At 39.2% G+C, this 288358-nt stretch overlaps 1 long non-coding RNA gene and 1 pseudogene across 2 annotated transcripts; one reads left to right on the top strand and one right to left on the bottom strand.

Annotated features, from left to right (window-relative positions):
* Nucleotides 1-125374: 125374 nt before the first annotated feature.
* LOC309846003 lies at nt 125375-287798 on the bottom strand. Its single transcript, XR_014301671.1, has 3 exons — nt 287649-287798; nt 144683-144846; nt 125375-125531 (listed from the first exon to the last, which is right to left on the bottom strand). It is a non-coding gene; the product is annotated as an uncharacterized lncRNA (long non-coding RNA).
* Nucleotides 231935-232434, top strand: LOC309846344 (large ribosomal subunit protein uL23 pseudogene; annotated as a pseudogene). The gene has a single exon. The product of its transcript is annotated as a large ribosomal subunit protein uL23 pseudogene (transcript).
* Nucleotides 287799-288358: the final 560 nt, after the last annotated feature.

Raw genomic sequence — 288358 nt, 5'->3', positions numbered from 1 at the left:
AGATAACTTCCTAAATCATATAAAGGGCATCTGTGAAAAACCTGGAGCTAAAATCATACTTAAGGATGAAATATTTAAGGTTTTCTTCTTGAATCTTAGAACAAAGCAAGGATATCTATTCTTGACACATTTATTCGACATTTTACTGGATGTCCTGTCAGTGCAATAAGGCCAGACAAAGAAAGACCATAAAAGAAAAGGTCAGCTCTCTTTATTCACAGATTACACGATCACAGTTGTGAAAATCCTGAGGAATCTCCAGCTAAATTATGTTTTTATATACTAGTGGCATCAAATGGAAAATTAAAAGAATAATTTCATTTATAGAGACATCAAAAAATATAACATAAATACTAAGGAATAAATTTAACAGAAGACCTTTAAGACTTCACTGCAAGGAAGACCACAAAGCTTTGCTGAGAGTGAATTAAAAAAAAAAAAAAAAAAACCTTAATAAATGGAGAGAAGTATCATACTTATGGATTAGGATATTCAATATTACTTGATGTCAGTTCTCCACAAAATGATCTACAAAACCATTGCAATCATAATAATAATTCCATTTGGATTTTTATAGAAATTGTCAAGCTAATTTTAAAGTTAACATAGAAATGTCAATGACCTAGGATAGCAAAACAACCTTAAGAAGAATAAAGTTGGAATACAAATACAGCTTGATGCAAACTTTCTACAAATGTATAGGACAGTATGTTATTTACCTAATCATTGATAAAATGTTCAGAAGAACAAAATAACTAGCATTTATAGGATCATTTGATTTTTTTCAAAGGCACTAAAGAAATCCATGAGGAAATCAAAATCTTTACAACATATGATGTCCGAAGAACTACATATTCATATGGAATAAATAAATGTTGACCTCTATCTCACACCATACACAAAAAATTTGGTTGAGCTTCATTATAAACCTAAATGTGAATGCTAAAATTAGAAAGTTTCTAAAAAAAAATAGAGCTATCACTTGGAGGTAGAAAATGTGTCTTCAACAGTACATAGAAAGTAATGACCATAAAGGGAAAAAAGTGATATATTAGACCTCATCAAAACTATACATTTGTCCTATCTAAAGACACACTTAAGTAATTAGATAAGTGCCAGAATGGGAAATACTCACAAAACACCTATCTGACAGAGAATTGGCATAGAAGATACATAAGAACACTCCCTAACTCAGTAATAAAAGACAACCCAACTCAAAAAGTGGACAAAAGTCTTTAACAGACACTCTGGGTGGGGGGCGGGAGGGTGGATATAACATGGCCAATATGTACATTAAAAAGTACTTAATATTATCATTTAATAGAAATTCATACTAAATCATAATGAGATACTACTACACATCTACCAGAATGGCTAAAAATAAAAAGACAAATAACTCCAATTGTTGAAGAGGAAGTGCAGCAACTATGAGTCTTACAAATTACAGGTATTAACCAAAGAGACATGAAAGCATATGTTCACAGAAAGTTTTGATATGGGCAGCTGGGTGGCTCACTCATTAAGCATCTGCCTTCAACTCAGGTCGTGATCCCAGAGTCCTGGGATCGAGGTCCCATCGGGCTTCCTCCTCGGCGGGAAGCCTGCTTCTCCCTCTCCCATTCCCCCTGCTTGTGTTCCCCCGCTCTCTCTGTGTCTCTGTCAAATAAATAAATAAATAATCTTTAAGAAAAATTTGGGGAAAAAAAAAGTCTTGTAGAATTTTCACGGATTTATTCATCCCAGCCAAAAAGTAGAAACAGCCCAGATGTTTATCAACAGCAAATATTTTTTAAACAGGGGTATATTCATATATAATGACCTACTACTCTGTCATAAAGAATAAATCTCAGAAATATTATGCCGAATGACAGAATCCTTTCACAAAGAGGACACACTTTAGGCTTCCATTGATATGAGGTTCTAGAACAGGGCAAACTAAAATATGCTGAACAAAATACCAGAACAGAGATGGCCTATGGGGGAAATCCCATGACTCAGAAGGGGGAGGAGGGAATTTTCTGGGGAGAAGGAAATGTTCCATATCTTGACTGGTGGAAGCTACACAAGTGTAAGCATTTGTCAGGAGTCGTAGAATAGTGCCCTTAAGATGTATATACATCTCAGTGTGTATAAATTTCGTCTAAATAAAAGTACTGTAAACAAACAGTGAATTGTAATTAATGATATAGATACTGACATATTTAAGGCTATGTGTACTAGTATCTGCAACTGTCTTTAAATGCACCTGAAATTGGTAGAGGTATAAATAGATGGATATGTGATGGATGAGTATAGTAAAATATTGATGGCCGAATGTGGGTGCTCACTACACAGTTCTTTCAAATTGTCCATGTCTGAAGTGTTCAACATTGCATGTAAAAACTTCTACGAAATCCAAAGTGCTAGACAATAAAATGTGCTCTTACTACCTCAGTTAATTTTTAACACTTTCTAACTCTGAAAGTTTAGGTGGCTAACTCTTCCCCAAAATTCTTTATTAGACAAGAAGTGACAAGGTACTACCATGAATTCTTAAAAGAAACTCCTGAGACAGGGTAATGAAAGTATCAGAAAGATAATTATTCCCTAAAAGAACAGCAGATACTTAAACCAGACCCTTTCCACAGTATCTGTAATCAGTGGCCCTAACAATTACAGTTCAGTCTCCTACGATGTGTCACTTCACAAAGAGCCTTATTTACTTTGTTTCGTGTAATGTTCACGATTACCTTGTGCAGTAGGTATTACTGTCCCTGTTTGACCAATGTGAGGGTTGAGTTTCCTGAAGAGAACAATTTTCCCAAGTCACACAGCTGTCATGGGGCGAAGCCAGAGTTTTAAAGCAGGGCAGAATCCATGTTGTTGAAAGCTTCGCTTCACTTATTCTGTTTGAATGTCCAAACACCGGGAGAACTCACAATTATCTACAATACCCTGGTCCACTGGCCAACAGCTCTGCTTGATATATTTTTTCTCCTTGATCTACAATTGGACTCTAAAACATCTACCAAATACACGGTTCACATTTTTGCCAAGGGGTCCTTGTCAAAACTCAAGCAAGTTTGTCCTTTCAAAGTCCTTGCTTTCCAGAGAGAGCCGAGGAGAAAACTTTCAAGAAAAAGTGAAGACAGAGAAGAGAGGAAGACACACACATACATAAACACACATACACACACACACACAGAGGTGATCCTAACGTTGAGAGAAAGCAGGTGTCTAACAGTTGGCCAAAATGTTAAATTACTAGAGCAATTCAGTTTCCCAATTTGCCATGATGCCAGCTACCCAGAATTAACAAAGATCTGCATATATCAGCAAACAGCTGAAGGTAATTTTCAGCAACACTGTGCCCAAAGCAAAGAAAGGCATTCTGAAGATGTCATTAAACCTTTAGAGCCTGAATGATCAACTGATTTCATTGTAAGCCACAGACTGCCTCCTGCACTCTCCAAAGTATCTCTTGAAGCAACGTTTTTCTGGGAAAATGATGTGTCACAGTGAGCAAGCCTACTTGTCAGGTCTTGCAAAATTGATCTGCACTACTCCTCTCTCAGGGACTTAAGAGACATTTCCTTTTGTTTGTTTTGTTTAAGATTTGGTGTTGTACATTATAGGGTCTGCCCTTCCCAAGATAGCCAAACTATAAAAGACAGTTCTGTGGATATCATTTGCTTCTTGTCTTCTCAAAAATAAGTGCAGCTTCTGAGATGGCTTATCCATTAAGATAATCAGTGATGAAGAAGGTTCCCATCCTTTGTGTACAGCAGTGTCCCACCTCTGTTATTAGGAAATCAATATATTTTCAGAGTGTTTTAAGGTTTTAGGGAACCAACATGAATGGGGGGGGGGTAGGGCAGAGAAAAAGAGAAATTGTTCACAAGTGTTTGGGCTAGCTAAGTCCTGTTCAGTAAATGCTAACTATGAAGCTATATTTTAAGAGGCTTGGTGGTAGCCACTTCCAAAATTCCTTCACTGAATATCATAAAACACAAATATAGACACACACACACACACACACACACACACACACACACACACACCAACAATTCCTAATCCTTAAGTAACTGGATTCAATGACATGAAATATTCCTCCTAATTCCACCCCCCACATCTAAGTGAGCTCAAAGAAAACTGTCAGACCTGACAGCACTTGTTTCCATGAGTCCTCAGACTCAGAAATTGATGAAATCATCCTTTACTTCCCCATTCTGAATAGTTCAAATGGGATGTAGGTCAATCCTAAAGCTATTGTATTTTTATTCCAGACGATACTCAGAAAATGGTGAGAATAAGAAACAGGAGAGGGGTCAAGAAACTGCATGTGGGACTGAGTTATCTGTGAAGTGAAAGCACACCCTGATCTAAAGTGTAGTTCTCAGTTCAAGAACCCAACACATCAGCAATGTGGCTACATCTAAGTCTGCCCAACCAATGACTGCAACTCTGCCTAACCTGAATGAATCCCCAGCTAACTGTTACTGACAGCCCTCAAATGTCACATCCAACTCAGAAGGTAGAATTTATATATTAGTTCAGAAAGACTAAAACTACGTCTATCAAAACCAAATCCATTCAAAAAGAATGGCCTCAGCTATTTATAAAAACAATGACTAGTAAACCAATTATCTATCTTCTAAAGAGTTCAAATGGCATTTGAAATAAATAGCAGATTTATTCACAAATGTGTAAGAAAAATTCTTTTAATGAAAACTGTTTCTTGCCTTCCATCAACCATACATGGGATGGGAAATAGAAGTTCTTAAGATCAGAATTTTTGTTTTATATGTTCATTTGTCTGTGATTCTTTTTTGCATGGGGCACTCCTAGTGTATTCAGAGACAACTGACTCATTTCAACTCTAGTGCCGTCTTGACATCACCTTGAAGATTGATATTATAAGGGCAGAACGGCAGCAGGAAATGTTCTAACGGCAACCTTAGTTGTTGGCTTGAACAAACTCAAGCACTATCAAAGACAAATTCACTTTAATATTCTGAATGCCTCCCAACCACTCACAGATCATAAATCCAACAGCAAGAATCCTCAGCAATACTTATCTCCGAGTCAAGGCCAACTTTTTCAAATACCACAGAGACTGAATACTTCTCTTCTTGAGTTAGCCTACTGGCAGCCTAAAATGACTAAATCAATATTTATGTAAGAATAGGAACATGCATAAAACCAAGATTTGTTTTAATTATGCCTCAGATGTCTTTTACCTAGTAGGATAGTATCTTGTGTTTTCCTAAATTTAGAATTAGACCATTAAACATGGTGGTCATACTCTCATCAAAGTAAGTCATACAGAATTCCTTTGCTTTGAAATTTCTAATGGAGAGTTTTCAAAGTCTTCATATTAGAAGAAAGATTTAACATTTGATTTTTAAAAATTCATTTAGGTAGTAGAAAGCACATCCTCTCAATTTATAATAGCTGCCATAGACTTGGCAAAGTGAGGGTTCTGTATATTCCACTTAAGAATTATTTACAAGGTATCCTATCAAAGCTCAACCTCATTCCTGAACTAGACAAACATCCAAAAATAAAAGACATTTTTAAATTCCATCTGAATCTGTCAATCTATTACCTTCTGTGTCAAGAGCATGAACAATTGGGAACTTTATTCTGTGTGTGACACAAGAAAGTTGGTATAATCAGTGAATGCAAAATGAACATACAGCAAGATGGAAAATGGTCAGCTCCCCAAATGGGGAATGTAACAGTCCCCTTTCTAAAGGGGAAAGGTGTGAACTGGAAACAGCTCTGGCTTGGAAGGATTCAGTTTTAGACTCTGACCCAGGGTTGTGAACCTGAAGCAAATCATTATTTTTCTGTGTCTTAGTTTCTTTGTATAAATTAAAAAAAAAAAAAAAAAAAAAAAAAAATATATATATATATATATATATATATATATATATATCACAACTATTTTGCCTACAAGTGATAGAAACCCCATTCAAAATAATTTAAATAAAGAAAAAATTTGAACTATCTCATGTAGTCAAAATATCTAGTAGCAGACCTCAGGAAAGGCCAAATCTAGGTACTTGAGGGGTGTAACAGTTAACTGTCTCTCCTTTGCTCAGTGTTCCTCTCTATTGGCTTCATTCTCAGAAAAGTCCTCCTCAAGGAGAGACAAAGGCAGTCTTTGGAAAAACTCCAGGCTTATAGCCCATCTGCTGGGTAACAATAGCAAGAGATGAGAACGCATTTCTCAACAGTTTCAACAAAACTCCTAGAACTAGGATTCATAAGCTTTGATTGACCTGATGAACTCACATAAACTCCTGAACCCAAAAATGTGACCAAGATAATACATGTTCACTTTGACTTGAGACTGAGTCACATGCTCACCAAACAAAGGAAATCTATGGTGCTATTATCCAAACAAATAGTGGGAGGAAGAAAACAATAGTTATCAATTTCATAAAGGAAATGAATTAGAAGATTTCAAAGCTCCCCCCACAGCCGAATAATCTAAGACTATGGCTAGCTTGTAACAACAAAAAAGTGGAGATACATATGTAAAACATGTATGTAAAACACTGTGAACAAAACTGAAATTTCAAGATTCATTATAGAATTTTCCTACCTTTGAACTACTCAAAAATAATGGAGAGGCAAAAACTAATTTCTTACTTGTCCAAATCAGTTTTAATCTCTTAATACAAATTATGTAAATTATCCTAAGCAAAATAAACAAAATATAGTACCCCAAATGGACTAGTTTTGAGTTTTATGATTTAAAAAAAAAAATAGGTATGATTTGGTGGAATTTGTCAGAATTGCATCCATAAATCTTTCCCCAGAGAAACATGTCACAGGTCAATCTGAAAGGTCAGTTGTGTACCTAAAGAGTAGCTCATTTGATTCATAATGTTAAGCAATTGGAAATAAAATGAAAGATACTAGTATATGAAAATCATTTATTCTCAAATGGATTAGGAAAACTCTAACAATGATAGGCATATTTGTAGTAATTGTGGGAAAATTCATTGGATTATGATTGGGGGATGCAAACCACATTCATATATGGAAAGAATGATGAGAACAGTTAATAGAGAGCACAAGTAGCTGACAATATAATTTCTGGGTTGTAGGGGACAACAGAGAAGACACTAATGTTGATACAAATTAAAAATGGCAGCCTCATAGGAACAGATCTGATGATTAGAATTTTAAGGAATGGTGTTTATAGTGGTTAATTGAATGTGTGCCTTGACCTAGCTAAGGGAAGCCCACACCACTGGTAAGATATGATTTCTGGAAGTCTGTGAAAATGTTTCAAAAAGACTGGCACTTGAATCTGCAGACTGAGTAAAGAAGATATGCCCTCACCAATGTGGGTGGGCAACACCCAATCTGTTGAGGACAGAGGAAGGGCAAATTATTATTTTACATGAGCTAGAATGCCCATCTTCTCCTGCCCTCTGACATCTGATCTGGCTTTTAGGCCTTTAGACTCTAGAACTTACACCAGGTGTCCACCCCACCCCTTCACAGGCCTTCAGCTTTCCAGTGGGAGTTACATCATCAGCTCCTCTCCTCTTCAGGCCTTTGAACTTGGACTAAATTATATCACTTTCCTGCTTCTCCAGATGGCACACAGATGATTGCATCATGGCTTATCCCAGCCTCCATGAGGTAATCCCCATAGTAAATCTCTTCTTCTACACCTGTATCTAAAATCTGTCCTGTTGGTTCTGCTTCTCTGGGGAACCCTGACACAGTGTTCATGTTTGACTTGCAATTGGTGGTTACATAAATGAAGGTTCTACAGGCCTTTTTGTTGCTACTTTTGTTGCTACTTTTGAATTAAAAACAATTCCATAAATCATATGTAGTCAGCATAAGCCTTTTCCCCCCTTTTGTTACTAGTCTGGGTCCCTTTTATTCCATTTACTTTGATAATTCCTAACCTTTTGAAGTATTCACTACACCCTTGGAATTCTCTCTCAAGGTCTTACTTGTTGGAAGCCTCAGCTCTGTAGAGTGCAAGACTTCTTCCTCCCAAAAGAGCCAATCACTGTAATACCTCAATGATGTCACCATTACATATGCCACTGGTGCATAATAGGATGATTTTTCAGTGCTTTGGGGATGTCTAAAGAAATATCAAAGGCAGGTTAATAAGAAACAACTGCAAGATTTTACAGGGGCCATTTTACAGAGGATCTCTGAAATTCCTTTCAGTGTTGTTCATAATATGTTACATATGTACTTAATCCACATTTAATCCAGCCCTAAAGAAGTTTGGAAAGTATTTTGAATTCCTGAAATCACTTTTTAGAAAACTATGGTTAGATCTCTTTTTATACATTCTACAGCTTGGTGGCCTGGTAGGAAGCACATCAATGTATCACTATCCTCAGTGGAGCTGAAGCTGTCCCAGCATGGGTCCCAGCCCCAGATACTTGACAAACCTCCTATTTATCCATGTGTTTTGAATTTTATACTATTTTTAGATGTAACAGTAGCAGTAAAACATACCTTATGGATTTTCCAAATTCCATAATTTAACAAATAGCAGGACTGCTAAGCAATACTGATGAATTTGGAAAATCCATGTTTTATGTGGATAAGATATGTTTCACTTAGCAGTAAAACTTTTTTGGTGAGTATGTGACTGCTAAGTAAAACATATCTTATGGATTTTCCAAATTCATCAAGACTTCCCTCAAATCTATAGTGCCACCATCACAGTGCTCTGTCCCACACATACCAAAGCCACTCTCAACTGCATCCATAATAAAACCTTCACGTGTTTATGTTCTCCACGTTGCTTCAGTTACATTCCTAAAACACCACGTTAAGGACTAAAAGAAGGCTTGAACTATGCAGCAGGGTCAGGCTGAGTGGGAGCAGCATGATAAGCAAATGCAGACTCAACTACTGTACCATGGCTGTGTACCAGATGGTCAAGCTTGAGAAAAGTCACAGGCCCATGCAACTGGTACAAACCTAACTGTTGGTCCCTACTTTGGGTTCTGATTTTAGTAATTGAGACTTCTCTCTCTCTCTCTCTCTCTCTCTCTCTCTCTCTCTTTTTTTTTTTTTTAGTCCATCTAGCTAAATTTCAATTTTCTTGATCTTTTTGAAGAACCAGTTTTTGGTTTTATTCATTTTTCTCTACTATATATTTTTTCTATTCTATAGTTCATTTACCTGCTCTAGTCTTTATTATTTCCTTCCTTCTGCTAGCTTTAGGTTTAGTTTGCTCTTTTCCTCGTTCCCTAAGTTGTAAAGTTACATTGTTGGTTTAAGACCTTTCTTCTTTTTTTAAGGTAAAGATTTTAGTTATAAATTTCTACCATGGCACTGCTTTACTATGTCCCGTAAGTTTTGGTATGTTATGTTTTTGCTGATATTTGACTCAAAATATTTCCCAATTTCTTTTAGATTTTTTCTTTGATTCATTGGCAATTTAAGAGAATGTTGTTTAACTTTCACAGAACTGTGCATTTTCCAGCTTTTCTTTTGTCATTGATTTCTAACTTTATCCCATTGTGATCAGAAAAAATAGTTAGTGTTATATCTATCATTTAAACTCCAATGAGACTTAATTTGTGGCCTAATAAATCATCTATCCTAGTGAATGTCCCATGTGAACTTGAGAAGAAAGTGTATTTTGTAGCTGTCATGTTGGGTAGTATGTTCTGTATAAGTTAGATCTAACTGGCTTATATGTTGTTTAAATTCTCTATTTCCTTACTTATCTTTCATTTGGTTTTTCTTTCCTTATTAAGAATGGGATACTGAAATTTTCAACTCTTATTACAGAACTACCTATTTCTCCCTTTAATTCTGTTGATTTTTACTCCACATTTTTTGATGGTCTATATATTATATGCATAACTGTTTGTAATTGTTGTACCTTCTTGCTGTATGTAACTTCCATTAACATACAATGTCCTTCTTTGTCCCTTGTAATCTTCTGATTTATGTAGGTTTTTGCTTTAAAGTCTATTTTGTCTGATATTAGTATAGCCATCCCTGTTCTCTTTTGGTTACTATTTGCATAAAATCCATTTTTCCATCCTCTCACTTTCAACCTATTTGTGTGAGACCCTTAACAAACAGATGGAAAACATAAAAAAAAAAAAAGAAGAACCAATCAGTGAGGAAGAACACAATAAAGGAAATTAAAAATGCAATTGATAGAATAAACAGCAAGCTAGAGGAAGGGGAGGAAGGCATTAGTGACCAGGAAGACAGAATAATGGAAGTTAATCAAGCTGAGCAAATGAGAGAAAAAAGAATCTTACAAACTGAGAAAAGAAAGGGGACTCAGGAACTTCATGAAGTGTAAAGACATTAGAATTAAAACGATCCCAGAAGACAAAGAGAGAAAGGAGGGCAGAAGTTTTATTTGAAGAAATAATAGGTGGACACTTCCCTCATCTAGGAAAGAAAACAGATACCCAGGCACAGAGATGCCTTAACAAATTCAACCTAGGGGCGCCTGGGTGGCTCAGTGGGTTAAAGCCTCTGCCTTCGGCTCAGGTCATGATCCTGGGGTCCTGGGATGGAGCCCCGCATCAGGCTTTCTACTCTGCAGGGAGCCTGCTTCCTCCTCTCTCTGCCTGCCTCTCTGCCAACTTGTGATCTCCGTCTGTCAAATAAATAAATACTTAAAAAAAAAAAAAAGAATAGATGACCATTAAAAAAAAAAAAAATCAACCTAAGGAGGGTCATACCAAGACATATAATGATTAAAATGGCAAAAAGTAGAGAAAAAGAAAAAAATGTTTAAAGCAACAAGAGAAGGGAAGATCATTATATACAAGGGAATCCCCAGAAGGCTATCAGTGGATTTTCAGCATACGTTTTTGTAGGCCAGAAAGGAGCGGCATCACATATTCAAAGCACTAAGAGTGAAAATCTGCAGCCAAGAATACTCTATCCAGCAAGGCTATCATTCAGAATAGAATGAGGTAAAGAGTTTCTCAGATAAACAAAAGCTAAAGGAGCTCTTGCCCACAAAAAAAAAAAAAAAAAAAAAAAAAAAAATATATATATATATATATATATATATATATATATATATATATATTAAAGGAGACCCTTTGGATGAAAAGTAAAGACCATAAATTAGAGTATGAAAAGTAAGTATATCTGTAAAAAATCAGTCAAGAGATTCACAAAATAAAAGAATGTAAAATAGGACATCATATATCTAAATCATGAGGAAAGGAGTAAAGAGTGGGTTAAAACTTAAGGGACTACCAACTTAATATAGATTGCTGAATACAGGAGAGGTTATATGCAAACCTCATGATAACCATAAATCAAAAACAAGTAATAGGTATGCAAAGAATAAAGAGAAAGGAATCTAAGTTCATCACTAAAGGAAACCAGCAATCCATGAAAGAGATCAAAGGAAAAAAGCATCAAAGAAAAATTATAGAAACAAATACAAAACAAGTTATAAAATGGCAATAAATATATATCTATCAATCACTGTGAATGTAAATGGACTAAACACTCCAATCAAAGGACCTAGAGTGACAGAGTGGATTAAAAAAACAAGATCCAACTATATGCTGCCCACAAGGGATGCATTTCAGACCTAAAGACAACTACAAATTCAAAGTGAGGGGATGGAGAAACATTTATCATGCAAACGGATGCCAAAAGAAAGCCAGGGTAACAATACTCACATTGGAGAAAATGGACTTTAAAGCAAACTCTGTAACAAGAGACAAAGAAGGACACTATACAATAATAAAAGGGACACTCCAACAAGAAGATAAAACAATTATAAGATTTTACGCACCCAACAGGAGAGCATCCAAATACATAAAACAGCTAATAACAAACATAAAAGAACTAATCAATAATAATACAATAAAAGTAGGGAACTTTAACACCACATTTATATCAATGGACAGATCATCCAAACAGAAAATCAAAAAGGGAATAGAGGCTTTGATGACACAATGAACCAGATGGGCTTAAAACATAGATTCAGAACATTCCATCCTAAAACAGCAGAAGGCACATTCTTTTCAGGGGCATAGGTAATACTCTTCAGAACAGATCATATGTTAGGCCACAAAACAAGTCTCAACAAATTTAAAAAGATCAAAGTCATACCATGCATCTTTTTTGAGGACCACATCATGAAAACAGAAATCATCCACAAGAAAAAATCTGGAAAGACTACACATACATGGAGGTTAAATAACATGCTACTAAACAATGAATGGGTCAACCAAGAAATCAAAGAAGAAATAAAAAATTACAAATGAAAATGCTAATACAACAATTCAAAATCTTTGGGATGCAGCAAAAATGGTTCTAACTTAAAAGTCTAGAGTAGTACAGGCCTCCCTCAAGAAGAAAAATCCCAAATAAACAGCACAACCTTATACCTAAAGGAGCTAGAAAAAGAACAATAAATAAGAACCAAACCCAGCAGAAAGACCAAACATTTAAAGAAGAGTTAGTACCCATTCTTCTCAAAGTATTCCAAAAAAGAGAAAAGGAAAGAAAACTTCCAAATTCATATGATAAATGAATTCAGTAAGGTAGCAGGACACAAAATCAAATTCTAGATAAATATACCACTAAAAAAAGAACTGTAGGCTCTGATGAACATAGATGTGAAAATTCTCAACCAATTACTAGCAAACCAAATCCAACAATACATTAAAAATCATTTACTACAATTAAGTGGGATTTATTCCTGGGAAGGAAGGATAGTTCAATAGTCACAAGTCAATCAATAGCAAATATCTCATCAATAAGAGAAAGGATGAAAACTACATGATCATTTCAATAGATGCAGAAAAAACACTGGACAACATACAACATCCATTCAAAATAAAAACACTCAACAAATACATTTAGAGAGAGCAGACTTCAACATAATAAACGCCATATATGAAAAACCCACAGTGAATATCATACTCAATGGGGGAAAAACTGAGAGCTTTCCCTCTAAGGTCAGGAACAAAACAAGGATTCTACTCTCACCATCTTTATTCCACTCTCACCACCAACCTAATACTGCAAGTCCTAGCCACAGCAATCAGACAACAAAGGGAAATAAAAGGCATACAAATTGGAAAGGAAGAAGTAAAACTATTTGCAGATGATATGACACTATACAGAAAATAGGACACTATATATAGAAAACCCTAGAGACTCCCCCAAAAAACTATAACAACTCATAAATTAACTCAGTAAGGTGGCAAGATACAAATCAATGTCCAGAAATCTGTTGCATTTCTATAGAGTAATAATGAAGCATTCAAAAGAGAAATTAAGAAAACCACCCAATTTACAATTGCACCAAAAATAATAAAGTACCTAGAAACTTAACCAAAGAAGTGAAAGACCTGTACTATAAAATACTGAGGAAAGAAATTGAAGAGAACACAAAGAAATGGAAAGACAGTTCATGCTCATGGATTGGGAGAACAAATATTGTTTAAATGTCATACTACCCAAAGCAATCTACACAATTAATACATTCCTATCAAAATACCAACAGTATTTTTCACACATAGATCAATGGGACAGAATAGCAAACCCAGAAACAAACCTACAATGAACTGATAAATTCATCTTCAATAAAGGAAAAAAGAATATGCAATGGGAGAAAGACAGTCTCTCTAACAAATAGTGTTGGGGAAACTGGACAGTTACATAGACAAGAATAAAACAGGACCACTTTCTTACACCATACACAAAAATAAATTCAAAATGAATTGAAGACCTAAATGTGAGACCTGAAACCATAAAATTCCTAAAAGAGAGCACAGGCAGTAATTTCTTAAACATCAACCACAGCAACATTTTTCTAGATATATCTATTGAAGCAAGGAAATAAAAGAAAAATGAACTATTAGGGCTACCTCAAAAAGCTTCTGGGGTACCTGGGTAGCTCAGTCAGTTAAGCATCTGCCTTCAGCTCAGTTCATGATGGGTCATAGGATCAAGCTCCATGTAAGTAACCATGTAAGGCTTCCTGTTCAGCAGGAAGTCTGCTTCTCGCTCTGTCTCTGCCCCTTCCCCCGCTTGTGCTCACTCTCTCTCACTCCCTCTCACTCACAAATAAATAAAATTGTAAAAAAAAAATTTTTTTTTAATTAAAAAGCTTCTGCACAGTGAAGGAAACAATGAACTAAAAAACAACCTACTGAATGAGAGAAGATACTTGCAAATGACATATCTGATAAAGGGTTAGTATCCAAAATAGATAAAAGTATACAATCAACACCCCCCAAAAAGTAATCCAATTAAAAAATGGCAGAAGACATGAACAGACATTTGTCCAAAGAGGACATCCAGATAGCCAACAGACACATGAAAAGATGCTCAACATCATGCATCATCGGGGAAACGCAAATCAAAATGACAATGAGGTATCACCTCAAACCTATCAGAATGGCTAACATCAAAAACACAAAAAATAATAAGCTTTGATAAGGATATAGAGAAAGGAGAACCCTCTTGCACTATTAGCGGGAGTGCAAACTGTGCCACCACTGTGGAGAACAGTATGGAGGTTCCTCAACAAATTGAAAATAGAACTACCCTATAATCCACTAATTTTCCTCCTGGGTATTTACCCAAAAGTACAAAAACACCAATTCAAAGGGATACATGCACACCTGTGTTTATAGCAGCATTATTTACAATAACCAAATTATGGAAGCAGCCCAAGTGTCCATCGATTGATGAATGGACAAAGAAGTGATACACACACACACACACACACACACACACACACACACACAGAGTCTCTCTCTCTCTCTCTCTCCCTCTCTCTTTCAAATATTATTCAGCCCTAAAAAAGAATGAAATCTTGACATTCGCAATGACATAGATGAAGCCACAGAGCTACAGATTATTAACGGTAAGTGAAATAAATCAATCAAAGAAAGACCAAGCACCATATAATTCCTTTCATATGTTAAATTTAGAAAACAAAACAACTGAGGATAGGGGGGGAAAAAGAGAAACCAAGAAACAGAGTCATAACTATAGAGAACAAACTGATGGTTACCAGCAGCGAGGCAGGTGGGGGGATGGGTGAAATAGAAGATGGGGATTAAGGAGTCCACTTGTCATGAAGAGCACTAAGTGATATATGGAATTATTTTATCATTATACTATACACCTGAAACTAACACAGCACTGTATGTTAACTACCTGAAATTAAAATAAAAACTTAATAAGAAAAAGGATCATACATAGCATGCTTTTCTTTACAGACTACTTTTCACCCTATTATTTTTTTGAAATCTGCACTGATTATTTTCTCTCCTTATAATCTCTGTATACTACTACACCATGTGAATTTATCACCCATCATTGTTCATTCCATTTTGACATTTAGGTTGTTCCATTATTTTCCTTTTTAAAATATTGCTTTATTTAAAACAATGAGTCCATAGGGTGGCTGGGTAGCTCAGTTGGTTAAGCATCTGATTTTGGCTCAGGTCATGATCTCAGGGTCCTCAGATGAAGCCCCATGTCCAGCTCCCCACAGGAAGTCTATTTCTCCCTATTCCTCTGCCCTTACACCACCTGTGCTCTCTCTCTCTCTCTCTCAAATAAATGAACTAAATATGTACAAGTATAAGGATGTCATTAGAGACTATTCCTGTAAGGACAGTTGCCCTGTCATAATATATGATCATTTTCAAGTTTCCAATATATCCAATCTCTAACCATAGAAAAAAGTAAAGTCATAGTAAAAAGAACAAAATTTTAAAATTAGAAGAAAATTTTGGAGACTATCTTTCACAGTGTTTAACTAAAAAACACATCAAAATTTGTTTACTACCTCTTTATTAAAGAGCTAAATGTTGTAAAAAATCAAACAAGACATAGAAAGTAAAGGAGGAAAAGGAAAATGAAAGGGGAAAAGGACTCCTGAATTTGACCATATTAAAACTAAAACTTCTGTCCTACAAATGGACCATAATCAAAATTAAAAAGCAAACAACAGACTAAAAAATGGTATTTATAATACATTAAAAGATAATAGATTGTAATCAAAATATAAAGGAATTCTTTAAAGCAAGTAAGATAATTTTGTAAGGGCCAGAATATAAAAGACAAATCAATTACCAAAGGTGAAACCTGAATTGAAAATAAATAGATAAAAAGATCGTTAGCCTCATTCATTATTTTAATTTGAATGTCCTTTATTACTGGTGAGGCTAAAGATCATTTTATCTCTACAAAAAGATCCTCGCGATTCAGAAGACGGGTTTCCCATACACAGGTCATACTTCACCCTGGCTGCTAAGGCAAATGCATTGAAAAAGGCCAAGTTACAGTTTCCTTCAGAACATGTCCAACTTACAAACAAATTAGAATCTAATATTTCTTCTCAGTAACAGCTGAAAACTGAATGTTCCTTTCCTCCCATACTATAGTGAAGAAGATAATTCAGTTGGCTAGGCTAACATCTTCAACAAATTGTGCAAGTGAAAATGCTTCTGGAGGACATCTTTCTTACCCATCATTACAGCCATCTCCCAGTCTAGGTAAAGTATTTCTTCTCTAATCCACAGTACCCGGTACATCCCCAGTTGTTGCAATTTTAACACCCTATCATAACTGTCTGCTTAGTGTACCCTACCCTGGTACACTCTTGTGGTCTAGTCGCTAGACCACAGATCTCTTGAAGGGTATTTGTCCAGTTTCTGGCTCCACCCTCTGGACTTAGAATTGTGCCTGGCATAATTTTTATCCATTCAATACTTACCGAAGACCAACTAGTTAACTATAGTAGTCACAGAGTCACACTGCGCAGTCTTGCATATGGTTATGTGTGCTAGTATCCATTTAAAACTAATGCAGACCATGCTGATAAAGTGATGTGGTCCAGGGACGAGGTAATGAACTGAGCTCATTTTCTCTTGGTTTCTATCTGTTTGGTGCCTAGAGAGAAAATGGAAGGGGGCTTGTGTGAGGATTAGTGGAAGGAGAAGGAGAGAGAGGGAAGAAATAGGAGAGATTTGGGAAAAAAAATAATAAAAACAAACAAACAAACAAAAATTTCTGTACTGATTCTGCCAGATACTGAACTGATTACACATATTTGAGGTTCAAGTAGTTGAATATGTGCTAATGACCCCTTGCATGAATCTCTTTCTCCCAGGAAGCTATTTGTCTCTCCCGAGCCGTGGCTGTTTCTCCTAAGTCATTCTTCAATGTCTGCAGTGGTCATAATAGCAATCTGTCAGCCCCCAAAACCTTTACCAAGCATGCAGAATAAAAGGCTAAGGAAATTCATTTGGCCAAAATAGAAGTTTAATTCCTAGTGGTAGGAACCCAGTTTGACCCGCACACTCTTATACCAATATTGTTTTGACAGAAGAAATATATGCATAAAATTTAATGTGGTATATTACCTTCCACAGTGAGTGTTTAATATATTATTGTTCTTCCAAAGAACTGCAAGTATTTTTCAAGTTGTTTTGGCTCTCAGTGTTCTTTATGTTGATAAAGAAAATCATTCCATATATGAAACTGTGAAACATGTATTTTAAATTATGTTTATTGGGGCACCTGAGTAGCTCAATGGGTTAAGTCTCTGCCTTTGGATCAGGTCCTGATCCCAGAGTCCTGGGATCAAGCCCCACATAGGCTTTCTGCTCAGCAGGGAGTCTGCTTCCCCGCCCCCCCGCCTGTTTCTCTGCCTACTTGTGATCTCTCTCTGTCAAATAAATAAATGAAATCTTTAAAAAACTAATAATAAAAATAAAAATAGGGGCACCTGGGTGGCTCAGTGGGTTAAGCCTCTGCCTTTAGATCAGGTTCTGATCCCAGAGTTTTGGGATCAAGCCCTGCACTGGTCTCTCTGTTCAGCAGGGAGCCTGCTTCACCCTCTTCCTCTGCCTGCCTCTCTGCCTACTTGTGATATCTTTCCCTGTCAAATAAATAAATAAAATCTTTAAAAAAAATAAAAATAATTTATGTTTATGATAACCAGTTCTCAAACCATATTAATGCTTATAATGAAATCAATTGCTAATTCAAGAGCTAATTACGTAGATAATGATCCCTAATTCTACTTGTCTTTTTAACTACCTTCCCACTTCCAACTTTCTCTACTTAGTGCTTGGAATACTGTAGGAATGACAGAACACAAAATAATGCATTAATAAAAACTATAATTACAGTATTTGTATAATAGCTTATAAGTCACTAGTACCTATATAGTCTCATCTATTACAATATCTTTAACAAACCTCCAAAATAGTACTGCCATTGTAGAGATAAGAAAACAGATTAAAACTGTTGAAGAATTTGCTGAGGTATTACAGCCAGCAAGTGACAAATGTCAAGCTTACACAAAAGCTAATTCCTAGTCAGGAATTTCCACTGTCTAGAAAAACCAACAGGTGTTTTTATGGCTGCGTGAGTTGCTGATCTCTTAAAAATCTATCAGAGTTATGGGTTGAATTATATTCTCCAAAATGTGGTGAAGTCCCAACTCCCAGGACCTGTGAATATGAACTTACTTGGAAATAGGGTCTTTATAGAGAAGATGATCAAGTGAAGAGGAGGTCATTAGTGTGCATCCTAATGAATACAATTGGCATCCCAACAGAAAGAGAAAATTGGGACACAGAGAGAGGTAGACAGAAAGAAGATGATGTGATGACACAGACATAATGCTACCTACAAGCTGAAGGACATCTGAGGCTATCAGATGCTAGGAAATAGTCATGGAACAGATGTTCACTCACACACTTTAGATGGAATGATCCCCACTAATGCCTTGACTCTAGAGTATTAGCCTCCAGAAATATGAGCAATTTTCTGTTTTTTAGGCCACCCACATTTTGGTACTTCATTAACGCAACCCCAGAGAGTGATAGCCATTGATCAGTTTGTGCTCTATGTGCAAGTCTGGAGTGAGCACTACTAGGGATTTTTTTTAAATGCATACAATACTATACTATACTGCTTCCCACTTAAGGAATTCAGAAGTTGAAGAAGCTCTTTAATTTTCATTGAACTTATCATATACACTTATCAAAGCCAGTTCTAAGCAAAACAGAGTTCATCAGGAAGCTGATCACCATCAGCAATATTAGTTTTATTGCTATAGGCCTGGCATGACAAAAAAGTCCCATCCACCAAGAAGATTACCTTTCATAAACCCTCATCTGGCCTCAAAACTCTTCTCATCACTCCAGATATTCCCTACCAACATACAGGAAACGGAACCAAAGAGGACACTCACCTGCCATCCCTTTCCTAGGCTCTGTATCGTATGCATGCATGTTTGTAGGGAAAGGATGAAACCTGGCTTTGCCCACCTATCTGTAGCCATCTCTTAAACCTCCACACTTTGGTGTCACCTCTAAATCTGAATTTCTAGCCCTGTTTTCTCCTCTGTACTCCTAACTCCTATCCCTGCTAGAAATGAGTGTTTTCTTAGCCTAAGCCCATATTCCTACACTCCTGATTCCCAATCTCCTCCCCAAAGAGACTGGATGCTACAACTAGATGAAATTCTATTCCAAATGTGATATATACCAAAGATCTTGATGGTACTGTTTCTGTATAGTCGCTGTACTTGAAAATCTCAGTGCTGTGCTGCGCTCACCCATAGGTAAGACTGCCCACCTACATCAAGTCCAAGTTCATCATGTAACAGTTACCACTTATTGAAAGGTTCTTATCATTACAATGATAGATGCATTACCCCTATATATTTCATAATAATCATAAGAGACAGGCACTCCATTATCTCATTTTTACAGAGAAAGAAACTAAAGCTCAACATAGTGAGTCTTGTCACTCACCCATCTCTAATTTTACTGTTTCATTGCCCCAATTCTAACAGTTTCCAGGATGTCAAACAAATGGATGATTTAAATATTGGTATTAGTATTGAGAAAATGAATGACTCCAATGACTGGATTTTTTAAAAATTCTTTTGTAAGTCAAAGAGTTTCCAATTCTTTGCATGCAAGATTGACTGAAGAACTTATCAGTTGACAGCTGTTCATAAAAAGCATTTTTGATGATCCTTATGTGATTTTTTTGTCATATATCTCAAAAGGATTTTAAAGTGAGTGACACTGTTAAAACAACACTTCCATTCCCATCTCCCTTTCAATAAATACTATTTCTTAGACATGAAATAGGAATAGAATTGATGTTGATCCATATCTCATTTAGTAATAACATGAATACATGAACTAACTGGAAACAGAAGAGGTTCCAATCCATCCCGCTGAAAGATGCACAGCCAAAAAAAAAATAATAACCCTGGTGGAAATGCTCATCGAGAGAACGAAGAACTAGACTACTTCTCATGAACTGACAAGATCATTTTGGATGACTCCAATACCAAACCTGGAAATCAACACCCAAGTTCTGAACCGAGAACTTTATATCTTTCAACAAACTCCACAGAGAACAGCCATCCTAATCAATGAGAAAAGCATTTGATCCAATTTGAATAACTGACAGCCTATGAGATAAATTTGATTATTTCCATCTACTTAAAGAAGGCCTGAAGAGGTTAACAATGATCCTTATTTCTTTCCCACTAAAGTTCAATAGACATGGAGTGATAAAGAATTATCATTTAAAAGCTTTCATAATCTGAGTTAAAACGGTCTACTCAGATACACCAGTTCAGCGATGCCCCAGTCTTCCACTCTAGCAACCATATCAAGAATGGAAATTGGGACAAATAATTTAATTTCCGAGAATATAGTTCGATATCTCAATAATGGGCCAAATTACAGGCTGGTAGGAGAACTAAATTACTTCAGACATATAAAACACCTACTATTTAAACACTGAATACGAATATTCAGTCTCAAGGTACTCAATGCTCAACCTCAGCACTATTTTTTTTTCCACTTTGATAGTCAAATTGGTAGAGAATTTTGAGCCATGGGAAATGAATCAGGAGCAGCTGTTCAAAATACAGGAGTATCAACAGACTGCTCCTTCAAAGGACCAGTGATGGCCAGTTTGAAATACTTCATCATGAAGAAGATGGAGAAGGGCTCTCTTTTTTTCCCCCATGGTGACAACATTCAGATTTGGACAACACCAGCCTCAGGATCTCTTACTGTTAGCCAATACAAAGCAGGGTGCTGCAGATATGATGAATTTTACACATATCTGAGACTCTTTTGAATTACACCACTTTCAAGGCTGAGATAAACTGACTTTAGTTGGCATGTTATTCTTTTTAATAAAAATGCACTTTGATGTTGAAGGACACATCAATTATTTTTTAAAAGAATTTTAGCACTATATTAAAATCCTAAAATAATGTATTTAAGATAGCTAGCTCAGAAGTAATTGCCAAATATTTCTTAGCAAAACATGAAAGGTGGGAGATAAGAGAAAGACAAAAGATGGACAAAGGAGAACACTGTGTGACACACGTTTAAGTAAAGGACACACTCAAGCGTGTTTTTTGTTGGCACAGCCAGGCTGGCAAACTGCTAGAAGACAAATGTAAGACTCAGGTAAGGAGAGTCACGTGACTATACTACAAAGTGGCACCAACAGCCTCAATGATGCAGTCAAGCTTTTATTTTTTTTAATTTTTTTAATCTTTTTTTTTTTTAAGACTTTATTTATGTATTTGACAGACAAAGAGATCACAAGTAAGCAGAGAGGCAGGCAGAGGGGCGGGGCGGTGGGGAGCAGAGCGTGATGTGGGCTCAATTCCGGGACCCTAAGATCACGACCTGAGCCCAAAGGCAGAAGTTTAACCCACTCAGCCACCCAGGTGCCCTGCTTTTTTTTTTTTTTTTTTTTAAGATTTTACTTATTTATTTGACAGAGAGAAAGACAGCAAGAGAGGGAATATAAGCAGAGGAAGTGGGAGAGGGAGAACCAGGCTTCCGACTGAGTAGGGAGCCCAATGGGGACTCGATCTCAGGACCCTGGCATCATTACCTGAGCCAAGCAAAAGCCGATGCTTAACGACTGAGCCACTCAGGTGCCCTGCATCAAAGGAAAGTAAAAACAGAGGCTAAGAAGAGAAATTAATGAAAAGCAAAAAAGAAAAAAAAAAAAGAATAAGGTAATCAACAAAATTAACAGTTGATTATTTGAGAAAAAAAACTATTAGAAATTTCTGAAGGATGAATATCAATTGCCCACTAATTAATCAGTACACTCAACTCAATTTCAATCAAAATCCTGATGACAGACCTGTACCCCTGGGGATAAAAATATATGTTTATAAAAAATAAAAATTTAAAAAAAAAAATTCTGATGAGGACCTCCATGAAAGTTGACAAACCTATTATGAAATTTATACGGAACAGTGAAAGGCCACGAACGGCCAACAGACTCAAAGAGGAGTGTAGTTTGAACTTGTCCTGCTATAAAACGAAAACAGAAAATGACAGGAAAAAAGAGCAGAGAGAAGAATCAATCACATACAAGTATGGGCACATGGGTTCTATGCATTATAAAATGTATTTCACAATGATAGTAATACAAAATAAAAATGGAAGAACTCCACAGGGGAAAATTCTATTTTAAGTTTACTCATTTTTTAAAAAAAATAATCTCTGTTCCTAATGTGGGGCTTGAACTCACGACCCTGAGTTAAAGAGTCTCATGCTCTTTGGACTGAGTCAGCCAGGAGCCCCTTCACAGGACAAATTCTTGAACATGCAGACAGATATATCCAAGAATGTCCATAGCAGCATGACTAGAAATCAACAAAAAATGCCCACTAATAACAAAACAGATATAATGTATTTATAAAGTAGAATACTATTCAAAGGAACAAAAACAATTAAAAGTAATCACATTAATAAATCTCATTGACATGCTGAATGAACAAAACAAGTTAAATATACACATTGCAACTGCATTCATATATAGATATGAAACCAACAAAGGTAAATAATTCATCATTTAGTGTTGCAACTTTTATAGCAAAGCTATGAAGAAAAAGTACTAGCTCTATGTGAGGGGAAGAGGAAGTAAAATGAAAATACTAATAAGAAAGTTACATTAAGGGCTTCAGTAATGTCAGTCATCTTTTCTTAAACTAGGTTGTGAATACAATCAGGTTAGATCTTCAAAATATGCAATCATCTAAACGGTCTGACTACTCAGAAAATCTAAAAGGACAACTGCTATAGCAATTTTATCAAAGCCCAAGGCTTCCCAGGCATTCTATCTTTAGGAGATGAATTCTTGGAGAGTTTGAAGTCCAAACAGCAGGGACAGTGGGTGGGATGGGCAATTGGAGGTTCAGATCAGTAGCCTCTCAGCCAGTATGAATACATTTCAACAGGTAGTAAGTGCAGTCACAATAGTGCCTTCCCTCTGAATAGTAAATAACCCTAGATATATGAATCATCTTTTATTTCTTATAACATATGTACTATTTTTAATGTATAACAACACTTCCAAATAGTAATATAATGCAAGCCACAAATGTGAGTTATTTATGTAATTTTGAATTTTCTTTTAGCCTCATTTAAAAAAATGAAATGAAACATTTTAATAACATTTTGTGTAACTCAATATATCCAAAATATCATTTCATTAGGTAATCAATAGGTAAAAATTGCTAATGAAGTATTTATATATTTTTATACTAATGTTTTCTAATCCAGTATGTATTTCATACTTAGAGCCCATCTCAGTTGAACTGGCCACAAGTTGCAAGCATTTATTTACTTCAGTATTTATGTAGCTAGTGGCTAAAATACCAAACACCACAAATATAGAATATTTCATAAATGTAAATGATAGAATAGGAATTTTCATACGTATTGATATGGAAAGATACCAAACATATTTAATGCAAAAAAGGAAGATGTAAAAAAGTACATACAGATCATCTGATCTAACATGTATAATACTATGGGAAGAACGTATTTTTTGTTTCACAAAACTTTTAAAACTGTAACAACAGTGTTTCTTGAAGAGAACTAGAGACTGAGGACCCAGTCATATTTTATCTGCAATTTCACACTTCTGTGAACTTTTTAAAGTATGTATATCTGTTCATTTCATTTTAGAGAATAGAAACAAATAGTTAACAAATGAAGCACGGAACAGTTAAAAAAATATAAAGTGGAACTAGCTAAGCAAGGGAAACCTCACTCACATTTCCAACTAGAGATGCCAGAACTGATTTGATAATTATGTAATCATTTGTGCTTTTCTGTCTGTTTTGACAGACAGGCATATTAAATAGGCCACAATGATCACTTGCCCTGCGAACATTCTACTTTTCTCAACATTGCAATCCCTGATCTAACTGAAGATGGACGGAAGATTAGGGAATTTAATAAACCAAGACTGAAAGATGTCTAAAACTTCTATGGACTACGACTTTTAAGACTTAATACAAATGCACTGGCACATGAGTTCTAGATCTAAAACTCCCTTGCACACTATTTTAGTAGTCTTATAAAAGGAGGAAGTGAACTTGTATCTGACCTAAATTGTTCCCAACACTCCCATGGTTTGTGATCATCATTTCCTTCTAAGTGGGTCTCAAACAACTTTTAAGGACCTTTTTGAAGCTTTTCTTAGGGGTCCATCAGCATTTATTAGGTCATATTCCAGAGTTTTCTATATTTATTTTTTTGGAAAATCAGGAGTACATGGTCTTATCTTTACTCCTGACTCCTTTCTTGTTTCCATCTATCTTCAGGATCAACAGCACTGTTTGGGAATCTCTCATAAAAGATCCATCAATGTTCTTAGATTATTTAATATTGATCAGGTTAAGTTGAAACCTTTTGGGGTGGCCTTGTTCTACTCTACTTTTTAAATACTGTTAGTGGGGCACCTGGGTGGCTCAGTCATCTGCCTTCGGCTCAGGTCATGATCCCAGGGTGCTGAGATGGAACCCCACATTGGGCTCCTTGCTCAGCAGAGAGCCTGCTTCTCCCTTTCCCTCTGCAGCTTCCCCTGTTTGTGCTCATTCGCGAACTCTCTCTCTTTCTCTGTCAAATAAATAAATCTTTAAAATAAATAAAAATAAAAATAAAAATAAATGTAAAAATACTGTTTGTCATGTCATCTCTTCTTGTAATTCACTTTTTATGGAGAAAAAAAAAGACCTAGGATCTCAGTGCTAAGGCCTCCATCTCCATCTCAACTCCTTACACCACCAGCACAAAACAGGAAGCTTATCACTTACTCCTTCTTCTCTCTCCAAAACAAAATCAGAATTTATTCGCAGCTTTATTACCTTAGTCTAATTCTTCAAAGTCTCTATTGCCAAGCCTGATCAAGTTTTCTCACCCCATCAAGATGTATCTAGTACTGCACCTGGCCATGAGAGGGCAGCAGAGACCTGGTGCCAGGTGGTCATGTGGCCTAGTGAGGCTGCGACCAAGGAAAAAGAAGCCAGGAATCCTGATCTCACTAACGACAAGGCCCCAGAAATACTGGGAGTGCACCAAGCATGGCCTGAGCATGGGGGATAGCACTGGTTCAATTCATTCAATATTTGATGAGTAAACTGAAAAATCAATTTCACTTTTTTAACCTTATTTTTTGCTATATTTCAATATCTTTTAAATACATAATATAGACCATCATCATCAATGATCCACTCCAACAGTTCCTGATTTAGCAGGTCTGGAGTTAGAACCAGGACTTTGTATTTGATCAAACACGACAGTAGACTCTTACTCATATTAATGTTACTTATTAATGTTACTCAGATTAATGAGAACCATGTCTAATCCCTTAATGAAATCCATGCAGTTTAGTTACTAATTCTTGTCTTTTATGCTGTATTATTATTGTTCTTCATAGTTGCTCACATTGTCAACTTTTATCTTCCATTAAATTTCTCCCCCTCAGGACTCTCAGAATCTTGTTCTTTTTCATTTCCAAACTTACATATTCAACTACCAACTCTTTTTAGAGGCAATACAGCGTAATCAAAATAAAATAATGTGCTTAGAAATCCGATACCCCCCCCCACGCCTCAGTTTTTCTCAGTAATACTGAGATAAAACAGAATATATTTGACATGGGGATTAATGAAATATAAGTTAATAATTTAAAATAGTGACAGAATCAATGTGAACTCAATAAATGCTCATTTTACTTTTTTTTATTCTTTATAGTAACCAGAGGTATGTAATCTACATCCCTCCCTGGCGCCCATCTCCAATGGTTCTGCTCTGAAGAATGAGGAGCATTGCTTAGTACAGGATTACAGGTAGAGTAGAGAAGAACACTAGCCCTGCCTGAGAAAAGATATAGGTCTGAATGCAAAGGACAGGGAAAGAAAGAAGTGAGTGGCATATCCCCTCCTGTCGCAAAATACTGAGCTCCAGTAAAAGAGAAAGACACAGGAGAGCTATAGACTTTGATTAATACTTGAGAACTGCATTAAGTAATAAACATAAAATAATGTAACAGTTTAACTCCAAAAGTTATTCTTTCTTGGGCCTAAACTGAATGCTGTCCATACAAAATGTTTCTACAAATTACTATGGTTTATTATCTATACGCAAAAAATGCAAGAACAGAATCAAGATGAATAACTTATTTTTGGCAGATATTTATTATTAAAATAACCAGCAAACCATCAGTATTTGTCATGGAGCCAACCACCAAAGCAAGCAACCACAAGTTTATATCAATATTGTATGTGAAAAATAAACACAGTTCAGATCAGTAAGAAACAAAGAAATACATATAGAAAAAGATCAGAAATCAGAACTAAATTGTCAATTTGTTATTCTGTGTAGTTCAGTGGAACATTTCAAATGAATGTAAAAAGAAATTATTACCTCAAGGCCTTAAAGCTATGGAGACCCTTACCGAACCTAGCGATAACTGCCTTCACTCTGCAGACCTCTAACTGCAATGACCAAAAGAGTGAATAAAAGCCCCAGGTCACTGCAGAAACAATTTTATCTATTTTATCTGGATAAAAAGTTGCTTTTTTCAAATATAAAGGCAATTCCGTTTTCCACAACAGCTGGACACAATGCAGGGAGAGGATGTCTGTGCTCTGAGTCTCAGCTTCCTCATCTGTAAAGTGAGTCTAAGAATTCAAACCTCACTGAACAAACCAAGAGCACATCACATAGTAACTCTAGCCAACTGCCAGTCTACACTGGTGCTCCTCCCCACCTTCCTGACCTTACACGGCAACCCTTATAAAACCAAGTGTACATGTTGGTGTTCGTAATCCTATATCGTCTTCTACAGTTTCTAAATAATGGATGGCAGAAGTGATGCATTTGTTTGTTACACTTCTTAACGCACTATTGTAAAGAGTATCGATCAGCATTAGTAGCTATTGAATTCTATCCATAAAGAGATTTCTAGTGATCTTCCCCCTTGTTATTTCATCACAGATATTCACATCTTACTGAGTTCCTGTGGCTGGTTTGTTTGGCTGACTGGATCAGAGCACAGGGAGTTTAAAATCCTAGACCTCATTAGGCATAAAAAAGGACTTCTGGGATATGGAGAAAATGGAACCCATCATGCACTGTTGGTGAGAATGTAAACTGGTAAAGTCACTATGGAAAACAGTCTGGAAATTCTTCAAAAAGGTAAAAATAGAACTACTATCTGATCCAGCAATTTCATTTGAGTGAATGGAGATCCAAATATCCAATATTCAAAAGAACAGAAATCAAGATATTAAGGAGATATTTGCACTCCCATATTCACTGCAGCCTTATTCCCTGTAATCAAGTTTGGGAAACAACCCAATGCCCATTAAGAGATGAATGAATAAAGAAAATGTGCTATGTGCCTGCAATATTATTCGACCTTAAAAAATAAGGGAACCTTGACATTACAACAACATGGGTGGACCTAAAGGGCATTATGCTAAAAGGGATAATCCAGACACAGAAAATCAAATACTAGATTTTCTCACTTACATGTGGCATCTAAAATAGACTCATAGAAGCAGAGTAGAATGGTGGTTGCTAGGGGAGGAGGGAGGTACAAAGTTTGAATTACACAAGATAAAAAAGTTCTGGAAATCCACTATACAGCACAATGCCTACAGCTAACAATACTATATTGTATACTCAAAGTTTGCTAAAAGAGTAAATCTTTTCTTTTCTTTTCTTTTTTTTTTAAAGATTTTCATTTATTTATTTGATAGATCGCAAGTAGGCAGAGAGGCAGGCAGAGAGAGAAGAAACAGTCTCCTGCTGAGCAGAGAGCCTGATGTGGGGCTCAGTCCCAGGACCCTGAGATCATGACCTGAGCTGAAGGCAGAGGCTTTAACCCACTGAGCCAACCAGGTGCCCCAAGAATAAATCTTATATTAAGTATTCTCACCCCCCAAAGTAACAATAATAATAAAGACAGGAGGAAACTTTGGGAGATGATGGATAAGTTGATAGCCTTGATGGTAGTAGTTTTAAGGGTCTCACTTATTCCCAAACTTAGTTTATACACATATAAAGCTTTGTATATGTAAATCATACCTCAATAAACTTAAAAATAAAGTAAAATTACTTTTATTTCTTTTAAAGATTTTATTTTTTATTCAACAGAGAAGGAGAGAGATCACAAGTAGAGAGGCAGGCGGAGGGGGGGGTGGCTCCCTGCTGAGCAGAAAGCCCAAAGCGGTGCTTGATCCTAGGATCCTCAGACCATGACCTGAGCCCAGGGCAGAGGCTTAACCCACTGAGCCACCCAGGAAACCCTAAAATTAGTTTTAAAATAAAAATAAGAACACTTCTTATGCACTGAAAATACCTACTATTGATTATAGGCTATTGGCACCTGGTTTGCAGTCACCTTATTCAACTCATTTCATGTCTCACCACCATCATTAGTAATATCCATGTGCCTGTGGACCATTCAGCAGGCAGGCTGGCCTCACAAAATTAGTGACAACCTCATCCACCAACAGATACTTGGCTTTTCACTTCTTGACCTCACCCCCAACTGTCCCACCTCTGAAACCTTAAACTTTAGTTTCCTACACTCAGTTTGTGTGCCCTCACTCGTCTCCTTCTATCACTCTATTATACCTATTATTTGACCTTAGTACAACTTCTAGCACCTGAGCTCATTATACTCTCAAACTCTGAGCCCCAGAGTGAACGAATTTCCTCACATAGTTCGCCTAGATCTCACCATCATTTAATGTCGTCGACTCCTACAGTTTCATTATTGTTGTGCTTCCTAGCATGCCAACATTTTTTTTTTTAGAGATTTTATTTATTTGAGAGAGAGAGAAAAAGAACCAAAGAAAGCGAGGGTAGGAGAAGAAAGAGAGAATATTCAAGCAGACCCCCCACTGAGCACAGAGGCTGAGGAAGGGCTCCATCTCACAACCCATGAGATCATGACCTGAGCCGAAATCAAGAGGAGGACACTAAACTGACTGAGTCACCCAGGTGCCCCTAGCATGCCAACCTTGTATCAGCCTAATCATCTAGCTTCCCTTCCCTTTATCCAAATGGCTAACAGCTACTGGAGAAAAGGGTACAACATGCAGAATAACATTACCACAAACTTAGGTTCTCCATCTTCAGGTGGGCCCTATGGAAGGCAACCTTCTTCCTTTCCTTTCCTCTTCACGGCTTTTTCAAACAGCCCCCGGAAGATGAATTCATTTCCCAGCAGATAAACAGTCAGCAGAATTCTAAATTCACAGAGAAAAGAGAGACCATCATGACTTTTTTACTGCTTTTCCTCTTCTTTGTCAGCCTTTTCTTTGTAGGGGAGAGTGGGAAGAGGAGAATCAGGCTGAGTACTACTGGCATTCCATTTTATCCCATCTATTGGTTTATTAGCTTTATAGTTTAATGTTTTTAAGTCACTTCTCTAGGATTTATCATATACATTTGAACTCTAATCACAGTCTTCCTTCACTAATGTTGTATCACTTCACATAAATGGAAGAACCCTTTACTAGCATGTTGTATAACCCAACTCCACTTATCACTAGTGTTGTTATACTTTTTAATTTTACATGTTATAAACCCCACAATACACTATTGGTGACTTAAACAATTATAATTTCAAGAAACAAAAAACATTGGGGAAAAAATTAAAGAAACAAAAAAATTGGAAATTTCTATTTATCCATTCTAGTACTCTTCTCTCTGGTGGATCCAGCTATTCATCTCATATTATTTTCCTCAAATGTGTCTTGAGGTACAAGTTCTCTCAAATTTTGTTTGTCTAAAAATGTCTCTTTTCTGCCCTCTTATATATATTTATTTTATTTATTTATTTATTTATTTATTTTAACCAAAACAGAATTCTAGTTTGACTTTTTCCTTTCTTTCAGGCCTGTGGAGAAGACATTCCATTGTTTTCTGGCTTGCATGGCTCCCAATGAGAAGTCAACATTGCCTATCTTTGTCCCCTCCCATAAAAAGTGTCTCCCACCCCCTTCGGTTAAGATTTTTCTCTTTATCACTGCATTTCAACAATCAGATCATTTTGGTGGTTGGGGGGGCGTGGTCCTTGCTTAGATTCTTTTAGATTCACAGAGTTCTATGTGTTCAGTATTAATCAAGAAGGAAATTTTTTCTCAGTATTTCTTTTAATATTTATTCTGACACTCCCTCTTTCTGGAAGACCAATTCCATGCATGTTAGCTTGCTTGACATTGTCCCACAAATCACTGAGTCTCAGCTTTAGAAATTACACTTGGTTATTTTTTATATCTTCCATTCCTCATATATATATTCATGTTTTTAACTCACTGAACATTTTTATAATACTGTTTAAAGTCTGATAATTTCATCATCCTTGTCATTTCTCCAATTGTTTCTATTAGTGTATTCATTCCTAGTTATAGGTCAAATTTTCCTGCTTTTTTTGTATTTCTAGTAACTTTGTATTATACACTAGGAATTGTATATCTTTATGTTACAGAGTTTCTGGATTTTGTTGTTTTCCTTTAAAGAGGGTTACTTTTTTTGCAAGAGAGATTTCTACTCAATTTTTTTGAGCCTTCTTTTAATACCTTAAAGGCAGATTTAAGGTAGCACTCTAGGAATAGTTAAGCCCTATGACAAAAAAAAGTGATCCTTCATTTAGTCCTTACTGAAAGTCCCAGGTTCTACCAAGTCTTTCCACCCTAGGTGGTCGAATTCAAATATCTCTCAACCCTGTGAAAGCTCTGGGAATTATGCAGCACACATCTACCTTGTAGTGGCTCCTTCTCTGGCAGTTGTACTTCGTACTGAATATAATGAGCTTGCTCTCTTTACAGTTCTAAGTCTGCCCAAATCTGGTTCAGTCTTGAAGGTGACAAAACAGTAGCATACTGGAGCACCATCTTGATTAAACTGCCTACGTCTAGTATAGGTTATAGAAGTATTAATCACAAGCTATTTGTAATAAGACCCAATATAACTCCACACTGGTTCTGGCCAGATTAGAACTTCTGAACTTTTCTCTTTGGACCTTAAGTAATCTTAAAAGATTGCAAATGGTTTCAGAGACCCTACTGCCTAACCATACATTTAGAAATAGTTGCTCTTTATTTTTTACTGAGGCATGCACATTACAGAGCAATTATTTCTCTTTCTCAAGAGAGAGGCATGACTGAGACAAAGACAGAAAAGACAGAATTAGTCTGACAAAGAAATTGGTGATTTTTTTCTCCTAATGTGATAAAACAAAGAGGGGAGAACCATCAACTCCCTTCTTGAAAGTTGCCCTTAAAGGTAAAAGCTCCACTCAAATTTTTACCTCCTACATGTTATTCTTTGAAGGTTTCTAAGAGATCTATCACCAGTCTACAAATTCCTGCTTTTTTTTACTTTTTCCTATCAAAATGTATCTGGACAGCAGGGAGCAGAAGAAACAAGAAATGACCCAAGTGACCCAGCAAAAGGCTTTATTTCTGACTGGAATGGATATAGATACCAATTCTCATTATAGTCGGTCAAGGTATCAAGAGATGATAGGCATAAATTTTTACTGTTCTTAGTAAAAGTAAAAACATATGTTCTATAGTTTATGACAGAGGGAAAGTTCCATAAGGGAAAATACCAGGGGATCTTGTAACCCAGAACTTTATTCCCAGATTGATATTCTATTTTAACAGTGGATGTGAACTTTTGGGGTACATGAATCTCTTTGAGAATCTCATAAAACTTTATTTACCTTCCAGAAAAACACATATTCACATGTCTAAGAAATATCTTTATCCTTAGTTTTCCTTCTTCCTGCTCCAGCGTGCACACATGCGACATGTGACATACACATGCTTGTGCCCACGCACACCAACACTGTCAAGTAATCATGAGCTCTAGGTAACAAATGGCCCTGAAACTTTAGCTGTTAATAACCATCACTACCATGAGAACTACAGCAGAGTGGCCTCATTCCCCTCAAAACATTCTGGCCCAAGAGAGAACAAATGATTCTCTAAAAAAGATCTAAGACTGAATAGAGGGTAGAGAATACAAAAACAAAAACAGAGTAAATTATAATCCAGTAAATTGATTGACCAGGCAAGGCTGCCTCACAAAGAGATGTATCAATCATCTCTGCTCTGCAAGGTCCGAACTGAACAAAGGGAGACTCAAAGGGAAAAGATCATCGAAAAGGTAAGTTCTTTTGAGGGACAAAAAATGAAGAGTCTCTCTGCCTTTTGTTACCTTCGTGGGATCTAGAAATATGGTTTCATATAACCTCATGACAAAACTTAAGGTGGTTATTAAGATATGCACAAAAATTTCATTCTTTCTATATTAACAGTTGAAAAGTGAGGACATGAACTTGGAGAAGGGGTAAGTATAGGCTGGCAGATAACACTGAAGAGTGTGACTAAAATGTCATCATCTTAAGGTGACAGAAGGCAAGACCTACCATGAGATTTCTATCACCTAGGGCACATCTTTGGGGGAGTTTCTGGTGGATCTTTGGTGACATTGGGGAAAGCTATCCTTTTTTTTTGCATTTAATGGGTATCTATCTCCTCTTGGTACCCTTACAGTAATAGAGGCTTGAAAGACGGCAGAGCTCATAGGGAAAATATGCAGCTTCCTATGGAGACAAGAATATATCTAGGGTTTGAATTAATACAAAAGTTAATGGGTATTGACAACTAAGATACCAAAAAGTGAAGACAGTGCGTCTGGAAAAGGAGTTTAGGAATCCCTTGCCTTACCTGACCATTTTGCATCTACTCTCAATTGTAACAGAGCCCAAGATGCCCTAGGAGAGTGGATTACCTATAGCAGAAGTAAACATGCTGAAGGACATGAGCTCTGGTGGCCTCTGTGACAACACCTGCTCCAAGAGGAAAGAAAGGCAGCTATACCCTTGAAGGATGAGTTCATTAGTCTCTTGAAGACTACAAATGGAATATGGGGGAGACTGGGAGACTGAGGGGCCCATGGGCCTATAAAAAAGATAATATTAAGATGAGATAACAATGAATAAAACCATTTTGTGTAGACATCGTCTTGTAACAAGATTCTCTGAAAGTACAAAAGAATACCAGAGAATTGACTGTGCAGACTGATTAGTGGGTATACCTGAACTACAGCAATCTGAGTAGGGCCCCCTGAGGATCCCTGGGTGTAGAGGGAAACATAAGGTTCAGAGACACTTCAGGCGGTTTAATTCATTTAATGAGAACCAGGGCTAAAAAAAAATCCAAAAATTCCAAAATGCAGGAGATGTTCAAACAGTTGAGATGAGAGTGCTCCAGCCTGTAGGCACTCTCTGTGAAGAAAAGCCCAGGGCTGACAAAAGCACCAGGGAGCCTTAGAGATGATCTAGTCAAACTTTCATTTTATAGTTGAAGAAACTGAAGGAGGCCAGAGAAGGTGCAGAGATTTGCCCCAGGTCACATACATAGTTGGGTCAGCATAGATGTGATATTGAAGCCCTTAGGTTACCTCTCCTAGTCTCATATTCCTTCCAAGAATATGAGATCATTTTGATCTGTGCCACAAATTCATCTAACAACTGTAAAGATAAAAATTTGATAAGCAGAGACAATACACTACCAGAGATGACATTTATTTGGCGTATGAACTAATAAAATCAATGAGGGATAATGCATGTGACTTGACAGACCATTATCTGTCATATGTATATTAGCCAGTTCACTTGTACAACTTGTGCTCCAAAATGGACATTTTTAAAACTATCCCAATAAGGGACTTAACCATAGTCAAGCTGACCAACATATGTAGAATCTTAAACATTGTTAGGATACAGACACGATCAGAAGAAAATTCCAAACACAGGATATTTTATCATGCTAATTTTCTCTGAGATTTACCCCTAATAAGGACAAAAAGACAAATTCAACAGAAATTCAAATTTCTCTTCATATGAAAAAGAATTTTGGCTTCTCATGGTTCTCAGAGTACACTTTTCCAAAACTTAATAAAACATCATAAACAGAACACAAGAACACAGACTTTTTAAAACTTTTTAAACTTTATTCATCTATTTTTTTTTAAGATTTTATTTATTTATTTGACAGACAGATCACAAGTAGGCAGAGAGGCAGGCAGAGAGAGAGGAGGGGAAAGCAGGCTCCCTGCTGAGCAGAGAGCCCAACGCGGGGCTCAATTCCAGGACCCTGGGATCATGACATGAGCCAAAGGCAGAGGCTTTAACTCATTGAACCACTCAGGTGTCCCAAAACTTTATTCATCTTAAGTGCTATTAAAATCACATTATAACTACACAGGAGATATTTTTTATAATCTTTATGGAACTTTCAAAAACTTGAGTTTATTTTCCTTTTTTAGGGTACAATTTGGCCAGAAAAAGATGTTGACTTCTCACTTTAGAGTTCACCAAGGGCTCATTATGATTTAATAGAAGGAAATCATTCCATGAGAATGAGAAGCATATAAGGAAGGTAGAGCAGATCATCCCATGGGACTATGTGCAACCATAGCACCACTACTACCAATACACACAGATTGCAAAGTATTTTGATTTGACTGAGAGGCATGAAGAATATAACATAAAGGTTATTAGGATTCTGGGAGCTTATAAGAACTAATATCCAAAATATAAAGAACTATGCCATACAGAAAATTGCAGTAGGAGTGTGGTGAAAAATAAGAAGAAAACATGGGGCACCTGGGTGGCTCAGTTGGTTAAGCCTCCAGCTCTTGGTTTTGGCTCCAGTCATGATCTCATGGGTCACAAGATCCAGCCCTGCACCCAGCTCTATGCACAGCAGCAGGAGAATTCTGCTTGAGTTTCTCTCCCTCCACCACTCCCCCAACTCGCACATACTCACACACTCTCTCTCAGATAAACAAAGAAATCTTTTTAAGAAAAGGAATAAAACAAATTACTATTTCAGTGCACTCTACCCTTGGCTCTTGGAAGGATTATTTACATGGAGAAGTAAATGGCTTATGAATGTAATTATGGATACAACAGTAAAGGTAAAATAAGTGGTATCACATACTCATTTGCAGGGAAATCAGTTACAAAGCCTTTGTTTTCTTGCCCCTCCCACCATCTCTCCTGAGCCTCTTACCTGACTACCAAGGGTATCAGGCAGAGAGCTCCAGAGAGGAAGAGGGAGCAGCTTTGTCTCCAGGTAAGCACTAATGATCTATAGTAATGTTGTTTACCTGTTTTCTGCTGTTTCACCATCACTGAAAAACTTTCCTGAGGATCCCTGGTAACCTTCAAGTTATTAAACTGATATCATGTGGCACTGACCTCCTACCTACTCTTGAAACTCTCGACTTCGGGGACACGAAGGAGATCCCCCACTTTAGACAAATCCTCTCAGTCCTTTCGCCAGTGACTCTTTTGCAGGCCTCTGCACACGTGTTCCCAGAGAGTCCACCCATCTCTTTGCTCTCAGTCCCTGGCAATCTCGTCAGCTCTCCTCCCCTTGTTCACCTCGGCTCTCTTACACAAAATAGCACCTTGGGTTTGTCTAGATGTTGGCAGAATGTACACAGCCTTTCCTTTAATGCTCCCAACAACCTACTGATCTTTATTTTATAGAGGAGAAAATGGAGAAACTCAGGTGTAGTCACGGACCCAGAGTCTCAAAGATAGAAGGTGGCAAAGTTGGGGGTCACGTTGGTGGCCCAGTCGGGTAAGCATCTGACTCTTGGTTTCGGCTCAGGTCATGCTCTCAGGGTTGGGAGATTAAGCCTGGCATCGGGCTCCACACTCAGTGTGGCGTCCACTTGGGATTCTCTCTCTCTGCCTCTTCTGCTCACCACACTTGCACTTTCTCTCTCTCTTTCTCAAAACAAATAAAATCTTAAAAAAAAAAAAAAAGAAAAGAAAAGAAAAGAAAGTGACAAAGTCTGTAAACAACCCTCTCACTTAAGACCAGGGCTCTTTTCACCCCATAGAAGTCTCCAAATGTCTCCTTAATGTGCTGTCTTCTTTGCCACGTCCCAGACAAATAGCCCATTTTCCACTTACTATGAAATTTATATCAATACCCACATGACTTGCCATATTCCCCAGATGCTTCCTCCTTTGACTTTTTTAATTAAAATGAAATTGACAAAGAACATTGTATTAGTTTCAAGGGTATAATGATCAGCACACTAAATCTTGCCAACACCTACAACCATTTAGAAAGCTTAGTTAGAAAGTTTCCTTGTGACGAGAACTTTAAGCTTTACCCTCTCAGCAACTTTCACATATAGGAGAAAGTATTATTAACTGTCGTCTCCATGCTATACATTATATCCCTAGGACCTACGTATTTTATAATTGGTTTTATCTCCCAACCAAAACCGTTCAATTCACAAAACTTCTGTCCTTCTTCTGGTTCTTGGATTTGCGTCCCTGCAGGCGTATACTACTCTACTGTTACCTTAAAAGTGAGTTAATACACTGTTAATGTCTCTACCATACTCTAATTGACCACATGCTCTGATTCTGTATTAATCTTCCTGCTATGTCCTTTTCATTGCATTCAGAGATTCTGCACTACGTTCAGAATAAAGTTCAAATGTCCAAAATCCTGTATCATTAGGCCCCATTCCATCCAGAATTTTACCCACTGTTCTTCCACGTGTAGTGTGCATTCTACACGGAACCACCTGGACTCTTCAGGGCTCCTGTGAAGCATTTTCTGGTAGGTGCACAAAAATACTGGTTAAATCAAAACTTTTGAGAATGCATTGGTGTTACCCAGTTATGTGACAGTAAGGAGACTGAAGCCCCTTCCTTCATTTCTATTCATTAGCACTCCTTTGGATAAGCATCCCAAAGCCTTTTTCTCGCCCTGCCCTTAAATATTGGTATGTGCATATTGGTTTTCACGACATAAATAAATAACTCAAAACTCTGAGGACATATATTCCTGTACTTCACTCAAGATACTGAACCAAATGCTGACTGACCAAAATATTACTAGAATAATACAAAATTGGTAACATATTTATTTTCCATGAAAAAGACTTACCATAAATATTGAAAATGCATTGTAATAGTGTTACTGTTGCCAGTCCATAAAACAAATTACTCCTTTTTTACATAATAGCTAACATGCAGTTTCATAAAACTTTAGATTTCAGACATTTCTAAGTAAAGCAACAAAAGAAATTTGTTAAATTTGCTCATATCCTATGCATGCTAATACTTCCAAAGTTAAAGAACTACAAAGGCATTAACAGTCACCTAATCTCAGAGATGCGAAGTCTTCAAGGTCTCTGGGACTGTTAACTAGAAAGATGAGTAAGAAATGAATACCTAGAGAGTGATTAAAGAATTAAAACCTCCCTTTATATTGTGTTACACCCCCAAATGTTGGTCTCAAAAAATCGCCCAATTATATCATATTTTATCTTGTTAGCTGTAGCTTACTTGACCCAACAGACAGGTGGGTAAAGAAAAGTGATGGCAAAATCTCGTGCTGGATGTCCTTTCCTTTAACAACACACAGCAGTGGACATTTTATGCTACCTAATGACTCTAAAACAAATTCACCTTATGTAATCACAATATGAAGAGCATTTATCAAAGCCAAGAATTCAGCTAAAGATATAAAATAACGTTTGTTTAAATGTTTCAACCCCAGGACAGGACACCTTCTGAATTGTCCCTAAAACACCTCCTCTGTTCTGTTTAGGGAGATATCTCCCTGTCTCATTTAGGGAGGACTTGCTGGTGGTTGACCCACCCTGGCTGTTTCTCCAAGTGACTTTCTTTAGACCAAAACTGACACCCACTGCCCCAGCTACCCAAGGTCTTCCTGGTCATATGAAGCAAGCTAGTCGACAACCTGGCTCTGTCCTCACTCTACTTTCCCCATTCTCTCCATTTGCTCTGATCTCTTCTGTTTCTTTGTCCAGAGGCTTTTCAGGAAAAGAACATCACACAGAAATGTGAATTGGGAAGTTGGAATCATGGTCCTGACCCTGTCCCTAATTAGCTGAGTGACCTTAGCCAATTCACTCTACCAATCCTTGTCCCACTGACCACATGTGTAATAGTTGGAATCCTATTTCCCATGCTCATTGTGAAAATCCAAGGAGGTCAGCCCAGTAAAGCATTTTGAAAGCAGCAGTGTGGTAAGCACAGTACCCATGTCTTTTCCACTCGCTGTCTTTCATCCTTCAAACAACTATGTTGATATTCTGAACTTTAACCAAGAGAATGCAAACCAAAGCACAGAGAGTGACATTCCAAGATAGTACAACAAAGAAAAATCCATCACTATAATCCCAATTTCCACATTCCATACTTAGTATTCTCTTTAAAAACCAGAAAGGAAAAATAAAATAAGATAAAAACAGAAAGGGTGGCATAAGAGACCATAACCATAACCATAAGAGACTCTGTAGTTCAGAGAACAAACTGTGGGTTCCCGGAGGAGAGGTGGTTTGGGGGATGGGCTAAATGGGTGACAGATACTAAGGAAGGCGCTTATTAGGATGAGCACTGGGTATTTTATACAAGTGATGAAACACTGAATTCTATTCCTGAAACCAATGCTACACTATATGTTAGCGAACTTGAATTTTTAATTAATTAATTAATTAACAGACCATGAAGGGCCTCCTTGTCCCTCTGCCATTGAATCTTTTCATAAAGGGAAAGATGTTTGGGGTTGGAAGTGGTCAAGGTCTGTGACAAGTTTGAGGGGGAGTGACTCAGAGGGCAAATATTATGTTCTGGCTATCAATTACCCAAAGAGATTAATGCAGATTCCTAACATTTTTGTAGAAGTACAAAATTAGACTTTTAGGAGGTATAAAGAAGAGAAAGACAATATAAACATAAATGTATAATGTATAAAGAAAGGAAGATGAAAATTAGTAAAGGCTGAAGAGCTGTCTCAAATCTTTTTTAAAGTATAGTTAATATACAATAGGCTATTAGTTTTAAGTATACAACATAGTGACTTGATATTTTTGTTTTTTAATTTTTTAAAGATTTTATTTATTTATTTGACAGAGATCACAATTAGGCAGAGAGGCAGGCAGAGAGAGAGGAGGAAGCAAGCTCCCTGCTGAGCAGAGAGCCTGATGTGGGGCTCAATCCCAGGACCCTGGGATCATGACCTGAGCCAAAGGCAGAGGCTTTAACCCACTGAGCCACTCAGGCGCCCCATGACTTGATATTTTTATACATTACAAGATATAACTCTAGTTGCCATCTGTCACCAAAGTTCTTTCCATATTATTGGCTATATTCATTATGTGGTACATAACATCTGCATGACTTATTTACTTTGTAACTGGAAATTTGGAGCTCTTAGCCCCCTTGATCTATTTTGTCTGCCCCAATCCCACCTCCCTCTGGTAACCAACAGTTTGTTGCCTGGGTCTGTCTGTCTTGCTTGTTCATTTGTTTTGTATTTTAGATGCCACATTTTTAAGTGAAATCATACAGCATTTGTCTTTCTCTAACTTATTTCACCTACCATAATACCTTCTAGGTCCATCCATGTTGTCCCAGATTTTATGATCAATCCTTTGGGGAAACAATGAAACATCCTAGAAAAGGTCCCAAGATAGTGCTTTCCAAACATCAACTCTCTGCACCTCATCTCGTAGGCCACACCACCCCACCCCTCACGTCCTAGGCAACCATCCCAATAGCCTGGGGCTTGCAGGGCCCACCCACTTTCTTCCTATCCTAAATGCTTTAGCATGAATCCAATCATCTGCCTGGAATTTTTGGTTTGATTCCTGATCTGATTACTGGAAAAGCCATAAAGCCTTTGGGTCATGGTAGGTGTGCATATTTGGACAAAAAGTCATTGCCCCAAATTTGCCTCCCTTGAAAGGGCAACTAAGGGTGAACAGTAACCAGCACCTTCATGATCTAACAAGAGGTGCTAGACAGCCTACAGGAATTGCCTATCAGAGAAAGGGAAACCAGTTACGTCTACTTGGTCCAAGCATGCACATCGGAGGATGCTACAGGATCCTTGCGGAGAACAATCAGGGCAGAATTATTTGAAGTGACTTAGTTACAGACCTAGGAGGGAGAGTGTAATGATTTCCCATCCCCTGTTCCCTTCTGCCTCCAGGTAAGTGGAAGTGGCATCAAAAGCAACATTGTGTGTGTGGAGGATAGGATGGGGGATAGGAGAGTCCTTGCCAGAAGGCACTCTGCTTTCTCGCCAACCAGCTACGGGCTTGATGAGCAGAACACGTTGCACTCCCTGGCCTGGCTCTCAGAGCTCAGTGAAAATAAGCTCTTTGAAGCAAATCACCCTTCCCTATCTCAGCAAGACAAGTATTGGAGACAAGTATTTCCTGAGGCCCAAGTGACATGGAAAGTCAGAGAGCTTAAGTCACCTTGAAAGCATTACTTCCCAGAAGGACACCCACCAGAGAACATAAGCCAGTGAGAAGGGAGGATTCTAGGTTTTGTGGGGTCTCAAATATATGTAATTTGGGAGGTCTTCTTTGACACATCTATGTAGGCACCATAGTCAAGACTCATTTAGAATGAGAAAATTAAGAACAGTAAAACACAAATTTTTGAAAGCTGGCAAACGTCAGAAATACCAAAAATCTTGAAAATATTATTTTTATTAATTATATGACATTCTTCTATAATAATTCTTTTCCTAAAATTTTTGGCTGCCTATCTTTGGTTCCATATGACAATAATAGAAGAGAAAATTTAAAAATTATTTAGTTTTTCCTTAGGTGTGGTTTAATTGTTTTTCTTTAATTTTTCCTAGTTAAGAAAATCTCTCTCTGCTTTAAATCTTATCTTGATGATGCCATATAAACTTCAGGATTGTCATGAAATTTGGGAGACTGTGACCATTCTCCTTCTCACCCTTAATATTTGGAAGAATTTCATACTTGCTAGCTCTGATCCTTACATGCTTCTGAGACTAGGTGCCATAGGACACTTCAAGTAAAAAAACAAAAAACAAACAAACAAACAAACAAATCCTCTATCCCTGTACCTTCCTGTCACCATGAGTGATTAGAATATTTCTGGAAGCCATTTCACACTGAATGGCTCGCAAAATTTCATAGCCTTTGAACCACCCAAATATATCCCACTAAATCCTTGCTAAATAAATCCCCACATCAAACTTTCCCTTAGCTCTGCTAAATAGCTACAAACACTCCAAGTTTACCGGATAAAAGGTGAGTATTTCAGGGGGAAAATCAGAATGGAAGGAGGTTTCAGTCGTAACTGCGCGCGTTAAAATAGCTTACTCTTACAAATTTTACAAAAGCAGATGACCATGTGAACACACTGCTAGGGGCTTTCCCGGGGCCTTGGTAGGAGCCGGTGCACGGGAGGAGCCCTAAGGCTTAAGCACCATTAGCTTCAGGGTAAATCCTCTTGCATATGTGGGTTGTGTAATTGGTGTAGGAACTATGGAGGAGTCAAAGATCCCAGCTACAGAATGGCACACACACGTCTGAAAATTGTCCATTTCTAAGATCCAGAGGTCTTTGAGGAATCCACCAAGTTTTAAAAGAACACTTGGAAGTCAATTCTGCCAAAGGATATGAACAGTCAAGAAAGATGCAGTGTACTATCTAGGTAAAAGGCATGTGTGGTCCTCTCCGTCACTCCCTTTCCCCAACATTGAAGCAGCTAGAAACAGCACAGTAAACAGGAGAAGAGGGCTGAGCAAGAAATGGGAGAAAAATTAAAACAAGTGGAACTGGGATGTGGTGAGCTAGGTGAGGCAAGCGGAGTGCAAGATTTAAGGAGGCGCTTGTGCCAGTCTCGGGCTCTGAAACCATGCCCAGCCCACCCCCTTCTGCACCTGGGTAAGGTTTTAACTGTGGTAAAGGAAGATGTCCTTCGTTGAATGAGATGTGGAAATTTTGATTCATGGTACATTAGGCTAATGAGATTCTGATTATTTATAACCCAAAGTGACCAAAAGGATGAAATCTTCTCAATTTAGGCAGAGAAACAGAGTAGATTTAGGGGACAGTGGTAACTGTACCTCAGTGAACGTTTCCTGTCCGACCACCTTGCTCTACTTAAAGAAGGAAGCAATTGCTCTTATTGCATACAGGACTGAGGCCAACCCCTCAGCCTGGCTAACAAGAGCTCCCGTCTTATCCTCCACCATCATCTCTGGACCAAGGTACCACTGTCACTGTTGTAATGAAAAGCATCAGGCCCTCTCCGTGCTCTGGGCCTGGTCCATCCTCCTCCTCCTGCCTTGAATATCCCTCCCCTTCTCTCTATCTCCCTTTCTGCCCGGGTTGGGGTGGGGGGTGTGGAGGCAGCTAAACACCACCTCCTCAGGGGAAAATTGCCTTACTATTATCCAAAAAGAATAAGTATTTGCATCCTCTGAGCTCTACTACTCTGTTCTTGGTCCTTTGTTAGGGCATTTAACAGAAGGCAGTATTGTTTGTTTCTAGTTTCAACTACCCCCCCCCCACTCCCCTAGGCTGTACTATCCTTCTAGGTAGGCAGTGTCCCTTACTGAACTTTGTGCTGCGGTGTTTTTAACACAGATCCTGGTGTGTATGGTTTGTTTCAATGAATGTTGGTTAAAGGATCCCTTTGCTTAGTGAATGCAGTAACTCATTCATCATTACTGCTTAAGAATGCTTGAGCCAACCATCCCCAAAGATGTCATAATCGAAGGTGAAATCAGAAATAAACTCTTCTGTTTGAAATTATTACATTAAGTAAATCACTTCAGTTTAGAAAATTTCCCAATTAGACACAGCTAACAAGCAATCCCCTCAGGCACAATGCTGAGTAGTTAACCACCTTTAAAAGGGGGCTCTGGTGATTTCTTACGGGAGAAATGCTCTTAGATTCAAAGATTTCAGACTCCGGGCAAGTAATGACTCAGATATTGACTAAACATAACTTTCCCCAGATAAATCTATCTAAATGTGTTCTTCCTCTTCTTCCTTCTGGAATGATGTCAACTCCTCTGAGGTCTTCAGACTTCATTTTAACTAACTTATAACCCAATTTACTTTTAATCAAAGTATCACAATCGAGCACACTGAGAAAGCATATTCTAAGATTTGCTTGAGGTGGAGAGTACATCGTTAAAGATACTCTGACTGCTATACTATTCCAACGATTTCAATCCCTTAATGTTTTGCAATCCCCATGAAATCCTTAAAACTTGAACTTGTCCTGAGCATTTGAAAACCTCTACCTTAACAGAGCTTCTGGATGAATTTAGCTATAAGCCAGATAGACCTTTTAATTCTTTGTATGAATTTGTCTTAAGAACAGGGCAATACTCATGGTAAACATGTTTTAACAGCATACCAGCCCAAAGCAGCATTATAGAATCTCCTTTTCAGAGTTTGAGAGTCTTCACTGGAAGGTTCTAACAACATTCTAGAACCTTTATTTTGACATGAGTCAGTTGTCTTCAGTATAAAACATAAGCTACATGGCAATGAAATGGGTAAGGCTTTAATGAGTATAATGGCAAAAAAAAATGTCTTTCTGGAGGGGTATGTTTTTGTATACATTTCTGCCTCCCTTAAAAAATGAAATTATTTTTGAGTGACATTATTACATTTAAGTCAGTCTATGTGGGACCCAGAAGAGACCAGCCTGCCCCTCTCTCTCTCTCCCTCTCTCTCTCTCTGCTAGAGCCCTGAAGAATGCTGGCTGAGAAGGAGTGAAGAAGGGGACAAGGGAGAGATGCTTTAAGTGGTGACTGCTTGAGCTGAAAGAGTGACAACTCCCAGCGGGCTGACATGACCAGTGCCAAGAGTTGGTAGAAGAGGGGGTACGTTAGCAGGTGCTCAATATGATTGATTTGTGGCATGTACGGCAACTCCTCCTCCTCCCTTCTTAAAATTTTGATTTAAATAATCAATTATAATACCGATGCAGAGGCAATGCAGACTTTTGCTCCACTGACAGGGCACTGCTGAAAAGGACAGCAGTCCCGGGGACACACACTCCAGCTGACAGGGGTGATAGCATGGGTGTCCCTCTTCTCCCCAAACCCAGTCCTCTCCCCCCACGCCACCCCCTATTATCAGCACAGATGCCACCTCACTGACTGGTGGAGGTACGGCAGCTCCTCCTTGAAAGTGAAAGCGGAGGCTATTCATACTTAAACCAGAACAACAGTGATCGACTCCACCTCTCCAAGGCAAACCTGGGATTGTTCAGTCAGTCTGGAACTCCATCACTGATCAAAGTAAAAGGCCAACAGAATGAACCAAAGGTGCAATCAAGGGGAAAAGAAAGTATCAAATTTAAAGAGAGAAAGGATGTTTTTCTCATCCTCCTAAGATCTGCTACTTCATAATGTCACCAGTCTCTCCTAAGAAACCACTTCCCCACTGGGGCCCGTATATAGGTCACCTGTATGACATAGCTATAGCGATATTACTCACGGTAACTTCTTCTCCTCTTAGGGACACTTCTGAAAGGAGGTCTGGCCCAGGTGACCCTCCTCTCTGACAGAGCTCTGGACAGAGGGCCATGTGCTGGGATCTACCTGGGTATCTCTGACCCTGTCCTCATGACTTTTCATCCAATGGCTCAGGAAATTTTCCTAAGACTTTTCTCTGATGAAAAGACCAAACCTCCTCTATGCTCACATCTGCAGATAGCAGCACTTAAAATAAAACCCAGGATTATGTAAACCAATTTATGAGGTACCTGTTTGCTGTTAAATATAAGCCCACTATTCAAAAACCATTCCGAGCCAACCATAAAAAATAACATTAAAGCAGAACCAGAGAAGGGCTTTTTATATCTATTTTGAATCTCTAGATCTTACTTTTTTAGTCTGAGGGATTTACCCTTTTAAGGCTATGCTTCATTCAGTCCCACTTTCAGAAAGTGTTTGAGGCAACTCATGCTAAAATATGAGCTTACACGCACAAGATAAAGTTAAGAGAAATCAGAAAAGGCAGGAAACAAAGGGATTCCCAATTAAAAAAAAACAAACAAACAATAAAGTAATTTAAAAATAGGAAAAGTAGAAATTTAGGAACTGTAAAAAAGGAGTATTATTTATGTCAGCCAAAACAATTTACTCTCTAGTTTGTTAGTTAGGAGACTTGAAAAAGGTGATTTGTTGGAATGAAATGGGTCTATCAGAAAATACATTTTTACTTAGAAGCTATAGGAAATGATGCCCATGATCGATAGTGATTAAAACCCTATTTGAAGGAAACACAAAACACTCCCTTTCCTCACCTCGCACCCCAAGTACAGAATTGCCCTCTCTCCTCATCTCCCACTCCTCTTCGTTTGGGTGCTTATACTGCAAAGGAAAGATATGATTTTCCAGGACACTCACACAAGGCAGTCAAAGATCATATTTTAGAAAATGAGAGGCCAGCCTCATAGTCACTGTCTCTGGAGTAGGGCAATTATGAGGAACACTGAAATGGATCCTTCGAGAGGTAGTGTCTTGAGAGACAGGAAATGAGAGGGCACAGGAAACATGAAATGTGTGCCTTTGAGCCCATACATTAGCAAATCTCTGACCACAAAGGTTGAGCTGCTGCCAAGCTGGAGAGAGCAAGGCGGGAAGGAAGGGCAGCCCCAATTACTGATTGACAGAAGTTTCCAGGGTGAAGCAGAATTATTTAAAGGCACCTCAAGTGGGATCTGATTGCACACCCTCATCGAGTGCCAGTATAAATGATTCACATTTCCTGGCGGCCGGAGTGGTTGCAGAGCTGACCAGTAAGAGGCTGTCTCAAAGGTTTTAACATTTCTGAATTCAAATCAGCACTGCCTATGTATGTCTAAAGTCCTACATCTGATAAGTCCTGTAATTAAAGACCCACATCACCTTTGAGCAGCCACTTCACGGTCTGCCCGCATCTTGTGCTCCATTTGCTTTTTCACTTGAGGTGAAAAATCTAATTATATGAACAACAAATAGTGTTATTCTTCTCCCCTCTTGGCAAAAGCCCTATGTTAAGTGTCACCAATTATTTAGCTAATCATAACTCTATGCATGGCACTGCTAATCCCTTAACAGCATCATTTATTCTGGGTCAAGAAGTTCACTCTCCCTTAGTTGCTAATGAATTTCTTTTCTTGGATTCATTGGCTATGACCTCGGCAGCACATCCAGGAGCTACTTTAGCATGAAAATTATCACCTGGATAGTCGATATTCTGTGCCATGTTGAAGCAAGAAAGCTTCAAATTAGAAAGAATGGACTTTAAATCAAGTAGATTCACTGCTCTAAAAATTAAAAATCTCCCTGTTTGAGAACTACTCTTCAGTCACGCAGGACAATTAAATTCTAGAGATCTACTGTACAACATTGTACCTAAACTTAACAATGCTGTGTTATACACTTAAAATTGTCAAGAGGGAAGATCTCATGCTAGGTATCCTCACCACAATAAAAAAAAAAAAAAATTAGCAAATATTTATGGAGAGCATACTAGGTACCCAGTGCCACAATTTACTAATTATGTGCCATGAGAAAAATAAGTTAATTTCACAAGCATTGTTTTTCTCTAAATGTGAAAGAGAAGGAATAGTATTTCAAGCACATGGTTTTTTTGTTAAAATCAAGAAGAGGCTATATGATAAAATGATAATAATACCTGCTCTATTCGATGTATTTTTTCTGGCTCTGGGCTAAACACTATACCAAGCATTCAACACATATTAGCACAATATTTGGTTCATGGTAGCTACTCAAAAAGATTCATTTATTTCCTCATCCTCCTCCTACAAAATCCCTGATCAAATCATTCACAAGACGCTGGCACTGTTCGTCTCAGTTTTTCAGAAAAGCTTTTGCTGCTTGGCTGCTTTGAAACAAAAATCTAATTCACTATTAGCATAGGAGGTAAAAAGTCCATCAGAAAGATATAAATATGTTATAGTGTTTGTATACCAGAGGACCTGGATGACTTCAAAATAGTATTTCTAACTCTTTCTTTTACACCCTATTTATGAGATAAGCAGGTGATAGCAGTTTCTATTGTGAAGCTTGAAATCTATCAAATAAAAAAATAATAAAAGGAGAAATGAGAAATATACCTAACTCATTTTGCAGTTCATTACCTTCCCATTTTATGGTTTTTTTTAAATTTTTGTTTTGTTTTGTTTTGTTTTTATTTGTTTTGGGGTTTTTTGGCCAAGAGTGTCCTCATGGCTAACATTTCCCAGCCAGCAATCCTTCTTTTCACACAATCAGCTAATTTTAGAGATTTTCCCTGTAAGTTCCTTTTGTTTCCCTATATTTCTCTACTCTTCAAAAACTTGTCAAAGAACAACTCAGAAATACTCAGCTGAAGCATGGCTTAGCAGACCTCAGCCCGGGGGCCTTTTCCTGCTTTTGTATGGTCCATGAACTTGAAATTTCTTTTACGTGTTTAAATGGTTAAAAATAAAAAGAAGAATAGTGTTTCATAACACAGAAGATTATATGAAAACCAAAGTTCAATATCTATAAATAACAAAGGTGATGTCACCAAGATGGCAACATAGCCCTTCCCTGACTTTGGTCCTCTTCACCAAAAGAATTAACTGTAGTTCATGGACAAGACACACTGAGAAAATCCTAAAATGCAGAGCTGAAGCAATGCTTGCACCTCAGAGAACAAGTCAGGTTACATTAGAAGGGTAAGAGGAGTAGCCACACATTGACCACATGGCCCGTCCCCCAGGATGGGTCAGCACCACACCAAGAGGTCTGCCCTGAGCCTACAGTTCCTCCATTTAAAAACAGAACAAAACAGAACAAAAACCACAGAGACTAGGGTAGATGGTCAGCTCCCCCAGGATGTGGGTCACTTCCTAGGAGCTCCTACTCTGAACTCACCTCATGGAGCACTCACTGGGAATCTGATTGTGATGGAGAAAGGAGGAAAGGCTGTAACAGGCAGGATGCAGATCTTAGCAGAACACATTCCCACGGGCAACACCCGGGTAAGTAGTCCCAGGCAGCAGTTTTGCTCATCTGCAGAGCCAAGGCAGTGGCACCGTCTGACCAGGGAACTAGGGGGAGTGTAGGTCAGCTTGATTTGGGTTCTCAAACAAAGAACCTTGTCAGCCCTAGAGCCAGGTTTGTCACAGTCGGCCCCCTGCACAGGAAAGAACTGACTCACAGCTCACTGGTGAGTATAGCTCCTGGATGCCCCCTACAGAAAGGCTCACCAGAATACCTCAAAGCTCCTTAGCCCTGCTCAAGCAGAGAATATGGCAGGCAGAAATGACTGGTCTAAAGAACCAGGCTAGTGGCACTGCTCAGCCAGGGAACTTGGGGAACAGGTCAGCTTGAGTCAAGGCTATAACCCATTAATGAGTATAACTCCCACACCAACCAGAAAGCCTGACCAGAAACACCTAGAACAATCCTTGGAGCTGGTCCAAGAAGTCAGGGGAGCTAATTCCTAGCTTCATCCACAGTGGAGTGTAGCTCTTAGCCCCATCCCAAACAAAAGCCCTGAGTAGGAATACCTGGGAGGCTGCTTTAAATGGCCCTCCCATTCTGATCAGGCAGGAGAGAAAATTCACTTTAGCCTTAAAGATACACATTGATTGAGAGTGAAGGGATGAGAGAAGATACTTCAAGCAAAAGGTAACAACAACAACAAAAGCAGGGGTAGGTAAAAGCAGGTATACATATATATCAGACAAAAACTAAATATGATAAAAAGAGATGAGAAAGTGATTATATTAATAAAGGGGCTAATCCATCAACAAGATATAACAATTGTCAATATTTATGCACCCAGTGTCAGAACACCTAAATATATAAAGCAACAACAGAACAAAAGAAATAAACTGAAATACAGTAATAGTTGTACAATGAAAGATCCAGATCCAGAGAATCAATAGGGAAACAGTGGATCTGAACACACCATAAACCAAATAGACCTGACATATATATAAAATGTTCTATCCAACAACAGAATACAATGTTCTTCTCAAGCACACATGAAACATTTTCTAGGGTAGACAATATGTTAGTCCAAAAACAAGCCTTAGAAAATAGAAAAGGAACAAAAATCAGACCAAGGATCTTTTCTGAACATGAAGTATAAAACTGGAAATCAGTAACAAGAGGAAAAGTGGAAAATCCACAAATTATATGAAAGTTTAACACTCTCTTGAACAACTAATGGATCAAATAAAAAATTAGAGGGGAAATAAGTAACTATTGTGAAACAATGAAAATGGAAACACAATATACCAGAACTTATGGGAGGCAGTTTAAGTAGTTCAAAGAGGAAAGTTCATAGCAATAAATCCCTACATTAAGGAACAAGATCTCCATCTAACTCTTCACCTTAAGGAACTCAACAACAACAAACTGGGCTGAAAGGTAACAGAAGGAAGGTAATAATAAAGATTAGACCAGAAGTAAGTGAAATAGAGAACAGAAGAACAATAGAAAAGGTTAACAAAACTAAGTTAGTTTTTTGAAAAGGTAAACAAAGTTGATAAACCTTTAGCTAAACTATCCAAAGGAAAAAAAGAACACAAATCAAAATTCTAAATAAAAAAAAAAAAGACATTACAACTGATGACATAAATACAAAGAATCATGAAGCTATCCTAACACAATCATAAGCCAACAAATTAGACAACCTGAAACAGAAAAATTCTTAGAAACATACAACCTCCCAGACTGAATCAGGAAAAAAATGGAAAATATGAATAGACCAAGTACAAGTAAGGAGATTGAATCAGTAATCAAATAGCTCCCAATGAAGGAAAGCCCAGGTACCTTTACTGATGGACTTTACCAAACATTTAGAGACAAAAGTTAATGTCAACTTTTTCCAACCTCTTTTAAAAATTGGAAAGGAGGAAACACTCCCAAATTCATTTTATAAGGCCAGCACTTCCCTGACACCAATGCCAGAAATGGGCTCCACAAAAAAAAAATAATAATAATAATAATAATAATAATAATAAAATAAAACAAGGCAATATCCATGATAAATATAAAAGCATAATTCAGCAGCACATTAAAAGGATCATTGACCATGATCAAGTGGGATTTATCCCTGGGATACAAGAATAGTTCAAAATACACTAATCAATAGCTCTCATTCATCACTTTAATACAATAAAAAAAGAAGTTATCATCTCAGTAGACACAGAAAAATCATCTGGCAAAATTTAACATGTTTGTGATTAAAACAAATTAAGAATAAAGGGAACATACTTCATAAGAATAAAGGCCATTTATAGCAAGCCCACAGCTAATATCATACTCAATGGTGAAGGACTGAAAGTTTTCCTACAGCAGGAATAAGAAAAGGCTTCCCAACCTCATCACTCCTATTCAATACAGTACTGAAAGTCCTCACCAGAGCAATCAGCAGGAAAAAGAAAGGAAAAGTTTCAGAATTGGAAATAAAGAACTAAAAGCTCCTCTATTTGCAGATGACATGATTTTATACAGAGAAAATCCTAAAGACTCCATTAAAAAAAAGTTTTATCTAATCAATATGAATTCAGGAAAATTGCAGGATACAAAATTAATATACAATACTCAGTAGCCTTTCTATGCACTACAATAAATCATCTGAATAAAAAATAAAACTGTCTATAGCAGCATCAAAATCTTAGCATCAAAGTACTTAGGAATAGTTAAAACTCAAGAAGAAAGACATCTCCACCAAAAACTGTAAGACACTGATCAAAGAAATCAATGATATAAATAAATGGAAAGGTATCCTGTATTCAAGAATCAGTATTATTAAAATGTCCATACTACCCAAAGCCATCTATATAGATTCTATACAGATTCAATGCAATCCTTATCAAGACTTCAAGGGCATTTTTTGCATAAGTAGAAAAAACAATTCTAAAATTCATGTGGAACCTCAAACCACCTCAGACAAAACAAACTCGAGCAAGAAGAACAAAGCAGGAGTCATCACAATTCCTCACTTCAAGCTAAATTATAAAGCTATAATAATCAAAACAATATGATAGTGGTATAAAACAGATGCATAGATTAATGGAACAGAATCAAGAACCCCAAAAGAAGTCAGGCATACACGGTCAATGAATATTTGACAAGGAAGCTGAGAATAAACTATGGAGAAAAGACAGAGACAGTCTCTTCAATCAGTAATGCTGGGAAAACCGGATAATCACCAGAAAAAGAAAGAAACCGGACCCCTATTTTATATCATTTATAAAAATTAACTTAAAGGAATTAAAGATTTAAACATAAGACTAGAGACCCCCTGGGGCGCCTGGGTGGCTCAGTGTTAAGCCTCTGCCTTCCGCTCAGGTCATGATCTCAGGTTCCTGGGATCGAGCCCCGCATAGGGCTCTCTGCTCAGCAGGGGGCCTGCTTCCTCCTCTCTCTCTGCCTGCCTCTCTGCCTGCTTGTGATCTCTCTCTCTCTGTCAAATGAATAATGGATAAAATCTTAAAAAAAAAATTCTGGAAGACTAGAGACCCCAAAACTTTTAGAAGAAAACATAAGGAAAAACTCCCAGATACAGATTTTAGCAAGCATTTTCTGCATATGACACTTAAAGTACAAGCATCAAAATAAAAAATAAACAAGTAGTACTACATCAAGCTAAAAAACTGCACAGCAAAGAAACCACCAACAAAATGAAAAGGCAATCTGCAGAATGGGGAAAAAAGAACTGCAAACCATATATCTGATAAGGTGTTAATATCCTATAATGTATATATAAATGTATAAAAATACATAAAACATTTTACATTTAAAGTAATATACATATATATTTAAAACTCATACAACTTAATAACAAGAAAAACAAGTTATCAAAAAAAAAATACACAAAGGACCTGAATAGACATTTTTCCAACCATGATGTATGAATGGCCAACCAGTACATGAAAAGATGTTCAACATCATTCTTCATCAGGGAAATGCAAATCAAAATGAGAATGGGATATCACATCAAGCCTGTTAGAATAACTGTAATCAAAAAGACATGGTTTAACAAATGTTGCCAAGGATGTGGAGGAAAGAGAACCTCGTGTGCACTGTTGGTGGGATGGTACAGTCACTGTGGAAAACAATATGAAAATACTGCAAAAAATCAAAAATATAATTAGCATATGACCCAGCAATTCCACTTCTGGAAATATATCCAAAGGAAAGGAACACGTTATGTCAAAGAGATATCTGCACCCCTATGTTCACTGTAGCATTATTTACAATAGCCAAGACATGGAAAAAACATAAATGTCCACAGATGGACACACGGATGAAGAAGTTGAAGTACAAACACACACATAGACACACACAAACACTAGGCTGTTACTCAGCCATAAAAAAGAAAGGAAATCTACCAAGGAATACAGTCAGCCCTTGAACAGTAGAGATCGAGTTGCTGAGGAAGGAAATTTTCATTATTTGAGGTGTTTCTAAGAAACACTGCTATTTTAGAAGTAGAATATATCTGTCTGAGTTATGGCTCCTGGTAACCTATCCTTGGAATTTTGGTTAAGTATCCAGTATTTCTCTCTGAGCTCTCAGTTCCCCTTTATTTCTAACTCAGATCCCACGTGAGCTAGGTTGAACAAGGGGGCTTTAATCTTTGATTCTGTATAATTGACTGAGAATCCACTTGGGATGTTCGCTGCATAGTAACATATAAGGAACTCTACATCATATGGATGAGGAAGTCCAAGAGCAGAAGGCTGATCAAAAATTCTTTAGTCAACTTGGACTTTTTCTCTTCAGCCTAACCAAGGGTAAAATTCCCATGGATCATGGCAGCTAACTTTAAATAACCAAGTCACCTTTCTCTAATGATGGTTTTATTTTTTTCTTGAAGTTCTACCCAGACACAAGAAGGGGTTTCCGTCATTTGCCAACTTTGCTGTGATTAGCCAACAAATAGTCAAGAGAAAATCCATTATCCAGAACTATTTCTCTACTTTTTATCATTTTATTTATTTACTTGAGAGAGAGAGAGTGAGCGCACAGAGAGAGAGAGAGAGTGCGCGCACAGAGAGTCTCCGCTGAGCAAGGAGCCCCATGTGGGGCTCAATTCTAGGACCCTGGGATTATGACCTGAGCCTAAGGCTGATGCTTAACTGACTGAGCCACCCAGGCACCCCTATCCAGAACTATTTCTGGTGGTCAGTTGGGCCTCTAAAGCTTGAGCTAGTTCACTGCTATCTTAGCCTTCATCAGACTTAACTTAAGGATCAGATTCTAGCACAGGAACTTTGAAACAGGTAGAAGTCCTCACATTTACTAATAATATCCAGTGTCTCACATGCATCCTGCCAAATTACTGTCAGACACTAAATAAATTAGTACTCATTGGCGAGGGGGTGGTTATCTTTGAATACATGGAAAGGAAAGATGACCCTATCAAAATAAATGTCATGTTTTGATGTGGTAAGGACAGGAAGGCCATCTGAACACACATACACACCACCCTGAGATTTGCATGTTGAAAACAATCACACGTGCTATTTATGATAAATAGTTGCTTATCCACTACACTCTAGTCTTAATATGCTTGACTATGGTAAAGGACATACAAATGGGTGAAATTGAACAGATCTCAGAATGATTTTTGCATAGCTTCATGCGGAATAACTGGCCCATAGCTTACATCATTAATTCCATGTTCATTTTTATCCCTTTCCTCTGAATTTCTTTCAGCCTCTATAAAATATTAACAACAGCAGTTAATTATTGTTATTATACTTTTGTGTTGATTGCAAAAAGCAACATAGCTATACATATGGCTCTAAGAACCTCATCAGAGTAGTCTGGGGCCACATGTGAAACACAGTGTTGAAAAGACAGCTGACAACCATTGAAATTCCTTGGAAATAGTTCAGTTAATGAGTATGAAAAATTTAAATAAACGAATTTGGTTAAAAAAAAAAGTTGGGGGGAAAGTATTATAAATGGTCCCAAGTCTTATGGACAAGAATATTCACTTTTTACTCTAAAATACAATCAGGAAAAAGACAATTCTTTTTTTTAAAATTAATTTATTTATTTTCAGCATAACAGTATTCATTATTTTTTCACCACACCCAGTGCTCCATGCAATCCGTGCCCCCCATAATACCCACCACCTGGTACCCCAACCTCCCACCCACCCCGCCACTTCAAACCCCTCAGATTGTTTTTCAGAGTCCATAGTCTCTCATGATTCACCTCCCCTTCCAATTTTCCACAACTCCCTTCTCCTCTCTAACACCCCTTGTCCTCCATGTTATTTGTTATGCTCCACAAATAAGTGAAACCATATGATAATTGACTCTCTCTGCCTGACTTATTTCACTCAGCATAATCTCTTCCAGTCCTGTCCATGTTGCTACAAAAGTGGGGTATTCATCCTTTCTGATGGAGGCATAATACTCCATAGTGTATGTGAACCCCATTTTCCTTATCCATTCGTCCGTTGAAGGACATCTTGGTTCTTTCCATAGTTTGGCAACCGTGGCCATTGCTGCTATAAACATTGGGGTACAGATGGCCCTTCTTTTCACGACATCTGTATCTTTGGGGTAAATACCCAGGAGTGCAATTGCAGGGTCATAGGGAAGTTCTATTTTTAATTTCTTGAGGAATCTCCACACTGCTCTCCAAAGAGACTGCACCAACTTGCATTCCCACCAACAGTGTAAGAGGGTTCCCATTTCTCCACATCCCCTCCAACACATGTTGTTTCCTGTCTTGTTCATTTTGGCCATTCTCACTGGTGTAAGATGATATCTCAATGTGGTTTTAATTTGAATCTCCTGGAGGGCTAGTGATGATGAACATTTTTTCATGTGTCTGATAGCCATTTGTATGTCTTGATTGGAGAAGTGTCTGTTCATATCTTCTGCCCATTTTTTTATATGATTGCCTGTCTTGTGTGTGTTGAGTTTGAGGAGTTCATTATAGATCCTGCGTATCAACCTTTTGTCTGTACTGTCATTTGCAAATATCTTCTCCCATTCCATGGGTTGCCTCTTTGTTTTTTTGACTGTTTCCTTTGCTGTACAGGAGCTTTTGATTTTGATGAAGGCAAAGGAAACAAAAGCGAAAATAAACTTTTGGGACTTCATCAAGACAATTCTATTAAGTCTTAATACTAAACTCTCAGTGTTTTGTTTTTTATAAGATGGTATCACTTACAATAACCTAATGATATCTTTTAATTTAATTCACAGCTAAGTTTTTGTCTCCCTGAATTATAGTTTCAATAAGGGTCTGGAGCATTCTTAAAAAGCCAGGGCATTTAAAGCATAAGAATTACATTTCTTAGGTCTAGAAACTCACGAATTCTCTTATCCTAAGCAGATAGAAACACTAAATGTACCCTATAAATCAATCTGAATACAAACTTTTTTTTTTAATTTAAAAGGTTTTATAATGTACTCATTAACCTCCTCCAAAATAGGTTTATGTATTTCAATTTATTTGCTTAGAAAACCGTGTAAACTCACACAGGAAGGAATGGACTCAGTATCTTGGTCAAAGTAGGGAAATTTGGAGGCAGGTATTCTCTGTAGCACGGAGTCCTTTTTTTCTGGTGCTAATTCTTGGGTAGGTATCTTAGCCTAGGAACAGAATTTCCTAACTCCAATATAAGGAGTTCATTGTTAGGGGTTCAATATTTCTCCCTACTTCAGAGAAGAAGCTGCTTTCTCTAACATTTGTCCAGCTGGGTTGCAAGTTAAGATAAGGGCTTAACTCTAAGGTCTGCTTACACTTTGTTCCAGCCACTCAAAGGTTTTCCTCACCTTGATTTAGCTCATTTGTGCATTTCTATAAAATTGTTCTATTTCCTTCAAGAGAGATGAGAAAATAAACCATGCATTCAGAATACCAGTTTTCAGGTCTTAATGAGAGGACAGAAAACTCAAGATAGGCCAAAAGTAGTAATTCTCATTCAATCTGAATTTTCTTTTCAATACATATTCATCCTTTCTTATATAAGCACTGTTAAAAAAAAAAAAACACACACACACACAAGCAAAACTCACTTAGAACACAGAATAAAATTCCCTTCACCTTAAATGTTATATCTGGGGGCACCTGAGTGACTCGGTCAGTAGAGCATATCTTGACCTTGGAGTATTAAGTTCAAATCTCACATTGGGCCTACAGCATATTTTTTAAAAAATGAACAAATGAAAGGTAGGTATGTCTAAATAAGATATCCTTGGAGTGCACACAAAATCACACACTAACTTTTTCAAAAGGTCCTGGGGGAGAGCAACACAGAGACAGAGACACACAGAAATCTGGCCATAGATACAAAAGGGGCTATAAGTATGAAGAGATCACTGAAAAGGCTTTTTCAAGGTTCACAACAAGCTGGTTTGGGGGCGCCTGGGTGGCTCAGTGGGTTAGAGCCTCTGCCTTTGGCTCGGGTCCTGGTCCCGGAGCCCTGGGATCGAGCCCCACATCGGGCTGTCTGCTTAGCGGGGAGACTTTTCCCCTTCCCCTCTCTCTGCCTGACTCTCTGCCTATTTGTAATCTCTGCCTATCAAATAAATAAATAAAATCTTTAAAAAAAAAAAAAAGCTGGTTTTTCTTTCTTCATTTATAGACATAGAGACAGAGAAACTGATAGCTTCAGTTTCACAATTGTGTCAAAAGCAAATACAGACACTTAATGTCCATTACTTGATTTTGCCTCCTGAATATTTCATCGACTTTCATATACCAACAGTGTTATCACAGCTAAGATACTGTATCTAGACTTTCAGAGTGCATACAGACATAGCAGACAACACAAAGAATTCTATCAGTGATGGAAAAGCAAATGGTTAGTGGTATAGGAAGGGACATAAGTGACTTCTCAACCCTATGACTAAAACCACTAGCCAATGGGCTGAACAATTACAGTCAGTTAGGTAGCAAAGAGATCAAGGACTCAGAAGTCTGGTAATCCTAGAATCATCAATACAGACATACAAGAATCCCAGCATTAAGACACGTCTAGATTTTTTGACCTTTAAAACCAGATTCCCTGTTGTTGGACCACTTAACTACAGAGACTGATGGGAAAGTTACTGCCACCAATAGAGAGAAAGGAGTAACCATACAAAAATCATAACCAGGACAGAACTAGACTGAGTCAGGAACCAGATTCAGTTCATGCACATTAAAAGTTATCTGCTGAATGGAGGGATTCTTTAAAGACTGAGGAGGATGAAAGATAAAGAGATCGGTGGTGAGCCATGAATCGAGCCGTACATAGAATTAAATCCAATGGATAATGACAATTTAACAATATCATTGCACTACACTCGTTAAATATATTTATTTCAATTTCACTCAATCTTATCTTGGAGGCTCTAGAAAATGCTATAGGATTAGGAAATGAATCAACTTATTTAAATATTAAAAATAAACTTTTACAGATTATTTTACTATATGCCAGGAAAACTCAAGAAAATTCAGTTAAAAGAACAAAAAAAAACTAAAAGTAACAAGAAAGCATAGTAGGATGCTAAGTAAAATGTAAGTTATATTTACATTTTATATGTAAGTTTATAATTAATAAATAAGTTTATATTTAATAAACATACGTACAAAATGATTAAAAGTAGCTTCTCTTTATACTAATAACCCAATAGAAATGGAAAAAAAAATCCAGTTAACAATAGTGTTGAGATTAAAACAATTTTAAAGACTGCAGACATAAACACATACCCACACACCCCAACTAACCACGACGAGCACAAAAATTTCAACTATGCTAATTATGTTTATTTTGAGGTAGTGGATTATGAGTTATGTTTGATTTCTTCCTTACACATATATGTGTAACTTTTTTGCAATCAGTATCTGTTATTTAAATGGTGCTCTCCAAAATGAGCTGCTGTCACACGGGAGGAAAGAGTGTGATGATGTAGGGATGCAGTGATGAGCGTGGTGGCATAAGATGGAATAAGCTGATACATGAGAGTAGGGAGAGAAAATAGTATAACCTCTATGGATGATTTCTTATCCTTATGTTAGAGAAATAATGTATCACTTATAGCAATCCAGCTATCCTGAGAATTCTGCCAGAGGGCATGGGGTAACAGTGAGTGGATTCCTTATTTGTTCACTTTAAAAAGAAAAAAAAATTACTTACTTGACAGAGACAGAGAGAAACAGAGAACAAGCATCAGCAGGGGGAGAGGGAGAAGCAGGCTCCAAGCAGGGAGCCTGATGTGAGGCTCGATCCCAGAACCCTGGGACCATGACCCGAGCCTATGCTCAACTGACTGAGCCATCCAGGCGCCCCTCATTTGTTCAGTTTTGCACACTGAGTAGTTTTGCACCTTGAGTCTGTCTCATTAAAAGGATTTGTAGATTACATTACCTCAAATGATACATTACTTGGCAATAGAAACAATGCAATACTTCGTAATGAGATAGTAAGTAATCACAACAACTTTTTCTACCAGATATTCACTGTTCATTACCCAGCAAAAATTTCCTAAGTGACCGGCCTCAATGGTGAATTGTACATTCTTCATTTTCAAAAAAATGTAAAATAAATATTTCAAACTGATTGATATTTTCTGTAATAAAAGGTGGTAGTCAGTGGCTTATTACCTGGCGGTTATTAAAAACAACCACAACTGTAATCTTTGCTTTCAAGTTAAATGTGACATTTCAACAGTAAATGAGAACACAACTGCTTTTAGAAGGAAATATGGAAAGTAGAGAACATCTATTTTTAGGAACAGGACTTCTGCAGGACTAGCATCAGAGAAAGTGGGAATTTATGAGCCAAATTTCAATTTTAAAAACCTGGCCTAATTGGTTGACAAAGGAGAATGTCCTAGAATCTTGTGGAAAATTTCCTAGTATCTGCCTGGCAAAGAATATTTTTTTTTAATTTTTTATTTTTTATATGAATATTTTTTAAAATATCTGTGGGGTGCCTGGGTGGCTCAGTTAGTTAAACATCTGCCTTTTGTTCAGGTTATGATCTTAAGGTCTTGGGATCGAGCCCTAACTCGGGGTCTCTGCTCATTGGAGAGTCTGCTTCTCCCTCTCCCTCTGCTTCTCTCCCCATGCTCCTGCTCTCTACCTTGCTCTTTTTCAAAATAAATATGTAAATAAATAAATAATCTAAAATAAAATAAAGTATCTGTTAAATAAGTGAATATGCAGGCACAAAGAGTCTCAGATTTTCTGTATTTCCTGAAATGTCCCAGTCTTAGTATCTTATAATCCATCTTAGGTACTCAAATAATAGAAGTCAAGCAGTCAGAGATGTCAGAATTGAATAGATTATTGCATGTTTTTTCCCTCCCAGAGAAACTGGATGACTTCTCAAGAATAATCTGTTCATCTGATTCCTACAGCAGACAGGAAGGTGAGGCGTTAATTTCACAATGCTTAAATATTTTTCTATTCTCTTTTCCTCCTTAGAGAGACAATTTGATATTCTGAAGAACACAGAGATTGACAGCTAAATCTTGTACTCACTTACATTCCTTTGTAACCGTTATCAGCTCGGCAACCCTTGGCAAGTCATATCACCTCTGAGCCTCAGTTTCCCCAACTAAGGAATTATGAAACTGTTACTATTACCCATAGGCATGTAGTATATACCCTGCAACTAACAACATCAGTTTAGGTTTGGCTTTTTACTCCTCAACCGCCTGCTTCCTTCAGATGTTCCGCAGACTGTGCTCTGAGAAACTGCCAGCCCAAGTCAGGAAAGTACTAATTGGGTTCCCTGTAGGGGAGCCTAGACTTGCCCGAAGCACTTCGGCTTCTTTCTCTTTGTTCCATTTATCTTTCAGCTGTGAGTAGATTTCCTTCTCTTAATATTAGTTTGGCTATTTTACTGTGGACAAATCCCCCTGGCTATGTCTGTGTGTATAACCCAGTCCCTCTCAACAGAGAGACGGTGCCCTTCCCCAACGAGACAAAATAGGCTTTGAGAGCAGCTCTAAACTACCACTGTTATTACCTCCTGTCTTGTTTGTTCTGTGGCAAATTCTGAGGTGTCTCATTTTTATTTCTCTTCAATTCTTCATCTCCCACCCGGAAAGAGCTCACCAACACCTCCTGCTTCATAAAAATTGCTTTCTGATTCTGAAAAAGCATTTGCTCTCTGGTACATTCTTCAGCCCTTCACATCTTTTCTGAACAGATAGTTCTCTTTGTTCCTTTTCAAGTCTAGAGAAAAACTTCAATTAATCCCAGCCAGCTGTAAATCCTGTCATTTGCAAATGGTTCTGTTTCAGGCAGACATAGAAGACATTTAGTGAGCACCTATAATATACTGAGTAATATCCTTGAGGTTTAGAGATGAACAGAACCCAGTCCCTCACCTACAAGGGGTTCACAGAATAGACCAACATAAATATAATCACATGGCCATGCCAAGAATGCCCTAGTAGAGAGATGGGTCTAACTTTTAGCCAGAGGCTTTTTTATTCAATTATTCCTATCTTGGCTTGTTTCAGAAAAGACTTACACTTTTTCATGTTGATTTAATTTGTGCATGCCTCTTCAGAATTTTTTATCTTGGTTTATTTCCCACATTTTGGAATAGCTCTTGGATCATTTTGTCTATGTCCTACCTGTGATCATTGGCCAGAGCCAAAGGAAATGAAGATTATATGCAGTGATTCTACGGCATAACAGAGGTAACACTGGAGAAGTAAGAAAAATCCAGAAGAAAACACCCAGGGTTCATGAGAAAACCTGACAATCTGGTGACCAAACTGAAGCTGTTTAGGCTGAAGATAATACTGTGAAGATACAGGAGAGCTGCTGTTCCCTACAGCTGCCCAGCAAATCCTCACAGACTTAGCAGCCTAAAGCAATACGCATTGATCGTCACAAAGTTCTATAAATCGGAAGTCCATTCTGGCTAAGGTGGGTTGTTTAATCAGGGTCTCAAAGTCGAGGTGTCAGGCCAGTCAAATCCTCTTTTAGAGCCTCCAAGGGAGAACTTCCAAGCTCATTCAGATTGTTGACAGAATTCATTTCTTTGATGCTATATATCCGCAATCATGTTTTCTGACTGGCGGCTGGCTGGAGCTCATGCTCAGCTCATGAAGACTAGTCTCTGGCCCTTGAAAATTGGCTTCTACCATTTCCAAAGCCAGAAACAGTCAATCTCCATCACGTGGAATCCATCTCATACTTCAAATCTGAAGCTTCATGAAAAGTGCAGACCTTCTAAGGGTTCACCTGATTAGGCCAGGTCCACAAAGGATAATCTTCCTTTCTTTTTTTTTTTTTAAAGATTTTATTTATCTATTTGACAGAGAGAGATCACAAGTAGGCAGAGAGGCAGGCAGAGAGAGAGAGGAGGAAGCAGGCCCCCTGCCGAGCAGAGAGCCCGATGTGGGACTCGATCCCAGGACCCTGAGATCATGACCTGAGCTGAAGGCAGCGGCTTAACCCACTGAGCCACCCAGGCGCCCGATAATCTTCCTTTCTTAAAGTCAACTGTGCCATGTAATATAACCTAATCCCCAGGTTGCTATCCCATCACAACTATAGTCATACCTACACTCAAAAGGTGAGGGTTATATGGAACAGATACACCAGGAAAAGAAAACTTGAGGGCCATTTGGTATGTCATCAACCACAGCTGGGTTCCTCTTCTGGTGGAGAGAATGGCTTGAGTCCTAAGGACTTTAAGAAGGGTAGGCCATTCATGAACAGAGGGCCAAAAGGATTATAGGCTCTGAGAAACAGAGAGGTCGAGAAAGAATAGTATAGGAAATTACGATGCATGCCTGAGTCTCTCCTCAGACCAGAGATTATGCTCTTATGATGACAGATTATATTAAGACAGGCATTTTCCAATAGATTAGAACTCTCTTTATAAGAGAAGAGGGAGAGACCCAAGGATGGGGATCCTAACAATCCACAAAGTATCCTAATAAGACACAGTATTTAACTTGAAGTTGGAAATAAATGTATTCCTAGGTTTGGTGTCTAATCAGAACTGTGTACATTTTATTCAGACGAAACAATCTGGAAAAAAACAAAAGCTATTTTTAAGATGCACTATTTCTTAACCTCCTTGGCTAGGACAGGAGTGTAAGCAGACTGTTCTGGAACAATAAAGCCCTCACTAAAGGTAATGATAGTAAACAGCACCCAAGGTCTTACTATGCCCAAGGCCCTGTGCTAAGCATGTTGCAGATATCATTCTGTTTGATTCCTGAAACAATTTAGTAAGGCAAACAATGTAACTTAGAAGAGGACATATACACAGACAAGCACACATATACCTTTCTAAGATTAGGTAGACCCAGTAAGAGACCCTGCCATGGTTCTTCCTATCATGCACGGCTTGGATTTCTGCTACAAGTGTCTGAAAAGCTGTTGAAGAGATGAGGAAGCAGACTTGCTCTGCTGAGCTCGAGAGGTTGGTGTGTGGTGTGCTGGCAAACACGGAACAATCAGCTTTCCAAGGATTCCTTGATGAGGAACAGTCTTTGCAGATTTCTTTGATTAAATGTTCTCACCATGGAGGATTTTAACCTCCCACCTACGACACTGAAAGCAAGATTATGAAGGGGGCAACTTCAGAAAAATTAAAAATTTTTTTAAAAAGTAGAAAAGGTTTTTATTGCTATACTACAGTATTTTCTGAGGCGCCTGGGTAGCTCAGTTGGTTAAGGATCCAATTCTTGATTTCAGCTTAGGTCATGATGGCAAGGTAGTAAGATGGAGCCCCCACATTGGGCTCCAGGCTGAGCGTGGAGCCTGCTTAAGATTCTCTCTCCCTCTCCCCCATACCCCTCTCCACCCCACCCCCCACCCATGCTTACACATGTGTGCGCTCTAAGTGAATGAATGAATGAATGAATGAATGAAGTATTTTACAATAAGCAAAGCTCTGCAATAGAATAGACTCTCTCAAAAACTAAGGGTTCCCCGTACACTAGGTAACTGAAGCAGATCTTGATGCTGTCAGAGATAACTTAAAAATTAAACCTTGCATTGGAAGGTTACAAAGATAGGGTGTGAAAATGGATGGGTTAAAGACATCCAGTAATTTCCTATTCCTTTTGCAGTACCAATGGCAAGTTCTCTCTAATTCACAGGTAAGACATTTTTTCCATCAGCTGCTGAGGGACGGAGTCTGTAGGACTTCCTTACTTAGTTAAGGACCTCAAGAACGGTGGCAAGGGGCTATTTCTTCTCTTTTTCGCATCTGAAATCCCTAGTTCTCTCGATCTTTCTCTGTTTCAACATTTTTAGGCTGGGAACTTTCAAAGCATGCTTAGTAAAAATCACATTCTTGGCAATTTTCTTCACCACTGTCTCACAAAGATTAGAGCTATAAATAATAGAAAAACTTAATTACAAATTTCTTTTTTTAAAGCACTGTTTAGAGATGTAGTGTTTAAATCTCCATAAAATTACACCTTTGAAATTGCTTAATTGTGTTTTTCCTGCCAATTTAAATTGCTCATAAAGGAAAACTTTAAAAATATATAGTTTCTAATCCTTTCCCTGAATCATCACAGTTGCATTGCTTTTGCTCCAGAAGACAGCAGTGCTTGTACAAATACTGCAAACATCAGCAAATTAAGGTTAGGCCCACAGTGGAGTGGGAGGAAGAGGGAGGAGACACTTCAATCTACTGGTTTGGTTTAATTTATGTCTAATGGATTAAAAAAAAAAAAAAAACCACCCACTTAAAAGTTTGCTTCTTACTCAAAACCTTGCACTTAATGCATGTAATAACAGCTATAAAAGGCTTTGTTAAATTTCCTTACAAAGATACTGCTCTCCAGGGCATAGGGACCTAGCTTTCTTTTTAATTGCAATTATTACTGTATTAGGCTCATTTATTTGCATAATAAAATAATCATTTGCATTTATACAATTCCTTTCTTCCTAGGAGCTCACATTCTCGTGGAGCATTTCTCACCCACAGAAAAATCTCCTATCACCTGAATAGCAGTCTAGTAGATCTGTAACACGACAGACATGTTCCCTGAAAACTCTTTCTCTTTGTGCCCAACAGCCCCATTTGTGAACAGTCCATCTTCAAAGTTCAATCCAGAGCTATTTGTTTTGGTACAAAGGCCATCTTCCCAGGTTCTGTGAGCTGCCAAAACCAGTCAAATAGTGGTGGTACCACATGCAATTTTTTACACACTTCTAGGGCAAGAAAGCAATGGAAGGAATGACTGTCAGGTACTTTAAAAATGACAATCTGTGAGTATATAAATGCTAGAAATCTTTCAAAATTTAACCTTCTGCTCCTCTGTGCAGAATATAGACTAGTAATTAGTTTCTTGCTAGATTTTAGTCTGTTATGGAGAGGGACACAATATTTTCTGGTAATTCTCAAACCTGGCTATAATTGAGATGAACTTTAGAAACACAAAAACCACCTTAGTGAGATTTTACCAACTGTAAATGCCTAAGCCCACAACCAGAGATTCTGATTTTTAAACGTGAATTAGCATTTTTTTAAGCTTCCCAGGTGCCTAATGCATGGCTCAATATTGGTTATCATTGGTTTAGTGGAAACAACACTAGATTGTTCTTGAACAACTGCAAGCTACCTGTGTGATCCTGAGGAAAGCGTTAATCTCGGCTACAAAATACTAGACTGAAAAATTAGATATTTGGATTAGAAAGAATTTCTCACCTCTAAATTCCTATGGTTTAAAACAATGAAAATGGCCAGTTCTAATCATGAATTATAATTCTCAGTACACTTACACTCCACCTTTACAACATGGAAATACTACAGAGGAAAATACATTACTGGTATCATACACTCAGAAAATATACACTATATGGGAAACGAAAGCAAACAAAAGAAAAAAAAGGAAAAAAAAACAAGTCAAAGTATGGATATGCTAAGTACATATGAAGGATCATTTTAATGCTGGTCATTTCTTCAGAACTGGATTACTAGCATAAAACAACAATTTCACTGTGTCAATTAAACAGGCAAGGAAGACTTATACAGACTTTATACTACTTTATACTATTTTATAAGACTTTATACTATTATAGTAAGGGAGAGAGATCAAACTCAAGTCAACTGAAACAAAAAGTGGGGAATTTTTAAGAGGGAGTAAGCTAAAGGAAAAGTACTGAAAGATTTTATAAGGGAGGTTGGTCATTGCGATCAGACCAGTTAACTGGTACCCATGGAGGTAAGGTTCTCTTACCAGAGACTGGGAAGGAGAGGGACTATCTCCTGAGATGATTACATTTTAAAAGTATGGTCCTTGACAAAAGAAATTGTGGTTGTAGGAGATTCACATTTTAAAGGGAGAAAGAAAGAACTTATAATTTCAAGTTTTCTAAAGTAAACACAATAAGAAAAGGGATATCAGGGCCTATAGTCATGAAGAAACATGTTTAAAGTTTAGTCAACCTGAGGGGAATATTACAATTTTGTTTATCCTACTGAGACAGTTTTTCTTGTCACTGGACCTGAAATTCCTATAGCTGGAAGGTTTTCTCCTCTCTTGACAATTTAGGCTGATGAACCACCATAGTTCATCAATTCTTAATCACACTTTTTTTTCTCTTCACATTTTAACTTTTCCACATTTGGAATGTGTCTTATGATCAACGGTATCTTTGCTATTACTGTTGGCCAGGAGCAGTGGAGACTGATCAAATGGCATTACTGGTCAATCTTCAAAAGCCTACGCTGCTGCTCATTGTTGAAACTGAGTCATTCTGTTAAAATGAACCACTGCAAGCAAATTTATTATTACTCATGAAGTAAATACTTATTATCAAAATAATGATTGAAACTTGCGGGCAAACAAGTTCCTTAGATGAAGCTGTGCTACTTTTGTTACTGGAACATGTGCCAGAGAAATGTATATACCTCTAAAGTGCCAAGCAATAGAATAAAGGCAAGAGATACGGTCAAGACCAATAGAAAACATGACATATAGGTCAAAGTTAGAAGAGACTGGTAGGACCAGCTGCTAGTATTTTTTTCTCTTGCTCAGTGATACATTAATGTAATACGGTACATCTTAGAATCCATGAGGTCCTAGATTTAAGGAGGTATGGTAGATACACCCAAGTATGCAGTTCATTGTGTTTGTCCCAGAAAAGCAAAAATCACTGAATCTGTACAGACTTTGAACAACAGGTATCTCAGGCAACTGAAGGAAGGTATAATGTAGAATAACATTCAGAGAAAGACTGTTTTCTGTGATTTCTAGATGTTCTTAATCCCGTCTTCATCTAGACCCTCTTCTTGTTATTTCACTTTAAATAGAATCTGTCCTTCTTGTCTTTCCCTGGGTCGGATGTGGAAAAACCCCTTCACAGCTCATGAACGCTGCCTTGATGCCAGCTCTAATTTATCTGTGTGAGAGAGCCTTCTGTGTATTCTTCAAAACTCGAAGCTCAAAACTGCCTATGCCATCTTTTCATGAAAAAGAATTACTTCATGTGGGTTTATAGTAAGTAAAATTCATTGATTCAGCAAAGCCACAAGCAGATAATGGCTTTAGTTTCCTTAACTTAATCCCAAAGGAGGGTGGTAAAAAGTAAGCTGGATTTTCTTAAAAAAAAAAAAAAAAAAAAAAAAAAAAAAAAACCTGATTCAAGTTCAGGTAAAACAATCCTTAAAGTGCCTGAAGTGAGGGACCATAAGGGAATCATTAGCAAGTTGTCAGTGGCTGCCTTAAATGAGAAATGGTTAGAGACTGTCTTTTTCAATAGGACTGGAAATCTTCCAAAGGCCTCAGGAGGACATTTGCCCCATGACCTCTGGGGAATTCTCCTATGTGGACAGTATAGCAGGAAATGGTGGCCAAGTCTAAGTCGATCGCACCAAGAGTCCCAGTGGGTCAGCTGGTTGTAGCACTGACTGCTTCAAGTCTCTCTCTCTCTCCCACTCAGCAGTGATGGCCTTTTGCCTGGCCCCTGAAGCCTAATACGCCCTTGGAATAGAATCTGCATGGAGTGGCATCCTCGGTGACACAGCGGTGAAAGTCTTCTGTGGTTTACTGGTCTTACAACTCTAAAATGCTTGCTTTTGCCTTTATGTACAAGCGTTTAAAACAAGGCCAAAAAAAAAAAAAAAGTCACATTTAGTGGCAAGTGCACTCTATGTGGAGGCAAACATTTGGGTCAAGTCTCGGCTCCCCCACTCACCAGCTATATGAACTTGGAGAACTTGTTGAACATCTCAGATTCTCAATTTCCTTAACTAAAACCTGGGAAAGTCTGTTATGAGAATCACCTGTCAGAATGCCTGGGCGATTCAGTCGGTTAAGCCTCTGCCTTCAGGTCAGGTCATGATCTCGGGGTCCTGGGATGGAGCCCGGCATCAGGGTCCCTGCTCAGCAGGGAGTCTGCTTCTCCCTGTGCCTCTCATCTCCAGCTTGTGTGCTTTCTCTTTCTCAAATAAATAAATAAAATCATTTTTTTTTAAATCACATGTGATTCAATGGGTAAAATATTTTGCACTGTCAAAACTCTCCCAAAGGTAAATGCTCTAGAGTTGTGACAATAAATGCTACCCTCAGAAAAGTTGCAATACCAGATAAAAGGAGGTTAAATGTGTGCGGGGCAAAGGATGTTCTTTACAATAGAAAGGGCAGCCTTTAGTTTACAGTTAGTATAATAGCCACACCGTCTTACACTGGATTTCTTTAGAGGATCTTTTAAGAATTGTCAGAAGATGCTAAGTGACTTGGTCAAAGACTTATAGCTGTAAAGGAAGAAACGGACAACAATGAACAGCTACGGTACAGCAATGAACCGGGAGGGGGAGAGGACAATTTACAACATCGTGCTCCTGCTGAGATTATTTCAGAGGAACACTTCAATTGTTTGCTCACCCACCTTACATCATTATTGAAGAGTTCGAGGACATGATTCCTGAGGGGCACTTAAATCCTAAATGTCGTGTTGTCAAAATCTTTCATGTAACCTGGTCCTTTAAATGTGTGTTTCCTTTCTTCTTGAGCTACTACTGTTAAGGGCCTACTTAGCCAGAACGAGCCATTTTGTTGTTTCTGCAATAAACTTAGATTGACCCTATGCCCCGCCCCCCGCCCCAGAAAAACTTACTTAGAAACTAGTCTGGCAAACCAGTAATATATGACTGACCTGATAACAGAGCCCATATACCAGGACGTGTCAGGTCACGGGGAGGTAACAGAGCCCAGAATACAAGGATGAGTCAAGCCAGGTGGACACATCCAATCAGGAAAGCACCTTTCTAACCACCCAAGAATGTGGGCCCTGCCTTTTGGGCGCTAATTCTGACCAGAGTGATAGGCTAGTTCAAATAGCTACTATAGGGTGAATTGTCATTCAATTGGCCACCTATGTGTGGCCAGGCTCAACCACATGGCCTTTACTCTATAAAAGTTAGTCTGTGAGGCTGGGAGGGGTCGCCTCTTTGCAAGAGATGGCCCTGAACGGTCAGCTTGATTCTTGATGCTTGGTGCGAAATAAAGCTTTGCTTGACCTTCACTTTGTATTAGCTTTGTATTCGCTTTGTACTAGCATTTAAGTATTAACAAACTTCCAGGATTCTTGAATATTCTTTGGGACCCTAAGACCCAGGCTATGTCTGTGTTTTTTCTCTGGGATTCTCATGGCTCCTGACCCTAAGACCCAGGCTATGTCTGTGTTTTTTCTCTGGGATTCTCATGGTTCACAGTGTCCACTTATTTTCTCACAAGGGCATCACAGCACTCTGTGATGGAAGAGAGTCCCACCAGTATGCCCCGAGAACTGAGTACTCTAGGGAAGCATTGGTGATCAAAGGACATAGGGTGCCCATACAAGCAGTTTGTAATCTGCAAAATGCTAGAACAATGACAGCTCTTTGTCACTGTTTACTGTGTGCTGGGCATGGGTTAAGGCAATTTATGTGTACTATTTCACATGGGATTTTCATAATATTATGTTAACAGTATAATATGCTAATAGCATTATTATCCTCATTGTATGGAAAAACACTGGTGAGGAACAGAGAATCTCAATGTCTTGTTAAAAGAGAGAATTTCCCTCAGGCAGTCATTATCACAACCCAAGGACTCAAATCCTACATTCCCACTACTAGTCAATGTTTTTCATGATACTATTATTAATGGAATTGTCTCTTTTTGTTGGACAATGCCATTATCCTCCAGATCTTAGCTTAAATTTGCCTTCCTCTTGAAGACATTCCCTAGTCCACCTGACAAGGTCAGACCCCTCTTTTTTTATATGCATATTCATAGTACTCTACTTCTTCTTCATAGTGTTTATAACAGTAATAATGTAAGTAATTCTTGACTAACTCTGTTTAATTTCTATCTCCTCCCCATCTTGCTTTCAGACTTCAAGGTAAGTACTCCATCAGAATAAGACAAAGAACAGACATTCAAAAGCTTCACAACACCTCAAAAATGCCCTTGACTACCACTGAAGCATGAAAACTAAAGAAATCCAAAAGGACCACAACAAAACCATTGTCCTCTGCATATAAAATAGGGCAACTTCTTTCAGGTTTGAGAAGCCTCCTTCACCTGTCTGAGCTTGAGTTTCTTTTTCTCTGAAACACAAAAATAGCCTGATCATACAATCTCTGAGGAGCCTATCAGATTCAACTTCTTTTTCTAAATCCATAGGTCTAAAATGTTCTTTGCCATGTTGAAGAAGAAAAATGTGAAAATTTCTCTCAGCTCTTGTAAAACAATCTCAAATTGGTTCAAATTAATGAAAAAACTCACAGCTCTGGAGAATCTATCCACTGTGTGCTGTAAGTCTACAAGTATAACCATCTTCTGTTCCATGCCTATGAAGCCAAACCACCAACATGGAAAGCAATCAGTTGACTATCAAATAAAATCAAAGAAAAACCTAAAACATAGAAAAGTATAATACATTGCATGCTGTGGTGAAATGATATTTTATCTAAATTTTTAAAATTTCAATGCTTTTCCAATAAATTTTCTGTTCTAATAAGAATGGAAAACTAAAACCACAGTAAAATTAGAAATGCTTAGCCAAAAAGAAACCAGAAAGAAAAAAAGAACATTTTCAAATGCAGTATTTTAAACAAACCTGTGAATTACTTCTACCTTTAGTGAATGTGACTAAGAAACATTAAATATTCAAGGTTGCTTTGGCTATGCAGGGTCTTCTGTGGATCCATACAAATTTGGGGATTATTTGTTCTAGTTCTGTGAAAAACACTAGTGGTATTTTGATAGGGATTGCATTAAATGTGCAGATTGCTTTGGGTAGTGTAGACATTTTAACAGTTTTTGTTCTTCCAATCTATGAACATGCAATGTCTTTACATTTTCTTTTTTTTTCTTCAATATATTTCATCAATATTTTATAGTGTTCAGAGTACAGGTATTTTACCTCTTTGGTTACGTTTACTCCTAGGTATCTTATTATTTTTGGTACAATTGTAAATAGTATCGATTCCTAAATTTCTCTTTTTGCTCCTTCATTAGTGGTGTGTAGAAACACAACAGAGGGGTGCCTGGGTGGCTCAGTCAGTTAAGCGTCCAACTCTTGGTTTTGGCTCAGGTCATGATCTCAGGTTGTGAGATCGAGCTCTGCATTTAGATTTAAGCTTGGCGGGGAGTCTGCTTTAGACTCTCTCTCCCCCTCCCTCTGACCCTCCTCCCATTTGCACACTCATTCTCTCTTAAATAAACAAATCTTCTTTTAAAAAAAGAAAAAAACATAACAGATTTCTGTACATTGATTTAGTACTCTGTGACTTTACTGAATTTATCACTTCTAGCAATTTTTTGATGGAGTCTTTCGGTTTTCCATGTAGAATATCATGTCATCTGCAAATAGTGCAAGTTTGACTTCTTCCTTGCTGATTTGGATAATTTTATTTTTTTGTTGTTGTGTGATTGCTGTGGCTAGTACTTCCAGTACTATATCACATAACAGTAGTGAGAGTGTACATCCCTTTGTTGTTTCTGACCAAAGAGGCAAAGCCCTGTTTTTCCCCCATTTAGGAGGATGTTAATTGTGGGTTTTATCATATACAGCCTTTATTATGTTGAGGGATGTTTCCTCTAAACCTACTCTGTTGAGGGTTTTTAATCATGAATGGATGTTGTATTTTGTTAAATTCTTTTTCTGCACCTATTGAAATGATCTTATGGTTCTTATCCTTTCTCTCATTGATGTGGTATATCAAGTTGATTGATTTCTGAATATTAAACCATCCTTACAATATGGGAGCAAATCCCACTTGACTGTGGTGAATGATTTCTTTTAATGTATTGGTTTCAGTTTGTTAGTAATTTTTTGAGAAAAAAAGTTACTAGCAAACTGAATCCAACATGAGGGATACTGGCCTGTTGTTCTCTTTTATAGTGGTGTCGTCATCTGGCTTTGGTATCAGGGTAATGCTGGCCTCATAGAATGAAGTTTGAAGTTTTCCCTCTCTTAGAATACTTTGGGAAGAACAGGTCTTAACTCTAGAATTAACTCTAGAATTTGCCTGTGAAGCCATCTAGTTGTGGAATTTTGTTTGTTGGGAGGATTTTTTGATTACTGATTCAATTTCTTTGCTTGTTATCATCAGTTCAAGTTTTCTATTTCTTCCTGTTTCAGTTTTGGTAGTTTACATGTTTCTAGGAATTTATCTATTTCTTCCACATTGTCCAGTTTGTTAGCATACAGCTTTTTATAATATTCTCTTGTAATTGTATTTCTCTGGTATTGGTTATTTTTTCTTTCTCTTTGTAACTTTATTTGAATCTTTCTCTTTTTTTCTTATTAGGTCTAATTAGAGGTTTATCAATTTCATTAATTTTTTTCAAAGAATGAACCCCTGGTTTCACTGATCTTTTTTTTTTTCTTTTTTAGTTCCTCTATCATTGATTTCTGCTCCAATCTTTATTATTTGCTTCCTTCTGCTGGCTTTAGGCTTTGTTTGTTGTTCTTTTTCTAGCTCTTTTAGGTGTATGGTTAGGTTGTTTGAGGTTTTTCTTGCTTCTTGAGGAAAGCCTGTATTTATTATATACTTATCTCTTAGGACCTCTTTTGGTGCATCCTGAAGTCTTGGGATCATTGTGTTTTGTTTTTATTTATTTTTTTAAGAGTTTATTTATTTATTTGACAGAGATCACAAGTAGGCAGAGAGGCATACAGTGAGATAGGAAGGGAAGCAGGCTCCCTGCTGAGCAGAAAGCCCGATGCGGGGCCCGATCCCAGGACCCTGGGATCATGACCTGAGCCAAAGGCAGAGGCTTTAACCCACTGAGCCACCCAGGCGCCCTGGGATCATTGTGTTTTAGATGGAGTTAACACAGTTCTGGACTTCAAGTTATATCACAAAGCTATAATGATCAGCTGGCACAACAGCAGACTCATAGATCAATAGAGCAGATAGAAAATGTAGAAATGAACCCAAAACTATATGGTTAATTAACCTTCAGAAAAGCAGGAAAGCATATCCAGTGGGGAAAAATACAGACTCTTCAACAAATGGTGGTGGGAAAACTGGACAGCAACATGCAAAATAATGAAACCAGAACACTTTCTTAAACCAAACACAAAAATAAATTCAAGATGGATTAAAGACCTAAATGTGAGAAAGGAAACCATCAAAATCCTAGAACAGAATGCAGGCAATAATCTCATTGACATCAGCCATAACAACCTCTTTCTATGTCTCCTGAGCCAAGGGAAATGAAAGCAAAAATAAACTATTGGAGCTTCATCAAAATAAATAGCTTCTACACAGCAAAGGAAACAATCAACAAAGATAAAAGGCAACCTACCGAATGGGAGAAAATATTTGCAAATGACATATCCAATAAAATGGTTAGTATCCAAAATATATCAAGAACTTATATAACTCAAAACTCAGAAAACAAATGATTTATTTAAAACATAGGCAGAAGACCTGAACAGACATTTCTCCAAAGATGACATCCAGATGGCCAACAGACACATGAAAAGATGCTCAACATCACTGATGATCAGGGAAATGCAAATCAAAACTATAATGAGATATCACCACATACCTGTCAGAATGGCTAAAATCAACCACATGAAAAACGAAAAGTATTGGTGAGGATGTGGAGAAAAAGGAACACTTTTGCACTATTAGGAATGCAAACTGGAGCAGCCACTATGAAAAATATGGAGTTTCCTCAAAAGGCTAAAAATAGAACTACCCTATGATCCAGAATTTACACTGCTTGGTATTTCCCCAAAGAATATAAAAGTACTATCTCAAAGGGATACATCCACCCTGATGTTTATAGTATCATTATCTACAATAGCCAAATAATGGAAGCAGACCAGTGTCCATTCACTGATGAGTGGATAAAGATGTGGAGATATATATATCTTTATTATATATATTTATTATATATATATATATATATGAATGAATAATGATCGGCCATAAAAAAAGAATGGAATCTTGCCATTTGCAACAAAATGGATAGTGTTAGTATTATGCTAAGTGAAATAAGTTAGTCAGAGAAAAGCAAATCCTATGATTTCAATCATATGTGGAATTTAAGAAAATAAATGATTAAAGGGAGAAAAAAAGAGAGGAAAACCCAGAAACAGACTCTTAACCATGGAGAACAAACCGATGGTTACCACAGGGGAGGTTGGTGGGGGGATGGGTTATAGATGATGGGAATTAAGGAGTTTACTTGTGATGAACACCAGGTATTATATGCAAATGTTGAATCACTCTGTTGTATATCCAAAACAAATATTACACTGTATGTTAACTAACAGGAATTTAAATTAAAAAATGAAGATCAAAGTTCAAAAATAATTAAGTTGTAAGGATAAATAAAATATGAACTGTTATTAAAAAAAAAGAAAGAAGAAACATTAAATTATGGTCACTTCGATTATTTTTTTTTTTTTAAGTAGTCTCCATGCCCAACATAGGGCTTGAACTCATGACCCTGAGATTAAGAGTCGAATGCTCTACTAATTAAGCCAGCCAAGCACCCCAAGAAATACTAAAATATAAATAATTAAAAACAATGGAATCAAATACAGTTACAATAAGTTTAAAAATATTATTTTATCTAATATATACAATAAATTTATTCTGAATCTAGAGAGAGGAGTACAATATTTGTTAACAGAAAATTAGATGCTGCTCTATACTACAAAACACATGCACAATAGTTATTTAAAGAATAGTGTTTTAAGGAGTGGTCACATCATTAGGCTGCTCATGATGCCCTCATGTCTAAATTTAATCCCGCATGTGTACATCTAAATATACACCCACAAGTATATGTTACAAACTTTTTTCAAAGTATTTTCTGTCTCTACCATTTTGAATTTTTGAAGGACAGCACCAACACGACAGCTAAGTGACTATTCCTTAGAGATATTCTGGCTTGACTGGAACAGGAATTGCCAAAACTTGGCAGTTAATCAGATTATTCTACTGAAGCATAGTTTAGAATCAGATAAGCATCTCAATGTTTAAGCTTTCAAGGTCTACCTATTTATCAGATACCCTCATTTTTCATTCACGGTGGAGTGGTTTCTGAAGGCTTTAGAAATTCTCTCAGGTGGAGAACAAGCAGTACTTCTGAATTGTTTTTAGGAAAACTCCTTTCCTAATAAAGTTAGGAATCATCCTCAACAGGAGACACTTACACTATTCAGATAAGTTAACACATATGCCAGCTACTGAACTCAGCTATGGGAATGTTAATGCATGGAGAACCATTTTTTTTTTTTTTTTAAGATTTTCTTTATTTATTTGACAGACAGAGGTCACAAGTAGGCAGAGAGGCAGGCAGAGAGAGAGGAAGGGAAGCAGACTCCCCGCTGAGCAGAGAGCCAGATGTGGGGCTCCATCCCAGGACCCTGAGATCATGACCTGAGCCGAAGGCAGAGGCTTAACCCACTGAGCCACCCAGGTGCCCCTGGAGAACCATTTTTGTTGGAAGCAAAGAAGCTTAGTATTCCTGGGAATTTCGACTACTTTGCTGCTCCTGGAATCATGTATTGAATGACAAAGACGATGAAAAATGGATAGAAAGGAAGGGACAAAGGAAGGCAGGAAAAGGAGGAGGAAAAGAATAAGGGAAGGAAGGAGGCAGACACTTGGATGGAAAATCAGGTTAAAAATCTATTCGCTAAAAATGTGCTGAGGGAAAACAAAGGAAAAACATATTTACAATATAATCAAACAGTTCTTTGAAAAATCACATGGAATTACTGCTTATGAACTAGACTCATTTTAGTTATGGAAAACTGGTATTTGAACGGATATGGATCCTTCAGATTGAGAGCCAAATTTTTAAATAGTAACATAAGTCCCCATATTCCTAAAATATAATGGTATCAAGTCTATTTTTCTACCTGATTTTTCCATCTCATATGTCAGAAATCAGTATGGATGAAATAGCTTCCCTCCTTTCAAGGAACTTGTACAGTTGGGGAATCCATGGCACCATGATTAGAAGCACAAGATTTGGAATCAACTAGAACCAGATCCAAATATTCATCCTCTTGATTGACCTTTCTGTACTTTAGTTTCCATCTTGATGATAAAAGAATAATCACGGAGTTTAGAGTTTCATTGTGAAAATCAAATGAGAGCATATTTAAAACTCTCACACCATGCCTGGCACTAATCAAAGTGTAGTCAATGGTAACTTCTGCCAAAAGTTAACTAACAGGCAGATATTTATTTATTTGCATGTAACTTGCTTATATGCAGAGGAAACCAATAATAAATGAGTAATAACGGACTTCATTTTACCAAAAGCAAAATCAGGATTTATAAGAGAGAAAGCAGACGGGGAGAAGGAAAAACCATAGACATAGCGAGTGAAATTTGGATAGATCGATAATCAGCTGAGAAATGGGTTCTGTGCCTAGGCAGATGGAAGAACACCAAAGAAAATTAAGTCAGTTTTTTATGAACTCTCCAGGAGAGCCAGTCTGGTTAGCACTAGGTTGGGGGCTAGAACGTCTGAAAGTAGGACTATTGGTGTCTTTGGCTAGCTGCAGATCTGCACCACTTCCCAGACCAAAATTCCTTCTGTCTTTCAAAATCTAACTACAAGCCCCTCCGCTCCAGCAACCCTCAGTTTGTTTCCTAAGATTAAGAGTCTTACATGGAGGTGGGTGAGAGGGACGGGGTGTGGCTGGGTAATGGACACTGGGCCGGGTGTGTGCTATGGTGAGTGCTGTGAATTGTGTAAGACTGATGAATCACAGACTTCTACCCCTGAAACAAATAATACATTATATGTCAATAAAAATAATTTTTTTTTTACAATTGTCAACTCCATTTTTTTTGGTCATCTTTTTTTTTTTTTTTAATTTCTTTTCAGTGTAACAGTGTTCATTGTTTTTGCACCATACCCAGTGCTCCATGCATAAAAATAAATTTTTAAAAATAAAATGCTTGATTTACACTAAAAAAAATTTAAAAACGTAAAATCTAACTGCAGTCCTCTGCTGAGCTAGCTTAGGTAGTTCTGTAGTTTCCTTGGTGCCCACTCAATTCATTTTGTAATTATAAAGACACTTTTTGATTGATCAGTGGCTCTCTTTCCCTCAACCTGTCATATCCAGAAGAACATGGATCTTTCCTGATTTATTCCTTGCTGTATGCTCAGCATGGTGCAGAGCATGTGACCTAGTCAATACACAGAATGAGGAAGGAGGGAAGGAAGGACAGAAGGAGGGACAGAGGGACAGAGCAGGGAGGGAAAGAAGAAAAACAAACAGGTGGGCACAGTATGGTACAAGACAGGTAAAGTGTTTTGAGAGTTTAGAGATAGGAATTATCACCCTAGATTTATGCATAGCAATTACATAAAGCTTCAAAGAATTGCCATTTTAAGTGTGCCTTCAAACATGGGTAGCATTTAAAGATTCCCACTGGGAAAGCATGGGACATGGCATAAAATGTGTCTCAGTTTCTCTAGGACAGAAGGTCTCTGAGGGGCATTGTAAGTGCTGAGGCTAGGAAGGGGTGCCAGGCATGTCAGACCAAGCCATTTGACAATAGGGAGCCCCTGGAGAATGTGGGTTGGAGAGGAGACATGCTCACATCTGTGCTCTGGAAGTAAGAATTTTGTAAGTCAGAAAAGCTGACTGTGAGAGAAGAAAAATCTGAAGCAGACAGGCAACTTAATATGGGCTCCATTATTCTTTCTGTTATTTCCGTAACAGTTGTTTTATTTATACTAGCCAATAGCTTACCAAACATTCAGAGCTTACTTAATTTTGACAAGTGGTGATGATACTCAGTTCTTTGAGGAATTTTTCCTGAAACAAAATCACCAAGATGAATAATTAGAATATCTGGAAAACTATTCAAGCCTTTTCTATACACGCATTTATCTGTGTCTGGCTAGCATGCAAATTAGAACTTAAACTCCAGGAAATAATGTCATGGAATTCACATAGAGTAGATAAACCCCAGAAGAGCCAAGAAGGTCATGGATATGTAGACTTCTTTATTCAAATTAGAAAGGCAGGTAAATCCTCTTTCAACAAAGGTCTTTAATTTCCAACTTTATGCGGTTAATAATAACAGTATTCACTGTGTGGCTCCAATGTTCTAGGGACAGTACCAGGGCAGGGTATACATTATTTCATTTAATGAAAATAATTAAAATACAATAATTATTTCATTTCTTTACTTTATTAAATAGCTCCTTGCTAATTTAAAGTATTTTCCCAACCAATCAGCTCACCAGGAATTCTACTAAATATAAATGCACACACACCCTTGTCCCCAACCACCCCTCCCTGCCAGGCACCCCCCATCACCTTCCTCAGCAACACTTCCTCCTTCTGAAGGGCATTCCTGGCCTCCACAAAGTCCTGATGTCCTCAGCTCATTGATGACGTCTTCCTGTCCTGTCCTTGACATAATCCCACCCCGTGTCACCACTGTCCTGTTCCTGCCCATCACCTCTTCTCTCTCTACCACCAGTTGTCTCCTCACAGTTGACTGCTTCACTGTGCCCTCCGGGGCAGATAGGACAGTACAGGACTGTCACCTGCTCACCCCAACCTTCCACCAACAAGGCCACAGCAGGGGTGGGTGGCAGCAGCAGACGGCAAAGACTCTGGAGGTAATGAATGGTGCGAGCAGCAGAAGGGCCCGCAGAGGGCCAGGGTGCGGCTGCCACCAAGTAGGATGATGGCTGTAGAGGAAAGGGTGGCCAAGAGGAGGTCCTGCACTAAGTGCTGGGAGCACTCCTGCTCTCCTGGGACTGGCATTCCAAGAACAAGAAATAAGACATGTAGGAAACATATGGAGCAGCCTGCCTTGAGGCAATTTTCACCCCTGCTGCAGGGACAGGACCTCTTCCTCCTGCAAAAGGTAGTGCTTGGTGTGGCCACACTGAGCAGTAATGAAGCAGAAACAGACTTTTATACACAGATCTAACACGCTAACGAAAGAAACAAAAAGAAAATTGAGTGTCAGAAGACCTACGGTGTAAGCAATGTTAAGCTCTTCAGGCAGCAGGAACACCATACCAAGTCAAAACTTAGACCTGCACAAAACTAGGAGTTACAAAGGCAACTTTCTTTCATGGTAAAAATTCATTTGGGTATAGAATTTGGATTGAAAGTTGTTTTAATTTTTCCTTTCAGTATTTTAGAGATGTTGTTCTATTGACTTCGATTTGTATTTACATTCTCAATCCCATTGTCCTGCTCCCTCTGTCCTAGGCCCGGTCTCTGTCTCTGTGTCTGCCTCCATCTCCACCTCTGTCTCCCACTCTGTCTCCATCCCTGTCCCCATCTCCCTGTCTCGGTCCCTGTCTATCTCTCGTCTCTCTCTCTCTCTCTCTCTCTCTCTCTCTCACACACACACACACACAGTTTTACATCCCACTAATCACCACCCAAGCAGGAGTCTCCCTGGTAGAATTTTTATTTGTTTTATGGTTTGTAGTCTAACTGTACTTGCAGCAAAATAGGAGGCAAAACAAAGAGGCGAAAAAGTTTCAAACTGCTTTCAGGGCAGTTATTTACAAAAAGTGCTTGTGAACAGAAGAGCTGACTTTATTGGGTACATTTTGAGCGCCTGTGAAATCTGTATGTATGATGCCGTGTATACCACACGAGTGGGGGCTGTTCTTAGTGCTGCTGTCAGTTGACGGAAGGGTATTGGGTCAGTTTAGTGGGTACAGGACTGATCTCATGGTTAAGCTGGAGCCAAAACCTGGATCCCTTTAGCATCAAGGAAGGCAGAGGGGACAACCACTCAAATGCCCATGTGATGTGTTAACATTTCCCAGTCTTGGCTTATGTTTGTTCAGATCACGACTTCAGATATCTAAAGGGCCAGTGCTGCACTGTGTTAGAGGCACCCAGGGGGAATGAAAAGTAAAGATGGGGGAGTTCATAGTTTCTGTGACTGCACCAGATGCAGGCCACATTAAGAAAATTTGATTAGATAAAACTCCTTACGGAGAGGAAAGGTCTTCTGTCAAACTTACTTCAAAAATTGGTATGGCTAATATTTGTAGGCCACGCTCATTTCACTTAATAAAGTCAACTCTTGAAAAATGCAGTCTTAAAAGAACTATACTTTAGAAAGTTATTTCTGATAGATGTATTTGAACCAGAGATTTTCAGACCCTACTGTGCTGGGTAATTAGATTTTCACATGTCACAAGGGGAAAAATAAGGGAAAAATACAACATGTCACGTGTTTAAAGTCCCCCAACACATCCCCATGTTCACATAAAAGAATAAAAAATGACCAAGTGAGCCAAGACTTAGGATAGGCCAACTACTGCTTAAAAAAACATAAAATAGGGGCATCTGGGTAGCTAAGTTTATGCCTTTGGCTCAGGTTCCTGAGATCAAGCCCCCCCATCAGGCTCCCTCTGCCTGCTGCTCCCCCTGTTCGCATGCTCTTGAGTGCTCTCACTCTATCTCTAATAAATAAAATATTTTAAGAAATAGAAATTTTAAGAAAATAGAATAAAAAAAGAAAATTTATTTATTTAAGAAAATAAAATCTAAAAAAATGTAAAACTATAATTGTCTATCTCTTTACTTATATTCCCCCCAAATAGTGTTTTATTTGGGGGTTTGTTTGGGGTGTTCTTTGTTGTTGTTGTTTCAGTGTTTTATTCTTTTTAATTAGATTATGGTGTGCAATGTGGGAAGGGAAGAAGTAGGAAGTAGCCAGGGTTCTTCAGGAGGCAAGGAAGCCTGCTCTGTGTGTACATCAGGGATCTTCTTAATCTGGAAAACTATAAGGTTTTCTTAGAACTTTCCTATTTATTATCTAATTTGAGCCTCACAATGGCACTGTGAAATGAGCAAAACAAATCTCACTGCCATTTTGAGGAAAGGGAAACTCAAGTACAAAGAAGTCGGGCTTTACCTCAAGTCCTCCAGCCAGTGAGTCCTAGACTAGACTCTGGAACAGGGAGCTCTAATTTGTTAATGCTTCCCATGCAGCTCACTGCTCCCCTGGTACATGGGTTGGGTGGCAATGGTCCAAAGGGATATTAAATGGAGATCTTTCCAAAAAGAGGCATTTCTTGACTCTCAGTCAATAATGGTGCATGTTGGTTTGACTGATCCCGAAATTTTTTAGCATTGGAGTTGCAAAAATACTTTCCTATAACCCTTCATTTTGACAATTGAGAGGAAAGACTTTTGAACTGGAAGTAACAGAAGCCAGGATACTTTATACTAGGGTATGCTCATTGCTTGGAATTCTAGAAAACCAAGAGCCCAAGGAGATTCCTGAAGAGAGTTTTTTATTCTATTGGCTGTCACCTACATCATGCTGCTTAACTGCCCAGTCCCCTCTGAGACATGGAGGCTGCACCCGAGAATACTTGGAGGGGGAATCAGACTCTGAGAGTCCCTGAGGCTAGAAGTCTGCTCATCCTGCAATCACCTCCTGAGCTCTTTATGGCCTTCTGGAATTCGAACCAGGGATTTATCTCCCTCTGCTCAATCTTGTTATGAAAGGGTCATGTTCTACAGTGAATGGTTATTAGGCCACCCCATGCCAGAGCTTCCAGTCACTTGGAAACCCTTACCAGTAATGTCCTCCATGAAATGTTAGAGTTCATCATAATGTGCCTTTACAGGATCTTACAAAGATCTTTAAAAACCTCACAATGAACATGAGCACCTATGAGCAGCATAACAGCATCTGAAGCCCAAATCAAAGAACAACATTTTGCTGATGCTAATTTAAACCATTTTTATATTGAATCCTCTTTTTTGGCAATAGTGATGGAGCAATTGGATATCCCTAAAAGGGAAGAAAAAAAAATCTCGACCTAAACCTTACATCTTATATAAAGAAATAATTCACAATGGATCATAGGCTTCTTAGAATCTGAAACTATGAAACCAAAAAACAGGAGGGATGTCTTTGGGATCTAGGGCTATACAAAGAATTCCTAGATTTGACACTAAAATTATGATCTATAAAAGGAAAGATAATTGAACCTTATCAAAATTGAGTTTTTTTCTCTGTCAAAGCCCATATGAAGAACATGAAATGACAAGTTACAGACTGGGAGAAGCTATCTGCAAACCACATATGTGACAAAGTGCTTCTATTGGAATATATAAAGAACTCTCACAACACAACTGTAAGAATCTGAGGGTTTTGAAGGGGCAGGGGGGTGGGAGGTCGGGGTACCAGATGGTGGGCATTATAGAGGGCATGGATTGCATGGAGCACTGGGTGTGGTGCAAAAATAATGAATACTGTTATTCTGAATATAAATAAAAAAATAAATTAAGAAAAAGAATTGGATTAGAAAACGTGCAAAAGACATGAAGAGACTGTGCAATGAAAAAAATATGCTGATGGCAAGTAAGTATGCAAGAAGATGGTCAACATTATTAGTCATTATTTAAAATGCAAACTAAAACCCCAATGAGATATCACTACATGCCTCCCAGAATGGCTACAACAACAACAAAAAAATACTGACAATACCAAATGTCAGCAAGGATGCAGTGGGAGTGTGAAATGATACAGTCATTCTGGAAAAAAAAAAATGTCTGGCAGTTTGCTAAAAACTAAACATCCAAACTACCCAACCCAACAAAGGCATTCATGACCATCTATCACCGAGAAATAAAAACTTATCTTCATATAAAAAGTCTGCACATAAACGTCCCTAGCCATTTTATAATAGTCAAAAGCAGAAACCAGCCCAGATATCCTTCAGGTGATGAGTGATTAAGTAAACCGTGGTTCATACATCCTGTGGAATACTACTCAGCAGTAAGAATTAAGTACTGATACACACAAAAACTTGGCTCGATCTCCAGGGAATTAGGGAATTAGAAACAAAAAAGTTTATCCAAAGGATTGCATTCTGTATGATTCCATTTGTATGACATTTTTTAAGTGGCCTATTTTTAGAAATGGAAGACAGAGGAGTAGTTGCAAAAGGTCTGGGACTGGGGAAGGTAGAGAATAGGGACAGGAGGGAGGCGGGATGGCTAATGACGACAACACAAGAGATACTTACAGTGTTGGAATGGTTTGGGGTCTTGACTGTGGTGGATACACAAACCTGCACCAGTGATCAAACTGTATGGATTATAATATAGACAAAGACACAGACACACAAGGGGCTGCAAGTGAAATTGGGAAATCCAAACATCAATGGCTTCTATCAATGTCAGTATCTTGGTCGTGATGCTATACTAGAATGCTCCAAGATGTTACCATCAGGAGATACTAGGAAAAGCAAGTAAGGGATGTCTATACTATTGCCTTGTAGTTGCAGGTAAACCTAGGATGATCTCGAGCAAAAAACTGATTTACAAAAAAAAAAAAAAAAAAAGAGTCTCTTTTAATCCACTCCTAATTAAACTTCTTTCACTTCTCCCATTACCTTTTACTTTAAAAAACCTATCAGGCAAGTCAGAGAAGTATTAGATGTTTCCAAATGAGGTTCCTCTGTTGTGTTCAGATCTCTCCTGAGTTCCTTATCATGTGACGTACAATATCTGCCGTTAGCAATTTTAATGGTTCCAGGTGGATCCAAGGGCTTTAGCTATCTTAACACCAAGGCCATAGCTTCAGTGTGTCCTCCCCATTGCCCACCCTCTATCCAACGAAAGTAAGTGCCAGATTTGCATACCCCCCCACATGGCAAACAGGTGATTACTTATAATCTAGTCACAAAAGGGCCTATAAAAATCCTTCAAGCCAAAAAGAACACAGAATGACAGCAGATGCCCCCAATCTTAGATGAAGAACTAAAGATGTAAGCAGAATAAACAAAAAGAGCATAAAAGCTCTTGAAACAAAAGCCAACCTTCTATTCCATTTAGCTAGGTAAATGCATTGCTCACCACAATTCCATTCGAGCCCAGCAACCAGGGTTAATCATAAGACAGGCTAGAACCTGGTACACCAACACAAGGAGATACTCCCAGGCTACTGGAAGGCAATGATGTATTGCTCAACCCTCCACCCCCGACACACAATGATGACCTGTAGTGTTCACAAGACCCAAAACCTTGAGTCCTCACATGGAGCTGAACTTGTAGGTAAATGCTTGGTCATCCATTAGAATCGTACTTCAATTTCTTTAGCGGCAAAGTCAATAGCAGTATTAGGGCAGGCAAGGTAGATGTTTGGTCCCAGAGTATTTGCAGATGAAGCCTCAGTGGCTCCGACTTTATTTCTACAGGCTGAACCACGAGTGCTGCTAGTGGGGCATGAGCTGCATTCTCACGTTATCCAGAGGTCTCATCCACTGTCCGTAGGCTCGTAACAAGCAAAAAAAAACTCAGGACTTTTGGTTCTAAAATTTCAAAACTCCCTTCTCCCTAGGTTAAGGGGCCCAACCCAGCTAGCAGCATTTCCCATGGGTCAGGATTAATGTGAACATCATTCATCCAAAATTTCAAGGAGTGTGGAAGTCAGAGAGAATACTCAGACAAGAGCTTAGGATAGAAAACAGTTTATAAGCCAGAGAGAAGTTCCAACGGTCAAAAGCCACGGAACCCAAAAGAAATAGTAAGCACCAGATAACAGAGTCAGAGATTCAAGTATCGAGAAGGAAAACAAGATCATTATAATTTGAAAGAGGCCTTAAACTCTTACCAGGAATAAACGTGTCCAACTGAGCCCACTTCGTGCCTCCAGATGCATTGTGGGTGGGAAGACCAGCTGTTAATATAGGACTGAGGATAAGTAGGCAGAGAAAACACGGAAGTGATTAAACCTACTCAGAACACCTGTGTGCCCTGTGTACTGAGTACACCTGTGCACTCAGATCAGCTAGTCATTTGGGGAGTACCAGACTCAACAGTTTGTAATATAATCATTTAGAAATTCCAACCACGGTCTCCATCTAAGTTCCACAGGGAGTTCCGGGAAATAGCTAAGGCACCAGGGAAGGAAAAGATTAAGAGGGTTTCAACATTTACTCTCCCAATTAGATGGCTTCTTATGAAGAATCAGTTTTTTGCTCCCAGGTTTGAGCAGGAGAGCAAATTCCAAGGAAGTCCCATAAAAAGGTGAGTACACCATGACCCTACTATATTGCAAATCAGGTAAATACAGATTAAAAAGAAAAATGAGACCTCGCTGGAGAAGCTTTAGGAATTCGAACAGGAAGGCTGGCAGTGAGCAGGCTGCAGATGAAATGTTTGGCAATCATAAACAGCCAGGCTGGCTGGGGAGGAGGCAGGCGGCATTCACGACAGCAAGCTTCCTTCAAAGCAAATACGGGCGCACCGAGGCAATGCAAGACACAGCATTCAAACATTCACCTTTCTCTCACTGGCTCTGGGGACAGGTACTCTTATTCAGAGCAATGATGGTTGGTAAGGTATTTCTATTCCCTGCAGACACAGATTTAATCAATTGTGGAGTAGATATTCCCCAGACAAGAAGTCTCATGGAGAGAAATTCAAAGCAATGATATAATTCCACTGGGCACTCATGAAAAAAAAAAAAAAATACTAGTAACCTTCTTGTTCCTTTTAGGCAGGTTTGATTCTCCAAGGATATCACCCCATTCAATGAGGAAATTCATGGCTATTGCCATGGGAGCTGAGGCTGAGTACTAAGTTGCTCGGCTGTAGTGAATCTGGCAAGGGAGCTCCACAGGAGAAACAGGCAAAGTCCGGGATTACCAACACGAGAGTGAGCGGCAGTAGCAGGTTTACTGAAGTCACCTGGGTCACATTAGGTGTTGCTCAAACTTAAAGCCATGTCATCCTCTAAGGGAAAGAAACAAATGCATTATAAATAAGCTATTTCCAAAAAGTCACTACTTCCTTCTCTTGAAGAAGCTGCTCAGGAGCAAAAAGAAGAGGGCAGCCGTTCCATGTCCTGTTTCTTCCCATCTTCACATTTAAATTCCTCTGCCTGACTGCCCGGGTCCTCTACTGCCCTGTTTCCTACTACCCCGCCTTCTTTATCCTCACATACATCTGCCCATTCTGCGTCACCCATTCTCATCAGGTAGACAGGAGGAAAGAAAACAGAAGTATGGCCTGGTAGTTTTTCCATGTAAAAATGGATTCTTATATTAAAAAGACCCTTCTTTTATGCAGAGTAAGACATGTAAGGGAGGAGTATTAGGAATCCTAGAGAATGGAAAGAGCTGGCCACGGAAGCCTGAAGGGCGAGGTCAGGCACTGATCTCACCGTCTGTCAGTCTTTGTCCATTGGCCATTCAAATGGTACAAAGGGAGCCATCACTCGGATGCGGGCAAGTAGAGAGTAATCCAACATGAAATGTAAATTCTGAAATGTCATAAGTCCAATGCTGCGGTACACTGTTGGTTCAGCGTTTCCCAAAGCATAGTCCATGGATTGAAATAGGGGTCATTGATGAAAGAGTCCGCGCTTCAGTAAACTTTGGAAAAGCTAGCCAGACCAAAAAAGTGTACATCGGTCTACAAGACTGTTCACAGACATTAATCTGTGAATATGGACTGGATTTTCCAAAGGTGTGGGCAACAGTGATAATACCGTAGTACCCCACATTTCCCATTCCTCTTCAACCAGGAAACCCTTTGCTTCACTGAACATCGTTAAAGAGTATTGCTTTTTAGAATCCACTTTGGAAATCACCATATTATGGAGAGTTAATAAAAATTAACAGGGTCTATGCTTGTCAAAGACACCCCACAACCACAGCGAAACTAGATGTAATGAAACCTCAAAATCACAGTTAAGTGGACTTACCTTCACCAAAGTGGAGATCTGGTAAGCGGCTATCCTGAAGATAAATTAGACTATACCAGAAGAACCAGGCTAAGAAGGAAGGCAAAGTCCATGGAGATTTTCTGGAGAGCCAAAATAGGCAACCATAAGGCCAGAAGAGAGTGTTACGGAGGCAAGAGGAAACCCCACAGGGATTCAGACATGGATGATTTTACATTTATGTGGCTCCAGAGTTGATAAACAAAACGCTAGCCCCTGATTCCCGAAATAATGTGCTACCAGAGCTCCTTAACATGCCAGCTTCATTTGCAGAGTAATGAAAGGAACATTAAGTTAGAAGTCTTGAAAACTAGATGTTCAGTTACCCCATGGTCTGCTGGAGCCAGCCTGCCCCGGCTCAGCAAGCGCCAATTAAGTGCATCTTGTCCCATTTCCAAATAAAGTCACATTGGTAGCCATGGTAAAAATATTTACATTACTGAAATTCGACAAACTTTACAAATCTGGGCTTTCTTACTACCCCTCATTCCCCACTGCCCGCCACTCTGTACAGAGAGCTGCTTATTAAACATTTACCAGCACACACCACAGGCCATGATCTAGGTTGGTGACATTTGGTTTATCTGGCCTTATTTGTGAAGTTAAATGAATTGTAATGAGTCTTCACTATTTCAGAGTATAAGGACCCAACTATAAACTAAAACAAGGTATCAGATCTATACTTGATAGTTTGTATTCTTTGAAGTTATTTGTTGGGGAGAGAAAAAGACAAATAGCTATTATGAATTGAACAAGTTCTGAACACTGTATTTGTTTTAATCACAAAAGCATCTATAGGTTTGATAAATATTAAATATGAGGGGGACAAGTGATATTTATTTGATAAGAGGAAAGGCAGCATTTAGAATAACTAAGATAATTGCATTCCCCACTCTTGTAAGTCTTGGCCCATGATTTGAGAACCAGTGGGCTCCCTGGTGATTCCCCCAAAATGGCCCAGCAACAGAATTACTGGAGATTGCTGAAACTCAGTTTGCCATTTCAGGTGCCAGCCCAACTTTTTTTTTTTTTTTTTTTTTTGTCAGTGAGAAAGAAAGCACAAGTAGGTAGAGCAGCAGGCTGAGGGAGAGGGAGAAGCAGGGAGCCCAATGGGGGATTTGATCCCAGGACTCTGGGATCATGATCAGAGCCAAAGTTAGCTGTTTAAACAACTGAGCCACTTGGGCACCCCAGCCCAGAGCAACTTAATGAGAATCTCCAAAAACGAGCAAATTTCCCCAATGATTCTTACGTAGGGTGCCTGATAGTAGAGTTACCATATCCATCCAATTGGGATGGTCTTGATGATCTTTTATTTCCTTTTTATATACATATTCTATAATCCCGAGAGCCTCTTTAATCCACTTTGAATAGATGACATTTGAAAGATCATTTTTATTTCTGGAGACCCCAGGGAAAAAAATGGAAAAACATCAAGAGCAGTGGCCAATAAGGTGAAGAATCTGCAAATGATACCTTAGGGAAAACAATGATTAAAAAGAAATAAACTCAAGGAGCACCTGGGTGGCTCAGTGGGTTAAAACCTCTGCCTTTGGCTCAGGTCGTGGTCTCAGGGTCCTGGGATCGAGCCCCGTGTCGGGCTCTCTGCTCATTGGTGAGCCTGCTTCCTCCTCTCTCTCTCTGCCTGCCTCTCTGCCTACTTGTGATCTCTGTCTGTCAAATAAATAAATAAAATAAGATAAAATAAAAAGAAATAAACTCGGGAAAAATTCTGCTTTAGAAAAAAAAAATATTGAAAAAACTGATGAAGAAAACTCCCTAATTGGTCCTCTACATTTCTTCCACTCCTTGCTCCAGCTTTGGGAACTAGTCCTTTGCAATCTTAGATAAAGTGTTTAGAAAAGTACTCCTTGTACTTTTGTAACTAGGATGACCTTATATGGTCCAAACCAAGACCATCAAAGAATGGAAGGAGGGGCCATCAGTAAGTAATTCCCCTGGGATTTCAGGCAGAAAGGTATAAACTTGGACTGCCCCAAGCATCCTGTGGTCTAATCTCATTTGTTAGCTTACAAAAGCCAGAAAATAGCTACTCTCCTCTCCCTCCTGGCGTTTTTCTACTTTAAAAAATGTATATTAAATACATACAAAATTATTATATTGTAGAGTATAAAAAAATAACTAACACAACCCACCTGCAAGCAACCACTAACAATTCGGGGAGTGTCAGCATTGTACTTGGAAGTCCCTCTGTTACTTTCACTTCCCATCTCCGTTCTCTCTCTCATTCTCCATCCCTAAGAGTAACCACTACCTGGAATTTGTGTGTGTCATCTGTCCACAGTTTGGTGGGCTGTCTATAGCTAAGAGCCAGGAAAACATCTTTATAGCCAAGTGCTAAACTGTGTGCCCCAGGCCACTGGAAAACCAGGAAACCTTGCCTACTGCCCTGTAACAAGGGAGTGCTTGTGAGGTAGAATGAAGTACACACTAGAGATGTGAAAAGGGAAGGATCAGGTTGGCTGACAGCAGAGAAATCTTCATAGCAGTAGCAACATTTGAGCTGGGCCTTCAACACACATTAGGGAATGAGGGAATGCAGACTGAAAGCATTCTTATACTAGGAACGAAAACAATTGGTGTTTATTCTGTACCAGGCACTGTGGTAAGCACTCTGTGTGCCTAATTTCACAGACTCCTACCAATAAACCCCTTAAGTGTAAGCATGCCCATTTTACAGACAAGGAAACTGAGACACAGAGAGATTAAGAAACTTGGCCAAGGTCACACAACTAGGCAGCAGTAGTAGGCAGTAGTAGGCAGTTGTAGTAGTCAGGATTCACACTCTTGGGATATTGGACCCAATAGCCAGGATGCCTACGGAGAGCAACAACAGGAGAGGGAAGCCCAGACATGGACGAGACATGGTGATTGTCAAGGACTTAGCAAAGATTAGTCATATTGAAGGGCCAACAGGGTGTTTGGGCAAGTCATTCCTCCGCTAAAATTCCTTAACTATCTGCCCCATCTGTTGTGCTTTATACACAGAGATGTTCAAGACTGCTTGTTAAATTTAATTGGCAATATAAGGAAAGGCCCCCGCACAAGAAGCTATGATATAATTGGGATTCTATGCCTATTATGTCTTCTAGTTTGACTAATATTTTTAAGTTTAACAGGGCATGAACAGGTTCATACAGGGAAAAATATCTTCAATACATCAATACAAATTGGAAAAATAGGGATAACACAAGAAGGAACATGCGAGGAGACTTTCAAGAGCTGTGAAGTCATCTTTTATTCATCTCTTCATTCAGCACATATTTCCCGATTGGCCATTTTGTATTAGTCCCTGTGCTGGGGCACCAGGGATGTGGGCCCCTCTGAAGGGGCAAAGCCAAAGCAAAGAGCTTCTACTATGCTTCATAACAAAACAGAATTCAATGAGCAGCTGCATTGTTCATTAAACAATGGACATTTATCAACTCCTAATATGTGTTGGATACTCTAAGCAATGACAGACATCCATTCCTGTCCTCAAGGGCCTCCAAGGGGAGATTAAAGCAGTGAACAAATAATGGCAACAGAGCAGAATGAGTATCACCTACAAGGGGTTTATAAACTAAAGCAAATGTCTGTACTAAAGGGGAATATATGATCCTGATCTGGTCTGCATCTGTTGAGTTCATTCAGAAAGAGTTTGGTAGTTTCCTGTGTTGGTTGACTAAGAAATTCATCTCCCTGGATGCCAACGATCAGATCAGGTGACCTAAAAAATCTTGCATCTCTAGGATTCTAATTTTGCACTCCCACGACAGCTGAGAAATCAGGGAGCGCAGGCAAGAATAGAAATATAAGAGTAACAGAACACCAAGTACAATATAATACGTACCCAGATTTGCTAATTCATAAGCTGGTTGAAGTTTCAATTTCACAATATTAAAAACATGGCTTTTGCCTAATTGCTAAATTCTAGAATGTCAGTGGTGGTCCACAAAAAATCACATTTCATTAACCAGAGAAAGTGAATTCAAGTAGTTACGTTTCATCAGTTTGTTAGAAAATATAAAATTTAAAAAAAAACCCTCAGTAACTCAATTGCATTATTTAAAAGACTAATTCCAAATCAAAGCTCAATCAATGATCACATAGAGGAAGGATTATAACAGCAAAGACAATTTTTTATTAAAATTACTAAAAAAGGGGTGCCTGGGTGGCTCAGTGGGTTAAAGCCTCTGCCTTCAGCTCATGTCATGATCCCAGGGTCCTGGGATCGAGCCCCACATCAGGCTCTCTGCTCAGCACGGAGCCTGCTTCTGCCTCTCTCTCTGCCTGCCTCTCTGACTACTTGTGATCTCTGTCTGTCAAATAAATAAATAAAATCTTAAAAAAAAATTACTAAAAGAAAAATCTGATCTCAGGCTATACCTCACTAGCTTGTGTGATGTTATGCCAGCCACTTACTCTTTCTGGGTATCAGTCTTCTCATCCGTACAACAAGGGGATTGGCAAAAAGTTCCATCTGCATCCTGTGATATTATGAAAACCTAGCATTTTAGAATCATAGTCAAGAGATGGCAAATATTTTGGCCTCCAGTGATGCCTACAGTGGATTGGTGTTTATGAGCTGCCTGGAGAATGGAGAAAGATTCTGATGCCCGGTCCAAGCTCAGAAGGAAAAGAGCCAAGGACTTTACTACTATCTGGATGGGGCACGTGGAATGAAGGGCACACAGAATGATTTTTCTAATTGAAACTCGTTTTTTTAAAACTAGAAAAATTGAACTCAGAATGGTTTAGTGACAATGAATAATCACAGAACAAATTCGTGGATAACACAAATTCTAAGTTGAATTTTTATGACCTATCGCCCGTATTCTTTTTTAAAAATTGACAATTATTGTATCCTCTTTCATCTTGTTTCCAAAGAATTGAAGTGGCTTACAAAGGTGCACATAATGCAGTGAGATCAATGGCTACAAAAATAAGACAAAAGGAAATCTATACTTCATTTTATCATACTCAGTGCAGTCAAATTAATTTATCCAGAACATTCACTTCATATTACTACTCTTCTCAGTGATTCCCCGAAGTCCTTCATTATTTTTCCTCAACAGCCCTTCCAAACCTGTACTTGAGTTGTACTGTTCTACAATTCCCCACACACCCCACAGTACATCCTCATTAGGGAACACCTGACCGGCATGTAAGTCATCTTCCCTTAGCAAGGAACTTCCAGATCTTCCCCTGGAAACTAGGTTTATGTGCGACTTCACTCTCCTTGTTGTGGTTCATGAGACTGACATAAACGTAGGGCAAGAAGATTCTCTTCACTGCCTTTTATTTATTTATTTATAATGTTTTATTTATATATTTTTTTAATTTATTAAGTTAGTTATTAGTTCTTTGAGAGAGAGCAGGCGTGTGCATGTTTGAGGTGGGAAGAAGGGGAGGGGCAGAGGGAGAGGGAGAATCTTAAGCAGGGTTCCCATCCAGAGCAGAGCCCACTGCAGGGCCCGATCTTACAACCCGGAGATCATGACCTGAACCAAAATCAGGAGTCAGATGCTTAACTGACTGAGCCACCCAGGAGCCCCTCTTTGCTGTCTTTTAATCAAAGAGTTGGGAGTGGCTATAGTCCACCGTGTGAATGGAGAAGCAAACAAAGCAAGTCTATCGAGAGAAAAAAAAGAAACCCAAGTAAAAGAACTTCGAGTTCCTAATTGCTTCCCAGCCTTGACACCAATCTCTCCCTAAGGCCTGGCTCCATGTCTGCCCTTGAGTTCCCCAAAACATGCCTGAAACCCTACACTAATTTCCACCCTCTTAACTTTATTCTAGTTAATTATTCTGCATCCCTATCTGTGTCTTTGCCTTACCTGCATCCTGCCTGAAGTCCCTGTTCAAGGTCACTTCCTCCAGAAAGCTCGTTCTAATCCCCTCAAACAGAAATAATGCCTTAATCCCATAAATTCCTACAGTACAGCATTTATATATTTCTGATGACATATCTGCCTTATACCTTCACAATTATGCATCCTATTTTTTTTATCATAATTTCTAAGCCGCTTGTGGGGAAGGAGCCATGCCTCACCCGTTACTGTCATCTCCATATACCAAGCACAGTGGAAGAAGGCAGTCATCAATCTTTGTTAAGAGAATGGATGAACGAATGGACACCTTTTATTCATTCTCTACTGTTGTGCATATCCCTAAACCTCTCTCCTTCAGGCTGGTATTACAGAAGTGGAGATTTGATCAGCCAATTTATCCAGCTAATGTGTGCAATGTAGACAGACAAATAGGATAATTGTGACCCAAAAATCTACTCCAGGGCCAGGATGATGCCGTTTGGTTGTCAATATTGATCACGTTTAATTAGAAAATTGCCAGATCTCTGCTGTTCTTAGTGCTGTGTGGGCATCACCTAAAAGCAAAGGGATGACAAGCTGTTCTGAGCATCTGCAGCCTTTATATAATAAACATGTTTTCATTTAAGAAGATTTGTGCCTGTTCCTGAGTAGGATCAGAGCCTTATTTTATAATTGCATATATTTTCCCCATACAAATTTTCTTCAGTGGTTATGAAGAGGGAACTATTAATGTATAATTCCTAGAGTTATTAAAGTAATGTTAATTTATTTTAATTCATACCATATAAATGAATACTTGCATAGTAGATGCATAATATGGTTAAAAATCAAGATTAGGGTTTAAGAAATAATCACCACTGGAACAGAGTGGAGTCACCTGAGGTGCACTGTGACTTTGGGAAGTTGGTTATTAACCCGTCAGTTACCTGTGTCCCTTCCAAACACCTCTTTGGTCTTTCATGACCTTATCAGAGCCCTTTCCAGATGAAAGCATAGTTATAATCACTCGATTTTATACCATACACTCAGTTTCTCAAGTAGCAGCTAACTCTCATGGTGTGACTTGCTATTAGATCTGTCTATATCTATGTTAACCTGCCATCAGTAATAATTAATGGATAGAGCAGCAAAAATGTAAGTGTTCACTTTGCCAGTATCCATAATCTGAAATGGTCATTCAGCAGTAACCAAATTGTTCACCTTGGCGTTCAAGCTTATGTTGCATTTGCATGCAGTTAACGGGTAAATAAACCTTAAGTGTTTGTTTATTGAGTTTAAACTCATTCCATTGCTATTATCAAAAATAAGCCAAGAATTAAGACTCTTAATATCTATGACATTTTCTTATCTGTGCTTATCAACCTTAGTTGGGTATGCTTAAATCCACACTTTGAAAAGGCATTTTGGAAAAGCATCATTCAATATCTCTAACATAAACAGCTGATTGTCATATCTTCTGTAATTTCAAAGTCTTTTTCAACCTGAAAAGAAAAAGTCTTATAAGATTGGTGAGAGAGATTTGAAAAGAGAATTCTTCCTTAACTTGTGAAGTTCTTTTTAGCTACCTAGGATAGAAAGTGGAAGACAGACCCACAAAGAAAATTTTTAGAAATCACCATTAATACTACTTTCCTGAAAGAACCAAGGTCAAAATTTGTTTTACATTCTTTCAGTCAAAAAAAAAAATTCTTTCTGTCATCTTACTTTGCATAGATATACATGTAAGTGTGATTAGAATTGAGATTTAAAATTAAAATGGTACCATACCATTTATATGGTCTTGTAAGATGCTCTTTTCACTTGACAGTATAGCATAAATATTTATCTGATCCAGAGGTTGGCAAATTTTTCTGGGAAGGGTCAGAGAGTAAATATTTAAGGCTTTTGGGCCAGTCTCTGTCACAACTATTTGACTCCACTGTTAAAGCAAGAAAGCAATATGTAAATATGTACAATATGTAAATGGTGGTATGTAAATGAATAGGCATGACAGCATTCCCATACAACTTTATTTACAAACACAGGTAGTAGTCATATTGTGTTCATGGATTGAAAGACTCAACATAGCTAAGATCTCAATGCTCCCTAAGTTGATATACAGGTTTAACATAACTCCCATCATAGTCCCAGCATAATTCCTTTTGCAGATATAGATAAAATTATTCTAAAATTTATATGAAGAGGCAAAGAACCAGAAAACAATTTCCAGAGAAGGCTATAGTGGGAGGAATCGTTCTGTCCAGTTTTAAGACATGTTTTATAGCTGCAGAAATCAAAACCATGTGGTAGTACAAATTATGAATCTGACAAAAATCTCACCAGATTAGATATCACTACAGATGTATTGCAACAGCTAAAATAAAAAAATAATAACAATACCAAATGCTGACAAGGATGCAGAGCAACTGGATCTCTTACACATTGTTCAGGGGATTATATAATGGTATAGGCACTTAGAAGTTATTTAAACATCTAAACATATACTTACCTTCCGACCTAGCAATCATATTTCTAGGCATTTATCCCAGAGAAATAAAAACTATGTCCACACAAAAACCTACACACAAACGGTCACAGCAGTTTTATTTGTAACAGTCAAAAACAGGATACGAACATAAAGTCCTTCAATAGGTGAATGGTTAAACAAAACGTCATATTCCATATCATAGAATATTATTGAGCACTAAAAAGAACTGAACTACTAATGCATGTAAAATTTAGATGCATCCAAAGACATGATGCTGAGTGGGAAAAAAAAAAAAAGCCACTTTCATAAGTTATTATTTCACTTCTGTAACGTGCTCCAAAATGACAAAATTACAGAGATGAAGAGCAAGGTTTGGAAATGGTAAGGGAGAAGGGTTGGGTATGACTATAAAAAAAGAGGACAGGGATTTCTTTGGCTAACGTCATGGTTCTATATCTTGATTGTGGTCATGATTCTAGGAATCTACGCACGCACTGTACTAATAATGTCAATTCCCAGTTTTGACCTTGTACTGTAGTTATTTGTAAGCTGTAACCAGCAAAGGATATCAGGTGAAGGATACATGCTGTACTATCTTTGCAACTTCCTATGAATCCATAGTTACAGCAAAATAAAAAAGTTAAAAAAACAAAGCAGATGGCAGGCCATTGCCATATCTGGCTGTAGTTTGTTAACTCCTGACTTAGACATTAGATATTCTGACAATAATATTTGTATTAGCTGTGCAGTCTGTCTTTCATCACATACATACATATATATACATGTGTATATATGCGTATATGCATATGTATATGTATATATTTCCAATTTTTCTCTTTATAGAACCAAGACCTATGATGTTTTATATCTTTATTTTAAATTTTTATTTATTTTTTAAATCTCTTTTCAGTGTTCCAGAATTCATTGTTTTATATGTTTTTACACATCTACGGTTATTTCTTTAGAATAAATATCTAAAATTACAGTGTCAAATATAGACACAGCTTTAAACTTTTGGCACAATATTGCCAAATTACCTCTACAAAACCTTCAAGTCCTGAGTAAGATATCACTTCCTACGGGAAGACTCCCCCAATCTCAGATGTCCCTCTTACTGGCTTCCACAGTACCCTGAACTTCCTCTACTATATCATTTATACTCTGAGGTCACTTGTTTGTTGCATAACTTCAATTTCAAGGTCTAGACCTTAATCTCTGTAGGACAGAAGATTTTAATCTCCATAGGGCTATGTTTGTCTTACTCCCTTTTTTATGCCCAGCATGAACACAATGCTTGACAAGTTGTAGGTACTCATTAAATACTTTTTGAATCAATGAATGAGAAGGGAATATATATATGTGTATCGATCATAAAGGAAATGTTCGACTTTTGAGAGTTTACAACACTAATAGTGAGAGTGTTTTCTAACACCCTCCAGGAAAAATGGTCCCTTACCTATGAATATAGTTATCAGGTCAAAATTGAGACTAACACTATAGGCGAGAGATGAATTCATCAGATTGTCATAGCTTGATGAAACTGCCACTGAGATCACCCAAATAACTTTCGTAGTGAGTGTATGCTCCCACGGTCACTTTTTAGTTATTATTTGGTTTTTAGGCATAAAGTATAGACTACCCTCACGGAGAATATGCATATGTGATACAAGCTTAAGTTTTCTGCCTCTGTGACAATTATATATTTTACTAAAAACTAATAAAGAGACATCTGATTTGTGCATTAGTTGCTTATGAATTTTATTACAGAATACATTCCCCAGAGCCTCCCCTAGAAGGTAGTAATCGTATCAATGTGCTACCAACCCCCATCCCTCCAGGTTATTGTTTGCGTTCTCAAACTATAACAGGCATGATTTTTAAATCTCTGTGGTTCTTATACCCAAGTATTTTTATTTCATATGACTTTTTTTTTCTTTTATAAAATTTCAAGTCTCTTCTAAAACTCCTCATGTAGCCTCTGCGCTTTTTCTGCCTTCACCAGAATACATTCGTTGACTGTAACTAAAGTACATCTAAATTTGGGGAGTTATTTTAACATTCCTGCTCCTGATCATACTGCTATGGCCCCTCTTTGGCATGGGGTCTGAAACGTGATATTATTCTCTATCAAAACTCCTCTATCTATACGAATTTGCTCCTCATGTCTAAGGATTTGTTGCATTTAACACACCACTAAATTTATCTAAGGTAGTCAAGTTATTATAGGTAGAGTGGCTTTTAGAAAAGATCAGAAAATATGTTTAGTGGCTGAGATTTAAATATATGTAAAGCAGAATTTCTTATTTGAGGATTATATTCTGGACCATGAATGCTATAACAAGTTGCTAAGGGAGACTATGGAATTGTATTCTGTCTGACCTGGAAAAATCTGGAGAGAGGAAAATCTGGAGGAGCAGGCAAGACATTGCAGAGGAAACACATCCGGCTGTAATCCTGTCACTCCCTTATAGAGGGACTCTGTGCTTGCCACTTCACCTCAGAGCCTCTGTTTCCTCCTCTATAAACCAAGGCAGGTGGACCAGAAGAAAGATAAACTCCTTACCAGCTCAGAAGTTCTATGATTCTGTGATAAAGCTGGTCTATCCCCTTGCTCTCCAATGTGAAGTAGAGACATTTGTCTTGGAAATCTATGATTTACAATCTAATCAGGATCCCTTCCCTTGGATGTCCATCTGTAATGCTCCTTTTTTCATGCAGATACTTTTCATTGTCCCCCATACTTCATAATATAAGGAGACCCTCTCAGGACTTAAGCTCAGTTGGTTCCCATTAGCTATCTCTCCTTGTCACCCAAGTGTCCTCTTCCCATTTCTCATCTAGTAACCAGCTCTCATTCTTCTCTTCTCTAGGCCAGCTCTCTAATCCTACCTAAACCAGTTGTCATCAGTGAAAGAAGGTCCAAGGCAGTGCTCAAAATCGCATTCTCAAATAAATGTTCCTCCTTTAATTCTAATCTAAGGAAGGAAGAAAGACAACTAACATCTGTTAAATAACTAGTCTGTGCCACGTCAATACATATCACATTCACTTCTTATAACTATCTGTTGACATATATACAATATTTCCCCCTATTTTGTTGAAGTTGAAAAACTGATGCTCAGGTAAATTAAATAAATTGCTGAGATCAAGAGGTAGTAGCGGCAGAACTGGAATTCAAACTCCAAGTCCCTCTACCTTGAGAGTTGTTCTCTTTCCACCAGACCTTATAATATCTTATGGTCCACAAAACTCCTGGGTCCTGGGGTATTATCTCCGGGCCCTCCAAGAAGAGTGGATGGGACTTAGGCTCCAACTCTGTTTTTACTCTAAGGATGTCCAGAAAACACATGCTTGGTGGTATTTATTTTGTAATTATTACTATTTAATTTGAAGAAAAAAGACTCCACTGCTTTAGAAATGTCTGTATAGCACTTGTTTAAAAAACAAATGGCATGGGGCGCCTGGGTGGCTCAGTGGGTTAAGCCTCTGCCGTCAGCTCAGGTCATGATCCCAGGGTCCTGGGATGGAGGCCAGCAGCAGGCTCTCTGCTCAGCAGGGAGCCTGCTTCTCCCTCTCTCAGCCTGCCTCTCTGCCTACTTGTGATCTCTCTCTGTCATATAAATAAATAAAATCTTTTAAAATAAATAAATAAATAAATAAAATAAAAAACAAATGGCATTCTAACCTAGGGTATTGCCTTTTCTGATGTGTAGACACTTATTCTCATAGGCATCTCAGGTGATAATCTCAGATTGAATAACGACTCTCACCAGTCACACATTCTAAGAAATAATGGAGCTATAGTAGATCTTCAGCAATTGTTAATCTGCACCACTCCTCCCAGCTCTATCTAACTAACCTCAGCCACGTCACAGATGACTGTAGGGTGGTAGACCAGTATCCTAGTTTGGAAAAATTCTACAGTTCCTGTAGATGTACAATTGTAATTTCATGGTAACATGCTCAGGGCAACATCAAATTGTGTATCCACCTTTTTCTGTTGTTGTTGTTGTTGTTGTTGTTTCTCCTGCACCTGCATCTACCCCCTTCTATTCTTTGAGCCAATAGGTCATAATGTGTGAAAATAATGTCTACACAGAGAGAATGGAGGTGTTACAAGCTGCATGTGTGAGCAAATGATAGATAACTAGATGTATTCCTGGCCAGTGTTTTTTGAAACAGACCATTTGGTAACTTTGCAGTCAGAGAAGGGGAAATAACATCTGAAATTAGCTACAGGGCTTATAAGTGTCCAGCATCAGAAAGGTCAATGTGTGATCAACAGGTAAGGAAGAAGCCAAAAGAAACAGCAGCAGGAGGAACAGATAAGGAGCAAAAAGCATTGAACAAATAGCCTCAGACTTGAGAGATGGCCTCCGGGTGTTTGTTGGGCTCAGAATTTGCAGCACTGAGTTTGAGTATTTCCAGCCCTTTTTATAATTATATCATTCATCAAAGAAGCCACACTGAAAATGGAGATCTTGATTGAGTTATTTTCCTGCTGACTGCAAGGTACTTACAATTTGTCTGGGGATGGCAGAGGGACAAAGATGAAGACCTCCCATTTCCTACATGGGACTGCTTCACAAAGGTGGAAGATGGCCAATAGTCACCATTGTGATCCATGAATCCTCTGCAGTGGCAGTGGACCACAGATAGAACATTTCAAGATGCTTAACTGATGCTTTTCTCACAGCCTCCATATTACTGCCAAGACCAGTGCCTCTACAGGAGCATGACATCGTATCTCAGATATGGAACTAGATCATGTATGCAGGCATCCTCAGTATAACAGGTGCTGCGTTAAAGATCTTCTCTAAAAGCTGATACTTTCTCTGAATTGAATTCATTTTTGCATACAGTAAGGGACCGTCACATGGAAATACCAGTATTCAGTGGGACACTACCATCGTATGGAAATACCAGTATTCAGTGGGAAGATATGGCCTCGAATTCAAACAGGAGAGGCAGGTTTCTGCACGTGGGAAGGGCTGGACATGGAGATGGGCCCTTAGTCAACTGTGCAGTTAGAGGCCAGAATCCCCTATTCTGAAGGCTGAGCATCACATAGCATGTCTCTAACCTTATCATTTACAGTATTTTGATCATGGTTGGTCAGTGACCCTAATTATGGACTGCATTTATTCTGCACATTTCAAAATAAAATCTTAAAAGTCACTGGGCACAGTGTTAGGAAAAGGAAACTTCTCGAATGACTTATTTCCTTGGTTAAGTGCTATAGGCCTTCCCCCACATCCCAGACTTGAAACTTTTGCTCTAGTAAGTGCTTCAGTGTCTACCATTCTCCATCAACAGAAGGGCTAGTGGTTTAGGTCATGGCCTCGTCTCTTCTTTTTGGCTCGCAATGAAGAAAAAACATACATTTTAGATTTCAGTTATGAGCTCTCCTGGTTGACCCTGCTGGCTTTGAAACCATAAAATGATCCTTCTCTGTGTTTCATGTTTCTCCTTTTAAAAAGAACAAGCGAAATTCAATTGGTAGGAACATGTGATGAAGAAAATTGGAGTGAAACTGAAATTGCCTTAAACACCAGATGCCAAAAGAACAAACCTGGATAATGATCTAACTTTTAAATATATTATGTGCTTTCTAACAAAGAAAACAGGCAACATAAATGTCTCATAATGTCTACCCATTTAAAAACATTAAATTCTACTGGAGCAGAGGTAAAGGGATTAAGAGAAAGAAAAATACAGCTAATATCATTTGAATTCCTACTGTGTGCTGGATACCTTGGTATATACATTAAATATTATTTCACTGTCTCTAGGCAGTTCGGGAAAACACTGATAGTCTGGGTGGAATTTAAGTCTGTCTCAATTTGAGCTGTAGAATTTTCAGATGCCCACAATAAAAGCCTTTTGATAATTCTTTCATTTTTTATTTTTCAAAGATTTTCTTTTTTTAGGGGCACCTGGGTGGCTCAGTGGGTTAAGCCTCTGCCTTCAGCTCAGGTCATGATCTCAGGGTCCTGGGGTCGAGCCCCGCATCAGGCTCTCCACTCTGCAGGGAGCCTGCTTCCTCCTCCCCCTCTGCCTGCTTCTCTGCCTACTTGTGATGACTTTCTGTCAAATAAATTTTTTAAATGTTTAAAAAAATATATATTTTTTTATTCATTTACTTGACAGAAAGAGAGAGAGAGAGACCACAAGCCAGGGGAGAAAGAGAAGGAGGGGGAGAAGCAGACACCCCATTGAGCAGGAGCCAATGTCGGGCTTGATCTCAGGACCCCAGGATCATGACCTGAGTGGAAGGTGGACAATTAATGACTAAGCCATGCAGGCACCCCTTTATCATTCTTTTAAAAAATAAAAAACAGGAATTCTATTAAAGATAGTATGTCAGGATTCCCAAAATCTATCCAATGTTTGGAGATTCATCTAGAAAGATTCATGGGATTCAGATATGGTTGTGCTAATGGCTAAGATTTATTATGGCAAAGTATAAGGATAAATGGCTGAATCATAAGAGGAAAATGTGTAAGCGGAGTCTAGAAAAATCCACACACATTTTTCCTAATGCCCTCTCCCTCTCTGAATGGCTCAGTCAGTTAAGCATCTGACTCTTGATTCGAGCTCAGATTATGATCTCCGGGTCCTGGGATCAAGCCATGTGTTGGGCTCTGTGCTCAGCGTGGAGTCTGCTTGAGATTCTCTCTCTCCCTCTCTTCCTCTCCTCCCCCTGCTCATGCTCACGCTCTCTCACACATACACTCTTGCTCTCACTCACTCAAATAAATAAATAAGAATATACTGGCTAGAGGGGTTCATATCCATTAGAAGTATTTGCTCAGACTGAACCTAAGCAGAATTAAAGTAAAATATTTAAACTTAACCAAATGAACCAGATCTACTGTTTTCACAATCATTTAAGTTTAGTCTTCAGATGGTGCCAGATGCCTCACGAGTAGTTTAAATGCAGCCCTGGACAATAGAACTTTCTATGAGAGTGGAAATGTTCTTGGGGTCCAATATAGTCACTACTCACCACGTGCAATTACTGAGTACTTGAAACGTGGCTAGTGCAACTAAGGAAATAAATTTGTATTTATATTTCTTTTGAGTCAATTTAAATAGTTACATGTGGCCAATGACTTCTGTATTGAAAACACATATTTAAATGGGCTCCTTGTCTTGTTTTTATTCATTCTAGGAGCTTCTTTCAAAATGTGTTGACAGATCAGTGATTTGGAGATGGTGTGTGTGTGTGTGTGTGTGTGTGTGTATCTTTGTCTATAGGAAGTGTCAGCAGCACCATTTATAAATATACATACCTAGTTATCAGAAAGAGATTCTAGTACTACTTTCGATCACTACTTACTTCACCTGTCATCTCCTCAGGTTTGTAACTTAACTCATTGGAACTCTACAAGCAAACCTCATTCATTTAAGTGGAGAGGCCAAGTAAAACCTCCTGAACATCCATTTGTTTGAAGTCTCACAGAATACATTAATTTTTCTTAAAAAATAAATAAAAAAGAGGAAGAGGTAGTGGTGATGACTGGTAATATCCAGCAAAATCTAGAATATGTATGAATGATGGGTCAAGTTATAGTTTATTAGAAAAAAGGATGGAATATTTTCTATTTTTCTGTAAGAATCATATTGTTCTGAAACTACAGATTCATCAGGACACCATGCGAATTCTAAAAATAAACTAGTAGAGAAATGCTGACACATTAGTATAGCTTATGATGAGTAAGCTTCAGGGAGTGACATTCATTTGTTCATTAAGTTCATAACATGTTCTGCATGTCTCCAGTACACAAGGCACTGTGCTAAGTACAATGGATGGTATAAAGATAACTCCCTGACCTCCAATAATTCTGATCAAGACCTGGCACCAGGAGTAGATAAATCTGTAAAGAGAAGTGTCAGCATAGTATATTCTTGACTGAATTTTCCAATCATTTCATTTTTACATACAGTTTTGCTTATGAGGTACGCTTAAGAGGTTATGATCAGAGCATTTTCAGTGACATATGGCCACAGTATTCATCCTTCTACCATAAAAATAGACACAACTAAATGCAATATAGCATCTTGGATTGGATCCTGGAACAGAACAAAATATTTGTGGAAAAACTGACAAAATCTGATTACACTCTAAAGTTCAGCTAATAGGAATTAACTTCTTCACTTTTCAAATATATCAAAGTAATGTTAATATTAGGGGAAACTGAATGAAGAATGCATAGGAATTCTCTGCACTGTCATCTTAGTCTGTTTCTGATGTTATAACAAAAATACCATAGACTGGGTGGTTTAAACAACGATGTATGATTCTCACAGTTCTGGAGGCTGACTAGGCCAAAATCAAGGTGCCAGCAGATTTCGTATCTGGTGAGGACCCACTTCCACATTCATAAACAGGCATTTGTTCACTGGATCCTCACATGGTGGAATAGGAGAGGTAACTCTTAGGGACTCTTTTATAAGGGTGTACACCTAGTCACTTCCCAAAGGTCACATCTCTAAATACTATCACATTGGGGATTAAGGTTTCAACTAATGAATTCTGGGGTGTCATGTTTATTCACTTTTTAGCAACTAACTTTCCAACTTTCCTGTAAGTCCAGAATTATCTGAAAATTATGTATATTGAAAATAGATATGGAAGAATAAGCAGGAATGTCTAAAGCCCCTTAGTGCTCTCTCTGAATTACATGGCAGTCACCTATCTGGGACTGGGGGTTGCCTTTCCCCTGGAAGGAGAAGCTGGACATGACCTCAACTACCCCCAAGGTCACCAATAAATGCTATCAGCAACTGGCACTAAAGCCCAGATGATTCGGCAGTCTGTCTCAATCTATGTCTCCGGTGACAATGCAACTCTCACACTTGCTCTATAAAAATGCACAGCAAGCGGGGCGGGGCGGGGGGGGCTTCCTAAATTCTATCCCCAGGATAGGGCCATCTGTGCCCAGACATACCCTTTTGAGAAGACAGGAGATCAGTGCATCTTCTCATCCTTCTTTCTGTGGATTCTCACACACGCCCAGTTCATGAACTACGCTATAAAAATGCCATCACTGGGGCACCTGGGTGGCTCAGTTAGTAAAGCATCTGACTCCTGGTTCCAGAGGTCATGATCTCACAGTCTGTGAGACTGAGTCCTGCATCTGGCTCTGTACTCAGCAGGGAGTCTGCTTGAAGATTCTCTCATTCTGCCCTTCCCTCTACTCGCACCTCCTGTCTTTGTCTTTCCTTCTCTCTAAAACAAATAAGTCTTAAAAAAGAAAAAGAAGAAGAAGAAGCCAGCATACTTTAACTTTGATTTTCCTTTTGGACATTTCAATTTATTTCACTAACAGAATAAGGAAGTTTTAAATAGTCCACCCATACTGAAAGTGGACAGTCAAAGGAAGGGGGTACTGAAGGGAAGGAGAAAGTAACTGAATAGAACACAGACATGAATGTGGGAAAGCTAAATCTGAAAAGTATAGATCAGCCAGATAGTATTTTAATTAAAGACCCACAGTTCATATCATCCTCAATGGGGAAAAATGGAGAGTTTTTACTCTACAGTCAGGATCGAGACTAGGATGTCCACTCTCATCATCATTACTTAACATAGTACTGGAAATCCCAGCCTCAGCACTCAGACAACAAAGAGAAATAAAAGTCATCCAAACCAGCAAGGAAGAAGTCAAACTTTCACTCTTCACAGACAACATCGTACTCTACGTAGAAAACCTAAAAAGACTCCACCAACAAATTGTTAGAACTTAGAGGAATTCCAAACCAGTCTTTAAATGGTCATCTAACTTTAGTGTATGCAGGATTTGTGCAAGCAAGTATTTAAGTATAAATATTTAGATTTGCTTATTCAAAAAGCACTAATTTATATAAATCAGAAACTTCAACAGGTAGGTAAACTCACTAATTTGAAAAGCCTAGATGTATTTTTTGTAAGCAAATATTATAATTATGGATAGGAAAACCCCATTAATTTCCATGCATAAACTTAGTGGTTAGGGTAAAAAGGCTTTAAATAAAGAAAAATTCAAAATTTTGGAAAATGTGGGTAGAAAGCTCCTGCTTTCCTCAGACCTTAATCTGTACCCTTAATGAGGAACGTTGCTGTCTTCACAATTTCAAAGGCAGCTGGAAGTTTTTACACATTGGTATAGGCAAGCCTATGCAAGACCTTCTCACATTGTGAACAGGTTTTTAAATAATGTGTGAAAATTCTGAGGTTGTAATAGACTTAGTAGTCTCACATGACAAAATAAGAGAAGAAAAATCAATTCCCACCCTAAGAATGAAAGAGTGCTCCTGCAGGGGCAATACATCAACCGAGTGAACAATTTCAAATTTGGGCAACAGACTTTGTAGAAGAGTAGATTTATATCCTTTGTGAAAATACTGGGTTCAGAGTTTCTTCAAATAGTTTTACAGGCAAAAATCAGTAAACTTCCTTAGAGCGGGGGAGGGCAGAAAAATAGGAAAAAGCAATTAAATGCAAAGCCCTGCTTGTATCTTCTTTTTTCCTTGCCCATATGGCTTTCCACAGATCCTGATTTTTCTCAATCCTCTTCAAATCTGGAAGGCTTTTCCATTTTCTTGATAATCTATAGTAACAAAGCATTTTCAGCCTGCTTTGGAGAAAGTAAGGGTTCTCCTCCAACATGGTAAGGAGACTCCACTATAGCCTATATTAGCCTCTGATTACAAGTAAAACCACTTACCAAAACACAGAAAGCAGCTACCTGAGGACTCGAAAAAGTACACAAAAGGCATTCAGTTGGAGAGAAAGTCAGAAGTTGGAAATGAAAACCAACTTTTCTGTGGTTATTCAACTGTGGTTCAGCAGTAATTCGGGGGGCTAAAACTTCATATTTCAGGCCAGACAAATGGGATAAAGAGCCTAGAAGGTTGGAGAATGCAGGGAAAATTTGAGAAAGGTGACACCTAAAGCAGGGGATACCCTTATTCTAAAGACCATGCTCAGATCACCCCTGAGCCTGCAGGTGTGAGAGAGACCCAAATAGCAAAAGCACAGGCTCTAAGAATAGAGAGAAGATTCCAACCACATCTCAAATCACAGGACATCTGAGAGGCACATGTGCACAACAGGCCCAAAGCATCAGAGCAATGAACTGGATAGGAACCATCTCCCACAGAAGGTGTAAGAAAACTAAGATAAACAGATCAATAACTTGCTGAAACAACAACAGCAAAAACAATCAACATTCTCTAGAACCAGGAACATTACTAGGGATCAAGAGGCGCAATGCAAATGATAAAAGAAAATGTAACGACCCTAGATATCTATGCACCTATTGGTAGAGCTTCGGAAAACATGAAGCAGAACCTGACACAAAAGAAATAGAAAAAATCCACAGTTTCATTTGAAGCCTTCAGCATTATTTTCTCAGCAATCAATAGAACAAGTTGACAGAAAAATCAATGAGCACATACAAGATCTGAACAAGATTATCAACTAATTTGATATAATTGACATTTATAGAATATGCCCAACAACAGCAGAATATACATTATTGTCAAGTCCACATGAAGCATTCACCAAAACAGACTACATTCTGACCCATCAAACAAACCTCAACATATCTAAAAAGAGTAAAATCTCATAGATAAATTCTCTAATTACAACGGAATTAAACTAGAAGTCAATAGCAGAAAGATAGCCAGAAATCACCAAATACTGAAAAATTAAACCCATTTCTAAATAATCCATGGGTCAAAAGCAAAGGTACAATGTTACAAGGGAAATTAGGAAAGATTTTGAATTGAATAAAAAGCAATGTCAAAATGTGTGGGATGCAGTTAAAGCCATATTTCAAGGAAGATTTATAATATCAAATCTTTCATAAATAAGAAGAAAGACCTCAAACCAGTTATCTATGATTTCTCCTTAAGAACTAGAAAATGGCAATAAATTAAACCCAGAGCAAGAAGACAGAAGGAAATAATAATAGAGCAGAAATGAGTGAAATTAGAAAGAGAAGAGTTTAGTAATAAATAAATGTAAATAGCTGGCTTTTGAAAAAATAATCAATTAAAATTGATAAACCGCTAGCCAGAAACAAAGACACAAGTGACTAACATAAAGAATGGGAGGGACACCTGGTGGTGGCTCAGTCATTAAGCGTCTGCTTTCCGCTTGGGTCATGATCCCAGAGTCCTGGGATCTAGCCCCACATCGGGCTCCCTGCTCCATGGGAAGCCTGCTTCTCCCTCTCCCACTCCCCCTCCTTGTACTCTCTCTCGCAATGTCTCTCTCTGTCAAATAAATAAATAAAATCTTTAAAAATAAAATAAAGAATAAAAGAGGAGACCTCACAAAGATTCCCACAGATATTAAAAGGATAAGAATTAAAAGAAAAAAAAAGGATAAGAAAATATTACAAATAGCTTTTATATGTGCATGAATTTACCCATTTAGATGAAATGGATAAATTCCTTGAAAGATACAAACTATTAAAGCTCACTAAAAAAAAAAAAAAAAAAAAGATAATCTGAAAAAGATAGTTTTTTATTATAGAAATTGAATTCATACTTGGAAACTCTGCAAAAAGCTCCAAGTCAAACGGCTTTCACTTCAGATAAATACTTAATAAAGAATGTCAAATATTTAAAGAAGAAATAATACTGATTCCATATAAATTCTTACAGAAAATAAGAGAAGACTTGCCAACTAGTTTATGGGATCAGCATTACCCTGATAACACAGTTACAAGAAAACCATAGACCAATATCCCTCATGAAAATGGTTGGAAAATATTCAATAAAATATTAGCAAATCAAATCCAGCAATATGTAGAAAGAACAATATATCATGATCAAGTGGAACTTACTCCAGAAATGCTAGGTTGGTTTAACATTTGGAAATTAATATAGTTCACCATTTCAGTACACTAAAGAGCTAAACAAATCATAACCAAGTTAGTTGGCTTTTAAAAATGTAATGGTAAAAAAGAAAAAAAAAGTAATGGTAACAACTCTAGTACTAACTTACTATATAGATCTCCACCATTTAATTTATAGGAAGTATCAAACACCTTGTCAAACACATAATGAATTGTTTATTTAAAATCTCACTGGCTTTGGGGGATAAATAAGTGATCAAAGAATGCATCTTAAAAGTGTAGGTGTCATAGACGAATTCTCTTACTTAGCAGTTTTATCTTATTTCGGGTCTCTCCTCCTCCCTGCGTTGCTGTTTCTCACTCCCAGCCCTGAAACAGAAAGTGATGGAGCATCTGCTTTATCCGGATCGCTTCCTGAAGTGGCCTGTTACAACAGGTTCTGGAGCACCATTCTGCATGCTTGTGTGACCTTCAGCTAAACAGTAGCGTCTCTCCAGCTCTAAGTGAAGGCATTTCACTATTCGAGCTTTCCCTCTTAGGAAAAGATAAGAAAATGCTTGAAATGGTCTCCTTTTGTGGGTTGAGCTGTCATGCGGTTACACCAGGTCCTGGTCCTGTGAAGGCCGACTACACGGAGCTCTGCGGTGATTCAATGCCTGGGGAGCTGGCCCTGCCCGCCCAGCCTCCGGCGGGCACTCACCCCCTCCCCCCATCCCCATCCCCGCTCCGCCCCAGGCCTGGGCCTTGGAGGACAGGTGCCACAACCGCCAAACCATGCTCCCCAGAATGCAGGACAGGGGAGCCCCGCCCTTTATTCATAAGTGTTCTACTTTTCTCACTTGCATTTTCTTTGTAGACTACATACAATATTGTACATTTTAAAATAAGGGAATATTTGGAAATTTTATTCTCAAAACAGGCTGTCTTAAATCAGACTTTTAAATAAATTTTTGATTTAGGACGTCGTGTTCTTACGACTTTTGATCAATAAATGCTCCAAAATTCTTTAGAGGAAAAAAGAACATGTTTATTCGAATGAAATTTATATCCTCATTACATATAAATCATTCACCCGTTTATACAGTCAGTTAAGTTTCTATGAGAGAACAACATATGTACACTGGCACCTTACATTTCTAGAAAAATTGTTTCCTTTTGAGCTTTTTTTTTTTTTTTTAAAGATTTTATTTATTTATTTGACTGCGAGAGATCACAAGTAGGCAGAGAGAGAGGAAGGGAAGGAAGCAGGCTCCCCGCCAAGCAGAGAGCCCGATGCGGGACTCGATCCCAGGACCCCGAGATCATGACCTGAGCCGAAGGCAGCCGCTTAACCCACTGAGCCACCCAGGCGCCCCACCTTTTGAGCTTTTACTGTAGGAGGAGGCTTTGAGATTTATAGGAAATAGCTTCTGGTGAATTTAATCACCTCTCCCAGCCTACACATACCCATTCCCTGTCCCTATTCCCATGAAAACTTAAACTCTAAATCTTCCTTAGGAAATACCTTCCTCATATCACCCCTCCTGACCCTGGATTTGTTCCCATTTGACAGAAATTTCATGAGGACAACAAATACATCTTTTCATTTACTCTTATTTTCACTACCTAGCACACTGCCTGAGATATACAAGGGAACTAATAATAAATAAATATACTTGAATGGATGAAAAACTAAGTGTACTATTGCCACCAAGGAAAAACTACCCCCAAAGCACATTTACGAGGAAGTAAAAACATCCAGGAAGATGGAGAATATTGTTTAACTCCCTTGAGAAAATAGCATTTTTTTAATAAGAAGAAATATTTTCTGGAAAAATATTTTCAACCCAAATTGTTATGGAATATTACGTATCTATTGATAAAATTGAAGTAAATATGTAACTAATTTGTGAATATGTTTTTAATGCAATACATAATTTAGACATCATATGTAATTTGTTTGATTTGATCATATTTTTGTTTCAAAAAATATAAATGCACAGAGACAAACAAAATGGGATTTTTACAGGGAGTTGTTCAATTTATACCTTCTACTTTTTATACTGTAAAAATGTTAAACAAATAATTTTTCAGTCAGAAATAAAAAACTAAAAACTTTCGTGATTCTGTTTCAATTCTTCTGTTAAATGCTAATATGGCAAGAACTTCAGTAGCATCACTGAATTCATCATTAGAATAAAATGTCAAATTTTGCTGCAATAAGACATTATTTGGCTTTTTTACATTATTTATTTCAGGGTAACCGATATACAGAAAAGTGTACAAACCAAATCTCCTCAGCTTAATAAATTCTGAGACAAATTAGAATGTAATTTTTCTTCCTTGCTATATTCTTTAACTCTTCAAACATTCTCCTGCCTCATTATCTCTATCTCCTCCTTCTGAGATTTGTGTTTCATGTACAAAAATCTTTTTCACCAAGTCAACATGTCTTTGATGCTTTTTTCCTGGATTTTCCACTCCTTTTCTTCCTGAGATTCAGTGTGGTTTCTATTGACTTTCCTTATCCTGTCTTCTCATGTGCAGGCTTTTCTTTAAACCATCTGTTACTGATTTTTAAAATTTTAAAAATTTGTTACTATATTTTTCAACTCTAAATTTTCTATTTAATTCTTTTTTATTAAAAGAATAAGACTGAAATCCATGGGCAGATTGAAGAGAAGAAGAACAGCAATTCTGGAAACAGAAAAACAACCACGTTCTGAAAGGTAGGACCGGCGGAGAAATGAATCCAAAGCGACGGGAAGACAGACCCCGAGGGGAGGGGCCGGCTCCCGGCAAGCGGCGGAGCAACCGCGCACAAAATCAGGACTTTTAAAAGTCTGTTCTGCTGAGGGACATCGCTCCAGAGGCTAAACTGGGGTGAAGCCCATGCGGGGTCACCATGGCCTCAGGTCCCACAGGGTCACAGAAGGATCGGGGGTGTCTGAGTGTTGCAGAACTTACAGGTATTAGAACGGGGAAGCTGGCTACAGAGACAGAGCTGACAATGAGCTCAAAGCTCAGGGTTGCCTTGAACCGGCCGCAGGCTCGGTGAGCTCGGAGCGTGGCCGGAGGTCAGGCAGACGGGAGTTACTGGGTGCTGTTCTCTGAGGGCGCACTGAGGAGTGGGGCCCCGGGCTCTCGGCTCCTCCGGGCCAGAGACCAGGAGGCCGCCATTTGTATTCCCGTCCTCTGGAACTCTACGGAAAGCGCTCAGGGAACAAAAGCTCCTGAAAGCAAACCCGAGCGGATTACTCACCCCGGCCCCTGCTAAGGGCGGTGCAATTCCACCTGGGGCAAAGACACTTGAGAATCACTACACCAGGCCCCTCCCCCCAGAAGATCAACAAGAAATCCAGCCAAGACCAAGTTCACCTACCAAGGAGTGTGGTTTCAATACCAAGGAGAGCAGAATTCCAGAGGAGAAGAAAGCAAAGAATGGAATGCATGGCTTTCTCCCTATGATTCTTTAGTCTTGCAGTTAATTTAATTTTTTTCTTTTTCATTTTTTTCTCTTCTTCTGCTAAAATTTTTTTAACTTTTACCCTTTTCTTTTTTAACGGTTTTTAACTAGTTTATCTAATATATATATATTTTTTCTTTTCTATACTTTTCTTTATTTTTTTTTTTAATTCTTTTCTTTCTTTCCTTTTTTTTTTTTTTTCCTTCTTTCTTTCTTTCTCAACCTCTTTTTATCCCCTTTCCCCCCCTCACGATTTGGGATCTCTTCTGATTTGGTTAAAGCATATTTTCCTGGGGTTGTTGCCACCCTTGTAGTATTTTTCCTGCTCCTTCATATACTCTTATCTGGACAAAATGACAAGGCAGAAAAATTCACAAAAAAAAGAACAAGAAGCAATACCGAAGGCTAGGGACCTAATCAATACAGACATTGGTAATATGTCAGATCTAGAGTTCAGAATGACAATTCTCAAGGTTCTAGCTGGGCTGGAAAAGGCATGGAAGATATTAGAGAAACCCTCTCAGGAGATATAAAAGCCCTTTCTGGAGAAATAAAAGAACTAAACTCTAACCAAATTGAAATCAAAAAAGCTATTAATAAGGTGAAATCAAAAATGGAGGCTCTCACCGCTAGGAAAAATGAGGCAGAAGAAAGAATTAGTGATATAGAAGACCAAATGACAGAGAATAAAGAAGCTGAGCAAAAGAGGGACAAACAGCTACTAGACCACGAGGGGAGAATTCGAGAATTAAGTGACACCATAAGACGAAACAACATTAGAATAATTGGGATTCCAGAAGAAGAAGAAAGAGAGAGGGGAGCAGAAGGTATACTGGAGAGAATTATTGGGGAGAATTTCCCCAATATGGCAAAGGGAACGAGCATCAAAATTCAGGAGGTTCAGAGATCGCCCCTAAAAATCAATAAGAATAGGCCCACACCCCATCACCTAATAGTAAAATTTACAAGTCTCAGTGACAAAGAGAAAATCCTGAAAGCAGCCCGGGAAAAGAAGTCTGTAACATACAATGGTAAAAATATTAGATTGGCAGCTGACTTATCCATAGAGACCTGGCAGGCCAGAAAGAGCTGGCATGATATTTTTAGAGCACTAAACGAGAAAAACATGCAGCCCAGAATACTATATCCAGCTAGGCTATCATTGAAAATAGAAGGAGAGATTAAAAGCTTCCAGGACAAACAACAACTGAAAGAATTTGCAAATACCAAAACAGCTCTACAGGAAATATTGAAAGGGGTCCTCTAAGCAAAGAGAGAGCCTACAAGTGGTAGATCAGAAAGGAACAGAGACCATATACAATAACAGTCACCTTACAGGCAATACAATGGCACTAAATTCATATCTCTCAATAGTTACCCTGAATGTGAATGGGCTAAATGCCCCTGTCAAAAGACACAGGGTATCAGAATGGATAAAAAAACAAAACCCATCTATATGTTGCCTCCAAGAAACTCATTTTAAGCCCGAAGACACCTCCAGATTTAAAGTGAGGGGGTGGAAAAGAATTTACCATGCTAATGGACATCAGAAGAAAGCAGGAGTGGCAATCCTTATATCAGATCAATTAGATTTTAAGCCAAAGACTATAATAAGAGATGAGGAAGGACACTATATCATACTCAAAGGGTCTGTCCAACAAGAAGATTTAACAATTTTAAATATCTATGCCCCCAACGTGGGAGCAGCCAACTATATAAACCAATTAATAACAAAATCAAAGAAACACATCAACAACAATACAATAATAGTAGGGGACTTTAACACTCCCCTCACTGAAATGGACAGGTCATCCAAGCAAAAGATCAGCAAGGAAATAAAGGCCTTAAACGACACACTGGACCAGATGGACATCACAGATATATTCAGAACATTTCATCCCAAAGCAACAGAATACACATTCTTCTCTAGTGCACATGGAACATTCTCCAGAATAGATCACATCCTCGGTCCTAAATCAGAACTCAACCGGTATCAAAAGATTGGGATCATTCCCTGCATATTTTCAGACCACAATGCTCTAAAGCTAGAACTCAACCACAAAAGGAAGTTTGGAAAGAACCCAAATACTTGGAGAATAAACAGTATCCTTCTAAAGAATGAATGGGTCAACCGGGAAATTAAAGAAGAATTGAAAAAAATCATGGAAACAAATGATAATGAAAATACAACGGTTCAAAATCTGTGGGACACAACAAAGGCAGTCCTGAGAGGAAAATATATAGCGGTACAAGCCTTTCTCAAGAAACAAGAAAGGTCTCAGGTACACAACCTAACCCTACATCTAAAGGAGCTGGAGAAAGAACAAGAAAGAAACCCTAAGCCCAGCAGGAGAAGAGAAATCATAAAGATCAGAGCAGAAATCAATGAAATAGAAACCAAAAAAACAATAGAAAAAATCAACGAAAGTAGGAGCTGGTTCTTTGAAAGAATTAATAAAATTGATAAACCCCTGGCCCGACTTATCAAAAAGAAAAGAGAAAGGACCCAAATAAATAAAATCATGAATGAAAGAGGAGAGATCACAACTAACACCAAAGAAATACAAACTATTATAAGAACATACTATGAGCAACTCTACGGCAATAAATTTGACAATCTGGAAGAAATGGATGCATTCCTAGAAACATATAAACTACCACAACTGAACCAGGAAGAAATAGAAAGCCTGAACAGACCCATAACCAGTAAGGAGATTGAAACAGTCATTAAAAATCTCCAAACAAACAAAAGCCCAGGGCCAGATGGCTTCCCGGGGGAATTCTACCAAACATTTAAAGAAGAACTAATTCCTATTCTCCTGAAACTGTTCCAAAAAATAGAAATGGAAGGAAAACTTCCAAACTCATTTTATGAGGCCAGCATCACCTTGATCCCAAAAACAGACAAGGATCCTACCAAAAAAGAGAGCTATAGACCGATATCCTTGATGAACACAGATGCGAAAATACTCAACAAAATACTAGCCAATAGGATTCAACAGTACATTAAAAAGATTATTCACCACGACCAAGTGGGATTTATTCCAGGGCTGCAAGGTTGGTTCAACATCCGCAAATCAGTCAATGTGATACAACACATCAATAAAAGAAAGAACAAGAACCATATGATACTTTCAATAGATGCTGAAAAAGCATTTGACAAAGTACAGCATCCCTTCCTGATCAAAACTCTTCAAAGTGTAGGGATAGAGGGCACATACCTCAATATCATCAAAGCCATCTATGAAAAACCCACCACAAATATCATTCTCAATGGAGAAAAACTGAAAGCTTTTCCACTAAGGTCAGGAACACGGCAGGGATGTCCATTATCACCACTGCTATTCAACATAGTACTAGAGGTCCTAGCCTCAGCAATCAGACAACAAAAGGAAATTAAAGGCATCCAAATCGGCAAAGAAGAAGTCAAATTATCACTCTTCGCAGATGATATGATACTATATGTGGAAAACCCAAAAGACTCCACTCCAAAACTGCTAGAACTTATACAGGAATTCAGTAAAGTGTCAGGATATAAAATCAATGCACAGAAATCAGTTGCATTTCTCTACACCAACAGCAAGACAGAAGAAAGAGATATTAAGGAGTCAATCCCATTTACAATTGCATCCAAAACCATAAGATACCTAGGAATAAACCTAACCAAAGAGACACAGAATCTATACTCAGAAAACTATGAAGTACTCATGAAAGAAATTGAGGAAGACACAAAGAAATGGAAAAATGTTCCTTGCTCCTGGATTGGAAGAATAAATATTGTGAAAATGTCTATGCTACCTAAAGCAATCTACACATTTAATGCAATTCCTATCAAAGTACCATCCATCTTTTTCAAAGAAATGGAACAAATAATCCTAAAATTTATATGGAACCAGAAAAGACCTCGAATAGCCAAAGGGATGTTGAAAAAAAAGCCAATGTTGGTGGCATCACAATTCCGGACTTCAAGCTCTATTACAAAGCTGTCATCATCAAGACAGCATGGTACTGGCACAAAAACAGACACATAGATCAATGGAACAGAACAGAGAGCCCAGAAATAGATCCTCAAATCTATGGTCAACTCATCTTCGACAAAGCAGGAAAGAATGTCCAATGGAAAAAAGACAGCCTCTTCAATAAATGGTGCTGGGAAAATTGGACAGCCACATGTAGAAAAATGAAATTGGACCATTTCCTTACACCACACACAAAAATAGACTCAAAATGGATGAAGGACCTCAATGTGCGAAAGGAATCCATCAAAATCCTTGAGGAGAACACAGGCAGCAACCTCTTCGACCTCTGCCGCAGCAACATCTTCCTAGGAACAACGCAAAAGGCAAGGGAAGCAAGGGCAAAAATGAACTATTGGGATTTCATCAAGATCAAAAGCTTTTGCACAGCAAAGGAAACAGTTAACAAAATCAAAAGACAACTGACAGAATGGGAGAAGATATTTGCAAACGACATATCAGATAAAGGACTAGTGTCCAGAATCTATAAAGAACTTAGCAAACTCAACACCCAAAGAACAAATAATCCAATCAAGAAATGGGCAGAGGACATGAACAGACATTTCTGCAAAGAAGACATCCAGATGGCCAACAGACACATGAAAAAGTGCTCCATATCACTCGGCATCAGGGAAATACAAATCAAAACCACAATGAGATATCACCTCACACCAGTCAGAATGGCTAAAATCAACAAGTCAGGAAATGACAGATGCTGGCGAGGATGTGGAGAAAGGGGAACCCTCCTCCACTGTTGGTGGGAATGCAAGCTGGTGCAACCACTCTGGAAAACAGCATGGAGGTTCCTCAGAATGTTGAAAATAGAACTGCCCTATGACCCAGCAATTGCACTATTGGGTATTTACCCTAAAGATACAAATGTAGTGATCCTAAGGGGCACATGCACCCGAATGTTTATAGCAGCAATGTCCACAATAGCCAAACTATGGAAAGAACCTAGATGTCCATCCACAGATGAATGGATCAAGAAGATGTGGTATATATACACAATGGAATACTATGCAGCCATCAAAAGAAATGAAGTCTTGCCATTTGCGACAACATGGATGGAACTAGAGCGTATCATGCTTAGCGAAATAAGTCAAGCAGAGAAAGACAACTATCATATGATCTCCCTGATATGAGGAAGTGGTGATGCAACATGGAGGCTTAAGTGGGTAGGAGAAGAATAAATGAAACAAGATGGGATTGGGAGGGAGACAAACCATAAGTGACTCTTAATCTCACAAAACAAACTGAGGGTTGCTGGGGGGAGGGGGTTTGGGAGAAGGGGGTGGGATTATGGACATTGGGGAGGGTATGTGCTTTGGTGAGTGCTGTGAAGTGTGTAAACCTGGTGATTCACAGACCTGTACCCCTGGGGATAAAAATATATGTTTATAAAAAATAAAAAGTTAAAAAAAAAAAAAAAGCTATTAATAAGGTGAAATAAAAAATGGAGGCTCTCACCGCTAGGAAAAATGAGGCAGAAGAAAGAATTAGTGATATAGAAGACCAAATGACAGAGAATAAAGAAGCTGAGCAAAAGAGGGACAAACAGCTACTGGACCACGAAGGGAGAATTCGAGAGATAAGTGACACCATAAGATGAAACAACATTAGAATAATTGGGATTCCAGAAAAAGAAGAAAGAGAGAGGGGAGCAGAAGGTATACTGGAGAGAATTATTGGGGAGAATTTCCCCAATATGGCAAAGGGAACGAGCATCAAAATTCAGGAGGTGCAGAGAATGCCCCTCAAAATCAATAAGAATAGGCCCACACCCCATCACCTAATAGTAAAATTTACAAGTCTTCATGACAAAGAGAAAATCCTGAAAGCAGCCCAGGAAAAGAAGTCTGTAACATACAATGGTAAAAAATATTAGATTGGCAGCAGACTTATCCACAGAGACCTGGCAGGCCAGAAAGAGCTGGCATGATATATTCAGAGCAGTAAACGAGAAAAACATGCAGCCAAGACTACTATATCCAGCTAGACTATCATTGAAAATAGAAGGAGAGATTAAAAGCTTCCAGGACAAACAAAAACTGAAAGAATTTGCAAACACCAAACAGCTACAGGAAATATTGAAAGGGGTCTTCTAAGCAAAGAGAGAGGCTATAAGTGGTAGAACAGAAAGGAACAGAGACAATATACAGTAACATTCACCTTACAGGCAATGCAATGGCACTAAATTCTTATCTCTAATAGTTACCCAGAATGTTATGGGCTAAATGACCCAATCAAAAGACACAGGGTATCAGAATGGATAAAAAAAAAAAAAAAAAAAAAAAAAAACATCTATATGTTGCCTACAAGAAACTCATTTTAAGCCCGAAGACACCTCCAGATTTAAAGTGAGGGGGTGGAAAAGAATTTACCATGCTAATGGACATCAGAAGAAAGCAGGAGTGGCAATACTTATATCAGATCAATTAGATTTTAAGCCAAAGACTATAATAAGAGATGAGGAAGGACACTATATCATACTCAATGGGTCTGTCCACAAGAAGATCTAACAATTTTAAATGTCTATGCCCCCAACGTGGGAGCTGCTAACTATATAAACCAATTAATAACAAAATCAAAGAAACACATCAACAATAATACAATAATAGTAGGGGACTTTAACACTCCCCTCACTGAAATGGACAGATCATCCAAGCAAAAGATCAACAAGGAAATAAAGGCCTTAAATGACACACTGGACCAGATGGACATCAGATATATTCAGAACACTTCATCCCAAAGCAACAGAATACACATTCTTCTCTAGTGCACATAGAACATTCTCCATAGATCACATCCTCAGTCCTAAATCAGGACTCTACTGGTATCAAAAGATTGGGATCATTCTCTGCATATTTTCAGACCACAATGCTCTGAAGCTAGAACTCAACCACAAGAGGAAGTCTGGAAAGAACCAAAATACACGGAGACTAAACAGCATACTTCTAAAGAATGAATGGGTCAACGAGGAAATTAAAGAAGAACTGAAAAAAATCATGAAAACAAATGATAATGAAAATACAACGGTTCAAAATCTGTGGGACACAACAAAGGCAGTCCTGAGAGGAAAATATATAGCGGTACAAGCCTTTCTCAAGAAACAAGAAAGGTCTCAGGTACACAACCTAACTCTACACCTTAAGGAGCTGGAGAAAGAACAAGGAAGAAACCCTAAACCCAGCAGGAGAAGAGAAATCATAAAGATCAGAGCAGAAATCAATGAAATAGAAACCAAAAAAAAAAAAAAAAAATAGAACAAATCAATGAAACTAGGAGCTGGTTCTTTGAAAGAATTAATTAGATTGATAAACCCCTGGCCCGACTTATCAAAAAGAAAAGAGAAAGGACCCAAATAAATAAAATCATGAATGAAAGTAGAGAGATCACAACTAACACCAAAGAAATACAAACCATTATAAGAACATACTATGAGCAACTCTATGCCAACAAATTTGACAATCTGGAAGAAATGGATGCATTCCTAGAAACATATAAACTACTACAACTGAACCAGGAAGAAGTAGAAAGCCTGAACAGACCCATAACCAGTAAGGAGATTGAAACAGTCATTAAAAAAAATCTCCAAACAAACAAAAGCCCAGGGCCAGACGGCTTCCTGGGGGATTTCTACCAAACATTTAAAGAAGAACTAATTCCTATCCTCCTGAAACTGTTCCAAAAAATAGAAATGGAAGGAAAACTTCCAAACTCATTTTATGAGGCCAGCATCACCTTGATCCCAAAACCAGACAAGGATCCCATCAAAAAAGAGAGCTATAGACCAATAACCTTGATGAACACAGATGCGAAAATTCTCACCAAAATACTAGCCAATAGGATTCAACAGTACATTAAAAGGATTATTCACCACGAACAAGTGGGATTTATTACAGGGCTGCAAGATTGGTTCAACATCCGCAAATCAGTCAATGTGATACAACACATCAATAAAAGAAAGAACAAGAACCATATGATACTCTTCCTGATCAAAACCCTTCAAAGTGTAGGGATAGAGGGCACATACCTCAATATCATCAAAGCCATTTATGAAAACCCACCGCAAATATCTTTCTCAATGGAGAAAAACTGAAAGCTTTTCCACTAAGGTCAGGAACACGGCAGGGATGTCCATTATCACCACTGCTATTCAACATAGTACTAGAGGTCCTAGCCTCAGCAATCAGACAACAAAAGGAAATTAAAGGCATCCAAATCGGCAAAGAAGAAGTCAAACTATCACTCTTCGCAGATGATATGATACTATATGTGGAAAACCCAAAAGACTCCAGTCCAAAACTGCTAGAACTTGTACAGGAATTCAGTAAAGTGTCAGGATATAAAATCAATGCACAGAAATCAGTTGCATTTCTCTACACCAACAACAAGACAGAAGAAAGAGAAATTAAGGAGTCCATCCCATTTACAATTGCACCCCAAACCATAAGATACCTAGGAATAAACCTAACCAAAGAGGCTAAGAATCTATACTCAGAAAACTATAAAGTACTCATGAAGGAAATTGAGGAAGACACAAAGAAATGGAAAAATGTTCCATGCTCCTGCAGGGGAAGAATAAATATTGTGAAAATGTCTATGCTACCTAATGCAATCTACACATTCAATGCAATTCCTATCAAAGTACCATCCATCTTTTTCAAAGAAATGGAACAAATAATCCTAAAATTTATATGGAACCAGAAAAGACCTCGAATAGCCAAAGGGATATTGAAAAAGAAAGCCAACGTTGGTGGCATCACAATTCCGGACTTCAAGCTCTATTACAAAGCTGTCATCATCAAGACAGCATGGTACTGGCACAAAAACAGACACATAGATCAATGGAACAGAATAGAAAGCCCAGAAATAGACCCTCAACTCTACAGTCAACTAATCTTCGACAAAGCAGGAAAGAATGTCCAATGGAAAAAAGACAGCCTCTTCAATAAATGGTGCTGGGAAAATTGGACAGCCACATGCAGAAAAATGAAATTGGACCATTTCCTTACACCACACACAAAAATAGACTCAAAATGGATGAAGGACCTCAATGTGAAAAAGGAATCCATCAAAATCCTTGAGGAGAACACAGGCAGCAACCTCTTCGACCTCAACCGCAACAACATCTTCCTAGGAACATCGCCAAAGGCAAGGGAAGCAAGGGCAAAAATGAACTATTGGGATTTCATCAAGATCAAAAGGTTTTGCACAGCAAAGGAAACAGTTAACAAAACCAAAAGACAACTGACAGAATGGGAGAAGATATTTGCAAATGACATATCAGATAAAGGACTAGTGTCCAAAATCTATAAAGAACTTAGCAAACTCAACACCCAAAGAACAAATAATCCAATCAAGAAATGGGCAGAGGACATGAACAGACATTTCTGCAAAGAGGACATCCAGATGGCCAACAGACACATGAAAAAGTGCTCCATATCACTCGGCATCAGGGAAATACAAATCAAAACCACAATGAGATATCACCTCACACCAGTCAGAATGGCTAAAATCAACAAGTCAGGAAATGACAGATGCTGGCGAGGATGTGGAGAAAGGGGAACCCTCCTCCACTGTTGGTGGGAATGCAAGCTGGTGCAACCACTCTGGAAAACAGCATGGAGGTTCCTCAGAATGTTGAAAATAGAACTGCCCTATGACCCAGCAATTGCACTACTGGGTATTTACCCTAAAGATACAAACGTAGTGATCCAAAGGGGCACGCGCACCCAAATATTTATAGCAGCAATGACCACAATAGCCAAACTATGGAAAGAACCTAGATGTCCATCAACAGATGAATGGATCAAGAAGATGTGGTATATATACACAATGGAATACTATTCAGCCATCAAAAGAAATGAAATCTTGCCATTTGCGACGATGTGAATGGAACTAGAGGGTATCATGCTTAGTGAAATAAGTCAAGCGGAGAAAGACAACTATCATATGATCTCCCTGATATGAGGTAGTGGAGATGCAACATGGGGGCTTAAGGGGGTAGGAGAAGAATAAATGAAACAAGATGGGATTGGGAGGGAGACAAACCATAAGTGACTCTTAATCTCACAAAACAAACTGAGGGTTGCTTGGGGGAGGGGGTAGGAAGAAGGGGAGTGGGGTTATGGACATTGGGGAGGGTATGTGCTTTGGTGAGTGCTGTGAAGTGTGTAAACCTGGTGATTCACAGACCTGTACCCCTGGGGATAAAAATACATTATATGTTTATAAAAAATAAAAATTTTTTTAAAAATTAAAAAAAAAAAGAATAAGACTAAGACCTTTTGGTGAGATCCTCCATATCATCTGTTTTCCCCCTTATTTCCTTCTATTTGGGGATATATTACTCACAGTTACTTTAGCACCTTGTGTTTCTAAGTCCAATATCTGAATGTCCTGTGAAACTCTTTAGGGGCGCCTGGGTAGCTCAGTGGGTTAAAGCCTCTGCCTTCGGCTCAGGTCATGATCTCAGAGTCCTGGGATCTGGCTCTCTGCTCGGCAGGGAGCCTGCTTCCTCCTCTCTCTCTCTACCTGCCTCTCTTCCTACTTGTGATCTCTGTCAAATAAATACATTTTTTTAAAAAAACCTCTTTTTAATAATCTTCTATCTTCTCTCAGGTTATAGTCCTGTATCTCGGCACATATAATAATATTTTATTGAATGTCAGGTACGATCTGTAAGAAAATACATACAGTCTCCGTATCTTATCTTCCTTCAGAAAAGATTCACCCTTTCCTCTGAGACAAAACTGAATCAGAACTGGAAGCAATTCTGGAAAGTTCCTTTTACCTCCCGTTCACCTCTGCTATTAGGGTCTTCACCAGGAGAGGGCTTCACATCTGGTGGGTCCTGGTGAATCCCGAATCTATCCACATTAGTGCCTTCAGACTTCTGAAATACCTTGCTTTGTTTTCTCAGAGGGTCCTGAGAAAGGCCTGTCTCCTGTCCCTTTGTCACTTGCAAATTCAACAAATATCCTGAAGCAGTTATCATGGTCTGTTCACTCTTCCCTTCTCACTGGGATCTTGGCCCCCAAAGTCTTCAGTTAAGTCTCACCAGCCCCGTAAGACCACCCAAGCCTCTCTTCGTTACTTTGTCCTGTTCTGCCTAGGAAAACCTTGGATACTTCCTACCTGCAATTAGCAGATGCCCCCAGGACAGAGGTTGCAACAGAAGTTCAGCTCACCTCTCTCCAATTCCCCTTTCTACACAATCTTGGCCTCTCCAGAACTGGTTACTTTAACAGCGCTCTTACGGCTTTATACAGATTTTTAAAAATCCAACTTTATTCATTGTCCTGATAGCAACGATCTGCAACAAGCTACTCCATCAGAATTATAAACAGAAATATCTCGTGGAATGTTTTTCATCACATTTTTCATCTGTCACAAAGAAAAAAAAATCTATGTTTTTTTATTAAAACAACTAGTAAATGATGTATCATCTAATGAAAATAAGACATAAAGATATTTCTATCAATAAATTTCCGGTATTGTTCATATGTATTTTTGATTCTGCAATTGACTTTATCAAGTGTTTCCACATATTAATTGAAACTATCTGCAACGTAATAGTTATTCAGAACTACAGGGACTCATGTAGTTTTTTTTTCCTTCCTAATGCATTGGTCTTTGCTGTAAATTTTCTTCATTTTGGAAGAATTCCAAAATTGTCTTTTATATTTACTTTTTGTGATATTTTACTCATTGTTTTCATTATATCAATAAGTTAGCCAGAATTTTGAATGCTTACCATTGAAATTGCATCAGTTTTCCTTTTTTTTTCATTTTCAGAGAAAAAGGGTAATTGATTATTTAAGCAATAAAATAATGAAATACCACAGGTACCATTATGAGTTCATAAAACATAATTAGATATTTCTTCAGGTACTTATTACATTAGTAGGTACTTATTTTGAAGCACATGGTATTATTTTGTTTACATGGTTTATGCTATGCAATAAACATAAATGCAGTCGATTTAAATTCTTCAGTGGCAATTTAACATAGAAATTGAACTTGAATAGAATGTTATAAATAATAATGTTATTTCCTCTTTAGTACTGCCTTTCAAAAGAAAAAGTTAACAGTTTTTGCTTATAATCATTTGCAAACTAATTATAGCATAAACATTGAGAGTTGACTGGTGGTTAATAGTTAACCCCAAACTCATGTGAAATTTCTCCAGAACATTAGATTGAAATCCTGAAAAGACTGTGAGCTCTCTATTCACGTAGAAGCTAATCATTTTTCTTTAATGTCCATTTAATATGTATGAACTTAAAGAGGCATATCTGGAAAACACTTTCATCAAGGAAATAAAGCAACAGCTCTTAGATTCATATGACTACTCATTTATAAAAATGGAAAAAACAGTATAAATTGACTTTTACCGTGTTTCTCCCTTAAAGAACTTCCCAACCTTTAACTCCATCTTTACTCTCCATCTCATTCACATACATGGTTTTTTTGGAGTAGTATCAAGTAAAACTTTATACAGAGCTGTCTAAAAGCATGACAGATTCAAAATGTTTTATTATAAGAAATCAGGGAATATTAGTGCCTTTTCTAAGTAATGTTTCTCCTTTGTTTTGCACTTACCTAAATCTTTAGGAAAATAGAAATTCTTTCTAGAAAGGCTCTGGGAAGGCACAGTTTAAAAGCACCAGTGCTTATCCTCAAGTGGATTGGGGGAATCACATATTCTTCATTTATTTAACCAAAGAATTCTAGTGTTAGAAAAGACCTTACAGCCATCCACTCCAATCAAACATCTGATATGGAAATGCTCTCCTCAACTTGCTCAACAGATTATCTCACAGTTGTTAGGTTCTTCTAGTGAGTAGAAACTTACATATCCCAAAGCATCCTTAACATTATAAACTGAAATCTCCCTGGAGCTTTTCACACGTTAATCCTCATTAAAATGTTTACAGAGGCAGCCCAAGATGGTGGCATAGGAAAACACTGAACTCACCATCTCCCATGTAAAGATGTGGAGAACCTACTTAAGACTGTTAGCTGATTTTTCAACATAATTTTGCAGGCCAGAGAAAGTGGCATGATATATTTAAAGCACTGAAGGAAAAAACTTCCAAACAAGAATACTGTTCCCCGGCAGGCTGTCTATTCGGAACTGAAAGATAGTTTTCCAACAAGCAAATGCTGAAGGAGTTCATCCACACTAAACCAGCCTTATAATATATACTAAAGGAACTTCTTTAAGGTGAAAGGAAAAGGAAGTAATTAATAACAAGAAAACATATGAAAATAAAAATCTCACTGATAAAGACAAATATATAATAAAGGTAAAGGATTAATCACTTATAAAGCTAATATAAAGGTTAAAAGACAACAGTAGTGAAATTAACTATATAATTAGTTAAGGGACACACAACATAAAAAGATGTAAAATATGACATCAAAACAAAACATGGAGGGAGGGGTAGTAAAATAAATAGTTTTTAGAATGCAGTAATTTAAATTGCTATCAACTTAAATTAGACTGCTCTATATATAGGTTGTTACATGTGAACCTCATGGTAACCACAAAGCAAAAACCTATGCTAAATAAACAAAAGGTAATAAGAAAAGAATCTAAACTAAACACTAAAGAAAAGCAACAAATTACAAAGGAAGAGAGCAAGAGAAGAAGAAAGTAACAGGAAGGAACTATAAAAATATCCAGAATACAGGGAGCCCTGGGTGGCTCAGAGGTTTAAGCCACTGCCTTTGGCTCAGGCCATGATTCCAGGGTCCTGGAATTGAGCTCCTCACTGGGCTCTCTGCTCAGCAGGGAGCATGCTTCCCCCTCTCTCTCTGCCTGCCTCTCTTACTTACTTGTGATCTCTCTCTGTGTCAAATAAATAAATAAAATATTTTTTAAAAACACATCCAGAATACAATTAACAAAATGGCAATAAGCACATACCTATCAATCATTATTTTAAATGTAAATGGACTAACTTCCCCAATCAAAAGATACAGTGGCTAAAAGGATAAAAAAAAGAAGACTCATCTACATATTACCTGCAAGACACTCATTTCAAAACTAAGGACACACACAGACTGAAAGCAAGGGGATAAAAAAAGATGTCATGCAAATGGAAAAAAAAAAATACACCTGGTGTAGTTATATTAATATCAGACAAAACAGACTTTAAACAAAGAGTGTAATAAAACACAAAGAAGGGCACTGAATTATGATGAAAGGGTCAATCCAACAACAGGATATAACATTTGTGAACGATTATACACCCAACATAGGAGCACCTAAATATATAAAGCAAATATAAACACACATAAAGGAAGAAATCGACATAACACAATAATAGTGGGAAATATACTTACCTCAATGGCTAGATCAACCAGGAAGAAAATCAATAAGGAAACATCAGCCATGACATCTTACATGACACATTAGACCAGATGGACTTGATAGATATATACTGAACATTCCCTCCAAAAGCAGCAGAGTATACATTCTCAAGTGCACATGGGAGATTGTCTAGGATAGATAACGTTAGGCCACAAAACAAGACTCAATAAATTTAAGAAGACTGAAGTCAAATCAAGCATCTTCTCTGACCACAGTGGTATGAAACTAGAGATCAGTTACAAAAAGAAAACTGGAGATATCACAGACATATGAAGATTAAACTATATGCTACAGAACAACTAGTGGATCAATGAAGAAATCAAATGGGAAATCAAAAAAGACCTCGGGACAAATAAAAATGGAGATAAAATAATACAAAATCATGGGATGCAGTAAAAACAATTCTAAGAGGGAAGCTTATAGTGATACAAGCCTACCTCAAGATACAAGAAGCAATCTACAGATTCAGCTCAATCTCTATCAAAATTCCAACAGCACTTTTCACACAAGTAGAACAAATAATTATAAAATTTGTATGGAACCAGAAAAGACCCTGAATGGCCAAACCAACCCTGAGAAAGAAGAACACAGCTGGGAATATCATGCTCCCTGATTTCAAACTATACTACAAAGCTATTGTAATCAAAACTGTATAGTATTGGTATAGAAAGAGACACATAGATTAGTGAAACATAATAGAGCACCCCCCCAACACCAAAAAACCCATATATGGTCAGTTAATTTATGACAAGGGAGCCAAGAATACACTGGGGGAAATGAGAGTCTCTTCGATAAATGGTATTGAAAAAACTGAATGGCCACATATAAAAGAATGAAACTTGATACCATAAACAAAAATTAACTCAAAGTGAATTAAAGACTTGAATGGAAGACCTGAAATAAACAAACAAACAAAAACTCGTAGGGCACCTAGGTGGCTCAGTTGGTTGGGCCACAGCCTTCAGCTCAGGTCATGATCCTGGAGTCCTGGCATCCAGTCCTGCATCGGGCTCTCTGCTCAGCAGGGAGTCTGCTTCTCCCTCTGACCTCTCCTTCTCATGCTCTCTCTCTCTCTCTCTCTCATTTTTTCTCTCTCCAAATAAATAAATAAAATCTTTTTAAAATGAGCAAATAAACTCTTGGAAGAAAGCACAGGAAGTTAAGAACTTTGACATTGGTCTTAGCGCTGAATTTTTGGATCTGATTCTAATAGCAAAGGCAACAAAAGCAAAAATAAATAAGGACTACATCAAACTAAAAATCTTCTGCAAAGCAAAGGAAACCATAAACAAAGTGAAAAAGTAACCTACCAAATGGTAGAAAATATTTCCAAATGACTTATCTGATAAGGTATATACAAAGTATATAAAGAACCCAAACAACTCAAAAAATCAAATAATCCAATTAAGAAATGGGCAGATCTAGACAGTTTTCCAAAAACAACATACGAATGGCCAATAGGCACATGAAAAAATGTTCAAGATCACTATCAAGGAAATGGAAATCAAAACCATAATGAGATATCACCTCATACCCATTAGAATGGCTTTTATAAAAAAAAAATTTTAAAAAAGAAAGAAAGAAATAACAACTGTTGAAAAGGATGTGGAGAAAAGAGAGTTCTCGTACACTGTTGGTGAGAATGTAATTTGGTGCAGTCTCTATGGAAAACAGTACGGAAGTTCCTTAAAAAATTAAAAATGGAACTACCATGCAAATCAACTATTCTACTTCTGGGTATGTATCCAAAGAAAACATAAACACAAATTCAAAAAGATATATGCACCCCTGTGGTCACTGCAACTTTACTTACAATAGCCCAGATATTTGAAAACCTAGGCGCCCATCAGTGGATGAATGGTTAAAGGTGGGATATATAGACAATGGAGTATTACCATTAAAAAGAAGGAAATCTTGACATTTTAATAACAGGGATGGACCTTGAGGGTATTATGCTAAGTAAAATAAAGTCAGGCAGAGAAAGACAAATACCATATGATTTCACTTATATGTAGAATTTAAAAAACAAGACAAAAAAACAAACAAAACAAAACTCATAGATATAGAGAACAGACGGGCGTTTATCAGAGGGGAAAGAGAGTTGACAGGTGGGCAAAATGGAAAAATAGGGTCAACTGTACAGCGACAGAGGGTAACGAGACATTGTGGTGATCACTTTGTAGTGTGTACAAATATCAAATTATATTGTACACCTGAAACTAATATAATGTTACATACCAATTTTACCTCAATTTAAAAAAAAAATGATCCTCTCATCCAAGTCTCCAATTACATATGCATGTTGTCTTGCAAGGTGCTGTTTAATAACACATTCGTCTTTTTAAAGATTTGTTATTTATTTGAGAGAGAGAGCTGAAACAGGAGGGGCATAGGGAGAGGGTGAAAGAATCTCCAGCAGACTCTGCTGAGCACAGAGCCAGATGCAGAGCTCCATCTCACAACCATGAGGTCCCAACCTGCACCAAAACCAAGAGTCAGTCACTTAACGGACTGTGCCACACAGGTTTAATAATGCTTTAAATGGCAACAAAAAACAAGCCCACTTCCAACGGTATCAGTCTAATCTTTCTCCCTCAAGCAGTCTTTATATATTTGAAGACCTCCATGCTGTTGCACCTCAGCTTTCTCCTCTCTAGATAGTCCCCATTTGATAATAGTTTTGAGGTTTTCCCCAAGTAAATATTCATTAAGTATCACTGGAGTGCAAATTACGATATTTGAAGCAGAATAAATAAATAAAATAACTTTTTCAATATACCTCCTCAAGAAGGACTTTAAGGAAGCATCTAGAGGAAAATAAGCCTTGATGAGTGACTAGTAATTATTTATTCATTCATATGTTTAAAGACAGGAGAGCACACTTTATATGCAAAGTGTTGATAATTCAGAAATAAGATTTTAAAAATCTTCTGTTAGATTCATGAATGAATCAATGTATGGTTAAGATATAACATATACCTTCAAATAACTAAGTCAGTTCAATCTATTTCTGAATACCTTTTACACTTAAAATGGTCTAAAATAGTCTCAATGATCACACAATGGTCTATATGAGTTTACATTTAAGTCATTAGGTGTGTTTGTATTTTATGACCTGAAAATATTTCCACTACAGAGTTGATACACCACTATTATGTCTTCAAAAAAAAACCTAAAATGCTACCTATTATACCATATTGGAAATACAGTTCTCAGCATCTCTCAGGTCCAATCTCCTGTGAACCATACCTGTGTACTTGTTTTCTGAACTTGGTGCCAATGAGTTCCAAAATACGATTTTCCAGAAATCAACTGGTAACTTTTTAAGTTTATTTTATCTTTTTAAGTTTACTATTTTTTAATTATAAAGTACATATACACGCTTAAAGACTAAAAATAAGGATATTATTTTTTAAAAGAATCATCTCATCTCCCTATTCGCAAGCCTACTATCCAGATGGATTCACTGTTGACAGTTTAGAATCTATTGTTTTATTCTTCCTGACCTTATTTTAATGCTCACACAAACACATACACTGAATCACACAAATATTCCATGTCATAACATAAGTATGTCTAATGGTTAAAAAAAAAAAAAAAAAAAAAAGTAGTCACGGAAACAAAATCCGAAATTCTTGATCCTTCCTCTATCCTATAACTCATCATTATTGCTCAAGTGTTCCCTTTTCTGTTGGTAACCTTGTAAGACTTGAAATTAGTATAGATTGTTTTTTATTTGGGTAAAATATGTAAGTAGTAGGTGCTTTATCTCAGGGTTATTTGGAGTTTTGAAAGTAAAATTTTGTCAACTCACATATTGGGCTAAATAACTCCTTGAGAAGCAGTGTGCCAAGCAGTTAATATAGAGAATTTAATTTGCTTCTTCTGAGTTTTACCATTGAGCTTTCTGCGGGAAAGCTCTCCCTAAAAACACACTTTATTGGCTCTAATTAAGAATGCATCCAGTAGTGTTCTCTCAGGCTTTGGATGCCTGCTGGCTTAATTTTTAAGCTTCTCCATTCTCGATAAAAGTGCTGAATTGAATTTAAAAGTCTATTCCTACAGAATTACCCCTTAGTGTGCACACCACTCATGCTTCTGTAGAAAAGATTAAAATACTATTTACTACACATGGCAGACATTGTTTTTAAAAAATGAATGGAAAATGAGTCTATAGTTTAGTAATAATTTTGAAATGAAAGGTTATTTCGAACATATGGCTTTTGTTTTTTTGGTTTATTTTTACCCTGCACCAAGACAAGTTATTAATGGAGCCACAGAATATAAGAAAATAGCTGTTAAAAGTCTGCAAACAGATTCATGCCCTTTGTTTTTAAAGGCTGAAAATGTTATAGTTATTTCTTTATAACCAAAGTGTATATGATTAACCTTGGGATTTTCTCATTAAGTAGACATTACCCTTGATTAGATTCCATGAGTGTTTTCCTTCTCCATTTTGCTGATTCCATTAATAAAGAAATGGCAACCTTTGGTGCCCTTAGTGACTAGTCCTAAATGGATTGGTTTTGTTTTTGTTTTTGTTTTTGTTTTTGTTTTTGTTTTGCTTTCAGGAAACTAGTCAATATGGTGCTGACTGATTATATTCTTTCTACAATAGAGGCAGAGATTTTGTAAGCCAAATTATTTACTTAATTATTCTTCAAACATATATTGTATCCTACTACATGGCAGATACCCAGTTAAACTGTGAGCATATAAGAAGGTAAAAGTCTAATAGAAGAAAATCATCACATAAAAAGAATCATTTAAAAAAATTATTAAAATATTAAAAGAGATAAAAACCATATACAGTGAGGCACAAATGATCTAGCAACCAGCCTGGGCTCAGAAGAATCATATTAGATTGAAAGGCAAAGTCAGGACCGAAGAGGTTAAGGCTGAATGGGTTTGGCAACATAAAGATCTGTCAAGGCTTTAGGGCGAGCACGGGCACAGGTTAAGACATAAAAAGAAAGAAACAATGGAAAGATCAATGTAAACTTTTATTAAATTTAATACTTTTTGCTTTCAACTAGATTGAAGTACTTACTTGGAATGATTACAGTGATCCCTATAGGGGCACAAAGTGCTCCAATTTCTAAAGAATCACCATTTGTGATGCAGAGAATAAGTAGTAGTGAGGGTCAAAGTGAGAAAAGGAAAGAGAAGTGAAGAGACAGTTGGAATAGTCTAGGAGAAAAATGATGGCTAAAGAGGTCAAATTCAGGTGTAAGGACCTAGTTTATACTTTTATTTTAGCCAGAGGCTTCCATTGAGGTTAACCCTTAAACTGTCCCTGCTCCCCTTCCCCCAAGGGACTTAAAAACAAGTCCTGGAAACCAGCTCCAGGTGTGAAGGCCAAGAAAAACAAGGCTGTACCCACCTCGAGTCTAGCCCTGAAATAAGTACAGTCATCTTGGCAAAGCAAAAGCCGGCACCTTGCACTGTAAGAGTGGGTTAGCATAAGAATGGCCATCCTGAAGGCCGGGAAGCCATTTTACTGAGTGTCCCTAACCAGCCCACAGGGCGCACGTAACTTGGGATAAGAGAAAGTAGCTAAATCCTAAAAAACAACTTAATCATATACCACCAGGGCGGTTAGGGGGTAGCGCCACAGGGACTAGATGTTAAAGAAAAACAAATAGTTAACTTGCAGAGATCACAATCCTGCAAGACAGGAGTCTCCCTTGGTTTGCAAATGTCCTGGTGATTTACAACAAAAACGGCTATCTCTTCAATGGCCCAATTTCCAGAGACAAAGGGCTCAGTTCCTCAAGGCCTAAGGTTGCCCTCCCCACCATAAAACTGAAGGAGGCTGAGGAAGAAGGAAATGTAAATAAAGTTAAATTTCTTTTAAACCTAAATCTCACTTAATTGCCAGGATGGCGCCAGGGTGATGCTGAGGTGGCAAAAGTGTAAACAAAGTTAAACTGTCAAAGTGGGGCACAAGATACGTATGTAGCCATGAAGAAGTGCCTTGAAAATGCTATATAAACCCTTGGCTTTGAGTGTTCGGGGTCCTTGTTGACACCCACTGTGCCGGGCGGATACTTGGACCCCAGCTAGCTGGAAATAAACCTCACTGTGTGACTTGCATTATCGAGAGTGTTCTCTGTCTAATTGAGGGGTGGTCGACTCCGTACCCTAACACAGGATATAATTTGAAGCTAAAACCAACTGGTTTTACTGATGAAGCATAAGGATATAGTTTGTGAAGGAAAGACAAGAATTAAGCATGGCCCTGGGTTTTCGGCGTGGGCAACTGAAGGAATGTGGTGCCATTTCCTACGGAAAGAATGAATGCAGGAGGTACAAATATGTGTGTGTGTGTGTGTGTGTGTGTGTGTGTGTGCACACCCATGTGCCCCCATGTTAGGGTGGAAGAAAACTAAAGACGCTGTTTGGCTATGGTACATTTCATACTCTGGTGGAGTGGTCCTTAGTTGTAAGACTGTAATGATCAATGGAGAGTCTGGATGACATCACCTGGGGACTCAGTGTAAACAGAAACATAAGATCCAAGAACTGATCCCCAGAACATGTTGACATTAAATACCAAAAAAGGAAGGAGAATATATGTATATATACAATACAAGAGTGTTCAACCATAAAAGAGAAGGAAATTCTGCCATTTGCATCAACATGGGTGGACCTTGAGGGTACTGTGCGAAATGAAGTAAGAGAAAGACAAATACTCCATGATCTCATTTACACATGGAATCTAAAAAAAAATCAAACTCACAGAAACAGTAGACTGAAGGTTGCGGGGTGCAGAGGGGGGATTGAAAGAAATGAGAAGATGTTTGTGAAAAGGTAAAACCTTTCAGTTATAAGAGGAATGTGTTCTAAAAATGTAACATACAGTAATAGAACTGTAATAAGTTAACAATACCATATTGTAAAACTGAAGTGTGCAAAAACAGTAGATCATAAATGTTATAACCACAAACAAAAAATAGCTTCATCAGGGGATGGATGTGTTAACTAACTTTACTATAATCACTTTCCAATATACACATACATCAAATCGTCATGTTGTACATCTTAAACTTACACAATGTTGTCAATTATATCTCAAAAAAGCTGGGAAAAACTGAAAAATTGGCCCGAAAATGTGACTGAGCAGAGTCAGTGAAAATGGTGATACAGCACCTATGTGAAGGAAATGTTCTGAAGACAAGGAGATAGTAAACTATGTCAATTTTTTCTCATAAGCTCAACTAAGATGAGGCAAGAGAAGTCATTATTGAGTCTGGCAACATGGAGGACCTTAGTAACCTCAGAAAAATCAGTATTAGTGATTAGTAAAGTAGAGGGAATGAAAGCCATTGGAACATCTACAAAGCTACAGAGAAATGAGAACATAAAGACATTAATGTGGCATTTTGCTGTATGGTGAGGACGGAGAAATAGGGTGATAGCTAAGGAAAGTGTGAGTCAAGACAGGGACTTTATGGTGAAAAAATATTTAATAGAACTACTTACATCATTAATATAAGAAATAAAACAGCAGAAAGACTTAATCCAGTGGTAAGTGGACACATTTTGAATGCAGAATAAAGGCAATAATTGCCAGAGTCCTTCTCATGAGTACATGGGGGAAGGATCCCGTGCAGAGTGAGGAGGCTAGACTTAGTGAACAGCAACAATTCATCCAACTGAGCAGTCAGAGTATCAGACAGATTAGCTGAATGAATGGTAAATATCCCAAAAATAACAGAAGTGATGGTGAAGAGGAAAATAGTGCTAAATCTTCAATGAATAAAAGAGTGACCAAGAGTTTGAGAGATGAAGACAGGGAAGGTGAGTAGGGGAATGTTCTGATGGATTCTTTCAAGGAGATGCTTTTTTGAGAAAGGAAGAGGGAGAAATGTGTTAGAAGAAGAAATGAGGAATAAGTAGTTAAGTATATCCCACTCCCCTCCATACTCACTATCTATTCATAAGAGACAAAAATAATAATATAACCACCCCTTGAGAAGGAAGACATGTCCTTGAGATGAGCCAGGTTCAGTTAGAAAAACAAAGTGAGGAGGACACTTCCAGAAGAGGAGAACATAAGGGACATTTACCTTATAACACTCCGAGAGTTCAAACAAGGAGGTGAAAGGGTTTGGATGGATCAGAAGTAATAAAAGAGTCTCATTAGAAGATTTGGAACATCATATGGGTGTCACATTTTGGACAATAATGGATTTCTTGAGAGAACTTTCTGATAGTGCAGAAGGTAAAGAGGCATACGAGGCAAAATGAGATTGGGTCTGATGGTCTCTCTGGGGACAACAGAAATCTGGTTCTAAGATAGCATCATTTTGGGGTGAAGAGGCTGGAGTCTCATAGTCTGGCAGTGATGGGGTGCATTCTTCAGACCTCCCTGCTAAAGAAAACGTTCTAGTTAGCTGACAGCCTCCAACTGTTTCACCTTAGTGATCCACCATAGTTTTCACACTAAGGCCACACTCTTCTGGGGCAACTGCCAGCCAGACCTAGCAAGGTAGAAGTCCTAGGGACAGGCCATTTCTGCCAAAAGCAAGACTCTGCACTGGGCCTCCTTATGGGCATAGTCAAAACTTTTCCGGGCTACCCAAACCTCCTTCTTTCCCAACTTTCCCACAGATGTCAAAATTGTTTCCAGGTCTGAGGCTTTCCTTGACTAGGTCTGCCTCCTTTCCTTCCCTCTTTCATAGGCATCTCCCACAATAAGCCTCTCACACTTGTAACTTGGTTTAGCGCCCACTTCTGGGAGGACACGAAGGGACCCATTTGGGGAGGGATGGAGAGGCTGAGCTGGAGTAAACTTGTGCTGGATTTTATTGGGAACTCTCACAGCTCTTGGAGCTCTCTGGACATGTTATGATCAGGGATGACCTGGTTTACCAGGGATGAACTCTACGGATGTTCCTGCTATTAACCCCTGCTATCTGTGATGTGGCCATCAAGTTAATGCAGAAGTTTTTCTATCCCTATGTACTTCATTATCCTCCTTGTATGCCAAGCTAGGAATGCTACAAAACAGCAAGCAAGTCAGGAAAAATGTATTAAGGGCTTACTCTGTAGCAAGCTTTGGACTAGAGGCTTGCTCACTGCTTCAGAATACTTTCACTGAATACCAAGATACATGGGGCACCATCTTGAGTCAAAATCCAGGCCAACACTTGCTTTTAAAAAATCATTTACATCCTGCCTTGCTTATACCAGTACTGTGTCTGTCTTAGAGCAAGCATGTTCACAAGCTGTCATGTCATATAAATTCTCCCTGCTATCTTACTGACTGGATGCTTCCAGCTCCTCCCAGCTGCATCTCAATTTTCCTCCTGGAATGAAGCTAACAAAGGGTCTCTTTCTCTCCATTGCATGTTGCGAATGTTTCAAAAATGACAACATACCTCCAGGATACTGGAATACATGAAAATTGGTGCCTTCATAAAAGGAGTTTCTGATGTTGTCCACTTCAGGGTTTCCTGCACCTAACAGGTATGTCTGCCAGTTTCCCAGTAGACAACCCAGCCTGAGTGAAGGCAAAACAATGTTAGCTCCTAGCTCATGAGAAACAGAGCTGTGGGTTTTGGGTTCCTTTGAATTCTTGTATTACTTATTTGACTGGTTTTTACCCTTTTCTGGGATGGTTGTTTAGAATCTCACACCTCGACACCCCTTTATTTTTCCCTTTAGTCAAAGGCTTAATAAGGAGCAAAATGTGTCTCTGCATCATAAACACATTTTAGAAGTTAACAGGAGTCCCTGGCCCCTGCTAAATGCTAACCAAATGTGTTAAAATCAGCAGTTTGATGTTGCCCGTAGAGACAGCTGGGGAAGGGGAGGGGGTTTGAGGGAATGTCTCACAGCTGGAGAACCCAGCAGGAAATGACACTATTGGAGCCTTGCGACTAAACAAACAACAAAGTGAGAGAACAGAGAGAAAAGAGAGAGAGAATAAGAGTATGGGAAACCAGCCCAGCCGGGTCATAGAAGTGGTAAGGGGATACAGATGATACAGCTAAAATTAAAAATGATTAGCTGAGAACTGTCTAATTACTGAAATTAAATATAAAATCCACTAAGTGCTTACTATTCTAACTCCTGTGCATATGTGCTGTGGTATAATCTAAAAGTTTCATAAACTCACTTCTAAACACTTAGCAGTAATTAACTATAGGCTTCAACCAGAAAGTTGCAAGAGCTGGACAGTTGGAAATGCCTTCTCACCTGCACGTGCCACTCCTGGGAATAGAATACAAGAACACAACATGTCAACAAAGGTAGGTCTTAGTATCAGCATTGACTCTAATAACAAGATTTTTAAACAATGGAAATTGCTGTATAAATCATATACTACTAACAAAACAAAACAGTACAAAGAATATTTGCATTTAGGAATTAATTTCCCCACGTTACAGGATGCTGAATGAATCTTTTCATGTTGTCTTCTGAAATTCAATAGATGGTAACACTAAAGAAGAATGCTACTTTTATCCTTGCCAAGAATAACAGAACTAGTTTGACCGTTATTAATCCCCACCACCGACCTAATAGCTTCAAATAGGGGAAACGAGGAATTCTAAAAGGTGAAAAAAAAGAGAGCTGGTCGGAGATTTTTCTGAGATGAAAAGTGCAAAGACTTTATCCCCCCTCCTCTCTTCGGGGAAGAGGGCACCCTCCTCATCAACTGATTGAGAAGGGTCTAAGAAAGTGTCCATAAAGTAATGTCCCTGTATGAAGGGAAGCTGGCATCCCTCACCATGCCTAGATGTTTGCTGAGTTGCAGACATTTGTAGTCCAAAACCACTACACCCTCCTGAATGAAGGAGGATATAGGAACTCTCAGGAGTTTGATGTGTCCATTGGAATTTCACATACACAATCATAAACCCAAGATCTGCCTCTTATCTGGAGAATTCTAAAGGTAGGATTCTGGCTAGAGCAGCATGTGATAGCAAAGCAAACACAGACTGCCCAGAAAGGATGCATGAATTTCTTGAGAATTGAGAGGATGCCTTAGAAGATAAGTAGGCCATCTTCAAGGTATGAGACCTTGGGTTCACCACCAGCAGTAGGAGCAATAGGAACAGACAGAGGAGATGAACTAGAGAGTGCACTGCCCTTACTGGGTACACGGCTGGTGATCCCGTGCATCCTCCAAAGAATCCATCAATGTACCAGACAAAAAAGCCAAGATTTAGATACCTATCATGGGAAATATAATAGCTACATGATATATATATATATATATATATATATATATATATATTACATTAAAGACAAAGAAAAGACCTTTTCTCTTTTTTCTCTAGTCTTTCTCCTTCCTCTAAACCTATAAGATATAGGAAGATTCACAAGAGAAATTAAACCAAGAAATAGCAATGAAGAATATCATGCTGTATACCCCATTACAAGACCCCAAGGTACAACTCAAGCCTGCTAGAGAGAGGGGAGAAGGTGAATAGGATGTGAGATTGAACTTGTTGTGTATACTGGCCTGACCGGTCATAAAATATATATATAATTATTGATTATTACTACTTTAAATATAACAAATAATATGCATTTAAAATACAAATATGATTGATTATGAATGTTAATATTATATTATATATAGTCTTAATTACCATACATGACACAATTTTCTTTTTTTTTTTTTTAAGATTTTATTTATTTACTTGACAGAGATCACAAGTAGGCAGAGAGAGAGGGGGGAAGCAGGCTTCCCACTGAGCAGACAGCCTGATGTGGGGCTCGATCCCAGGACCCTGAAATCATGACCCGAGCTAAAGGCAGAGGCCTAACCCACTGAGCCACCCAGGCGCCCCATACATGACACAATTTTCTAAGTGAAAGTACCGGAAAGCTACAGTGTATACACAAAACAAATTTAGAGGTGGGAAAGACAGCAATGCTCTTGCCTTTTTAAGGTCATGATTTTTAAAGTCAAGGAAATAAAAGGTTTTTTATGTGTGTATTCCCACTGAGTTCATCTCATTTACTATATCAGTAATATACAGCACTGTGGGAAAATTAATAATTTTCAAGAAAGTGTGCTACTTGGGCTATGCTTTCTGTCCTTTTGTAAATTCAGGTCTTTTTAGCTATGAGAAGATCCACTGTCTGATCCCAGAGCAAGGAGATTTAATTTTACAATATCAAGAATATAGAACTCCAAGGAGCATTTGGAATATGACAAGTGAAATATTCTTAAACGGTGCTTCCCAAAATGTGTTGCATAGAACTTTATAAGATGCTCTCTCCATTGCAAAAAAAGAGATACAATCGTATAAGTTTGTAGGATTTGTATTTGTTATCTTTTGTCTTAGCGAGTCACAATTCATATTAGAATGTCTAATTTGAGGAATGCTTCCATTTTTTAAAATTGCTCATGTTTAATCCAGTACATTTGATATGCTTCCCAATATTCAGTCTCAGTACCACAGAGAGATCCGATGAGCAGCTATGGAAGAAACCTTTGGTACAAGTGCCTTGTCTATGAGTTCCCTCTGGGCACAGACAGCAGTGGGAAACACAACTTTCTTTTTTACATCTTCTTTCATGGACACTGATTTAGGGTAATAGGAAAGTGAGAAGGAAAAGAAAAAAGGCTAATGAAAGGGACATAACAGAAATTAGTAAGGATGAAAGTGAAGAGATTCCAAGGGAGGCAGAAGGTGGGTGTTCTTCTTTCCTGAAGGCTGAGATACTGCTTCAAAAGGTAAACTTCACAAGTGAAATCACGACCACAAAAGAGAAACCTCTGGCCCCAGCCTGACCACTGCCAAGGCTTCATTCACCAAAAAGATTTTGAATAAAAATGAAGTTGACCCAATGGTTGGAACATGGAAGATGAGCAGAAGGCAAAGAAGTATACATATTTCAAGCAAGCAAGATGGGGATATTATTTAGGTTTGGATATGGGGTTGGGAAGGGAGAAGGATCTCACAATTTTCTAGAAGGAAAATATTCTTACTTTTCTCTCTGGGGAAGATAATCACTGGCCTTGGTTGCAGGTACTATGTAAAGTAAGAGTTTAAAATAGAACCAAGGAAGGAAACAGAAAACGCTCCAGGGTGGGCTGAAAAACTGCCTTGCCAAGCTCCATAGAGCATCAGTATATCAAATGAGCATTCAAGGTCCAGATCTGTCAATTCTACTCCTTCCAAAAGGAATAGGTTCTTAAAAATGCATCTATGCTATATTTAAATGAGGGAAACCTATCAGCTTCTCTTCGGAATTTACCGGTGGAAAGCCGCTGAGGGTTTTCCTTTGTGAAAATGACAAATAGCAGGGTTTGTCATTTAAGATATGCCATTACCTAAATCTTACTGAAAGGAAAGTGATTTGCATCAATTATTGACTGTATTTAAGGTCTGTTCTAATTTTCCCCAAACCACAAGAACCTCCAGTCTCCAATATTACCAAAGGGCTGCAGGCCACGAAGAGAGAGGAGGGCTTCCTTTAAGCTCTTCGGAGTGGCTGTGTTCCCTTCTTTTCTCCTCCCATTGTGAGCTGAGGAGTCCAAGATCGAGGTGCCAAAACATTGGGTATCTGGTAAGAGTAATTTCTGGGTTCATGTGAGGTCATCTTTTTTGCTGTACCCTCATCTGGTAGATGGGCCAAGGGAGCTCTTTGGGGTCTCTTTTAAGGGCACTCTTCTCATTCATGAAGGCTCCACCCTCCTAACCTAGTTACCACCCCAAGGCTCCACCTCCTAATACCCTGGCATAGGGAATTAGGTCTTAACATAGGAACTCTGTGGGGGACACAGTCTACAGCAGGCTCCAAAGTCAGACTTTCTGGGTTCATATCTGTAGGACCTCAGCAAGTCCCTTAGCTTTTCGGGTTTTCTTTTCCACATCTGTAGAGTGGGGATAATAATGGTAAACATTTAATTGGGTTGCTAGGTTAACTAAAATGTTGTATGTAAATCCGATAGCACCAAGGCCATCAAACCTGTCAATGGGTGACTTGCTGACTAGTTAATCCTAACTTCCAGCCCATTTGTACCATGCCGTCATAGGAATCAGGGGAGTGTCACCAATAAAAGCTTCTGAGACACCCACGCCTTCTTTGGTTTAGTCTTACCTTATTTTTGTTCCTCAAGAAACAGAACAAAATAATACCCAGACCACTGAACTGAATGACACTCAAGCAAAATATTAGATCCAAGCAAGACCAGTAGAGATCAAGCAAAATGGCGGGAGAGGAAATGTTACGAAAGATGACTGAAAGAGAAGTAAAGAATGAGGAGCCACGGCATCCCCAAGGAATCAGAGCAGAAACCGCCGGCTAAATGGGGTTGAGGTTTAGTTCAGGGCAGGGCAAAGGGGCGCAAATCAGCAGGTAAAGTGCCTGCTTCCCTTGGGCACGGCAGAGCCCTCAATAGAATGGAGGGACACTGTGTGTTTAGAGAGAGAAAATGGGAGACACCATGTAAATAGACAGGGTCCTGACTGATCAAAGTGCGATTTACCATCCTTCCCAGAGAGAAGAAAAAAAATCACTGAGGCCCCCTGGTGGGTGTGCTAAAGCAAATACCCAAATACCCGAGCCAGGAGCTATTGGAAGAACACACTCTTGCTTTGATCACAGGATGAGGCTGGAAGCAGCATTTTATTGGTTACACTACATCTTATCTACCCTTTATTGATGCCAAACCACATTTCTTCCCCATTAAAACAGAGACCATTTTTTATTCTAGGCATCTTTTCGACACGTCCTTTTCTTTTTTCTCTTCCCTAACCAGGGCTCAGTTTGAGGAGATCACTTTCCAATATAAACTCTGCAAGTAATGTCGGGCCTCTACAGCTGGTAAGGCTATGCTCTCCCCATAAAGCAATGCTGAGCACAGCACTTTGAGCAGACAACTCCTTCCCGGTAGCGATGGGGATGTGGTAAGTCACTCAGGGCAGTCTACCCAGACAACGAGAATAAAAATTTCTAAGCCAGACTCGGCAGATATTCGATGTGGCCCTTGTCACTAAGTTTATTTTCTCGAGGCGATAATGGGAACCGTGCATAGCTAATAAATTGGCGTGTATTCCTTTCTTTTGGATTATCGACAGTGACTTAGAATGCCATTCTATGCAGGAGACAGAATAAATGCTGCCGTACAAAAGTGATGGCCTAGCATTTGTAGTACGATTGATTTTTCAGAAGAAAGCGAAGCTATAAGGCAAGAGAAGAACACAGCCAACCACTGGTTGAAATGTCTGTCCCCACATGAATAAGAGATGAAAGAAGATCAGTAAGTAACTCCATCACGAGGCCATTCCTGGCACCTGCCAACTCCGGTATCTGTAGAAGTTTTGATTCACGGGTAGAGATGTGAATATGTGAAATAATCAAGCATGTAACTTAGACTTTAAGTATTTACAAACAGCACCAGCAAACACTTTGATGGCATTCACGACGAGTTGGACGCTATTTTCAGCGCTTTCCATGTAGCATCACATTTAATCCTCACAACAGGGAAGTGCTATTATTATCCTCATTTCAAAGAAAAGAAAGTCGAGGCACAAAGAGGTAAAGCAACATGCCCCAAGTTGCACTCCTCGCAAGAAATTGTGGAAGTCCTAAGGGCTGCTCATAAATATTTCAGTTCTCCTCGGAGGCCCGTGATAGAATTGCACTTAGGTAGAATCTCTAACAGCCACTGTTCGATCCACCATGTTCTCTTTGCTCTGGCGTGGTTATCACGGAGGTAGGGACTGGGACGAAGCCCAGGTTTCTGAGTGACCGTGATGATCATAGGCCTCCCGACAACCTGAGTGGAACATTTAATAGGAGCAAAAAACACGGTGTTAAGCCTCTGCAGCCTTGAGAGCTGTCTGTCAACGAGCATACCCCAGCCTGTCCGGGCTGGAGAGTGGCAACGCCGGCATGTGAACCCAGGCAGGGTCCCGGCTCTAGACCACTGTGTTACACGGCTGCCCGAGTGTGAGGTATTGCCTGTACGCCGAAAGAGCTTGGTGTCTGCTGGAAATGGGCAGACACCACAGAAGCAGCCAAATAAGAATGTTAAGTAGCACATGATGGATTTAGAAAATGAACAGCATAGAGTAAGTAAACGGGATGTCAGAGAATGGGAAGACCAGGGTAGCAAGATAGGTTGGTCCAAGCCCACTGCGTTGAAAAGGTAAGAAACCCATTCTGATTAGCTCAAGTCAATTGGCGTGAGGTTATACATCTCTTGGAATCTAAAGTAGGGAAATTGGAAGAACTGAGCCACCTGTGAACTAAAAGTACACCTGAAAAGTCAGCAAACTTGTGTTCTCAGAGGTTGCATGTCCTCTCTTATCTCTTTTTCTCTTAGCTTTTCTTCTGTTTCTCAGCTGTACTCTTCCCCTTGGCCCAACATGGCACCCGTCTCACCTACTAGATCCATCTCTACCATGACGGAAGAGGCTTCATGTCACTTAGTGCAAGTTATTGAGAGACAGAATCTGCTTGGCTCAATCAGTTTCCCTTTGGCCTGATATGACCTCTGGTTCAATCACCTGCCAGGGAAGGGATCCCAGGGTTCACAGGCTAAAACAACCCCTTTGGCAGAAATGGGATGAGAGAATAAGTCTAAAGAAAAAGATGTGTGGTCAGCAATGAAATCAAGAATGATTTAATCAAAGAAGTAAGAACTTGATTTAGGTGAGCAAAGAGGAATACGGCTAGGGTTCTGCAGGAAGAAGCATCAGCTCGTATAAATACGCAAATGCTCCTGCAAGCTTGTAGGCAAGGAGGAAGCCAACAAGGGCTAGGAGGAGCAAGCTTAGGTTGCTCAGGGGCAGGAGGCTGCAAAAGTGAAATGAGTCATCAACAGATAGTCATCAGTGACCTTCACCTTTACCTAAAGTTTATTTTGTAAGTGTGCTCTTCTGACAATCTGGGCTGTGATTTCCAGGCCAAAGAGTATATATCTTTTCTCTGAACTATCCATTTCCGTCATACGAACATTTCTTAATCTCTTTCAATGATCTCCTATGTTTTATAGAAATTGATATAGAAGTTAATAAACATTTCTTATACCCTCTACAAGAGCGTCGGTTACCTTAAGGGAAGGGAACGTATTTTATACCCATTCCTAGCACCTAGCTCAGTCCCCTTTACCTAACAGAGTTTCATAAATGTTTTTTTGGATAAGATAATTAAAAAATAAATGAATCTCACTTTAGGAAGAACAAAGAGCCAACTGACTTATGTGGCAACACCAGAAAGACTTCAAGTTCTTTGAAAAGCAAAGAACCTCTAACATCTTAGGAAGGAAAGCTCTTAATTACTACCCTACTCCCCACTGTTCGTCCTCTGCTCACTAACTAGTCTGGAGGTGCTGGGGGCCTCCCTCCATGCTCCTCAAAGTTAACAAGCCACTTTTCAAAATAATGTATTAAGTTTTAGATATCTGAATCAATTCATAACCCCATAATATCTATTATGAGATTACTAGGTCATGTGTGAATATAATGGCTGGAAGTTCACAAATTTAGTAACATCAGAAACTTCTAAGCCATCATCTGAATCTCAGCTCAACCTGACCTTAGGCAACTTACTTTACTACCAGGAGTGAAAAATCAGATATAATAACATTTACCTCATACATTTAGTGTGAAGATTACGTGAACACACACATAAAATTCTTAGCCTAGGGATGCATAGTCGGTGTTAAGAAATACTTGTTCTCTTCCTAGTTTCCTCTTTCCTTTGATGAGAACTGCCTTTTGCTAAGCCAAGTGATGTCTCATAACTCTGTGCCATATTGCTCTTTGGACAGATGGACCAGCTGCAATTTAGACTGCTGAATAGAACCCCCAGTGCTAAATTGTACGGCCACTCAGGCCTCAATGGCCTTTGATCTCTCCAGAGTGCTTCATCTCCTCTGGTCAGCGACTGTGCCTCCTAGTCACTCTGGAATAACAGAAGGTCAGAGGAGGGCCCCACACTATTGCAAGTGACAGACTATCTGAGGCATTGCAATTTGGCTCATTCCCTGTTATGACAATGATGGTAACAAGAACTGAAAATGGCACAACACAAATGCATTCCTGAGACCAAAATTGTAATAAAAATGGGAAATTTTACAGGAGCTGTTATCCCCAGAACAGGCTTCTCATTGTGATTGTGTGAATTTTTGTTTTTCTTTATTTCTTGTTTTTTTATAATCTTGTGTTCAGATCTTGGTATTGGCAGTCAGTGAAAATTGTTTGGGCAGTCAGGAAAACAATGATGTTTATCTAGTAAGTAGGTTATAAAATTTGAATAGACCAAGGCAACAAATAAATGCTAAAGATAGTTTCCTTTGCAGAATTAATTTTCCTAAATTATACTTTTGACATATTAGGAAATAAGAACACATCAAGATCATGGTAAACAAAATTTGCATCTTGTAAAACATACACTCTGTTAAAGCAGTAGTTCTCAAATGGGAGCAAAGCTTCTCAGTTTGGCCCCTCTGCCCACATATAGCCACCCTCAAGGTGATATCTGGCAATATGTAAAGATATTTTTCATTGTCACAGTTGGGAGGGGAACGTCACTAGCATCTAGTGGGTAGAGAGCAGGAAAGCTGATAAACATCCTACAGTATACAGGCCAGTCCTCCTCAACAAAGAATTATCCCACCGAAATGTCAATAGTGATGAGACTAAGAAACTTATGTGAAAAGAAGTCAAACTTCTTGGCTTTGCTTAAATCCAATACCATAACATTTCGTTATCAAATGCTTCTGCATCTCATTTCCTTGGGATTTATTAGAGGAACATTGTTTTAAAAAAAAAAAAAGAAAAACAGATAAAATAAAAACTTATAAAATAGGAACTAAAAAAACTTAATCTGAAACTTTTCAGGAGTCAGTATGAGCCACATAAGCAAACACTGTATTATTCGCCTTTCTCATTAATGAACTCAATTCCCAACACTTATATTTTGCTTTAAATAGCACATTCAATTTTAATCATCTCATTGGATCTCCTCAAAAGTACTGTGGGGTAGATATAATTGTCTACAATTTAAAAGGGACCAAGTAAGATTCAGAGAGGGTAAGTACTTGTCCAATGAAACACAGGTAATAAGAACACCACAGGAACCAACGAGAAAAATGAATGTTTGGGATCAGGAATGCTGAGCTTCCTAACGTCTCCCATTCACTAGCCACATGTCACTGTTTCACCCTGTGAAACCCTGGCCTCCGCACCTGCACAGTGGAAGTGGTGATAGCTAGCTCGTGGTGGGGGAGGGGAAGGCTGGTCACCAAAGGGACTGACTAAAGCCATGGATCCTAAACAAAGGAAAACAAAGGAACTCACCTTATATGAATTAAGACACAGAGGCGGTATAGTGCCAGGGCCCAAGCCAGATGTTCTGATTACAAGTCCAGTGCACTTTCCTCCATCCCATGAGGGCCCACCATGTTTCCTAATACTGCAGGAATTGACGTGGTAAATTTCAATAGCAAATGTGTATAGCTTGCCTAAGGAAAAGAAAAAGAACAAAATAAAACCCTTAAAATCACTTAGAACTTTTTTACTTTCAACTGTGTATTGTTCAAAATTGACAGGAGATTTCTTTCTCAGCCAGGACAAGATAAGGAGAAACTTTCCATTTTCCATGATTGAATAGTGTGCGTTTTTGTGTGTGTTGGGGGTAGGGATGGGGAGAATGAAAGCATCTCAAAACAGTCTAAGGCAAAAAGGGACTTAATCATCTTCACTGAAATGAAGAGAACATGCTTTTATTTGTTCAGAGGAATCTCATACCAAGAGAGTATATTTTTCTCAAGCATCCAGCAAATCTTTGGGGGCCTGAATCAAAAAGAAGCAAAAATTAAAAAGAAAACTTGACCCTGTAATTCTACTTCTGGGAATCAACCTGAAGGAAAAATTTTATATATATATATGTATATACATATATATATGTGTGTATATATATATATAGTATATATACATATGATTTTAATATCCAACACACATAGTATCATCAGTATTATTCTATAAATTATGTAATCTTTTATAAACATGAAAAATTGAAACCAAATGAAATATCCAACAAAAGGAGAATAGTTAAGCAATCATTAAAAATTATGGTAAAGGGCAGTTATAACAATACAATTAATGCCTGCTAAAAACAGTGGTTAAGAAGAAAGCAGAAACAAAATTACAGATACAAAATAAACTTAATTTTGTTTTGGGGAAAGTCTAAATAAAAAGATAGGAAACAGTCTAATATGTTATAGTGGTAAGGTTATAAATAATTTTTTATCTTTCTTATTTTCTACTTCCTAGCTTTATAAAATGAGCATATATTCATGTTACAATAACAACAACAAAAAACAATAAATATAATGGCAAAGCTAAGATCACTTGAAAAAAAAGGAGTTGTCTTGAAAAAATACATAGAATTTTATGTGGGGAATTTGCTACTGCAAATAAAATAGTTCAGTAAGGCAGGGGGAAGAATGACTTGATTGTTACACTATTGCAAAGCCCTTAATACCAAATTCCTCTCAGCCCATCAATTTCACATTGATTTCATCTTGACATGTAACATGCCCCTCAGTTCTACAATAAAAGAAGCCATGAAATATCAATGGTGACTTCTAGAGGACACACATACACATGTTGATTGAAGATTAATTTCTCAGCAGGGTGGCTCATCATCAATATCCTGCCTTTTGTGTGACATAGGTCAGGTGACCTTAATGATTAATAAGGGAACCTGCTTTGAGTTGGCTCTGGGTTTCCAGGAAGTATGAGTTATTCTGAAGTAAGCTCCAAGAGGATGCTCTGGTTTGACCATATATTTCATTACAGAGCATCATAATCGAGTAAGGGATTATCTGAATGGTCTGAAATGCCACTGAAAGCTACCATATGTATAAACATACTGATGGCTGATTCTAAATATGGGGAAATCTTTCTGGATGGTATATACTACCTGTTAACCTCGACTATGTCCCATGATATATCTTTTTCACCCTTTTCTTTTTCCTCCACACATAATGTTCAGCAAAACTTTTAAGAGCACATGACCATGGGGGGAGATAGATTAAAGAAAATATTTAATCAAATGATCCAGATGATTTAATCAAATGGGCTAAATCCAGTAGGCATTTCAGTTTAAAAAGAAAGTTCAGTTCAGTTCAGTTTAAAAAGAAGTATAAAAAAGTCTCATAGGGGCACCTGGGTGGCTCAGTGGGTTAAGCCGCTGCCTTCGGCTCAGGTCATGATCTCAGGGTCCTGAGATCAAGTCCCGCATTGGGCTCTCTGCTCAGCAGGGAGCCTGCTTCCCTCTCTCTCTCTCTCTCTGCCTGCCTCTCCGTCTGCTTGTGATCTCTCTCTGTGAAATAAATAAATAAAATCTTTAAAAAAAAAGTCTCATAAATCCTCTTTGAGTGCTCTTTTGGATTATGCTGCAAGGTGTTTTTTATAACTGTAAGGAATTAATATATCATAATTATAAGATCTGGCTATATGTAAATTATGCCAGTTACATCCTATTTTATGTGATAATGCATAATAAATGCCTAGCACAGTGTCTAACACATAAAAAATGAAAAATAAAAACAAAAAAGCATAGATTCATAGCAACAGAAACATGAAGACAGAACAGATTTACCAGCCACTTTTTGATCAACATAATGAAAACAATTAATTGGTCCAAAATATCTACCCTCTGCCATGGTTGTGGGCAGATCTGTTTTGGGCAGTCACAATGACCTCACTTTCTTCCCCACCCAGAAAGGTCATCTCCATAATATGTGAACTTACTTTCCCCCCAGTTCTGCACAGTTTTTCAACCAAAGACGGATATCTGTCCAAAGTTAAGTCAATAAGTTACTCTATACATGACTTTGGAATTAGGATAGAAAGGCAAACAGACAAAAAACAGAAAAAAAGAAAGGCAGCCAGTTGCTATAGGTGGCTTTAGAAATGAACAGTGTGAACGTGGCCATCCTCTGTCGTGTGAATGAGGAGTCAGGAAAGGCTGCACTGGAGTATATGTGGAAAGAAGTCTGATTAGGCCCAATACAAAGACCTTCTTCCCTGCCCAAGTTATGATCCAATTGGGAGACTCAGGATACTTGTTAAAATCAAAATAGCCCATTTATTTCAGAGATGGTTTGTCATGGCTTTAGGTATGACAGAGCTGCCTTCCCAGTTCATACCCCAGATTAGGCAGACCCACCCAGCACAGTTATTCCCCTGCAGGTATCTTCCAGACATCTTAAAACATATGTCATAGAATATTACGCAGCCATCAAAAAATGAAATCTTGCCATGTGCAATGATGTGGATGGAGCTAGAAAATATTATGTTAAGCAAGATAAATCAATCAGAGAAAGACAAATATCATATGATCTCATTGATATGTGGAATTTAAGAAACAAAACGGAGGATCATAGGGGAAGAGAGGAAAAAATAAAACAAGACAAAACCAGAGAGGGAGACAAACCATAAGAGACTCTTAATCACAGGAAACAAACTGAGGGTTGCTGGAGGGGAGGGGGCGTGGGGGATGAGGTAACTGGGTGATGGACATTAAGGAAGGCATGCGATGTAAAGAACACTGGATATTATATGAGACTGATGAATCACAGGTCTGTACCTCTGAAACCAATAATATATTATATTAATTAATTGTATTTAAATTTTAAAAAATTGTATACCATAATGGGATGAAGGAACAGAGCAGAATGTATGTCCTCTGTAAGCAGACAGGTCTCAAAATTAAGGAAGAGGCTGAGCCAAACATGCCCAGTGTATTCTTTCAAATCTAGTTAGATACGTTAAATACATCACCCCTTCCCAAGAAGGAGTGAGTGAGAGGGTTGAAAGTAGCCAGGAGTCTGACACTAACAGAGCTCTTTCGACATGGAAACATGGGATTGTTGGATTGAGAGTATGGACTAGATTCTATCTGGGTGGCTCTTAGATTGCATGCCCCTAGTATCCTTCTCATAAATTTTCCTCTAGCTTAGATTAACTTAAGTTGGTTTCTCTTACAATCACAATCATCTAAAGTCAACTGTTTGCAATTAGCATTCCATGTTAAACTCCCAAAGGACACTGCCAGTGCTGGTGTCCCAGCAAAATTAGTTCTAGTCTCTCCGTGTTTTGTTCTTATGTTAAAGGTGAGAAGGTAGGACTCATAGAGATAACATATACATGGCTCTAACACCGCTTGCTTTGGGCTTTAATGAGCACCATCATTAGAAAGACAGAAGGAATGCTGAGTCTCAGAAACTCTCTCACTTATAATCCATTAGTTGTGTTACACTGGACAGAAAGCAACAGAAAAGAGTTGATGAAGCAGAAGCTGAGAGATAAGATCTACAGGCCTCACCAGCTACAACGTGAAAGCACATCAAAGCACTAGTGAGACCAGTCAGGGGACACTGTGGTGAGGCAACCCATGCCTCTTAAGGATGCCTCTTAAGCATCTATTCCTCTGCTGCTGGTAGTGTTGGCAACTGACAGCTTATAGCTGGGTCCTCTTCCTAGGATTCCCCCTTTACTGAAAGAGAGTTGCTTTCCCCAAGTTATGCCCCTGCTCCAAGAAGAGAATGGGACAGCCAACATCCAATGACTGCTGGTGAAGGGGTATAGAGACCTGGCTCCCTTGTCTGAACTCTAGATGTTTTTGAAGAGCATTCCCAGGTTCAGACTTCCCCCAAGATATGCTGAGGCTCCCTGTGTGACCACTTCACAGTTCAACCTCTCTCTTTGCCTAATCTTATTTCTCTCACTCCCTTCCAGATTTATTCCTAAAACTACTCCCCAGTCAATTTCTTGAATACAAAACTCTACCTCAGAGTCCATTTCCTGGGGGACTCGATTTGTGACACCCAGATGTTCAGAAATAAACAGTATCAAGGGCATTATAGACCTACAGAGCTTTCTACAGTGATGGAAATGTTTCATAGCTGTGCTGTCCGGTAACCACTAACAGCACATGACTATTGAGCACTTGAAGCGTGGTACTGAGAAAATTAAATTTTAATTTGATTTAATTAACTTAGGTTTAAACATCTACGTCTGGTCAGTGGCTACCATACTCGACAATGCCAATCCGAATATTAGGATAAAAATCAAAATTCAGCATCATGCCATGATCCTACCAAAAGCCTAGGAAAAGAAATCAAACACGGTGGGAAGGGGTTACTAGGTACTGGATACAAAAGAGGACAAAAATCCAGGCTGTTTTTTACTTATCCAAGGTAATATTAGCCTCATTATTCAGCTAAGAAAAGGTGGCTCTAAACTGGTACCAGGTCATACATGTGGTAAGTAAGAAAGCCAGAACCTAAAAATGACTCTAAAGCTCATCCTCCTTTCAAAGTGCTCAAAAAGCAGCAAACCCAGTCCATAAGTAAGCAGCAAATATCTGCACATATTCTTAAGCCTTAATCTTTCTTCTCTTGTTTATGATTCTTAATTGTGCATAGCGATGTAAGAGCAATTATGTGGGAGGAACTGCTAGATATCCGGTGAGTCCTACCTGCCACCCATTAACTACCTACCATGTGTTGGGTGCCTGAAGCAGATACTGACATGAGTGAGAAATTAAGTCATAACTGTAAGTTGTGGTGAGTGAGACTAACATCGTGCAACCTACCTGCTGACTCTCCATATTGTGGAGCCCTGAGGCATAGTAACCGCTCAAAGGTACTACATACGGGCAGGTATAAATCTGGCTAAGATGGTAGTCATCAGTTCCTGTATTCCCTCTCCTCCTAGAGAACTGCCTGCCTCCTGTGCACAGGAGTGACTTCTGGGAAGGGAGGAGGCACTCCTCCCAGGGCGGGCACACCAGTCGTGTCAGAGTCTGTGTGAATGGCACCCCCCTGCATGAAGCTCTATTAGTGCACAGTTTTTCTCGGACCCACACTAATTCCTGTTTGCCCTTTTTTTTTTTTTAAAGAATGGGGTAGAGAGGACTCCTGGGCCGATCACAGCAAATTTGCAGTACAAAAGAGGTGATCAAATAGAAATGTGCTTTCAGCTTGAACCAAACCAAAAACAGACAGTGGAAGTGGAAGTCAGAGGTTTGAACTGCTTTACTTCTCCCAACGTAAGCTTCAGCCATTAGCCTCATGGCTCTGAGCTCCTTCACAGGTAATCCTGGGCCACCTATGTAGACAGCAGTCTGGATCATTTAAGGAGATCGCAGCCAAGTAAAGATGGCACAGCAATAAATTATTGCTGTTCAGTGATAACTTCTATGGAAAAGGGATGTGCAGATGCTCATGGGAGCACAAGGAGGGACTACTCAGAGCTTCTCAGGTGCCTTCTTTTAGAGCTGTGTTCAGTGAGGTAAGAGACAAAAAAGCTACTGAACAATAGCTTAGTGTATGTGCCTGACCCATGGTATGTTCGTGGGTGCTCTTAGCAGTCAACCCCAGTGAAGCGCTTCTTCCAAAGGGGCCAGATTGGTCAATGAGTTTTTTGTACTGGCCCAGCCTAAGCCATCTATCAACCAAGCGAAGGGAAAACATGAGATGTATGTTTCAGTCTTCCATGCTATATCCAAATCCATGCTAGAGCTTTACAATCTCCTTTCTTCCAACAGATTAAGTATATGCACAAAAGAAAGTATGGCCAAAACGGTTCTGCAAACCTCCTTTAACTCATTAATCATGAAGCTGGGCAATTTCAAAGTTGACCTTAGAGCACCTAAGGTCAGTACTAAATTTTCCACATAATCTGCATCCGCAATCCATGAGGGAAGACTCAAGCATGGACTTCTAAGGGCCGAGATGGTTCCATTCATCACTGTATGATCACTGCCCACCATGCCAGGTAGCCCACAGATGCTCACTATGTATTAGCCTTCCTTCTCCAGACAGTAGTTCAGAATTTCAACACACATTTATAAACACTCTTTGTGCCCCACATCATTCTCAGAGCTGGGGCAAGGGGGTGGGGAGATGAGTAAGGCATGTTGCTCCTTTGCTCTGCATAAACACAGGGCGCTCAATAAATGTTCTCTGGATTGAATTGCTGACTGAGTGGTTCCACAGGAACAGGCTCAGAATCATCAAAGAACTCTGAACAGAAGCCTCCAATCAACTGAATCCAAAAAACTGATGTGAGATATAACCATAGGATACTGATAGACACATGGCTTGAATTTCTCAAGCACAGTTGTGAGCACTGTCTCAGTAGACCTATGTGGATTTATTTCTTCCTATACTCACCCCCGCCCTGGCTTTTTTTGGAGCTGTGAAGCCCAGGATAAAGTTTTCTGTCTATGGTCATAGGATACAGGGAAACACACAGATCTACACAGGGCTTGAACTGACATCCTCCGTTAGCACCACGCTTCCGCCAGCTGGGCGCCCCGCTCACTGCAGATGGGCCCAGATGGATTTGCTATCACGTTGACACAGCTTTACTGCATGCTCTTCCGTATAATGTAGAACTGTTCTTCCGAGTTGTCGGCAAACAGCATTGAAATGGACAATTTCTGGATTTCCCGATTTTGTGAGCATATCTCTAGATTAAAAATTATGGAGGTTATAAAGGGTCCCCCCCCCTTAGTACTCTGGTCTATAAATCATGCTATTTACATTTGTTTGCCCCTAATTGTCCAAGGCAAACTGTCCTTGTCACTGGGAAATAAGGATGAGTGGTCACACAGCGGCAGAACACGGGCAATCACAAATAGGGAAACAAAAACGAGCAACAAGATGAATGTACTGGAAGCAAGCGTAACAAAGAGAGGCGGCAGCGAGCACGGACCATTGCTTCGGCCATGCAGCCAGGGCCTCTGTGCATAAATGCTCAGCAGGCTTCGGAGGGAGAGCTGGAAATAAGTTTATACCTGAGGCCAAACAGACTGTCAAGTCAACTTGAGGCCAACAGAAGCACAGGTGAGAGGAGGCTGGACGTGATTGGCAGGGGCCACTCGGCACTTGCTGCGTCACATCCCAGACTGTCTAGTCTCCTCAAAGAAGGAGGTCTCTTGCTACTGAGCCAGTGTGGAAGGCCTGTCCAGCTTGCCTCTCTCCTGAGCCTCCCGGGTCCCAGACAAAAACGAAGGGGCCGTATAGAAAAAGCTAACACTCGGGGCTTGGGGATATGTGTGACACACACCAGCAGTGGATCCTGCTCTCTTGTCACTAGTTCACCTACCAGAGAGGGGAACAGTCCCCTACACAGCCCCCAAAACCGCAGCTGCCAAAATTTAACTTGTTTTGAAGCTCACGCAACTTTGATGTTTTCTGAACCCAGCCAGGCGCTTCATTAAAGCACCATGGAGCACACCAGCTCTGTTTTCCCTGGGGTGAGCTGGACGAGATCCAGGCTAGAGCACCAGGCACACACAGGCAAAATTATACAGGCACGGAGGTAAACCTCGTTATCTTCCCAAGACACACTTTTACCTGCTTTAGTTAATTGTTGTATTTGTGCAGGGAGGGGCGTCCTTTCATCAAAGACCTGTTTTTGAGAGACGGGTGGTGGTCTAGAGTCTGTGGGAGCCTGTCCAGTCAGAGGCTTACAACTGAAAGGGAGGCCCAAGCAGGACAGGTGGCCGGGAACAGCGCTTCCTCCCACGCAGGGGAAGGTGATGAAGAAAATTCAAATTTGGGGAACCCTTTGTTTTGTTTTTGTGGCACCAAATAGGTGCCACAAAACTGACACTTTGAGAACTATAGCTTATTGTATTGGAATCAGGATTATTTGACCTTAAGATCATTGACAATTGAGGGACAGCAGTTGGGGGAAAGAGGGGAGAAAAAATGCTTTGAATTCACTGCCACGCTCCTGAGACTTTACACAGTATAGTATTTATGTAAGGAGATGAGTCCCTTCAAAACCATATGATTTCTTACAACAATCCCCAATTCCTTTATTCATTCTTTTGTTCTCTCAACAGTATTTATTTTCTATATACCAACCATTGTGCTATACTGTAGGAATATGGCAAAAAAAAAAATAAGATAAATATGGTTCCTCTCTTTTTATAGCTAACCAGTTAAATACGTACTAAAGTGTGATATTTTTTTTTTTTAATGGAAGGGTATGGACAGGAAGCAATGTACACATATGGATCACAAGCCAAACTTATTTAGTGAAACATGACAGCCTTTCCAAAAAGATGTATCACCAGGACATCCGGGTTATGCTGGGATGATTAATGGTCCAAAGTCTCAGGGACTTACAAGTTCCATGCTAAGCCTAGATGTCCACTGTAGTATACCAGGGACCTCTGTTGGTCATGGTTACTCAGGGACCCAGGCTGAGAGAACAGCCGTCAACTCCAATGGTACCAAATGCTAAGGCAGAGGGACAAGTACCTCTGAGGGTCTGGCATTAGCATCTGAAAGTTCCACCTGTAAGTGCACATATCACCCTCCTGGATTCCCTTTGGCCAGGACTAATCACGCATCCCATTGAAGTAGGAAATGCAATCATCCCAGGTGTCCAGTAATGACTTGTACAATAAGTAATGACTCCGGATCATGAAGCAGAGGGAGGTCTGGGGCCTGAGGAAAAGAATTCCAGACATATACCAAGACCACAACATGTGTGAAAGCCATCTAATTCCTTCTTGGAGTGTACTTCTCTTCTCTAGACACAAGTAATTACACACCTGCCTCCAGACTAGACTGTAAGTTCCTAAATTCATACTTCCTAGCAGAGTGCCTGACACAAAGTAGATGCTCAGTACAGACTTGGAAATAAGGAAAACAAGATTGTCTTCTGGACTGGATGTAACAGATCAGAGCAAGAGCTTGCAAAGTTCACTGCAGAACCATAACCACCTCTAGGCCAAAACAGATACTTGCTTGAAGACTTCCTGATCTGCCTCTATCCCACTCCCACTCAGAAAGAATTGAGCCCTTCTTCCTTCTTACCCCAAATATAAACTGTTCAGGTAATTTAAGGACCTGCAATACCTTTGTCTCTTTCATCCTCCTAGATGTTGAGAGCTAGGTCCCATCTTAATTGTCTGTGGAGCTATATAGAGACCAGTGCCTGGCACATGGTAGGGGTTCAGTAAACATCTACTGGATGATGGAATGGATCTGAATTAAAGGTTATCAACAGAAGGCTGTTTGGACTGCAATGGAAGTGTGGGGAAGTCAGGGGTCGATAGAAACAAACACCCATTGCAGTGGCGGGGATGTCTCCCATGAGTGTTGCAAGTTATTGTAACTATAATATAACAAGTTATTTTAAGTTGGAACCAAAACACACCAGCAACTTCCTCTACTCTAATGTCATGCTTACATATGACATTTGAGACGCAAAGTGCCATCAGCCTTCATAGACATCCTGGTCTCTCCAACACACCATTTTCTTTCCTCTTCCTGTCTGCCCAGACTCTACACCTCTGCCAGAAGCCAGTCCACGATGGCCACAACAGCATCCACCTTGTGTCTGTTTCACATGTGGATTTCACAAATGACTTCATGTCTCTTATTTCACCATCCAGAAAGGCAAGTTTTGTGGCATTCAGCCATAAATAATGATTTGTTGTCACTATCAATCAGAGGAAGAGAAAAAAACAGTGTGTTGTCTTCACCTCTCCTTCAGGTTCAATTTTGCAGAGTTGCTGAGATGCTGTTCAGTCTCCTCTCTCTCCCAGCTCCACTGGCCTTAGTAACTGCCCAAAACAGCAGGACTCCAGGCAAATACTCGGGCTTGTGACCAGAGAAATTTGAATGGAATGTCCATTTTCATGCATTTGAGGTGAACCAGGCTGCTCTAATTCTCAAGAGTCATACGTTCTGCCGGGAGACCCGACCCCATGGCGGCAAAGGCAGCCTGTCACTGTCACCACGGTTGCCCCAGGAAGGGCTTACGAGCTGCAATTTTTCACACCATTAATGCATTGCTTACACCAAGGAGCACAGCTGGCAATCCTGGGATTGCATTAGAGGCTTTGGTGAAAAGCCCTGAGACGGAACTATCAAGGAGGAAGTGAAGGGTGATCACTGCGACTCTACCAGCTAACTCCATGGGGAACCAGTACTACTTACACATTTACCAGAGCTCTGCTTCTGATTGTAATGGGGCCCTTGACAAACGGGGGGGATTTTTACATTGCCACACTTTAGTGGGACTAACAGGATGCCAGCATCAGATTTCAATGCCTTTTCCTGATGACCCACGCATAATAGCCTCCTGTGCATGGGCTTCAAGTATCCAGGACTCACTTTGCAGCTGATCCTTACATGTTTCTAAACATGCTCGTCATCAGACAGCTCTATACACCCTAACTTTGTATCATAAGCCTTATGGTATTGTTAATGGTTAAGAACATTTCCTTTCCAGTTATACCGCCTGGTTGCAAACCTCCATTCCTTCACTTGCTAATTGTAAGACTTCAGATAATTTACCCTCTCGAAGTCCCAGATTCCTTATCTTTAAAAGAGGGGTAATAAGAGCAACTACTTATGGTAAGGATTAAATGAGAAAACACAGTGCCTGGCACGGAAAATGAGAATGATTTTTTTTTAACTGCCCTCCCCCCCTTTTTTTTAAAAATAGAACACATGTTAGGGTTTCATAAAACGGTGAAATGATTACTAGGTAGAAATTACAGGAAAAAAAGATTTCAGTAAGGTATTTCTTCCCAGTGTCAAGCACTGCCCAGGAAAAAAGGACATGTCTTCAATAAATATTCAGTGAGGACCTACTATTATATGAGCCACTAAGCTCCAGGTAGATAAGATGTCTGTCGCTGGATGTTTTAAGTGTGGGATGGGCAACCAACCGCCTGGTGAGAGCAGGACCCAGCAGAGTGCATCCACCCTGGAAAAGCTAATGCAACCTAGGGAGACCCTGGGGTAGGGAGAGTTTTAATCAGATTTCTAGACCGAATAATCAACTTGCACCCACTTGCATCAGCCTCAAGTTGCGTGTGGGCCACTTCATTCTGATAGGTGTCTATATTAATAATGAAGGATAAAACAGAAGGGGGTTGGGAGAACAGCAGGAAAATTACATAATTGCCTATTCCAAATTGCTTGAAAGACTTACCTGAAGAAACATACATTATAATTAATGCCTCTGGGTTCCATTTAAGAAAATGCTGGAACAATTCAATTGCTTTGCTCCCAGGCACTCTTAGAATTTTTTCCGATTGTTGCCGTTATTATTTTACTGAAAAGTGTTAATCATTACTGTAGGCTCTTCAGTATCAAAATATGAATGGGGGAAATCTCCTTACCACCTTGAGCTTGCTTTTCCATTGATATCAACACTTGAAAGGAGAGGTGGGTACAGAAGCAGGAGCGCGGGTGAGGCGGCGGTGGGCAAAGGCATTGTGTAAATATACAGGTCCAGGTTATACACTAAGTAATGCTTTGAGCAGGCCAAACCCTTTCCATCTGACGAGTTTCCAACGCCCTCCCTGAGGACAGAGAACCTGGCGAATGAGCAGCTGCTAGGCTGCGGAGGTGGCAAGGCAAGCTGACAGCCAAAGCAGACCATGCGGTTAGTGGGTGAGAATGTACCAGGGGAAGAAAACTGGCAAAGGAAGGAGGACTGGAAAAGGCCCATAAGTTACATTCGGAGAAGGCAGCCCACCCCAATAAGCACATACAATATGCTCCCAGATGTCTCCTTTGTGTTCTTCATCTGCCACTGTGGTTCTCAAACTTGAATATGCACATGAGTCACCTGGAAATCTTGTTTAAATGCAGGTCCTAATTCAGTAGGTCTGGGGTAGAGCCTGCCATCCTGCATTTCTAACAAGATCTCAGGTGACGCTGACACTCACAATCTACAGACCACACACCTTACTAAGTAGCAATGTACTAGATCAGGATTGGCAAATTACTACATGTAGGTCAAACACAGCCAGCGACCTGCTTCCGTAAATGAAGTGGGATTAGAACCCAGCCACACCCAACTGTTTCCTTGTTGTCTGTAGCTGCTTTTCACAGCAACAGCAGAGCTGAGTAGTTGCAGCAGGGACTTCTGGCCCATAAAGCCTAAAAAAAATATTTACCATCTGGCCCTTTACAGGAAAATGTTCTAATCCTTGTTCTAGACAACACTTAGTATTGAAACTAAGAAAAAAGGATGAAACAGGGTTGTTTCAGCCTGAAGGAACTTGTATTACGAATTTCAACAAATAAGAGAAAAGTTCTTGCTTTGGCAACAGAAAATGATCATTTGTTTAAGATTTACTTACTTGAGGAGGAGGCAGAGAGAGAGGGAGAACCTCCAGAGACCCCATGCTGGGATCGTGACCTGACCCGAAACCAAGAGTCAGATGCTTAACCAACTACAATGCCCAGATGCCCCCAAATGATCATTTTTATAGATACTTAAAGGAGATTCCTAGTCTGTAAATGAATCTAAGGAGAAGACATTTCAGAGTTCCATGGTTCTAGAGGAGAGACCTGGTCCCTTAGAAATATTCTGTAAGTTGGAAAAGAACTAATGAAATCCTGCATGTTATCATAAATTGGGTAAATTTATCATAAATTATCATACCATAAATTATCATAAATCCTGAAGTTGATCATTAATTAGATTCAGAGACACAAAAGTTTATGAAGCCATCTCAGATCAGTTGAAAAGAACATGTCTCTGCTCCTCACTGCCTCACCATGGTTTCCTTAGCAACTTGGTTCTTTTTCTTAAAAGAGGTACCAATAGCAACAATTGAAACTTAATTTTACATGACACTGCATTTTTCCAAAATTATTTTTCGCATGCAATATAATACTAGATCTTCACATTAATCCTCCAATATGGGTAAGCTAATTCTTTCTGATGCAGAGAAGCAGAAAGATAAAGTCTTCTCTCACAATCAGTCATAGCCATAAATGTCAATGTTGTTTCATAATGGCCAGTAGAGGGGACATGGGTATGACTCACGGAAGGGCACAGGCTTTGCAAGGCTGCAAAGCCAGTATCATATAGGTTTTTAAATTAAAGGAGGGAGTGGTAAGGAATGAGAAGGTTGTAACGAAAAATGGCAACCGAACCCAAACCTAAAGGAAAGAAGATGTTAATGCTAGCATTTTACACAGAATGTTCTTATGACATAGAAATGTTCATATTAGAAAGTTGAGGCTCAGAATTAATACAGATTAATTACTGAAGGTAGGATTCCTGTTGGAATCATCTAACTCCAAACATTGTTTCTTTCTACTGTGATAGTGGCTTTTCGAGGATGATTCTTTTTTCCAGAGGATAACGGTAATCTGGGATGATAACGACAATTCTGATAATGATCACTGACTTTCACAGTTTGTTTCCCATGTGCCAAACCCTATTTTCAAAGGACTAGCTCCAATAGATGGATGTTATATATGAAAAGATTTCAACTCAGTATAATTAAAATCCTTTAAATCTTTGGAACTGTCTGGCAAAAGAAATGGTGTATCATACATAATAAGCCTCACTTTCTTAAGAGAAGTGCCTACGATGAAGCTGAATCCACAAACGGCTTTGTAGCAGAGATTGCTTTTTGTTGGGCTACGAAGTCAGGATGGATGACTTCCAGACTCTCCAATTCTACATTCCCTCAAAAAAAAGCCAGTGAGTTTCCCAAAGCCACCCAATTACTCAGTTGGTTCAGCCAAAGCTAAAACCTACATCTCCCACTTCTCTTTCCTCTACCTCCTTCTCAAGTGGAACTAGTAATATCAGATATAACTGATGGGAAGATTGTTGAAGGACCAAGCACTATATTCCTGGAAGTGGAATGGAGTTCAGTATAGACACTAATAATGTAAATGGACGTAATTCTCAGCAGAACCCTGTGAGAGACTTACTGAACCTCATTTGAGCCACTGGAAGTTTTCCTCATTCCTCATTCTCTCAGTCCTTAAGATCCTGTTCTCCAATTACATGTTGGGCCAATTAGGACCGTTCTTGAGTACAGTTCTTGTTCTTCAGGTACCACTCAAATAGCATACATTATGTTTTGACCACGCTGGATTGCTACTTTCTTTTTCTAATTCATATACTATTATACATAGCTTTCTATATCACAGTAATTTAGCTATGAAATATGTATGAGAAAGCTGAGTGAATGTGAAACAAGATATGGTGAAACCCCAGGGAATAATGTAGTCTCTTATTTTATAGCATATTGTAATATTTTATGATACCACAGATTCAATCACATGTTTTCTTTATGGAATGATCTATCAATCCAATCCTTTTGCCAATGTAATTGAAAAAGCACTTACTGCAAAGCTCAACTCTGAGCCTAGTCCCCCACCAGGCATGAGAGTAAAAGAAAAGCATTCTCTAATGAGCTTGGGACTGTAATCTCAAGGGGTTTTACACTCAAGGAGATTTGCAAGCATGTAACCAACTGCTCGGGAGAAATGCAGCGCCTTCTAAAATAGTGGGCCAAAAGAAGTAGAATAGATAATAAGTAGCTCAGAAGTCGATTCAATATTGAATGGGAATTTCAACATTAATTTTCATGTTTCAGCCACATTATAGATTGACTAGAATACCCCTGATAATCATTTAATTTATTCTCTCTTGACGGCCATCCATATGTGCATCAGTTGTCATGCCACGTAATCAGCAGACAAGAACCATGTCCCATGTGACCGAGATGAGCTGGTCTACTGTGGCTACGTTATGATTTCAAGCCTCGTTCCCTGTAATGCCTCTATAATGCAAAACCTAATGATTTTTTTCTTTAACCTGCATAGTCTCCAGAGGTGGCGCATCTGATTCAGTCTCTAAAGTAAGGTAAGCAGTGTGGTTTGGAGGTCAGCACAGCATGTCAGAAAGCAATATAAACAGCTGTGCAGCCAAAGAAAGTGCTTAAGATTCTTTTGAAACTGACTTTAGCTTTTAGTACCAGAAAAAAATGAAATCAAAGGTACTGTTACTCCTCACCTTTATGCCAAGTATAGATTTTCATAAATTAGTCAAACACAGCTCTAAGAGCTGGTTTATCTGGAGGTTAATCTCAGATGAGAAATTAATGTTTAATTAATTTTAGTCAAGATAAAAGGTGGCCGATATGCTCCCTTTCTTTTCGTTTAGTTGGAATCTAATTACAAAGAGGTCATTCATTCTTTCACTGGCTCTGCAAATATTTGTTTAACTACCTGAAGCCTTTTGTTTTTTAACTAAAGCAAAACTCACTAGAAATTTCCATGCTGCGAGTTTCTTAATTTTAGATTGCCTAACTCCCCTAGGATACCATCCTTGCCTTGAGTGAGTAGTTGAGCAAATTTACATCAAAAATATTTGCCACCTGTAACCACTCCCTAATTAGCAAAAATGCCAAATCAGTGCCTTTGGATTTCTAAATGACTTTGACATAATGAAGCAGTACTATAGATTAGTTTAAATTATCTTTAGTCTGGAAGACTTTCACCATCCAATAAATGGGTTTTATTTAACCCTCTCATCATGCAATAGTCTAATGTCTTATTTCTCAAGATCAGTGGTTTGAAGCCTTGCCTGTACACTGGGATCACCAAGAAATACGTGAAAACTAGTGAGACCTGGTATCCATGCCTGGCGAGACTGTTTAATTGGTCTGGGGTCAGGCCCAGGGTTTGTTTAAGTATCCTACGTGTTTCAAATGTGCAGCTGGAATTTAGAACCACCACTCTGAATTAGGAGAACACAAGAGAACACGATGTCCTTGCTTCACTAACAACCTTCTGGTGACTCAACAACTCTCATGTCTGCTGATTAAAGTCGAAATCCCTCATGTGGTTGTCAGTGCCCTCTACGATCGGACCCCTGCTTCTATGTTGTTCCCTCTTCCCAGACCCTCAGCAGAGCACTTCCCAAGCTGCCAGTCTTCAAACCTGCCACTCCTTTCTGACGCTCTTCCTTAGAAAGCTGCTCCCTTTACTGGAACATGCCTCCCCCACCTCTTAATCTGGCCAACTTCTACTGATCTCTAGTTTGGGTTGAAGAGTGGCTTCGTGTAAGTACAACATTGTAACCTCACCCCATGACTCTCATCCTAAAAGAAGTTTCCCTACCACACCTAACACCTTACTTGTTCATTACAGGGAAACTGCAGGGTTTTGGAGGACAGGAACCATGTCTGTATTCTTTACTGCTGTGTCTCCACTACCTAAGCCCGGTGTCTGACACAATAGGAACTCAGTAATTATTTGTCATTGAAGCACACCAGAAATTTGAGCAGGGAAATGTTTATATACAAAATGCTTACCTAGTAAAAAGTGATCCTGAAACAAGCTGAAGAGGACTGATAGCAAATGTTGGGGGTAATCACACCCTTAGGTGAAAGAGAATACACAAAGAGGGAACTAAAAATTTGGAAGGGCACCAACTCACCCCTGAAATTTAGACTTCATTGAAAGGATCCAACTACAGCCTGCTGAAAAACAGAACTTTCACTGGGTGTTGTAGGCTAGAGCTGATCTGCAGAAGGTCACATTGTTGGGGTGCTGGTAAAGTTCATGGGGGTGTCATGGGGTAAAGTTAGGTTAATTAAAGTGCTCTCTGGGGTGTTTATAGATTGTTGTTGGTCTATAGGAAGTCTTCTACTGAACTGCTGGAAAGTCTCATGGGAGATTGAAGGCCACAGGGCCACCCACCTGGGGCTGCTGAAGGAGGAAGAGAAAAGCACACCAGGAAAGCCTTTCTCTGCTAAGCCTGTAGTGTATCTCTAGCCCCCTCTACTGATAAAATCGAACATCACACCAATTCTCAAAGTGAAGTGTCCAGCCCAAGTCAAAAAGCACAGCAAAGGGCAGAAGATTCGGAGCTGAGGCAATCATTTGAAAACTAGCAGTGTGAAAGAGATCGATGGATAGATAGATAAAAATATAAAGATATAAATACCTCCAGTAAAAAAACTAAAAAAATATGAATCCCTTCACAAATGTAAGAATCAACCGTATATTCAAAAGAAAAAATGAAAACTTGACATGCACTTTCTCCTATTACATTTCTTATTATTTCCTTTTTTTCAATTTGCAGTTCAAAACCCACACCGTATTGATGACTGCCATCTCATCTATCCCTATTAGAGCTGCACCCCTCTCTTCATGGATCTGAAAAGCCATGTAAGCTGGATGAAAGCAAATCTTGGATTAGAAATCTGGTGGCTTTGTTTATTTGCAAGATGGACATTAAATTCCTTTAATTCCACTTTTCAGAAGATTCTGGTAGCTATGTTGCAAACACTGAGAAAGTATAAACCAGAGAAAATAAATTAATCAGGATATTGCTTGTCATACTTTCATATCATTAGGGATGTCTGAGTGCCAAATGAAAGCTTTGATGCAAAAATTAAAGCACAGAATTGTAAGATTCTTTTGATCCTTGATCAGTGCTCATAACTTCTGTGGAATATCAACTGTGGCAAAGAATCATTAGTTTTCAGCTATATTTAAACTTCTGCTTTATTTAATAAGTAAACAGTGAAAATAAATGCACATAGCAGAAAGATGATCTTTAGCTGGTGTCAGGGACTGAATAAATAACCATCTATTCTAGCCTATCCTTTCATACAATCAAGTACTTGACTCAGAATTAAGTGAATTTCTGAAAGCAATTAAATTTGCTTAAAAACACTCATGCATTTTTGAGGGTGCAATTAATGCCACACCCTTTTTGGAAACCTTTCTAAAGAACAATTAAACGATATGCATAAATAAGGAAATAACCCGGTATATTTTTTAAAAAGCTTCATTCTAAAAAATCTGTCATGCAATATTTATAAGCTGCTCCCATACCATCAAAAGAAACCAAATAACTGACAATAGGAGAATTTTGGTACCATCTGATGATAGACACTCATATAGGCATTAAAAATAAGCAAAAGAGGACAGTTGTTGAAGATGGTGGGTAGGAGGACCCTAGACTCACATCATCCCATGAATACAACTAGGTCTTGCTCTCAAATCATCCTAAATACCCCAGAAACTGACCTGAAGACTGGCAGAACAAATTCTACAACTAAAGGAGGAGAAGAGTTAAGAGGTGCATAGATGTGATTTGGGAGAGAAATGCAGCTGCAGTTGCAGAGAAGGGCTAGAGACAGATAGCACACGGGGGAGTACACAGGACACAGAGGAGTGTATATGGTAAGAGGAATCCTCAGAGCAACTGACTTAGAAAGATAGAGGGGCTGAGTTTCATGACTTCTGGCAGCCAGCAGGGCCTAAGCCTGGAGTTGAAATGTGGGTGACTGCTCTTGGGGACTGCTCTTGGAGAAAAGGCAGGCAAAAAACCCTGAGACATACAGCTGAAAAGTGGAGAGGAGAGCACCAGGAGCACACAGTGGGAAGGTTCTTTGCTCATTTCAGAGTGTGTCCCAGAGCATTCACAGGGAGAGGGCTCTGGGAACAAAGGAACTAAAAGGCACCACTTTCCTCCAGCATCCTACAGCATAAACAGAGCCACCTGTGGGAACCAGTGTAGCACAGACACTCAATACCTAGCTTGCTTACATCAAGCCCTGCCTCTTGCCCCCAAACTCCAATGCAATCACCTTTCCCAATCTAGCTTGCTTCAGTCCCAGCAGCAGCAGGCCCTCTTCCCCAGAAAACAAGCCCAAATCCCTACTCACCTCTCACCTAGGGTATTTTGCAAAGCCTCAGTTCCAGTGGCAGTGGTGACAGGTCTCATTCTACAAGCAGACCAGGGCATAGTTAAAATGTACAACATTCAGGCCAGGGTAGGCAAAGAGCCTCTGCAGACAACTGGCCTGAAGGATAAAGTGGCCAGGACACAAAAGCAGAGCACATACAGCATACATTGGAGACTCCCAGAAGTGCCAGGCTCCTGGAATTAGGAGATACTACATTGTAGGCCACTACAGGACCTCTTCTTCATAAGGCCATTACCCTCAAGGGCAGCAAATGTAGCTGAATTTCTTAACACAGAGAAACAGGCACAGAGACTTAGACAAAAATGAGAAAACAAAGAAATTTAGCCCAAATGAAAGAATAAGGCCGTGGCCAGAGATCTAAGTGAAATAAATATAAGTAACATGCCTGATGGAGTATTTAAAGCCACAAGCATAAGGATACTCACTGGACTTGAGAAAAGAGTAGAAAACATGAGTGAGACCCTTACCACAGAGATAAGGAATAACACAGAGATAAAGGGCTCAACAAACAAAATAAGAAGCATGGTTGATGTAATGATCAGCAGGATGGAAGAAGCAGAGGAACAAATTAAGGACCTAGAAGAGAGATTAATGGAAAGTAATAAAGCTAAACAAAACAGAGAAAAAATGAATTATATATTAAAAAAAAAGACTTAGGGAACTCAGTGACTCCATCAAATGTAATAACATTCATATTACATGAGTCGCAGAAGAAGAGAGAGAAAAAAGAGGGCCAAAGTTTTTTTGAAGAAAGAATTTGAAAACTTCCCTAATCTGGTAGAAGAAACAGATAACTAGATTCAGGAGGCACAGAGAGCACCAGCAAAATTATCAAAAGCAGACTCACACCAAGACATACTGCAATTAAACTGGCAAAATGCAGAGCTAAAGAAAAAAAAGTTAAGTAGCAATACAAAAGAAGACAGTTGCATACAACTGAAACCCAATAAGGCTATTAGGGGATTTTTCAGCAGAAACTTCCCAAACCAGGAGGGAGTAGTATGATACATTCAAGGTGCTGAATGGGAAAAATCTGCAGCCAAGAATACTCTATCTAGCAAGGCTATCATTCAAAATAGAAGGACAGATAAAGAGTTTCCCAGACAGACAAAACCTAAAGGAGTTCAGGACCACTAAATGAACCCTGCAGGAAAGATTAAAGGGAATACTTTGATTGGAAAGGTGAGATCAAAAGTGACAGTATATAGGTAAGAAACACAGAAGCAGTACAAATAAATATTTCCTATAAAATCAGTCAAGGGAATCACAAAATAAAAATATATAAAATATGGCAACATACACATGAAATGTGGGGAGGCGAGGACTAAAGAATGGGTTCCAACTTAAATAACGGTCAACTTGGTATAGACTGCTATCTCCAAAGAGGTGGTATACAAACCTAATGGTAACCATATATCAAAAACCACTAATTATATACAAAGAATAAAGAAAAGAAGTTCAAATATATCACCAAAGAAAATCAGCAAACCATGAATGAGAGAAAAACAAGAAAGAATCAGAGAAAATCTTCAAAAACAACCACAAAACAAATAATGAAATGATAAGAAATAACATATCTATCAATAATTACTTTCAGTGTAAATGAACTCAACACCTCAATCAAAAGACATAGGATGACAGAATGGATTAAGATAAAACAAAACAAAACAAAAGGCCCATCTAAGACTCATTATAGGCCTGAAGATACCTGCAGATTCAAAGTGAGGGGATGGAGAAAAACATCTGTCATGCAAATGAATGTCAAAAGACAGCCAAAACAGCAACACTAATACCAGACAAAATAGACTTTAAAACAAAGACTGTAGTAAGAGATAAAGAAAGACACTTTATAATAATAATGGGAGCAACCCAACAAGAACATATAACAATCATAAATATGTATTCATAGTTGATAACAAACACAAAGGAACTAATCAATAATAACACAAAAATAGTAAGGGACTTTTACATCCCACTTACATCAATGGACACACCAGGTAAACAGAAAATCACAAAGAAAGAATCCCTTTGAATGATACAAAGGAATAGATGGATTGAACTAACATATTCAGAACATTCCATCCTAAAACAGCAGAGTACACATTCTTTTAAGTGCATGAAGAACATTGTCCAGAATAAATCACACATTAGCCCACAAAACAAGCCTCATCAAATTCAAGACAATTAAAGTCATAACATGTACCTTTTCTGACCACAAGCTATGAAACTAGAAGTCAACCACAAGAAAAAAAAAAAAAAAAACCTGAAAAGACCACAAATATGTGGAAGTTAAATAACATGCTACTAAACAATAAACGGGTCCACCAGAAAATTAAAAAAAAATAAAATAAAAAAATACATAGAAACAAATGAAAATGAAAACACAACAGTTCAAAACCCTTGGGATGAACCAAAAGTGGTCCTAAAAGGGAAGTATATAGCAATACAGGCCTATATCAAGAAGCAGGAAAAATCTCAAATAAACAACCTAACCTTACCCCTAAAGGAACTACAAAAGAACACAAACAAAGCCTGAAACCAACAAAATGAAGAAAATAATAAAGATTAGAGCAAAAATAAATGCTACAGAGTCTTAAAACAAATAAACAAATAAATCATTGAAATCATGGAGCTGGTTCTTTGAAAAAAAAAATCAATAAAATTGATAAACCTCTAGCCAGACTTATTAAGAAAAAAAAAGACTCAAATTAAATTTCAAGTGAGAAAAGAGAAATAACAACCAATACCACAGAAATACAAACAATTATAAGGTTTTGAGGGAGCATACCTCAACATAATAAAAGCCATATGAAAGAACCCATGGCTAAATCTTCCTTAACTGGGAAAAATTGAGAGCTTTTCCCCTAAGGTAAGGAAGAAGACAAGGATGTCTCTCAACTCTCAACACTTTTATTCAACATGGTACTGGAAGTTATAGCCACAGCAATCACACAACAAAAAGAAATAAAAGCATCAAAACCAGTAAGAAAGGAGCAAAACTTCCATTATTTGCAGATGACATCATAGTCTATACAGAAAACCCAAAAGACCACCAAAAAACTGCTAAAACTGATACACGAATTCAGTAAAGTTGCGAAATACAAAATCAATGTACAGAAATCTGTTGCATTTCTATTCACAACAATAATGAAGCATCAGAAAAAGAAATTAAGAAAAGAATCTCTACAACAGAACCAAAAATAAGAAGACACCTAGAAATAAACGTAACCAAAGAGGTAAAAAACCTATACTCTGAAAACAATAAAACATTGATGAAAGAAATTTAAGAAAACACGAAGAAATGGAAAGACTTTCCATGCTCATGAATTAAAGAATAAACATTGTTAAAATGTCTCTACTACCCACAGCAATCTACACATGCAATGCAATCCCTATCAAAATACCAATAGCATTTTTCACAGAATTGGAGCAAACAATTCTAAAATTTGTATAGAACCATGAAAGACACTCAATAGCCAAACAAATCTTGAAGAAGAAAAGCAGAGGTGCCTCAGTGGCTCAGTGGGTTAAGCCTCTGCCTTCAGCTCAGGTCATGATCTCAGGGTCCTGGGATCAAGCCCTGCATCAGGGCTCTCTGCTCAGCAGGGAGCCTGTTTCTGCCCCCCTCCTGCCTGCCTCTCTGCCTACTTGTGATCTCTGTCTGTCAATAAATAAATAAAATCTCATGTTAAATGAAAAAATTGGATACAAAATCATGCTCCCTATAGTTACAACTAAAAAGTGCATAGGAGAAAGCCTGGTAGGCTTTTTTTTACCATTTTCTGTAGGATGATCTTATACAAATCAGGATACTAGGAAAAAAGTAGATAAATATAAAATTTTGGTAGACTGCCAAATTGTCCCCCAGAAAGGTGTTGCACCACATTTACTTTTCCACTAACACTGCATTTAACATATTTTCTATGTGTTCTATAATGTGCATAAATAATATTTACACTGAGGAAAATAGCTTTTAGATTTTGCTCAAAAATTTTCAGAGTCCAATCTTAGAGATAGTGCCAATACTCTTGACAAATTGAATATAGGCAGTATAATTGTCTACTTCTTTTATAGCTCCCATATTTCCTAACATAAAAGACATGCCTGGGATGTCAATCTGTGTTTAATTCATGCAATTGCCTTATTTAGTTGAGCAAATATATGTACAAATTGTTAAACGGAAGCTATGAGGAGAAGCAAAAATAAATCAAAACTCTACCCTTAAATAACTCACAGGCTTTTACACATAAAAACTATGAAACCAGGCAGGTCAAGAGCCTACAGATGTTCACTATGATTTGGGAAGTGTATGGATAGGCAATGAGTAGTAGCCAGTAAGTATGGAACCCTAGAAAATCTCTTGCTAGAAATGCAAAGGAAACCATGACAGAGCCTGAAGGGTACAATCCTATGTTCTCACCTTTGTTTTTGAAAATGATAAACCTCCTCCAGTGACACTGAAATTCAGGAATACTTTCCACTACCCACTTTTCAATAAAAGGATTAAACTTACTCCCAAACTGTCAGGTTCCACACATGCTAGCTGACTCTAGGAATATATGCATTAAATAAAACAATAACATAAAACTTTTAAAAGTGTTCCAATTTTTAAGATGTTTACACCTCACTCTAGTGAAAAAAAAGTCAATAATCAGAAATCAAAAAAAAAGTCCAAATAATCAGAAATGTTTGAGTAAATACCTATTTAAAAACAAAACAAAAAAACTAGCTGAATCATATGTTCCTAGCAGCTTTATTTATAATAACCAAAAACTAGAAACAATATAAATGTTCATTAACAGGTGAGTGGGTAAACAAATTGTGGCATGTCCATGCAATGGAATACTATTCAGCAAATAAAAAGTAATAAACTATTAGTACACACAACAATATTGATGAACCTCAAAATAATTATGTTGAGTCAAAAAAACCAAACAAAAAATAAGAACATGTAGCGAATGATTCTATTTATATAAATAAACTCTCTGAAAGTCAAACTAGTCTGGGGCACCTGGGTGGCTCAGTCAGCCCAGTGTTCAACTCTTGATATCGGCTGAGGTCATGATCTCAAGATGGTGAGATCAACCCCATGTCAACCCCATGTCATCAGGCTCCATGCCGGCTGTGGAGCCTACTTAGGATTCCCTCTCCTCTCTCCTCCCCTCCCTCTCCCTCTCTCAAAAAAATTTTAATAAAACAATAAATAAATAAAATGAAATAAAATTCAAACTTGTCTATGGTGACAGAAAGCAGATCAGTGGTTGTTTGGGGGTATCCAGGGATGTATGAGGGGCAGGAAGGGAATGTCTGGAGGGATCACATGGGAGCCTAGGAAACTTTTAAAAGGGATCTAAATGTTGATGATCACAACTGTGGGCACGGTTTTACAGGTTGTTCACATGTCAAAACCTATCAGATGGTATAAGTTAAATACATATGTCAGTTATATTTCAGTAAGTATTAAGAATGCAATGGGGTGGGGCGCCTGGGTGGCTCAGTGGGTTAGGCCATTGCCTTCGGCTCAGGTCATGATCTCAGGGTCCTGGGATCAAGTCCCGCATCCGGCTCTCTGCTGAGAGGGGAGCCTTCTTCCTCCTCTCTCTCTGCCTGTCTCTCTGCCTACTTGTGATCTGTGTCAAATAAATGAATTAAATCTTAAAAAAAAATGCAATGGGAGGGCACGCCTAGGTGTCTCAGATGCTTGGGCATTTACCTTCGGCTCGGGTCAGGATCCTGGTGTCCTGGGATCGAGCTCCACGTCAGGCTCCTGGCTCAGGGAGGAGTGTGCTTCTCCCTCTCCCTCTCCCTCTGCTCATGTTCTCTCTATATATAACTCTCTGTCTCAAATAAATAAATAAAATCCTTTAAAAAAAAAAAAGGAATGCAATTTGGGAAATGTGACAATATAGATAACTAAAGGTTGCTACAGAAGCTCAGAAAAAGGGCATCTCATTTTAACTGAGGGTTCAGGGGCAGCTTCCTGAAAGAATGGCGCCCAAGCTGAGGCTTGCAGAAAAGGACAGGAAGGGTGTGCGTGCCACCCTCTTGCACATTCTGACCAACAGACCTTATCATCATTCATTTCATGTCACTTCAGAATCACTTCCAATACAGTCCTCTAAGTAGGAAATCCTAATCTAATAGTACTGGGATGAGAGGTAAAAATGAATTTACCATTCGTGGAATCAGAATTATTCTGGGGAGGAAGGGGCTCAAGGATTTTAGAATATTCTGTTTCAAAACTGGTTCTGTCTTGTCCCATCAGGAAACCTGAGCTGGTTAACCACAGGATACCAACTGCCCCCGGGAGCTCTTTGCAGACAGTATCTCATCAGGCTGGATTTCTCAAAGAAGATTTAGGCAGGAATTTTCATACAAGGCATTGGAGGGTGCCCTGAGGAGACAGGGAGGAGGGGTGCAGGATGGGGTGGAGAGAGCAGCGGGAGCCAAGCCAGTCCTGGGGTGGAGCCTTGTTTTAGTGCCATCCCAGGGGAACTCTGCAACAAAAGCTGCACAGCAAAGCTCTTCTCACCTTTGCATCCTGCGTTAATGAGTCACTGGCTATGGGGGCTGTGGGGTGTGTGTTGGGACAGGCGTGAGTCTCAAAGGACAGTAACTTTGCCAGCAATGTGGAAGACAGGAAGGGGATCTGTGAGCTGTTAGCAGCCAATACTCAGGGCAGCTGGGGATGGGGACCAGCCTGGAAAGAGGGACGGTAACTTGCTCTTTGCCACAGTAACTCATTCTTTGCCCCTTGCTTCTCATATTCTTACCATTAGGCTTTACAACAGGGATCCTAAGCTTCAATGCCTGCAGGAAGAGGCATGAGAGACAATGAATGAGATGGCTGTAGGTACAGAGGAATATTTTCTTTACCTTAAGAAAATATATATATACACTAACAAATGCAATAAAAGTAAGACTCAGGTGATCCTGGCATCAGGGAGAGAATAAAAAGAGGTAGAAACTGGCTAGATGGAGAACATTCAGCTCTAGCTCAGCTAATTCTCACTGTCAGCGCCAATTAAAATAATAATCATTTTTAAAAAATGAAAAAAATTATTCACAGGTCAGAGTTGGCCCACGGGCAATCAATATGTAATTTCAACTTCAGGTAAATAATAAAAACATACTCCCCACAAAAGCTTTCCCACATTTTTGGAGCTCAAAAGTAGTAAATAGGCAGCAACAAATAGATTTTTTTTTTAATTCCACCATATTTTTTTCCACCGTATTATTTTTATTCCACTATATTAAAGAAATCTAAAAATCAAATGGAATACTAATACATAAGAAAGACAAAATATTAGGAAAAGACCCAAAGCATACCAGGAATGGGGGGGGGTCCACTTCCTTACGAAGGTGCTGATTTGATATTTACTTTAAAAAGTTAAGTAAGTCAATTCAAATAAACTCTTTGTTAAGAGGCTCTGTTAGGAAAGAGGTGTCAGGGCCAGCCCCAGCCATGTCTATGGTGTCTCACAGGTGGGACCGTCAGATGTTGTCATGGCTACCAAGCAAGAGTCGCTAGTCAACAGAGAACAGAAGCTGTCACTAAGTCTGAGTCCAAAACTGAAGACCCTAGGTACCTTCCCTGGTGGGGAGAGGCAAAGCCGGTGGGGACACACACTCTGCCATTCAATGGCCTTCACTGGATTTTTCAGTCTTCTACTGAGTATAAGATGGCTAAATGCAGGTTCATCACCACAGAACAATAGCTACTTATAATCTGCAAAGCATTGAGCCCTGGGGGCAGTGCAGGGGGTGAGGGGGAAGGCTGTCTTCCTCCAGGCCAAGAATTGTGCTAAGGCTTTTTTTTTTTTAAGATTTTATTTATTTATTTGACAGACAGAGATCACAAGTAGGCAGAAAGGCAGGCAAAGAATGGGGGTTGGGGGGGAGCAGGCTCCCCGCCAAGCAGAGAGCCCCATGTGGGGTCCGATCCCAGGACCCTGGGATCATGACCTGCGAAGGCAGAGGCTTTAACCCACTGAGCCACCCAGGAGCCCCTGTGCTAAGGCTTAGTTGAATGTGCTTGGGAAAGCCATGGTGTTACCAGGCCACTCTGCAAACAGGTCGCTGCCAGAGACGAGGGAGGAAGTATCCACCTGGTTCTGGTAATTTCACACCACTCCCTTTCCTTTAAAAATGTATGAAGTAAAGCTTTTTTTTTTTTTTTTTTTTTTTAAAAAAAACAAACAAACAAGAGAATCTTCATCACTATCTGGTGTGTCTTCGCGGAGACCCAAACATATAGATTTCTGTGGGTTCTTTAATTGTGGAAGCAATTTTAAACTCTGTCAACATTGGCCTTATTAACCCAGATGGTGTTAATTTGCAGTTCTCTACTTAGCTTCTGTGTTTCCTTTGCATTAAACAGGAGTTGATTCCTTATTCCGAATCTTACTACCGTCCGCTCAGGAGATACACTTCTACCAGTGGCGACCTGCATGGTATGTAGATGAGCTCTTGGAGATGAATTGAAATCCCTCAGGAGGTGGAATAATGTAGTTTAAAGGAAGCCCATATCCTACACATCTGCCCATATCCAGAGGGCCAGAGCCATTAAGGAACACACAATTCACACTGTGTTTCAATATTGCTGTGCTTCTAGATTGCTTCCCAGTAAATCCAACTCCTGACAGTCACCTGTAATTGATTACCCTGCCTTGTCCAGCAGCTTCTATTGTTTTTATTTATAATGAAACAGAACTTGATTCTCAGCAACCTCCCCAGGTCTCTTGGAAGCTATTTCATAAAATTAAAGTGTTTCTCCCATTAAAAAAAAAAAAAAAAAAAAAACCCTGCTCCCCCAAAGTACAAGGATTTGATTCAAGCCCAGCTTGGGAAGTGACTGGGAGGGATTTGGCCACCTACATTCTGACTGCTTAATGAAGCAGAGAAGAGAAACTCACATTTCTCAAGCATTTACTAGGCACAATTCCTCCGCAGGGGCTTTATATATAGGCAATCTTGTCCATTTTCATTCTCATAACCAAGAAAGGTGCTGCTATCAACATCTTGCAAGACAATGAAAACTCAGGTTACTTATCATCGACCTAGTTAGAAAGAGGTCAAGTTTAGGGGTAGGTTTAAACCTTTGCTCAGCTTCTTACTAGCTCTGTGACCTAAGACTGATCTTCCTTTCCTCATGCCTAATATGGGGAAAATGGAAGAGGTGTTGTACTAGTATTAGTTTAATGAGTGCAGAAGCCCCTTTACACACTGTCGGGCATGTAAAGGCAGTCTCTTTCTCTGAGCTTTCTCCTTTCTAAAGCTCATGGGCTTTGTGTGTGCATGCACACAGTCCTTGTGAGGTTGAAACCACGGCAGAAATGTTCTCCTTCACAACTGGCTGAAAACATAAGACCTGGGCAGGTTCTCCTGTGGCCAGTTTTCATTCTCTGCCTCCACTCTTGACCACACATCCCTCTCCTTACTCTTCTCTATTTCTTACTCTACCTCTCCTGGTCTCTGTTCTACTATTTCCCCTCCTTTCTCCCTACCAAAGATTTCCTCCTTCCAGACTGCAACCTAATCTTAATCCCCTTGGTTAGGCACTCTGCCTCCAAAGCATCTTGATGACCTCCACAGAAGCACTTCCTGCCTCACCATAACCAGGACAGGCAGTGGCGGTGGACCTTGTGGATAAATATACACTTGGAGATTAAAGAGCATCCTGCTAAAGAATGAATGGGTCAGCCATGAAACTGAAGAAGAATTTTTAAAAATTCATGGAAACTAGGGGCGCCTGGGTGGCTCAGTGGGTTAAAGCCTCTGCCTTTGGCTCAGGTCATGATCCCAGGGTCCTGGGATCGAGCCCCACATTGGGCTTTCTGCTCAGCCAGGAGTCTGCTTCCCTTCCTCTCTCTCTGCCTGCCTTTCTGCCTACTTGTGATCTCTGTCTGTCCAATAAATAAATAAATTTTTTAAAACAATTTATGGAAACTAATGACAATGAAAACACATCTGTTCAAAACCTTTGGGACACAGCAAATGCAGTCCTAAGAGGGAAGTACATTGCAATACAAGGCTCTCTCAAAAAATTAGAAAAATCTCAAATACACAAGCTAACCCTACATGTAAATGTCCTGGAGAAAGAACAGCAAATAAATCCTAAACCAAGCAGAAGAAGAGAAGTAATAAAATTTAGAGCAGAATGAAATAGAAACCAGAAGAACAGTAGAACAGTTCAACAAAACTAGAAGCTAGTTCTTTGAAAGAATTAATAAGATTGATAAACCTCTGGCCAGACTTATCTAAAAGAAAAGAGAAAGAACCCAAATTAATAAAATCATGAATGAAAGGGGAGAGATCACAACCAACACCAAGGAGGTTCAGACAGTTTTAAGAACATACTATCAGCAACTATATGTCAACGAATTAGTCTGGAAGAAATGGATGCATTCCTAGAAACTTATAAAATACCAGAAACTGAAAAAGGAAGAAATAGGAAATTTAAACAGACCCATAACCAGCAAGGAAATTGAAACTGTAATCAACTCTCCCAAAAAACAAGAGTCCAGGGGCACCTGCGTGGCTCAGTGGGTTAAGCCTCTGCCTTCAGCTCAGGTCATGGTCTCAGGGTCCTGGGATCGAGCCCCACATTGGGCTTTCTGCTCAGCCAGGAGTCTGCTTCCCTTCCTCTCTCTCTGCCTGCCTCTCTGCCTACTTGTGATCTCTGTCTGTCAAATGAATAAATAAAAAACCTTAAAAAAAAAAAAAGAGTCCAGGGCCAGATGGCTTCCCAGGAGAATTTCACCAAACATTTAAAGAAGAAATAATACCCATTCTACGGAAGCTGTTTCAAAAAATAGAAATGGAAGGAAAATTTCCAAACTCTTTCTATGAGGCCAGCATTACTTTGATCCCAAAATCAAAGACCCCACTAAAAAGGAGAATTACAGACCAATATCACTGATGAACATGGATCCCAAAATATTCACCAATATACTAGCCAATAGGATCCAACAATACATTAAAAGGATTATTCACTGCCAGCACATGGGATTTATTCCTGGGATGCAAGGGTGGTTCAACATTTGCAAAGCAATCAACGTGATAGATCACATTAATAAAATAAAAGACAAGAACCATATGATCCTCTCAAATGATGCAGAAAAAGCATCTGACAAAGTACAGCATCATTTCTTCATTAAAACTCTTCAAAATGTAGGGATAGAGGGAACATACCTCAATACCATAAAAGCCATCTACAGAAAGCCCACAGTGAATATCATCTCAATGGGGAAAAACTGAGAGCTTTTCCCTTAAAGTCAGGAACATGACAGGGATGCCCATTCTCACCACTATTGTTCAACAGGGTAATAGAAGTCTTAAACCTCAGCAATCAGACAATGAAAAGAAATAAAAGGGATTTAAATTGGCAAAGAAGAAGTCAAACTCCCACTCTTCACAAATGACATGATACTTAATGTGGAAAACCCAAAAGATTCCACCCCAAAATTGCTAGAACTAGAATACAGCAATTCAGCAACACAGCAGGATACTAAATCAATACACAGAAATCAGTCGCATTTCTATACACTGACAATATGACTGAAGAAAGGGAAATTAAGGAATTGATTCCATTTACAACAGTACCAAAAACCATGAGATACCTAAGAATAAACCTAGCCAAAGAGATAAAGGATCCACACTCTAGAAACTACTCTCTAGAAACCACACTCTAGAAAGAAACTGAGGAAGATACAAGAAAATGGAAAAACATTTCATGCTCATGGATTGGAAGAATAAATATTGTTAAAATGTCTATGCTTCCCAGAGCAATCTACAAATCCAATGCAATTCCTATCAAAATACCATCGACATTTTTCGCAGAGCTGGAACAAACAATCCTAAAATGTGTATGGGACCAGAAAAGACCCTGACTAGCCAAGGTAATGTTGAAAAAGAAAACCAAAGCTGAGGGCATCACAATGCCTGACTTCAAGCTGTATTACAAAGCTCTGATCATCAAGACAGCATGGTACTGGCACAAAAAGAGACATATGGATCAATGGAACAGAATACAGAACCCAGAAATGGACCCTCCACTCTATGGTCAACCAATCTTCATCAAAGCAGGAAATAAAAAGACAGTCTCTTCAATAAATGGTGCTGGGGAAATTGGACAGCCACATGCAGAAGAATGAGACTGGACCAATCTCTTACACCATATGCAAAATTAAATTCAAAATGTGAGATAGGAAAGCATCAAAACCCCAGAGGAGAACACAGGCAGTAACCTCTTCAACCTCGGCCACAGCAACTCCTTCAAGACATGTCTCTAAAGGCAAGGGAAACAAAAGTAAAAATGAACTATTGGAACTTCAGCAAGATAAAAGTCTTCTACACAGCAAAGGAAACTGTCAGCAAAACTAAAAGGCAACCTATGGAATCGGAGAAGATATCTGCAAATGACATAACAGATAAAGGGCTGGTACCCAAGATCTATAAAGGACTCACCGGACTTCAACACCCAAAAAAACAAGTAATCTAGTCAAGAAATGGGCAGAAGACCTGAACAGACATTTCTCCGAAGGAGACATACAAATGGCTAACAGACAAATGAAAAAATGCTCTGCATCACTTGGCATCAGGGAAATACAAAGCAATACCACAGTGAGATACCACCTTACACCAGTTAGAATGGCTAAAATTAACAAGATAGGAAACAAAAAATGCTGGCAAGGATGTGGAGAAAGGGTAACCCTCTTATACTGGTACAAGCTGGTACAGCCTCTCTGAAAAACAGTATGGAGATTCCTCAAGAAGTTAAAAAATAGAGCTACCCTATCCCAGCAATTACATCACTGTGTATTTACCCCAAAGATACAGAGGTGAAATGAAGGGACACCTGCACCCTAATGTTCATAGCAGCAACGTTCACCATAGCCAAACTGTGGAAGAAGTTGAGAAGGATTTGTTGAGCTGGGAAAGACTGTTGAAGGACTTCAACAGATGAATGAATAAAGAAGATGTGGTTCATATATTCAATGGACTATTACTCAGCCATCAGAAAGGATGAATACCTACCATTTACATCAACATGGATGGAATTGGAAGAGATTATGCTGAGTGAAATAAGTCAATCAGAGAAAGAGAGTTATTATAAAGTTTCACTCATATGAGGAATATAAGAAACAGAGGATCATAGGGAAGGGAGGGAAAACCAAATGAGAAGAAATCAGAGAGGGAGACAAAATATGAGAGATTCTGGACTCTGGGAAATAAACTGAGGGTTGCTGGAGCAGAGGTGGATGGGGTAACTGGGTGATGGGCATTAAGGAGGGCATGTGATGTGATGAGCACTGGGTTATATGCAACTGATGAATCATTGAACACTACATCAGAAATTAATGATGTACTATATATTGGCTAATAGAATTTAAATTTTAAAAACAGGAAATCAAAAGTAAAATTAATTAATTAAATGGCCCCTACTGATCTGAGATGAAGGTATATCTACATGACCCCTCCCAGTCCACTCAAAGACCATGGAGACAGGTACAGTCCTGATACCCTAAGGGCAGCCAGTAATCACATACGTGACTTCTTTGGGTTCCACTCAATTGCCACAATCACCTCGTTTCTCTGAGTATTGACATGCAATTTTCCATGCCTGTTTTCCTTTCTTGGTCTTTGTCTACTTATTGGCTGGAAAATCAATGTATGCACTCTATTCTTACACCTCATGAATCTGAGAAAATTGAGGAAACTCACACTTCTGTGGCATAATTCCCTTAAATCTGAAAGGTCTAGTTCCAAAGCACACTGTTTACCATAGCCTTGTTCTCTATTTCATCTCAAATGTAATGGCAATAATGGTGGACAGCAGGTACACCTGGGTGGCTCAGTCAGTCAAGCCTCAATTCTTGGTTTCAGCTCAGGTCATGATCTCAGGATCATGGGATCGACACCCATGCCAGGCTCGACAATCAGTATAGAGTCTGTTTGAGATTTTCCCCCACCCGCCGCCCCCCCTCCACTGTGCACAGGTTGTCTCTCTAAAATAAATAAATCTGGGGAACCTGGATGGCTCAGTGGGTTAGGCCTCTGACTTTGGTTCAGGTCATGATCTCAGGGTCATGGGATCAAGCCCCGCATCGGGCTGTCTGCTCAGCGGGGAGCCTGCTTCCTCTCTCTCTGCCTGCCTGCCTACTTGATCTCTCTCTCTCTCTGTCAAATAAATACATAAAATCTTTTTAAAAAATAAAAATAAAATAAAATAAATATTTAAAATAATAGTAATAATGACGATAGGGAGCAGATGTGCAGTGCTTTCTGCGTGTTAGGCCCTGTGCTGAGAGACTTCCACACCAGCCCTGAGAAGGTGATGATACTACCCTTATTCTATAGATAAGGAAACTCAGATTAGGCAGCCTTGTCAAAAACAATTATCAATGGAAAGGAAATGAAATATCTCCTAAGGAGCAGATACATGAGATGTTATTGTAGAAGGAATTATGAGCCTCAGACCAGATATTCCTGAGTTTGAGTCCCAGGCACTTGCCAACTGAATACACAAGGAAAGCTGCTTCACCTCAAATAGTGAAGCAGTGTTTTTTTTTCATCTCTAAAATGGGAATAATAAATCCTATTGTACAGGGATTATTGTAGGTATCGTTGTAGGAGTAAACTAATATAGAGAGAATAGAGTCTGAACCGTAATAAAACCTCTGCAGGTGTTTATTACCTTCCCTCCCTTATCACTGCTAGGTTATCATATAACCCAGCCAGTGGGCCTTCCCGAGTAACGCCCCTGGCCATGGGCTAACCAATTCTGAAAATATGTATTTATTACCCAGATACCCTTTAGGGCCATTACAGTCTCGAGGAGATCTATCTCAGTTCATAGACCACTGGCCCAAGTAATCATTAAAAGCTAGTAAGTGTGTGTTTTGTCAGTTCTGTTGTCACACATGAGCACTAAGTCTTTGCGCTCCAAATCTACTTGCAACATTTTTTCTAACTCATTACGTATTTCCGCAGTGGATTTTTTCACTCACTTCTGTTATATTTTTTGTTTAAGGGTGAGAGGGAAGATGGGATTGGGAGAGAGACAAACCGTAAGAGACTCTTGATCTCACAAAACAAACTGAGAGGTGCCAGGGGGAAGAGTGTAGGGAAAGGGTGGTGAGGTTATGTACACTGGGGAGGGTATGTGCTATGGCGAGTGCTGTGAAGTGTGTAAGCCTGACGATTCACAGACCTTTACTCCTGGGGCTAATAATACATTCTATGTTAATGAAAAATAAAAATAAAAATAAAAATAAAAATAAAGAGTGAGAGGGAGCCAGCTCCTATAACCCATCTCCCCTGTAGTGATTCTGCTCGTCTACAAGAGTCTACCACACTGCGCGTGTCCTCCACTGAGGAGGTACTTGGACTGAATCCGTATGTCCCAGCAAACTCACACCCTTGAAAATAATGGCTTAAAATAGGAACGCTGACACCACCTTAACTTAAACGGCATAAATTCAGGGCTGTAATTTTCTATGCTACTTAATCTCCTGATACAAAAACCTCTGTTGCTCAAGGGAATTCTTCATCCAGTCCAGAGGAAAAAAATAAGTTAACAAACCAAATTAGCATGTAGTAGGGTTTTGTGGCTCTTATCATCCACATTAACCTCAGGGCTCTCCGAGGCTAACGTCTTTAGTTGTGCTGCTTTTTGCTTGCTGTCTCCAGACCACTAACCTTATTTCTCCATGGGGGAATTGAAAGCTGTGCTCTTTGCAAATCTCCCTCTGATTTTCATTTGGGTTTTTTTTGTTGTTGTTGGTTTGTTGGTTTGTTTTTGGTGGAGCTAAGTCTTCAGTTTCCAAAGTCAGAAGAGCTAAGCCCCTTCCAAAAGGAGCTTACTTCGGACTGACAAAACAAGGGGCTCCTCTTTTTAGCAGACCCTTGCACAGACATCAAAACACTTCGCCATTTGAAATTCAACTTTCTTCTCTTGGCACATTTGTGGGCCTCAGAAGAGACACATGGAGCAGCAGCGCCACCTGCTGGTTTTCTCTACATAATTTTTGCATCACTGTAATTCTCTTGGGTTTGGGCTTTTGCATCAGAGAATGAGGTTAGCTCACTTCGGGATTCTATCACTCCCAAGCAAGTCAAATGCTAGAATATCTTTAATAACCTTTTTGTAGCCCCTGCCTAATGAGATGATTTATCTTTAGGCCTAACTTTCAAGATGGAGGGGGAAATGGTAAAGTCAAAATTGGAAATAAATAAAATGTTTGTCTCTTCCCAATGGCATCTTCCCCAGACACCTGTGGGCACTCCTGTTCAACCTGTTGTGTGTCGTGTTGGCTGATCAAGGACCTAGCTGCATAGCTGACACCATGATACAGCTTCTACCTCTGTATCAGAGTGGAAAAAACAATGGTCCAATAAGTGACTTTTTACCTGAGGCAGAAAAGCCCGCTTTCCCTTAAGTTGAGGGAGAGCTGCCTAAATATAACATCACAGCAAAAATGCCCCAAAACAGGAACTGCAGCTGGCACGATGGATGGCTTAGTGATCAACTGGACCAGTTGGCTGGTCCTACCAAGGACAGCGAAGTCATGAATCTAACCCTAAGGGCAAGTTTAGAAAAACTCTGTTCCATAGGAAGAGGAAACCGGCATCTCAGAATGCAAGGTGCCTACATGTACAAAAGCTGTTCAATTTTATTTTGCCAACTTATCAATACCATCACCTTCATCAGTGACAGAAAAATAAACACTGAGTATCAGCTATAGGAAAGAAAGTTATGCTGTGCCTTTCCCTAAGGAAAAAATTTCTATGCATCCCAAAACCCACAATGAGGCCATTTTGCCCTATCTACCTCTCCAGTGGACCACATTATACGAATTTCATATCCAGAAAAATAAAGATAAAGATGTTTCATATCCTCAAGACTATATATATAAACCACTTAGAAATCAGAATTTTCCCACCAAAGCATTTAAACAGTTCTTTCAAGATCACCAACGATCTCCACTTGTCAAGCCAATGGTCAGTTTTCTGTCTTCCTGAATGGAAAGTGGAGAAATGGTCTCCGGAGGCCACAACAGGCTATGTCAGAACTAGGTCTCTCTCCTCCCCTGCTTACTGGGGCGGTACCTCTATGACAGCAAGCAGGCTCTATGGGTATCTCATTGTACTCTTTCTGTTACATTTTAGAGTTTTTTTATTGCTTTTTATATTGTGAAGGAATACATACATAAATGTTAAAATAGCATGCAGTAAAGGATGAGGACAAACAAAAACCACCCATAATCCCACTACTCGGAGATGGCCATTGTTAACATTTTGATGTATTTCCTTTGTATGTGTGTGTGTGTATGACAGAGAAAGAGACTATTTTCCGTTTTTCTATTGGGATTTTCCTCATATATGTATATGTATCCTGTACATATACATATTTACATATTCATATAATATATATCATCAAACATATCAGCCTGGAAAAGTGTTTTAATCTTAACAGCAGACACTGGAATGCATGTTAAGGAAAAAGGATTTAAAAAAAAAAAAAAACTTTGGGATGCCTAGGTGGTTCAGCTGGTTAAGTATCTGACTCTTGGTTTCAGCTCAGGTCATGATCTCAGGGTACTAGGATCAAGCCTTGTATCCTGTGTGGCTGCACGCTCAGAAGGAAGTCTGATGGAGAACCTCTCGCCCCCTCCCTTCACCTCACCCCCAATCATCGTGCACATGTGTGCTCCCTCTCTCTCTGTCTCTCTAAAACAAATAAATAAGTCTTAAAAAAAAACAAAAAAAAAAAACCCTGTTAAGTGTGCAGGTGGGAAGTGGCACCCACCTCTCCCTACTCAAACTAAGAACTAAGGGTTAGCTGGCACCGAGGCTTAGAGGAAGAAGAAAAAAGCTTAATGACGGAAGGAGGAATCTGGAGCTTCTAAGGCAATTCAGGAGGTAGACAATGGCAGGAAAAGACAGAGAGAAGAGAGGGACTCAGTGTGAAGACCATACAACAAGACCAACCAAAACCATGCCTCGAAGTCTATGAAACTCAGGAGCACTTGCATGCATTTGGGAATGAAACTGGATTAAGGAGATGAGGTTCCCATGAAGGAGAGCACAAGACAACATGCAAAGAAGCCAGAACCCGGAGGACTGAGGTCAGGAAGACAGATAACTGCTTGAGGCAGAGCAGAAATTCTTAGGACTTCTACAGCCCAGAGCATGGGTGAGTGTGTGTGTATGCATGCATGCATGCACACACACACACACACACACACATACACATACTCTCACACACACGGAACAAAGATGCTGCATTTCAGGAGTTTCCTAAATATCCATCATGCTGAAGTGGTGCGTGTGTGTGTGTGTGTGTGTGTGTGTGTGTCCATTTCTATTTTTAATAAAGTGCTACATTTATAATATTATTTCTACACAAATTACTTGAAAAGGCAAAAAAAAATCGGAGTAAAGGACACAGAAAAAACATAGAAAGTGGATCAACAGTTAAACTAAACATTTATCAGACTGAGCTATCTGTAACCCTGTGGAGGAAAAAAACAGCACCATGCCATCCTCCTCTCCTGGCCCCCACGTGCACAGGCTAGGTAGGTCTGCCGAGTAATATCTATTTCTATTCATTTCCAAACTTACAAAGCTCAGGGCCCTTTTTCTATTTTACTTAAAGCAAGACTTTTCCAAATAAGGTAGCTTTTCATAAAACTATTCCCCCTCCTACATCTATGTTCCCAGTGTCAGCAAGCCATAGAGGCTGCTATTTTCCAGGGCTGTCATTGTATTCTGTAACAAAGGACCCTTCCCTTTAGCTGAGCAGAACACTAGAAATGCTTTCAAACTAAAGTTTTCAGAGAATCTAGGCATTTTTTACCTTTAGCTGTGGGGTCTGACTTAAGCAATTTTCATTCCTCCTCTTGATTGAAGCTCATTTTAAGTTTAGAGAACAGTAACTGTAATCCCAATTCTCCTTCAAGGATTCTAGAAATGGTAAAAACAGTATCACTTGATTCTTGGGGTAATAATCCATGATGTATCAGGACATCAGTGGATACAGAGGCATCTGAGAGCCAAGATAAACCAGTGACCATTCAAGAAATTGTCACCCGGGTCAGCAGTAGAAATCCTTGGGTTTTCCATCAAAAGATTGCTGGGAAGATTGTATCCAGGATGCTTTAGAAAGTGATACTATGGGCAGCAGTAACCAGGTCTGGAGGTGACAGTCTCTGAACCCACTGGCAATGACGTAGGGCAAACTGTCATAGAAGCATCATAATCTCTCCCTTGCTTTTTCCTAAACCTGACCCTGTGGTAGTTCCTACAGCTTGAAATGTTTTATCAAATCTCTAAGAAATGCTCATGGTGGTTTTTTGGTATGTATATTTAACTCCATAACAAAAACTTACAATTTAATGATGTACTAGACACTGTGTTATGCATTAGAGATTTAAATAAAAGAAGCATGAATAATGTATCCTCAAGTAACTCACAGCTCAGGCATCACCTCTCATAGGAAGTCTTCCTCAATCTATAGCCTGTGGTAGCAGAATTCTAACCTGGCCGCCAACATCCCTGCCTCTCTCCCTAAACCTGAAGGATCCCCTTTCCTTGAATGTGGGTAGGACACAGGTACGGGTCATGTCTATGACCCCATGACAGTCCTGTGATTAGGTTATATTATCTGGCAAAGGTGAGAGGACTCTGCAGATGTAACTAAGGTCCCAAACCAGAGGACTATGAACTAATCAAAAGGGATATGATCTTGGGTAGGGCTGACTTAATCAGAAGGAAATCCTTAAAAGAGGAACTGAACCCTTTCTGAAGAGAGAGATACTTCTGCGTGTCTTGAAGAAGTAGACTTCCACACTGTCAGAGGGTCCAAGGCAATGAAATGGGTCTCCAGGAGCTAAGAGCAGCTCCTGGTTGACAACCCAGAAAGACAACAGACCTAAGTCCTATGAATACAAAGAAACTAAACCCTGCCAATAAGCATGTGAACTTGAAAGTGGACTCTAAGCTCCAGAAAGGAATATAGCCCATCCAACATCTTAATTGCAGCCTTGGGAGACCCTGAGCATAGGAACTAGCTAAACCATGTCAAAATTCCTGGCCCACAAAAACTGAGATAGTAAATGTGTGTTGTTTTAAATCACTAAGTTTCTGGTAACTTGTGACACAAAAATAGAGAACTAGCACAATGCCCAATTCTAATCTAAAAGTATGCTATGAACAAGAACAAAAATGAAAGAAGCTATGTCCATAGTACAAAAAAAGGCAGTACACAGAGAGGAAAATATGCACACTATTATCAGGAGATCTTGATTCTTTTTTTTTTTTTTTTAAGATTTTTTCATTTATTTCAGAGAGAACACAAGCAGGGGGGAAGGGCAAAGGGAGAGGGACAAGAAGACTCCCTGCTGAGCATGCCCATGGATCAAGCCCATGCAGGGCTTGATCCCAGGACCCTGAAATCATGACCTAAGCTGAAGTCAGATGTTTAACCAACTGAGCCACACAGGCACCCCCGGAGATCTTGGTTCTGATCCTGGTTCCTCTGAGCTCTATCTCAGATCATTTTTAATGAGCTCAGCCTCAGGATACGACTACTCAAGAATGGACCTTCACCTCCCAGATAGGGTCATTTGGTAGACAGAACTTTCAGCAACATTCATTTGGTGTTGCTCAAACATCCGGGCCAGAAGTGGTATCTTGGTTTTGGCACTGTGTGCATTTAGTTCTTCTTTCTGACAAAAAGAGATCAAGAGGTTTTGGAGAGGCTGTTCTTGAAACTGGAAATGGGCCCAGATCACTGGGAGATGCTGGCCTTTGAGTACACCATGGCCAAAGGTGCCAACGTCCAGCCCATCTGAATACTAGACCCCTGTAGTCAAGTTAGAAGCAGAGAGACCAGGATCAGGTTTCAAATGATTAAGAATATAAATTTTAGGTTAGGTATTCTCTCCATCAACAGTCTTACCTATTGTTACTGTCCCCATCATATGGGCTTATGAAGTGCCAGGAGAAGTCCAAGATCCTTGCATCCCAGGGGGGTATTGCCTCCATCACCACACACTCTGAATGATAGTTGTCTCCTGCCTCCACGAACATACGCCAAGGCCATCACTTCCTGGTGTTAAGGTCTCTAATAGGTAACACCCCCTTTCCCTCATCTGAGCATTAAATAAATTTAAAGATAAAGCCATAAGATGGCAAATTGAGGCTCAAAATATTACCTTTATTATCAATATAAATGAAAGTGGAGGATGTAACTTAGTGAGAAAGCCACATATGCTGGAAAATGAAACACAAGATTAAGCAGATTTGCACACTACTCCCCAAAGAATTGAAGATTTTTCCCTGGAGAAAAAGTGGAGAATTAATATTCTCTGTAGCTAGGTTTTACAAGGGCGGGGCAGGGCAGAAGGAGGGGGAGCGGGGCTGCCTGCATCCCCTTTGTTCTTCGCAGTGTACCAATGAGGTAAAGAGCGCCCCTCCAGCATCTTGGTGAAGAAAGGAGACGAAGGGTGGGCAGGAGTTAGACTAATTGATTTCTGTGCACGTGAAGAGAGCACCAAGCCCGGCTGCTAAGTACAGCCCCAGGTAAGAAGTGCCCTTGTTCCACCGAGGGAAGAACACTCATCGGGATTTTCAGTGTGCACCAGAAAGGAGGAAAAAAGCCAGTCTGAAGTGGGTGGTAGAAACTGCGCACTAGGATGAAAAAGGAGCAGAGGGGAAGGGACACTAAGGACTCGCTGCAGGCTTCTCAGAAGCAGGGAGGGACAGCAGGTAGAATGTGAGGGCTGACGATAATCTGGAGAGCAGAAAAAGGAAGGGATGATACTCTCTTTTTTTTTTTTTTAAGATTTATTTATTTATTTATTTGACACAGAGAGAGAGAGAGATCACAAGTAGGCAGAGAGGCGGACAGAGAGAGAGAGGGAAGCAAGCTCCCTGCTGAGCAGAGAGCCCGATGCGGGACTCGATCCCAGGACCCTGAGATCATGACCTGAGCTGAAGGCAGAGCCTTAACCCACTGAGCCACCCAGGCACCCGGGATGATACTCTTGATCAAGGAAAAAGCCGACCAGCATGGAGCAGTGTAGTGTGAAGGACAGTCCAGACTCAGCCAGGTGAGAGAGGGGATGGAAGGCCTCTGCCACCTGAGCAGCAAAGGGCTTACCACTGGAAGTCTGAGAGGTCCATTAGCCAGAATAAAAGGCTTAACTGTGTGAATGCCCTGATGGGGATAGTTTCAGTGATTTGGTGTGAATGGTTTGACCTTGGAAAGGAAACGGTTAAATTTGGAAATCGAAATTCCAATCATTCGTAACATTTGCTTAAATACGTAATCATACTTTGTATCAGATATAGAGTTTCCATATCGATGCAAATCAAAATTATGACTCTATCTGTAAAAAACAAAAAAGAAATTGTTAAGAAAAACATTTGTTGGGGTGCCTGGGTGACACAGTCAGTTAAGTGTCCGACTCTTGGTTTCGGTTCAGGCCGTGATCTCAAGGTCGTGAGATCAAGCCCTCCTTCAGAGTCCATACTCAGCGTGGAGTCTGCTTAAGACTCCCTCCCTCTCATTCTGCCCCTCCCCCTCTAAAATAAATAAATAAATCTTTTTAAAAAAAAATTTGTTACAAGACATTTCTATTTTCTAAGGAAATTACATTTTCTGGCCAGGAAAAGCTTTTAGACTTGCTTTGGTGGGCAATACAAAGCCACTGTAGGTGCCTGATAAGTGCTCCTTGAGAAAGGGAAGTGATCAGAGTGCTTCCAATAAAGGGAGGCCAGAGCAGAGACCAGACAGAACTATCTGCCGAGACCATCGAAGATGCTCTCTGGGCACAGGGCTCTCAAGAATTCATGAGATCCTTGGTGGGTGGTCAAAAATCTCCCAGGCATAGCTTACAGGGCCAACATTTCAGAGAAAATCCTGCAGCATAAACCATTTTTAAATTTCCACCTCTTTAGTCAGTCCTACGGAACCTTTTTCAAACTGGAGTATCTCAACCCTCTCCTTCTACCTGAGGCAATACTGTGAGAAAAATTCATCCTCGGAAGTCTTGACTGCTCCTGCCATCCTGCCGTATACGTATTCTCTCCTCCAATTCGCAGAGGGGTGCAGAATATTCCATTTCCCCACTTCTCTCCTTCACAACGTACCTCAGACAGGTTCACCTTCACTCGAACCAGATAATGTTCAAGAGCCATTTGCTTGGGACATTTTAAGCTCTTGATGTACAACGTATAATGAAGGCTTTTTCCCCCATAAAAGAATTTGAGCCCTGGAAAGTGGAGGAGGAAGATCTCCATAAAAGGCTTTCCAGAACATCAGGTGTTACCCCAAGGACAATAAGATCCTGACCCCACTCTCTAGCTTCCATCACTCCTGCCATGCACACAGCTTTCTGTGCACCTGTTCCTTCCTCCAGGCCAATCCAGCTGTGTCACCCAGAGGCTGTGCTTCTCTCTCCTGCCTTGGAATAGAAATGCCTACCTCCAATATGGAAACTGCACCCCTATAAGAGCTGTAAGACCTTCCTGGCCCCACCACTTTGATTCTCTCCTTACAGTCTGCATTAAGTGCCTGAGAACACCTCAGCGCTGGAGGGCCATACTGAGCAGTGCAGTTTCAGACTTGTCTGTTGGAAGTAAGGTCACAGAATGTGGGGAGAGGATGAGGAGAATGTGCTCCACACACCTACTCCAGGTTACTGCAGTGAGCCCCAAGGGCCAGCTTCATTCATGCATTTATTCATTCATTCATTTATTCAATCGACAATTCTACCAAAGCACTTAGCTAGATAGAACATAAAATATGACATCCACTTTCAAGACTTTGTACACTAGACTGTTAATATTAGGAGGACCTTGGAGACCATCTGCTCAAATTCTTGCCTATAGAGAAATCATCTTTCCAATATGCATGACAAGTATTGGAACAGAAGCAACCCATTTCCTCCATTGACAACTCCAGTCCTCAGAAATTATTCTTTTGCAGGAAACCAAAATCTGCCCATATGCCAGTCTATTTCTAATGTCTAGAGAGAAACCTTATTCTCCGTGGAAAATCCTTCAAATGTTTGCATGATTCTCGTTGACTATTCCCAAAGGCAATATTCACCTGCTGGTTGATTCACTCATTCCTTACCAAGAACAATTTATGAGCTCTTTTCTATCCCAGCTGCTGTGCTGGGGACTGCTCTGGTGTTTCAGAGTAAAGAAGACACATGATGACCAGATCTTCAGATGGTGTTCCAAAAGTGGGGTATACAATCATCCCAGTGCCCAGAGGAGCTTCTACTGGCTCTGAGCTAGTATTGTGCTTTTCTCCTGGTGACCGACAGAGTCAGGAACATAAATAGCTAAGAGAGGCCGAGCTCTATACTGGACTCAGACTGACTGGAGTTCCAAGAAGAACTCTGTCAATTACTAGCTGCGTGACCTTGAAAAACTTACAGAACCTCTCTAGTCCCAATTAATCAAGTATGAGATTAAGATGATAATGCCTTCTTTATCAGGTTATTGTGAAAAATAATACGAGATACTACATGGAAAAAGCATTGCACAAATTAAGAGCAATTAGGGGAGATATTATTGTTGTCAGTGCTATGCAAGTGTCCAAAGTCCAGAAGAGACTGGAAAACAAGCGCCTTTATTGCTCTTTAGGGTTGACGGTTCGTCCCTTCCTTCCAGCAGACTCCTACTGACCTACATTTAAAGCTGTTCTTTCTGTTCCTCTATTGGTGAGAAGGGGAAATAAACATCACTCTCCTGGTGTGTTAGATTTACAGCCTTGAGAGAACTCAGTACCTGCCAGGAATGGGCCTGCTTCCTTTGCAAGTTAGAGACTCCCTCTGTCTACTGCCGGGATCCCAGCTGTACTCACCAGGAGGACTGGGGGTGAGATATGATGTAGACAGTAGGAGGACCAACCCTCAACATTCCACCTCCAACTGTTCCGTCTCCATATATCCTTGGCCCCTATGTGTTCTAGTCAAAGAGGCTGTCACATCGTAGCCTGTATCAGTGGTATCAGTGGAACTCCCACACCTTATCTTGAGCCACTTAACTCTAGCCCACAGGCTTCTGCTAAATACTCATATATCAGAAGAAACTAGATATTATTTCCTGAAATTGGTGGCAGTCACTGAAATAGTGGGAAACATTACAGCCAGGTTGTCATGAAGGGACCCATTCCCTGAGACTTTGTGCCTCTACCCTGAATTTGGGGCAAGATGCAGAGGCCAAGAAACACAAGAAGGTATAGGGGCAGGTGTGTTATGTCTGTCTGTCTGTCTGTCTGTCTATCTTTCTTTCTATCAACCTATTTATCACCCTAGTAGGAAACTGTTATTCTGCAAGTCAGTCCTTGAGGAAGAGGTGGGTGCTGGAAGAGAGGTCATAGGTTGTCTTCAGAAGGACTGACCACTTTTTCCCTTGGATTTTGCACCTGCTTTCCTGCCAAGACTCCTAGCAGCATTGTCTGCCTCTAGCTTTCGTATGCCTCTATACCAGGCACACCAATCCGCTGCTCATCCCACTCACTGGGCTGATGCCACAGGGGTCCAGACTGGCTCCCCAGCAGTCTGAGCGTTTCTTGAGGCACACAAAGCCCTTTGTGCTAAGCACCAAGAGCTGTTCTCCTTTCATGAATACGTTCTGCTTTCTCTCTCCTGCTGTCCAAATGAGCTTACCAGAACCTGCCACTGCACTGTGCCAACAGCCATCTCAGCACTGCCCTAACTAAGCAAAGCCTGGCCTTTGGCTTCCTTTCACTCCTCCAGGCTTTCAGAGGCTCTCATCAAGTCTGCAGCTCACCTTTTCATGGTGCGATCCCATGGCCTAACGCAGGGCATGGAAATCCAGCCATCCGTGGCCCGTGTTTCCTGGCTCCACATTTCCCACAGAAGGCCTCCTCCTCTCCCCAGCGTTCACTCTGGCCTCCTGCCTACAGTTGATCCTGGTCCCATCTGTGATCGTATCTACCAGAAGAACAAATTGGGGCAAGGCTAAGAATAAAAAAGAAGAAAGAAAAAAGAGAGAGGAGTGGGGAGGAAAAGAGAGGAAAGGAGTCTTCCTTAAAGGATTCAAAGGAGGCCAAGCCCTCTCTTTGAAGACCAGTGTCCATCACCTCAGATCCCAAAGGAACCCCAGGCCCTAGGAGGTCAGATGAATGGTGAGAATCTTCCGGATTATAAGCCAGATCATCTGAGCCACAGTCTTGCTGCACCAATGATACGGATGCTTGCTTATTATTTCAAACTCCACCTTTCCTAAACCTGAGCCATCAGTATTTCAGTCTTCATGCTCCAGTAGGGCCCTGAAGATTCCATGGCACCTCCATCACCATTTACCACCCCGATTTCCCCTCTTTCTTTTCTCTCCAGGTCACTTGACTGCCTCCCACACCTGTGCTGTGCTTCATCAGGGGAATACAGATCTCGGCTCTCATTCTGTCTCCAACTCTGGTCACAGCATATCCCAGGACGTTAGACCTCTTGCCCATCTTCCCGAAACCACATTTTTAATCAGCAAACACTAAAGATGCCAGATCCTCCTGGTGACTGTCAGGCTGGTACCGAAGACTGACAGAGGCAAGCAGCCACTGGGCGAGGAGTTGAGGATTCACTTTCCTGGAATCCAACACAGCTCAATGCATTTTGTTTTGTTTTCTTTTACTGAACTTCAGTTTCTTTCAAAAAAGTGAAGGTATTAAACTGTTAACCTAGATGATCTAATTGCTCCCTCCTCTCCGTTCCCCTAATGGGCACACAGAGGGGACCACATAAAGGGGGAGGGGTTCATTTAAATGATGGTACAATCATATATGCACAGGCTGCGTACAGGTAAAGACTTCTGATACGGCAGACCTAGAGGAGCAACTCACAGATGTCAGGCCCAGGTTTCTCATAGGTTCTGTGTTGCCTCAAGTATATTTTGTGTCCTCAGGAAACACAATAATTATAACAGCCACTACTACCACGCCCACCCCCTCTGCCATGCTTTACTTCACCCCACACTGAGGGGTCTGGGATCTTCCAAGTCCTTCTTCCTAAACATGGATCAACTCTGTCCATCCCCACTTACACTTCCTTGAATGAAGGTGATCATTGTTCCAAGAAAGCTTCTCTCACCTCCTCTCACCTCTTTTCCTTCTAGTTGCTTATACTGTGGACAATATTCCTGGTTGGACTAGGAACCAGCCTTTCCTAGGTGGTTTTTTAAGACCTAATCTTGTCCCTAAGCGCATATAATCTTTCAGCTCAGAGATATACCTGACCATGACTCCCCAATAACTGGGATATCTAGATTTGTAAAATCTCTAGAGGAATCTACACTTACATCAACCAGAGTTAGCCTTGGGTCTCAGTACATTCTCAACGACGTTCAAGGACGTTCAAGGTCAACCTTGAACCATTATCCACTATATTGTCCTCAGATAAAGCTGACATCTAGCAGACTGTGTGGTATTCTCACTGACATCTCCAAGAACAAAAACAAATTTTCCCTCTGGAAAATTGCTCCTTGCCCCACATGCAGTGTCCTTTTGCTGCAATTACATTTAAACACAAATGTTTGCTTCACTCTCCAAGGGGTTTTGTTTCTAACTCTCTGGAATTCCCCCAATAACTGGTTCTAGCTTCTTAAAAAAATAAAAACAAAAACAAAAACAAGGAGTAGCTGAATAGACTACACAAAATCTCAATTAGTTGCCCAGTTCAAGAAGCAAGAATCACTAAAAGTTTTGTTCACATACCTAACCCCTACTTTCTCTTTAGCATGGTCAAAAAACAAAAATAAGAACAAAAACAAAACTAAAACAAAAAAAAACACAATAACAACTCTAGTTGCATACCCATTAAAGAACACTAAAAACAGAAAATCACCTACTTTCCCATGGCACTCACAAAATTGCTACTTTTGTTTTTCTAATCCTTGGCTCTCCATGAGTAACAAAGGCTACACTTTTGGACATAGGTATAATACCATTTACTAGATTTCCTTTTGTGTTACAAATATTTTTTCCACTATTACTACAAAGCCCTCAATTACAATTTGTAAGGGTTTCAGGACAGTCCATTGATTTGATGAGTTTATTTCATGCTTTCCTAGTACTGGACTTATAAGCAATTCTCAGATTTTCTCCAAAACAGACAATACAACAGTGAATATCATAGTGCATAAAGCTTTGTCCCTTCATCAGATTATTTCTTTAAAAGACAGTCCCAGGAGGGAAATCCCTGTGTCAAAGCATAAACCTTTTAATGGCTCTTAAAGTATTTTGTACTATGCCTTTCCAATCAGAGGATATTCTTGTCTCCTGCCACTGCAATTTTTAAGCACATTGCTAGGAGAATGTCTGTGAACGATGAAAAGAACTATTTCTTTCTCGAACATAGCAACAAAAGATTCAAACCTAAGCTCATATCAAGGCACTGGCAAATAATTTCCCTCGGCCTTTTTCCCATCCTTACTGATGCCAGGTGATGTCCTCTCAACACTATACCTCATGGGTCATTTCTACACTTGCTCTCTATGACCAACATCAGGAAGGCAGTGCCCAGTTCCTCCAGCCACAGACTGTAGCTCTGAGACTGGCACTCTGAAGGCAGTCTTGTCTGGGTCTGAGTCTCTTTCGTCCTGACTTCTCATGCTGCCAAGGCTTCCTTTCCACTAGCATTAGATTCCTCTCTTTCCTGGTCCAGACCAAGCTTCCCTGTCCAACTGCCCTGTCAACCCCAGCAACTCACCAGTCTCCCAGTGAACTGAAATGGAACTGCTCCCTTTCAAACTTCCCTAGCTTCAAGTCCCAACGCCTCCCCCCCATCATTACTTATTCATAGCCTTAAGGGGGGGGGTGTAACATTTTCCAAAGGAAATGGGAGGAGACTGAAAGTATTATTCAAACTCTTATTAAAAACAGAAAGCAAGAAAGGTCTGAGAGGAACAATAATAGAAAAATTAATATCCTCCCAAATCCCCAGCCAGGAATAAGAAATGACTTGCCTTCCTGTAGCAAAACTGCTAAGTTTGAATATGAGGTTTCTATTTAATAAATGTAGGTTCACGTTCAGCTGAAGCAACCATAAACTAGCAATGCTTGCCAGATGCCAGAAGTCCCAGGAAGCTAACAGCCTGGGACAGTTGGCTGAAAACATCAAGGTCACCTGAATGGAGATTCTACACAAAATCAAAAGCTTGGTGATGTGGGTGTAGATATTTGTCCGCTCCAAACACAAGGCGGTGCTTAGGCAGTACTCAGGATGAGGCAAAAGTCAAAGCAGACTTCTAGATGATTCCACGTCATGGACAACACATCACATAACCTTCAAACCTCTGGACTACAGCTACCAATTCTGATTGAAAAAAGAAAAAAAGAAAGAAAATCTCATAGTTATCTATTTTTTCTTTTCAATTTATCCATATTAAAAATAACATACAGAAATGCCTGTGCTAGGACTTGGGAGCAGAGTAAGAAGATGCAAATACAGGTTTAACTTAAAAAAAAAAAAAAAAAGGCAATCTCCATTAGGCATTTACTACCATCCTTGTGCATTTAACTCACAAGCACTACTCACTGGACAAAGACACAAGGTCAAGGTCAAATCTCTGCCCTCTCTGAGCATGAGGTTTAATCCTCTTTGTGTTAAACAGACATTGATCCTTCTAACTGAAAGTGTATGGAATTTCTACTTAAAGTCTAGAAACTTACAGCACTATTTCAGGAATTTCAGAAATTTAGAAGTGAGTTTGGATAGAAAAGAAACTGAGGAAGTAAAGGAGGAAATAAAAGAGGAAGGAGTGGGTGGGGTTCGGAGAGTAGTAATACTCCCTACCATGTATTAAGCATTTTCAGTTTTATTGTCTCACTAAAAGGAAGGTGTTAGTTTCACCATTATCAAATAAGAAAACCAAAACATGGGACAAGCGAGTTGTTAAAACCATGCAAGAAGAAGTGGTGGAGCCCCATTTGAACTTGAGATCCGTACTCCTCAACCCAAATGGTGGGATTCATGCACCAGAAGTCCACTGAAGTCCACTCCTGAGATAACTGCAAGAATTCTAGAATATAAACTCCACAGAAGAATGAAGGTATCCCAAGAAAAGGGCCACACACACATGCTCAGTGAATGTTGGTTAGCATTCTTAACCTAATATATTGATTTAGCAAAGGAATAAATTCTGATTCCCAATGAATTGTACCTCATTGTAATAAATAGTAACTACTGTTTATTTCTTTGTTTACTCTGTGTCAGGCACTATGGTAAGCGTTTGAAATGATTTAATTTCCACAACATTTCTCTGAGGCAGAATTTACTATCCCCATTTTTTAAGTGGGGAAACTGAGGCTAGGAATAAGGACAAACTTGACTGTTAGAGAACTAACCTGTGACAGAAGCAGACTTCAAACCCAGACCTCTGCCACCAAGGTTTGGGCTCTTAATCATCCCACTGTCCTACCCCCCCCCACCCCCCACCATGGAGCTTTGTTTATAACCCATAAAGCGGAGCAGATGTAGTTTAAAGAAGAGTGAGGGGATGGAGTCAATGTCCTCATGTACCGTGATTCCCGCATTGAAGATGCTCTGAGAGGGTCTCAGGGACGGGAGAGAGAACAGAGGCAGGCAGACTGCCTAGCACAGCTTGGGGTTCAGACACATTGTTATTGATTACAGTGCAAACCTGAGCTTCTCCCGGATGCTTCTCTGGTGTACTTCAAAGGCAATGTGAGCTTGGAAAGCTTGTGGTCCATGTAGTCAGAGATGAAGAGGGATTTGCCAAATCTGAAGGCCGGAAGCAACAAGATGATTTCAAAAGCAAGCCGTTCTCCTGGAAGTTTAAGATCCAAGTAGAAGGTAAACCCTGAGTCTCCAAGAAGTGAAGTCTGAGTCCCATTGGCCAGACAGCTTCAAAAGAGATGGATGGCCTGAAAAGTGTAAGAATCCCAAGCTCCCAGAAAAGCAGTCTGTAAGGAAGAAGGACTTCCATTCAGGGCAGAAGGCAGTGGGGATGGACCGGAGGAAAGGCGTTCTGCATTCTCAGTGTGAGCAGGACCATCTCTACCATCCCCTAGTCCGGATGTCAAACATCAACACCTGCCTCCCCCAAGCAAAGCCCGAGCCAAGAGAACAGGAAGAACATCGCAAAAGTGACAGGATGCCGATTGAATGTGCAGGGTTACCAGGGCGCCACGGAAGGGTCTGCCGGAATCAATGTGAGAAGCGCAGCCGAAAGCCCGCCCGGCCAGGGCAGGGAAACAGGGCTGAAGGAGCGATGTGACAGCGGCATCACTATCATGTGGCAAGAACTGGGAACTAGAGGAGCAGTATTAGAGAAAGGACAGAGAGCAATGTCACAGGAGTGCCTCTGACAGGTGGTGTCCTTGGGGAAGACAGAGAGGCCAAAGTACAAAGAAAATGCTATGGCTTAATGCCACTTGCCCTCCTGCCCCACGATCACATCATCGCACTGAGAAAACACACAAATGTGTGAAGTTTGGTACCGTTGCTCCTGTACTTCAAAAGCAAGCTGAGGCATTTGACTAAAATATATAGATATATGTGCTAAAAAATGTAGCCTGCCATGACATTTAAATTTATTAGCTGACAAACACTGTGTTGTACCATCTGCTACTCTGTACTCAACTTCCTGTAACTAAAGATACGCAAGCCCTAGAGAATAAGCATTAGGTAAAATAGATTCATTTTATATAATTGAACATAATTGTGCATGTAATGTTTTAACGTAATATTACTCAACAGCTGTGCAAATAATGGAAGGGTTATTCACCAAAGACCATATGCTGGCAATGAGATATGAAGGCAGCACTCTAACCGGCCAGTGAACCCACAACCTCCCATGACGTGATGCCTTGCCTTCGGAAAATGTTCAGGTTAAAAGCAGAAGAAAAAGCGGAGCACCACAAAACTCAAAAGCGAAGGGGCAAGGCGACCCCCTGACTCCCGCTGCAGAGAGAGGGCCATGGCCTTTGCTCATGTCACCCTCTGCTCTTCCTTTCTTTTCTTCAGGGAGTCTCTTCCTTTCCACAACTTTCATGGTATTTTCAGTCATCTTCTACAACCATATATACTGACTAACCACAAGTGGACTCATCCTCTCTTGTTGTACATTCTGCTTTAAAATAGCATGGCAAGTGAGCTCTGGAACCAAAATTCTAAATCCCTAAAATGACTCATTTGCCCTCTCATGAAACTCTTCCAACTGTCTTCACGTGGATCATAAGTTTTCCCCACTATGTGGGTAGATTTTATGTTTCCGGTTTTAGAGAGGAGAAAACCGTGGCTTGGTGTTTCAATCAACAAGTGTTTACTGAGTACCTAGTATGGGCCAAAATCACATAAGTCACTTGGTCTTCTGTGGTACAAATACATAGTGGCAAAGCTAAGAATTAGGACATAACACTTTGTTCTTAATACTGGTTCCTTAAGGGACATCTGGGTGGGTCAGTCATTTAAGTGTCCGACTCTTGATCTCAGGTCAGGTCATGATCTTAGGGTTGTGAGATGGAGCCCTGCATCGGGCTCCCTACTCAGCATGGAGTCTGCTTGAGACTCTCTCCTGCTCTGTCTCTGCCCCTCCCCCTGCCCACATGCACTCTCTCTTTCTCAAATAAATAAAATCTTTTTTAAAAATAAAATAAAATAATACTAGTTCCTTTAGTGATTCACTGCTAAGCCACTTTGGACAAACTATTTAATATGCCTACAACTCAGGTTTAACATTTAAGAAAGAGGAACAAAAAAAAAAAATCCAACTCATTGGAATATATCTTTACCCCTTTGATCAAATACAAAAAAATTTTTTTCAAATACAAAATTTTTTAACACCTAACCAAAATGAGTCCATAAACATCCAATCAATGTATTCCATTTCAGCCCTTGGTTCTATTAATTCCGTTCCACCTTCTCTTTAAAGCTTATATAGCAACCATTTTTTTTCCCCAAACCTGCCTTGTTATAGTGGTCATTTCAAGTCTATGGAATAAGATGAGATATATTTTTTCCGATGTATTATGCTAAGAAGTGTCTTACCTGCAGGCTAACCATTGTAAATTGCCTCCACTTTCACTGTATTACACATTTCACATTGTTCTGCCTATAATATTAAAGCTTGGTCTCTTGGAAAATATTATAAGGGAATTTAACTGTACATAAATATTAATAGATGCAATAAAATAAGAACAGCATAAAAGTATTTCAGTACTAAAAGTTAAATGTGTTGGAGCCTAAGGAGAATCTTTTACTCTTTTTCTTTTTGTAAATGACTTTAAACTCATATAAGATGATGAAATTATAAAAATGAAAATAACAAAACACACAAAAAAATTTATTACAAATATTAAGGAGAGGAGCTAGTGGCTTAGAAAGCTCCAAGATGACGAAGAAAAGTATAATATTCCAGAATTGAAACAAGTGATCACAATTGCTCAAATACCATTCTCTACCACAGTGTAATGATTTTCTTATGAACACTCAGACAAATACAATAATCTTAAACTATTTTAAGGTTGAGAGAAGGTTATGAGGAAGAGTTACTGAAGCCAATAAATATCAAACTTGGAGCTGACATTTGGTCTCAAATCCCCCAGTGTTTGCAAGAATTTCTGCACAGGTGGTAAGTACAATCACCGTATGTTCAAACTAGAGACATCTGCAGAATCAGAACCAAGAGATTGTCAACTTAAATGCTTGCTCTTTTTGGTAGAGAAAGTAGTTATTTTAAGTTATAGTGAGAATAATTTAGCTTAATCCCAATTCACTTGAAAAACTGAAGATTAACCCAATCTGTCAAGTGTAGTTCTGATCACTGAGTTTCTTTTCTAAATACATTCCTAAAAGATCTGTGCAATTTGGATGAGAGATTATGGCTAAAAATATAATTAAATTTAAAAGAGATATTTCATAATCCCTTGATCTCTCTGATCTTCAGTTTTCATGAATTCAGAAAGTGGAAGTCAGATTATATCTCTATAGCCACTTTATCATTATCTGAAAACCATGAAAATCCAGATACAATGCAACCTTTCAATGGAAATGAATACATTGGCTTTAAAAGTATTATCTTAGCCCTCTCACCTGATCAGTTTCAGGAGACTGCTACAGAAGCAAGTCAAATCAGCTTTCAGAAATACCCAAAATCTCACCACTTCTCTCCACCTGCACCACTGTTACACTGACCTAAATGAAAGAAACAAGTAGATATGATAGTGTTCTAAGTGTTTTCCATGTTTCCATCATTGCTTCCTACAACTCATTCTTACATAGTACCAGAACAATCCTAGCTGTAACCTGATACTTTTGAAAGTAGCTGCCCGTTCATGACCCTCATTGTCCTCACTGTACTCCTTTCTAGTCACAGTTGACTGGATACTTGATCCATGTTGGGTCAATGAGATCCTGTATCCCTAGAATCTAGATTAGGGTTCATGGCCCCAAGTCATTCTCTGTTGGGCACTTAATATAAAATCTATACATTTGGTAGCTATGTAAGTGTTCACCTTTCACCAAAGGCACAAAAAAGAAAACCACGTCAGCCTTTGGGAAGAGAAGGTATAGCAGATGCTCACAGAGCAACAAGAGACAAAAGGCCATGCTGAGAGAGAGGGATAGGAAGGGAAGAAAAGAACAAGAAGGAGACACAGACAGAGACAGAGAACACACCAGCACATTGGTTCCTGATGACTTGCCAATGACTGATTCCAAGCAGTTGTTGGGGCCAGAGTTCCACAAGATATCTCTACATCCTTACAATAAATCCCCTTCACTTACCACCAGTGACTTCAAGCCCCTGATTAGAGATGCAGAGGCAACAGCCTCCCTCAGACTTCACCAAGTTTCACACTTGACAAAGATCTGATCCCTGCAGTAAGTTATTTATTCCATAGCACCATCAGAAGTCACTCTGCTTCCCTGATAAAACACCAGCTGATGCATAAAAGGTCTGCACTTAATAGCTGTGTTCTCAAAAAAGTCATTTCTCTAAGCTTCAGTTTTATCATCCATAAAGGGGGGATGGTAAATCCTTCCTCAGAGGCCTCCTTAGGGAGGACTTACATTGAAAACACTTAACTTATAACATCCTAAGTACCTTTATTATCATCATCATTATTCAAACAAGCCTGTATTATAAATCAACTATGTGTTACAAGTTGAACTTATTAATGAAATGTTTAAATAGCTGGTCTGTTCTTCCAGAGAACATACTAGAGAACAGAGCTTAGTTGCCATTGTTTTCGCTTTATCCTAATTCAGAGTCAGCTATCAACTGGCAAAAGACAGTACAACAGGCTAACATAGTATCTTTTTAACACTTAAAAAGCCCTCTTTATGGAGTTAATATCCTAATGGCAATTGTGCTATGCTGTGATTTCCATCCTGTTTTATTTATTTGTTATTTATTTTTGCTTATTCTTCCTTAATGTTTCTCTTATCAGGACACTACTGTGGCATCCGAACCAAAGGAGGCCAATGCAATAACCACAAAAAGCACATCTACGACACTCTTGAGTCTAAAGCACAGCAACAAGCACAGCACTTGAAGAGTTCAGGAAAAGGGCAATATTCAGCCCAGGAAATAGGCTAATCAGTGCCCAAGACATTGGTGTCAGTGCCAGATGGACGGTTGGTCTTAGATACCGGCCTCCAAAGGAGTCCACAGCTCATCCTGTGTTGCTGTCATCAGCCAGGACGCTTTTGTGTCGTCCCCTTTTGAAGACAGTCTATCTCTGCTGTGGCTGCAACTCCACAGAGGATGTCCTCTATTTTTAAACTCATGAATTTCACTTTCCTAACCTGACAAAAGGTTCTGTGTTGGATGACGCATGGATGTGGGATGATTACACAGGAACCATCAGAGAGACAAGACTGTCTGCTCTTATTAGATTTGATGGCTAGGCAAGACATATGCTGCTTATCTATAAAAGCTGTGAGGACAAGAAAGCTTTAAATTGGGTTAAGGTGACTTAAGGCAGAATTTGAGATGTGAGTTGCTTCAGAAATGAAACTGGGCTGAAATGCACTCCACTCCAAAGTCACCTCCAAGGAAAGAAGGAGTGCAGGTGCTTGGACCACAGAGACACACCACACCATCGCATCTGAAGACCACACAATAAACAGAATCCAGTGTGAACGGAAGTGGGGGAGTGAGGAGGGTGAGCAGAAAGTGAAATCTGCACTCTCCTAAGAGGAAGGGAGCCGAAAAGGAGCAACACAGTCACCCTAACCATGGTAAAGCCAAGTCACTTCTGACAGACCCAATGGAGAGGCCAATATGTTGCTACTATGAAGACAGGAAGAAAGAAGTCAGGGAGTTTTCTGTTTCATTTAACAATGAGTTGAGCATCAACTTCAGCCTTGTTGGCACCAACAGGATTAAGACTTTCATGTATAAGTGTGTCCCAGAAGGATCCAAAATAAGAATTAAAGTTGTGCTCAAAGAAAAAACCTTGAATCTCTTCTGGAAAGAAAGAAAGAAAGATTCTAGAGTTTTTTGCCATGCAATATCAAAGGGCTAATTTAGGGGCACCTGGGTGGCTCAGTCAGTTAAGTGTCAGACTCTTGGTTTCAGTTCAGGTCATAATCTCAGGGTCCTGGGATTGAACCCCATGTTGGGCTCCACACTCAGTATGGAGACTGCTTGAGGATTCTCTCTTTCTCCATCTGCTCCTTCCTCTACTCTCTTTCTCTGTCTCTGCCTCAAAAAACAAATAAATACATCTTTTATTTTTAAGTGCTTAATTAGATCGGAAAGCATAAAAAGAATGTTTTATAAATATACCATTTCTATCATAAGAACTTAGTCTGGCCTTCATCATTACTATTATTACTCAAATAACTTACTTGTATTATAAATCTACTATGTGTTTTAAGTTGAACTTATTAAGAGAGATTTTTTACTGCTGGTTTCTTCTTTTGGAAGACATAGAAATCAGAATTTAGTTGCTATTGTTTTTGTTTTATTCTAATGCAGAGTCAGCCATATCCCGGCAAGAGATGATACAACATCCCAACATGGCATCTCTTTACACTTGACTTTAGGTAAACTTGTATCCCTGAAGCTTCATAATGCCAGTGAATACTATAGTGGGAGAAGTTTATCCCTAGCTGCCTTTCCCACAGTTCCCGTGAGTTACTCACAGCCTTGACTGAGCTCTCTGTACCCCAACACTGTGGTGCCTCCTGGAGCAGTCAGCTCTGTCTTTGTTCTCCTTAGGTTGCCTCTGATGGGATATGGATGCAGGGTTGAACTGCGTGACCTTGAACCCGCTAAGACTAGCTGTTTCGGAATACTCTCACAAAATGCCTTGGTATTATAAGCACAATCAAATGGAATCAGCAGTGCTGCATAATTAGGAGCTAAAACATTTCTCCATGATCTATAACAAAACGTTTAATGCTAAGTAAATAAATCTGAGCATGCGTTTCACCACAGTTGTTACTGTTTTTCACATATTTTTATATAGGTAATACATATTTTATATATCTTATAAATGTTTCTAAATATTAAATAATTTGTAAATACTTACATATTTTATAAATATTTTTATATACATATATTTTATATTTTCATTTACCATTAGATCAGAAGTAAATGACTCTGTTTTCACATATCCTTTGTTTGCATCATTTTTTCAAATCCTGCATAACACCCCATCATTATTGTCCATTTAGAGAATTCCAGAAGTCATCACAAAGAGGGTTTTCTGTTCCTGTCTTCCTTCCTCTCTCCTTCTCTCTTCTACCTTCTCCCTCTTTCTCCTCTCTTTTAACAACTCACATTATTCTATGGAGAAAGTGATCTCTGTTGTGAGGTTCTGGGACTCAGCTGAAACTCAGACTCAAGACGAAGGACTTCTGTGATTCAAAACACAGAAACATTTCAACCTTTCATGATGTTGGGGAAATAAACATGAAGAGCTCCCATATTAAATGTTTCCCTGAGTGCTGGTGTCAGAGTGAGGTGACAGATGTCATTTACATTCAAGCACAGCACTCTAAAGTTGGTAACATACTTTGTCGGGACACAGAGATAACCTCTATGAAGTTTACCACTATTACTTCTCTCCCTCCTGGGCATTTTATCTAGACTTTGTTGTTAGCCATTCATCCAACATTCATTCTCCTGATTCCACGTAGTTCTACCACTACTTGAGTAAAGGGAGGTCCTCCACAGATAATAATGACCTTAAGTGGAGTCATTCATTCATCCATAGACATACAGTGGCCTGACTAGACTGCTTTTATGTGTATGACATGATGCCAAGTCAGAGTAAGTAACCAATAAATTTTTTAATAAATTTTCAATAAACAAATACTTATTGGGTGCCAACCATATACCAGGTACTGGTTAGGTACTAGAATTAAATCACATTGTATTCTTCCTCAGAAAAATACAGAATTGGCTCTTACCAAATGCAAGGTAACAGATGTGAGCTTAAAAACCCAGAGATACACTTTGTGCAGGACAAAAACACCTACCTCACTGCTTTCTCCAACTTGGTATCCATGTCTAATAGCACCAGTAAATTAAGCCCTGTTGGTAAGATAAAAAATCTTGAGCAAAATTCAGACTCGGGAGGTACTATTAAACAGCAAGCCATAAAATAACTGTAAACCTGTTTATGAACTACCTTGAAAGTAATTTCAGGACAGTAGAGAAGGAACTGATTACCAGGAACAATAGCTGCCAGGATCTTTCACGCCAGCCCCTTATAAATGGGAGTCACCTTAGCAATCTCCACCAGCCTCCCACGGAGAAGAAAAGTAACTTGTATTTAAAGATTTATAATATCTACTTAAAGGTGACCTGGGATGGAATTTGCTACTTTTTTTTTTTAACACCCAACTTCTCTAGGTCCATAATCACTGTGACACAGTGAATTCTACCAGCTCATCTTCGGGTGTCTTCCAGGTTATAGCAATAAATGGTCTTTCAGTTTTCAAGGCCAATTCTAGTTAAGAAAGGAAGGAAGGAAGGAAGGAAGGAAGGAAGGAAGGAAGGAAGGAAGGAAGGAAGGAAGGAAAGGAAAAAAATCCCATTGGCCCTGCCCTCAACTAACAAGAAGGTTCGGGTTTCTAAGACACACTTCTAGGCCCTAAAGATTTCGTTAACCATTTTAGTATTAAGATGAAAGTGTCTCAGTTGCGTAGATGTCAGTGCAAAGGGCTTGATGGCTAATGAACGGTTGTGACCTTCTCAGTAATAGCAGCAGGATGGCACTCTACAAGGGAGGTGACTTCTCCATAGGCATTCTGGCCAAAGTGAGTATTAAGGATTCCTCCTCAATCTCCCCAACTACAGCAAGAGAGGAGGGCAAAGTCCACTGAGGACATCCACAGCCACCATTTCTAAGACTTCTCCAGGTGGAAATATACCCTCCAGGATTCAGATAGTGTACAGCCATTGGTCATTCATATATAATATCTGTTTCCTCAGGATTCAATAAGATATACAATTTAATTAGACAAACTACTGATTGGGTTTTCTTTTTGTTTATAATCATGGTAGAAAATCAAAAATACCTGTTTTAGAAGTTACCTAAGACAAATACACCATGATTATGCTGTAATACAGAGCAAAATACTGAGCCTTCATCTCCTATTCAAACTTCTGTGTTAAAACAGACTATAGATAATCTAGGACAGTTTCTAAGGAAGATACTAGTTCTGGTCATAGGTGCTCTAAAGCCCACTAAACCGATAGGATATGAGGGCCCATTTAGGTGCATACCTTAGTTAGATTCCTATTGGGCTTGGGGGGGTGGCAGTATTTCTACAGGGTGCTGATTCTATGTGCTGCCCCCCTGCTGTCTAAGCACATGGATCTGCCCTACATAGTAATCCCTGTATCCAAGGTGCTTAGTAGCATTGATGACCTCTGAACTCTGCTCTTTATTTCTTCCCAAAAGCTTAGCTGCCCAAATTCATGTTTATGAAAAATCCTAAAGTATATTGCTCCAAACATTCTAAAATTTGTCCTAAAGCCAACAGTTCTCTACCTTATTAAAAATACATTTCAGGGGCACCTGGATGGCTTAGAGGTTTAAAGCCTCTGCCTTCAGCTTAGGTTATGATCTCAGGGTGGTTCAGGGGTTTAAAGCCTCTGCCTTCAGCTCAGGTCATGATCTCAGGGTCCTGGGATTGAGTCCTGCATTGGACTCTCTGCTCAGCAGGGAGCCTGCTTCCCCTGCTCTCTGCCTGCCTCTCTACCTACTTGTGATCTCTATCAAATAAATAAATAAAATATTTTAAAAAATACATTTCAGAGCCGTGTTGTAAATAAATAAATACGGGAAAGGAAGATTAACTGGAGCCTGTCACTACTAATTATGGACATCTGGTGATTTTAACCTCCAGGGATCAGTCCAGGCTACTCTGGCATTACACAAACCCCAGTTGTCAGGACTGGCTCTAGTGGGTAAGCTGTAAAAACAACAAAAATATACACTTCAAAATGCTCTCCCACACCACAACTAGAATTAACTTGGTATGTTTTTCTAACTCCTCTGAGTCTCATATTTATATCTGCAAACTTTCCTCACTGGTTTCTGATGAGATTTAGAATGCTGAGAAACAAATACAACACTTCTTATCTCTGTTTTATGCCTAAGCCTACCCTGTTCACTAACCTAGACTAGATTATCATCTATAATCCAAGAACACTATTTTCTTCCTTATCAAAAATTTTTATTATATTTTAATTTGTTTGCCTATTTATTATCTACCTTCCCCATTATATTTTTGAGCTCTGTAAGAGCATACACCATGCCCATTTGGTTAGCCACTATGAACACTGAACCTCTAATGCCCCCAGTGATACCTAAGTGGCTAATCAAATAGATGAATAAAATGAATAATGGTATTAACATTTAACAGGAACATTAACTTCTCTTATTATTTCTGTATTACAAAATTATGGCCACTTGACATACCATCTTAGGAAAAATTCAGTGGTTTTGTTACTTGCTAAAATATTATGCACACCATTTGAAGCATGATGAGCAAATTCACCTATATATATGTATATATATGTATATATATATATATATGCATTTCAGAACACTTCAGATTGTCTGTGATAATTGTATTCTTTTGTATTAATATCCCCTATATATAAAAAATAAACTTATAAGACCTAGCTAAATCTTATTTTAAAAATCAGGTTAAAAATTGTATAAGATATAATCACTGGTTACATATACATATTTTTAAATATTTATTTAATAAATTTATTATTACACAATATTTAATAATTAACACTATATTATATATCATACATCATGTATACTGTCTATAATATGCAGTATTAAATTTAAATATAAACATATATTTATGATAAATACATATGAATGGTTTCTATTTATATACTATACAGATATACTTATTAACAAAACATCACATGTCTACAGCAAAATATTTACAGTGCTTATCTCCATAAAATCAGATTCTTTTCCTACTGTATTTATTTTCACTGCTTTTTCTTCTATAACTATCAAGGATTACTTATGTATTTAAATTTCCAAAATTCTAAATAAAAGACACTTGCTAATTTAATTTTAAAATTGTTCAAAAGATTACATTTTAGCAGTAATTTAAAATTCATAAAATACTCCTTTGTCAGAAAATCGGTCTTTCTTTTCATTTATTTGGAAAATAAAGTCAGCACAATCATAGAGTCTTGGGGTCATTTATTCCCCATGCTGTTCTCGGTATACTTTTTTTTTTTTTTAAGATTTTATTTGATTATTTTGAGAGAAGGACAGACAGAAAGAGGGACAGAGGTAAAAGCAGACTTCCCGCTAAGTAGGGAGCCCAACACCAGGCTTGATCCCAGCACCCTGAGATCAGAACATGAGCTGAAGGCAGACACTTAGCCGACAGAGCCACCCAGGCACCTCATCAGTATACTTCTTTTTTTAAGATTTTATTTATATATTTGACAGAAAGAGAGAGAGAGAGAGGAAGAGAGCATAAGCAAAGAGAGTAGCAGAGGAAGAGGGAGAAGCAGACTCTCTGCTGAGCAGGGAGCCCCATGTGGGGCTCTATCCCAGGCCCCCGGGATAATGGCCTGAGCTGAAGGCAGACGCTTGACCAACTGAGCCCCCAGGTGCCCCTCAGTATACTTCTTAAAAAGCAAAGACATTTCCACTTAAAAACAACATTTGATTTTGATAAAGACCCTGTATACATGTGAAAAGAGTCCTATTCACTTGGATCTCAGAAGAGTAAGACTTATTCTGTGCAACTGTGTATTACACATGCATGTCAAGTGAGTGGTAATCAACTGGGCTAGGGGCACCTGGGGCAAAGTTCATACCATCCATATGTCTAAAATCCAGCTCCAACCACACTGATCCTCTCAACTATTCTGATAATCAAATGTAAAAGTTGCTTCCTGGTTTCCCAGAGACATGCTCAACACACTGACTAGAGATAACCATTTAGTAGTAGAAGGAGTACTGACAAATAACCTTTTATTGAGTACTTATCATCTCCCAAGACATGATTTAATTCCCATAAAAATTCCTGTTTTGTGAATACAATTATTAGCTCCATCTGCAGAGGGGGGAAACTGTAGCCCCGAAAAAAAAAGAGAGCTGCCTGATGTCACACAGTTAGTTATTGGTGGCATAAGGCTTAGAAGGCAAGGGTTGACTCTGTAACTTGCACTCTTAACTGCTACTCGCTATGACCTCCCAGCTCTGCTGAAACCAACTTCCCTGAAAGTACAAATTACCTATGAGAGATTACCAAAATTTCTATGTGCCATTGAAGATTTCTCTTTTGCTTGAAAATGAGCACTTTCTATACATTCAACAGTTATTTTAACAGGATGATATCATGAAGTCTTAACTTGTGACTGTTTCTCCCTGTATTTTTCTCTTTCTCTTTCAAATTGGTTACTGTTCTATCTCCTCACTTTGTTTATTTACTTATTCATTTATTTTTTAGAGAGAAAAAGAGAGAGAGCGAGTTGGAGGGTGGAGAGGTAAGGGAGAGGGAGGATCTCCAGCAGATTCTTCGCTGAGCTTAGAGCCCGACCTAGGGCTCGACCTCACATCCCTGAGATCATGACCTGAGCCAAAATCAAGAGTCAGACAGCGAACCACTGAACCACCTCAGTGCCCCCTACCTCCTCCCTTTAGAGAAGATAAAAGGTGGAGAGATTTTCAAAGCTCCCTTGGGGGAGCTGGCAGATGAAACACTAGGTGCCCAATAAAACTTGAATTTCAGGTAAGTGACAAAGTATTTTTTAAATATAAATAGGTTCCATATTTTGCATGGGATATACTTATACTAGAAAATGATTTGTTGTTTGTCTGAAATTCAAATTTAATTAAGCAGCCTTTATTTTTAAATGATAAACCTGGCAACTCTGTCCTTGGGAAAACCTGGATAGTTTATGAAGGAAGTAAAAGGAAAGAAAATCCATACAATAGGCAGAGAGTCTTAGAAAAAACAGGAGGGATGATATCTAGGCAGAAGAAACCATAAGCAGCTTGGGGAAAGACTCCAGTGTCCAAAGCAGGAGCAGAAGACTGCCAGCCCCAAAGCCTGGGAGGACAGAAGGCCCTGGGCCAGCTGCTTCCCAACTCCGGTTGATGTCAGATCCATGCTCCGACTCTAAGTTAAAACTAAGATTTGACTGAGAAGCCCAAATCAGATGGCTGGGCCAAAACGAAGGCATTGTGGATAAAGAGAAAAGCCATTACACAGGAAAAATATGGATACCCAATGGTTTTGATAGAAGAAAATTAATACTCCAACTTATAAGGCCCGGAAAAGCTTAAGAATCCTCTTCTTCATGGTGCCTGAGTGGCTCAGTGGGTTAAAGCCTCTGCCTTTGGCTCAGGTCATGATCCCAGGGTCCTGGGATCGAGCCCTGCATCGGGTTCTCTGCCCCGGAGCCTACTTCCACCTCTCTCTGCCTGCCTCTCTGCGTACTTGTAATCCCTGCCTGTCAAATAAATAAATAAAATCTTAAAAAAAAAAAAAGAATCCTCTTCTTCATATATGACTGAAGCAGAATTACATCTGCAGGTAAAGGCTTTGAGCAGATCAAATTCCAAATAATAAATTTGAGGGACACCTGGGTGGCTAAGTGGGTTAAAGCCTCTGCCTTCGGCTCAGGTCGTGATCTCAGGGTCCTGGGATCAAGCCCCGAGTCGGGCTCTCTGCTCAGCAGGGAGCCTGCTTCCCTTCCTCTCTCTCTCTCTGCCTGCCTCTCTGCCTACTTGTGATCTCTGTCAAATGCATAAAAATAAAGTCTTTTAAAAATAATAATAATAATAATAAAATAATAATAAATTTGAAATACTAATTGCTTGCCATGTGCCATGTCCTGCCTTGTACTACAAACCAGACATACTGAGTTAAGAAACACAAGCCCTGCCTTTCAGGCACTTACAGGCTGGTAAGCAACAGGTCAAGAAACAATTTCAACACTAGAGTTTTCTATACATAATGCAAGTTTTCAGAGGAGGACAGGATTAACTGTCTCAGAAATGACAGGGAAAACTTCACAAAGGAAATTGCTCCAGAGAGAGATCTTTAAAGAACAAGCTGGTATTTGTCAAGAGGACCGTGTTAAGAAGGACAGTCCCTCTGAGGTATATCTGATATTTCTGGAATATTCAGTGGCCAGAAGAAGAAAGGAAAAAACAAAAGGCTCTAGCCTATAACACACAAGTGCTTCCCAAACTTTATCGTATGCTCCAATTATCTAGGGATCTTGTTAAAATATAGGTTCTAGTTTAAATGCAGCCTCTAAGATTCTGCATTTCTAACAAGCTGCAAGATGAGGCCAATGCTGCTGGCCTAAGAATCTTCCTTGGAGGAGCAAGGCTGAACGTTACGCTTTGGATCTTCAATCTTTTCCTGCAGACACCGGAGAGCCATCTTGAGGCTTCTCCTGCCTGAAAGTGACTAGAATTCAAAAGAGCTAGAAGCAGGCAAGAGATTCTTCCTACAGGCCACGCAAGAAATGCCTAAACTGGAGACACTGAAGATAAAAAGGGGATGACTTTAGTAATGTTGAGAAACTGAAACGGACATACGTTGATACTCAGTGTAGGCACAGATAAGGGAAACAGACTGAAGATGATGCCTAAGCTATGTTGTTTTTTCACAACTACCTGGTATGATTTGAGGTTAACATTCATTTAGCATTTGGAACATCCTACCGTGATTCATATTGTAGCACTTTTTTTTTTTAATGAGAGAGAGAGAGAGAGTGCACATGAGGGTGGGGGAGGGGCATAGGGAGAGGGAGGTTAAGCAGGTTCCATGCTCAGCAAAGCCAGATGGAGCCAGACCTAAGGCTTGATTTCACGACCCTGAGATCATGACCTGAGCTGAAACCAAGAGTTGGGCACTTAAATGACTGTGCCACCCCAACACCCCTATTACTACTATAGGACCCCTTTAAACACAAGATATAACTTTAAATGAGGAGTTATGTTTTAAATGTATCTTGTGGATTCAGCCACATTATTGTAAAATCACTCCTGATAGGGGTACCTGGGTGGCACAGTCAGTTAAGTATCTGCCTTTGGCTCAGGTCATGATCCATGGGTCCTAGGATTGAGCCCTGAATGGGGCTCTCTGCTCAGTGGCGAGTCTGTCTCTCCCTCTTCCTCTGTGTGCTCTTGCTTTCACTCTCATTCTCACTCTCCCTCAAGTAAATAAATATAATCTTCAAAGTTTTTAAAAAAAAAAAAAAAAAAAAAGATCACTCCTAAATCACATCCAGTCTTTCCAGATAGAGTGTAAACTCCTCTCGGGCAGGCACTGGCTTCATTGTGTCCCCCAGCACGGAGCATGTGTCTGGTAAATGAAGCTTCCGTCTGATTGTGTTCTATTGCTATGCAGACATCCCATTCCTGATCAAACACCTTACTTCACAAATATGTAAGCTTGGGAAAATTCCAAAGCATCTGTCCCCACAGAGTTTCCTCATTTATTTTCCCTCTTCTCTTTTTAAAATCTGAAATAATAAGAGATTTCAATGCCAGTACTGAAACTAAGAGCTCATTCATTTCTCAAGTTCCGGAATAACATCCTGAGGTAGAGATCCCGGTGAGCCTTCCTAATGACTGATTAGAGTTCTTTTCTCTACCTCCTACTGATGATTACTTGTTTTGATATCACAGATTGCTTAGCACATTGACTTAGCACCTGTGCTAATTGTTTTCTCCTGTTAGAATCTGATTTTCAGTGTGTTACAATGTTAAGCCAGTGGTTCTCAGCCCTGGCTAAACATTAGAATCACCGAGGATCTTTTTTAAATGTCTATGCCCCACCCCGGGTATTATAACTGAACTGGACTGAAGTGGATTCCAAGTACCGGTGAAGTTAAAAAACTTCCCGGGTTGTTCCAGTGTACAGCCAAGACTGACAACTACTGAGTTAAGCAGACCTAAATGAGGATGTTCCTGGGCACATGGGCGGCTCAGTCGGTTAAGTGTCTGCCTTCTGCCTGGGTCAGGTTCTCAGGGTTCTGGGATACAGCTCCTCATCAGCCTCTCTGCCCAGCAGGGAATCTGCTTCTCCATCTCCCTTTGCACCTCCCCCTGCTCATGGGGGCAGAACATTCTCTCTCTCAAATAAATATAATCTTTATTTAAAAATGAGGATGCTCCCCCAATTCAGGATCCAAAGCTGCCTCCTCAAACCACAGACCATCCAAGCAAAAAGTAAGTGAAAACTTTGATCATATTCACCTAAGTCTGTCTAAAGCAATCTCACCTAAAAGGTGCACCAATAAGAATGGGGAAGGAGTCCAAACAAGTGGTATGAAGAAAGGTGCCAAAATAGAGCTTAGACCTGATGGTTAAAAACAAAGAACTCTATTATTTTCCTAGTTATTTAACACTGAAGAAGTTATTGTCTGCATCTCAGTTTTCTCATCTAACAGCACACCTAAATCTTCTTCATGAAGGTGTTAAGTAGGTTTGATGAAAGCCCTATATTAATATGCTTACAAAAGAGTTTGCTCATGTTTCAAATCCTTTTGAGATTCTAACATCACTCTGGGCATGCTATTTTTCTTTTTTTGCCACATTCTTGGCATTTGAAAGACTATTTTAAACCAGTTACTCTATACCATTTGCAACTTAATTTTATTTTTCTAATGAGTACTTGTCAAATGTGAAGCATGATATAAATGATGGCATTATTCTGTACTTTTGTGGGTATCTTCATCTCATGTATAGATTTTAAATAGTTGTGGGGTTTTATTATTTTTTTTTTTGCAAGGCATCTATATCAATGAGGAACTGCTAACCAACAAAAGAATATCCAAAATCTCTAACATCTGTGCCCACCGTTATGGGCCACTAAACACCGAGAGTCATGTGGAGGCTGATCACTTGGCAAAGTATCCTGATTATAGTTTTGTCCCTGAGGCAGACAGCACCTTGCTAGAGACCTACCCAGCACAGTAAGCCAGAGTTCAAGCCCCTAAGCCAAGAGGCTGCTCTTATAGAAGCAGGTGTGTAGGTGTAGCCCAGTGTCCAGTGGTAATGGTCAGGTCCAGGTTCTCAAGAGGAGGCCCAGCAGGATTCTAAGTGGGTGAGGGAATACAATAATTCCTCACCACCAAAAACAATGACCAAGTTGTAAAATAATATGGTTTTATAAATTTTTATTAAATCAATAATCTCATTCCTGGAAAATTCTGTTTGGTTCCATACTCTTACAAAAATAGGAAGTGTGTATGTGATTTTCATAGCCATGAGGCAAATATAGAACTTTTTCTTTATAACTTAAATAATTTCTATCACAAGTCCTTCATGCTTCTTGATAACAAAGTCACTTCTAAGTAAATTCAACAACCTCAGTAATTTATTAGGTATTTCTTTATAATACTCAGTCGTATTGTGGATTTGCCCCTTCCTTCTCTCCAGGGTTGATTCTATCTCAGGTGTTTATGTAATAATGCAGTATCTTGAGAAAGCATCTCTGTGGTTGTCCCAAGTTGACATCTACTGATATATACAATCATAATACTGGCTCCTTAGTGTTGCCACATTCCAAAATGGGCTTGCACTCTTCTGGTCTCAGACTGACTAACCCATGCCACCACATATAGTTGCATCCCCTTGTCATGACCTTAAGAATCCTTTGGATATCCATATTTCTCTCTCACTAAAATATGCATCCTTGCTTGGGACATGAGGAATGTCAGTGTTTACTGTTTCATATCACTCCTGGAACGTGGTATGGTTAGGATCTGTCGGTAAGCCCTCCCGTGTTGAGTAGCGTGAGAATCTTTGTGATATCTCTCCCTTCCTGCCACTTAGATGGGGAAAAGGAGACATCCCATTCAGGATAGAGTACATTGTGCTGTAGGAATAAATTACACCTAAAAGGTCAGTAAAATTTCTTTCCTAACTCATGTAAAATCCATCATTAGTCCAAAACACTCTCCATGATATCAGTCTTTCACATCTTGGCTTAGACCAGCAAGACAAAAAAAAAAAAAAAAAGCAGGCTGGAAACATCTAGCACCAGCAGGTAGGTACTTCAACAAGGAGATGATCCACGTCACTTCCATTAACAATTTGTTGGTCAAAGCAAGTCAGAGGGTCATGCCTATCTTCAAGGGAGAGGGGCAGTACAATGCTCCCTATGCCCAGGAAAAGAGTGGGGCCCAATACTAGCACACTGCACAAATGTCTTCAACAACACTGTTTCCCTATACCCTAACACTTACCTGGAGGTCTTAGAGTCTCTTAGCCTAATTACTTGGTTCATTATTTGAGACTTGGCCCAAAATAGGGATTCGCTCTTAAATCAGTGTCTATCTTTATGAGTTTCCAACTTTCTTCCCTCTCTCCAGTTGGGAGCATCTTTATCTAGTAAGGGAGGGGTGACAGAAAGGAGAGATCAAGGGACAACACAGAAAGATGATTTGAGACGTTTAACTTTAAAACTTAGGAAATGAACATCGGTTTTTCTGTCCTCTTGACAACTTCCACTGTCCTGTGTATTCCCTGACTGTACCCTCCATGTGGAATGTCAGCCTCACATATCTTTGGACACAATGAAAGGGAGCAGGGTCATGGGATTAAAAGTCAGTAAAGGTAGGTGATTAGCAATTAATACTTCACATATTGTCCTTCCACCACCAGCCGTGCAACACTCTCCCCTTTACTACACCACACCTGAGGGAATCTATGAGGCTGGACAGAGAAATCAAGTATGTTTCACTTATCAATACACAGATCAGAGAACAGGTCTAGAAAAATGTGTCCTGAAGTGGTGTAACAATTTGTGAAGAGGCCAGCAGTTATACAAGCACTCTGCCAGCACTTAGTGAAAATGAAGGGAAAGAAAACGGAAGGAAAAATACATTCAATTTCAGACCAAGAAGCTCTGTATAAAACTTTTAGAAGTGATGCCTTCCAAGTAGCTTAACAGTTGCATGAGGCTCTGCCTAAGCAAATCACAATGCCACAGTCATTTCCACTGAAGGTGATTCAAGAGCTGGGTTACCCACCAAAGGAGGCTTTTCATGATGAAGAATCTCTGTATCTCCCATCAAAAAACATGAAATCTTGCCATTTGCATCAACGTGGATGGAACTAGAGGGTATTATTCTAAGTGAAACAAGTCAGAGAAAGACAATTATCATATAATCTCTCTGATATGAGGAATTTGGGAGGCAGGACAGGGGGGTCATGGGGAGAAGGGAGGGAAAAAATGAAACAAGGTGGGTCCGGGGAGGGAGACAAACCATAAGAGACTCTTCATCTCAGGAAACAAACTGAGGGCTGCTGGGGGTCAGGGGAGGAAGGGATAGGGTGGCTGGGTTATGGACACTGAGGAGGGTGTGCGCTAGGGTGAGCACTGTGAATTGTGTAAGACTGATGATTCACAGACCTGTATCCCTGAAGCAAGTAATACATTATATGTTAATTTTTTTTAAAAAAAAAGAATCTCTGCATTTAAAAATACATTGAATAACATTTTAGTCATTCCTTCCCTAGGTCTCTCTTGATTATGAAACTTCAGTTTTGCCTATCACAATACTTTCAGGATCACAAGCTCTGAGACCACTGTTCTTAAAGCCAGTTATGGTTATGCCGCCTACTGTATCCATCTCCTATTGCTAGAATTAAAATGTCTAACAAACAACCACGAAACTTCAGAGCCATATCGCAACAAATGTTTGTGCTCACAGTCTTGGGGGCCAGCTGGGTGTCAGTAAGGTGGCTCTGCTGATCTAGGCAGGGGCTATTTACATATCTGGGGGTTCAGCTGGTGGTTGGCTGAAATGGAATGGCCTCAGCTGGGAAGAAGGAATCTTCTACCATAGTTTACATGTCCCTCTCTTCCTTCTGGGACCAGCAGTCTAAGCTGGTTATGTTCACAGGGTGTTTTGTTAATGCACAAGAGTGAGAGAGCAAGCCCAGGCCCAAACACAGTTTTCAAGGCTCTGCTTCCATCACATCTGCTATAATCCACGGGCCAGAGCTAGTCACAGGAATAAACCCGGCGTCACGGCAAAGAAGAGAGGGAAGAAGAAGTGAAGAACCCAAGCCACACCATGCCATCACCACGCTGAGGCTTCCATCCAGCAAGAACGCCTGGGCAGGGCTGAAGCGCCAATGGGTCTGGGCACTAGCCCAGTGCAGCTTAAGGTGGGGGCCAGCTCTTGGGCACTCAGGCAGGGAGGCAGAGCAAAGGAAATGGGATATGAAACTGAGCAGAAATAGGAATTCAAAAACTGTCAATTCCAGAAATTAAAAAGAAGAATTAAGAACAACTGAAAATATCCAGTCTGTAATTCTTAGCTCTGCTTTGTGTATGTGTATAGTACCTTCTTCTCTGCCACAGAGTGTTGCATGATTTCATGTCTCTCAAGTTCATCTCAATCGTTCCCAGCAGCAGACCGCACGCAGTGACAGGTGGGCGTTGCTTCCCCATTTGAAATGGGAAGCTATTGAGGATTGCAGAAGTAAAGTGAGGGGCCCAAGGTAACAACACTAGTAAGTCATCTGACTGAAACGCAAACCCAAGACTGATTCTCTTTTTCCACTCGACAATGAAAACCTTTGAAAAATAAGGTTTGAAAAAGTAACATTTAAAACATCTTCCTTATAAATCTCCAGCATAAAGGCCAAAGTGCCAAGTGTCATCCAAATTAGAAAAGGATACACAAATTGGTGGTTGCTATGGAGTCCCTTGAGCACTCCTTGTTTGTGAAGTTAGGATTGACACTGAAGGCTATTAAAAGTTAAAGGGAATCATGAGCCAACACTTACGTATTTCCTAAGGAAAGACAAAAACATAACAGGATTCATACGAAACTGGGGGAAAAATGGTTCAAAATGCTATTAGAGAAGGGGGGGATTGAGTGGGGGAATCAGAATCAATCAGCAGGTAGAGCCTTTGATGGAAAAGATTGCTTTGAAAAGCAGGGTAAAATCAAAGGTATAAATCATGACTATAGAAGCAAATAACACTTGTTATAAAGGAGAAAAGCCAGAGATGACAAAATATAGGCAGGAAACCTAAAAGATTAAAAAGAACACAAAGATGCGGATTATTACCAATCACAGAGAAGGTGAGTCAGGCCAAAGCTTGCAGGAAAATCTAAAGAAAGAATCTAAAGAAAGAAAAATCTGGGCTAATTTTCCCTCTGAAATTAAAAATACGTATTGTTTAAAGGATCCTTTAATGTCTCTAAATGTAGCCCATATTGCAGGTTTGTTGAAAAATAAACAGGAAGACTTGAAGCTGTCCCACACTTAATATCAGAGTGCTGTTTTTCTTTAAAATGATCTGACAACTTGGGAAAAAGAAATCGGGTTCGACCTTACTCCTGCTACCTGATAACAGACAAGGGCCTGGTTTCTCAGAAACTGCTGGGAGTTAGGCAAAAGATGGGACGTGCTTCAAAAGAGGTGCAGGAAGAAAATGACTTCTGATGGACTGGAAAGCCCGTAGAAGGCTAGAGTATCAAGGAAGGCCGAGAGTAAATGCCATGCTGTGAAACTAAGTCTCACCTAGGATACCTGAAAGCAGATTCTCAGAAATTCTGAGTCCGGGACACAGCAAGGCCGCCACTTACAGCAACAGCTTATCTAGACATCAATACTCTCACTTCTGAGGGGCAACGCCAAGAGATAAATAAATGCAGAGGAGACACACGCTTTGCAAACCATTTTCATAGCCATTACCCTCTCCTGGGTCAGCCTGCATTACCAGCAATGATTTAGATAATGATCAGGAAAGAATGCTCACCAGATTATTTAAGGAAATAGTAAGTATGGGAACAGAGGTACAATAATGAAGAAAAATGACCTTGAAACAGACAGAAGTAAGAAGATGAAATTCAACAGGGATAAGAGTACCACTGTGCAGGAAACCACAGTTATGCTAGTGAAGAGAAGACATCTAGGAGCGGTATACAGCGATAACGAATTTGGTGTTTAAATTGGGTATGAGCTCAATGCCAGTCTACCTTTAACACAGGAATTATTAACCTCCTTGGGCACAAGGATTCCCAAGAGCATGATAAAAATTAAGTATTATCCACACTTTCAAAATGAGTACATTTTGCAAGAAGCTGACAGAGGGCTCACAGGGCATCGATGTACAATTGGTGGCTGAGAACATGGGACTTGATCTGAACAATTCAGTCCAGGACCCAATCACATCTCCAGCACTCACTTTCTTATTCAGCCTTCCAAGAAGTAACATAACCCTCTCTCTGCAGCTGAGCTTCCTCATCTGTAAGGGCAACAGAATAACAGCTGCACCTAGCTCCCCCAACAAGTGATCTAAGAGATTCCTATAATAAAGCACAAGTAGTTTGGGGGGGTTGGTTATATTTTTATTATATTTTAAACATACTGATGTACTTTGCTATATGTATATTTATTATATGTTTTACATTACTAAAGTCACTGCTCCTTTATGTAACTTTTAGGTAACTTTTCAGTTTAGTAAATGGGGCAGAAGAGGGGATTATGCCCCTGGGGCTGTTGCTATTTGGAATAATTACTGGTACCTTGAGTTCTGATCTGGGCATATCAGCATTAGGAGGGACAACTGGAATGTAAGGAAGAGAGGCCAGGCAGGATAGTGAGGGATGGTGCAATCCAGCATAAGAAGACACATGGAGGAACTAAGGATATTTAGCCTTGAGAACAGAAGACTTAAACAAATTCTAATTCTTTATTTTTTTTAAGATTTTATTTATTTATTTGACACACCAAGAGAGAAATCACAAAGGCAGAGAGGCAGGTGGGGGGGGGGGAAGCAGGCTCCCAGCACACTGAGATCATGACCTGAGCCGAAGGCAGAGGATTAACCCTCTGAGCAACCCAGGCGCCCCCAAATTCTAATTCTTAAAAGGTTGTATTATGGTGGAAGAAAGGGAATTGTTCTGAATTAACTCCAGGAGTCAAAATCTGGGCCTTTGGAGAACATTTCAGCTGTAAATATGAGCTGTAAATATTTCTTTATCACTGAGTGGTCCATACATTCATTTATTTAGTAAACATTTATTGAACACCTACTGTGTGCTGGAGACCATGACGGTATCAGGAATTCAAAGATAAATAACATACAAACCTAGTTTCTTTAAAGGCTCCCAGTTTGTTGGGAGAAACAAGTAAAATAAGTATTTTCAATATTAGCAGAAGCAATGGTATTGTCTGGAGATCAAGGAGGACACCTACCTAGTCTAAGGGATGCGGAACTAGAATTGAGACCTAATGAATGAAGAGGAACTGGCTGGGTGATCAGGCATGCTAGACAGAGGGCACAGGCACTAAGGTGAGAAACAGCACAGAGCGCTGTGTGTCTAAGGAGAGCTGGGCAGGAAGGACAACACAAAGAGGAGAAGGAGAGAAGAATTTAGAGATCATCCTATGGATGGAGCCAATTAAAGGATTGTAAACAGGGATGTGACCTGGTCAGATCTGTGCTTTAGATGTGGTCATATCATTACTAAAATGTTTGAGGTGAGAGCTGGTGGTACAGATTCCATTATTCATTCTGTATCTCCCCATGAGAGGTCATCAATTAAGTAAGGAGATTCATGACAGTTGGAATACTTTTTTCAATGGATTATTTCACCTTACATAATATAAGAATGTTTCAAACAGGACATTTGTTTTGGGTCTTGGGGCAGGACAGCAAATCTAAAGACAAGCTAAGAGACTGGTAAAAAGATGCAAGGCAAGAACTTACGGTAAGAGACCACAGGGCCTGACTCAGGTATGCAAAGGTGTGGAGGGACTGGGAGATAGAGCTGATCCTCTCAAGGGCATTTCCAAAGCTCAAACTCTCTACAGTTTGGCCTTCAAACCATTGCAGAGTTCTATGATTGTAAAGGACACTGAAGCCATCTCCTCCAATTCTTCTACTGTAGGAACTAAACTCCAAGAAGACAAAGTGGTTTTATCACTTTTCCATGTAACCAGTTGATGAAAGAGTTAAGAACAGCACACAAAACCCTGGAAAGTACCATCCTTCAACCTTGCCCTCGCCAGTGACCTTTTGTTCTACCATATCACTCAAATTTTCATTCAGTCTTTTTTGTAGCAAATATAATTTCTTAAGGAGGACTACAAAAATAGAGTTCCAAAACACAAGCTGTTTATGAAAAAGAAAATGCCACAGAATTTAGATGTTGCCATGGCTCACATATACGTTATGGAACAGGAAGGGTCTTCTATTTAAATCCTTCAGAGGGGGCAGAGAGAGCACAGGCTGATTCAAAGCTGAATTCTATACTTGCCAAAAGAATGACGTGGAGAAAGCCACCTAACCTCAAGAGCTCAGTTTTCTCATCTGTGAAACGAAGAGATGATCCTGATCTTACAGAGTTTTAGTTATATGAAGTGCCTCCACAATGTTTAGAGTTCAACCAATATGCGGTGGGTCCTTTCTCCTTCTGTTCCCTTACTTGTCCCCTCCCACCACGACCTGTAAGAAGTTACCCACCATCTTCTCCAGCAGAGAAAAGAGACTCTGGTAGACAGTATAGTAAAGTGGTTAGAATTTGGCCATGGCTGTCAGGCAGACCAAGTGATGACTCATGGCCCTATGTAAATCTGGAGACACTCTTTAATCTCTCTAAGATGATTTATAAATCTATGATAATCTTAAGATCTTATTTCCACCACATAGGGTTGTTATGAGGATTAAATAATGTGTTTAGAGCAGCGCCTGGCATACAGTGGACAGTGGAGCGGGTGCTAGGATTGTGTTAATTTTCCTGGCAGAGAGCCTGGTTACACTGTGACTTCCTTTGTCTCCTCATCACCACTGTTAATGATCTTCTCTTTCATGTACAACCTCATCTTTTTGAGACAATAGTTGCACGCATTGTTCAGACGTGGAAGAAACTGAAGAGCTTCTTCCCAAAAGTAATTACGGTAAATGTGATCAATGGATCCCAGTGACCGCCAGAAATGAACAGTGGAACTGAGTATCGTCAATTCAAGGTATTGGACACCCACCCATCGATCTGTGACCTGCTTTTGATTATAGGTCAATAATTCCTCGTCCCTCATTCTATAGACCAGAGGGATATTGAAGTACTTTCTCTGGACTGAGTGGTTTGATAAACCCCTGTGAAGATCATCAGGTGAAGATTAGAACTGGTCTTTGGACCCTGACAGGCACGGTATATGCACTCAAAACACCCACTGAACAAACCAGCCAGTGAAACTCCTTCATCAAGCACCTTGGTACTACCGGATTGACTCCAGGGGCGACATCACATTGCATTCAAGAACACAGGACTAAAGGGGATGGCAAATGCAGTGAATAAAAGACTGGGCTCCAAGAGGAGAATATTTGAATCCTGGCTCCATCATCTTTGTGACTTTAGGCATGTCACTTAACCTCTCAAAATCGCAACTTTCTCCTCTTTAAAATGAGGATCATAGATGAACCTAACTAGTGGGGTTCATGTGAGGTTAAGTGAGATAAGTCTTGTCAAGAGTTTGGTGCCAAGCAAGTGTTCAATAAATGTGATGGTGACAATGACTACAATTTCCAGTAAGAATAATTAAGTACTGTACAATGTTATACTCTTTAAAATGCACAGGTAAGATATAAGGAATTTGAAAGGTGAAGTGAGGGGTTTGGGGGGTAAGGAAGGAAAAAGTGAAACAAGATGGGATCGGGAGGGAGACAAACCATAAGAGACTCTTAATCTCACAAAACAGACTGAGGGTTGCCGAGGGGTGCGGGGATAAGGATAAGGAGGGTATGGACTATGGTGAGTGCTGTGAAGTGTGTAAGCCTGACGATTCACAGACCTGTACCCCTGGGGCAAATAATACATTATATGTTATATAATTTTATATGTTAATAAAAAAATGCACAGGTAAGAATTCATAAGAGGGGAGATCAATGTGGCACTAGTTTGAATATGCACCTTAACCACAGGATGGATGTTTGTTAGAGAAGGCAAGTTCTGAGCCCAACCTTAGAGAAAGTATAGGTTTATTAGAGCTGCAGAGGGCACTTTCCATGAGCAAAGAGCCATGAGGATATGACCCCTGACTACATAGAACCGACAGGAGTGAGTAAATGACCAGCTAGAATTTTGAGTCTGTGCCCAATGGGGGAGAGAGTGGGACATTTCAAATTCCTATATGAAAGTGGTAGACAATTTCAGAAAAAAAAAAAAAAGTTACCTGGTGACAAGAACTGGCTGATCAAAAGCCATGGTGTGGTAGGGGAATATAGACTTTAGCACAGACAGATCTAGGTATGAATCCTCAGACAAATTACCTAACATTTCCAAGTCTCAATAGTCTCATCTTTGCTATTGGGACACTTTCCTGACCTTGCAGAATTGTGAGAAGGATTAAAGGAGCTCCTAAAGTTAAAACAGTCACCTCGGTGTCTGATTCAACATCAGCTAATATGAGTTTCTAGCAATATATTAAGATAACCACTAAGAGGAGTTACACAAATCCACCTGGAAAAACACTTAACTTCAAGTGAATCAAGAAAGGTTTCTCTTCATTCACTATCCTAACTCTCATTACTGGTTTCTGCAGGAATTTCAGTCCTACCGCCAGGTCTTATCATTATCGAGGACTAGACAGAGCTATCATGATCTCAGTTAGTCCTCACACAACCCATTTTTATGTGTCCCATTTTACAGACTTTTTTTTTAAGTGGTTTAGAGAGATTAGTCACTTGTCCAAGCTCACAGACATTTGAACCAGGGCAATCTGGCCCCGAAGATTGTGAGCTTTTGATCATGGGAGTTGACAGACTACCAAATGGGTAGACCCATTTGAGACTCTTGGACATGTTCCTCCTGATCACGACCTGCTACAACAGCAGGGGCCCACCACCTGGATTCAAGAAAGAAAAACAGTCCAGGAGGGGAAAGTGGGTATAATTAGGTAAGAGGCTGAGCAGAAAGGAAGCTCCTGAAATTTCACCTCAATCCTTCTCTGTAATTTAATTCTCCTTTTAATGCACAGAACACAAACCTTTCATTCAAAGTGTACTGCAAATCTGGCTTCTGCTGCAGGGAGAAGTGCCTTCTGGAGCTACTGGCTTAAAATGGCAGACACTGAATGCCTACAAACTACCAAATCTTTAAGAAATAGGTCTGGTTGTGCCAACAGACATTAATTGCACAACCCAGCATGATCAACTGCAGTCTTGTCTGTAAAAAAAAAAAAAAAAAAAAAAAAATGAGCTTGCCCCCACAGGTCCTACTCAGAAACTATTCTATTGAGCCAATAGAATTGAAAATCAAATTTGAGAAAGTTACAGAAAATCTGAGGAGGATTCAGTGAAGAGTGGAAAACAAGATTAAAATATTAAAGTACTGGTTCTCAATTCTGTTTTCTTCTCAATTTTCTCCATACATTCTTCTCAAGTCTCCCATAACTATTCTAACCTTCTTGTCTCTGATTTCTCAAAGTGAGGGATGGCAGAGGGATGGAATGAGAAAAAGATAAAAGCAGAAGAGGAGGGAGGATGGGGGGGTCTTCAAGGGGGGAAAGGGAAGAGGGAGAATCATAGAAATAGGTGTCTACAGATCTCAGGTCTTAGTGAAGGCAAAAACAGATGTAGCTACAATAACCAAGAAAAAGAGCATAAAATATAGAAAGTCCCCAGGATTTCAGCAGATGAGAATCTTTGTGTATTATAAGGCCACGAGAATTAAAATGGTTTAAGTGGGTTGAAATAGAAGTAACTAGAAACTAAGAAGCCAAGAAACGTGCAGATGAAATCATCCATGCTGTTAGTAGTTAACACTCACCAAGAGACCTCACTGGACCTCCTCATGCACACTGAGTGTCTCACCCTCGGGGCTCCCATTGGTGTTTGCATCGATGTCATGTAAGGGGAAGGCAGACCTGGCATAGGACTGATCAGGGAAGTGTGTATTTATTTAGATGTTGGACTGAGCACCTTTAGAGCAGAGGCTATACTCCCATGTGCACACAGCTGGTGTCTAATAAGTATTTGCTGCAAAGCAGGGAAGAAAAGTAGGAGGAAGGGAAGGAAGAATGACAGAGACATTCAGGAGACAACTCCTCCTTATCTCAAATCAGCATGAGTCAGATGGTAATTCTGGTCTCATATCAGTCATTTCATCCTTTCAAATCTAGCATTTACTTGCCCTGACAATTAGAAAGAAAGAGGAAAAAAGGAAAGTGATTCTTTATTGTATCTTCTCACTAGAAAGTTTGAAAATTAACAGCAGCCAATATTGTGAATAACTAAAACTCAAGGGCAGGCACTATGAACTTAATAAACCATTATCTCTAAAATAATTATTCTGAATGAGCTTTTAAAAATAGTTTTATGCTTTTTACATCACCTTCTGTTTCATGCTAAAATAGCCTCAACTCTTAACATTTTGCCTTTAAAATCTTAACTAAAAGATTCAGATAAATCACTAAAAACAAACAAACACACAAAAGCAAGAGTAGCAATACCTTCCATTCTAGCCATTGTTCTTTTTATCTTTGGTCACCTTTGATCATCGCAACTGAGGTCAGTAGAATGAGTGGTATTGTCTCCAGCCCACAGGTGTGGAAACAGAAATGAAAATTAGACTGCAGACCGTCTGAGCAAAAATGAAAACCCAGGACTTGGTCTGAGCTTAGTTCTCATGCCGAAGAAATGCTTAGAGGAGGGCCATTCTAGATTGTTGTTCGGTATGTATTTTGAGGCAGAAAAAGGAGCAAAATATTTTCCAACTTTTTACATAGCAGACATGTTCTTACATATGCTAATGTCTTTATTTTATGATAGTTTTTTTTACTGTTCTCACACAGCTGTGGTTTTCAAACTCCTTTTAAAGGCAAAAACTTTGTATCAAAATTTCCTGCTGACGTCCTCTATACAAAGCAGATAAAAGGGAAGCCCCACTGGCAGGAACAGAGCTAAGAGACTTGAGAGGGGTTTGGGGATAGGGGCCATTGGCCTGTCTCAACACCAAACACATGAAAACCACCAGGACCCCACCAAACACAGACTGAAGACCACGCCACAGAGCAGGTCTGTCTTCCAGTAGAGTGAAAAGAGCGAGGACTTCACAGTCCCACCGAGTCCAATTTCAAATCTACCACTTGCTCACGGCACGCACTGAGGAGGTAATCAATCTTTCTGAGCCTCTGCTTTTTCATCTCTAGAAGAGTCATCATCACACCTGCTAGGTGAGTCTGTTCTAAGGATTAACTCGGACACCCTACCTGCATCACAGATCACAGTGCCCAGCACGCAGTAGGTACTCAGGCAGTGTCCTTCTAGAAGTCCCTTGCCACATCTACACACTCTTCTGATAAAATAGATGTGTTCTTGTTTCCTCAGAGGGTATAAATCCCATTTGTTCTCTTAAATCCGGCTCATGCCTTTAACACTTGAGGGCTTGTACTACTCCCTCAAACATTTAGCATTTTCTATTCAGTTAGCACAGCACTGAGACTTTAAAAGCAGCTTGAAAACAAACTTGATTCCAAATATGATTTATAATGTCCCAAGCAACAGCTCATTTACCCAAGAAAGCTCCATCAATTATTGACAGATGTACCCTCGGAGGAGAAGTAGCATTAAGACAAGGAGACGGAGGGAAAAGCATGCTTCAACCCCTTAAGCCAATTATCCAAGGTGATTTTCAGCATTAAATCCTTAGATATGCTTAATTTACTGTCCTTGCCTGTAAGCACAGAAAGAAGAGTGAGGAGGGGAAAAAATGCTAAGCAATTTAGGACTGCTTTTAAAAAACAAAGAAAAAGAATAGCATAGAGAGGAAAAATATATAGGAAGCAGTATGTGGGTGTTGAATGCACATGGGCTGATAGATTGAGCACCCCCGGCCCTCCTGCACCTTGCCCTCTCATTGTAGAGCCCGCTACTCCCCACCTGTCTTTGTTCTGTAAAGAAATAATTGCGCTTACCTGCCTCTGACCTAATAATTACAGCAGTGCCTGATTTTATTCACAGCATGTGTATCGTGGTCGAATTTCCTCGGTTTTCAGTACAAAGGCCTCAAGAAGGATGCTAGCATTATTTGCTGTAACATCAAGCTAGTGACAAGGCTATGTAAGGTTCTGTAAAAAGCCAAGAGGCCAGTGTGAATCCAGCCCACGGGGGCTTGTAATCTGCATTTGACATGCCAATATTAGAAAACCTTGGCAAGATTACGAGGTTTCCATGGGAGGGAAGAATGGGAGCGCCCAAGGCCAATAAAATGTGAGGACGCTAATATATTTCTCCATAGTTTTCCTGAAAGAAGAAAAACACAAGAGGATTTTTTTTCCCCCAAATCCAAATTATAAGGCAAAAGGTGACCAGTTATGCCTCGCTGGTCTTAATCTGCATGTGTGTGCATGTGCGTGTGTAAGTGAACATGCACCCATAAGTGCACTGCACGCCTGCTGTGAATGAACGTAAGGAGATGGACAGAAAGAAATCTGAGGGTCTGTAGAAAAATGCTCGCAAGATGAACGGAGCATTTCTGTATTAAGAAAATAAATCCTGCCATGGGAGACCTGAAAAATTACTACCCTGACTTTTAATGCAATCTATGGTTCAAAGTACAGTTATAGAACAATCGGAAATTACCTGCTTACACCTCATGACTTGGCAGAATAATTATAGGCTAGATTATTTTACCTTTTTATACTTCTTTTTTATTAAGAATTAAGAGATTCACTATATTGGGTTATTAAAAGCCTGACCTCTTCTAGCAAGTATTTTTATCCTATTATTAAACAGTGCATGTAAAATAGAGTAAGCCTTGACTTTCAAAGCTTCGACTTCTCAATTTCAGATTCAAAATCGACATCTGAGGGCCAGTGGGTGCTCGATATGGTACAAATGCTTTCAGAGGTATTGCTGCATTTGATTAGAGTTTGGATTCCTAACCAGGTCTTCTGATTCCAGTCTAGTATGCATCCCACCAAATCACAACCTTCTATCATGGTCTTGCCTTCAAGTCTCGGAGGGAATCTGGATGGGGGACGGAGGGATGGGAGGAGGGGCAGACTCACTGCCAATGCAGGATGGTTTGTCACTGGCTTGCTCTTAGAGGCGCATGCCTCTGTTCTCAGGGGGACTCCCCTTTCTCTAAATGTGCGACTGAAGTAAGAGCACAGCATCTTTAACCAACTCACAAAAATGTTGTCAAGGATCTTAAGTACTCTGCACCTTTGTGAGATTTCCTCAATACTCAAGATTCAACTCTGAACTTTCAGTGACAAGTTATGTTAATAAAGCTGCGATTGAGGGTGCCTGGGTGGCTCAGTGGGTTAAGCCTCTGCCTTCGGCTCTGGTCATGTTCTCAGGGTCCTGGGATCGAGCCCCGCATTGGGCTCCCGGTTCAGCAGGGAGCCTGCTTCCCACTCTCTCTCTCTCTCTGCCTGCCGAATACATAAATAAAATCTTTTTTTAAAAAATGCTGTGATTGTTTCACATCTTGTGTTAGGGGAGAAGAGCTGTCTGGAGTGGGGGGAGTCCTCTTTGGGGTTACTGTCATCCTTGAAACACATTCTTAACCTCTTCTAAGCTTCATTCTTTAAGGGATAGAAATTTTTTACCCTTTAGAAACAAATCTGAGGGGCACCTGGGAGGCTCAGTGGGTTAAAGCCTCTGCCTTCGGCCCAGGTCATGATCCCAGGGTCCCAGTATCGAGCCTGCATTGGGCTTTCTGCTCCCCAAGGAGCCCGCTTCCCTTCCTCTCTCTCTGCCTGCCTCTCTGCCTACTTGTGATCTCTGTCTGTTAAATAAAAAGACAAAATCTTAAAAAAAATAAATCTGAAAGAGCCCAAAGTTATTCAGAGCCAAGAGTGATAAAGAATAGGCTCAAACCAGAAATATCACTTATCATCATCTAAGATGTGCCTATAAGGTAAAGTAACATTATCTTGGGTAACATGTAAGCTGTTTTTGAACACAACTGCAAAAGGTTCACACTCACACACACATATATTCACAAAGTTCCTTCCTCAAAATGCTCAGATGTTTCAAACAGAAAGCACATATCAAGAACATATTTATTCCATTAATTGGATGAAGAAACTGATTTGGAAAATGAGCCATTGGCCTGGACTACATGTGTGCCCACACATATGTGTACATGCACACATGCGTGCCTATGCATATGTGTGTGTGCATTCACCCATGTGCACATCTCCCACAAACGGGGATTGCCTTCGTTCACATAGCATTCTGTAAGAGCTCTTACTTCACCTAGTCTGTTCATCTGAGCCCCTGAATCTCAAGGACAGCTGTCATGATTCCCAGAGCAGATTTATATCTTCATATTCTGCAAAGAATGTTATTATTTCTGACTTAAAAAAAAAAACTAAAGGAATTATGCGGCATCTTTTACTTTTTATTTAGAACTATATACTCCCCGGGTGCCTGAACCCCGGCTCAGTGGGTTAAAGCCTCTGCCTTCGGCTCAGGTCATGATCCCGGGGTCTTGGGATCGAGTCCCACATCCGGCTCTCTGCTCAGTGGTGAGCCTCCTCTCTGCCTGCCTCTCTGCCTACTTGTGATCTTTCTCTATCAAATAAATAAATAAAATCTTTAAAAAAAAGAACTATATACTCCCCAAAACAGTAAGGTATGAACATATACTATAAACTATGCATTAAATACAGTGTTTCCAACCTTAACTTCCAAACAATACTTACTAGATAATTTTTTGAAGTTTTTAGGAAGTGGAATGGAGTAGGTGAAGCACCTTTGCATTTGTGTATGAGAATACTTTTAGTAAAGGTTGTCCTTCCTTGGGGGGAAAAATAAAAAACATGATTACCGTGTGGATAGTAAGTATGATTTAGCACAGAATGTATTATGAATTTTTAAAAATTCTGAACTCATACTATTGTCAGTTTCTCTTGGGGATAGGGGAATAGCAATTCTGAAACCACTTGATCTTTTGCGAGGGTTAAACAAAATAAGTAAACATACTAAGGACCAAGTTTCTCATGCTCAGGAAAGAAGTTACAAATAAGGAAAGAAGAAAGAACAATAACACCCCAGGAGCAATGAGCCCACCTACTGTTCAGATCTTTATTCCTAAAAACCATTCTCCAATAAAAAGAACCAAAGTGGTTCTTTGAAGAAGTGGTTGATTCTAAGCCTGAGGCAGGGTAAATAAAAGATGAATCTGGAGCATTTTAAAATTCTAAAAAGTAGAAGTGCTCAAAAAAGAATGGGAGAGGAGCATCTGGCTAGCTCAGTGGGAAGACTGTGAAACTCTTGAAGTCATGAGTTCAAACTCCACATTGGGTGTAGAGATTACTTTAAAAATAAATAAATAAATAAACCAAAAATAAAAGGGGGGTGGGGAGAATATGGAAAGGCCACAGGACCCAACGTGAAAGAGCTCATGATGGCCAAAAGTAGAAAAATTGGAGCAACAAAAAAGTGATAGCGTTGCATTATAACCCATAAAACAAAGCAAGTTAATATACATGCATCTACACTGATGTAAATAATTGAATAAGTAGGTAGATGGAGAAGAAACAGCTCTTTATTCAAATGAATTCAAATTAATAAATGTGGGAAGGAAGAATGAGGGAATAGAAAATCACTCTTAAAACACCACAAATTATTGCAGGCAAGATTCACAGATGAATGCTAAAACTAATGGATGAAAGTTTGAGAAGAAACAAGTCATTTGCATAGTCTCAAAGTATCTCTCCCCAAGATATCAATTGATTGCAAAGAGGAAAATAATAACAGTTGAGACACCTGGCAGCCACCACCTGAACCAAGCAATCAAAGCTCACACCATAATAGGACATCTTACACTGAGAAGGCTCATTACTGTGTTACTCTTCTCAATAATGTATATCACCAATCTCGTCCTGGGAAAACACCAGATAAAACCAAACTGAGGACTTAAGTTTTCAAAATAAAAGCTGACCAGAACTCTCCAAAAGTGTCAAGGTCATAAAGACAGGGAAAGAGAAAAACAGTTGCAGAGTAGAGGAGACTAAGGAGATATGTCAACTAAATGCAGTGTGGGACCTTGGACAGAATCCTAGAACAGAAAAGGGTCATGCGTGGGAAAATTGTGAAAATCAAAATAAAGTCTGTACTTGGGCTAATAGTATTACAGCAAGGTACATACTCAGTTTGGATCACTGTACTATGATAATGTGAGACAGTAACCTTAGGGGAAGCTGGGTGAAGAACCTAGAAGAAATATCTATACTATCTTTGCAACTTTTCTAAAGCCTAAAATTAAAAATAAAAAATAACTGTAAACCAAATAACAGTCTAATCAGAAGAATATTATAATTTATTAAAATGTATTTTTATGTCATATAAGAGTGAGTTAATTATTATTAGAGCCCTTGAGTCTTGGGAAAGTAACCTAAAGATGTATTATCCTCCTGCTTCTGATACAACAGCCATGAGGGAGAAGGGCCTAGGAAAGATGGTTTTGATCTGATAAACAGGAGCACCCTAAAAAGTCTGAGTCCTGGTCATATACTCGGGCTAATGCATTTGGCCAGTAGGTGACATATTGAGAATCTACCTTATTCTCCTACTCTTCCTACGTGGGAAAAATTGAGTCCTGTAAACCTGATCCACATTTATAAGAAAAGATGGGCTGTTGACAATAAAAATAGCAATTCTTAAGAGCTTCCTACATGCTAGACACTATTCCAAACTCTTTACATATTTGATTTATCGTTCACATCAGCTTTATCAAATAAATACTATTATCCTTCATTCTACAGATAAGGAAAATGGGTACAGAGAGAGGAAATCAGATAAACAAAAGGTATGTTGCTGGGAAAAACCATGCAGAAAATCATAGTCCATCTCTCCTCTTCTGGTCATGTTACCAATCCTGCACTGGTGTTTTACCTGCCCGAGATATACCCTATTTTAATTAATTGCCCAGATTGAAGTCTTTTCACCCTAAAAACAGACGGAGTAGAGGGAACAGCCATCCATATATGAAGAGGCATCTCCTCTGGCTGGATGCTGGGTCCCAGAGCCCGCACCACCCTCTTCCTTCACTGGAAGTATGAAGACAACTTCTCTGTCAACCTGGATTCCACTTATGGCAGAAAATGTGAAGAGTACCTTCTGTTGGCATGATAAAGTCCCCTCTTGTTGGACTGTTCACTCAGACTGTGATTTCACACTGGGAAAATGAGTAATTACTTGTTGTCAAGCTATACGTTCATTTCCTGAGAAAATGGAAGTTGGCACTTGCTTCCCCGTTTCTCAATGCCTGCCCTGGCATGATAATAACGTTGCTTCGCATTTGTGTAGTGCTTTTGGTTCATAAATGTCCCTCACATACTTTACCTGGTCATCAAAATCAACCTTAGAGGTTAGTTCACATATTATCCACAAATATTTATGAAGTGCCTGCTATGTGTCAGGCCCTAGGAATGAAACAGGAAATACGACCAATGTTCTCTTTGCCCACTAACCTAGAGGGGACAGTACAGTGGGAAATACAAGACAAAAATAAAACAAAACAGAAAACTAAATATATATTTAGTACAAATACATATTTTATATATTATAGTACAGAATTGTATTATACTACAAAATATGGAGTTATTAAAAAAAAAAAAAAAAGAGGGTCACCTGGGTGGCTCAGTCAGTTAAGCGGTTGCCTTCAGCTCAGTTCATGATCTCAGGGTCCTGGAATCAAGACCTACGTCAGGCTTCCTGCTGACAGAGCCTGCCTCTCCCTCTCCCTCTGCCTCTCTGCACCTGCCCCCTGCCAACTGTGGTCTTTGTTTCTCTCTCAAGTAAATAAATAAAATCTTCATAAATAAAGAAATAATTTTTAAAATACAATAAAATAAAAAATATCACTAAGCATAACATGGAGAGACCTACTTTGGAGAGGGGATTAGTCAAGGCCTCTCTGAGAAGGGGATGTTTGATGAGAAACAGGTTCCCCTGTAAAGTTTGGGGTGGTGCCTCCCATTTAGAGGAATCAGCAAGTGCAAAGGTGGTATGTGCAAGGAGGCTGGGAATGGTAGGAAAACAGTTTGGCACCTTCTGTGAACTACCAGGAGGCAAATTCCTACTGGAAGGCAAATTCCTCTGGAAAACTAGGAACGGGGGGGCTGGAGACTTGAAATGAAGTTCCAGAGGAAAGCAGATAGTAGATTGTACAGGGCTGGTGCTTAGAGGTTACGTATGAACGCTTTTCTTCTCAATGCAGTGGAGGGGTGCCTGGGTGGTGCAGTTGGCTAAGCATCTGACGCTTGGTTTCGGCTTGGGGGCCATGAGCTCAGGATCGTGAGATCAGCCCAGCTTTGGCCTCCGCACTCCATGTGGAGTCTGCTTGAGATTCTTTCCCTCTCCCTCTCCCTTTCCCTGTGTTTCCTCCCCCTGCTCACACACACTCTCTCAAATAAATAAATAAAATCTAAAAATAAACAAATAAATGCAATGGAAAGAGGTGACAATGTTATGGTCATTTTACAGGTGAATAGAATTAAGCTCAGAGAGATTATGTGTCTTGTCTGAATTCTTAGACCTGGGAAGCGTATAACTCCATCCCACGTCTCCCCATTCCTTTCTTTTTTATCCAGATATGTGACAAGTGCATGCTAGATGCCACGCACCTTACTACTGGGTAGATAAGATAGTTTTTTTTTTTAAGATTTATTTTATTTATTTATTTGACAGACAGAGATCACAAGTCGGCAAGAGGCAGGCAGAGAGAGAGGAGGAAGCAGGCTCCCCGCAGAGCAGAGAGCCCGATGCGGGGCTCGATCCCAGGACCCTGGGATCATGACCTGAGAGCTGAAGGCAGCAGCTTAATCCACTGAGCCACCCAGGTGCCCCAGATAAGATAGTTTTAATCACATTTGGATTAAGTCTGGAAGTGGGAAATGGCTGTGTGAACAAATACAATAAAATATGACTGGCGCTTTGTCCAGAAGTCTCTACAAAATACAGAGGAGACTTGAGGAGGGGAGAAGTCAGTTTTATGTGGGTTAGGCAAAGAGAATCAGAGAGTTAGCACTGAGCTCAGTCTATAAGATGGATATTATAAGGAAAATCCTTATAAGAAAGGATCATCAAAGCAGGGTGAACACACATCGAATTATACAGCCTGGTAGATGCTAGAAATAGCAAGCTACTTCTGGCATGGAATGGGTGGGGGGGCTTGACAGTAGGGCTGAAAACAGAAATTTCAAAGGCCAGATCATGAGCCCCTGGCATTGCAAAACGCCCAACTCTTGATTTTTGACCCAGGTTGTGAGCGCACGGTCATTAGATAGAGCTCCGAGTTGGGTTCCACAATTAGCATGAAGTCTGCTTAGGACTTTCTCTCCCTCTGCCACCTCCCTACCTCCACGCTCTCTCTATCTCTTTCAAATATATAAATAAGTCTTTGGGGTAAAAAAGATCCTCTCCCTCTCCCTCTGCCCATCCCTATCCCCACAGCTACTTGCTCACGTGTGGTCTCTCTCAAAAAAAAAAAAAAAAGAAAGAAAGAAACAAACAAACAAAAAGAGCCCTTTTATGAAGATGGTGCCGAAAGCTAAGAAGGAAGCCCCTGCCCCTCCCAAAGCCGAAGCCAAAGCAAAGGCTTTGAAAGCCAAGAAAGCGGTGCTGAAAGGCGTCCACAGTCACAAAAAAAAGAAGATCCTCACATCACCTACATTCCGACGACCCAAGACTCTGCGTCTCCGAAGGCAGCCCAAATCCCCTCGAAAGAGCGCCCCCAGGAGAAACAAGCTGGACCACTGTGCCATCATCAAGTTCCCCCTGACTACTGAGTCAGCCATGAAGAAAAGAGAAGACAACAACACACTTGTGTTCATTGTGGATGTCAAGGCCAACAAGCACCAGATCAAACAGGCTTGAAGAAGCTCTATGACATGGATGTAGCCAAGGTCAACACCTTAATCAGGCCTGATGGAGAGAAGAAGGCATACGTTCAACTGGCCCCTGACTATGATGCTTTGGATGTTGCCAACAAAATTGGGATCATCTAAACTGAGTCCAGCTGGCTAAATCTAAATACAGTTTTTCGTGATAAAAACAAAAAAGAAAGAAAAGAAAAAGAACCTGTAGAGATAAATTGTGGTGGGGGCAGGGAGAGAGCAACGATAGGAAAAGGGGAAAAGGGAGACCGGTTAGAAGATTTGACAAGGTCTAGGTCAAGAGAAAGTGGAGGTGTGAAGAAAGATTACAAGGGTGGGGTGGGAGAGAGGAGAAAACATTAAACGGAAGGGAAAGAGGAAGAAGGTGCCGAACTTGTGACACCGAGTATTTGGAGAGAGAAAGACACAGGAAACTTAGGGTGACTTCTGGGTTTTTATGACTTTTGACTCTAAATTCAATACTTCTGAAATGTTAAGTTTCCCCACCTTCTTTAAAAAAAAAAATGTCTTTTATTTGATACAAACAGTTTAACATGCCTTCTCTGCCAGCTAAGACAAACTCACCAAAGATTATTCATATTTTAAGTTATTTTTAAAAAGAAAATAACATGCTTTTTTATCTGACAAACTGTTGTTTAGAAGACAATGAAACTCTTTACCTAAAGTGATCAGCATAATGTCCTCTACTGAGATAAAAAGCACATTTCCAACTTGCCTCTGGCAGGACAGATATCTATCTAAGCAGAAAAAGAAGACAGGTTTTAACAAACAGAATTTTTTTTTTTTGCAATTTAAGTTTCTAGTAAAGGAAAACTATTAGTACTCTATTTTAAAAGACAGTTCTCTGTCTGAGATCCTCAGAAAATTTTAACTAATAATTTTCTTTACATTCAGACCTATCTTGACATGCCCTACCACCATCAGAAACATGGCATATATGGAAGCTCAATTTCTATTCTCAGATGCTCAAGAAAGAACTTCAGATTCAAGTCTGAGATTTGACTTGAAAGACGTGATCTTAACATACAAGAGATAGCACCTAAGAAAAAACATCTTAAACTTATATTTAAAAAGACTTTTCAGGGTGCCTGCGTGCCTCAGTCAGCTGGTTGTCTGACTCTTGATTTCAGCTCAGGGTATGATCTCATCTAGATCCTGACATGGAGCCTGCTTGGGATTCTATCTCTCCCTCTCCCCCTCCCCCACTCATATGTGCGTGCTCTCCCTCTAAAATAAATAAATACTGTTTAAAATAATTTGGCTCTAGGGGGCAAATGTCTGTGACATTTTTACATTAATTGTTCCAAGAACCTACATAGGATAGCTTCCATATACATCCAGTCCTCATCTCAGCTTCCTTCTCCATGTTCCCTCTCTCTTGCCCATTTCATCATTCTTACTGCTTTGGGGATGTACAGAAAGCCTCTAACCTAAATATTTGGGGGAGAAGTGATTTGAGATTCCTATTAGCTTAATGTGTCACGTAAAATGTGCTACGTGTGGAGAACTATCAAAGAAAAGGTGTTGACCACGGACTGCCTTGGTGAAAGCACCACCATGAACGGCATTTGGGAGAACCGTGTCCCATACTTTAGAGATTCAAGAGATAGATCCTTACCACCACGGTGAAGAGTTTAGAGGGGCTAGGTAACACAATGCATCATACACCAGAAAGTGATGGAATTGGGAGTCACACACAGCTCTGTGACTCCAAAGATGAGGAAACGCACAGCCATTCCTAATTCCAGTGAACCTCCCAACACTAACCATTTGAGGGGAAATTTTACAAATGTCATCTAAGTCTGTTTGTTTGGGGGTTTTTTGCAGGCACAAATGTGGAAAATAATTTTTATTTATGTGTATGTATCCGTAATTGGCTGTCCTGCTTATTTATTTCGGGATGCAAAGGCACATTCACTTATTAAACCTCCGGGTGTTTTCACAAATTGGCAAAGGAAACAGAAATAATGGACATCACACGCTTCTTGCAATAGCCAGCAATTAATGGAAAGGGCTCTCCTAGCCGTAGTTAACTCAGCTGTAAACTCATATCCTTTCCATCTAACTCCAGAAGCAAATTTCTGAGTAAACAAATGAGTTAATTTGCTCTCTGAGTTAAAGTGGACCGAAGAGAGGCAATTCTCTATTGAGCAAGTAGTGCTGGAGTTTGTTAATGACAACCTTAAAGTAGCCAACATTATGGTCTCATATGATAAATTTCAGTCTACTGATTTTAAATTGCAGACTACTAAAAATCAATTGCTTAGCAGGAAAAGACTGTCAGCAGAAAATATGAAGGTGGGAAGGAGACAGCATATTTTTAAAACATATTGATATAATTCAGCCACTTCTAGAGATACAGCTTACTTAGATCAGATGAGCTACTTCCCCAGCCATGCTTCTTACCTTTGTAGATACATTTTGTGTATATCATGGAAGTTGTAGGTTATTAGAGGATATTATAGGAATCATATAACTTGCAGAAGTTGCAGGATGCTAATAGATGTTATAATGTGTTGTAGGATGGTATATAAGTCATAGAATGTGCAGGAGTTAGAAGAATTAACTTAAATAGGGAGGAATATAAGACGAGGGATGTAGACAGAATCTGACCAGGAGAATGGGAATGTGTCAAGAAGGGATAGTGTTTCCTATTGATGCTCTAACAATCACAAACTTAGTGGTTTAAAACAGTTCAAATATATTTTCTCAGTCTCTAAAGGTCAAAAGGCTATGTGGGTTGGCCTGGAGTCCTCCCCCTAGCGTCTCACAATATCAAAATCAAAGTCTTGGTAGGGCTGTATTCCTTGCTCAAGGTGCTGGGAAAGAATCTGCTCCCCAAGCTCATTTAGGTTGTTAACCGAATTCAGCTTCTTGTGGTTGTGGGACTGAAGTTCCCATTTCTTTCTTTCTTTCTTTCTTTTTTAGATTTTATTTATTTATTTGAGAGAGAGAGAGAACACAAGCAGGGGAGCAGCAGGTGGAGTGAGAGGGAGAAGCAGACACCCTGCTGAGCAGGGAGCCAGATGCAGGACTTGATCCCAGGATCCTGGGATCATGACTTAAGTCAAAGGCAGATGTTTAACCACTGAGCCACCAGATGCCCCTAAAGTCTTCATCTTAATTACATCTGCAAAGTCCTTTCTGCTGTGTCACATAAGGACAGCATGCCATCTGAGGGCAAAGTTCACTGGGTACCACAAGTCTGCCTACCCGCAGCATCATTTTTCCCTGGGGCACCAAGCTCACGAATACTCTGCAAAAGAACGTGGCTGCCAAAACCACCAGGCTATTTTCCGAATTTTGTGAGTCAGAGGAGAAAACCCTATGCAGAGGCACCTCTTTCTTCAGAAGGCAGCCAAATCAACTTGGTTTACACCAAACTGTTTTGAGTTCTGAAAGACAGGCTACTTAAAAGTAGTGTATAAACCAACAGACAACACATTGGTCTTATTTTTAAGGCAATGCCATCAGAAAACCTTGATGGTGGGTTTAGTAAAAATAATAGCTATCATCTGTGCCAGGGAGTATGTAGCCTCTAATATAGACAGTGTGAACACTCCCTTCCTATCCATTTTTTGATAGAACGGGGTACAACTCTTTCTTTTGGACAATGTAGAAATACATTCCAGTGCCATCGGTAATGAAACATGCAGTACCAACTCAATAATTCCAGCCAATATTCCCCGTGCCCATGAAAGCTTTCCACATACGATAGTGTAAACTAAACTTATGTGTGCAAAACGTGGAATTAGATTGTGCCTGGCAGGGTTCATTGCCGCCACAGAACTGCAGAGCAGGGCAATCACCAACTGTTGTCACAAATCTCAGATCTGCTTTGACATCACAGTTGGCAAATTATAGTCCATCAGCAGACACAGCTCACTGGTCCCTGCTCATTCATTTTCTGATGCAATAAAATCATTTCCCAGCAAGAATACAATTGCATGAGAGTTGCTTCACAGTGAGAACTGTCCAACACAGTACTTAAACTCCAGGGGGTTATATAAATACAAATAAAGTCAGAATTTTAAAAATTCTTTGAGTTAATATTTAAAGAGCTAGGGCACTTCACATCCCTGGACAATCAAAATAATAAGTTGGTAAAGTACAGAAGTTCTTTCTTCCTAAGGGTGTTTCACACTCATCTTAATGACAATGATTTTGTATTTTAGATGTAGATCAAGCCTAATGACAATGATTCAAATCATTAACAAATGTATTTACCCCCCTCTGGAAATAAATTCAAAGCATACAGAATTAAAGCCAGTTTTAAACACAAGAGTTGAGGTGCTGTGACTTAGGTTTTGTTTTGAAGTTACCAAATTAATTTTGGTACAGACATGACCCCCAATACAATTTCCTACCTTCGTTTTAACTACACTTTTAGAGAATAGAAAATGGTAGCCATAATAACAAAGTATGTATCCTTCTGTGCTTTCTAGTGGGTTCCTTAGATTGATAACTGCTTTTGGAGTCTAACAGTCCCTGAACTTCAGAATGAATTTTGAATGCTTGTAATTTTTAATATCCTTCAGAACATTTCCCTGTGCTACACTGTTCCTTTAAAAAGAAGTCGTTGATTAGATGATTTAGGATATAAAATATTTATACAGCTTTCCTTCTAACTAAAAATAGGAGAAACTGGGGCTTCTGTGATTTTTAGCATGTCACACTATAAGTATAAATATAAGAAAGACTACTTATAAACCTAGGTTTAAATAATAGGTAAAGCATATTATTTTGAGTAATATTCCATTGCATATATGGACCATATCTTCTTTATCCATTCGTCTGAATCTTGGAACACTGCATCAAAAACTAATGATGTATTTTATGGTGACTAACATGACACGATAAAAAAAATTTTTTTAAAGCATATTATTTTGTATCAGATAATAAAAGTTTGATTTTAAGTCACTCTACTATCTGAGTAAAAAATGAATTCAGTAAAAATTCAATCAACTTTTTATTTAAAATCTGCCAAATGGAAGATCTCTAATGGAAAACTGTGTGACCTTTAACATAGCTTAACAACCAACAATAAAACCTTATTTTCATTCTCTGTTCTACATATTACTTCAGAAATTTTTCAATGACAATAATTTCATTGAAAGGGTCCTAATATATCCTATATTCAAATTCATTAAATGTCATGTATCACTTGTACAGCCTTTCTTGACATTATTTTCAAAATATTGCTTGCATCAAATCCCTCTTTTCTGCACACACTCAAATTCATACTATGGCTGTTACAGAAATAGCTAATTTACATATAGATTAAAAATTACCTTGAAGCCCATTTACACCCTGATGAGTTAAAGACAAAGTAACTCAAAAGCTGATCACTGGCTTCCATTAAACTCACCTATCATGAAACATTACACTAGTCCAAATACAGGTTTCAGCTTCACAGCTTGGATCCTAAACCATGAGACAGGATGAGGGCAGCTCCACAGACACAGCCAAATTCAGATATTTTCTCTATTTCTAGTGCAGGTCAGGAGACACTATCCCTTAAACTGACTCACTTCTTTGCTTGTTCTTTATGTTTCCTCCAGTGCTCATTAACAGTAGCTGTTTTAAGTCAAATCAGTTAGCTGGCCATTGGCAATCTAGCCAATTTTACTTAGACTTGAGGAAAGGATGTTCTTTATTTTTTTTTTTTTTTTAAGGAAAGACTGTTCTTTCAAAATGACTGAGAAATTTGAAGTCTTACTGGAAGCCAAGTGTGACAGCTCTGGTCCACTGACCTGTTTGCATACCCATCTACTGGACTTTAGCATTATATGATTGCTGCCAATAGAATAGGTTTTCTACGATTTCCAGGAAGTAGAAGTCCACTCACAGTGGACATCTCATTCAATGAGCCTGCTATGTCCAAATTTCCCTTAAACTGCCCTACTCATGTCAGCTATTTAATACCATTCTTTTTTTTTTAAGATTTTATTTATTTATTTGACAGAGAGAGATCACAAGCAGGCAGAGAGGCAGGCAGAAAGAGAGGAGGAAGCAGGCTCCCCGCTGAGCAGAGAGCCTGATTCAGGGCTCGATCCCAGGACCCCGAGATCATGACCTGAGCCGAAGGCAGCGGCTTAACCCACTGAGCCACCCAGGCGCCCCTCATATCAGCTATTTAAAGGGCAGGACTTGGTGGCCAGATTAGTACTCTATGACTCTGCCCCCACCCTAGCCACAAATACTAGATAAAAAAATGGAAAATTTGGGCGCCTCGGTGGCTCATTGGGTTAAAGCCTCTGCCTTCGGCTCAGGTCATGATCCCAGGGTCCTGGGTTTGAGACCCGCATCAGGCTCTCTGCTCAACGGGGAGCCTGCCTCCCCCCTCTATCTGTCTGTCTCTCTGCCTACTTGTAATCTCTGTCTGTCAAATAAATAAATAATAACTTTTAAATTTAAAAAAAAATGGAAAATTTTCCCTATGCCTGTAAATCTACTGGCATGTTGCCAGTTAGATTCTATCTCTCTTGAGAATTTAAACTACCATGCATATAAATTGTGGTCAAGAAAAGCTGAAAAGCCACAGAGAGATGAGATCAGAGTTGGTGTCAAGGAAAGCCATGTTGTTCATAAGAAGCAGGGGCTATGGATCAGCAGGTTAAAGTATCCGGTAGAAAGGAGAATGAAGGACACTTGCAGGGAATGATAGAGCAGAAAGATACTATACTACAGAGACATGGCAAAGGAGAAAGGAAAACCGAGTAAGATCCAAAGAGACAGAGACAGAGAATTCTTGAGTTCCCAATGGCTTCCCAGCTCCTGGTCCAGCCCCCATGAAGCTTAGCCACATTTCCTATCTTCAATTAAGTGATATAACCTTCTCCATATCTCTTTTTTACTGGAACTGATATGAATACCTGTTGTTTCTAAGCAAACAAACTCTTAGTAAAATGCCATATTAAAGGACATTTTTTTTCAAGATACAGCACTAGATCAACTAGCCTATATCTGGATTTAAGAGAAGGAAAGAAAGAAAAGGGGGGGGGTGGTAGAAAAGGGGAACAATTTCTGAGCATCACGAAAGGATTCTCTGACCTAACACACCCAACATAAGGAGCTATTAAAAAACACCCTCTGTCTACTTTCTTTTCATGGGAAAGTATCATATACCTAAATGTTTTCACCTCTGAAAATTTCTAAAGAACCCGGGGTAAGGAGACATGTTTGCATTTTTTTTTTTTTTTAAGATTCTATTTATTTTTTTATTTGACACAGAGAGCACAAGGGGGGAGGGGGAGGGTAGCAGGGAGAGGGAGAGGGAGAAGCATGCTCTCCACTGAGCAGAGCACCTGCTGTGGGGCTCCATCCCAGAACCCTGAGTCAAAGGCAGATACTTAACCAACTGAGCCACCCAGGTGCCCCTACATGTTTGTATTTTAAGTGATGGCAAGTCTTGAAGACGAATGATTCTGAAGCTTGTTCCATACTTGGCATTTACATTTTTGCCTTTATTCAAGAGACTTCAGCCTCCTTCCTCTGCATCCATTATACTCCTTTTGCCTAATGGCATCTTTCCACCCAATTCATATGCTGATGATCCTGAGTCTTAATTGTCCTGTTGTCTCCAATTTTTGTCTTTCTAAACCTTACCAGAGAAAGTATTTCCTCTTATCCTTTTATGAACTAGGAAAAGCTTCCAGTTTCCAGAAATACGGGCAAACACTACAAAAGAAATCGCAGTAGATCCGGACTACTGCCAGAGTCTGCCAATTTAAACATTAACTAGATAAAAAGAAAAAGAAAAGACAATGGCTCCTTTCTACCAGAAGAACTTTGATCAAATGGTTGAATTACAAATGGGGGGTATTTATTTGATGCAAAAATAGATCAAATTACCAAATAAACAAAAATATTAAATACAACAAAGAAATTTAATTTTTTTAAAGATTTTATTTATTGGAGAGAAAACAAGCAAGAGAGAGAGAGAGAGAGAGGGAGGGAGCACAGGTGGGGGGAGGTTAGGGGATAGGAAGGAACAGACTCCCAGCTGAGCAGGTAGCCCTGCATGGGACTCGATCCCAGGACCCTGAGATCCTGACCTGAGTTGAAGGTAGACGCTTAACCCATTGAGCCGCCCAGGAGACCCACAACAAAGAATTTTTAAAGAAAAATCTTTAGCCAGGCATTTCACTTCTATGTATTTATCCCAAAGCAGTAAAAACACATGTCCATACAAAGACTTGTACAAGAATGTTCATGAAAGCTTTATTCATAATAGCCCCCAAATGGAAACAGCCCCAAAGTCCATAACTAACAGAAAACAAAAACAAACCATGGATATCAACACAACAGATACTACTCAGGAGTGAAAAGGAATGAAGTTCTGATTTATGCAACAACAAATGAGTATCAGTAATATTATGCTGAAAAAAAGAAACCAGACACAAAAGGGTATACACTATATGATTCCACTTATACACAATTCTAGAGAAAGCAAAACTAAGTTATAGTAACAGAAAGCAGACCAGTATTTGAGGCCATGGAAGGCAATGGTTGGGCGTGCTGACTACGTAGAGGTATAAGGTAATTCCTTGGGATAACGGGAAGGTCTTAAATAAGATTGTATTCACACGCTTGTGTGAATTAGCAAAATTCACTGAACACTTGTAAAATAAGAGCATTTTATTGCATTATTAATTATACTGCAATAATGTGGGTTTTTTTCTTTTAAACAAAAACTTTACCATAAAGCTGGGTACCACCCAAACCAACTTACTGAGACATAACTGACCTTAAGTGAAACCATTATTTATATAAATGTTCAAACTATTTTTTTTTAAAGATTTTATTTATTTGACAGAGAGAGACGCAGAGAGGGAGGGAACACAAGTTGAGGGAGTGGGAGAGGGAGAAGCAGGCTTCCTGCTGAGCAGGGATCCTGATGTGGCCTTGATCCCAGGACGCTGGGATCAGGACCTGAGCTGAAGGCAGATGCTTAACAACTTAACACCCCAAGCTATTTTTTATTTAACATACTTAGCTAAATTCCTCATTCAAGTACCTAAATTCATCTAGTCATCATTTAATAGAATTTAGTTATTCATTATATTCGTATGTCAAAGTTATAGTAGGAAAACATTTACTATCTTCATCTTTATAAAGGAAAAGGTTGATCATTCTTAATTACATAGTTTTTGAACAAGAAGAATAGAAGTCTGGGAGACTTTGAGAAGGGAGAAAAAAGGCATAACTTCCATCTTTCTTCTCTAATTTAAACTAGTAAGCATTTTGTGTCATATAATTTAGAATATGTTTTGTTGTTTATGACTGAGCTTTTCTCAGTGTTAAGTATAATCACCCCAACTTTGAAAGCCAATAAGTCATTTTTTAAAAGTAAAGAATGTCCTGGGGGCCATATCAGCCATTCTCTCTACCAGAAAGAAATCACTGATATATATAATAATGGATGCAATCCCCTAACCCACCAGAGGAATATCTTCCTAGCCCCAGGAAACCTTCAGAACTGTTGAATGACTATAATGAATTGGTATGATAATCACCTAAAGATAAGAGGCATCTATGGAAGTCCAACCCCACTTATGCATGCATAGTCAATATATTAACTAATCCACTAGAACAAAAATGATCCAAGTTGTCTCTAGCCAAAAAGGCTGGTGGGGTGAGGAGATGTGTAATATAAGCTGCATTCTTCCAAAGTCAAAGCTTTGGGACCTGTCTCTTCTGTTGCAAATTTTCCGCCCTTCTTATGATCTCTTACAGCACAAAGATTTTTTTTCTATATTTTGAGTATCTTATTTATCATTATCCCCAGGTAATTCATAGTCTCAATTGATCTACAATGTTAATAAAATGGTTCAGAACACCATATAATTACGGAATTTTGGTGGCTGGTGTAAAGAACTCCTGTGTGCCACCTGCGGCCCGGACACTCCAGGCTTCTGACTGGCTGAATTCGAGTGGGTCTGGTGGTTAGAATGTCAGTCACTGATGCACCTCCTCAAGGATCTAGGCATTATAAAGGCTCTTGCAGTGAAATAACACTGTCCACATTTTATACAGTACCTGACAGTTTTTAATTGTCCTAAGTGAAAGTCTAACCGCATCTAGTACAATGACATCTTCTAAAACAGATAAAAAATAAATGTCTGTATTCATAAAATATGAGGCCCAAATATCTCCAGCTTTAATGGGCCCACCTGGTATAATTAGAGGAATTTAGCCTTCCCCTCGGGCTGTCCCATTATTATCCCTAAGAGTCTCCAAAGAAGTCCTTCAAATGTCCTCCAAATAAGGACAGTCCCCACACAGAGTTCAGACTCTCCTTATCCTGATCCAGTCCCATTCCCCACATCACCTTTCCAGAGTCAGCTAAGTAAATCTCATCACCGGCCTCAGCCATCCTGAGAACAGCACTGTCCACACAAAGGATGTCTCTGGGCACCCCCCAGAGATTCCAGTTAAAGGCAGCCAGATTATAGGGGAGGAGGCTTTATTCCTCTTCTGTGGCATGTTTTGTCACTGAGCTCTGAGGGGCTTACTGTCCTGAGAATCTCACAAGGTAAGTTCCTGACATTACCTCCTTCCTTCACAGTGTTTCAGAACCAGTGGAAGAAACCTGGCCCTGGACAGTTGCCATCCATCCACATGATCCTCTTAAGGGACAAGGGTATCTGCCTTAATGACAAGCCCTGCTACACCGACACTTCTGTAAATGACACGCGATCAGGAGAGAGACCTGGTTTGGTTTTTTCAGTGTGTGTGGTCCCCTGAAGACCCGCAAAGAATGCTGGGGTGCTTGCTGACAATACACACTGTCCCTCTGGATTCCACTCCTCAGACACTAAATCAATCATCTGGTGAGGTGAACAGATTCTGAATTTCTTAACAAGATCATGAGAGGATTTTTTACAGGTCTGGGCCCAAGACCCCCAGTGCTAGGTAATCTGAGATAAACACTGATACAACTCAATTTTTCTGAAATAGCCAAAACGTGGGATTTTGGAAGTCCCTGTACCCTGGAGGTTCTTCCTTAGCAAACAGAATGCTGCCAAATCAGTATTACTGACATTTAGCTGAAATGGTGGTCTGAGGATTCAGATCCTGAAACAACGGGAACCCTGAGGGATACCCTTTAGATATCCACAGCCCTCACATAGATATTTCCCATGAGAGAAGTAAAAGTTTCAGAAGTTCTGAAATAATGATGAGGATATTGGGTATTTAATTTTTCCTTTTAAGGGAAAATGATAGAAATGTCAGGAAAAAGGGAGATATATTTTTAATATCTATTTTTTATTCACCCTATTGATGTAAACATAACGGGTTGTTTAACAGGAAGATAAAGAATATGTTATGTTTAATTCACTTTGCTCTTGGAATTATCATAGTCAATATGTTAAGTTCAAGAATACAGTTTGCATAAAGAATAATGATCAATTTACCCAGTGAACTGACCTTTAGATGACTTAGGTTTACCAGTATCTTATCTCCATCTTTTTCATTAATGAATAGCAGTATTTACCTGAGTAGTTTCTACACACTAATCTTTGAGTTAAGTACCATATAGGCCATGTCTAAGAACAGAAAAAAATGTGAAAAGTATTTTTTTTCAATACACAAGAGAAAATTGCTTTCAGAACTTAGTAGCCCTGATGGTACCAAAACCTAGAGAAATCATTTCCTAAAGAGCAAATGAAAGAGGGGGAAAAGATAATTCACTGAATCCAATATTTGTCAATAGTAGCTTTATCTAACTCAGGGGTTCTCCAACCTGATAAAACCTTATAAAGCATGATTGTTGGCCCCCACCCTGAAGTCTGAATTGAGGCTGCAGAATTTGCATTCCTATGTTCCCAAGTGATGCTGACACACAATTCGAGAACTGCTGGTCTCATTAGTTTCATTTCCTCAGCTATGGCTGATCCTACAACCTCGTCCCAATGTTGCAGGAGGTGGATCATGGGCCTACTTCCAGATGCATCCTGAAACTAATACCCCCAGTGTCATTCAGTATTTGTTTTCTCTGTTTGTTTTTCACAAGAAGGGGTAAGGATTCTGATTCAAAAGTATATTTTGTGCAAGTTTGAAATACTGGGGAAAACCAGGAACGTGATCTTGTAACAACTGAAAAAATCCTTTCCAAAACCATCTTGAATTGACAACACCTGGCTTTGTAATCCAATCAAATGCAGAATCTGACTTAGGTTTCCACCTTTGAAACTTGACCACAAAAGATTAGCAAGATCATAAAATAGCTGACAATAAAATTTGCCTTGTTTCCTAATTTTTGTTTTTACTTTCTTTTGCACTTTTCAATGCATGCTGCACCTTAAATCTCCCATTTTCCCCTGGGCTATTTGGTAAAAAGTTATTCAGCAGCAAATGCCTCTTAAAGAAATTGGCTTTATAACCCACAAGGCATTCTGCAGGATTCATCACCATTAAGTATCACCATCCTCAAACTTCTGGATACTTGAAGATCCCCAATTACTAATTTTCTTAAAGAGCTTCAGTGTTTCCTAGTAAAAAGTGTATTACCATTCCACAAAGAATTTCAATCCAAACTTTAGGACAGTGTATGGTTTCCTGCATCCTTTCCTTCTGGAAGACAGATGCTATAAGGAAGGGACAACTGTTACCTTTTGTGATTTTTTGTTCTCTTCTCTAGATATTTTCAAGAGTGATCAGCATCAAGATATCAACAACCAAAACTAAGGCATGGAATGCACTATGCATTCGAGTCATCGGATAGTTGTCTATCATGATTTCTCTTGTCTACACCATTAATCAACAAACAAATGCAGCTAATCCTTAATATTTGATATAATATGGGGCCATTTTCACACACACAGAATATCTGTTACTTTCTGTTAGAGAATTTCAACATTTAATAAGAATAGAAGATGGTTAAAAAGCAAACAAACTCCTGATTTGAGGTACCAAAGCCTTCAGCAAGTCGAGGAAGACTGGCACATCGTGGCTCAGATTGGATTGTTGAAGCATGAGGACATTGGCAAGGGCACTCATGGTTGTGGGGAGAAAAGGTGTATTGGAGGATAATGGCAGCCCAGCGACAGATGTCAGAATGTTGGGTAAGAAGGGTATCCTCACGGGTTACTGCAGCAGCAATGAGAGATGTGTCACATACTCAACAAATGATCAAATAATATATAAATAAGACTAATGGGAGCAAGGTTTCCCACTGTCAGAGAAGGGTATTACAAATATAGAAAGGGGGAAAAAAAAACAATAAACTTTGTGGTATTAAACTGAAATTAGAGGTACAGGTGTGTGCTCATGATTTTAAATACAGGTATAGAAATATAGATATAAATGTGAGGATAGACAAATAGACAAATATTCCCTGACAGTCCACTAAGAGAGCCTCAGAGCAAGACCGCAATACCAATGAGAACAACTTCTCTCCAGATCGTGGCTTATCCAGGGCTCCATAGAGTAAAGGGTGACTTCAGCACTAGGGCAAGGAAAGTACAGGAGTCTAGTTTATTGCTCCTGAAAGGAAGTGCTCAAAGAATGATAGAGGTATGTCAAAAGAACACTAAAGAAGCCATTTTGAAGGGACTTCCAAAGGAAAAATCTGGAATTACTTAAGATTAAAAATAAATATAGTAATGGATTATAACCCACTGAATTAAATAGGAAATTATAAATCCATACTAAATAAATGATTGAGTGATGGACTAAATGTATGGTGCAGAATGGGATATTTATATAGTCTCAAAGTATCTCTCCACAGAACACTTACTAGTTATAAAATGAAAAATCAACTTTACTGTGGACAAGTCCTAGTAGATATCATTTAATTGAAATAATCAAAGTGAACATAAGTATTGAGGCAAATTGATATGATGAGCCTCCGGATATGATACAATGAGAACAATGAAGAATCATATCTGTGATAGTCTGTGAGAAGATTCTTAACATGATTCCATCATGAGGAAATATCAGACAAACCCAAATTGAGGCACTTCCACAAAGTTATCTTTAAAAGTATCAAACTCATTGTGGCAGACAGACTTTAAGGTGGACATCAAAAATCCCTGTCCCTTGATGTTTATTCCCTTGGGTTTGGGCAGAACCCAGAGGCTATCACAAAGGTGATGCGATGTCATCTCCAGGATTGCATTAAGGACCATTGTATAAGACCACCTTGCTAACAGAGGTGCTATAGACACAGCAAGCTGCCATGGCATAAGTGGTCATATCGCAGAAACCCAAGTGGCAAGGAACTACCAGGGCTAAGGGTGTTCTCCAGCAATAAACTGATGCCTTGGGACTACAGCAGCAAGTAAATGAACTGTGCCAACCAAGTGAGGTAGTTAAGAAGTTAAGTTAAGGTAGTTAAGATTTCCCCAGCTAAATCTCCAGTGTGACCACAGTACTGAGTGATATGTGGATTATAGCCTGGTGACCCTTAAACAGATAATCCAACCTGGCCACATCTAGACTCCTGACTTCCAGAAACTGAGATAATAAATGTATGTTGCTTCAAGCTACTGAGTCTGTGGTGATATTTTACGCAACACAGAAAACTAAAACAGTCATTAAAGCTGATGAAAACCTGAAAAACTCTTCTATACTAAACAAGAAATAGGACAACCAAATGCAATGCATGACTCTGAATTGGGTATTTCTAGACATTGTTGAAACCACTGGAACACATGAACACGGTTGGAGAATTAGATGGTAGAAGAAAATCAATGTTCTCTTCCTCAGTTCAATGCTTTACAGTTATACAGTAGACTATGCTTGCTAGTAGTATTAACTAAATACTAAATAAATACTTTTGAGTATAAATGTTGAATATAGTAAGTAAATACTCTGAATACTAAAGTATGGAGTATTAACATATCCAAAGGTGGTGAGGCAAACAGATACTTCAGAGAAAAAAAAGTTACTCATTTTATATCCCCAAGTATTTTGTAAATTTATGATTATTGCAAAAAATATTTCAAAGATGACAACAAAAACTGCTCCTACTTAGTGTTCTCCATCTCAACAAGTGGCATCCCTATTTTCCCAGTTGTCTGGGTCAGAAGCCCATTACCTTTGATTCTTCTTATTTCCTAACACTATTTACTCGTTTGCCATATGGTCCAAGCATTTATCGCCACCTCCACTATTACCTGCTAAGCTAACATCTTCTGTCTGTTCTATTTCAGGACTCCTAACTGCTCTCCCTATTTACTCTTGCTTCACAACTCTCCCTCCCCCAGGACAATTCTCCACACGGTAGCCAGAGTGATGTATTAAATTTTAATTCAGACCCTGTTTTGCCCCTGTTTAAAATATCCAGTGGTTGCCTATGGCACTCCTTTCTGTGGACTATCAGCTCCATCGTGATCTGGCCCCTACTTGTCTCTCTGAGTCACTCTCCATGACCACTCCCCTTCAATTACAGCCTCTTGCTGCTTCTTGAACTCAAGCTGTTGCATTTTCTGTTTCTTCTGTCTAGGTTCCCCCAAACAGTGACATGGCTTTCTCCTTTCCATCAGTCTGATCTTTATTAAACGGCATCTCCTTTGTGAACTCTTTTCTGACCATCATATTAAAAATGTACCCTCCTTCCTATCCTAATGCTACACTTAGCCCTCATCCCACTTAATTTTTCTCTATGGTACTTACCACTTACCACTGCCTGAGATTAAATTATTTATTTTCTTGTTTACTTGTTTATTATCTGTCTCCTTGATGAGGGGAAGGTCTATTAATTTCTGGATCCCCAGGACTAGAATAACCCCTGATGAATGAATGAACACAGCATTATCGACATTCAGCAGCCAAGCACTCAGCTAGGCTTGCTCACTATTTATATGCCTTTGCCCACAAACCTTGCAGTACTTGTGGCAGAAGTTCCTGTTTCAGAAAAATACACTACTACTTCTGTAGGATTGCAAGAGTCACACAAATTAGGCAAAACCAAACACCCTTAAATTATAAGACCCCATTCAAGTTTACCTTTGTCTATCCTAGAACATGCCACCTGCTTGACACTGATGTATTTTACAGCGTGTCTGCCTCTCCTGTTCTATGTGTCCATCAACTATTATTTATTGAATAGATAGTCCTGGATAAAAACAGAAGATCCATGAAACAAGAAGAGAAAAGGCATCATCATGTTAACAAATTAAAAGGATGCAAAGCTTGAGGACAAGTCAAACACAATGGGAAGAGAAAGAAAAACAGAGAAAATAGGACTCAGAATTATTCGCATTCTTTTGATTGCCAGAGAAAGAGTAGCCAAGAACACACAAGGAGTCTTAATAAACAGAGTTAAAAATCTTTGTAAAAACTCTTTTTTAAAAAAGATTTATTTATTTATTTTAGAGAGAGAGAGAGTGGTTAGTGTGAGGGGTATATGGAGGGGGAGAGAGAATCTCAAGCAGGCTCCCTGCTGAGCATGGAGCCCAGCGCAGGGCTCGATCCCATGACCATGCGATCACAACCTGAGCCAAAATCAAGAGTTGGACACTTAACTGAATCACTCAGGTGCCCCTGAAATCTTTGTCAAAATTCTTCTGCACATATTATATTCAAGGTTACACTGGTAGTGGTTCCCTTTCTTATGGAAATGACATTATAATGAAGGAGGAAAAAATTGATGCAAATGAAGTAAACAGTAATTAAAGAGGGCCATTCTAGCTCTGGTTAATTTTGCATGTCAGAAAATGAGGGCTGTCTGGATAGAAATTTGGGAGGAGTTTGACCTGTGAAGAATGAGGTCATCAGGAGAAAGGATATTAAGATCATAAAAGGATTACTTTGTATAGGAGGATATTGAAGGAGCCTCTGTGTACTCCTCACCCACTGCTGCTTCTACCAACTCTGTTAGTCAGTAGTAAGTCCTGTACTTGCGACTCCCTGCTACTGTCTGGCCTACTCTTCTCATCATCTCTGCTTGGAAGGAAACTTCAGGTTAGAGTTGGACACAGATAAAAGACAGGATGCTTGGGGCACCTGGGTGGTTCAGTGGGTTAAGCCTCTGCCTTTGGCTCAGGTCACGATCTCAGGGTCCTGGGATCAAGCCCCGCATCGGGCTCTCTGCTTAGCAAGGAGCCTACTTTCCCTTCTATCTCTGCCTGTCTCTCTGCCTACTTGTAATCTCTCTTTCTGTGTTAATAAATAAGTAAAACCTTTAAAAAAAAAAAAAAAAAGACAGGATGCCCAATTAAATTTGAATTTCAGATAGGCAACATCATTTTGTTCAGTATAAATACAACCTATACAATATGTAGGACATACTTATACTAAAAATATTTATTATATATAATAAAAAAATATGTAATACTCAAATTGAGGGTCTTTATTTGTATTTGCTAAATCTGGGAACCAAGCCCCACACCAGGGAAGAAAGGGTAAATTTTGACTTTATTGGGGCCTAAGTAAGAAGTTTGGAGCAATTCAAAGTCCCACTGCTTTGATGGCTCTCCCTTCTGTCTTCCGAAAGCCAGAGGGCTGGACTCTTCCAGGAAAAGGTGTTTCACTGAAGTTTATATCTTTCTGTGTTCACGTTTGCCCATTTATCCCTATACCTCTGAGGAGATGCTTTTCAGTCATTCTTCCCTTTGCTGAATCTTTCTCAATCAAACTTACTCTGATTCTATAAGCAGTCTGCTCAGAAAAGTTCTCTTGACACAATAACATACTTGTCTTTTAAATTTCCTGCTAGCATGCATTTTTCACAATTGACAATCCTGTTGCTGAAGAATTTTCTTCTAAATGCTGGCCAGTTCTTCCCTGAATCTTCCCTCTCCCTATAAATAAAGCCACTGAAGGGTTTTGTGGGGGAGGCAAGGTTGCCATTAATTACTCATGTAACCACAGAAAGAAAAAAAAAAAAACATTAGGATGAAAACTCCAATATTAAAAACTTTGTAAAGAGGAAAATAGTTAACAATAGGAAGTCTGATAGATGGTAACATTTGTGTCCCAAAAGCTAAGAAGAGCACAGGAAATGGCATTTGGGAGCAGTAATTCTTCAGCTGTCTAGGCAAGCAAGAGGCAGCCAGCCTTTTGAAGATCTTTCATTCCTCTAATAAACATTAAGGTCTGGGATAGGGAGTTGTAGGAACTAAGGCTTTGCAAATTGGGCAAGAATCCCAGTATCACATCTGGAATATGCTACTAGAATCTCAACAGCATCAGCTTGAGGGTAGCTTGACACAGAGCCTTGGTGTCAGTCTAGATCAGAGTCTCCAAACCGTGGCACTTCTGACATTGTAGGCCAGGTAACTCTTTGCTGTGGAAACTGCCCTGTGTATCATAGGACGTTCGCAGTCAGTCTGGGCCTCTACTCACTAGATGCCAATAGCACCGTCCCAAGTGTGACAACCAAAAAGGTCTCTCAACATTGCCAGATGTCCCCCGGAAGGCAAAAATCACCCATAGTTGAGAGCCACTACTCCAGAATAGAAGAGGGGTATTTAACCCTGGTGGAACATGAGAGGAATCTGGCATCTTTTTATTTTTATTTATTTTTTTAAAAGATTTTATTTATTTATTTGACAGAGGTTGAGAGAGCACAAGCAAGGGGAGTGGCAGGCAGAGGGAGGGTGAGAAGCGGACTCCCCGCTGAGCAGGGAGCCTGACACGATGCTCCATCCCAGGGCCCTGGGATCATGACCTTAGCTGAAGGCAGTCGCTTAAGGACTGAGCCATCCAGATGCCCCAACCTGGTGTCTTTTTAAAAAGATTCCCAGCCCCACCCCCAAAGAGTCTAGTTTTATTGGTGTGGGGGTGAGTTTAGGCACCTATTGCTGTTGCTCACATGCAGCTATGGTTGAGGACCATTGCTCTAGACTTACTTAAAACAAAACAAAACAAAACAAAACAAAACAAAACAAAATGTGTGTTCAAAAGGATCACCCCTAGAAAAATGGGGACAGGGCTCAGGGCTGAGTCCATAAATGTAGGTTAAATGTCCTCAGCTGATGAAGAGCCAGGAGCCCAGGCTTGGGCTTACAAATTACAGTCACTTACCACAGGTTAACATGCTTTTTGTTTTTTTAAAAAAGATTTTATTTATTTATTTGACAGAGAGAGATCACAAGTAGGCAGAGAGGCAGGCAGAGAGAGGAAGGGAAGCAGGCTCCCTGCTGAGCAGAGAGCCAGATGCGGGACTCAATCCCAGGACCCTGAGATCAAGACCTGAGCCGACCGAAGGCAGCGGCTTAACCCACTGAGCCACCCAGGCACCCAGGTTAACATGTTTTAATGCCATTTTTTTATAACAATCTTAGAATTTTAGGCTATGGTTATATTAAGAAGGCTGCAAGACAGGAAAAGGAATGGAAAAAAAATTGAGAAATTGCAGAACTCTGACTTTCTTTGTTAAATAAAACTTCTTTGTTAAATAGAAAAAAGAGGAAGTTTTCATTTGCTGGTTCCTATTTCTTTTAAAAAGTCTGTTCCCATTCGGGCACCTGGGTGGCTCAGTTTGTTAAGCATCCAGCATCCAACCCTTGATCTCAAGGTTATGAGTTTGAGCCCATGTTGCACCCCACACTGGGTGTGGAGCTTACGTACACACATACACATACACAAAATCTGTTACTGTTTATCTTGTAAGATTGCCAGTTTCTGGCTGGGAACATTAGCAGTTCTTAGGAGCACTACTGAAGGTGGTCAAATATTTGAATAGTATCATGTCTGCCTTTCCTAAATCCTACACAGAGTGGGCAGTAAGAAGTTACAGGTCAGCTTGCTGCCCAGCTCCCGAGTCCAAGGCAGGTAAGCCAATGCTTCTACAGTGCCTTTTGGAGACAGAGAAGTAGCCTAGAGAAAGGGTTTACTTTGCTTACTGACACTGATCTTCCTAGAAACACTCTACGTAGCATAAAATGTCCCTTTTACTGTGCAACGGGGACCTGAGGCCAGAGTATGCAAATTTAGTGCAGAGACAGGTAGCACCAGGAGGGTATTTAAGATTAGTGATGCCTGTTAATGACTGAGCTGCAGCCACAATGCTGTCTACCCTATAATAGCTAGACAATCCACACATTTTATTTTTATAATGTCACCAAGTCCTGCTGAAATAAATGCTGGGTAATAAAGTATGACTTTATAATGAGTGATTGGTAATAGGCTCACTGGTCTTCAAGGAGCAGCATTTGTGATCACACCTTGCTTGGTCATTGACACTAAAACTCTCAAGGGAAATCTTGCACGTGGACAATCCTTTTCTTTCTCTTCTGCTCTAGAAACCTTCAACATCTACTCTTACTGCACCACTGGGAGAGAACTCTAGAATGAAAACTTAGATCTCCAGGGATCTCTCGGTACTCCCTTCCTTCTCAACTCAACAAAAGTAAGTGCAACAGAACAAGGAAGCACACCCAGGGAGGTGGGAGCTGGCAAGGGCAGCAGAGACACAGGAGACCACAGCAAATACACAATGAGCAGCCTCAGGAAAGCACATGGACAGGAGAAAGATAAAAAAGGGGAAAAATAAATACATGATGCAAGTCAGAGGGAAAAGAAAATTCAATCCTAAGGATTTGGAGCCAACAGGGCCAAGCCCAGCTAATGTAATACTGGAGACAATCGGTCAAGTGAGTCGTATTCGCTGGTATGAGAGAAAGGGTTTTCTTAAACATTTGCCCTCACTCCTTCTGGAGCCCAGCATCTCTGGTACAAAGATAATCAATCAAATTGACCTTTTGTTATACAACTCAGTCCTGAAGGAAACATTCTGTTAGCACAATAAGCTGGAGATTATCCTTCATATACCCAAAGATCTCATGGATGTGTTAGATAGTTCAGTATTGCCCTGAGGTCCAGGAAAGAGGCAGCAGCCATCTGTATGTGGGCTTTAGAGGGCCTGGCATATCACAGACTTACACATATTCTCCAGAGAACACACAGGTATCTCTGCCACTTGGGACCCAACGTTCAGCACTGACACAGCAGGACCCACAACTACAAACATCTGCTTTCACAACTCACCATCTGGGCCCCAAAGAAATACTTTTAATGTATCTTACTTAATCCTATGACTTGAAAACAAAAGGTAAATGCCCTTGAATTCTGTGAAGGTTTGTGGGTTGTACCACTGTTGAAATCAAAGACAAACACTGACTTAGCTGGGGAGGGTTTGAGTGGCAGAAGCGCTCAAATAAGAGAAAAGACAAATTAACTTGTCCGATCCTTCCTCTCAGATAATATGAATACGACAGATTCCTGCATAATGAAATACAGTTTCCCAGCAGTACCATGAACCCGTTTTCTTGCTTCTCTTCATGTTCCAATTCATAGGTTTGAAGGTATTTATGAATTAGATCAGCTTTTGAAAATTAAACATGGTTGTTTAGGAGCATTTTGTAATACTGGGACACGCGGGTGGCTCAGTCGATTAAGTATCTGACTCTTGAGCCCTGCTCAGCTGGGAGTCTGTTTGTGATTCTCCCTTTCCCTCTGCCCTCCCCGCACACACCCCCATGCACATGCTCTATCTCTGTCAAATGAATAAATCTGGAAGAAAAAAAAAGAACATTTTGCAATACTGAATATTTCATAAATATGTGTTTATGTAACCTTAGTTGTAATGTGATTGAAGTTTTGGCACTTAGATAGACATCAAACATGAGAAGTCCAAAAACTTCATCATTATGAAAATATTTAAGATTTTAGTCAATTCATAAAAACTAAACTAAAATAATTCAAAACTTTAATTAAATAATTTTATTTTAAATGTTTACATTTCTTATAATTTGTATCTTTTCTTTTAATTGTGTTGGATAAAATTATTATCCAATATTTAATAATCACGTTAGTTTTTTTGAAAAGCTACATGAAAAATTATTTTGGCTTAAAAATTTTTTTAAAGATTTATTTTAGAGAGAGACAGAGAGAGAGTGAGAGAGAGAGCACAGGAGGAGGGCAGAGGAAGAGGAAGAGAGAAATTCTGGTAGACTCCCTGCTGAATGTGGAGCCAGACTTGGGGCTGAATTTCAGGACCCTGAGATCAGACCTGAGCTGAAATTAAAGAGTCAGATACTTAACCGACTACTCCACTCAGGCACCCCAGTTTAAAATGTCTATCTTTAATTTAAAACACTTTTAGATAAAAGTGTTGTCTAAATTTCATATACTTTAAATGTAATTGTATTTGATTGTTTGATGCATTAGTATTAGTTTTCTATTATTACTGTAACAAATTACCACAGTTCAGTGATTTAAAGAAACATAAATTTATTATCTGTCCCTCCATAGGCCAGATGTCCAATGTGGCTAAATTCAAGAACTGCATTCCTTTCTGGAAGCTTTATGGGAGAATCCATCCCTTGCCTTTCAGCTTGTGGAGGCTACCCACATTCCTTGGCTCATGGCATCCACTTCATGGCATTCCCTCCACTTCAAGGCCAGAATAGCAGGCAGATTCCTCACATCACATCTTCTTAGCTCTTACTCTATGGCTTCACCCTTCCCTCTGACTGCTGCTGGGAAAGATTCTCCCTAAGGACTCACATGATCAGCCTGCACCCACCTGGATAATATGAATTAATGTTCCCATAAGGAAATCCTTAACCTTAATCACATAAACAAAGTCCCTTTTGCCATTAAAAGGATCCAAGGTTTAGACATGGAGATCTTTAGGGTGTAATTATTCTACTTACCAATATCATCGAGAATGAGCACAAGTCAAGATTATAATAGCAGTAGGATATATGAACATGAAGTTCAAAAAAAAGAAAGGTGAAGATAAAAAAATAACTACAAATCTTTAAAGAGACAGCCTGCTTAAAATTTTAACAACTGAACACAATGGGAGGAAGCAGACATCTCTTGAACATGACATACTTAAAATTTATGAATGGGACGTAACAAATTCTTCTACAATGAATATTTGATTTCTGATCAAAACTATAAAAATAAGCAAGAGAATTATTCTTATCAAATCCATAGCATGAAAAAGTCAAAATTCCAATAACTTCACATTCTTAACTAAAAGAGGACTTTCAATCCAAACAATGAAACTACATGACAGAATCCATTTGCACTCTTTTTTAAAATCTGAAAATATTAGGGGTAGGTCAACTTCACCCTGAGGCCAGACCACAGAGATAGCCCCTTCCCTCCCCTCTCTTCCATACCCTCTCCAGCATCAGAACTGGACTCAAAGAAGGACAAAACCTAGGGAAGGGAGCAAAGGGTTGACAGAGGAGTTGGCAAGGGTAAGAGAGAAGATGTAAGAGAGAGGGCAATGGGGATAACTCTACTCTTGGAAGTGGGGGCACAGGGAATATGGAACAAACTGAAGAGATAAGAGAAGCCACACCCAATCAATGCTATTCTGTGTTGGTTAAGAAATAATCACCTGCCTAAATTTCCCCTAGAATATTCTGCCTGGTTCCATGTGGGTGTTTGGCCAGTGAATGGTAATGCCATTTTGTTTTATTTATGTATTTATTTATTTGCCACTTTGTTTTAGATTGTACTGCCCCCTGCTACAAAACAAAGGAGAAATGGTGGGTTTATATTATAAATTTCTTACCTTATTAAACATGGGGAAGTGGAAAGCAAAGCAAAAAGTTGAGACTTTTATCTAATCTTCCTTGTCTACAGAATGTTCACTAATTCCTTGTCAAGGAATAAAAGAGCCACCTCACTTTGTGTAGGCTGTGTCTAGTTAGTTATACTTTAAAATATGTGTTTATGAAATCGGTTAATTATTAACTGATGTGATTAGTAGAGTGAAATAGATACTGAATAGTATAGTGAATAGATAGTGAAAATGAGCCCTTCTAAAGGCTAATCACTTATTATTACAAATTCTAGATAGGAATCATCATGAAAGGACACCTATTACAGTAAAAATAGCCATCTGGCTAGTACTCTAATCACCAGCTATTAATTCAATCAATGCCCAGAGAAGGACAGTTCGTCTTTTATTTTAGTCATTGAAAGAAGCAGCTGAAGTGCTTGTTCAAATCATTAGATCATCTGCCATTGAGTTGTTTCCTTTTTACTGAGTTGTAAAAAGCTTTTCATATATTTTGGATACAAAGCCTTTATCAGACATGCAAATATCAGATGTTTTGCAAATATTTTCTCTCAGTCTATGATTTATCTTTTCATTTTCTGAATAGTGTCTTTCAAAGAGCAATTTGTAATTCTTATGAAGTCCAATTATCAATTCCTTTTCTTTCATTGGTTTGTAGGAGGTTTTGGGCCTAAGAAACCTTTGCTTAGTTCAAGGTAATCAAAAAGATTAGCTCAGGGACGTCTAGGTGGTGCAACTGATTAAGGGTCTGACTCTTGATTTTGGCTCAGGTCATGATCTCTGTGTCCAGAGATGGAGGCCCATGGCCGGCTCTGTGCTCAGTGCGGAGTCTGCCTGAGATTCTCTCTCCCTCTCACTCTGCCCCTCCTGCCCGTGTGTGTGTGCACCCTCTCTTTCAAATAAACAAATACATATTTTTAAAAGATTAGTTCATACATTGTCTTCTAGAAGTTTTATAGTTTTATGTTTTGATTTTATGTGATGGATCCGTTTCAGATGGTAAATAAGTACATAAGAAGATGTTCACCATCATTAGTGATTAGAAAAATGTGTAGTAAAACCACAAGGAAATACCACTATACATACATTAGAAAGGCTAAATTTAAGAAGCTTTATTTAAAAAAAAAAAAAAAAACCTGACCAAACCAAGTGCTAACAAGAATGAAAAGCAACTGAAATTCTCATACAGCGTTGGTGTGAAATACAAAATGGCACAACAACTTTGGAAAACCCTTTGGAAGGGGTAAAGACACGGAATTTTGACCTAGAAAAATCTTAGAAAAGAATTGTATTTCACCTTCTCCCCCATCTCCCCACCCTGAGGAACTTTCAGATGAGGAAAATGCGCCTCAAGGAAGAACCTGTCTGTATCCTCTTGCAGCTTTTTCTTTTCTTTTCTTTTCTTTTTTAAAGATTTTACTTATTTATTTGAGAGAGAGAGAGAGAGAGGCAGAGACAGAGATAGCGAGAGAGAGCACAGTGGAGATGACAGGGTGAAGCAGGCTCCCAGCTGAGCAAAGAGCCTATGCGGGGCTTGATTCCAGGACTCTGGGATCATGACCTAGGCCAAAGGCAGTGGATGAACCCACTGAGTCACCTAGGCCACCCCACTCTTGCAGCTTTTTCATGGCAATTTTTACCTTGACAATACCATAATCATGCCCCTTATTATCATCTCTGGTGTGTGTACTTTTCTCTCTTTATTGCTTTTCTTATTACACAATTATTACATCTGCATATGTTCTTACTGTAAAGATATAGACGACATAAATAAACCATGAAAGTTCCCCTTCTACTCAAATCGGAGGGGAAGACAAACCACGAGAGACTGTGGACTCTGAGAAACAAACTGAGCATTTTGAAAGGGAGGGGAATGGGGCGGTAGGGTGAGCCTGGTGCTGGGTATTAAAGAGGGCACATATTGCATAGAGTACTGGGTGTGGTGCATAAACAATGAATTTTGGAATACACACACACACAAAATTAAATTAATTTTAAAAAAAAGAAAATTCCCTTTCATCCTTATCCTACCCAACTCCCAGCTCCTTATGAAAATAATTTTTCATTTTAGTTTGACAAATGTTCTCCTAGTTCTTCTAGCTCTTTGTTTTTACTTATATGAATGCATGTATATACAGATAGACAGATGTGATATTTTAGCCTAAATGGAATTGAACTATAGATTTTGTTCTATGACCTGTTTTTTCAACCAAATTACATGTCTGAGAGAAATATGTATAAGTAATATAAGATATACATATATGTATCATGTACATATATATAATATAATATGAAATGTCTGTATATATATATATATATATATATAATGAGGCCTAGGGAGAAACTTGTTTATAACCTCTAGTACACTGTTCTCTTTCTATATACACACATAATTCATTTTTTTTAAGATTTTATTTATTCATTTGACAGAGAGTGAGAGATCACAAGCAGGCAGAGAGGCAGGCAGAGAGAGAGAGGGAAACAGGCTCCCCACTGAGCAGAGAGCCCGATGCGGGGCTTGATTCCAAGACCCTGAGATCATGACTTGAGCTGATGCCAGAGGCTTAACCTACTGAGCCACTCCGGTGCCCCCATAATTCATTTTTTATAAAACTGTAGAATATTCCAAAATAGGCATGGACCATAATTTATTTACTCTTTCCCTACCAATAAGCATTTAGGTTTTTTCCAAAATTTTCATAATTAAAAATTATACTTTAATTAACACACATGCATCTTTGTGCAACATGTACATTTCTTTAGGATGGGTTTCCAGAAGAGCAAAAGCAAAATACTGAAGGTTGTAATATAGTTATTTTGATAAATACAGTTATAATTAAATAATCTACCAAAACTCTGTACTAGTTTACGTTCACATCAACAGTGTCAGAACAATGTCTGCTTTATTGCTTCCTTACCCTCGCTGCTTATAGTCAATGCTTTTAATTAATGCCAAACTGAGGGATAAAGGATACTGTCACATTGTTGTTTTAATTTGCATTTTCCCAATTTCTAGTGAGGTTAAATATTCATTCTTTTATGGATCACTGGCTTTTCTTCTGTAAATTGTCTGCTCATATCCTCCGGTTTGGCGCGGTAAGCTTTTTCTTTCTCATTTATATGAGCTCTGTATTTATTCAGGGTATTAATCATTTATCTTTCATATATGTGGCAGATATTTTCTTCCAGACTAAATGTCTGTCTTTTGATCTTTGTTTTTGGTATCTTTTACCTATATTTTAATTAGTTTATAATTTTTTATTCTCTAATTATGTACAACCTAATCATAACTATTATTTTAATATCCTGAAAGCCAAATTCTACATACACATATGTTTCAATAGCTCCCTGAGAAACACATTAAAAAAATAATTCTGAAACTCTGTTTAGCCCTTTATAGGTGATAATCAATCATTGGGAGAATTTCAAAAAAAAATCATCTTAAAGGAATTCTTCAGGTTAATAACTGGCTCACAGATGTTTCTTAGGTAAGAGTATGGGTTGGTAAACATTCAGGAGCAGTAGACCAGGTGGGCAGGCACTGGATAGATGCAGAGCTATAGGTATTGAAACACATTCCAGTTGGATATATACATAGTTTCTGAAAATGACCAAGGCAGATAACCGAAGGCAAACCGAAGGGAAACGCCAGCTTTGGGCCATCTGAGACAAGATGACAAAGTCTTGCAAGAGCTAAGCCCAGTGCAGTGACGGCCAATCTGGGAGCAGCAGTACTGACAAGACAGAGGAGCAGGGGGACTGGCAGTCACCATCAGCAAGATGTGTGCCCTAGGGAAGGGTTCCAGGCTACTGGTCGTTACTAGGGTGGAAAGAGCAGGAACTGGGTTTTATACCAGCACTTCTCAAACATCAGTATATAGATGAGCCACATGGGAATCCTCTCAAAATGCAGATTTTGGTTCAGTGCGTCTGAGGTGGGACGTGAGATTGTACATTTCCCAACAAGACTGCAGATGATGCTGACACCATTAGTCCCTTAACGATACTTTGAATAGCAGAGTTCTAGAAGGCCTATGTCAACGATGCACAGGGAAGCCTCATATTTCAGGGCACAGGGAAGCCTCATATTTCAGGTCCGTGGCAAGATGGGAGAAGAATTTGAAGACTAATGTAACGCAGATGCCAGCATGTGAAACAGCCACTTACGTCCATCCTAGTGGCATTCAGGATGGCTTTTTAAAATGGGGGTAGGGCTGACCCTGTACATGGGAGTCCAGGAGGGTTAGGCTACAGAAAGGGTAGGACTGCAGAGGCTCAGAGATAGACAGGGATTGAGGAGTGACATCTGCTGCTTTTGAATTTGCACATAAAGAGCTACATAGTATCTGTGTTCTTAGCACCTTGAAGCCTTTTCACATATTGCTAGTTCCATTAATGCAGCTTTTTGCTATTTCTCCTTTTCCTTCCAGCTATCCATATTTTGGCTTTTCACACCTCCATCAGAAGATGGCCAGAGGAAATAAAATGTACTGGAATAAAAACACGCTCATTTGTCTACCTGTTGCCAAGATTGGACAAGGAGAAATTGAATATATTTTTATGGGAAAAGATCTCTAAGCTTTTTTCCCTTGTGGCTCATTTAGGTAAACTAAAAGATCAAAGACCCACCTACATTGTGGGCTTCTTCTACCTTTCAAGAGAGAGAGAGCTCCGTGCTTTTAAAATTTTTTTTTTAATTTAATTAAACTTTAAAAAAAAGAAAGGCAAAAATAATGAAGATGTATGAAATTCTTGTATCTATAATAACACACAGATCACAATGAAGTCGCTTTTAATGACATACAGGGAAAATTAAAATCTACAGAAATCTGTATTATTTTCTTATAAAATGATCAGTTCGCAGCCCACCAGGAAGAAATCCATGACCCAAGAGAGCCATGGATCCCATGATGGGAGGACTGCGGGCCTGAGTTAGAAGCTTCTGAACTCTGTTCTGAGAAGTCTCGAAACTCCTTGGAGGGTCCTTGCAGCCTAGACACGAGGAGTTTCCAGCTTCCAGCCCTTGTTTTAACCACAGAGGTCCACTTTCATCAGAATGTTGTACAATATTAATGAGCAGTTTCCAGGGCTCAGAGTTAAATTTCTATGTATTATCTCTGAATTTGACTTATTCACTCTATACCGTCACCCATAAATACAGGCATTACAGAGGAAACTATGTCTAAGTTTACAGACGGAATATTCTCAAATCCTTTACAAGGTAAATTTGTGCTGCAAATTACTTGGATCAAAAACTAATACATAAATGCTGAGAGCAGTGTAATTGGGAATAATAAATACACTCTAATGAAGCATCTTGAAAGGGAAGAGCCTCAGGTATGTTGAGAGGTTAGGCATTCAAGTGTAAGGCTCCTGGCTTTGATCGTTATTTTTAAATACGATTTCATTGCAGTGCATCTATAAATCAGCATCCAGTAACAGGAAGTGGTTCTATGGTAAGAATAAGATGCTGTAGATAATGGGGCTAAAGGTGACACTATAGGTAATGACAGACTTTCATGTCTTCGTATTCATGGAAGAGGTCAATATTGCATGGCATCATATACTAGAGCAACAGAGCTGTCGAATGTTTTCCAGACTGACTTATCTAATCAGCCACAATGTCAAACAAACAATGAATTTTTTCTTAAGGTATCATTTCCCAGGTAAATTTATTTCACAAAGACTATATCCTTGCTAAACTTTATGGAGAACAGTTGATTCAGCCCTGCCCCACTGGCCACAGTAAGTGAAGTTCTCACTCTCAGAATCAGCTGGGCATTGCTGAGATCATTTTAATTTGGCTTTACTAGGTGATTATTTGTCTCGTGCCTATCCCCATCAGACTCCAAGTCCTATGAGAACTGGATTAAATCTATCTTCACCACTGTATACTCATTACCTACACAATGCCCGACACATGGTCACTGAATAAATATTTGTTGAGAGAATGAATGTATTTACCAGGGGAACATGTGGCCTCCAAGGCCAAGTTCAAGGTCTTTAATAGCTTCAGCAGCAAAAGATCCTTATCCTTTAAGTCCTCTAGTATTTCTTTGACTTGTGTTATTTGTGTCTCCTTTCAGCCCTCAAAGTTTGTTAGAGGGCAGGACTTGTGTTTTTTTGTTTGTTTGTTTGTTTGTTTGTTTGTTTTAAAGATTTTATTTATTTGACAGAGAGAAATCACAAGTAGACGGAGAGGCAGGCAGAGAGAGAGAGAGAGGGAAGCAGGCTGAGCAGAGAGCCTGATGTGGGACTCGATCCCAGGACCCTGAGATCATGACCTGAGCGGAAGGCAGCAGCTTAACCCACTGAGCCACCCAGGCGCCCCAAGGACTTGTGTCTTATTTGTATTTGTGTGTGTATGTCTGTGTGTATAAGCTTTTGAATATCTAAGGTGATACTTTGCATATAATAGAGATTTAATAAATACTTATTAAATAAAATAAATAAGTAAATGAGATTACTGGATTTTCTAGGATGTTACAACTGTTCTGAAGATATTCAACACATTATTTGACAACAAAACTATGTTTAATTGCGGACTGCTGTGCAGAAAGCTATAGTTTTGTAATTTTTATTAATAAAAATAATAAGCACACATGTGTGTATCAGTATGCACAATTTGCAGTGTGAGTCTGATTTCCTTCCTAGCATATAAATCATGGAAATCCTGAAAAACAAACTGTCACCTCACAGCCAAAGCCTAACACAAGGTTTTTTAATCCTTGAGGTTTTTCAACAGCTTAAGCAATGCTTTTTCAAATGCAGTAACACTGATATGCAGACATATTTATTGTCCACTCACAAAGCCATTCCTCAACATGATTATAATATGCCTTCCTGGATGTCATTAAAAATCAGTGTCTTATTTTTCTAGGATATGTTAGCTGACATTCTGCGCGAGAGCAGGTAATGGAAAATATGACTCCTCAAGCCTCCTTTGGCTTCTTGGTTCTGTGCTACAACCTTGACAGTCCATTTCCAAAGTCAAGGTATCCTCCTTGCAAAACCTAGACATCTTTGAGCAACTTGTTTTGTTCTTAAAACATGTTCCCAGGAGCTTAATAAATATTATCTTTACAACTTGTTTAGTGGCAAAATAATGAATCCTTGGTGTATGTTCATCCTCTGCTTTGCTATTAGAGGAGACAGATTCAGACTGTTGTAACCAAAACTCAATTCAAGGGCAGAAAGCAGTCCTAAAAAACTGTTAAAATTCAAATACTTGGTAACTGTATGTGCAGCATGTGCGCTTGAGGAAGGGCTATTATTTTAAAAGATAAATTGCACCTTGTTGAGGAATTTCAAATATCATCTGAATATATTTATAACTGAAATGCTCCCAAGTTTACAAAGAGCTCTCAATGAAATTGCAACCTTGTATAGACAAGTGTCTGTGGAGGAACAATTTCAAAGCCATCTCCTTTTTTGTTTCCTCATGGGGTCTACAACCATGCCAGGGCATTAAAATTAATGAATAGGTCATACTTCAGTTTTTCCTGCCTCTCATGCTTTTCATTTGTCCACATTTCAGGCTTTACAGAAATGACAGATATTATGCTTTATGTCAACATCCTCTGATTACTCCTCTCAGTTCCTTCTTTTCCTAATGAATCTGTTTTACTGGTGGGAAAACCCACATCTTTATATCCCGGTATTTTAATTTCATGTTCTCTCATAGACTTTATTTCCAGTTGCTGCAAAGTCATCAATGATCATTTTCCACAACTGCATTACAATCTGTCATTTGGGTGTACCCTCTGTTATTTAACCATTAGCCTCTTATTGGACACTGGGTCATTTAAAAATTGTTGCCACTCTGAATAATGGCTCAGTGAACAATTCTGTACATATCATTTTTTCCCTCTGTGACTTCCTAGGGATACATCCCAGGAATATAATTACTTAAAAAAGGATTCAGAAGGGAAATGACTCAGCACATAATCCTAATAAAAGGAAGCAATTTTAAGTTAATCCAATAAAAAGTTTGCATTAAGAAACCATTTGGTTTTATCTTCACCTAACTTTTATAGGTCTTGTTTTTAACTAGCTAAATGACTACTGAAATCACCTAATTTCCCTGAGCTTTACATTCCATTGTGCTAGACAAGATTGGATTGTGCGTTCCAACTCTTCAGGCTTACAAACCAATTGTCACATTAGAAAAGTGAACTAGGGACACCTGGGTGGCTCAGTGGGTTAAGCCTCTGCCTTCGGCTCGGGTCATGATCTCAGGGTCCTCATGATCTCAGGGTCCTGCGATCGAGCCCTGCATCGGGCTCTCTGCTCAGCAGGGAGCCTGCTTCCCACTCTCTCTCTGCCTGCCTCTCTGCCTACCTGTGATCTCTGTCAAATAAATAAATAAAATATTTTAAAAAAAAAGAAAATAAAAGTGAATTAATGCAATGCCTGTTATTATTATTATGTCTAGAAGATCAGTCTTCCCTCAAGTGTCCTCGGGTATGCAGTGACCAGAAGCCAGTCTTGATCAGTTGAAGGAAGAAGTACAATGCACGCTGGATATGGCACTAAAAGGTCAGGATCATCTGGTGCTGGATAAGAATATTAATGGAAAAAAGTTCGCTGAAAGAACCTACTGAAACACCCAATTACCTGGTGTCTGTTCAAATAAGGAATCAATTAGCAGTCAAGTTCTGTAAAACAATGATGGCCTTGGGAGGGGCAAACATACTAGACTTCATGGCTGGAGGCAAACAGACTCACAAGAAGCCTTCAGTAGAGTGGAGCTGGGATCCAGATTTTTGGTCCAAAAGTAAATAACAAGTCACAGGAATAATAAGGATAAAAATGAGAGTTCATTTGTGAGAATGAATATTTATAAATCTGAGGAAAATTAATATTAAAGAAGCTTTACAGAAAACTAACATTTATACCCAATTCAAGGGCATCAGACTATAAAGCAAAACACTCTAGTCCTTTCTATTTTTTGATTGTTGAGCCTCAAGATTCAATGTTGGTTTTAAAATATGGGTCACCTGGAAAACTAAAATAGTTGTAGATATTCAAATCCAAATGAATTCACTGGCAGGACTGTGTATCATGGAATACAATATAAAGGCAAATATTCCTACCATAACCCCTGCCAAACACTCTTGAAGATGCTGTTGGAGAAGGAGAAATGTAATGGTAATGAGAAAGGATGGATCTTTGAGGATATTTGGGGGAGCATAATGTGTGGTATCATCTCGAAAAGTTTTGCATAAGTTCCTTTTGTATAGATTTAAGGTTTAGCTTACTTCTGCATTGTCACCAGGCATCATAAAATCACTAAAATCTTCAAAGATTCTTCAAGCCAGACAGATCTCTCTCTCTTCTCTATGCTGTCCTGGATCCAAAGATATTCCACCTTTTATGGTAGTATTTTATTATATACAATATTATACTCTTAATATTTCAAGCATGAGTGATGACTTATCTCCCAAAGATACTGCAAAATTCATGAGCTTAAGATTGGAGGCTTTATTTTTTACATGGTTTGGTCAGATTTTACAGAGTTAGACTCCCTGATTTCTCTTGCAATACTACTTGTCTTTCACATATTAAGAAATTTTTCTCAGGGCACCTGGGTGGCTCAGTTGTTTAAGCGACTGCCTTTGGCTCAGGTCATGATCTTGGAGTCCCAGGATCGAGTCCCACACTGGGCTCCCTGCTCAGCAGTGAGTCTGCTTCTTCTTCTGACCCTCTCCTCTCTCATGCTCTCTCTCTCTCTCAAGTAAATAAATAAAATCTTTTTATTAAAAAAAGAAATTTTTCTCTATCAAAGACAATATAAAGTAGATCAGAAGAGAAATTGACCTCAAAGTATCTATAACGCAGAATGGCCACAGCAGCATTTGGAGACCCGATAGGAAGCAACCAATTTGTACCTATTATTAGAGGTGTACCTATTATTTTTACTTGTATTTTTATTTGTACCTATTATTTTATTTGTACCTATTATACCTATTATATTTTTGTATACCTATTTATTTATTTTATACTTATTTATACATATTATACCTATTATATATTTGTATTATTTTTATTTGTACCTATTATTATTAATGATGATGTAATTTGTGATACAAAATCAAATGGCCTCTATTACGATTACTCCTTGGAATGGCTATGTATGTATGAATACTATGTACTCACCAAAACATTTCTTTTCCTTCCTGGATACTCAGGAAGATCTAATTTACCTGCCTCCTTTCATCTTCTTTAAAGTATTGTGAGTACTTTTAAACAGTTATTATGGAGAAGGAATGTGGTAAGGATGGTTGGGCACCAAGTTAAAAGAGCCTGAACTTCTGATACACTGCTTTGAGAAAAGCTCTCGAGGAGAAGAGCCAGACCAAGAACATCTCATCAGATTCTATGAGAGCAAAAAATAAAGTTCTATTACACCGAGCCATTGAGATGTGAGTGTTCTAGTTATAGTGTCTAACATTAATTATCCTAACTAGAACAACTTGCTTGTATCTACCATGTAGAAGAGCAGAGTTCTAAATAAGTGCTTATGGAATTTATTACAATTTTTATATTCCAATGCTTGCTAATTCCACTTTAACTCATTTCAAAGGGTGACCAAGGCCTAAGTTCTATCCAACACAAACCGAACATCAAAATTGCCACAAACCTTCTAAAAATACAGTTCAGGGGCGCCTGGGTGGCTCAGTGGATTAAGCCGCTGTCTTCGGCTCAGGTCATGATCTCAGTGTCCTGGGATCGAGCCCTGCATTGGGCTCTCTGCTCAGCAGGGAGCCTGCTTCCCCCTCTGTCTCTGTGTGCCTCTCTGCCTACTTGTGATCTCTCTCTCTGTCAAATAAAATAAGTAAAATCTTTAAAAAAATAAAAAATAAAAATACAGTTCAGAGATGCCATCCACAGAGATGTTGGATGGGTAGGTTTTCAGAGGAAGTCCAGGAATTTATATTTTTTTTAATAAAGCTTCCCATGTGATTCTGATAAATGACCACCAAGTCTGAGAAGCCTGGACTAAAGCTTTAACAAGAGGAAAATAAGGACTACCCCCATCCCTTTCAGCACCAGGGACAATGCGTTTAGCACAGAATACATTCTACATTTAATAGAAGTCTGTAGTAGATTTGTTAACAAACGCAGGGGCTAACTCTGCGCAAATAATAAGGGCAACCATGTTCTACACTGAAACAATTTTTCTTTCTCTTTTATGCTCTCAGATGTCTAGAACTTTGTGTTTCCTTTCTCCTATCTCCTATCAAAAATCTACTCTCAGGGGGAAAAACACTCCTTGCCACTTTTCACGAAGTAATAATATTAGGGTTTCTCAAACTATCTAAGACAAAGGGTCCATGGAAGCCAATACTTTCGTAAAATGCAATAAAAGCAAATTATGAAAAAATGAAATCTAAAAATCAAAGATATACAAGATACAAGTCTGAATTTTTTGTTGTTGTTGTTACTGGCTTTAAGAGACTTAAAATTACATTTCATTTATTTGACAGAGAGAGATCACAAGTAGGCAGAGAGGCAGGCAGAGAGAGAGGAGGAAGCAGGCTCCCTGCTGAGCAGAGAGCACAATGCGGGACTCGATCCCAGGACCCTGAGATCATGACCTGAGCCGAAGGCAGCGGCTTAACCCACTGAGCCACCCAGGTGCCCCTAAAATTACATTTCAAAGAAATGAAATCAAAGCAAATGTAACACAGGAAAATATAAGCATCACAGACTAGCCCAGTCTACATATTATACTCTAACAAACACTGATACAAATTACTTAAAGCAAAATCTTCCACCTGAGGACATTTCGTTTCCACTGACAAAATACGCAGGCTGCCTTTGTTTTGAATGCCAGCCATCGGCTACCTAGTGGTATGAAGACAGGGGTGTTTCCCAGGCCCTCTGGCATACACATGTGCTAGGTCTATCTTCAGGATTAGGAAGATGGCCAAGGCAGGGCAGGTCCTGAGAGAAAAAGCAGCAAAAGCTGGAAGAGAATTTTCACACTTTGGTTATGGTAAACTCCCAAGTCCCTCATCTGAAGTAATGTGGCTCTGACTTGTACCTTTGCTTTCACAAAAATGGCTGTGATATTAAGACCCTGTTGTCAAAATTCTACTAATATGCAAAGATACCAAAGGTTTAAAAATATGGAAATTCTTTAAAATGTAAAATTAAACCAAGTGAAACAATTCTGTTCAGTAGCAGAAATACTTGCTATCATATGGGGAAAAAGCCAACCGGGAGCCAAGGCTGATATTACCAATAAGAAACAGAAACAATAATTTAAAATTAAATGAATGGGTCAATTATGGACCAATTGACACATTCTTAATAAAGACTGTAAGATGCATTAAATATCAGACTCTATGGAGATAACATTTGTAACTTTAAAATGACAATTTTATGTAATGAGAAAAACCATGGATTTTGACTTCTTGTTTATTGGGCACAGTTCTAGAATTGTAATTCCAACATTTCATCCTTGAGTCCTTTGCCTTGAATTAAGTTGATGAGAGAGCTAGAAACAATACACATCAGCAGTACATGGCTCATAAAACTGCAATAGTTGGGTTTATATTCTCCTCCTGTTTTCCCCCATTTTGGCGCCCCTGCCATAGTTTGGAACCCCCCGATCTTGTCCTCTACATCAGCTCTCCCATCTGCCCCCGTTTTATCCAGGGTCTCCTTTCCTTCCCTACAACTTTCCCTCCCTGCAGTTTTGCAAGCTATCTCTATCCTAGTGATTTGGTTTCAGCTTGTAAAACTGTGTGTCTTTGCCATTATACAATTGAATCAGAGAGCCTCTGCTTCACAGTTGGGTCCTGGGATCAGGAGACTCTTGTGAGTCTTTGTCTAGTCTCTGTTAGGAAAGTAAAAAAGAGCAATGGAAGCAATTATTCCATTGATATCAGCTATAAATCCGGTTTTGACCTAGTTGTATGAATGACGAGTATTCTGTGAAAATGCTGCTCTCTAGTGCAACAGAACTGTAAATAGTGTACATCTATCTTTTTTTTTTTTAAGATTTTATGTATTTGACCGCGCGCGAGAGAGAGAAAGAGAGATCACAAGTAGGCACAGAAGCAGGCAGAGAGAGAGGGGTGGGGAAGCAAGCTTCCCACTGAGCAGAGAACCTGATGCAGGGCTCGATCCCAGGACCCCAAGACCACAACCTGAGTCGAAGGCAGAGGCTTAACCCACTGAGCCACCCAACATACATACAACAACATACACCCCTGTATGTTTATTTCTTAAAATGCCATCCAACATACCCCAAAAGGCTCAAATCTAACAAAACAGAAGTAATATGGTAACTGGATCATGATACAAGTATGGGGAAAAGACGGGAAATTCCAAGCATGAGGAAGGTGTACCGGAAGTAAGTACATGCTTAAGTAGTTATCGTTACAGTTACTTACACAGGGTTCACAGAAAAGAATGACATTACCAATCCATCAATAGGCAATTCCTAATAGTGTACTATACACTCAGAATGAAGTGTGAAGACAGAGAAAGTAGAAACACAGGCTTCCAACTTCAAGGAATTGTTTGCAATTTGGTCCAGGTAAAAGGATAAGAAAGACAAAAGTACATGTTTGAGAGCTAAAGAATGTGGTACAGACTCCAAACCCTCACTCTTTAATACAGTAGTCACTTGCCACATTGAGCACTTGAAATGTGGCTAGCCCAAACTGGGATGGTTTTTAAGTATAAAATATAAACTAGATTTCTAAGGCCTAGAACAAAATGAAACTAAATCGTGAATAATGTTAAAGTGACTATATGTAGAAATAAAAATATTTTGGAAATAGCAGATAAAATAAAATCTATCACTAAAATTCATTTTACTTTTTGTAGAAAATATAAAATTACATATATGTTTTGTATTTTGTTAGAGAACATGGCTTTAAAAACTGTATTTCAGGGGCACTTGGGTGGCTCATTCATTAAGTGTCTGCCTTTGCCACAGGTCATGATCCCAGGGTCTTGGGATCGAGTCCTGCATCAGGCTCCTTGCTTAGTGGGAAGTCTGCTTTTCCTTCTCCCTCTCCCTCTGCTGCTCTACTTGTGCTTATTGTCTTTCTCTCCCAAATAAACAAGTAAAAACTTTTTTTTTAATGTATTTCAGACAAATGGGAGCTTAGTAGGAATGGATCATCTGGGTTGCCTAGAAGAAATGGACCTTGAACAGGTCTTGCTGAACTTGGAGAGGCAGAGATAATAAAAGGCATGTCAAATCTGGGAAATGGGTTTTGATGGGATGAAAGTGGGGAGAGAAGGTAAGAAAGGGAATAGAGGGAGGAGAAGATACAGTTTGGGGGGATTAGAGAGAACAACTTGATGGGGATGGAAGAGGAGGAAGATATAGGGATTACAAAGAGATTGGGTCTTTAAAGCCAGGCAGAGGTTTGGAGTATCTCAAAAGTAAGACAACCTTTAAAAGGGTTTGAGTAAGGGACATTTTGGATAGATGCTGAAACTAAAGAAGAAAACTCTAGCAGTGAGTAATTTAAACCTCTCATCATAATAGAAGGTTCTTACACCATCATTAAATTCAGATTCCCAAATAATATCACAGACCAATATCATAATAGCTAATTCAACATGAAATAACAGCACATTCTCACGTTTCCGATTAACTTTGCCCTTAAGTCTGAGTTTGTTTTTTGTTTTTCTGTTTGTGTGTGTGTTTTGGGGGGGTGTCATTTTCAAGTGCTATCACACAGAGATGCTGCGATTTCTAACAGGGAGGGGAAGAAGGGAATGGAAAGTAAAGTAAAGTAAGTAGGAGGCTTAGAAACACTTTCAGATGATGCCATCGGAAGTAACAGTCCCCTTTCACTATCTATAAAAGAAGCTGTCTTTTCTTGAAAGCCCTTGGAAATGATGAAGTATTCATCGATAAACATCAATTCCTCTTAAATCATAATGTTTGCCAGTCTTCCTCTAGCGCTCTCTTTATGTTGGTCCAGAATGTGACTGTAATAAATATCTGGGTGAACAAGGTTGTGAAATGGGGTCATAAAATAAGCGATTATTTTTAAACTCATCTTTGTCACATTGTGATGCTCCACAAAGCACCTTTCCCTGGGCTACGATTCATTTTAATTGATCCCATCAGCACCATATCTATATCTTGAATGACTTCACAATACCCTCTATTTCCAGAGAAGCCCATCAGGTTATGGGTTTGTTAGTAATAAAAATTACCAAGGAGCGGTCTGTGGATGATAAGAGCAATACAAATACTAAAAGAGAAGTAATAAGGGAAATAATGAGCATCGTGCTTGTTCCTTGGAAGTCAACAATTCTGAGTTCCCTGAAGCCACACTTAACCTACTGTATTAAACAGTAATGGACAAATATTAGAAATGTTGATGTCAGGCTTTTAGAATTCATTGGCATCAAAACATCATTTAGAAGTTAAGTTCTACTAAGTATTTTTCATCAGTTTTCCTTCCATACTATTCTTTTCCTCATAGGACAGAGCCTGAAACCCCAGAAGAATAATTTTGTTCCTGTTTTAATGGTTTACTGGTTCACTCCAGAGTGTGAGCTGGAAAAAAGGGAAGTACCATAAAGTCTTTTTTGTACCATGATTTTCCACAATGTCACTAGGGTAGCACTTTCCATTGTCAAGACTATCTGCAGAGCTGAGTAAATGAGCATCCGGCAAGCTGCTGTGGGGGCATCAACACCAGCCGGAGCGCAGGCCTCACGTTTCACCTTCACCCAGCCTCCTCGGGGTTGTACTTGCTAAACCTTTAAGCTAGATCACAGAGCAAGAAAAGTGATAGACCAGCCCCAATTATCTTGACAGCTCTTTTTCTCTCTCACAAGAATGAGTTGGACTGGAAGGTGAGTTATTCTGTGGGAGTGAGAAACAGGTGAGAGAATCAGAAGAGCCTAAGCAGGCCTTCATTTGAGGTGACTATTTCATCAGTTGGAAAACTGACTTAATGAGTATAATTTACTTGAAGTGACTCTGAGGGGCTCTTTTTTTTTTTTTTTTAAGATTTATTTATTTGTCAGAGAGAGAGCGAGCGAGAGCGAGCACAGGCAGACACAGTGGAAGGCAGAGTCAGAGGGAGAAGCAGGCTCCCCGCGGAGCAAGGAGCCCAATGCGGGACTCGATCCCAGGACGCTGGGATCATGACCTGAGCCGAAGGCAGCTGCTCAACCAACTGAGCCACCCAGGCGTCCCATCTGAGGGGCTCTTTTAAGGAAGAAGTCCACCCTGAACTGGAGACAACTTGCAAGAGGCAGATTCTGGCATGCTAAGAGGGCTTGGTGAAAAGGAGGCAGGAGTCAATGTTAGATAAGCAGTACCCGCCTGCTGGCCTCCCGAGCTTGGGCCAACAGCCAGCATTACCCAATCACAGCACTGCTACCACAACCCTTGTCAATAAAGGGAACCAGCACCAACTCCTGATGAATGGAGCTTGGCACCTAAGGTGAAATTCATGTGTCATCCTTGCTTGACCTTAAGCTTAAAAGTGAAAGAGATATCGTAAGTGTCATTTCTAATCCCCATTATAACGCTTTGCAGTGGGCATTATTATCATTTCCCCACCACCACGTCTTCTTTCTATGGAGGAAAATGGGATGCAAAGAAGTGACTTTCCCCAAACCAGAGCAGCAGAGCAGAGAGGAGAACTCTGATGGTCTGGTTCCAAGTCCCACATTGACTCTCCTAAGCCATTTCCACAAGCGGGAGGTGGTTTTAAAGGTATGCACCTATTTGAAGCTCCGGGGGGCTCAGTCGGTTTGGTGTCCAGCTCTTGATTTTGGCTTGGGTTGTGGTCTCACAGTCATGGGAATGAGTCCTTCACTGGGCTCCACAATGGGCATGGGGCCTGCTTGGGATTCTCTCTCCCTCTGCCTCTGAATCTACCCCACCCCTTGCTTGCATGCTTGCTCGCTCTCTCTCTCTCCCCCTCAAAAACAAACCAAAAAATTAAAAATAAAGGTATGCACCTATTTAACATTTCTCTTTTATTTATGGGGAGTGATAGTGGTTTTCTATTTACAGAAGTGATATAAAATCTTCCTTTAAAATCAATTACATTTCGAAAACAAACAATGATTTAAAGAAAAATATAAGAAAGTAATCTCAGATATTTCCAAGAATATGGCACTGTTAAATACATCCATTCACTAGGAAGTCAAAGTGAAACAGCTTGAAATAGTGATATTTACTGATCACTCCTTAAAGCTCACACCAAGGAGACAGTACTCAAATCTAGACATACAGGGTGAAGAAAGAGCTTACTAGCCTATTGGGCTTCCTCTTCTACATCCTTGGGAAACTCCCTCTATGTTAATGAAGCATTCACAGGCCTGCAAGGAGTTTCTATTCTCAGTAAACTGAGCTTCCAGTCAAGAAATTACAGAACTGTTTTGCAATTTATTCCTGTAAAGTCGGGATCTGTGCTTATAATAGTAACAACTGGCTAACATACACAAGGCATGAACTAAAGGAAAGCAAAGGGGGACACCCAGGAGCTGGTTACCTTTTCTAGATATCTTATATAAACAGTACTCAGAGACTGGCCCAAAAGGTGTTTTCTTAAGGTAGCATGGGACAAATGTTTTGGAGGGAAGAAGAGCTTCTGCAGAACTCCTGAAATGACATGATGTACAAAATGTCCCCATTACCTCTATAGGGTGACTTACCTGTTCTGACCTCCAATAATAGCTGAAGGACAGCAATATAAATTTCCAGAGTGACTTCCTGATTTTTTCCATTTTTTTATTTTTAGAGAAAACTCTAACATCAAATCACCCCAGCCAATACCATCTACAAAGATCATTAGCAAATGGCACTAAAACCGTTCTTTAATCCTAAGATCCACTTTTTATCCCCACATTTCAACATTTCTGAAATTAGATTGTACCTGCACATCCAGTGTGGTCTTTATTTTTCCTTCTTCATTCCATCTTCCACCTGATTCCCCCTTAGAACTGAGTAAATACAATGCTCACGTTTTAGTGTGAATTAGGATCAGTCATAATTTTGGAAGTATGTCACCAAATAGAAGCCTCTCTACATATTATTTGGTTTGAAGTCTTTTCTTTTTTAAAACCATTAAACATTGAAACATGTTGTTAGGGAAAATGCATTTGAACAAGAGACCAAGTGGTAGAAAGAAAAAAAAAAAATGAAAAACCATCAAAAGAATGCTACTGTGTCCCAAAGGTTAGAGTCATCTTACTATCAAGAGAGAAAGTCTAGAGCAAAGAAAACCAGATAATTCATAAATTGAAAAATCCAGTGCTCATTTATCTTTATTTTTAATAATTCCATTTGTGCACATGTGTTAGATCACAAGGTCACGATGTTACTCTTCCTGCTGGCTTCTCATGTAAATTACAAATAAGTTTTTATGATAATGATTTATGGGGTTATCTATTCATCTTCCCAACAAAGACTCACCTACAAAGAAACAATTATTCTGCCTCTGAGATGGGATGTCATGAAAGGAATGGTTTCCAGAAGCTTTGATTAAAAAAAAGTCCAACGCAGGCAAAATTCATCTTGTTAATAGTCAAAACAGTGGCTACTTTTAGTAAGAAGGAAGGGGGCAGGGATAGAGAAGGGGCCTGATGGTCCCTTCTGGGGCAGGGAGACTGAAAATGTATTTTTTCCTGACCTGGCTGGTGATTACACAGGTGTGTTTATTTTGCACTGAGGTGTGCACCTATGAATTGTACATTCTTCTGTATATGTGCTACGCTCCTTGAATGAAAAAGAAGTTTACAAAATAAATGCAACAGATACAGGATTTCCTGTAATATACTATTTGTTGACCAGAAAAAACGGGGGGGGGGGGATGTATTCTCCCTTCAGGTAAACTGCACTAGGAGCTTTAATATTACATTTACTACGTGGTAAATGTTGACCCAAGGAGCATTAATCTTGATGCTCTCCCACGTCATTATCTGTTCTCTAGCATTATCAGAATAGAATATATCTCTATGTAAGTAACAATTTCTGTTCAATCTCAAAGAATAACACTAAACATGAAAATCAGAAATATCGATCTTGTGTTGTTATAAAGATGTTTCTATTAAGGAAAATAGTTTCTGTAAAATTGTAGACTTGCTGTCCTAACACATATAACTGGTCCTGGAATTATACTGTGCAGGAGATACCCACAAGTGAAAATGACCTCTTTCAGCAAACGGGTTCCAACAGGATAGTTTTAGGGTAGGGATGCTGGATTTCTCTATCTCAAGTTATCCAGGTTACTGAGGACTGAGCGAGACCCAATCTACCCTCTTCCTGCCCCTGGCATGGAGTCCCGGCAGGACTCCACGAACGGGTACAGTTTTGGACGGAGGTGAGGAGAAAAGGACGAAGCAAAAGAGGACTATGTCCCTGGGAACCAGTCGAAACTGGGAACACTCAAATTTCAGACACATTAGTCTGAAATTCTAACACTCAAATGGGAACACTCAAATTTCAGACACATTAGTCTGAAATTCTAACAACCAACAATATGTGTGGGACATTAAATTGACTCACATGCCAAATGTGCTTGTGCCATCACTAACTCTGGATGGTGCCTGTTGGAGAGCAAACAAAAGCATAGAGGTTCTAATATCTTTTCCCACTCCCAGGGAAGACACAGGTCAGAGGGTAGGGGCTGGTATTCCGTATTTATTTATTTATTTATTTATTTATTTATTTATTTATTTATTTGACAGAGGGAGACACAGAGAGAGAGAGAGGGAATACAAGCAGGGGGAGTAGGAGACAGAGAAAAGCAGGTTTCTTGCTGAGCAGGGAGCCCGACATGGGGCTGGATTCCAGAACCCTGGGACCATGACCTGAGCTGAAGACAGATGCTTAATGACGAGCCACCCAGGCGCCCCAGGGCTAGTATTCCTCACAAAGCCTTTGCACTCCTGTTGAATAATGCCCCCGCAAAAGTACATCCATTAATAAATCTCTAGAAGCTATGAACGTCACACTATTTGAAAAAAGGGTCTTTGCAGACGTAATTAAGTATCTTGAAATGAGGTTATTCCGTACTATGCAAGCGGATGCTAAATTTTTGATAAATGTCCTAAAGACAGAAACAGAGAAGGCATGTAAGATTGTAGGGGGAGAGGTGGGAATAATGTGGCCAGGAGCCAAGAAAGCCAAGGAATGCCAACAGTCACCCAAAGCTGGAAGAGGCAAGAAAGGTTTGTCCCCTAGAGCCTTTGGAAAGAGTACAGCCCTGCCAACACCTTGATTTTGGTCTTCTGGCCTCCAGAACTGTGAGAAAATAAAGTTCTATTACTGTAAGTCATCCAGTTTACAGTAATTTGTTATAACAGTCCTAGGAAACTATTACAACTCCCAAATACACCCTTAGAGACTCTGCTCATCAGGAAGCATTGCAATTCCCTACTGACTGAAAAATACTTGTCCTTTGGTAAATACTAGGCATTTTTTTTTCCCCTCTGGGTGGCAAGTAGTAGAATATCTCCCCAGGAGAATACAAGAGACAGAATGTACCAAAGACAAGTCATTGCGCCCACCCTCCTCATACACAGACTGGACAGGACCCACACACAAACTTTTTTAATGTCTAAACTATTTCACTGAATGCATCGTTCTAGAAGGCTGATAGATTCAAATACCCTAGAGTATAAGACAACTGGTTTCTGACTGGTGAAAGGCGCCTAACTACTACTGGCAGTTACCAAGTAATGTCTTTCAACTCTGTTTTACTGAAATATAACTAATTACCAGGAATTATGGTGCTTCCTTTGCCTTTCTTGTTCCTGTATCATTCTTACTCACTTATCTCGGGCAACATCACCAGTCTCGAGCCCCATTTCTTGGCTCACTGTAGTCCTTACCACTCACAGAAACCTCTGCATCTGTTGGGTACTTGGAAGGGTTCAGCCTTTTTCTCTCTTTTCTCCTGATTAGGCCCATGTCTTTCCCACCCCTCCCCCTTCAACACTGCCCCAGCCCCACTCATCTCCCTCACCTGCATTCACAACATAGAATCTTTTCAAAAAGACACATAATCAGCAGGGAAATGCAAATGCAAACAATGAGATACCACTTCATATCCATCAGAATAGCTGCTATCTCCCCAGTAAAACAAAATAAAAGAAAAAGAAAAAAAAAAGAAGAAGAAACTAACAAGCTCTGGCAAAAATACAGAGAATTTGGAACCTTTGTCCACTATTAGTAGAACATGAAGCAGTCATGGTAGAAAAGTTTGGCAGTTCCTAAAAACAAAACAAAACAAAGCAAAGCAAAACAAAAACCTGAAAACAGAATTACCATATGATGCAGCAATTCCACTATTCCACTTCTGGTATATACCCAGGAGAGTTGAAAGCAGGGTCCCAAAGAGATATTTGTACAGCCATGTTAATAGCAGCACTATTCACAGTAGCTCTAAGGAAACAACTCAATGGATGAATGGATAGACAAGATGCAGTTTATACACACAATGGAGTACTATTCAGTCTTCAAAAGGAAAGGAATTCTACATGCTACAACATACATCAACCTTGAAGACATGAGGCTAAGTGCAATAAGCCAGTCATAAAAAGACAAATACTGTAAGTGGTATCTAGAGTAACGAAATTAATAGAAACAGAAAGTAGAATGGTGGTTTGCCTGGGCTGGAAAGAACAGGAGGTAGGAAGTTGTGGTTTAATGGGTTCAGAGTTGTAGTTTTCAAGATGAAAAGATCCTGGAGATTGGCTGCACAACTGTGTGAACAGACTTAATGATACTGTTCTATACACTTGACAAAGGTATATTTTTTTGGTGGATATTTTACCACAGTTAAAAATAAAAATTGAAGGGGCACCTGAGTGGCTCAGTGGGTTGAGCCTCTGTCTTCAGCTTGGGTCATGATCTTGGGGTCCTGGGATTGAGCCCCACATCGGGCTCTCTGTTCAGCAGAGAGCCTACTTTCCCCACCCCCTCTGCCCGCCTCTCTGCCTACTTGTGATCTCTCTCTCTGTCAAGTAAATAAATAAATAAAAATTTTTAAATAAAATAAAATAAAATATTTCAAATACATAGAAAAGCACAGAGACTAATACAACCACCTACCCAGACTGAGAGCTCTTCTCCTCGCTCTCTGGATCCCTAACCCCCGCCACCTCCCACATTTGGTGTGCATCTGAGCTATGCATTATTTTTCTACTTTTACTTTCTTTCTATCTACCCCCAAACAATATGTAGTATTAATCTGATATATCTCAAAAACACAATGTTGCATGGAAAATAGCAAGTTGCAAAATACTATTAATGTACATTTTAAAGGCACACAAACACAAAAGGCAACTTGGAGAAGTGACTGTCTTCACGCCTATACACTAGCCTCAGCTAAAGTGAACTGTTCTCACATTTAACTTCCTAAAACATCTGAAGTAACCTGCCTGTTTCTTGGTGAGAACTGTCTGTACCTCACACTTGAGGTTCTATTTGTGTTCCCTTGGCTACTTGGTCAGGCTGCTCACTGAATGCCGTTCCCATTCGGTCTGCCTAAGACTTTAGTCTTCCCAGTTGTGGCTTCACCTCCTGGCCTAGGCAACACAGTCATGGACAGCTTATTATAGATTCTGGATACTTAGCCCCAGGATTTTCCTGCCTGAGTTCACTGCCACGGGAGCCCCAATACCTGGCGGACAGGCCCTAGACACCTCAGGGATTAACAGATAATTTTGAAAAAATGCATTTTTATTCTAAGTTTATGTTAAAACATAGCTTTAAGCATTATGGAAATACATGAACAATTCAACTATCAAAGAAAGAATCTAATAAAACACTAAAACTGAGACACAAACTTGGGGTTTTGGACCCTTTTTGTGTCAAGAAACTAGCTATGTATCTGGTCATAAACATTATTTCACTTTTTATATTCATCCTCAAGTCAGTGTGTGACTTGAATTACCCACTCCTGGTGATGGGTTTCCCTTTTGTATAGACTTGATCTTCAGGTGTTTTTGTTTGTTTGGTTTGGTTTGGGTTGGGTTTTTTTTTTAGATTTTATTTATTTATTTGACAGGGAGAGAGCACAAGTAGGCAGAGAGGCAGGCAGAGAGAGAGGAGGAAGCAGGCGCCCCACCAAGCAGAGAGCCAGATGTGGGACTCGATCCCAGGACCTTGAGATCATGACCTGAGCCGAAGGCAGAGGCTTCACCCATCCAGGCACCCAATATCTTCAGTTTTTAATGAAAGCTTCATAGTCAAGTAATCTTACCTAAAAGTCAGCAGAACGCCAAAAAGATATGGGACAAGCTTAAATGCCTTTGCTTTTTACTCTTCTGCATTAGGAAAGTAATTTTTACAAGCAACTACAGTGGCAGGCTGTATATAGTCATTCTCAGTTTTATAATTGAACTACATGAATGCAATGGCATTGGTAAGCAGAAGCAAGGAGGACTGTGGTTTTGCATGTGTCTAACAAATACATCATTTTCTTATCAGGTGTCCTTATTCCCCTTACATATACCTCAGACAATGAAATTCACTATCTTCTGAAAATATAAAGACTTTTGACTTTATAACCTTATACCTGGATCAAAACCCTATTCCACCGCTCTTTAGTAATGGCCCTGAGCAAACTGCCTCACTTCTCTGAGGCTCAGTCTCTCAACAAGTCTAATGAGGTTAATAAGACCCACCTGACTTGGACTGACTAGATGGGAGGTAACACAGTGCCAGGCGTACCATAGTTATGACCAAGATATAACAGAACTCTTTAAACCATTTCGAGAAGATCAAATAAAGGTTAAGGATAAACTGAAAGAACCTGTTGATTTGTTTTTTGTTATTTTTGTGTTTGTCCATTGGTTTGTTCCTATTGTTGCTGATGTGATCAGCTGTTTCTCTGGATTAACCAAATCAATCTACTGGTTTGGCTACTTGGTCAGATAACTTTGTTATTTCACTTTTTATATTCATGGCTATTTATATTGGCTATTAACATGGTCACGGTCACTTAAAATCAATCCATATTTACAGTATAGGGATAGAAAAATTTTCCCTTTTTCCCTCTAAGTTCTTTGGCTGATCTAATAATTAAACTTACATAAGACAAATTAACAGGACAAAGACAAATTTAATTTTGTATGTAAAGGAGTCACAAAGACATGGAATCACGGACAAATCAGGCAGTGGAGGTTTATATGCCTTCCTGAGCTGAGAAAGACAGGGGCCTGGGACTTCAAAAGAGAGAAGGGTAATTCACAGAACCATAAGAAGAGCAGATGTTTGGTAATTAGATGTTTGCCCTGCCATACAGATAGGTTATTCAGATAAAAATCTATCTCTGGTAATAGCTCTCTTTCTAGGTCAGCACCCCCCCCCCCACCATCTAAACGATTTTAGCTAGCTGAGGGAGAGGTCAAAGTTCTTCTGAAGTCTTCTGGCTCTTGGATGACTTCAGCTCAAGATAATCCATATGTCACAGTGGCATATTCTGGGGTGGCAAAACCAGCTCCCCTTTAAAGAGTAACAACTGGGTCACTTTCTAGGGGAAAAAAGATGGAAGTTGGACCCCAATTCACACTATACACCAGGATAAACTCTACATGGATCACACATTTAAAACAAAACATAAGGGGCACCTGGGTGGCTCAGTGGGTTAAGCCTCCGCTTTTGGCTCAGGTCATGGTCTTGGGGTCCTGAGATCTAGCCCCGGCATCAGGCTCTCTGCTTAGTGGGGAGCCTGTTTCCCCACCTCTGCCTGCCTCTCTGCCTACTTGTGATCTCTCTCTCTCTGTCAAATAAATAAATAAATCTTTAAAAAAAAAGCAAAAACATGAAAACTGTAAGAGATATGGAAAATTTTTTATAACCTTAGAGTAGGGAAACACCTTTCCAACTATGACACAATTTATATGACTCACATGTCATAAAATGAACATGGGGTGCCTGGGTGGCTCAGTGGGCTAAAGCCTCTGCCTTCAGCTCAGGTCATGATCCCAGGGTCCTGGGATGGAGCCCTGCATTGGGCTCTCTGCTCCGCAGGGTGCCTGCTTCTTCCTCTCTCTCTGCCTCTCTGCCTACTTGTGATCTCTGTCTGTCAGGTAAATAAATAAAATCTTTAAAACAAACAAACAAACAAACAAACTGTGGCAAAATAAAAATCAAATAAAGTACTGGGAAATAGATTATAATTCATTCTGTAGACAAAGGACTAATCTGTACAGGATGCAAAAAGTAGCTAGAAATGTTAAAAAAAAAAAAAAAAAAAAACTCAGACCAAAAATCCAATAGTAAAAAAATGGGCAAAATATAAAACACGAGGAAAAAAGATCATATGATCTTGAAACATATGATTAGATTCCAATTGTGACCACAATAAAAGCAATGCAACAATATACCACACTAAGTTACAATATTTCACCTATCACATCTTCAAACATCCAAGTTTGACTAAACATAAGGTTGGCAAATTTGTGGGCTCTTCATTTACTACGAGGGTGAGTGAAATAATACAACACTTATGGAGGGAAATTTGGGAATATATTTTAAAACTATAATTGGATTTATCCTAGTAATCCTACTTCTGGGAATTTATCTTAAGGATATACCTGTGCACTCAGAAAATCACGAATGTTATCCATTACAAAATAGTTTGTAATAGCATCAACCTGGAAGCAATCCACATGTCCATCTAAAGGTGACTGGTTATAGAACTACAGTTCAGCCACAGAATGGAATGTTTGGCAGCTCTTACAAATGAATGAGAAAGACCTCTACACACTGATACAGAAGGAAAACAGATGATTGAATGGAAAAAAAAGTACAAAACTGGCCACAGAGTATGCAAATTTTATCTAAGAAAGGTGATAAGGATACATACTTATATTTTCTTACATTTTCATAAAGACATACCAAAGAGACACAAAAACATCATCTCAGGAAGCTTTTCTCTTTGACAGCTTTCAGACATTTTCTCTGCATGGGTTGGCCGGAATCAAGAGAGGAATTGTAAGTTTCTGTTCCAGTCCTACACTTACAAAGGGGTTTCACTTTGTAAATTCTCTTCCCACTGCAGCAATTAAAAGAGGGAACACAAAGTTGAAGGAGTCATTTTTCACCTCTCAGGACTGTACTGCCCATCTATTACCTGAATGGCCACTTTGGCACAGTTTAGCTTGCCCCTGAATGCTTCCAGGAGGGGAACTCTACCACTGTTATCCTGATGCAATTCTTTCAGGAAGTTCTTATGTTGAGATGGAAAATCTATCTTCAACCCATTGGTTCTACTGCTAGCCTCGGAACCCTGCAGATAAGACTAACTCATCCCACAGAAGTTAATTAAACTAGTCACTCCAGGAGAATCACCCTCCTTACATTAGTCTAGAGTCAGGGTATGGGGGTGGGGTGGGGTGGGGAAGGGAAGTAAATAATGTGTTGTTGTTGATGTTGCTGTTTGATTTTAAACAAGCCCTGATCGGGTTTGCAAAATAGGAATATTACAACATACTACATTGAAAATACAATCTAGTCATCTTGTTAACCAAATTCACTTCAGAAGTGCATCTTAAATGCAAAATAAGTAGAATAATTGTCTTCTAACATGCACCTTGAAGTATTTCAGTAGCTCCCATTATTGTAGGTCCAAGGTGCTCAGAGGAACAATTCAGAATTGATAATCAGAGAGACAAGCCTACTTCTCTCCCACCAGAGTTACGGCCACAGAGAAATGAGGTCTTTGAACACATTGCTGGAGAATAAGACTTATTTTGAATTAAGTGCTGTCACCTAAGTTAGTAATACCCCAAGCAAGTTTTATGGCTCTCTGAAGAAAGAATTAGCCTACTCATTTGGGAATTGAGTGGTGTATGGAATGCAGAAAGTGACAATGAGGTTGGAAATGGATTGGCTTTGGGGCTTGTTCTGCTATATAAATAATAATGAACCTTTTCCAAAAGGAAGTAATGTGAAATGGAAAAAAAAAAATCTGTCCCTAGAGTATAAAATTACCTCATAAACCAATTTGCATTTCTCCACTCCAAGCATATTTTCTGGGAGTTCTACTTAGAGAGAGAAAGCTGCTGAATGATAATTAATTTTAACAAGCACTTGGCAGACTGAGCTGGACAGTACACAAGCTGCCCTAGAGCAAGTATGAATTTGAACTCGACTTTCTAGCCTTTTTCCCACCATGACAATATTTAGGCATGAAAATGATTGGGATTTCAACTTCACTTTGTTTTGGGTTTTTTTTTTTTTTTTCCCTCTTCATTTGGATTTTTCTTTCCTTTAATTCAACTTCAATACACAAGCAGTTTGTAAACACAGTTAAGAAATGTGGGAGATAATTGGATCTTGGTGTAGCAACAGCAGAAGGGTATTAGGTATTTGCTATTCATCAAAGGGACCACCTGTTTTTCTTTTCCTTTTTCCCCATGTTCGGAAAAGAAATGTACACATCTCCTGGCTTATAATGTACAGTTCATTAGTGGGGAAAGTGCTTTAGAATGAGATCTTTATGTCATTTCCCATGCAATATTTTCATTCTTTCTTAAAGCATGATTTGGTAAAAGCAAGTGAGAGTCTTGACATGTGATCAGCAATGTTCCAGCACTATTTCTCTTTTATATCCCTGCACATGGAATACAGGCAAGCAAATAATGAATCATTTCTGAAGAGGAAAATAAATTTTGAGAGAACTAATACTATGATTTGATAGTAATAACTTACCTCTCATCCATCCATCTGGTTTATTGTTCTATACTAAATTATTTATGCATGTCTATAGCTTTAAAATTTATATGAAAAAGTGCAAAATCTTAATTATGGAAAAAAAAGACATTCTGTAAGTTCCCAGGCAATCTACTAAAAAGATGAATATCTCTCTACGCATTTTCATATGAAAAACAATGACATGATAATCCATTCTTCCTTATATTTTTGAAAACAGACTTACAACCTGTGATTCAGTTGCGTGTTCTCACAGAGAACTAATTAACCTTCATGATTAACAACTCATCAAATTCCATTACTTCTATAAAGGCAATACTTTTTTATCTTTCATAATCAAATTTAAGCTCATAATGCCATGAATAAAACTGCAGGTTAAAAATAATGTGTCTGAATTTTTATCCTCCTCCTTTGGAAACATATGAAATGTTTACTCTATCTAGAAATCTTGATGCTTAAGTGGCCTGTTATTTTTGTCACCTACAAACACAATAATATTCAAATTAAGCTTTCCCTTGTCAGAATCTCTCTTGATCATGTGTCACATTGAAAGCTTAGCAAATTTCTGCAAAGTCAAATCTATGTACCAGCTAAAATAATTTTCTTAATTTATTCTTGATTCTGATGGGAACTTTCTTAAATTAAATTGCACTCAACATTTACTGAGAATCTAACATGCAAGGCGATATGCCTAGAGGTAAGGGGCACACAGGTGAGTAAAATGAGGCCCTTGGGAAGCTTTTAACTGAGGGAGGACAAAAACTATATTTACATTATGTTGATAAAGGGCAAAGAGTTCTCACCTGGTTGCTAGCATACAGAGGTGTTAGTTACAGATCTGCCCCAAACTAAAAGTATGACCTTGAGAAAGCTTCTTGTTCTTGCCCTTTCAATCTCTTCTTCATCTATAATCTAGGGATTAGGATTATATTTATTCAACAAACACCAACTGAGCATCTACCATGTCAGAATAGTGGCTAACCCTAATGAGCAATTACCCTGGGGCAGGTAACAGGGTAAAATTTTACGTGCATTATCATTTAATCCTCAAAGCAATCCCATTTTCAAGAGGAGGAATGTGAACCTCAAAGATGTTAGGTTAACTTGCCCAAGGATACAAGGCAGCTGAGCCAGGATTCAGATCTAAGGTTAGCCGGACTCCAAAACTGACGCCATTGTTGTTGCTACCACCTTGAATGGTTTCAAATTTATTTACTGTTGTTTTTTATTTTAATCCAAGTACAGTTAATATACAGTGTTATGGTAGTTTCAGGTGTACAGTATAGTGATTCAACAATTCTATACATTACTCAGGGCTCATCATATGTGTATAAATAGATTTTAATTTCAATATTATATGATAATTTACATTGTAAAATGTAAATACAGAGAGTTTGATTTTTATATTAATAGCAGAGGGGTGGAAAATAAGGGTACATAACAAAATGTCACACTGATTCCAACCAGGGAAATTCAAGGAGACTTCCTGGAGGAGGCAGCATGTGGCTGCAGTTAATAAGATTTCCTCACACACAACTGGAGGGGTAAGGACACTCCAGGCTTTGAAAACTAGGTGAGTGGTCACAAAGCAGTAAACACTCATAGATCTGCAAGAAATTAGTGGAAAGGGCAGTAAGAATGAGGCCTTGAAAATTCAGCTCAAGCCAGATTGTGGAGAGCCTTTAGTTATGCTAAAGACCCTGCACACCCTGGGAAAGAGGCAGCTACTGGAAGTTGTACATGAAAGTGAAATGATTAGCACCTTTTTGTTTTGAGTTTATTTCTTTGTTTTGTTGTTTTTAATTATTTACAACCAGTGAAAACAGTTAGCAAGGCTGCCAAACACAAGATGAACACAGAAAACTAGTGATACTAAACAATAGCAACAAATAATTTAAAATGTCATTTTCAGAAGAAACAATAGCAACACAATTAAAAAGAACTTGAAAAAAATCTCAAAAAATATGGGAAGTGTCTTTTCCATGACAATTATAAAATCTAAGAGGTGCCTGGGTTGCTCAGTTGGTTAAGTGTCTGCCTTTGGTTTAGGTCATGATCCAGGATCTTGGGATCAAGCCCCACATGGGCTCTTTGCTCAACGGAGATCCTGTTTCTTCCCTGACCGCTGTTCCCCTGCTTATGCGTGCTCCCTCCCTCTCTCTCTCTCTCTCTCTGTCTGAAATAAATACATAAAATCTTTAAAAAAAATTATAAAACCTAATTTAAAAATACATGACAAGTTGTAAGTGGAGAAATATGCTATGCTTATTTATAAATGGAAAGACAATAAATTGGCCTGTAAGTTCAATGCAACTCCAATGAAAATGTCACAAAGTCTATTTGTGGTAGAGGCCAGTCGGTCCTTACAGTCACATGGAAAAGAAAGGGTCACGTTTGTCAAGATAATTTTGAAGAAGAAAAAGGATAGATGTCAAAACCCCACGGATGTTGGATTAAGAGGTACACATTTTCACCCATAAAACAAGTCACAAAGATGAAAAGTACAGCACTGGGAATATAGTCCATAATACTGTCATAACTGTGTGGCAACAGATGGTGACTACGCTTACTGTGGTCAGTAAGAGTACTATACAGAATATCGAATCACTATACTGTACACCTAAAACTAATTTAACATTGTATGTCAACTCTATTTCAATTAAAAAACAAACAAACAGATGTCAAACATTTTCAAACTAGGTGACCTGAGAGGGCCCCAAGGACACTTACGGTTTTCTATTTCTTTTTTGGGCTAAAGAAATAGTGTGGAGAACGGGGTAGGAAAGATGATACTGATGACAAAGAGACACGAGTTCCTCATCCACTTTAAATCAAAGTGACCCTGAATCTTAGACGCAGGGATTCTGATTCATTAAGTCAAAAGCTATTTTCAAAAGAAGCCCTTGCAGGACCCGGGCCTGGCTAAAGGATAACAATTCTAAGTTTTTGGAATAAAGTTTCAATCAGCCAGCTGGCATGCACTAATCATCTGATAAGTGCCTAAAAAATAAAAAGGAGTTAGATGATGAAATTGTAAGCACACCACCTTGGGTAGAGGCAGAAGTCACACATGAAGTAACTGAAGAACTAACTACCTTTTTTTTTTTTTTTAAAGATTTTATTTATTTATTTGACAGAGAGAAATCACAAGTAGATGGAGAGGCAGGCAGAGACAGAGAGAGAGGGAAGCAGGCTCCCTGCCGAGCAGAGAGCCCGATGCGGGACTCGATCCCAGGACCCTGAGATCATGCATGACCTGAGCCGAAGGCAGCGGCTTAACCCACTGAGCCACCCAGGCACCCATGAACTAACTACCTTTTAAAAGCAACATATTATTAAGTGTAGTCAAGTACAAACTAGAAATAAACAAGAAAATGCTAAGAGCTGTTTGCGGGGCGGGGTTTGATAGCCACAGGCAGATAGGCTCAGGGACACAGTGTAAAATGGACCTGGGAAGTATGTGGCTATAGAAGGAGTCACTGTGTTTGAACGCAGCCACTTTTCTGCCACCGGTCCACTGTCACTCTCGCATTTTAGTAGGACAGCACCAGAACTATCATTCTGCGCTACCCATTGCATCTAAATTCCATCAAATTATGACAAACTTACCAAGATGTGTCTTCAAAATCTGTCTTCTATAAGAAATTAGCTAATGATCTTGTCTAAGATTTAAGAAACTGGTACTCCTGTCTTCCTACTTGTTCTCTTACTTATTGTGCATCTTATGATGTTGCAGGTGGCTAGGAATTTCTTCTCCCTGGGCACCCTTTATTCTGGGCTTTAGATCATTCATAACTGTTGCTGTGAGGTCCTGAGCACCCACATGGAGGAAGAAACAGAGGTTAATACCTGGTGGAGGATGTGCTTCCTCTCATTGACAAGCTTGTTGTTTATAGAATGGTGAGTCCCAGAAGGACATGAAAATATCCACGAGATCCTAATGTTCCCTCACAGGACATGGACCCACTAGAGCTTTTTCTAAACCATTTATATCACACTGGCTCACAGAACTAACTTACTATATCCAGTGACCAAGATTCCAACTACAAGCACCTCAGTTGGGTGTTGGCTCATGCATATTCCAACCAAGAGGTAATGTACCATAAAATTCATATTGACAAGTCTCTAATGATTAAGGCAACCACAAAAAATCTCATTACTTAAAGAAATTAAACTCACTGTGGTTTATATAGCAATATTCCTCATCCATGTCCAACCGACATCAGATAGTTCGCATGCCAGTCACAGTTAAATTTAATTTGCTGTAATCCTGGTAAATGGGAGGTAATCAACAAGTCCTTAGCTCCAGCTCTGAAGCAGCACAGAAGACATTTCTGAAATACATTAATAAAGAGTGGATGGGGAGAAGGCTTCCTGACAATAACTAACATTTGTTATGTACCAATAATGCTTCCTGGGTTCTGGTATTCTATTTATTAGAATTAAAATATGTACACAGTTTAAGAGATTTGTCTGATGTTTGTTATTTCTTTTGTTATCCTTGCACAGTTACCAAAATTGAGATTAGAGCCATCATTTCTTGAAAGTACTATTCTAAATCCTTAGTTTACTGCAGGCCAGCCTCACAACAACCCCATGAGAAATTATTCTGCTTGCCACTTTGTAGCTAAGGAAACTGAGGCAAAAGAAGTCATATGCTGTCCAAAGTCTCACAACTAATCAAAGGCAAAGATTTCAGAGTCCAACCTCTTACTTATTCACGGCTCCCCTTCTAGTTGTAGATACTTTTCATATGATTGTTCATTAATATGTGGATAGGTGGATAGCTCGAAAATTGCTAAAGAAAGTCTTGAGATTCTGGTTGGAAATGGAGGACTAGGATTCTTGCTTGAAGAAATATTTCAATAGCAATATTTCTATTTTCACTA

Source organism: Mustela nivalis, assembly GCF_964662115.1.
Source record: "Mustela nivalis genome assembly, chromosome: 13".
Lineage (NCBI taxonomy): Eukaryota > Metazoa > Chordata > Mammalia > Carnivora > Mustelidae > Mustela > Mustela nivalis.
Note: the sequence above shows the minus strand (reverse complement) of the source record. Positions and strands in the feature narration are given on the sequence as shown.